We start from the raw sequence: 205,200 nt of genomic DNA on the forward strand, positions 1-205,200 counted from the left end.
AATGACGTAGTTGTTGACTGGCATGTTTCAAGCAAGAAAACAAATAATGGAGCTTTCATCTTCTCTATATGAGCTGGAAACTAATCCCAGGGGACAGCAGAGACCTTGAACTTGTTAAAACTCTTCTGAACACCTGGGCAGTTTGGCTGTTGCCATTCTTTCCACCAATAAGCTTTATGGACTAGTGAGGAGCTGAAGAAAGAGGACCTTTATTTTCCCTGGGTTCCTGGAGGGTGTGTAGTTCATCTCGGAAGTCAGCAGCCCCCAGGCTAGCGATGTTTCCAGCGTGAGCCTAATCCTTCCAGTGGTGAGGAGGTGTTGCCTGGAAGGAGTGGTACTGAACTACAGCTACCTGCGCCCACGTGCAGTTTGGTGTCAGTGATACAACCAAGGCCCTGCGCTTACATCCATCTCCTGCCCAGCAGCTGTTCCCAGCATCCTTGTGGTGCCCTGTTGCCATGTGAGATCACCTCCCTGCACCACACCTGCCTCCTGCCTTTCCTCTCTGATGCTGCAGCGTGGGAGTAACAGTTATTGCCGGGGCATGTGTTGGTTGCCGTGGTGGAAAAGCATTTTTTATGAATGTTTGCGCAGCTCCTGCTGCAGCTACTTATCTAACTCATAGGAGAAACTGGATTTTAATAGCAGTGGGAGTCAGGGCGGGCCCTTTGTACCCCCTCAGGATCCCTTGGGATGCTGCAAAAGCTGCAGCAACAGCTGCCCTCCCTCTTGCCATTTATGTTTTTGGAATGGAATACAAGAGCATCTGTTCTGGCAGGTCTAAGATGGAAGTTTATTTCTTTTTCCAACTTGGCTTATTCCCCTAAGAAAATACCACCATGGAGAGCTGTTGGGGTTCTCAGCTTAAACAGCAAGTGAAAAAAGTGAATTGCTCAAGAATATGAAGTCAGGGGTGTGAAGCCTAAAATATCACCTTAGTTGATGCGAATCAATCCTGATCACCACCTCCTGAGGGTAGAGGAGGTATCTTACTGCGGAGTCCGGGTGCCAGTAGTGGATAATTAATTCGACAGTAAAACTGTGCTTTCAGGGTAAATAACAGATTATTGTTGTTGTGGTCGTGATTCAGTTTATCTTGTGTTTGAATTCATACAGTACCCACCTGTCCTGTTGAAATAGGACAGCAACAACAGGCCGATGTAGGAATATGTGCTGGGTATGATTCCAGGCTACAAAAGAGTCTCGTGGAGAGCAGTGCCATGGAAAAGGGTGTCAGGAACAACTTACAGGTTTCTGGTGTGAAACTGTAGCTAAGAAGCGAAGTAATTAACAGAGGCAGAAGAATATCACATGGTGAGTTACTCCTGTGTAAAGTGTGGATTGCAGTTTGGAACAGAGCCTATGTTTAAGTGGGTCAGCACTCCCAGATGGATATTCACAATTTTGCAAGTGTACAAGGACGGGAAGTGAAGAGCAAAGCTAATGTGAAGGTAGAGCTCAGTTTATTCTGAAAAAAATACATAGGTGACTTGACCACTGTTGCGGGTAGGAGGGAGAAAATGAGATATTACCAGTAAAGACTTTACAATTTGATGGGAAAAAGAAGTAACGATGATGATAATCTAAATTAGTTCAGACTAAACCTTTTTTTTTTTTTAATCGGTGAGGGTTATTAACCTGCAGTTACAAGGCCATACAGTTAGAGTGTTGGAATACAGTCAGTTTAATCTCAGCGTTCTCCATGCTGCATACTAACAGCAGCTATATTTAACTATCATATTTCCTCAGATCATTACTGCGTACCCCTTGTGACTGTAGACGTATTTTCTTTCACTAACAAAAACGTCCCAGGTTTTTGTTGTTCAGACAGATCACAGTTACTGAATTTTGTGCAGTATCTATTTGCTTTTGCCATGTTCCCTTTAAACAAATCACTCAAGTGTGTTTCACAGGTAAAGCTGCATAGCTGCTCTTGTTCTAGTCCAACACACATTTATTTAGCAGCCGGGCTGCAGTGTCCACCCTACCAGTTATGAATTTTCAGCTTCCCATTCCTTAAAAGATCTTGTGGAGGTTCTTAGACTTATTAATAAAGCTGATGTGTGAATTTGGTTCTGTCCCTATCCCAAACCTCATCTTTCTTCTTTTTCTGCTTCTATTAATATACTAGTAAATCTTCTGGGTCCCTTTGCAATATTTCTGAGGAAAATGTAGTGGGCCTCTCACTCCAAAAAGGACATTGAATGACTCGAGCGTGCCCAGAGAAGGGCAACGAAGCTGGTGAAGGGTCTGGAGCACATGTCTGATGGGGAGTGGCTGAGGGAACTTGGGGGGTTTAGTCTGGAGAAGAGGAGGCTGAGGGGAGACCTCATCGCCCTCTACAGCTACCTGAAAGGAGGGTGCAGAGAGGGGGGATGAGTCTCTTGACCCAAGGAACAAGCGACAGGACAAGAGGAAATGGCCTCAAGCTGCACCAGGGAAGGTTTAGGCTGGCTCTTAGGAAGTATTTCTTTCCAGAAGGGGTTGTTGGGTGTTGGAATGGGCTGCCCAGGGCAGGGGTGGAGTCCCCATCCCTGGAGGGGTTGAAGAGTCGGGTTGACCCAGCGCTGAGGGATCTGGTGGAGTTGGGAACGGTCAGTGTGAGGTTCATGGTTGGACTGGAGGATCTTCAAGGTCTTTTCCAACCTAGGCGATTCTGTGATTTCCACTAGTAGAAACTGGGCCCTCTTTGCATTTCCTGCCGCTAGAATGATTTTACCGCGTATCACACTTTTTCCCCAATCACTCCAAGTCTTATTGAACAATCCCTTCCTTGCCTTGCCTCCTAACTTCTGCTATTGCTCTCTGTAGCTGTATTTTCTTTAGATGTGAGGGTTTGTGGAAAATGCTATGTGCTACGTACAGTTGAGCGCAGGGACCAGTAGAGAAGGACGTTGTATCAGCGTTTTCTGTTCCCGTGACAATACTGCCCTCCCTGTGAGGGAGCAGGAGAGTGTTTCTGCTCCTGCCATCTTTCTCATGTTTGTGATAGCTGATGCCAACCTCAGTTTCTCTATGTAACGATGATTCTGGACATCACTGAGTGAGTGCACCTGATCGTCTCCAAAATACCACTGATGGCTCTTAAAGAAAACGCAAGTCACACCATTTCCAGATTGGCAACCTGGCCTCTTTTTTTAACAGAAGTAGTTTTGGTAGTGCTCAGTCATTCCCAGGTGTATGCATTGTTGCATGAATGACATCTGGTAATATTTTTTTCCCTTACACAGCTGCTTGCCATCTGTTGCTAAGTGAAAAGTGAACAAGTTTTAAATGGGAGCTGAAGGCTGGGGCTGCTGAATTCATTTCAGCAGTGCTTCAGACTGAAGCACAGGAATTGTATTTGTGTAATTACAAGTTGTTCTGACAACCTGTCCCTTGCAGCTGCCAGAGTTGAACTGCTCAGGGTTACTTGGAAAATGATGACCTGAAAAATGACTTGAACATGGTCATGTTGTCAGGACGTTCCATTCAGTGCTGATGTCCTCTCAGGCTAAACATCAGATTCAGCATGTGTCCACCGTGTCTCAGAGCATGTTTTAAGGTGAAGTAATTTCTTGATGTAAGAGCTTCCTCCTTGACCTGTAATGCTGAAGTCAGGCTTTCTGCCATTCACGATGGATGAGTACCCCTCTGGGTAGGAAAATGTGACCTTTCCACGCAGCAGCAGAGCAGCCCAAGGTGATGGAGAGCATGTGGTAAGTGAATTCTCAATCCACAGGATCTCCAGGTCAGATTTTTCTGAGCTCCCTCAGAAATAGACAAGTTGTGCCATGCAGTTTGGTTACTTTAATCACCTGCTGGCACCTGTTGGAGGTAAACATAACTTTTATGCCTTGCTGGTTTTGATAGGTAGGTGGAATGCTGCTCTGAACCTGCCTGCATTGCTCTCCAAAAAGCTATTTCAAATCGATCAGATGAATGTTATTATTTTATAGCTGCCCATGAATCCTGCTGGCTGGTAATACTTGTAAACAACTGGGTTGTAACGCCACAGGCTGACTGCTTTTCAGTGGTAGCTCTTGCTGTGAGTCCCAAGCCCATGAAGTCTCTGAAAGCAGTGGAGTCTCAATGATTTATACAAGCCAAGCGTCCCCAAAGAGGAGTCATTTAATGGTTTGGAGAGAAATACATTGCTATGTCCCTTTTGCCTGCCTGATATCTTTTACATGGGAAAGCCCTGCTGTGTTTTGTTGAAGCAGCATCTGTCAGGAATTGCCTGTTTCTTTTTTCAAGTCACCTGCCTTTATGGAGCATGTTCTGTCTTGACTGCAGTATTATTCAGCCTTCAGCCAGATTTCTGAGGCAAATGCAAGTGAGAACAATGTCTCTCTGATCTTGTTTTTCTGTCCTGTTCATAGCTGTGTACTGCCTATAATTGCCTATAATCATTCCTGTTTTCTTAACATCAGGAGCAGAGGCCATCGTTGTTGTTTCATCCCCAAGTCAAAAGGGTATGGATTAAGGATTTTATAAAACAGTTTAAAATTTACGGCTCTTCAAAAGATGTGATGAAAATACTGCCTTGTAGTTGTTCTTGCTCTACCAAAAAAAAAAAGTATTTGAGTAGTTTGGAAAGACTTTTTTTTTTTTTACTGGTAATTCAAAGGAACATGCAGACGTTTAAAATGGTGTTTTAAAAGGTGAGTTATGGAAGTAGACAAATGCAAAAATAACTTTGCTTTTTCTCTAACTTTATTCTTGTAGGAAACAGGCAGTAACTGATGAAATCTGAAAAAGCCTGGTGTAGTCAGAGTATTAGACAGACTGCAACTCTTAAAGAGTTTTCCTGGAGTCTGTGGATATCTAGCAGCTTCAGCCTGGGCAGTGTCTGGCCCGCTGGCATTGAGCAAGGGGGCAGCAGTGATGTCACCCCTCCTGTGAGCAGCCTAAGGGACACCCTACTAAGACAGGTCTGTATCAGCAATGTAGAAGGAGCTGGTGCCAGTCAGCACTTGCTCTCTTTGAGTTAGAGTTCACCGTTAGCCTACATGTTGATGTTAAAAATGTAATTCCATAAGCAGAATAACCCACTGTTTCCCAAAGCTGGGTGAATTTTCTCTGATGTTGCATCTGATCACGCTGCAGCTGGTTTGACAAAGACATACGTTGCAAATATGTACTGTGAAAGCACAAAACCAAAACACACAAAGCTCAGATCATTGCAGAAGTCACACAGCCATTCCTCCTCTCACTTGTAGGTACTACTTTTTGATGCTTTTACTTTAGTCCTTTTTCTGCCGCTGGGAGAACAGATCATGTGGATACTAAAAAGTACGAAGTACATTGAGATGGATGTTGTAGACTGGAAGCAAGCTTGGGGCACTTTAATGAACTACGTAAGGGTGAGTTGGGAGGGCATTAAGGAGAAGTAGGAAAGAGGAGGAGAAGTGAGAGTATCTTGCTGGCAGCTACCTAACTCTTCAATATCTTCTACTGCAGAGAAGCAGAAGAAGGGAGTGAGGCTGAAAATCAAAATGGCAGGTTCCAGAGATGAGAGAGGAGGTGAATGCTGGGGAATTAAAATGGTGTGATGGGAGAGAAAGCAGGAGGAACTACTATGAAGAGAGGCAGTGAGACACGTCTCAAAGGAAACTGGATGCAGGCGTGTTGCAGTTAAGTTCAGTGGTGTGTCTGGCTGGGCTGGAGGGGAGGGAGCAATGCCCTTGGCTGTACGTTCTTACCAGGATGACTGACAGATCGAGCTCACAAGCATGAAAGACGTGCTTTGGCACGTGGGTTTTCTTGACTGAGAGGTAGTGAGGGTGGGAAAGGTGTTTGCACATGCCACCATGGCCTGAAATAATCCCCTCCCAACCTCCTAAAGTAAAATTAACTCTGAGGAAACAAAGCATGTCTCAACGGTGTGAGAAAGCTGCCTTTTTTACTCACTGCTCAGGTGTCATGACTCCAGGTTTTTACCACTGCACAAAAGGTCTTTCACCTACATGGAACCCTAATGGTGGCAGTCAATGATACATTCCAGTTCCCCTGTCAATTATCTGTACTGATGGCTTTGAAACCTTGGCATTTGAACTCTTAAGTAGGCAGGAAGGACTGTCAGCCTGAATCAGCAGCAGATCAAACATCCATCCATCCATCCGTCTCTTTCACTAAGCTTTTCTTGCCCAGACTGTTTCTTTGTCGCTCTCCCTCCAGAGAAGTGATACCACTTCATCAGTACAATGAGACCAGCTCTCCAGGCAAGCCAGGCTTTTGGCACAGGGTAAGAGGCATTGTGCCTCTTGGGATTTTTCTGTTGGAAGTGCAGCCCTTTCCTGCAGCAGTTCCTCTCACCTTTGCATTATCTTGGTGGTTCTAATATGCTTATATGTAAGTTTTGCTCTTCCACTCTCTGCCACCAGATAGCTCTGTTCTCTCTTCCTTGGGACAGAAGTAACACTCACTGGTGGGGAAAATGGTGCCTCTAGAGATAATTTTAGTTGCTCAGATGTCTCGACAAAGAAGGAGCCCACTTAACATTTGCAAAAAAAAAATAGGATGTTTTATATGAAACTGGAAGATTGAATAGGAACGGAAACAGAAGAAGAGAGCATACAGGCAGTGGCTTTTTTTTCTGTTGTTTTTTTTTTCCCAGTGTGTCCAGATCCATATAAATGTGAACACTGAAATGTACCACTGTCCCTTTTTTTTCTGGAAAAATTGTGCGTTTGATATCCATCCAAGATGGATAAATGGAGGAAAATGGGACATAGGTGCCAGGGGTTCACTGTTCTGTTGCTTGCTGGGCAACAGCAGCAGCTGGTCACGGTAAGTTTGATGCTTTGGGCCTAAGAATTTTATTGTACATTTACTGCAAGTCATGGGATCTCAAAGGTGATCCACTGTACATGGAATTGCCTGAGGATGATCCGTTTAGATATGGCTTTGCAGGTCCACGTACCTGAGTGTAAGACTGCCATCAGTGTGGTGCTATCCTCACTGTAACACAGACTTTGCTTTCAGTAACTTTGGAAGCTTTTGTATTGAGCTTTTGTAGTTCTGGCAGAATCGCAGACTTGATGAAGTAATGCCTAAGCCAGCTGAGAAGTTTGCTGCTTAACCCACTCCCAAATCAGCTGGTGAGCAATGGCCTGTTTGGGAGGGAACCAGGGTAATAATCTACCATCGTCTTGCTTTGAAGAACCAGGCTCTCTCTTGAGACCCTCCACGATTTCCTCCAGGTCAAACCAACGGGCTTCCTCTAGTTCCAGGCTGTTCATACTGATCTGGAAAGAATTGAGAGAGTACCAGTTCCTTAAATCAGATTCAAATGTGGGCAGTGGTACCTGGCTTGTTCCTGCACCCACAAAGGTCCTATCCTAGCATGACCAGAGTGCTTTATCCATGCCTGAATTAAGTGCTGATGCCAATACAGGAAAGGACATTACTATCCACCAGTGCTTTGTCATCTTGGTTTCCTGAGGGAAGCCACAAGTCACGCAGCCCTATTCCATCATGGCACTGGTCAGTGGCTGAGCACAGTAATTAACATGGCAGAATCTGCATGTCCTGTGGCAAATATGATATTAATACTAGAGAGGACCTCCCCTGCAAAGTTGAGAGGAAAAAATATAGGGGTGTTGGGCTCTGGGCTTGTATATACAGTGACCTGTGCAAAATTTGGCACGTTGCAACAGATGATATGATTATTTTGAAGTTTGTTCTTCACTGCTAGAGAAAGCTGATGGAAAACTGCATTTAGAGAGGATCCGATGCTCTCCAAGCTAAAGTCTGTGGACTGAAAGAGATTTTGCTATGTAAGGCAGGCAGTGCAATGCCTCAGGGGAACCTGCGTCTGCTCACCTCAGTCTGCTGTTCTCTCACCAAGGCGTGACAAGCTATCATTAAGCAGCTGCTGGGAAAGGGCCAGTGCTGAGAAGCCGAGTACTGGAACGATTCCACCTCCAGACCCACCTCTTCTGCCACCTCTCGCCGGACTGTCTCCTCCACATTTTCACCTAGAAACAAGCAAAGTTAGGTAAGGACAGCCTGGCCTCAGGGCAGCAAACTGTGGCAAACAAAATGTAGGCACGCTGATTTCTGATGTGTTCCAGCCCTGACTGCTCATGCACAAGCAGGAGCTCCGACTGTGCTGACCTGGGAACACTTGGCAGTAGGATGCTCAATTAAATTCATCAACAATGCTTACCTCCCTTAAACAGAGGCATCAGAGACGTTTTTGGCTGTGGCTATAAACAGCTGGTGGAGAGAACAATGCTGCCTCTCTTCATCATTTCCCTTTTTAAGCCATTTTCCCTCAGGTAACAAGAGGTCTGTAGGGTTTTTTTCTGAGACAGACTGCACTAGACACAAAATGGACTAAACAAGTATCTGGGGTTCTGACCTGGGGAGTCTTGTATTTACCATCAGGGACTAGAGCAACTGATATACACCCATAACTCGCATTCTCTTCAGATACATACAGCTATTTAGAATTTAACACTGATCTCTTTAGATCCAGTATGTTTTTCCCTGGTATCACGTATGTTTCCATCCTCCTCTGTGAACAGCTATTTGCAGGATGTCCCATCGTTCTGCCCCCACGCCCTGCCTGCCCGAGGCCCCCACGCTGGATCAGAGACTGCCTTACCCATGTCACAGAAGCCTGACAGAGCACTGTACATCCCCTGGGGAAATGAGGGCTGTCGTGCGAGGAGGCACCGGCTCCCATCAGACACCAGGGTGATAACCACTGGAGACATCTAGCAAACAGATCAAAAAGCGAGTAAGTGCAAATTGTTGCTTTTCCTAGTACCCAGCTACACACAAAGGACTCCTGCTGCCTTTTACAGATTCCCCTCCATGTGACCCAGCAGCACTAGCCTGTCGCTGCAGAGACCCTGCCGTTGCTTACTTTTGCTGCTCAGGTGCTCACCTGTGGGTAGTAAATTATCCCGCTGGCATGGCAGACACGCTTGCTGCCAGCCACGTTTTTCTGAGTGGGCTGGCCAGTTTTGCTACAGTACTGGTGGGAGTCGTGCCACCGAAGAAGGGACTGAGCCTGTGAACACCAAGAGAGAAACACAAATCTTATTTATACCTGGGGCAGAAGATTCGGAGCAGTCTCCCTGAACGATGTTTGGAAGCCTCAGAAAGGTAAATGAAGTACAGGCACTGCTTTGAAAAACAGCAGATTCTGAAATCGATGTTTCATGCTTCTTGCTTTAGCATCCAAATTCGAGCGTGTTTGGGGGAGGTGGGGAAGAGTTGTTCTTTATTGGGATATAATGGGAGTAGTAATGGGCAACAAACTATTCTGTGGAGTCTCCAACCCTGAATACCTTCTTGAAAAATAGCCCAAGCATCACAAACATACAGCAGGAAAAGAAACATGAACTATTTCTACTTATGGGTCAGGACATCTGATTTTCACACACAGGTCTTTGCTTAGGGCTTCCAAACACAGGGTGTCTGCAGAGTAAGAGCTTATAAGTGAGTAGTTTTAAAAGAGCAACTCTGAAAGAAGATCTGTAAGTTTGTTCGTGAAATTCAGTTTGCCTAGATTATGGAAAACTAGTGTCCGATAGTTGTTAAGCTGAGGACAAACTGGGATTGCTGTGACTACCATTAAGACCAGTGTGTTTCACACTGGACATACAGCAGGTTGATGATAAATAGCTAATTACTGCAGTCATTTTTAAGCCACTTGTCTATTTCTGTTGCAGCTTGCTTTTGGGATTGCAAATTTGGGAAAACTGCTGTAATTTTTAGTGTGTTTGTACCTAGGTCACTGAAGGTATACAGCAGGTACTTCCACAATATGTATTAAATCATAAAACAATATGGAAGACAAGAAGGGTTGATGTTAGAAATCACAGCTTCTTAAAGTAAAAAATCCTGTACGATACCGAAGCCAGCAAAGGAGAATCTTTCCCATCCACTACGAAGAGAGCCTTTCGTAAGTCAGTAAACGATCCCTTGAGTTCAGACTCAATGACTGATTTCTCCAAGGCTCCTGTTTTAAAAAAACAACAACAAAAAAAATCTTTGATGTCATAAATTGCAGTTATTATCACAACTTTACGCCCTTCATTGTTCCGGTATACAATTTCTGGAAGTTCCCGTGGAAGTGACATCACTTCGGTGGTAACATTCCCAAATGTTAAGTGACCTGCCAACAGCCCACCTTTACTAACACACACACAGGAACAGCAGTGCCATTCTGTGGCTCCCACCCACCACGCTCACAACAGCTCCCACAGAGACTCCCCCGAGTCCTCTTTGGCAGTAAATGTTCACCCAGCAAGGACTGGGGATGCTGCCTAGGCAGCATCTTCATCTCGGTGCATCAAACGTGATGCTGACACAGATGGAAGAGGAGAATCATCCCAACCTAAATCCAGGGCAAAGTGTGGTACGTGCTCATCTGAACAACCGATCAGCACCGACTTCTCTATCCACTGTTCAGCCTCTTTGAATTTCGCCAGGATCCTTTTCATCTCTAAACAGCAGGGGAAAGGGAAAGAAAAATCTGTGATGAAAGCAAATTCGTACAGCCACGATGCTCTCTCTGGATCTTCAAGGTACACACAATCTCGGCTGAAGGCAGGGTGCTCATGTGCATGGGGACCAGACAAGTGGTCTCACCCGGATGGAGGCTTTCCTCCTAGCTGTTGGAAATTTTGACCATGTCAAGCTAATGGTGCAAATGCTTTCACGCTTGAGGAGCAGCTGTCCATTCTGTTTCTGTCCTGCACCAGCCAATACCTTTCAAAGAAAACTTTTCCTGCGTTACGCCAAATAACCTTTGTCAGTTAGACCTTGCTTGTTTTCCTGACAGCCTTTTCTCTTCAAAAGGCATGGTCCCAAATGTTTAACCATCTCAAAATAGATCAGGTATATGTTGATGCCGTATGCGTGAAGAGCATGAACTTGTGTTGACATGCCAAGGTTTTAACTCTAAATAGTCTTTGGTAGTTAACAAACAGTGTGCTGCATATAGCAGAATGTTCTTGCACAGCTTGATAGATCTTTCAACCCCCACGTAAGGGGTTGCTTCTTGTAAATGACTCTGTATCATTTCAGCTGTGTGATCCAGGAGGTGTTTCTTTCCAGACACCTGCTTACCTGCTGCACTGACCTGTGGTACCAAATATTGCTTCCCGACTTGCTGCAGGAAGGGGGAGAGATTGTGAAAGAGGTAGAATGTTCCTGAGGTCTGGGCTTGTCTACAAAGGCTATCGTCTTCCTTTAGGTCATTTAAGTATCTGCAGTGAGAAAAGAAGATGAATTCAAGATCATGTTGAGATTAAGTGTGTTACGCTTATTTGGACGCATTTATTTTGCACAGAGCAGGGGGGCTGAACAGACAGTACGGGTTTTAAGTATTCCACGTGCTTCTAGAGTTTTTGACAGCTGAGTCTACTCTTTAGTAGGTTGTAGCCTCTAGTGAAGGTGCCGTGTGGCAGAAAACACTGCAATTCTTACTGCCACACAAGCACCCTCAAGTCTTGGACATCCAAGATCAGTAACCCAGCCTCTTAATCCAAGAGGTCTGCTTTATAGACATGGTTATTTGTGTGCAGGAAATCTTGATCTTTCCTTTTATCCCCCCAGTCTGGATGTCTCCAAGTCCTTTTTAGCAAGGCTGCTGAGCACTTCGGATGTTGAATATGCTTCCCATCAGGCTACACTCATTACTGCAGGGTACGTTCTACCTGTCACGCTGACGTGAGGGGTAAAGACCAAGCTGAAGTCTTAGGACCCAGCTAGCCGGGGCCTGAGTTAGGAAAAGCAATCATTGGAAAAAAGGTGACAGGATGTGCTTCTTTCAGACTGTTTGGAGTAGGATTTAAATTGAGGAGAGCAGCACCGCTTCCAGTCTATCGCTTGTATTCTAAGAGATCTTTAGCTGGGACAGTAAGTCTAGACATTCATTAACAGAGCTCCAGCCTGTGAGTACCAGTTCTTATCAGTGGTGAAGGGAGTGGAGAGATTTTGGCTGTTATCATTTACAGAGCTCACATAGCATTACTACATTATTGCTGAACTGTTAAAAGATTGGCTCCTGGGCTAGATTTAGGTAGGGCTGCTTGTGGCAGTCGACACAAGAGTGCCAAGCTCTGGTCTTCCCACTGTACACAAGAATCAGATGAGAACTTACCTCATTTTTCGAACATAGGTAGAGTGGAACCGGCAGATGAGAGAGGAGGCTCTTCTACACACTGCTTGATAAATCGCAGCCATAACCAACACCTACAGGTAGCTGTCTCTGCCTAAAAAGAGAAGCATAGAATATAATGCATTGGCCCTACAAAGTTAAGTTTGATTTAAAAGGTGCAATAACCCAGTGCTACCAGAAATCCCCCTCTTGCAGAGCCTGCAGCATGCTGGCATCTGCTTTCTAAAATTATCACTTTGGTCTTAGTCTCTAGTCACACATCAAACCCAGTTTCAGACAATTTTTAAGACTGTTTAAAGATACCTCAGTTTGTTTCCATCTGTGAGTGTGCACAGGTCTTACAGACACTGCTCTAAGACTAGATTAAATGTTCCTGTCCTAAACTCCTGTATCCCTGGGGAAAAGCACCATGAAGGTGGCTGCTCTCTTGCTTGTTTCCTACACAGTTGTAACGGCCTCGATCCAACTGAACATCCTCTTGCAGCACACAGTAGATCTGTGGGAAAGGCACTGATGCCAGAAGAGAACGAAAGACAAAATATCAGCTGCGGAAGAGAATTCCCGGAGTTCGAGGAGAGACAGCAGTTGCAGCTGAACTGGATCATCTCCAGCTATGAATGGGTTTTGTGCCAAAGGATCCTACCACATTTTCAGCTCAGGCAGTCACAGACTGCAGTTTGAACTCAGTTTCAGGATGTCAGAAAATAGCCAGAAACGCTACCCTCTCTAGCATTCATCTGAAACAAAAATGAGATATGATTCATGATCCTTAATGATTGTTTTGAGTATTTCATTTTTCAACCATAGAACTCGAAGCCTGTTAAAGAGGAAGTTACGTTTGCTTCGATTTAGGAACACATAAGCAGTGCCAAAGAAGAGTCTGAGAGTCCTTCCTTTCGGTAAAGGTCAGTGACGGCTCCCGAGCCGGACTGGTGCCCGAGCAGAGGCTCCAGGCTGTCCCTGGGGGCAGTTTCTGTGGCCAGTGGCGTGGAGGCTTTGCCTTGTGGCTCCTGACACCTCTGCCCCGGGTCCTTCTTTCCCACTGTCTCAGCTGAGGGTGATCTTCACTGGGATGATCCCCAGGGAGTCTGGGGGGAGCATCGGCGTCCCCCCTCGATGCTCCAGCCTCGACGCTCCAGCCACCGCAGCGGGAACTCTCGGCACACTGCCAGCAGCCTCGGGCACAACCACGTGAGGACGGCGACTGTCACCCAGACCGTGTCTGAAACAACTCTGCGGTGCGGATGATTATGGATCCGTCACTTCTCTGCCCCCGCGTCTCGCATCGCCTGGCGCGTGAAAATCTCCAGCGCGGCAGCCAGCACCGAATCGAGGAATTTACAAACAGCTCTGCACTTTGGAACGAGCACGGGGCTGGGGATAAGAGGAATAGCTTGTACCTGGAACGATGAAATGCAGTGTATGCTGGAGTTTAACCCCTTCCTTCCTAGGAACCACAGTGCCAGGTTTTGGTTTGGATCACTGAAAACTCGACGGTAAACGCTCGACCTCGGGAGGCCGGCCCAAACGGCCCTGTCGTGCCTGTAAATCTACGCTCCGCTGTAGAGCTGGCAGGAGGTGGATGTAGGCCTGTCCTCCCCACTTACTGGGCTCTGCTGACGGAGGGCTGTGTCCCGGCAGGGCTCAGCTCCCGGTGTCCCACGCCGCCCCGGTCGGGCGCCCTGTTCCCGCAGCGAACGGCGGGGCCGCGCTCTGCTGGGGCCGAGCGGCTCTTCCCTCCCCGGGAGCGCTGGGAAATGTAGTTCTGCAGGGGCCGCTCGCCAGCCTGAGCCCAGGCTGCATGGCTGACTCTGCGCTCAGGATTTTGCTTAACTGCTGGAGTTAGTGAGGCGCTTTCCCCCCCACCCCCCTGCTTCATTTTATCAGAATTTCCCGTGCTGTATTTTGCCAAACAGAAGTTGTTATGAGAACAATGCTACTGCAGCAATTTGAGCTGTTCTCAGCAGAGGAGTTTGTTCCTGTTAGTTTCTCTCTCCTTTTTGCTTTTTTCCTTCCAAGTGTCTCTGGTTTTTGTATCAGTAACATAAAAGCATTGTTTAAAGTTAAGGACCGTACACCCTTAAACAGGAAAATATGCCAAGAGCTGAACATACCTGAAGGACGGAGCTGTTTAGTGTTCAAGCACCCAAACCCACAGTTGGATTTGAATAGCTCTGATCAGAAAGCACGCTTTGCCAAGACAGATGTCAGAATAATGACAAATTATTTTCATGCCTTTATAACTGAACAAACAGATTCCTCTCGAGTACTGAAAACATTATTCTGGGCTGGAACCTACCCACCTGTATTTAGCACAAGGAGAATGTTATAAACATACGAAAGTAAATGTTTTCAGGGCAGCTTTTTGCTTTTTGGTCATGAATTGAGACATTCTAATCGAGATTTCACATCACATAATTTGAGAGCCTAGCTTGTAAAAATAATAAATAGAATATTCAGGGAAATAGCACTTCTGTTACTAGCGTTACTTACAAATTTAGGTTTAATTGCTTGACTGCTGTTGGTGTGCTTCCTGAAACAGAGCAAGCCCAATCTTATTAATCCATTAGGCTAACTGGATTAATGGATAAAACACATCTTCCCTTAATAAGATAAAGGATGGGAATATAATCTCTAAGGGAAGTACCCACCCTGCTGTTAAAACAAGCTAACAGATTTCTTGACCCTAAGTGCCCCCAGAAATGGATCTTGCAAGAAGAGCTGGCTTTAGAGGGGAAGCAGTTGAGAGTGATACTTTAGACCTCAAACCTTGGAACAGCCTCTCAACCTTCTTCAGCCCAAAGCAATCAGTCATTTGGTAAGTGCACCCCTGTCCACGTGAAGGATTAAAAGCCAGAGCACTATGCTGCAGTGTGAAGACTCCTTTGAGGGCAGTGCAGTGCTGTAGCCTCTCGTTTCTATACGCAGCTAAAAAAAATCATGGATTAGCCCCATAGTGTATACCTGGTTTCTGTGCTGTGTGAAGATATGCAGAGAAAATGCGATTAGAGTCACTTCTGTGACTGATCTGACCGGCGGGAAGCCAGGCAGTCTATGAGAGATTCCTTGTGCCTTCTCCAAGGGCCCATACACCTGCCTGTGCCTGCACATTGCAAATATTTCTGCAGCACATAAGCAGGGAAGATGATTTTGAAAATAACAGAGGTTTTCTCGTCATTTATTCACGCAATTATTTAATTTAATTTTTAAGCACAAATATCAGTTGTCACTTTGGCACCATGTTGCTTCTTTCCAAGTGTTTTTGAGCTGGGCTCTGAGTTGTGTGAATTGCATCTATAAACTGTTATTTGACCCCTGCAGATACCGTACTCCATGCGAGACGCAATCCTGTGAGCGAAGTGAAGGCCTGGCCATACAAATGCATCTCTGACAGCTTCCTGGAGCTTACTAATTTGAGCTTTGGCAGGCCACCAGAGGAAGTGAATCCCTGAGACTCTCCTGATGCAAGAGGAGCAAACAAAAGGAGCAGGCAAGGAGGACACAGGCAGTGAGAACAAATACTTGTGATCTGTAACATCGACAAGATTGAAAAATAGGCAAATCTGTGGTCCTGTGTCACTAAGATTTATTTTTTTTTTAAATCTGGGTTTGTAAAATACTCGTATTGGTATCAGCAGTTGGTAAAAGATTTTTCAAGCCAAAAAAAGTGGCTGGAAAATGTAATTCTAGGCTAATAATGGTTATACTAGTAATCTGGCTTTTTCTTGCTCTTCTGTTTTGTGTCTTTCCAACTGCCCCAATAAGCAGAAACAAGCATTAGAATTGCTAACAGCTGGCCCTTGCAAAACAACTGTTAATTGCTTTAAATACATAAAACCAGCAAACTCACATCGAAAACTTATGGTCAAGCCACAAGAAACCTCTCGGTAAAAAAATATTTCTTTTTTTAGGAAGAGCCCAAGGAAAGACAAACCACTTCTTTAAAGAGAAAGCCAATGAGTAGCTTTCTCTCTATCATTAAATTTGAGATGCAAACTAGCCAAATCTGGCTTTTCTCTAAAGTTAGACTTGTGGTGTATATTATGTATATGATGGACTCCTACAGTTTCTCATGCTCGGGACGGGGACCTTGAAAGAAAGAAACTCTACTTTGATCCTGCTGATTACATTCTGTGCTCCTAACACTTGCACAGGTAGAGAGGAGACACTTTAACATCTGAATGACATTTTAGTAGGATTTGCTCACTTCAGCTTATTGGGGTAGCATGTGTGGGTTTTGTCTCTTCCCTCCCTACTGCTGTTGGTTAGGGAAGATCTTCGAACCGCGGCACCGATTTGCTGCACTGCACAAAATACCTGATGACAGAGGATCCAGCCTCTTGACTGCAGGTAATGACTTCTTTTTGGGAGCAGACTAGCAGCACTGTTTGATGAACGCGTGTGAAACTAGATCAAGCTTCATCTCTTTACAAAGGGTAAACCTAAGTTGCTAATATACTTTAAAAAGCTAAGCTCAGCATGATATAAAGATGGCTCACCTGTCTCTTAAACACTACGTGCAGGTCATGGCCTGTTGCCTCTAAAAGGATACTGAGGAACTGGAAAAGAGGACAATAAGCATGATTAAAGACTTGGAGTCTTCAGTGGGCTCTGACGCTTCAGCCTATCTAAGGGATAGGTCCTAACTGTTTGCTGTCTCATCCTGTGCAGGAACCTGGTTAATCAAATCTAACTAGCTGGAGCCACGTTCCCAGTGAACAAACGGAGGTGGTTTTCCATGCCCTGGCTAAGGGATGGCACCACTGCTAGGTAAAGGATGTTGTGGATGCAAAAGAATTCTAGCTCAAGAGAGGAGAAATACTTACCAGAGAACTCCGTTGAGGGTTAGTAAATATAGAGACCACATCAGGCTGAGAAAATCCCTAAGCTAAAAGTGTTTGGAGGCTGGGACAGTACTCTAGGCAGCATGGGTTAAACAAAGCTTTGGTGTAAGCCACCGCAGTTGTGTTCTTATGAGGCCTCTTGTGCTTCATTCTTGTTTTAGATGGATCTTTCTTTTCGTACCCTTCAGCTTAGGGCCTGTGGAGTGCTTCTACGGGATTGCTCAAAAAAGGCAGCATGTTGTTAGGCTTGTGCTTGCTACAGAGGGGACAGCATTTCTGTAGAAAACACACAGGGCTTTGCAAATCCTAAAGAAAGTCTGAAAGCCACTTGTTCTGCTTCGGCTTTCTCTTAAGAAGCGTTCCTGTGGCACTTCCAGATAGTAAGTGCTTCTTAACAAGGTGCCAACATAACAAATTGCTTTGCTAAGGCCTGCTTGAAGCTGCCCAGCCCCATCAGTATTGGATAGGAGGTGATAACACACAAGTCCAGCACACAGCAATTTACAATCTTGTAATGCAACTGGAAGGTCAGTGACTATGCTGGAGTTGAGGAAGGCACGAGAAAATGAGTAAGTACTCTCTACCTAACTGTCAGAAAGCACTGACAAGGGGGAGAAACAAATTCACGGAGCAAGCTGATGCCCTGACTATTGGAAACGGCTCTTGATTTGACTGCTTGGTAGATGCCAAAATCCTGGGCTCCTTTTAGCAGAAATTTCATTGCCTTCAGCCCCATGCCGACCAATACAATACTAAACACGTTAATAAACTGATTGTTGCTGTTCTCCACTGTCTGCCTTACTTTCTAAAAATATCTGAACAGTGCAAAAGACAATGAGAAAGCGGTGAATCTCACTAGAAAGAATCTGAATGCTTCTACAGTGTGTGAGGTTTTGCCAAATCTCTAGAAGCTGCTCTTAAATCTCTGGCTAGATATTATGGACTCTTTGGATAACAGGGCTTTAACTAGATGCCTCAGCTAGAAGCTTGGATATCGTTCCAGTGTTTCCTGCTAGTTGTAGGAGTTGTATTTCTGTTGGAAGACGACCAAAACGAGAGGAAAGGAAGGCTTATTTTTTTGACGGATAGTTCCACTAAAAACTGGCCTTCGTCCTGCTCTGGCGCAGCAGCGCTTGCAGTATTGGCAATATAGTTGGCTGTGTGGACACATCTGTGTCCACATCTGGACAAGAAATGACTGAATTCAGTTAATGTTGTTGTTTGTTTCTCATATGAGATATGTCATATCTCACAGTCTTCCCCCAAATGGGGCATAACACCCGATGTTGTGATGTTTGCTCCTCAAAAGACATTGCTGAGGGAGTTGAACCTGAGGTAACAGTTTAAGTACGGGGAAGAAATCTTAAGTTACGGATCATGCTGCAACCTCCAGTTACCTCTCATGAATGAGGTGGTTTTAAGCTGAAGAATGCGTGTTAGAGGGGATTTTGACCCCTGCTGGTCTTCACCAGCACTCTGTAATTGTTGTGAAAGCTTTACAGCTAGGGGTGGCCAAAATGTCTGTCTTAAAAGAAGGAAGATCACAGGCTGGCTAGGCTGGCGAGGAGATGATTCTTAATTTGAAGCTCTCATCTAAAAAGAAAGAAAAAATTGCTTATGAAGGTCCCTATTCTAACTTAATTGCTGGAACTACACTATAAAAATGCCTAGTTTATTTAAGAACTCCTAGAAAGCAACAGTCCTCATCGATCTGTCATGGCCGGACACATCCAAGCAGCTTCATGTCTTTCTGCGACAGCCCTGAGCCCTTGCACGCCCAAGCTCCGCCGGGTGATGCGGGAGGCCGCCTCAGCAGCGGCACTTGGGGAAGGTACTGTCAACACTGGCCACCTCCTGAGCTGGGCTTTGCAGGAGGAGACTAGCGGGAGCACGGGTGACCAGCGAGGCCTCGGATGATGGAGCAGGGAGCACCTGTGACACAGAGCGGGTGACACCGGGAGGTGCGAGGTTGGTTTAGAATCATTATTATTGATAGAAATTAAAGCACCAGTCGGAGAAAAGCGTGCTGAGCCTCAGGCGGGTCTTAGCTGTGCCAGCTGAGAGCCGGCGCGCCAGAGCACCGGGGCTGAATGTACCCAATCGCGCAACTCAATCCCCCGCGACGGGCCAAACCCGCCCTTTTTGGCTTAATCCTCCTCACTGTTTTTATTGTCCCGGAGGAGGTTCCCATTTTCATGCATTTTCATCAAATTTCTGCCCCCTCTGCGATTCAGAACGGGGATATCCCTACCCGCGGCGCTCCCCGGAGGGGCACGGTGACCCCCGGGGGTGGACGGTGACCCCCGGGGCCCACGTGGAGCAGCGGCGGCGGCGCATGCGCCGTGGAGCGGCCGCCGCTGTGACCGAGCTCACGTAGCGCGCCGGCCGCCCGCCCCGCCCCCGCCTCGCGCGGGCCGGGGGGGCGTGGCCTGGGCGCCTATAAAGCCCCGCGCGGGGCCGGCCGCGCGCCGTCGGTTACGCCACCGGGCAGCGCGCGGGTGTCCGCCACCGGCGCCGTCTCCCGTCCGTCCGCCGCCGCCGCCCCCTTCGCGCAGGTGAGGCCCCGCTGCCCCGGTGAGGGGAGCGGGGTGGGTCGGGGAAGCGCGGCGTGAGGGGAGCGTCGGGGTCCGGCTGCCGCCGCTGCGGCGGCCGCTGCGTGGGCGGGGGTGGGGGCGATACGTGGCAGCGCTCCGCCGGCGGCCCTCCCGGCGAGGGGCCGGTGCCCCGGCCCTCCCGGCCCTTACGTAACGGGAGCCGGCAGCCTCCGGAGGGGGGCGGGAGGGCGCCGCCGCGCCGGCAGGCAGGGCCGCGGCGGCCCGCCCGGCTTCCCCGCCGCTGGTAGACTAAACAGTGCCGCCTCCTCCTCCTCCTCCTCGTTCTCCTCCTCCCGGGAGCCGCCGCTGCGCGGCCCGTTCCCGGCGCTTTAAACGCGGCTGCCAGCGACTCGGAGCCCCCCCCCGCCCCGCGCCCGTCCCGCCTCCCCTCCGGGGGTGCGCGGCGCAGGTGGGCTCCCGCCCGCCGGTCCCAGCCCGGCTTGTGGCACCTCCCGGGCTGCTGGGCACCGCGTCTCCCCAGCCCGGGGCTGCCTGTAGCTCGGTTCTGCTGCCTGAGGAGCTGAAGAGCGCTCGGGCACTGAAACGGTTTTGGCCTTGGATGGGTGAAAAGTTCCTTGGCATAAGGCACAGAAGGGGCTGCAGCGGTTGTCACACGCTGTGTTTGTAGCCGCGGGCGCTGGGTGTAGTAATTACACCGTGAGGAATACGGCTTATCTTGATTTCCCTCTCTGCTACTTTGGGCTGGATTCAGCCAATTGCGTTATGTGAAATTTTGCGTCTAACTTTGCAGTAAGCTGCAGCCTCGAGTGGGTATCTTGATGGGCTCTAACCTGGCTAGAAGGAGAAACTTCAGCAGGAATTCTTGATCATGCTGTTGAACGAAGGGAAAATAAAAATGTCGTTTGTGCTTAGAGTAAATCTTCCCAGTTTACCTGGAAAGCTGAATGCTCTTAGTGGGTTACAGAGAGAAGGTATCAAAAGGATTGCCCAAGATTCAGTTTCACACGTGTTTTCTTCTGCTGAATGCAGCAAGAGGAGTTGCAGAGGTGCTCGAGTGCTTAAGTGTTCACCTACTTTGGGTACGTAAAGATTCAGTCCTCAAGGTTTTAGTAAACGGAAGCTATCAGTTACAAAAAGTAGATAAATGTTAAACGTAGGTTCTTAGGATGCAAAAGACTATTCAACTAAGCGTGCAGACAGTACTCTGGCAGGGGTGGAAAGCAAAGGCAATGACTTCTTGGTTCGTTTTGGGAAGCGGAGGCCTGCTTTTGGGATAAGAGATGTTCTTTGTCATCCCGTTCTGCACCCGTTGCTACTTGTGGATCATGGTTGGATACATTTGAATTCTTGAACCATACTACAAAGCATTTGATTTGACCTAGAGTACTTTGCACTGCTTCTTAATTAGGTGCTGACAGAACCAGAACTGATTTCCAACACCCCCCCCCCCCCACCTCCTGGGACTCAAAGCAGCAGGAATACGCCTGAATCTTGCTGTGCTAAGAGGTCTTAATTCTGCCATTTAAGCAGTGGTTGTGGCATAGGTAGGCATATCTCTTCCAGCTGTTAATTAATCTAGAAGCTGAAGAAGCAGCACCATTTCACAAACTGCTGTCCAGTGGCAGTGCTGTTCTAAGCAGTTCCTCATTTGTGCCTTTTCACAGTTCCTCATTTGTGCTTTTCACACGGGCTGGTCCAGAAATGAGCGTGTGGGGGGGGTGGTGGAGGAAATCACTACCTCACCTCACAGCTGAAAACAGCTGGTGTGGATTAGTTCTCTTTGCTAATTCACTGCGTAGCTCCACATATGGCAAACAGGGGCTATGCAGGGCACTACACGTCTGCTGGCACAGCTGAGCTGGTGGTGTGGAGATGGGAGCTGCTGCAGAAGCTTTGGTTGAGTAACAGGGTGAATGTATGCTTTAAGAGCTGTGCATCCAGCCAGAAGAGAGAGCAGCTCTCTGACCTGTAGAGATTTAAACATTGTTGCATAATGAATAGTTTTAAAATCCAGCATTTAAAGCTGCGATTTTGAGGCGTGCACATAGATTGGAAAATACTCAGTTGTTGAGGAAAATACTGCGATTTGAAAAACATAACTGATAGATAATGAGTAACACTGTGGAAGGCGTGAGGATAAATAGAGGTTTATGGGAGGAAAGCTCTGCCTCTGTGTTGAGGCTGATACAGAGAAGGACACTTTTATTTTGAAGAAGGTGGTCCAAAAGAATATACTTGGAAAAAAACCCAAACAACCTTATTTGATCAACTGTGTCTGTTTAACCGAGGAAAGACTGAAAATAAAGTCTGTGCTGAAACAGCATCTTTGCTGTCACTTGTGCTGTGTGTTTCTAGGCAGCGTTCTTGCAATAACTTGAGACTGACTTACTGTTCCCCTCGAGAGGAGTAGGCTTTCTGCTACTGCAGAACCACTGCCGGGCTACAGCTTCAGCCTAAAAGAGCTCTTCTCTGGTACTGTTTTTCAGCTGTTGATCACTGGGATTGTCTGGCTTTCTTTATAATCACTCTTAATATCTGAAAACAGTCTGTATATCTCTATAGATATTCCGCTAATCCTTGAGCAGAAGGATAAATAGGATAGCCTCCTGCTTGTTGTGTCTAATAAGATAAGTGCTCCGCTCCATCGCCAGTGTTCTTTGTCTTGGCTTAGAAAGTTAAAACAAATGGGCTCCGAGAGGGCTGTGTCCATTCAGTCTTAGTCTGGAAGAAACCAAGGAAAAACTTGCTTCAGTTCCGTGGGTACAAATCTGTGTATATACACACCTGTTCTGTAGTCAGGCTCACAAATGTTGTCTTCAAGTTGGCAATAAATGATACTTAGAACGTGTCACCTGCTTGACTCTAAAATTCATTCTCATCTATTACTAGATTATTATATATGTAAGATTACTTATATTACAACTTTGTCATTGAAAAGAAACCTAAAACGTGCCATGTTATTTTGTTAGCAGCAATTCTAGAAAATCTTTCTTCTCTCACTGCTTAGATCTTAATTTTAAAACAGCCTTTAAATATGCTGTGCTAGAGAATTTAGGGACTGGATTCTGATGGTTCTTTCCTGTGAGACTGTGAAGCAGTGATGGCAGTTAGATGTTCTTGGGACTTTACACTTTGGGAAAGTTGTTTCCTTTTGAGTAGTGTTTCCAGTCACATCGTGTCATGACACTATAACTGGAGCTATCCTTGAGACACAAGAGGTTTAGTGCAGTGACCAGCTATCGCTTCTGGTATTATCCTCTCCCCCCCAAAGCTAAATTTAGCTCAGTTTAACAGATTTTTTTTTTTTTTCATTACATACAGTGGGATACAGTAAAGATTGTGAGAGTGGACCAGTATTTAAATCAGAAGTTGAGGATCTTGGTGATACAGTTTTGACTCCTGGCGTGGCAGCAGACTTAATCTTGAGTAGGTCACTTATTTAGGTAAGAAATTAAGAAGCCGTTTTGGAATTGAGTTAGAGCTATTCCAGAATAATTCCATGTTGAAGTACGCCCTCAGTTGCCATTTTCTGTCTTGTTTTCTAAGGATCCTGGTAAGCACCTAGGAGCTTGGAATTGGCAGTGAGGAGACTTGTGTAATAAGAATTTTCAGTTAAATGCTTCAGTCTTTGGTTACCATTTGGCGTGACCTTGATTGTTATATCACTCTCTGTAGTTTGTTTTAACTTCACTTTTCCTTCTGCTTGCATGGATCCTACATGCACGTCCACTCTCCTGTGACTTTTGCAGGTTGTTTCTACTTGTAGAGCGGAGCTGAACTCTTTTAAGTCATCAAAAAAACCTGCCTTGAAATGTCATTTGTTGTGTATCTCTACTGATTGGGCAGTCCTGTGCTGTGCTTGGCAGCATCATTTGTCTAGTCACTGCTTTGTTTTACTTGTATCTACATGTTTGTTTGTTCTTTGCTGTCTTTTCCCATTTTTTTTTTTTTCTGCTCTGCCATGTTTTGCTGTTCAAAGCTTAGCAAATGTATTTCTTACGGAACGTTGGGAAGCTCCTATGTTAAAGCTGTCAGCTGGACTCCCACTTCTGTGTGTGGGGGTAGTGGATTCCCTCCTCTCTGAGATGCTCAACTGTCATCTTTGTGTTTGCCTGAGGGACACGGCTGAGGAGGAGAGTCAGACTGACAGGAATAACATAGAGAGGATTTTCATCTTGTTTTACTTCATGTCATTGACAGGAAGAAATTAAGCCTACTTATTTGGCAGCTTGTGCGTCTAAGAGATTTCCAGCATCTATCTTAACTGAGCTTTATTTTCTTTGATTTGGGAACCTGTAGCTGATCCTTCTGCAGTAGTTTTGAAAGCTGTGCTACTTAGCAACTGCTGTTAGGGCAGTGAAAACCTGGCTGGCTGCTGCCTTGGGCTCTGTTTCCAACTCTCTGAATTTTGTTTGGGAGGGAAGTAATCTTGGGTGGCTGAAAGCTATTACAGGAGTCTGTCTGAGTCCTTGCAAATGACCGAAAATCTGGAGACTAAAAGTAAAGAAAAATGAAGTTGGAAGTGACTTCTGGATGTCACCTAGCCTAACCTCCTGTTTGAAGCTGGGTGAGCTTGGAGGTTAGGTTAGGCTGCATGTAGGCTTGTCCCGTTCAGTTTTGAAATTCCTCCAAGAATGGGAAATCCAGTTTCTCTGGGCAACCTCTTCTAGTGCCTAAGTGTAGTCACTGTGAGAAACTTTTTCGTTGTACCTGCTTCGAATTTCCCTTGTTGCAATCTGTGACCATTGCTACTCACTCATTCTGCTGTGTGCCAGTGAAGGTGTGAGGAGGGAGTAGGGTTGCAACTGCATTTGGAGTCAGCCCAGTATTGGAGCAGGCTGTAAAGGTGGGTAGAGACAAGGAGAAACTGTTTCCAAAGGGTGCTACTCAAACAAGCTTTCAGGCATCATTCTATTGTGCAAAGTGGAAGACTGTCACCAAGAGCCATAGGTGGAGAGGAGACCTTGTTTTCATCACCTTTTGAGTGTGTTTTTGTTTTGTTTGTGCTTTAGAAAAGTTTCATATTGATTAATAGTAAAAAGTAAACTTTTTGAAGCTTTCCTTGTGTTTCACTGAGTGCAGTAAACAAATAGCTGAATGAATTCTGAGTACTGATAATGTTGGCAAATATTTATCATGTAGTAGAACTGTTTGTGCTTTGTAATTGATTCACAGATGTATTAGCTTGAGTGCTGAATGAGCAGGAGGCACTTGGCTTTCTGCAGAGCAAAGTATGAATCGAGCAGTGTTTTTAATAAGAGTACAGGTACACATCAGCATCATTGCGCATGGGGATACAGCTTAAGTAAAGAGTGAAAGGAAATTTGCCAGCATGAAAACTTGATTCCAGATGTGACCCGTTAATTTACAGCAATTACTCAATTGGAGCTTGTGTTTAATAAGACTGACATTAGTCACCGAAGAGGTAGGTACAGTTGTATAGCCCTTACCAGGATCCCTGGTTTATGCTGAAAGCTAGGTGTTACAGGCTGGAGGGTGGTATATTTGTTCACTGCATTTAGGCTGGAGTTTCACAAGTGGATTAAACTTGTGCTGCTACCAGAAACAACAATTTTGCCTTCCTTTGCTGTCTTTGCTGCCAGTTCCTGCGTCCAAATTGCCCTCTTGTTCTGGCATGGATGTTACATGGCTATATAGTGAACCATATCAGAATTGAACTTAGGGTAAAATGAGCTTTTGAGGGGAATTTTTTTTGATAGTCTGATTCAGCTTGTTGCCTGGCTGCCTGTGGAGGGGATGGGCAAGTGAGGAGGAGGTGAGGAATGCTGCTGTGGACAGCAGGGCTGGTTTAGAGCATCGGTGAGGCTGAGGTGCCTGACTTGACGGGGGAAGAAGCAGGACTCCAGGCTTCCCTCTCCAAATTTTTACTTTACAGCTTACTTTCTGCTGGTGAATGTGTCAGAATGTTTCAGCCTTTCAATTGTGGTCATGCAAATTTCAGATGATTTACAAGAGTTGGAGGCTGTGCTGATTTTCTAGGCTCGTATGAGTTTCCTGTTGTTCCTATCGGTGCCAGTGAAACTGTGCTTGTCCTGTCCAAGAGTCAGTCAGTCTAAACCTGAGTACTGCTCTCTCTGCTGTGCTAGAGGTGGAAAGAAAAGGAGGGACCCTTCAGGGGCAATGTGAGAAGAAATCCTGCACTCTGGAGTCAGGAGAGTGTTTCCCGTTAATACCTCCTCTTGAGGGTGGGATGGTTTTCCCTTGGGTGTGACTTCTGCACTTACACCTTCTTTGTGTGAATGGCACACCTGGTTTTATGTTTGCTATCAGTACTGTCAAGTCGATCAAAACCATATTGCTTTCCTACTTAAATAGGCCGAACCACTTTATAGCTGGACTTGCTTTGTGATGTTGCTTTTTACTTTTTCTTTTTTTCTTCATTAGCTGTTTTGCCGTTGGAAGAGTTGTAAAACAGTTTCCATCAGTACATGCGGTTGTTTTAATTTTTGTGAGTAGATACAACACATGAGAGTTTAAGCTTTTGTGTTTGGAAAAAAGTAAATCTTGTGAATTCCAAGACAGCATAATTACTTTTAAAGTATGCAGTAGCAAGGAAATCCTAGGCTGTTAAAAGGATTCAGGATCTTGAAAGGCTGAGAGCTTGGCAGCTGTTTGTGGGAGAGAGCACTGCCTGTGAGCCTGCTATGGACTTATCCAGGGACTAACTATGAACCAGCCGACAGAGAAGCCTTTTGTCTCAGGTATGGAGGCTGGCTTCGTGACGGTGGCAGCTGAAGAGCAGGAGCATGCGAGTAATTTACTCTGTGGACTGGTTGTGTAGGGTTTGCCTTTCGACCTGTTCCCCTGCCCTCTTTCTGACTGATCAAAGGATACATTTTTTTCATTTGGTGGAAGAACTTGATAATATGTATGTTAACTTGACATTATGGGGGGTTTTTTCAGTGCTTGATCTTGTGTTTTCTGGTGCTTTTTGTGAAGTCACTCTATCTGCAGTGTCTTAGATATCAAAAAGACGAAGAGTGCCTGTGAAGACTCTGTCTCCAAGCTAATCTTTCTTTTACCACACGAAAGTATAAGAAAGGCTGCAGAAGGGCATCAGTCCCCTGTTATTATCTAATCTGATAAGATTCTGCTACCGCAAGAACTAGTGGCAGCCCCAAGAGAATAAGCTCTTTTGAAGTCAGATTCAAGTCTCTGGTGAATAGGGATTTTTTTTTTTACCTACTTGCTGTTTCTTTCATAGGTACGTGGTGAGGTGACAGCTATTGAACTATGGCATTCAACAAGATATGGTGTACCGTAGCCCTTGGACTTCTGCTGCCTTTTTCTTATGCCCATACGGACTTCTTCACTTCCATTGGTGAGACATGCTTTGGTGTATATGCTGTGTAGCTGAAAGAATTTCTTGATGGCTCTCAAAACTGATTCTGCAACGACGTGTTAATGGCATCCAAGGCTAAATTAGTACAGAACTAAATCCACTTACTAGTTCTTACAACCTGATTGACTCCTTCCTTTTGGAAGAAACGTGCTTTGAGTTAAGTCAGTCCAGTTAGTCTAATGATCCAGGCTTTTTCATTATGTATTCTTACAGGTATTGGATTTTAAACAAAATGTTGGTCTGGACTGTTGCACATACGTAGAAGCAAGCAAAACAGCTGTTGAGGGTACATAATGATACCAGTATATCTGCATACTCTCTCTTGGGTTCTGATGGCCTGTGACACAGCTGAAGACGTGGACTGTATCGCTTCATGATGAACCAGTTCAGCTGCCTGCTTGCAGGAAATTAAGCAATTATTAATTAATAACAAAGTCTGGGGACCCATTGAAGTCATGCAAGTAGTCTTAGAAATAAAACACTGGATTAGTATTGTATATCAAACATGAAGTCTTTGTATGTTTCTGTAGCTTTGTCTTTATTTGCTCTACATTATGTATGCTTGGATGAAAGATTACTCTGTTGCAACCTATTTCCTTTTCCAAATGAATCCTAAATTAGTTCTAATAATAAATATGTGATATTACATTAATTTCCATGGGAACAAGCTTGGTCCAACATGAGATTTTTCTCCTTCAAAAAAAATAAAAGGCAAGAAGCCTTACTCAAATACTCCTTCAGGATTATTTAAGCAAATACAGAAGAACTTCAGGGAAGAAAGAGCTGAAGGAGGGGAAGAAAGAAGAGGGGAAGAATGCCTCTCATTCTCAGGTTTTTTGTTTCTCCTTGTCTAACCAAACTCATTTGTTTTTCTAGGTCATATGACAGACTTAATTAATACAGAAAAAGATCTGGTGGTGTCACTGAAAGATTACATCAAGGCAGAAGAAAGCAAGCTGGAACAGATCAAAAAGTAAGCAGCTTGTTTCATAATGCCAATAGTTAATAATTTGAGTCCACCCTTATGTCAAAAGTGCTTCCCAAGGCTGATTAAATTTGTGGAATTTTTCCTCTGAGGCAGAGCTTAAACTAGCAGTTTTTGCTGGGTTTTTGTCCTAAGTTATTATCTTCAAGCCATTGATTTGTTTTATGCAGCTTTCTAACGATGAAATCTAATCAACGTGCTTTCTGTATGATACCTTTGCTTTAGGATTCCTGCTTGCACACGGTTCCCAAGGGGACGTAGCTCTCTGAATGAGAGTTTGCTTAGTGGAAACTAAAACGCAAGAAGTCTCCATATGAGCGTTACAAGGGCTGTAATAATAACATGAGATGCAGAAGCACTAAAAGGTGTTCATGTGGCCATATCGCTCATGAGTGGCTAAGCAATGAATAGTAATAACCCACTGCAAGAGCAGAGTCTCTTTCTGTGTGCTACATTTAGATTTAAAAGTAAAATAAAGCAAAATAAAACTTCTTTACTGCTTTTAAAAATAACAAGAGACCTGACCATTGCCATTACTGTGTTGCTTGGCTCTACAGGTGTGGGGACCAGAGCCCAATAAGTCAGATTTTATCACAGCTAGAAATAAAAATTTTGTATCACTGAACAGGATGGTTTCCTGGCTTTCAGAAATCTGTATAAACCTGTCATGAGGATGTTTAAACAGTTTTAGATAGATGTATGAATTTTACTTCAGCCTTTGTGTATTACATTCTACCATCCAGGAAGAAAGATACTTTTGTTGGGCTGTATTTATTTTTATTGGTTAAAATATGGAGTTGGAATTGCTGACGGATTTGGAGTGTTATAAATATATTCTTTACAGCTACAAAATAAGATGGGAGCATGCCGATTGGACATCCAAAAGTGTGCAAATACAGCTTATCATATAAGCATTGCAGCTCTGTTTTTATTATATTAGAGGTGCTTGCTGTCAGGTCAGAACTGTCTTGGAGAGATAGAAGAACCTGGAAGAAATTCCAGCATCTTTTGAGTTTGGGCTCTGTACTTTGGCTGAAGGGTACTGGTAGCTTGTGTTGACTTAAGCTCAGTGAAAGTTGGTAATTCACTGAAATGCAGAGGATGGCTTGTGGTGGAGGCTTTTACGAAACAGAAATTACTTGAAAGAAATCCTGGCCTTGTGGTTGTGGCTCACGGTTGCGCTGGCTTTAAGCTGCTGCTGAGGTTTGATAGTCTTGCAGTGGGAAATGTATGATGGATTTCACCATGTGCAATGGGAATGCACAATTTGTCAAAATAGGTTTTTTAGTCTTTGGGTTGCTAGAAGCTGGAGTTGGTCTACAGGAGCACTTCGAGCACTCCATTTTGGAAGGAACCCCTTCTCTCACGTTGCTGCTGGCAAGATCCCAGATCGGCTGTCAGAGCATAGGAAAACAACTAAAGACAGTGTGGGGAGAGTGAACACAAACAGTCGCAAACATCTACCTGTCTTGGGTAAAGCAGGCAAAGTTAATTCAGGCATTCCAAAGTCTGGAAGAAGCTGAATGCTGGCTCAGGTATAGAGTTCCCTCCAGGCTACAGATTTTATATTTGGTTTATATTGGTGTTGATGTTTGGTGTTCTGTGTGGGGTGTGTCTTTTTTAACTCTATCCTGTTTTCAGGGCGTTGTTAGGTGTCTGCATGTTCTAGATCTGCATTGTTTTGAATGGAGAGGGGAAGTTTTGTTGTTTTGCAGACATGTAGTAGCATAGCGCTGGTGCTTCTAGTATGACTGATGGACTTCCTGACTTGGGTCTGGAGCAGGGTCCCTGGATGTTTCCATTGCAATGATAGATGAACAGCAGTAGTTGTCAAAAGGTGCCCTTGTTTCAGGGCGCATTGGAATGGTGAATAGCTTTATGGTACTGACAGTGTTAGAGAGGTTTGTGCAGTCAGAACCTTAGCACCAGAAAGTTGGTCTGGGCTACGTGTTTTTTAATACAAACTTACAGTATGGAAGGCAGTCTTGTGGTGGCAGGCAAGTGGCTTATCGTAGAATTAAGAGTGTGTGTCTAAATGTAAAATAATTTGAGACAAGCATTGAACTACCTTTTTGTAAACTTGAGAAAGAAGAGCATTTAAAAAGATCAAAAATGTGGGTAAAGCTTTGTTTTTGATTAGTCCTGCATGAAAACTTGTAATGGAACTGCTGGCGTACTGGATTTGGTATTTGTAGGAAGGAGTTCGTTCAGCAGTGTTCCAACAAAGACCACAAGAGCAGCACACGATTTAGGCTGCAGCTGAGGAAGAAGATTTTAAAAAGAAAAAAGCAAAAAGCCCTTTTTGTTCCTTCTAGGAGAGTTTTATATATAGATAATGTAAAAGCTTGCAATTTGTGTTTTTATTAGCAAAGACTCTTGAGTAGCTTGAAATTAGTTTTGTAGTGCATTGGCAGACTTTTACAAGAGACTTTAATGAATGTATATTTTCACTGTAGATGGGCAGAGAAGTTAGATCAGCTGACAGATACTGCTACGAAGGACCCAGAGGGGTTTTTGGGCCATCCTGTAAATGCATTCAAGTTGATGAAACGGCTTAACACAGAGTGGGGTGAGCTGGAGAGCCTGGTTCTGAAGGACATGTCAGATGGTAAGTGTGCCTGTGGTAAGAACAAGGATCACATTGTAACTGCATTTACTTGACTATGTCTTTCACATGTCATGGTTTGAATCAGATTTGCAAGTCTGCTTTTGAGGTGCCTTCATAAAAAATAATCCTAGAAGACCTGCCATTTTGCTGTCTGTGTGAAAATTGATGTTTAAACTGAATAATCTCCTTGGATGCTTTAAATTTTATGAGTGATCAGGGCTTCCTTCATGTACTCTTCCACTTCTTGCAAACTAGTATTTTTAGGAAACTTCATCTCTAAGTGTGATGACTCTGTTGAACAGAAAAAAGGGAATGAAGCTCTTTTGAGTGCAAGACATGTAGGGGCTGTCTTTAAGTATGGTCAAGTGCTATGTTGTTGATATGCCTGCAGTTGTTAAGGTGTGCTGGTTTGAAACCTGAATGTTGTCAGAGACTGAGTGTTTGTGGAACTGATCTGCCTTAGTCTAGTAAACACTTTGCTTCCTCTTTTCTTCAGTAAGAGAAGCTTTTCAGTAGGGAATGGGGCATAAAGTAGCTGACTGGAAAACACTTAGCAGCAAGGAAGCTGGGATGATTATATTTGACCTGTGAGAATCTGTCTCAATAACTAACTAATACCAGGTGTATGTGTGTAGTAAGAAATGGTAAAAAAGTGAAGCTTTCAGAAAAGACCCAGGGTTCATCTCTGATAAGGGTTCATCTCTGATAAGGATTCAGCACATTCAGCTTCCCTGTTGCTGCTGTGAGGGACTGACTGTGCCAACTGAAAAGGCTCTGCGCCTGCCAGCCAGAAGTCTGGACAAGTGCAACTTCAGTTCTCCTTCGGAAGGGGGGCAGAAGTGGACTGACTTGTTTTAAGAAAATTGTCCAGAAAAAGGAAAATATTGGGGGAAGCATAGTGTAGTAAAAGAAAGGATGCACAGGAGTGAAAGGATATGGTGTGTTTTTAAAGCAGGAACACCTTTCCATAAACAGTGTTACCAGGTCTGAATAGTTAAAAAGGACTACTAGAGTGTGGGAAAAATCACAAATTTGGCCAGTTCATTACTTTTGGGATGGTTTTGCAGCTGAGTGTTGCATGCTATACTTTGTCTGGTTTTGGTCATGCTGCTTAGTCTTCTGCTGGTGATATTTTCTGATATTAGATGAACTTAACAAAAACATATTGACACTGTCCTTAGTTAACACTGTAAAGCTTGTTGTGCTTCTGGATCTTGGGACAAAAAATTTGGTTGAGTAGAAAAGTTCCTTTTCTGAAAATGCCAGTGGCAGTCAGTTTGTTTAAACGGAGGTCCTCATGGCAGACTTTGCCGTTCCTTTTGGTGGCTGTGTGTACCAGGTTGCTGCTGCTGCCCTCCTGGCTTTCTAGAGTCCTTTTGCCCTCAGCAGCAATAGCCCACCAGCCTCTTGGCTCTGCAGAAGCAGAAAGGGAAGACCAGCATCCGTTCTCCCACTGGGAAGAGAATATTGCACTAGCTCTACAGGAGGGGGCCCTTCAGGTAGCAGCAGTAGTAGTGGTTGTGTGTGTGCTCACCAGAGAGAAGTGGGAACCTTTCATATAGCAGGGGAGATGATAACATGTGACTCTAATAACAGAGGAACAGTTCCTAGAAGGAATATTTTTTGACTTTATAGAGCCTGCTTGTCTTCTGTGAACGTCACCCTGGTGCTTCTTTAAAAATTCCCCAAGCCCCCAGGTTTTTCTTTTTGATTGTTCCTTTGCTTTCTTGTCACACAAAAAAAATCGAAATGCTAAGTCTTCAGCGTGCACCTTGAGTTCAGTTCAGAGTTGTGTGAAGATGGATCTTGAGAAACCTTTTTAACTTTGTGTGTTTCTCAAGTTTCTATGTAACTATGTTAATGTCCACGGAAAGCAGTTAGGTTCACAGTGGCTGCTTAGTTTCCTAATGTCTTGTCAAAAAATGTTTGCCATTAGACATCAGTATTTTTGATTTTCATCTTTTTATTGACCAGCCTTAATCTTTACACTGCTATTTTTAGCACTGTTTGGGTTTTTCCCTCTTCTAAATTATTTGTAAATTCCATGTTAGTAAATGAAAAGCCTTTTGGAAGGCAGATTGAGTGGAACGGTTGCAAAAACTAGCAATATATTAAATATATTATCTGTAATGTTCTCCATGTGGGGGTGGTCTTTGTTGTGTGTAACTTTTTTAACCTGTTAAGACAGAAATAGTTTCTGCGTAAAACTGAAGCGGTACTCCTGTGGTACTCCTGTCCTTTAGAAACAAACTTTCAGTGCTTGTTGGTGCTCTGGAGGGCTAATAGCTCTTCCTGACTTATTAATGGCCTTTCCTGAAATGTTAGCTTTCCCCAGGGTAGGGAGTCATTTCATGCATGGAATTTATTGAATTCCTGGGACAAAGGAAGCCAAATTGTTTCCCTGTCTTTCCCAGGCTTTATCTCCAACATGACTATCCAGCGGCAGTTTTTCCCGAATGATGAAGATCAGACTGGTGCAGCAAAAGCCCTCTTGAGGCTTCAAGACACATATAATTTGGACACAGACACCCTTTCAAGAGGAAATCTCCCAGGTAAGAGCCAGCAATGTTATTTTTCAGAAAACACTGTGAACTTTTACTACGTGTCCTGATTACAACTGTGTAGTGTGACGGTAACAGTAGGAAAGCGTTTGAGCTAGTGAAGAATTTCAGAAGTGGTGTGATGTGGGTTGTTGACCATAGGTTGATGTAGGTGTCAGTTTTAATTCTGCCACATCTCAAGAGAGAGGAACCTGTTGCTTCAGGCTGTGCTGGTGAAGAGGAACCCAGGAAGAGCTCACCCGCTCTGGTATACTGTTGGGTCTGGTGCAGTGCTGGTTCTCTTGGAGGCTACATCCACTTGGCTTCCCTGCCTGGTGGGCTTTCTTCTGCCAGCACACTGCCCAAGGGCATGTGGATAAAATGGACTGCACAGAACGCAGGTTTCTTTCTGAATTGAGACTCTCCTTAGTCCTGTCATTCTCCTCGCTCTACTCGCATGCTCATTTTCTGCTTGTGCTAGAACTTGAAAATTTCTTTTTGGTTGAAGTCTGCATCCTTCTTCTACTTACGGTAAGATAATCTAGTGTTAATAGTTTTTAATAAAAAATCAATAGCAATAAAATCTTGCCCGGGTGAGAATTTTTCTTGTGTTGAAGTAGCTGTGCACTGGCAGATACATATTGCGCAATACAATGCATTTTAACAAAACAATTCTGTCATTTATTACCCTTTTCCCTCTCGTGAATAAGATGGACCTTTCAGATTGGGAGTGACTGAAGTTTCTTTGAGCTTAAACTTCATGGAGAATATAAACTGAAAAACAGAAGACAGAGCACATACACAGACTTGAACTTATGTGGCATTACCTGAGGTGATCTTTAATAGGTTTATATGCAGGAGAAGATACACTTCTTTCTTGTTAGAAGACTCTTTCTCTGCTGAGTTTTCCTTGTTTCCTCTGTTCGAAAATAGTGCTGTGCCAGCTGGCAAAAAATCAACTCTACAATCCATCTGTGTTTTTGCAAGCACTTATTGTGGTCAGATGCCTAATAAAATTAAGGGTAATTGGCTTTATATGTTATGATGTATAACCTTGCTTTTGGGTTTAGTTCAAGCCTGTCTCAAAGACCTACAGATTCATTCTAATACAATAAGCAGTTTGTTACTGTTTTCTTAAAACAGCACAAAAATACAAGATGAAGTGCTTTGGCTGGGCTGTAGTTTATTGCTTCTTTTGAAGCAGTAAGATATCCAAACTGTTTGCAATAAAGTGTAACTGCCAAACCTGAAAGTTCTAGAGTATAGAAGAGAATAGGTTGGTCCCTTCAGAGCTCCAGAGAGGAACATCCATGTGGTCACTTGTTTGTGCTCCTTGTCTTCCTTCCCAGGGAATTTCTGTTTGGCCACGTCGGAAACTTTTGATCAGAATCGTAACTACTGTCATATCACTTAGTAATTCTCTTTGCTGTGTTACAGGCTGTGCTGTTTCTTTATGTTAACTATCAACCCAATTTGATTGCTGTCTTAAGCACCCTTTTAAGAATTGCCTTTTCACGTGTGGATGTTACGGTTGCTTCTAAATGTACGGGGCTATGGCCCTGCAACCTGTTACTCATTCCAGAGGATCTCTCTGTCTGAGAGCACTCCACCACCACCTCACCCCATTTCCTAATCTTTGTGTTATTTTAGAGTTTGCAGTTTCAGGCTCAGAAAACTGAAATCACTGGTCATCACAGGATGGACCACAAGGTGTTTAATTGACGAATAGAAACAAAGTTGTTCCGCAGGATGCTGCAGTTCAGGGACTGTCTCTTCAGCTATGTACTCTCCTAAGGCATGACTTCAACAGAAGAATTCCCCTGTTAGAATGCAGCTGTGGGAGCTGCTGTTAGAAATTCAGGATGTATTAAGATGTAATCAGCAATGTAATTTTAGCTGTAAAACTGGCAGCTATTGTTTCCTTTTTACAAGATTAAATTTGGTTTTTCATTGGGCCTTAATTTACAGGGGCAAAAATAGGAATCTGTAATTTGCTTAGTAGTACTTTAATCTTTCAGAGGTCTCTTCAAATGTTTCTAAAAATGACTGACGTGAAAATCTTGAGCAGCTGGGAATTTACTGACTGATGTTTTCTTTTTCCTTCCCACTAAGTTGTTGCTAACAAGATGTGCTTCAGTAACGTTTTGAAAGCAATAATGCAATGTCTTGGAAAACAGATTTCTGAAACTTCATATTTGGCTTACTGTTGCTCTTACTCGAGGTGTTTGGGGTTTTGAAGAAGGAAGGTTTATTTTATTTTATTTTCCACTAATGGTAAAGACGTTTAGCTAGTCGCTGGTATTCTGGCAATGAAAAACTGCATCTAACCACTTATGTGTTCTGCCAAGGATTTACAGGCTTTAGATACTTAAACTGAGTCTTCAACAAATAGCTACCACAGAAGGGGGAGATGTTGAAGAACAGAAACTGTGCTGTGAAGAATAAAAAATAACTGAATGTTAATCTGAAGACTGGTCTGGAATTCTGTGTAAATTCTGTTTGGTTTGGTTTGTTTTCAATACAGGTGTGAAGCACAAATCCTTTTTAACAGCTGAAGATTGCTTTGAGCTGGGAAAGATTGCCTATACTGAAGCTGACTACTACCACACCGAGCTTTGGATGGAACAAGCTCTGAAACAGTTGGATGAGGGAGAAGTGTCTTCTGCAGATAAAGTCTACATTCTGGACTACCTGAGTTACGCTGTGTATCAGCAGGGGGATCTGGGCAAAGCCATGATGCTCACCAAACGCCTTCTGGAACTGGGTATGTGAAAGAGAGATCTGCAGCTCATCATGACCTAGCTCTGTGTTGGAGCAGGTGCTAGCTACGGATTTGTACTGAGGAGTGGGGATGTCCCGGTTAAGGATTGCTCCTTTCCATCACCTGTCACTGTTGCCTTCTAACCACTTATCCGTCTCAGTCATTACTGCCTGAAATTTGCTTCTTACTATATCTTACTTTCCTCTGTTGAGATTACTTCCCCTTAGGTGCAGGCAAGACCAAAATTAATGAAATCGAAACTAAATTGGTGATACCAAAATCTGCAGATTATTTAAATGCAAATTAAGCATACTTGAGATAAGAGTTGGAAAAATAAGAAATGCGGAATACAATACAGAGAGCTAAGATTCTGTCCGTTTTATGAAATATGAGAAGTATTTATGCTTCTGTAAATATTCCACTGATTGACTATGTAAAGAATTCTGTGGGAAGTTCAGAACTAAACTTGATATAACAAAGGCTAGTGAGAACCATTTATCAATGAACTGAAGCTAATTCTGTCAGTTTAGAGATTAAAAGCTTTGTCACCAGCAATCTTAATTCCCATCAGGGAAGTTTGTAGGTTTTAAAGCCAGTCATGCTGTCCCAGCTCACTCTGTCCTGTTCCCTTGTCTCTCCCTCTCTGCTGAGATTGCATGGAATCGCCAAACCCTTTTTTTCTAGTGCTTGGACCCCTGTGCCTACTGAGGATCCAGGCCTCATAGTAAGCAGTTTCTTAACTGTGACTGAGTTGAGCTTAGCTCTGAAAGCTCATCGTGTGTTTTCCTGCAGATGAGTAAGGATATATGCATGCTGCAGGCTAGCATTGCTTCCAGCTTGGCTTGGAGTTTCAGCTATCCTGTGAATGCTCTCAAACCAGAATAGATGTTTCTGATTTCTATTTGAGAAGCAATAGTGTGTGTCTGTTTTTCTTTTTGTAAATTGCCTCTTCTGGATACTCCTTCCCAAGTTGGAAATTTGCCAGTGATCCTTGTCTGTTTCTTTGTCAATAGATCCTGAACATCAAAGAGCAAATGGGAACATGAAATATTTTGAATATATCATGGCTAAAGAAAAAGAAGCAAATAAGTCCAGTACGGATTCAGAAGACCAGATGGAGAAGGAAACTGAGGTTAAGAAAAAGGATTACCTGCCTGAGAGAAGGAAGTACGAAATGCTGTGCCGTGGGGAGGGTCTCAAAATGGTAAAGTGGAGTAGACTGTTTTCAAATGTGTGAAACCAACCATAACAAAACAATGTCTAGAATTTGTCTGTGGCATGAAAGCAAGGAAGTTGTTACAGCACTTGGCTGAGTGTGTAGAACTGAGGATTAGTGTGTGTTGGATTTCTTCCCTGTTTCATTCTGTCCAGTAGACAAAAAGTAGTGCTACCACAGGCATTGTTGACTAACTTGGATGCACTGCATAATTGCAATTAGTTGAATAAGGATTCTGGAAGTCTGCATTTAAATATGGAGTTGAATGAGGGTGTTTTTTTTAGTGACTGTGTAAAGTACTGCTTGCTGCAGTATTAGAGTAACATTAATGTGCTGAAAGTACTAATTTCTCCAACTTTAAAGCATCTATTTAACTTGTAATGTAGCATTAAGGTAGGGAAAGTGAATTGCTCCTGGCTCTTGTTCTCAGGACATCTTCTGTTTCTTAGAGATATTAATATCATATGGAAGTTCTCTGATTATCTCGTGCTCCACCTTGCTTTCAGACTCCTCGGAGACAAAAACGACTCTTCTGCCGCTACTACGATGGAAACAGGAATCCTAGATACATTCTGGGCCCTGTCAAACAGGAAGATGAGTGGGACAAACCCCGAATTGTTCGCTTCCTTGACATCATCTCCGATGAAGAGATCGAAACTGTGAAAGAACTAGCAAAGCCGAGGGTAAATGCCTTATGCTTCTTTGCCTTTCAGAATCTTAAATTCTGTGTGTAGTTTTCTGTGTGAGTGCGTGTGATTCTGTCTCCTCTTGAATGCAGATGTGTGTGCAGTGTGCTCACACCTTGCTTTTCTCACCTTGTAGCCCTTGGTGACACAATCTTTGAAGGAGGCTGTGGAAGCTGGAAATGCTGTGTAATTAAGAGAGCCAGGTAGCAGCAGTGCAGGATTGTCGGACTTCTGGCAGACACAATTTCAGTGCATGCTGTTTCAGATAAGGAGGAGAATGTTCTACAACAGAAAACAAATGTACTGCAGCTAGGTTGCATTGAAGTATACATGTAATCTGGTTTTTGTTTGGTTTTTTTTGTTTTTTCTTTTAAGTCTATATTTTCCGAAGTTGTTACATGGAGAAGAGTGCCGTCTAGGGAAGGGCAGCCGTTCCTCTGGTCCTGCAATTATTGTGTAGACAAGACTGAATGGTTGTATTCTCCATTCAGTATAAAACTGACTTCTGTCTCCCAGGCTTTGACGTTGCCTGAAAGAGCTTTAAGAGGGCAGTACTTAATCAGTGGTACTCAGCTGCTTATTCACAATCTCAGCTCATCAAATCCTATTTCAGAAACTGGATCCCAAGGTTCTTGTTTCTGCATGCAGAATAATCCAGGGCAACTCAGCTGTCAGATGAAACAGGAGTGTCCAAGGCAAACAGCAAACTGATGGAGTTGCCTTCTGTGTCCCGTTGGTGTGACTCTGCATCTCAAGATGTGTGTTGAAGACTAGTTAGTTAAATTGATTTGTTTTTCCATCAGTTACCATTACTTCTAAAATAAGACTTAAACTTGTAGAAATACAATTTTTCTGCTTTTTTTTTTTTCTTTGTTTTTAGCCTAAATGTTTTTTTGTCCAGAGAGGGCTGAGCAAATGGAGATTAGGGGGATAAGTGCATTAAGTATAGGACAAACTGTTAGCTTGGTCTGCTGCAAAGTAAACCAGCTGTGAGTTATACACAGGCACATCGAGGATGAGACTGTCCTTGGCCACAGCACTGAGTACTAGGTAGTCTGAAGGTGATTTTAAAACTTCCTAAAGGCTGATGCATTATATTTCTGAGGTAACATTCTGAACTCTAAGCAAAAAGTACAAACAATTCTCTTCACTTACCTGTAAAACATCTCTTCCTGCTCTTCTGTCAGCCAGCCTTGCTGCAGGTCTCAAGATCAGAGCCCTAGTTATTTGTCTGTAGATGATTAAGCCCCTTTGCTGCTGCAAAAGCTCTGGCATTTCGTCTGTGAATATGACTGAATTGCTTTATGGCATAGAAATAAATCTCAGCACTGAAAAGAAAAACCTGTGAACATGGTGATTTTAACTTCTGAACTCGCTGAGATAATTGTTTTCCTATCAGATGTTTGGCTCATGGTAAAGACTTGCAGATTCATAGTTCATTAACGTAGAAGCATCTGTGTGTGGTTAGCATTCCACCTATTTCCTACAGCCAAGGCCTTGCAGGGCTCAGTAACAAGGATTGTATTTTTTGAAACGGAAAGGTCATCTCCTCATTCCTGATGCTCGGGATGTTACCTTCGCTGCCTCTCGGGAGGCAGCACTGTCTGATCGGTGCCCAGCCTTCTGCTGTGCTGGCAGCATAAGCTGGCAGGATGAAGCCTTATTATTCAGCTTTGGGAGTCTTGGCTGGAATTATAGTTTGTGCCTTGATTCTTACATGCGTCTGCCTGGGATGAGAGGAGGGGCAGCATATTAAGAGTTCCCAGTACCTTTTCTTGTTAGTAGACATGGAGAGGCTTCAATTTACTTAGTTTATTTTAACAGTAGAAAAATACTACTAATAATTGTTTGGGACTTGGTATGCCATTTTGTGCCTCTTCTAAAATTTGTGCTCTGCAACTCAACCTTTCCAGTTATGAACGATGGAGAGTGTCTGATAGTACTTGAACAAAATTAAAGGGCGCACATAAGCCTCTGAATCAGAGTATTAACATAGATGGGATGGTGTTAAGTAAATGGCAAAGGGAAAGGAAGGCCTTGAATCAAGACTTCTCACTCGGTGTAATTTAGGAATACAACGTAAATGTGTGCATGGACTAAGCAATTGGTTGTGTTAGCAGTCAGTGTTAAAAGTTTGAGTTCAGTGCTGCTCTTGGTATAGAAAGAATCAGAGGTAGGGTTTTACCTCTTCTGCTTATAGAAGATCACAACGTTGCCTGGATTCAATTTAACTGTAAAACTCGTCTGACATGCGCAGGACAGAGTGCTAACAAAGGACCAATTGTACACATGCCATAATACTGCACCACTTCCAGAAGTTGTTGCACTATGAAGGAAATTAAAGCTTCTAGTTTACTTTATTCAGACAACTATTCTTCTTGCTGCAGAAATGGAAACATTGCTTCCTGGAAAACTTGATCTTCTCTAATGCTCTGTTTAAAAAAAAACAAACCAAAAAAAGTGGAAAAAACTATCTTTTTAGTAAAATTGGAGACTCCCCTTCCTTCCCCATCACTGCTTTATGAATTTCCACCCTCTCCATAAAAGAAAAACCACCACGAAAGGTGACTGGGTGGCTTGTGTGGTGGTTGCTTGTGTGACATTTCCCCATAGGCTTCTGAATGGTCGGATTGCTGTGATGCAGTATGTGCTTTGTAATGCAACTATTCTGATGGTTCGCTTCACAGCTGAGGCGAGCCACCATTTCAAACCCCATAACAGGAGCCTTGGAGACGGCACATTACAGAATTAGCAAAAGGTAAGAGAGCTCTATGCCAGATGTTTTGGGCCTGTAATGAGTGTGTAGATTCTGCTCATTATGGGGAAAAAAGAGGTGGTCTAAAAAGACAACTTTGGCTTTGTAGTCCACCGCTTTATTACATGCAGATCTGTAACAGGCTGTTACTGCTGAGTTTCTCAGTCTTTTCCTTCAGCTAGAAGTTCCGGGGGCGTATTTTGATTTCTTGTTTTTCTTTTTTTGGTCACCTTCTCAGCGTGTGTTCTCAAATGATGATCTGTACAAGAAGCAGGTCTCTACAATCAGTGTAAAAAACATGTGAGGCTACAAAACCTTCAGTAGAATCTGGATTTTTTTTTTTTCCTTATTCCTTTCCCCTTGCTCTTCTTTCCAACCAAAAATCATCCTCCCTTGTAAAATCTAGCAGACCACTTGAAGTGCCTTTACATGTGTAAGAGATGCTTCAGGTCCTTAATGTGTGTGACAGCTGGAGTGGTGTGCAAAACACACGTTTGTTAGTCACACAGCATTTCATTGTCTGAGATAATCCTGTACTCCGCTCTGGGCTATTTTACCTCCCACTGACACAAATCTGGCAGAACACAAGCTCATTTTCACTGGGTTCTTGGTTCTTTCCAGCTTGTCTATTAAGTACTACAAGTCTTGAATCTAGCCAATGTTTTCCAAAATTGGCTGGCTCTAAAAGAAACCACCTGCCCCCTGCCTGCCCCCCTGCCCCAGGTTTTAGTAGTGGTGATTAAAGGTTGGCTGTGCATTCCATCAGCGTTAAGCCAAAATTCTGAAAGGAGTTAAACTTCTGGGTGAAGAGGAATGGTCTGTGAAACTCAGCATCATAAATTACTTGCAGAAAGTCTTTAGTTTAAAACAAAAAAAAAAAAAGGAAAAAAGAAGAAAGGAGGAAAAAAGTGAAAGGACAATCTAACCAAATTTTTCCAACCAATTTGTTTTGATTTGGACATGGCAGCTACAGCTTCTGTTGCCCTTCTAATATTGCTAATTTAAGAGCATTGCATACCATCCAGACCAATCGGAACCCTTTCAAACACCTGTGGCTTGGCAAAAAAAGCAGCCTACTAGGTGGGTAAGCCCTTGTCCTTTCTCTTTTTGTAGCTGAGCCGTGCTACTGTTCATGACCCTGAGACTGGGAAACTGACCACAGCACATTACAGAGTCTCTAAGAGGTAAGGGGAACGTCTTCCAGAGGTATACCCAGGCCGAGGAAGTCCGTTCTGGGACTGTACTGCTTCATCTCTAAATGTGGGGCAAATAAGGATTTTGCATAACTTTTCTATTCTTAGTCTCTTTTTAGAAGAAAGAGAATTGCCTAAAGCAAGCTGAGCTGTCATATAACAAAGCAAGCGGGCTGCTGAAATAGAAAATAGTTCTAAATGTTAGTGGTAGCCAAGACGGGAGTGCCCTCTTTTGCTTAGCATGGCTTGTCTACTGCAACTAACGTACTAAAATATTAGCACCGTGCGGAGTTCTGCTGCCACTAACAAGCAGTGGAAAAGGCTGCCTTCTACCACGAAACTTTGGTGTTTGCTGCTTAAAGCTAGGTACAGATGAGCTGCTGTAATTCATGGGAATAGTGCAAATTAAAGCTTGTCGGTAATTTTAAAGAATGTCTTTGTTTACATGATTGAAAGTAGTTGCTTCTTTAATAGAAAACTAGTGTTCTTTCAGCTTCTTTAAACAAAAAAACTGGAAGTAGAATGTCTAGTAGGTTACGGGTTTTTATTCAGCTATGAATGTCTTTAAAAAGGTAAAAGTGCTTCAGAATACTGGATCATAAGTTGATTGAATTCAGGAATGATAACTCTCATGGAACTAGAAAACCATTGTAGCTGAAGTCTGATCCTTAAAGCCACACTTGTTACAAGTAGTGGCAAGTTGAAAACTTATTTTTATACATTGAAAACTGCCTTGCACCTTCAGCAGCATATGCAGGTCTACTTACTCATCAGAGCGCATGCAGGTAGTGGGAGTCCCTTAGAAATTGTCGATTGCTCCTTAAAACTACCTCTACAGGCCCCCTCCAGAATGACTTTAGGAACATAGGTCTCCTTGTTTGACATGTGTTGCATTTAGCTTTCATTTTTTTGTTTTTAATTTTAAAGTCTCTCCATGTCTTACCTATCTTGGTTATCTGTGACTGTGTATTTTAAAGCATTTATTCAGTCTTGGGGTTTGTCCTCTGACACTCTGGGGCATTTACTGAAGTAATCTGTTAATCCATTTGAGCTACCCTCATGGGGGTGAGAGTAGTTCAAGGTGACCAGATCACTAATTGAAATTGAGATTAAGATGCGTAATTGGCCCCTTTTTAAATATATGATCCTCAGCAAAAGAACTTCTTAATCAGAGGTTTGATTTTTCATTAGTGGGAAGTGTTATGCCTTGAGACTACTGCAGATGCCGCAGTCAGAAAAAAATAGTACTAGACAACACCCATCATTAAAAGCTGATGCCCTTGTGAATGTGTGCAGCTGATGGTGCAGCCAGATCCCATTTGCCATCACCTTGTTACTGGCTTTGTGACATGGCAAAATAACTGTTTCTCCTAGGGCTTTAATCTGGAATTAACCCTGTGCTGTACCTTGCCTTGGGACTCTCTGGTAAAGCGTAAGGGCAGCCACTGTCTCTGAAGTGCTGCTGCCTCCTTGGTGTACTGTGCTGCACGCCCAGAATAGAGCCTTGTGCTGAATGAGACCCTTAAATGTTTAAGGTTTGCGGCTCAAAAAGGTGGCACTCTGGAACTGCCTTCCAAAATACCTAAGGAACTCACAGATTGATAGCAGATTTTACTGAGCTAAGATTTTTAATTCCGTATCTCACTGGAAACTGGAATTAGAATTGCAAAGAAACATACAAGTAAATGGGCACAGCACATTGCGAAGTTAGTGAAGACAACTTTTTGAGGGTGGAGGGGGACTTCCCTTCTCATGTTTCCCCTTGCCTTTGCATTCCTCCCTGTGCAGATTGTTTAGGATATATATACACTTTAAAAGAGAACCTGACACCTACATTTATAGTGGGAGGTAAAAGCCCAAACCAAAACCCCCAAGCCAGACTGCTTTGGAAGAATCATGTTGTTAATGCTGGATCACTGAACTTCTCTTGCAGAACCACTGGTAGAAATATCTTTCTGTTAGAGCTGTTTGAGCTGGTTTGGATTCCAGATGAATCATTGCTCCTGAAAACCAAAAAATGCTTGCTTTATTTTTTTAATAGATGATTGCTTTCCCCCTTCAAACATTCTTTCCTAGCAAATGCACTTCTAAATTACAGCATTCCTCTCTTTGAGAGGACTACTGTTCACTGTGCAGTACGTGGCAGGCTGTATAAAAGGGGCGCCTTGCCAGCAGTTCAAGGAGCGCCATCAAGCCATGCTGTGTGCCGTACCAGAATAAACTCAGCCACTCTGACACTGCTTTTAAAGAAGCTGCCTTTTTTTCCCCCCCCTTCTCTCCTCCCAGCAGCCAGTCGGAGCTTGTAGCATATGATGTTAAAGTTTCCACTTCAGAAATATCAGTCTGTGCTTTTATTCACTCCCTGTTGCGTCTCTACTAGTACTATTTACCTACTAAGTATGTTTTATAAAGTTTTTGAACATAAATACCAGTATTTCGTGTGACCAACGACTTAAGCTGTGTTGCAATACTCTGGTGCAGTGCTGGTGTAGCTGAGACTCAGGACGTAGCCCTTGTCATGTCTGGTACTGGACCGACTAGTGCAGTTGGAGGAGATGAGCTTTTGGGCATATAAGCCCATGTCTGTCATGTAGCTCTGGACAGTTGTCTGGGTTTTTTTCCTAATATGCTGCTTAGTCTAAAATTATTTCTGCATATAAGTATTGTGCCATTAAAAATCTCCAATAAGATACCTGATACGGAATTACAGGAGGGAGGAGTAAATGTAGTTACTGCTAGCTATTTATAATTAATATAAAAGTTGTTAAAAGCCAGATCTTGGTGTGAGGAAGAAGAAAAGCAATCCCCCAGCATGAATTCAGCACACTAATGGAATTCTTTCAATTTCTATAACATATTAGCTAGTTCATGGGTGTCTTTTTACAAAACCAAGTGAGACACCAAAAATACTATGTCTTTGTAGTCAGGGAATTTTGTGTTTTGGTGTGGTAGTTAGTACAGAAATATCAAATCCTCCTGTAAGTAAAGTCACCCACATCTTAAAAACTGCCACGCTTACGACTTCCCAGAAATAAGCTTGTCCCTTTTTGTTAGGAAGTCTTCTGCTCGTAGTGGACTCATAGGTGTCAGCTGGTCAAAAATATGACAGAATGCTGTTCATGCAAATTAACTTGTCAGATGAGCAATTAAATGCACACTGAAGAATAGAGTTGTGTGCATTTACTGAATCATTCTGAACCTTGGATTATATGTATGGAAAAAAAAGTTTGAGCACAATTTGAGGCTGTTAATTCTGCAGCACATATACTGCTGGTGAGGGAGGGGTTTTTTTGCTTTTTTTTTTTATAGACAAGAGCAGGGAAAAAGATTCCTTTGTGTGAAGAAACACCTGCTGTCAGTGGTCTTGAACTAAGCGCATACTTACTTTGATGTCAGCAAAGGACCAAGGCTGAGGCTAGCAACAAAAGACGACAGTGCAGGACAGATGGTTATGTTCTGTGAAGGCCACTGGGCAAAGCTTGCAGTAACAGAAGGCCCTTGTGCATCCTAAATGCAGCAGGCACCGAGACCTCCTGGTGCTGGACAATCGGTGCAGGGTTTGACAGGCCCTCCTGAGCGCTCTGCCCTCGTGGAAGCAGATTTTGTGATGCTTACAGGGTTAAACCATGCTGCAAGTCTTCCCCTGAAGCTATTCGGCACTACAGGCTGCCCCCTAAGTTTTGCTCAGCAACCAGCAGACAGGCTGGCACTTGGTGGAATATGGTTTCAGCTGCCGGTTTCCTCCACTTTTCATAGACTTTCTTTGTATCCTCGGGCAATTAATTTTATTTCTAAAATACATATAGCACTTTCCCTTCATGAAAGGATGTAGTATTCCCCAGGTGAAAGCATTAATTGCAAATCTAAATAACCAATATAGTAAGAATGCTTGCTTTTTTCTTTCTTTGGGTTCTTTTTTTTTTTTTTTCTTAAAACCTTTATGCATAGCCTGGGCAGAGATAGCCAGAGCCTACACTATGAAGCTGATGGCTGTGTTGGGGCTTTTCTTGTGTACTAAGCGTGAGGTTAGGATTGCTTGTTCAACACGGCTGTGTAGCATGCAGCTGCAGAGCTGATTTTTTGGGGGGCAATGCTTCATATAAGTAGACTTTGTGTTCTCCTACCACCTTAAATCAAAAAAGGTTGTATTGTAACACTTCCTTATACTAACAGTGTTCAGAAATGGATGAATCTGTGTATGTGTTTGTGCAAGTCTGTCTTGAGAAATCTTACTTTTTATCTATACTTCATTTGTCATTTAAAAAAAAATGCTCGTAGAGATTCTGTAACCTGTGTCAGTGCCTTGTGTCACACGTCATGCTACTGTTCCTCCCATGCAAAGTATTTTGTTTTGTTTTTTTAATACAAATTCTATATTAAACAACCTTAATTTAGTATAGATGTGAAAGTTCATTTGAGTAGAAATGCTATCATGTACTTTCCCGCTAGGCTCTGAGCATAGGTATTTCTGTCCAACAGTCTTGTAAAAGCAGCAGGAGCCACTGATGAGCCCGAAAGGCTGAGTCAGATGCTAGAAAAAAGATAGAACTAGCTGTCTCCATTTTCTTGCAAAAAGGGAGAAAAAATGGGGCCCAAATCATCAATGTGTTCTCATCCATATTAGTGACTAGTAGGGGACTGCCAAGGTAAATAGAGAAGAGGATCAGGGAGGGTAGGGAGCATGCCAGGAGAGGGAAATGAGGAGCAGGTAAAATGAAGGTGCATTGGCTAGAGTAGGATGAGTAAAGCAGCAAGAAAAACAAGGATCCTGCGAGCAGATGAGTGGTTTTTAAAAAAAAAAAAGGAAAGAAAAAAGACAGTGGGTAGATGAAATTGATCCTTTCTCAAAAAGAACAAAATGTTTTTCTTGTAAAGAGATGAAAAATGGCTGTGTGTTTCCATGTAAGCAACTGGCTGTGTTCAGGGCTGGTCAGGGTCCAGCAGGGATGCGCAGAGCTGTGGTTGTACTAAGCTTGTGCCCTTTTCTGCCAAACGCTGCTATTTGGGGTATGTGGCTGCTTCTGGGTGACACAGCTGCTTCCCAGTCATGCAGCTTTCAAGAATGAGCAACCACTTAGAGCAGAAAATGCCACTCTGGGTCTGGATGAAGGCAGCGATTCTCATGTAGAACTGCTGCTCTACCGGTTCAAACCTTTCTCTGCTGACTAGTTTGCCAGTTAGTTTAAATGCAGTATTTCTAGATGAAAAGTTCTAATTTACAGTAAGAGACATTTTGAAGATGCCTTTGGAACTGTGAGGCTGACCTTTCACATTTATATTTTAAAAAAAAAAGTAGGGTTGGTTGGGGTTTTTTTTTCCTTAAAAATCGTGGTGTACCCGAAATATGTGCTAAATACCAGACTTGTAATAGGCTGTTCTGGTAGAAAATGTTGAACAGGGAAAATGGTAAAGAGTTTTATGCATTATATAATTGTTTTTGTAATGATTTTTAGTAGCATTGCACAGGTAAGTAATGTGCAAGGACTTGCCTGTAGGGGCATGACATTAGTGTACGCAGAGTCTACGTGATTGTAACTCAAGTTAACTCACCTATTCCTTTCCCAAATGTTGCTTCAAAGTGCATCAAATGTGGGGTCTAAATTAGCTGTTTGAAAGGGGTAAGAGCAAAAGTGGTTTGTGCCTCTTTTAGAAAACAACTTGAAGCAGATTTCACTGTTTGGAGCGTTTTCTTCAGTCATTTCATAGTCCACCATGGGAATTAAGGCCCTTAGTTGTAGAGGTTCCTTAAACCCGTCCTGTAAGTGTTCTTTCTAGAAAACATGTTTATTAAATGCAGGCCTTCATAATGGCCTGGAAATATTTCTGATCATCCTAGCACTCTCTTGAACAGTACAAACAAATAGCCTCCAATTCGAAGTAATTCCAAATGTTGCATTTGTACTGCTAGCTTACTGCCTTTTGCTACCATATTTTATTAATTTTTCTTTTTTTCCCACCTACTTAGTGCTTGGTTGTCTGGATATGAAAGCCCTGTGGTATCTCGCATTAACACAAGGATACAGGACCTAACAGGACTCGATGTCTCCACAGCAGAAGAACTACAGGTAAACTATTAGGACAAGTAGGGTGGTGACTGTCAGCTGGCATTTCGTTTTGGATACCTTTGCATGCAGCACCGTGCTGGCTCAGGTAGTGCTGGCAAGGTGGCTGCAAAAGCTCATTCAACCTAGGGGCAGCTGATTTGATGGCTGGTTTGATTCCAGGCCATCGGGGGAGCGAGTTGGTTTTTTTTTTTTTTTACAGGGAGGAAGAAGCCAAGTTGTCTTTGCAGACTAGTGCTTACTGTAGTAGGAAATGGCTTTCTGGTGCTGGAGGGAAAGAGTAATAACTGAAACTCCTGATGTTTGTTGAAATGGATGTGAAATTTCTTTTTATTTTTACTAATAAAACTGGATTTCATTGCTGCAGGGTCAAACTTTACTGCTGTGGTGATAGTGAAAAGTGTAGCTTGACTGATACGCACAGAAAGGGAGAGGGAATGGCTGTTTAGATTTGCCATCCCATCCTGGGTCCTGCAAGGCCAATAGTGTCTGGTGTGTCTGTAATGTGGGAGAGATTGACTGTATATGTAACTTCAATAAATTTTATTTTGGAAGTACTCACTTTTATATACTTGAGGCTTTCTAAATAAACAGCTGCTTCACTGATTCTGAGAAAGCATTAATACTTAGAAAGCAGGACACCTAGACAGTGGTTCCCGAAAGCTGTTGTGCCACTCTGCTACTCCATCAAGACTCCTGATGGTAAAATGCCCAAGCATCTGGTTGAAAATTGGGTTATGAATACATAGAAGAGATGAAAAAAAAAAAATCAATCAGCAAAAAGGACAGTGGATTCTCTTTATTGACATAGAGATCAAAAAGTGATTTAAACATGAAGGATGTAAAAGCACCATGACCTGTTTTGAAGAGAATAGAACCTGCAATGTTTCTGTAGAAGAAAAATATTCTTCTACCCTGGGGAAGTACCAGATTCCTTACCCAGAGTACACTGCATCTTGTGACGCCAGTCTTGGATGTGCTGCTGCTCTTGTAGCTGAACATCTTGGGGTTCTTTGGAGCCTGTAGCTGTCCAAGCCTTCAGGAGTTTCAGAAGCTTCAGTTAGGTTCTATCACCTGAGAGTCATTAGATCAGACAGTAGCAGGCACTTGTAAATGGGTGGATGTCTAGGAGCAGACAGAGGAGCTGACCCTGGGGAAGGGAAGTTTCAGCTGTGGCTTTGCTGGGAGCTGGTGTCTGGTGGAGAGCTGCAAAGGCAGACTGAAGGGCTGGGACCCTGAAGCTCAGAGTCAGGATCTGGCTCTACCCTGATGAGGAGTGTGGGTGAAGTTAGAGCTATTTGTGAATAAACCCAGAAGGACTTTGTTGCATACAGTACAGTTTAGCTGATGGAGACTGGTAGTTTCCTATGGCTTGATTGTTAAAGTTCATCTGTCGAAAGGTTGTAGATGATGGTCAAATTCTTGTCTGAATAAAATACTGCTTTACTAGATTTTGTGCTTCTCCTTTCACTGTAGGTAGCCAACTATGGAGTAGGAGGCCAGTATGAGCCTCATTTTGATTTTGGAAGGGTAAGTCCTGTTTCCTGTCTCCACCTCTTTCTGCTTCACAAGCACTGTGTTTTTCTTTTTCAGGTGGCAAATTATGGAGTGGGAGGACAGTATGAGCCCCACTTTGACTTTGCACGGGCAAGTAAAGAGATGGAGGAGAGATAGTCACCTGGTGAAGCCTGGGCCTCTTGGCTGTGGCATAATTTTTATTCTTTAATGCGTATTAAATTTTGTAGCTCTTCAACTTTTCTAATCCATGTTAGTGGAGAAAGCCCTCTAAACCACCAGCTGAACAGACAAGCATTTTAGGCATTACAGAGCAACAAGGTTTTCCTTCAAAAATATAATTTAAAAAATTATTTTAAGGAGATGACCAATAGTTCTTAACAGATCAAAGGGCATTAGCTTTATTCTGAATCTGAGGAAACGTTTAGAAATATTCTAGCTGGCCAAGGTACTGGCCATGTAAAGCCACTTTGTTTAAAATCACTGAAGGCTATACAGGTAAACTGTATAAAAACCTGGTGTGTGACAGATGATGGTGGCATCAGCTAACGTGCATCCAGGCACCGAAGCTCTCCAGCTGTGTCTGCAGCGCAGAGCATTGCTGAGTGAGGCAAAGGGGGCTGCAGGGCTGTGAGGAAGGCCTTGTAGGCAGCATGGGAAATCGTGCGTTGCAGCTTACCCTGGAGAACTGCAATGTGGAGAGAAAAATTCTTTCCCCAGAGCCAAGACGCAGGTGTCTTAAGTGCTGTTGAAGAAATTTTCAAAATAGAAGTGCTCTGTTACTGTAGTTTACATGCTGATTGCTGGCAGACCCCTGAAACTGGAAAAAGCCTGCTGAGGTCTTCTCATCTCCCCATCCTTCTTTTTTTAAAAAAAAAAAAATATATAAATTCCCAACCTATTTTTACGCCAGCTTTAATTGCAGCCTGCTGGAAATAATGCCACTGAATTCAGTTGGTTATTTATTGGGCATACATATGTGTGATTTAACACCTTCAGATTAACCTTACACTGTGAATCCAAGCCACCAACTCTTAATCAGAATCTCTGCTCTGTAAGCACATGCTCAGAAACATTGCAAATGATTAACTGTTTTTGTTTGAAAATGCATGGGTTAATTCTTGGAGTAACGATTGCCCGAATTTTAGCACACACCAGCGGTGGTTACAGGGGGTGGGCTGTGAGGGGTGACAAAAGTTGGTATTGTAAACTGTCAAAGTGGGTTTTTCTTGTAAGTCAAGTGATAAAAACCTCCTAGTTGCACCTGCAGCTCCAGCACGGGGTCAGGAAGGCCAGAGCAGGAGTGGGGCTGAGGGCCCCAAAGCTGAGCCAACCCTGGGGGAGCAGGGCTGGCAGCTGCCCTCGGGGCTGGCCTGGAGCCAGCCCTGCTGCACAGCCCTGCTGTGGCTTGGTTCTCAGTGACCTGGGCCTGGAGAGCTGCCCTCGCTGGTGCTTGCCTTGGCCTGGGACAAGAGGCAATAAGTGAATGTAATTATTTAATTAAGTCTGGCTGTGAAGAGGATTTATATACTCATTTTCAGGCAGTACAGTTGTTCTTACCCATTGCCAATTTGAGCGTATGCCCTCCCTGTCCTACAGAATTTTAAAATGCCTGGTTTATTTAAATTAATAGATACACTCATATTGCATTCTCCCCTCCTCCCAAATAGAGGGATTGAATTAATTTTTCTGCATGAGTTTGCTGCTGGCTCTGCAGCTGTATGTCATTGGCTCCTCTCAATAATCAAAATGAAATGCTTATTAAATCTGCTTTTATTCACAGAAAGATGAGCCAGATGCTTTTAAGGAATTGGGAACAGGCAACAGAATTGCTACTTGGTTGTTTTATGTAAGTGATACATTTCTCCCATGTGCTAGTGCCAAAAATATCTATCACTGCATATTCTATACCGTTGAATGATTTCATTAGGTTTTTTTACTGAAATGACTTGCAAATGAAGGCAGCCACTAACTTAGTGGCAATACATACATTACTCGTAAGTAATGGTTCTTCCGTGTGTTCTTAAGGAGATTTTTTTCCTCAAAGTTGAGCATCAGCTTAAATTATTTGTCTGTCTATTCATTTTTATATCTGCATCAGTATTTATAGCACGCTCATCGCCAAACCATTTGAGCGTGTAACGTTCGGGGACAAGGCTGGCTGTCGCACTTGGAACAAAGTGGGTGGGCTTCAGCCTTTTTTAAGGCTGTTAATCACGCAGCCTTTGCTCACCGATTGGGAGGTCGAAATTAGGTTGTTCAGTAACCTAATTTTGTTTCATTAAAACGTGACACTTGAGAATGTATCAGCCTGCTACTTACCTGGGCCCTTCCCCACCTTTTCAGATGAGCGATGTGTCAGCAGGGGGAGCTACTGTCTTTCCTGAAGTAGGAGCCAGTGTTTGGCCTAAAAAGGTAAGCGGGGCTTTTTATCCAGAGTAACTGCTCCTCTCTCCACCTACTCAAAAATAGAACAGATGTATAAACGCTTAAAAAGAAGCTTTAAAATCACTTTATATAAAGAAGATTAGAGCGCTGTTCATGGGAGCGCCGTGGTACTTACAATTAAGTGAAGGGACTGGAGTAGTACTGGTGATTCCAAGGGCCTCTGATGTTCTGTGGGTTAATGCATAGGTATGTTTGGCCTTAACTGCTTCTAATGCATAGCCTTTGCAAAACATTACAGTGCTGCAGAACGCATTTTGAAAATACTCAGCTCTGTAAGTAGGTTTAGTCTTGAGGTGTCTGTAGGGAATTTTCCATGAAATTGTGTGTTCCTATTATTTTTTCCCTCAGAATGGTCATGAATAAGGTCAGTCTTTGCTGTCCTGCTGCTGACTTTTAGTAAATTACCTTGCTTTCTAAAACTGGTCAGAGTTAAATGAAACTGGCACAGGGTTTAAAACAAAATTAACAGCCAAGTCTATGTAGACACAGAATGTGTCATAGGAGACTCATTCCTTAGGAAAGCCCATGTTAGAATATGGAAAAGAACCTGCAATTTAAAAGGAACATCTGAAATACAAACACACATACCTTTGCCTTAAGTAAGTTGGTGTACAAGCATGTATCACACAAAGCAAAACGCTGAGGGTTTCCACTGCAATTTCCAGGGAACAGCTGTATTCTGGTACAATCTCTTCCCAAGCGGAGAAGGAGATTACAGCACACGGCATGCGGCCTGCCCAGTACTAGTTGGGAACAAATGGGGTAAGTAGCCCTCACGTTCTTGCTGCCTGTGACCTGGAGGGCTGGGCCTTTGCTGGTGGGTTGTCTTGGTTTTCTTTTTCCTCTGGACTTTGTGGTGGAATAGAAAGCAGCCAGAAATTAGGTCCTTTATAGAGAAATTACAGCTTATATCTATGTCATATCTCTCTATATTATGTTATATATATTAGATTGAGTAGCATATTTTATTATGTATGTAAAACACATGTAATACTGTATCTACTTTAATAGTCTTTTGTAGTTTTGCAACTGCTGGAAGGTTTTTCCTTCTTGGATTTATTAGACCAACTTCACATTTGTGTGTGTGTGTATTAAAATACTTTAGAAAATTAAGATAATCCTGCACTTAACTGAAAGCTGGCCAGTAGCATATGTTTAGCTTATATCAAAGCACGACCTAACCAGGTGCAGTGATCAAACACCTTTATGTCTTTGCAGTATCCAATAAATGGCTGCACGAGCGGGGACAGGAATTCCGAAGGCCGTGCACTTTATCAGAGTTGGAATGATGCAGACTCGTCCTCTGTCTCTTCTGTATTCAGTTTGTGTAAAATGCACACATCTCCTACAGTTTACAATTGACTAACACTCCACTACAGGTTCAGTCTTCAACTACACCGGTGTTTCATCTGTGGACAAAACAAACGTGCTTTTAGTTCCCTTAAAATACCCCCTTAAGGTTTTATGAACAGAATATATAAAGGTCAATGAGTGTTACAGAAAAAAAAAAAAGGACAAAATACAGATCAGGGCCACAACTAACAGTGGTGTTGTGTGTGGTGTTCCCTTCACCATCGCCCCTCTGATCAGCATGGAAAGCCAGTGATTGTTCGCTTGGAGTCCTCCTCGCAATGTCAGTCTGCTAAGGGTGGGATGATTTAGGGGAGGGCTCCCTTCTAAGGAGGCTGAATTAAACCAGTTCGTATTCCTCAATTTCCAGATATTTGACTCCTTGCTTTTTTAGAGTGCCTGACCACTACTGTTGAGAACTGTGGGCATGGTTGGTGTTTCTCTGGGGAACAGGTTATCATCATGTTTTAGCCTGTTTTTCTACTTCCACAAAAGCCCCAATTTTTAAACTGTCTTCCTTTGCAGCATTGGTGGGTAATTTGGCTCTTTCTTAACCTTGAAAATGTGAGCCAGCAGTTACGTACGTATAGATGAGATGCTTCAGCAGTGTTGGGTCAAACACATGCCTGCATCAGAGCAGCCTGACAATGACAGCCCATCTTCCCTTCATTTTTTTTTCTTTAATGTTTGTCCACATAAACAAATGCTGCTTTTATTCAGTTGTAGTAGTCAACTCTTACATCTGTTCTTGGGCAGTGGGGATGGGAATGTTACTATCTTCATTAATCAGAATAATTGTGCCTTAGGACACTGGAATTTCAAATTGGTTATGAGACTTCAGGTGATGAAGTAATACATAGACCTCACAGAACGCTCTCCACCCTCATCCCCCCAGTTCTCAAGGTTTTGTGAGAAACAGATGGCCTATTTATAATCCTAAATCTTTTTTAGATGGTTTTTATTTTGCAAATGTGTTTTCTGCTGGGGATGCTGAACGCAGGCCGCAGCAGTGACATGCCTTTAGTCCCAGGGTGACTGTTTACACCGGGTGCTGGAGAAGGTGCCTGCTCTGGCTGGTTTGGTGTTGCTCCCCTGGTGCTGCCTCCCCTCTCCTGAGCACTCGTGAGCGAGGAAGCACAGGGCAGGGGCCTCCTCCAGAGCCTCTGGTGCTCACGTCACTGCTGCTCGTCCCACGAGCCAGGGCCGGAGCCGTTCTGATTCACGCCACCCACACAGAAAAGGTGTCCCAAAGTCAGCGGTGCCCTCACTGCAAGAACTCACTTGCAGTGACTTTGAGGGACCTTAGTTTGTGACGAGTCATCCTTACACTGAGATGAAGTGGAAACCTCTGAGGGAGATGAGACTGTGGCTGCTGTAGCTGTTGAACTTTTGTTCCGCTCGTCAGATTCCTGCGGGTGGAGTAACAGCTGTCCCGCTGCCCCCCAGCACAGGAAGAGCCAAGCAGGGTGGGGAGAGAGCTGGTTCTCTTCAGCAGCAGGATTTCTAGCAAAATGTCTAAATATTCTACTAGCACAAGGACAAGAGTCAAACTGAGCTGCACCAGACTCTAGCTGAACAGTCTGATTTTTCTGGATGATGATGGTTTTACTGATTTAGGGGTCAAGCCTGAAGTCTTTACCAAGGAAAAAATTCCAATTTTAGTTAATTGGACTTTCTGCCTCAAAATCTTGAAAATTGAGCCAAAATGTAGATTAAACCAACTGTTGACATGTTAGAAATACCTCTGGAATACTGAGAATGCAGTTTAAGGTACTATAGTTTGAGAAACTGCGTACTTTCTGAAGACACTTTAAAATCTTTGCTGGAAAATGCATTGTTAAATTTCTACTGAGCCTGTTAGCAACGGGACCTACGTAACTGTTTATCCTTAGCCCTGCACCTTCTTGCATTTTGCCTGTGCTTTTGGCAGATGGGAAACAAAGTCCATCCAGCACTTACTTAAGAAAACAAATAAAAAGAAAAACCAGAAATAGTTCCACCTCACATCTGTACTGCTCATTTGTTCAAACTAGCTGGTATATAAGAGCAGTATCTCATATAAATAGATTCACCAAAGAAATGGGTTATCAGAGCATATTTTTGATCACTAGATTGTAATTAAAAAGAACACCCATAATGTTTCTACTTACCTGAGTTCACATGGTGTCATTCATCTCTATTTCTGTCCATGTTTTTCTCTTCCGCATCTTTTTTTACTTTCTTAAGCTCCAAAAAAAGGTAACCATGGCTGCAGGTAAGTCCTGCCACTTTCCTGCCAGTAAAAGAACACAACAAACGATGTGGTGGTAGAGGCCTTACCCGTGGGGCACAGAGTTTTGCTCAGTAGCTCTGAGGCATCTATAAATGCTGTTAGAAAAGCCAATCCTGCACAGTTAACAAGCACAAAAAGAAATCAGTGTATTGCCCCATGAACACACGTGTAGAAAACAGCATCTGGTTTTGCTATTACAGAAAAGCTGCTTTTTCTAAAGCGACCAGAGGACTGACTTAACACAATAATTAAAAGCTAAAAATTGTAGAATTTATGTAAGGTTAAAGAGAAATACTGAATAAAAAGCTTTGGTGACTGCTTTAGGTACTGCCATAGTGGAAGAAAACACTATGGTCTCTTACAGAAAGGAAGGGTTGAAGCAAGGAGAAATCACAGGTTTGTATATTAAACACAGTGGGGTGGTTTTTTCCCATCTCTGTTGAACCAACACCAAAAGATGAATGACAAGCTTGAGAGAACTGTGGAATGTCTGGGCAAGTTTGCTAAACAGTTACCTCCCTCACCCCAGCTACGGTCAAGTACTTCCAGTGTTAAACAGCATTTTAAGAACAGTCTCTAAGAGGCGTTGCTTGGGAAGTAAAAATGGTCCACGGCATAACTTTTTAAAGGCGTGAACTACTCAATGACTTGCAATTTTTGCGGGAGGAAAAATCGTTTGTCTTTTGACAGTGGAAAATTTCACTTGGTTTAAAAAAAAAAAAAATAATCCCTCAAAACTAAAACTCATTTGCTGAGGCACATCAGACCGAAACGTTCCAGGTTATTAGAAGAGAAAGGGTGAGCTTATTTTCTTAAACTGCAGACAATCCATGTTTCCTCTTTCTCCACTGCAGTAGTGTTCATGCACCTAACACTGAATGTGTAAGGGATTACACAGGTGCTGCTGCTTTCTGCCTTACCCCTTAATTTCTCAAAGGGCTTTTGGATCAAGAGCGTGGCTCCTCTGTGAATCTAGTTTTGTATTAAAGGTGATTGAAAACTGTTTGGCTCACAGTGACTGACAATTGAGAAACTGCCTTACTGTTAAATTTTTTTGTAATAAAATTTTTAATGTACAAAAACCGGGCTTAAAATAAAAGCCACTGCTGTTAGCAGTGAAAAATCCTCCACATCAAACTCTCCTCTTATGTGGCTGTTGTAAATCTGATCACACAGATTTTTATCGCTGTATGTGTTTCCTGGAAATTGAGCTCATTTGTTTCACTTCATAATCTGGGCAGGCAGGTGCAGAAGATGCTTACACCACAAATTAAACATGTTCTCAGACCTGAACTTTGTGTCTTGGTTGGAAAGACACAGCACTAATGGACTGCAAAAGGGGAGGGTAGATAATGGCGGGCTGAAAGTATGTGAGCAAAAATTGAGGAAAAAGAGCTGAAGTGCTCTTGGGAAGGAAGGTGGCTCAGCCCCCTTGTCTCCCTGCTGCGTTGATTTATGGCAGTAGCTGGTGTGGGATTTAATAGCAATGGGGGAACCGCACGAGCTCCTGGCTTGAAACTCAAAACAGACACAGCAAAGGGTCAGCTGCTGAGAGACCCTTTTCCAGGGATGACAAGTACTTCCATTTCCTGAAGCCAAAAGGTCAAACAACCAGTTATTCTGCATAGTTCCAGGGAAGGGAAGAAAGATCAGCCTATCCTGCGACACAGCTGCCAGGGGCAGGAGAGGGGACAGACTGCTGTAGGACAGTCAGGAGAAGTCCTCCATAATTAAAGCTACAGTTTATACACTACAGCTCTTCCTGAGCTTTGCTCTTTCAAAACAGTGGAGCTCCTGCTTAATTTGTGCTCATCAGGAACCTGCAAAAAAACCCAGCAAGGGCTGGTTAGAGGCCTTGATCCTTTTGCCTGTGGAACAGAGCCTTGCACTGCTGAATGATAGAGCCTTGGCTTGCAGGTAGGGAACTGCCTGCCCTTCCCCCTGCAGCCCACAGGCACAGTTTGCAGATTTGGCAGCCACGGAACAGGAAATAAGTCTAAAGTGCACCAGCATTTTTTTTTTTTATTTTGGAAACACGAATTGATTCCATCCCCATCTCCTCCGTGCATGCTGCCAAACTGCTGCCGAGCCCCTCTTGGCAAGGTGGGCCAATGCCAGCAGAACGAGAGTAGCTGGATGGCTCTGTCCTTATACCAACCCTCTGAGTTTTTTGGGGTTTTTGGGGGCTGCCTTGCAGCCACCTGGCCTGGGGGCACCGCTTCCTTGCCCCAGGCTTGGAATGGCCAAAGTGGGGCTGCCCCTTTGTGAGTAGGTGTGAGGCCCGTGCTGGCAGCCGGGCCACCAAGCTGCTATGACCAAGCCAGTGGCACAGAGGCCTCATGGGGTGCGATGCAGCTCCCAGCCTGCCCTTCTGAGATGAGAGGGGGGCTGCCCTGCCTTCTGCTTGTGGCCTAGGGCACCTGCCCAGGATTTGGGGGGGGCCTAGGTGGCCTTTGCCCCCTCCCAGGGAGCAAGGGAAGGATTGTGGTTCAGCCCTGTGCTACCCCTGACCGGTACTCATGCACTGTGGCTCCCCACCATCCCACCTGGGTATCGGGGGCTCTTCCAGCACAGCTGCACCTACAGCACAACCATGACCTTGGGAAGAACTCCACCTGGGTACAAGCTGCAGCAGTTCACAGAATCATCAAGGTTAGAAAAGACCTTGTAGACCCTCCAGTCCAACCATGAACCTCACACTGACAGTTCCCAACTCCACCAGATCCCTCAGTGCTGGGACAACCCGACTCTTAAACCCCTCCAGGGGTGGGGACTCCACCCCTGCCCTGGGCAGCCCATTCCAATGCCCAACAACCCCTTCTGGAAAGAAATACTTCCTAATAGCCTAAACCTTCCCTGGCGAAACTTGAGGCCATTCCTTCAAATGGTTGCAGCTAAACAAGGCAAGGTAGGGTCAGGGATAGGGAAAAAAGCCTGTGAATGGCCACAGGGCAGGACGGGATGAAGAGAAAGGAAAGGGTCTGACAGTATCAGCACCTGTGGAGGGGGGAAGGCAGCACAAGGCTGAAGTGATGTGCCCAGGGCTTCCTGAAGAGACGGGACCAGACCAGAGACTTGAGCACAGCCCCCCTGAGGGAGAGGGTCTCTTAACAACCCACCCATACTCCTCCAGCTGCTGGACTCTGACCTGATGGTGAGGGACTTGGTCATTTCGTCATCGAGCTACATTTCTCATTCCGATAAGCAGTGACTCATCTGGCTCCCAAACCAGGCTTTGAACCAACCACCGATTACTCTAACCTTAACCACAAGCTGCCTATTCCCCCTGCTCAGGCCGTGCTTAAACATCAACCAGCAACTCACCGAGCTGGCCAGAACTGATAGAAAAAGAGCTCAGTCCCTCAACCCTCTGTCCTCCCCCATGTCCCCAGCAGAACACGCAGGGAAGGGTCCTGGCGAAGCACATGACCACGTCTCTGCCTGCGACTGCGCTCTGGAAAAGAAATGCACAAAAGGAGCTGGACCAGCCCCCACGCTTCCCTCCCAGGAGCCGAGCCCAGGATGCAAGGATCAGCATTTGCTTTGGCGTGGCTGGTAACGCGAAGCCAAGAGGGTTTCCAGCTTCATCCAGGACAGGATTCACTCCCGTTAGCGTGGGGGGACACGAGCACACACGTCCAGCCGCACTGCTGCGGGCCCGGTGTCTGCCCGGTGCAGTCAGCTCTACCTCCCGTTTGACAGGAGCACACTGCCAACAGTCTGAGAGTGTCATCAGGAGCCAGTGACTCATCACAGCCCCAGGGCTGCTCTATATTTAAGCATTACAGAGTCAGAAATGAATGCATGGAGTCAGGAACTGCTTATCCTGAGGTCAAGACGAGGTTCAGAAACCAGTTGTCAGAGTTCACCACTGTGGCAAACAACATCTGAATCTCTCAAATCTTTAGAGAGAGAAAAATTGGCACAGGGAGAGGGCATTTGCATCCACAGTCGGTCAGACAACCTGCCAGGTACCTGCTGTCCACATCCATCTCAGGAAGTCCTCAGTTCTGCAGCTGCTGGGCCTGAGCAGCAATTCCTGGAGATGACTGTGTATGTGGGGAGGTGTTGTGTGGCGTTTGTTAGTTTTACTCAATCCTGCATTTTTCCTGCTCTTCAGATCTTGAAGTTTGGGTGCAACCAAGCTATTTGCAGCTGGACTGAAAACATCTTGGGAGACTGATGTGGGGAGGGGTGGAAGGAAGCAGGAGAAAGGAAGGAGAGTGGCTCATCCCCAGGGCAGGGCAAAGGGGCTGCCACGTTTTGGGAAAGCAGTTGGACTGCTTTTTTATTCACAAACTTTTGCTTCGGAACAACAAGTGACAAACTAGCAGGAGTTTCCGACTCCTTTTTTTCCAGGCTCTGCACTTCGCCAGCCGCCCCTCCCTGCCTCGTTCACCTTTCCTAATTCCGACTGATTTTGCAAACAGCCCAAGCTCCACGCTCTGGCCAGAGCCGCCCCCTCCAGTCCACACGTCCTGGCACGGCATGAACAGCTCATGCCACAGGCACTGCGGTTTGCATCCTCCCAGCATTTTCCCCCCTCTCTGTTTGCATTCAGCAGCACATGGATCAGCCACCAGGGACTAAGGGATGACGAAGAAAGCTCTGGAATTGCCTCCAAAGCAACCCTAAAAGGCTCCACATAAAAGCACGGCACCAAGCACAGCCACCCAGGGGCTCTCCACAATGTTTCCAAGCTATTTCTGAATAGCTATTTTGCTCTTTCTTACATTAACTTCTGCCAGGCCGTTTCTAAGGGCGGGGAGCACTAGGACTGCAAACCGGCGTGTCGTGCAGGGCAGTGATTGAGCCAACAGAGACATGAACAGCTCTGCTCGGTGTAAGACACAGCGTGGGACTGTTGATCTGGGTTTTCCCTTCACTGGGGCTCCTTGACAGCAAATTCCAGGGACAGCGGCCTATTTCCACCCAGGACTGACAGAGCAGTCCCCAGCACAGTCTGAACAGCAGGACAGGCCCAAGCTCTCCAGCCCTGCCCTGCGAAGTGCTCCTGCAGAGGAGTCCTCACTTCACGAGTGTCCCCACTGCTTCGTGCCAGTGATGACACCCTGTTCAAGAAAGGCTCGCTAGAGGCAGGGACTTGCTGGTTCCCAGGCTCCAGGGAATGGACCATCTAGTAGCAGCCTGGCACCTCTAGCTCAACCCAAAACGTCACCCTAATTTCTCACCAGGCATTACAGTGCTCCCCCTCCTCATCTGCAGCTTGGCCACTGCCAACCTTCCTTCCCAATGCTCTCTGCCTCTCTCCTTGGGTTCATCCCCCAGAAGACAAAGCTGGTTTGAGGTTCCCTCGGGACCTCCTGCACACTTTATATGTGCTCTCATCCAGTAACTCAGCCAAGCTTCCTCCCATGGGCTAAGGACAGTGGTGCGCAGCTCAGGTGATGGAACAGTGTTCAGGGAGGCACCACGCAGGTATGGGCAGTGGCTGTACAACCGCGTCGCCTCTGGCTGCTGACCTGAGGCACCCTCACACCTCCTTTCTGGGGGGCACTGAGCCTGAACGTGGTCAGCGGCGGGCACCAGAATAGAGACAACAAGAAGGTAGCAGCTGTCTCCAGCTCCGCACCATTTCACAGGAAAGGGACTAACCAGCTTGTTTGGCTTCTCTTTCCCATTTCTCTGACTTACCTGAGAAACCAAGACTTGGCTGTGGTCCCTCCTCCTCATCACACGTCTGAAGCACATAACACACAGCCGTATGCAGAAACACGCAGGCAGGTGCCGCAGGGCTCTGGCACTTCGGAAGTAACAGTGCAGTGGGGTCAAGTCTCCTGAAAAACAGTAAAATGTCACAATTCGCACTTCTGTTTGCCAGACCCACTGCCCGCCTCCTCCTTGCCCTCTGGAGAGTCTCCACTCAGCAGCCTGGCCCCTCAGACAGAAGTGGCTGCTGCAGGTGGGCGCTGGAGTCCACAGAGACCAGCCCATCTGCGGAGCGAGCGGCTGTTTCCGAGAGGCAGCGCTGTGCTGGGACACACCCGAGCAGCTTTCCGAGAGCAGCCGGAGCCTTCCCACACCGTGTCCCTTCCCGAATTTTTATCAGTGGTTTGCACTGTCTTTTGCTGTTGGTGTTCATTTGGTTGTTTTCTTTTAATGAGTAACTTCTCTGAAACCTCCACTGGCTGTGCAGGCCCCTAGGGCCTGGCTGGCCAGTCCCACCCCAGAGCCAGGACCTGCAGCTCCCCCAGAAGCCCTGACCAGGGTTTTGGTGCCAGCCCTGCCTCGCTCTGGGCCACCTATGCTACATGTTTAATTCAGCAACGCTGGCGTTACGCAGAGCTGTAACAACCAGCCATCTAACATCAGCCTCCAGGAGTCCCATATCAAAGGTAAATACATCATTGATCCTGTAACTGGAGGGGACATGCTAAGGGATTGCCCCAGTGCAGCATTTCTAAACCCAAACTACTCCCAGCTGCTGGATCAACCCCTGCAAGGCCCAGCAGCACCCTTTAGCCACAGCAGAGCAGGACACAGCGTGCTCTGGCACCTTTTTCTGCCCTGGGCGTGCTCCCGCAAGGCAGCTTGTTCTGGGCGTGCAGGCATGGAAAGCCCCTCCACACGACAAGCATGTCAGCCCTGCGGTCCCACAGGTTTTGCTAGGTCCACCCCGTTACGTGCCCTAGGAAAAAGGCGAGGGGTGCTCCTCAGTCTGCTGCTGATCTATTACTCCCATTGCCTGAACAGCAGAAATTTTGGACAAAGTGATACTCTTCATCTCCCAGTGCCTCAGTGCAGAGGGTCTCCCGTGTGCCGCAACCCGGGCAGACAGACCCCGCTCAGCACCGCAGGGAGAGGTCCCTTCCAGGGAAGCTGAAGCCCTGGTGCCACAGGGGCTGAGCCTGTTTCAGTGGGATTGTGCAAACTCAAACCCCGGTGTTTCTCTTGCGAGATGAACTTGGTCCAAAACTCCATGGTGCACTTTGCTCTCTGATTGCAGTGACCTCACGCCGGCTTCCTCGGCAGTGTTTAAAGTCCAGGGGAGAGGGGTACTCACCTGCCTGCTACACACAGCAGCTCGCTCCCACTCCTCCCTGCCTGCACATCTGTCTGGACGAGGGCTCCAGGGCCTGGATCTGGACTGCAGCATGCGGCTGCTTTTCGAGGCAGCAGTTCTGTGGCTGACCCTGGGCTTAGGGCAATGCACCGAGGAAACAACCCAGGAGAACACGGTCCACCAAGCTCCCCAAGCAGAGTCTTCCTATTCAGAGTGGGGCATCGGGGCCATCCGAGACAGCTTCGAAACAGTTAACAGTTACTTCGACTCCTTCTTGGAACTGCTTGGGGGAAAAAACGGCGTTTGTCAGTACAGATGTCGATATGGTAAGTGAACCTCAGTCCTGCGGGCTCCTCTCTCTTTGCCCTTTCCCCTCTTCCCCTCTCACACGGAAACTCGCAGCACTCTCCTTCCCCAAGGCCACAACCAGCTCCTACCCCACGACCTGACCCCTGCTATGGCGGCACAGAAAAGTCACCGCAGAGTGTCACAGCTTCTCTGCTAGTGCCAGCACAGGGACACCGAACCCTCAGCTTTTCCTCTCACCAAGAACAGCCACTGTGCTGTGTGCGAGGGGACAAGAGGAGAGGCCACAGGTTTTACAGGAAGGGCATACAGGTAACCAGGCTGCCCGTGGTTACCCAGACCCCTGGAGAGGAGGAGCAGGGCAGGCAGTGAGGCTCCGGAGGGAAGGACGAGCAGCTTGTGCAGACCTGACTCAGACGGGGGTGTTAGTATTGCCAGTGGCCCTAATCTCAGCAACCTTCGGAGTGTCATTATTCAGCAGTTGGCTAATAATGTGGGCTGGAGGAGGGGAGATAACAGGAAGGTAAATGAGACCTGCTGTCACCATGGAGGAACCTTTAGTACTCAAGGCGGAATGAGGCAGCCGCCGCTTGCCTTGGACTTTAGAGTGATTTACCCAAAAAAGGAATAGTTTGGTTTGTCCTGGGGGCAGGACAAAGGGGGTGACATCTCAGGGAGACCAGGGCAGGAGGAATGCAGGCAGGGCAGAGGACTGGGCACGCAGAGGTACCTGCTGAAACAACCTGTTTGGGAACAGCGAGGAGGTTTCCTACAGACTGTGTTCTCTCCCCAGCCTCCTACAACTGTCCTCACAACTGTACTCTGTCACCTCAGCTTGCCCATCCACAACTTCCCGTAAGCCCTCTTCCCCCCTGCTTTATCCCACCTCCCTAGTGACTGCCTGGGCAAGATGCTTGTGTACACAGACGCAATTTCAACCCCTCCCTGAGCACTGGTTTTCACAGACACAGGCCCCACGCTTTGGAGAGATCCCAGTCTCAGTCTGCATGCCCTTTGCCCACCAGGCAGCCTGTCCCCAGGCCCACGGTGCAGCAGCCCCACACCATGTGTGACAACTTCCCTTTAGGGCCACCCTGCGCTCCAAATTCAGAGCAGAAAGGGACTTGCCCTCCTTAATGCAGTGACTGGAAGCCCTGGTAGTGAGCCTAAGGTGGCTGGGACTGCAGCGTACCTGAGGCAAGGTTTGGGAAGGCTGATATTCAGAGCTCGTTTCAGGGAGTCTCAGGACTCACCAAGTCCTGGAGAAGTCGTCGCTCTTGGGCACATCCCGAGGCGAGGGCTCTCCCTGCCCCTGTCCCTGCGCTCTGGGCTGGGAGAAACACATCTCCACAGAGAAGCACAAATGCCTGCCTGCTCCCTCAAAGCATCCTGCATCTTTTTGGAGAAATGTTTTACCTGGAAAGGAAACAAACAAGCACATCATTAGCCCTGTTCTCATCCCCTGCTGAACAACTCATCAATCTCATTGGCTGAGGAGGAAATTACTGAAACGCTGCCCATGTGCCTCCAAGGGTCTTGCTGGACCCTTCCCGGACCATTTGTCTGTGATGGTCTCTAGCACAGACATTGCAAACTGCAAGTGGAGGGGATGCAGGGACAATCCCAAACCAGTGAGACCCAGTCTGTGCCCAGAAGAATGAACACAAACCATTTTGACCATATTCCTGCTGAATCAGGGCCTAATTACTTTTTCCCCAGGCATGAAGCAAAAATTATGCCTTCTACATTCTTTCCTTTCAGCCAAGAGACACCGGTAATAGTCAGGACTCACCTGTGATTGCCACATCCATCTTCAGCTGAGCACATAGCACTTGGCTGTTCTGGCTGTAAGACTCTCCTCTTGATTTTTCAGCAGCTAGCGAGGTCTGAAAACAAACAGCTTGATGGATTACTCCCTTAAATCAGGACATTGGGGTTACACTAGCATTTACTGGCAAATATCTCCTCCTCCTCACAAAATTTCTCTGGGCATCTCAGGGTGGGAAACAACCTGAAGTGGGAGTAAATCCCTCGATAACTTCCTTCAGCTGTCTGGGCAGGCAGGACCTTCAATGTTTAGCCCAGCATTTCGTCCCAAGGGGCTTAAGACGAGGAGGCTGTGGGAAAAGAGCCTTTAAAGTCAGGCTCTCCAACACTGCTCGCCTGGGGCAGAGAAATAACAATAGACCACTCAAAACAACAAGGAGCCCCAAGACCATCTATTCGCTTCTGCCTGCCGGCGTGCCAGTACTGCAGTGTCTGAGACCTCCTGCATCGCCAGCAGCTGCTCCGGCCAGCTGGCTGTTTTCCAGTCTCTTGGCATAGCTACAACAGCCTGGAGATATTAAAAAGCATCAGGGAAACTCGCTTCCCTTTAGAAACTCAACTTCAGTTCTCCTCTGAGGCCATGCCAACATGTGCTTCTACACATCAGCATCGCTCCCCGGCACGGTCCTGCTGTGCTTGCTGTCCTCTGGCATCTCTCCCCAGCAAGAGGCAGCCCACGATGGGCCCCTGGTGAAACACAGCCAGCGACAAAGCTGGTGTGACCCACCAAGTCCCTTCCCCCCTCACAGATGCAGCTATAAGGATGGGCAAGCAATAAATGATAACGAGAGCACTGAGTTGAGTCACTGAGAGCACTCACACAGTCAGGAACGCCTATTATTTCTGTTTTGCTTTTGTTTTCCTGTTAGCTAGAAAACAAGATACAGGAGAGAGGTTAATTGTGACATCTTGGACTTTTATCTCGCTGAGAATAATACGTTCACACAGGAGCACTTCACAAATTATTAAGCTTTGTTTTTCAGAGAGGAGCGGGGCAGGTTTCCTACAAGGGCTCATCTTGAAGGCAGTTCAGTGTTTTGTTGATCACCACAGTTCTCATGTGAGATTTTTTTTTCTCAGGACGACTTTCTAAGACATTATAATAGCTGTAACTTCAGCTTAATGGAAGGTTTTCTCTGGCAACACAGTTATCTCCATATCCCCAGTCTCACTCCCACTCTGACTTGCCACCTTATCCCGTTAATTGACAACGTGCTGCAGGAACATAACTTATCATCAGTATTACAAGCAAGTCATTAAAATTTGACTCTATGCTGAAAAATCCACCTTGGATTCTGAACTTTCCTCTGCCTCCTACCTCAGTTCAGGAACATGTGAATTCTGAGTCCCAATTCTCATTCCCTTCCAAAAGAGCAACCAGGCTGTGAATTGCACTGAGACCCGGGTGCAGCCCTCCTCTCATTATATAGTTTGGGAGCCTTGGGTTATAGATTCAGCCCATATACAGACATTATTCCTTCTCTCTATAACATAACCACCAAAATAGCATAACGTGCAATGTGTTGTGAACTCAGAAGGTACCTCACGTCAGCGTACCTCAGCGGACTTGAATAATGTTTTGGTGCAAAGATAATCCTATAATAATGGTGTGCTGCAACCCACTGATTTGTGCTCTTTGTCTACTGTTAACTCAGCTTTACGTGCTCAAAATAACAACGCTTTCTGCACTAGAAAATTACATCTGGAGCATGAAGCAGATCTGACCCATTCAAAAGGGGCCAAAAAGGTGGAAACACAGTAGTAACTGCTGTACTGAGAAATACCTCCCCCTGCAAATGCCATCACCTGGTGGGAGCTTCAACTACGGAGCTTTGTCTTGGCTTGCAGACAGCTAAATCCTTGGTGCATGATGCATTTCGGTAGGGTTGGACAAAATTGGCTACTGGCGTCTCACAGCTGGACAGGATTTCAGTTTGTTGGTTATTTGTTGCAAATCTGTTGTTCAAACAAAACCGCACTGGCAATTTTTAATTTAGAAGGTGCTGGGAATGTTTCTGTGTAAAACCTTTTGAGGCATTTGGCTGCGAGGTCTTCTCAAGAACACAACAGATTTATGGCTATATTAACCACTGGTATTTTAGGTACCTTGACAGAAAAAAGGGCAAAGCGTCTTAAATAATTATCAGTGCTGACAAGAAAAAAACAGTGAAAATAGAGTTTAAAAGAACCCAACCCTGCTTGAAGGGCTAAATTAGATCTGGTTTATGTCTATATAAATTGTCTAGCAGTGCTCAGGGAAGCAGAAACTTAACCCTAGAGGTGATTGACTTACAGAAGGCTCAGCTCACACATGTTTTCATCGGAGCATGCAAAGTTTTCCCAGAGCAGGGTTCAAATGTCTTGTTTTAACACTTCACTCTGCATTTGAGATCTCCCTTTTATAAACCCAGCTGGGACAGAAACAGAACAGGCACTGAACACACATCAAGGGACAGTACCGAGAAACCTGACTCCAGGAGGGGCGTCTCCACAGCTTCTCCAGGGTGAATCCTCTCCCACCTTTGAACATGCTCCTTGCACGGCGGGGTCGAGGAGATGGGGGCTGAGGTAGGGATGAGAGAAAGAGGATGAGACAGGGCAGGAAACATCTGCTTTCGACACAGACAGTTTCCACCCCAATGCTGGGTGCTCACCCCTCGCACCCACAGCACCCTGTCAGCCATCCGTGAAGCCCCAGGATGGGCTGGCAGGCAGACAGGAGGACTTGTACACCTTCACAGCAAAGTCAGACAGATTCAACTGCTGCTGAATCTTCTGTTAGCTGATTGTCTGCTGGACTCTTTCTACATTGGGTAAATAATTATTCACGGAGGAAATTCTTGCTCCTCTATGCACATTAAGAAGCATACTAAGGGAAGGCAGAGATAAAGGGATAGCAACTATTTGCAAAATGTGACAGTGCCTCACCACATGCAGAAAAGAGACCAAGACAACCTCCTAACTCAGAGCAAGATCAGACACGCAAGGTCTAGCACAATTTTGCAGAGATCTGCATCTCACTGACACTCTGAGAGTGAACTGGGGATGGAAAGAGATCCCCTCGCTAAGCCAGTAGCTGAGCTAGTAGTTTCTTGAAGGAGTTAAAACCACATCTGGGTGATCCCAGCTGTGCAGAGCTCTCAGGGAGCACGTGAAAAACCTCCTATGAGATTTGGGAGGTCTGAGGCACTAGGTCTAGCATGGAGGGTGGCTCAACTGCCAAAACCCCACACTGCAAAGAGGGACTTGCCCATTTGTAGGAGCTGGGGAGAGTCCCAGACCTAGGGACTGGACTCAGACCAGTTTAAACATTTAAGTAGTGCTGAGGACCCAGTTCACACACAACACAGTGCTTCAGTGGCCATGCCAGAGCGGGTATGAGCTAAGTCAGGCTCTGGAGCCTTGACAGAGCTGATCTGAGCACAGGGCCAGCGTCTCAGCCAGCTCTAGCACCCATCCTTCACTCCCTGCATCTCCTGGAGGAGAACGATGTGTTTGGAGATGCAGACTGGAGGGGAGATGCCTGACACTCCTTGCTTTTTGGTGCTACACTTGGGAAGATCAGCTTTCCTAACATTTTTCCTTTCTTTCTCAGGGAAGGCTCCAATGCCACGACCTCACTACAAACCCCAAGAACCCAACGGCTGTAGCTCCTATTTTCTGGGGCTCAAGGTACCCGAAAGTGTATGTACTGCCACACCCACCACTCCCAAATGATGGAATTCTCAAATCACAGTAACCAGCTAATAATATTGGGGAGGGAAAAGGCTTAGCTGTGCTATGCACTGACTGTGTGATGGCTTCTCTTCACAGCTGAAGCCAGAGCTCTGGAAAAGGGAGGAAATATCACTTATGTGGTATGGTTTGAGGGGACAAGCTATCTGCCTGGGACTGCCAAAAGACGTGGCTGCCTGCCGATGGCAAGCAAGGCGAACATGTCAGTCTGAGCACTGCCTAACTTACTGTCAGTCAGGGAGGCATTAAGATCTCAACTGCTGGTGGCAGCAAAAACAGGAATCACGTAGACAGGAGTTACGTTTACGAAGGACTGGCTCGCTGCTCTGTGAGAGAAAGTTTCCTGAGCAGGTTAGTACTAGAAGAAGAAAAGGGGGTACCTGGCCAAGCAGAGCACCAGTGTGGAGAAGTGTATTTTTATCAACGTCCTGAACAATCCCTTGCGACAGGACGGGGAGCATGTTCATTGCTGGGCAGCTCAGAGACAGGATAACGAGCAAACAGCAATACTTGAACGCATCCTCCACACGTGGCCTGTCGTCCCCTCCCATGCTTTTAGCCTCTGCCAAGCACTGAAATAAACCTGCAGGCTTTAATACTGCACCCACTTGTTATCTGAAAGGCAATTAATGAAATCACATTGGAATCACCAGGAAAAGCGCTCCCAGGAGGCTCAAAGAGCAGGAATGACTATTTAGCTCATGCATTACTGCTGCCCACGAGGTCTGCAGCAATTAGGCAGATTCCCGCTCTGAAAAACCCTCTCTTTACAGCCCATTTTTCATGTTAGATTAGTTTCTTAAACTACATTTCATTGCAAGCCTTGTGGGCATTTCTGCGGTACCTCCTCCTATGCAGGCAGTCTTGAGTGCTGAGCGCACTGAAGAAGCAATTCAACTCCTAAATATTATATGAGGAAGGCCAAAAAGAGGAAGAATTTATAACAAACTAATGAGTCCAGTCTCTCCGGGAGACAGGCTTTCTGCCCCATCACCCCCATGGTTATTAGCTAAGCTTGCTGTTTACCTCCAAGCCAGAACTCCCCTGACCAAGCTGTGCTTGTCCTTGGCCTCTCTGAGAAATAAGGCATTAATAACACTTCTAGCAGATTTATTAGGCCAAGAAGTAGGACTTGCCAGGTTGTGCGAAAAGGAGGAAACAAAAAAGGGGCCTTTGCCACTGCTGGCAAGGACAGGAAGCTCTCCAATGAGGTCTGACAAATAAGAACTAGCAAATGGTTGTGGAGGGGCTGGAGGTTAATCTCCCGTGACCGAGAGAAGAGAAGGGAATGTGCTGTATCCTGCATGGGACCTGCACTACTGTCTCCACTCTCTTTAGATGGTGAGGGAGAGGCATGTGTTCCCTCTTGCTGCCTCGGCGATCGGGGGTAGCTTCTGGAAAAGAGCCAGCTGGGCTCTGCAACGCCTCACCCAGTTGCAGCCGTTAGAGCCAGGACACAGCCAAGGGACACTACTTTTCTCTCTTTCCCCAGCTAGATTTGGGCATCCCTGCCATGACCAAGTGCTGTAACCAGTTGGACATCTGTTACGACACCTGCGGAGCCAACAAATACCGCTGTGACGCCAAGTTCCGCTGGTGCCTCCACTCCATCTGCTCCGACCTCAAGCGCAGCCTTGGGTTTGTCTCCAAGGTGGAAGGTAAGCTCCCCTGGCGGGGGGGAACAAGCCACAGCAGGGAGGGGAGGGTGCGGGCAGGGAGCCCTTTCCTTGCCAAAAGAAGCAAAAATCTGCAGTAGGGAGCAGCACGTCTGTCCTGAGCTTGTCACAGATGGGTCAGAGATGAGTGAGAACGCTGAGATCTGTCCCCCTCCACACACACTTCTGTCCCAAGGCTGGAGACCAAAAATTATGTACATTTGGAAAACATTACAAAACACATGCGGAAAGAAAAAAAACCAAACAACAACAAAAAAACCTTAGTAGCAATTCCTTCAACCCTTGGATGCCCTCCTTGAGAGTTCAAACACCTTCACGGGAGACCAAAAAGCCTTCCAGAGCCAGCAGGCCACACGCTGAAAACTGTACGTGGCCAAGGGCCATCAGACTAGGAGAGCCAAGGCCAGGGGCTCTCCAGGATCTGGTTCACAGATAAGAGATGACAATGGCACCAGGGACACACCACAGCGTGGGTGGTGGCTGAGCCATTGCCGGGAGATCTGCCTTGCTCAGAAGCCCCCATGCTAATAAAGTTCTAGTGATGTGTCAGCAGCTCAAGAGCCAGTCTGGTTTTGCCTCATTTTAAAATCCTCAGTCTGCAAGTTTGAGAGGAGTAACCTCTGTGAAGGTTATGCATGTGATAGCCCAAGCCTGCCTCTTGATCCTCTGTGCTGACATCAAGCACCTCTGCACTGTGTGAGGAGGGGGAGACATCTACCCTGCCGCTACCAGCGGTCAGCCACAGCAGGAAATCCTCCCCCTGGCAGCCCTTCCTGAGGCCATTTCAGAGCATCCCCAACCCCTGTGAGGCAGGTATCCATCTCTCACAGAGGGGCTGTGTGGCAGTAATGCAGGATAGGTGGAGAGAAGACTTTCCAACAGTAGGAGTTAAAGATATTTACAAGAGTTTCGGTCTGAAAAACTGGCAGAGCCCTTGAGAACAGCCCATTCCCAAAGCGGAATAAAACTGGTGGTGCTGCTGAGTTTCTCACAGCTAATCGCAGCCAGCCCCTCTGGGCTCATCCCCGCTGCTGATGCCCTGCTGTAAGGAATAGTTAAACATGCATTTGTTTTCCAAAAGTGCAGCCTGATTAGAACACACGGGCAAGCTTGCATGACACCAGTACTAGGGCAGATGGCTTTCTACTTCATCAGAGGTAAATGTTTGGGAAGAGTGTCCAGGCCAGCAAGAGAAAACAAAGATGTGGACTGAGATATAAGTGCTACAGGCCAAGCACAGCCAATCTTTCATGGTCACCCTTATCTACAGGTCCTCGTGCAACCAACCTCTTCCTATCTCCAGGTTTTCCTCTGCCAGTTTTTCAGATCCCTCCTTTTTCCTTTGTGCCTGCAGCAGTGAAGCAAACAGACAGATCCTGGGGAGTTAAGGTGGAGCAGAGCTCACGCTCCTCGGCTGAGCCAAGCCACCTCTGCCTATAGTCAAGTAGGACTGGATTCCTCCAGCATCTCTGTCCTGGTTGCCACAGGAGGCATGGGTAATTGCTAACACAAAAGAACCTCAGAGCCATCCTCTCCTCCCCTTGCTCTGCCTCCTTGTGTTCTATACCTGCGGCTCCCTGTCCTCAGGGCTGCTCTGAGCAGCTCCTGTCACACAGTCCTCCTCCTCCTCCATCCCAGCTCTTATCCGGGATGCTTTCCACTGAGTCACCAGGAGCTCAGAGAGAGCAGGCAGGGGAAGAGCAGCTGCACTCCCTTCACGTGGGCACAAACATCCCAGCTGCAGCCGTGCCAGTTAACCAAAGCCTTGGTTCTCCTGCGACGAGGTGCTCAGAGAGGCTGAGACGGGAGGAGACAGGCCCAAAGGCAGGGCTTTCCCAGATCTACTACACATAGAGCAATCAACATTAGTGACAGCGAGTAAACCCTAAAAGATCTGATGTTAACCTATTAATTTATTGACAAGCAGTTTGGGGCTTGCTTTTTGGGAAAAGGAGGGGCTAGTAGTCAGGCAGGCTGTATCTACAGCTCTGCTGTTGCAACCGCAGTAGGATTTTTCACGCTGGCTGGCAGCTGACATCGTAACTCCCAAAAAGCAGAAAAGGTTGGTTAGTAGAGGCTACAGGCAAAACTGAGGGGATAGCAAGCCAGGAAAGACAGTACTGCGGAGGTCTTCTGGGAAATCTCCTTGGTAAACAGTGCTGTTTGCAGTGCTCCAAACAATCCATCAACCAGAAAAGCCTGAGAGAGGCAAGAAAGGAGGGGGCGTAAGGGGGAGAGAAGTTAGGGCCACATTAGTGCCACCCTATGGAGGAAAGAGCCTGCAGTTCAGCAGAAAGGAACCTCTGGATTTATAAAATGCAATACCTGGAGAGAAGACGACAGCCCACGCTTCCAACTGCAAATACCACACAGCCCAGCGCAGAGCTCCGGCTTAGGGTGCTTCCAGCCAGCCCTCAGACGTCCCGGTGTGCCTGTTACTTACCCGCCCGATCGTTTCCTTCCCCACAGCTTGTGAATCCGTCGCAGACACAGTGTTCAACGCTGTCTGGACCCTGGGCTGCCGGCCCTTCATGAACAGCCAAAGGAGCGCCTGCATTTGCAGCGAGGAAGAGCGAGATGAATTGTGAGGAAGAGCAGACGCCCGGTCTCCGCGAGCCTGCTGCCAAGCATCCCCTCTCTGATGCCGCACTTCAGCACAGCGATTTCTATCAGCCCTCTGGCCTAGCACAGGACGGGGGGACCTGGGCCAAGCAACACACAGCAACCACAGCTTTTGGGCAGAGGGCTGCGAAAGGGGAGACAGCCTGTGAACACAGGGCAGTGGTGCCTGCTGTCCGCCACAGATGCAGTTCAACAGCCCTACCCCTTTCCAAGTCCATCAGCCTGAACGACCCAATGCCAATTTTCTCTACAGACTGATCAGGAGAGGCAAGCAGGATGCAGCACTGGTTATAAACAAGGGGCTTTACTTGTTTGTTTGCCTTAGACACACATGTATTATCTTCCCCTGCCCCTTAACTCTCTGATTTGCAGTGCAAGGCATTAGGTTTCTGCGACCCCTGAAAATCCCAGTCCATGGACACACTATTTACATTTTTCCACCACTGGTGACAGACTGAAGAGGAGGGGTAATTTGCTTTCAGTATGTTGCTCACACCCTTCCCTGACATTTTCCATCCTATCGTTACACACCCTGACAACCCTGCTTATTTAAACACTTAGTGGATCCTAAAACAATTTAAACCACCCGGGGATTTGGTAAGCGTGAGAAGGACTTTTAAATGTTTGCGATACTGGCAGAATTCATATTTGGGCAGAAGGGGAGCAAAGCCCATCAAATCTGACATGTGAAATCACAGCACTCTCCCACAGTCTCAGGAGAGGAAGCTGCTTTTCTTTTGCAGTGTCATCCAGAACTATTTAATTATTTTCTTCCTATATCATTTAACATAGCTTTTCCCTTAGGATCCCTTTTTACACAAAATGGCTGGGTATCCACCTCCATCTTTTGCACAAGGGAAAACAGGAGGCTCACAGTTGCCTTGGATGAGATATTCCAAATTCTGGAGGCTGATCTGTCAGGTGGCAGGGCTTCCGTGCTACCTCTGTAGGGCAGAGACACTGCCAGCCGAGGAGTGATCAGCAGCCCCAGACGGCATTCTTTCTCAAACGTGGCTAATACTTCCATCTGCTAGCAGGAGCTTTTATTGCATGCAAAATTAGAATTTAAAGAGGTATTTGGAATTTCATCTACATATAACATTTGCAGACAGCTTTCATCTGTGTTCCTTGTTGAAAGGAAGTTGCTACTGGGTGCGCGTGCCATGTCACATAAATACTTCAGCGTTTTCTGCAAACATAGTCATGGTTATCTTCTTCCATCTGCCACAGAAAAGTTAAGGCTGCAGAAGGGTGATTTAACAAGAATGGAGTCTGTCTTAGTTACTTTTCTTCTAGTTTGTGTTTAAATGCATGCACGGAGCTATAAATTATTTAAGCCCTGTATTCCTGTTCTTGCCAGTCATCTTTGCTTTACAGTGAACAGCAATGAGACATTCATCTGGCTCCAGACAGACTGAAACAACTAGAGCCCACTGGTATCAAGACCAGGAAAATGGAAGTGACTGCATGAGGTGTACTGGGATGTTTTCCAATAAGGAGGACCTTAATTTACACTGATTAGATGCAATCACATCCTTTCCTAGCTGTGCTAATGCCACTAGAGAGCAAACACCGCATTGCCGAGGTTCATCGCAGAGCGTGTCTATCAGAGCACGAGGCTGGACAGACAATCTGATTATCCATCTAAGAAACATATATTTTTGGCTAGGGATGGGAAGGAAAAGTTCCTCGTTCCAGACACTTCCTGAACTTTGTGTTTTGTTGGTGAAATGGTGCCTGTTGCCAGTTTTAAACATGGCAACTCTTATGATTAAATGACACAATTTAAAAAAAAAAAAATCTATCTTGTCTACGCTCAATAGCTGACTGGCTGGCAAATGTCTTAAAGCATTTTATAGTTCAAGTGATATCAGATTAAAGCCAGGCCAAGTAACTGATGACAGATGATGATATACACTGGAGAAATTGAAGGGTTCTGAACAAAATCTCTCTATCCACACACTGACGCTCTGGAGACAACACTAATATAAATCATAATTTCTTCATGCTTTCAGACCACCATCCATCCCAAAACACTACAGACTGCTGCACGCAGGGCAGCTACTGAGTAAACGCATTTTTCACTAGAAAGTTAAACTGTAGTAATCTGAAAAACCCCATGAGCAGCTCTACAAGGAAACTTTTGAACCTTCAAGTGGTGGCAGTTGACTCAAAGAGAACCGCCAGATAATCCTGCGTAGGAGAAAACCGGTGCATGAACTACAGTAAAACTTCTGCATCCAAGCTAAAAATCACTTCCCCTCCGCCCCGCTCTTGCTACCCAGGGGTGTACAGCCACTGAAGCAGCTGACCACGGGTCTCTCCAGGTTAATGCACAAACCTTGGGTCATCTTCCATTCCACCCTGCTCTGAACAGGAAGATGACACTGCTCGCCAGATGGCTTCCTTTTGACTCTGAGTATTGGCAGGATTATTTCCAACTCTTGCTGATGTTCAACCCATTTGGCCGGCGTGCCCTCTCCTAGTAATGGTTCCCCAAACAGCAATCTCTCTGTTTCCACCGAGGATGTAAAAGCAGGGACTAGGATGGCAGGTAATACGTGCTAACTCCTGGACATCCACGGTTCAAACATTCACTTTACATCCTAAGAGAGAGCAAAGTGGCAGCAGCCAGAACACCAACCGTGCACACTGGGCAGCACCGACGCAGCTCAGACTTTGAACTCCGGTTGGCAGTGCTGGCTGGACCTCCAGGAGCACTGGTCAGGCACGTTGCCTCCTTGCACACGCAGTGCCTGCTTGGGCAGCGTGTCTTGCTTCCACTCCATGGCGTGACGGATTAAATTAAACAGACAAATCCCTTGGCTCTCAGAGGAGTTTGGCCTTTGATTTCACGTCCAGGGTGTAACGCTGACAAAGAAGACAGATGGAAGCAGGAGGTAAACTGGGGAGAGCTAAAAGACTTTGAAAAAATGGTTTTGTTTGTGCCTAGGAGCCATCCCTTCCACGTCAGAGGCAGAATGGCCACAGGGCAGTAGCAGATAGTAGACCTACTATCCTGCTTGTGGGGCAAAATATACACCTTCCCAGACTGCTCCATGCAGACCAGTGTTGCCTCCTCATTACTCTTCCAAATTATTTAACTAAAAAGCTGTGGAGCAGAAAGGTTGCTTCGTATGAATTTGTCAGGAGGAACCAAATAACGTGCACAATAATTGAAATAAGCCAGGAAAAGAACCTCTCCCTCCACCACTCCCCCGTGTCCCTTTCACACAAACAAAAACCACCAGTTGCCTCTCCAGAAGGCACCAGCTAATTAATTTCATTTCCCAGCTCTTGTTTTATCAAAACAAGTATATTTAGCAGGGACTGCCTGAACAAAGAAGTGACAGTGGGAAATTGCCCATGTGGTCCTAATGCAGACAGGAATCAGCAGAATCAGGAGATGCACAGCAATGCAAGAAGGCGACTTTTTCATTTCTTTTCCTTTCACATATGGTTAGATAACACATGAAAAGTGTCTTTCCACTTATACCTACTTATCACAGAAACATTTTCATTTATTCTAACACACGCACACACATGTATTCCCAAATTGGAAAAGCAGCCATGAAGCCATTTAGAAAAATCATGAAACTCCCAGCCTGTCAAGTACCCATTCCTCACTGGAATCTCACTCACCAGAAGAAATAAATCTGTGAAATGGAATACTGCTGAGGTGATTTGTGACTCCCTTCTAAACGGTCCCTTCAAACTGACTCCCCATCCATTTGAGAGCAGCAACAAATTTCAGCCTTGGCAGCAATTTGGCTGCTTCCAACTGAAGTAGAAAATAGGTAATGCAGGCTAGGGGGACTTCCAGCGCACCTCCAAACACACAGGACAGAGCTGCACACTGTGAAGCTTCTTGCAGACAACCTCACGAACACACTGGGGTGCCACAGCCAGCGGTGGAGAGGGATCATCCTCTCGCCCTCCAGCCCTGCCTCTCCTCTTTTGTCCTTCACTGCCTGCTGTGCGTCCTTCCTTTCACCCCACATTTCTAATCCTTCACCACACAGCGCTCCTGCTGCTGAATGAAGCCCAGAGGAGCCTGAGCTGATCATCTGTTATGTTTTCTCTGGAAGGAGCTTGACGGCCCAAAAGGATTCCTGACAACACGATGCCACCGCTGTCACCAGTAATCGTGTCCCCAGCCAGCTCTCGCCCACCACTGCGAACGCACACAGTCCCTCAGCGCTGCCGCATCTCCTGTCACCAGGCTCGCTGGGGACAACCCTGTCCCGAGAACTACCCGCATTGCAAACGATTGCTATAAATACTTGACGTGCGTTTCTCCAATCCTTCTGTCAGAGCCACAGCCTCTCTACACCGGGGTAATGCAGTACAACTTTCAAATAAAGACTTGGTAGCGGCACGCTTCGGATGGGGGGTGTTTATAGACGTTTAATGGTCTTTTTCTTACAGTCGAGGAGCTACAGCACTTATGAAAGGCACCACATTTCTGGTGGGGGGAGAAGAGGGAGAAAAATAATGATACACTAAATACAAGAGGAAACACTATTGAACTGCATGCAATTATCAAAAGACTCTAAAAAAAAAAATCAAGTTTTATTAAATACCTTTTACTATTTAAAAATAACATTTAAATGTGCCTGGGATAGATCTGAGCTTTAGCTGTCTGTGATGATAACTGCTTTATAGCTCCAAGGAACTTACACGTTACGAGGTACAATATACATGTTTTTATTAATGGTCATTCAAAAACCTCATCACATCCAAAAGCTTCAGCATCATTCGCAGAACTGCACAGCAAACACATTCAGCTATGATACTATTTGTATTGTCTGATGAAAGAAGGGCTCGAATAACATTTGTTTAGTCAAGGACGAACAGTCCTGTGGAGCCTGCAGGCAGATGTAGGGAAAGACAAAGCTGGGTAACACTTCAGGCCTGCAAAGCAATAGGGTCAACCGAAGGGTTGTTGGGAAGAAACGTGGCTAAAACCAAACTGTTCTGCAGTCCGGGCTGCACTCAGAGGGCTGCCTTGTATGCCCAACATACTTCACAAATAATCACCATGGGATTTTAGGGAAAAAAGTCCTGAGGTTCGAGTGGGGCTTTACCATATACTTCTTGTTTCTCAACCAACCATGAGATAAGGCACTGATAAGGAAGGACAGTCTCAGGCAGAGATGCTCTTCCAGTGGGTGGGTGTTAGTCTTCAAAGTCGATTCTGATGGGGCCACCTGTCAGGATGTGGTTTGCCACGTGAACAGATTCCTCCTCCTCCTCCTCTTGCTCCGTCTCAGCCAACCTGCGCACCCGCCTCCGGCAGCCCTGGGCACAGCGCGAGCTCTCGTCCAGCGCCCCGCACACGAGGATGCGGCAGTGCAAGAACACCTCCTGGGGGGGGGTGAGACAGCAGCCCCGGTCAACGCACAGCTCTGGCAATCAGACCAGCAGTGCTGCCAGCTCTCGCAGAGCATGAGCAACACCGTTCCAATGGCACAGCGACGTCTGTCCCCGCATCAACAAGGTCCTTATCCACCATCGCCATCCACAGCCAAACTGGCCACTCCATCTGTTTTCTCAGAATGGCTGGCTGAGATGTCAGAGCATGGCACCTGTCTGTTAGCCGAGGGCTAGACAGGGAATATGAAGGCGTGAAATGATCCTCCAGAGGAAGGGATGAAAATGCCAGGAATAAGCTTGGAAGAGCTCGCATGGACTGGTAGGAGCTGCATGGCAGGAAGCAGGCCAAGAACACACAAAGCCGTTCACAAGGAGATGGACTGATAGAAATGGGCAAGAGAATTCGACAGAAGCTGAGAAAACATAAAGCTGGGAGACAGAGGGGCAAAGGAGGAAAACACAGGTTGATGAGGAACTAAGTGGTAGTCGAGGGGAGAAGGAGAACACAAAAGCAGGGACACAGCTGCATTTTCTTTTTGCACAGTAAATGCAGGCAGAGACAGAACTGCTGCTCCCTGCCCTCTAAATGACAAGGAGAGTAAGCAAGATCCCTGCAAACAGCAATTAGGGAAGAAAATATTCGTGAATGTTTGGTCAATGGTCAGGTTTGAATCAAAATCCATTGCAGAGGCTGGGAGGATGCAGATTGGAGGCAGCAGAGGCAATCAGACAGCCAAGCAAAATTTCTGAATTTTGAAAGATCTCATCTGTTTTAAACCTACTGAGGCTCTCCAGGAGCTGGAGCAGCAGCTTTATGCCTTTTGGAGCAAGCAGCATTGGCTGAGCACAACAACAGCGACTGAAAAATCTGATTTCTTCTAGCACAGACAAGGAAAGCTATTTGCATTAAGAAAATAGCATTATCCTTCAACTGTCTTCCCACTACAAAGCTTCTGTGCCCCAGAGTGCCACCAGCCTGGACGGCCTGGTTTCACATTGGTGGCCTTGTATCTGGAAACCTGGCATCTGTACTCACAAGAGCTAGAGAAGATGGAAGGTTGAAAAGATTCAAAACTATAGAGTGTCTTGTTTTAAAGACAGGACATTGCATAATGTGCCTAACTCCCCAGGTTTCTGTTTGGTGACCAGGAACACTTTCCTTGCCCAGCATACAAGGGTCCACTAAGACTACACTGGAAACAACAACGATTTTAGCCTGCTATGGCATTGATATTCCACAACTGTCCTTCATATTTTATTTAATTCTAGTTGTTTTTATCACTCTCCTAAAGTACCTGTGTGTCAGGTTCCTGAAAGAACACAACTGCTGGAAGAGGCACAGCAACATCTGCCTTGGGCCAGCCATTCCTCCCCTTCACACTCTAATGCAGACAGCTCTGTGCTGAGACTCCTCTCAGTCAGATCAGAGCTGATGCAATATCCAAGAGGTGCATTTTGAGCTTACCTTGTTGTCTTTGCCCACAAACTTGAACACGGGAACCTGGAAATGCTTGGCAAGATGGTCCTTTGACGTGTACTGCTTCACTGAATCATCAGAAACACAGCTGAGGAAAGCAGAGGGGTAGGCTTTAATGGGTTTCCCAGAAATGGAAAAAGAAAGAGAAAAAACCACCCCAGCCTTTTTAACCAGAGAAAGGAAAGGAGGGCTTGGCTGTCTCAAGCTAAGCTACCATCCATGTTACTTCCTCTTTGGCCACAGGAGAAAATTCGGGAATGATGGGGAAAAACAACAGCGATGATAATAGCATCTCCAGACAAAGAACAGCTCAGCAGCAGAGAGCTGGCAGGACGTGGCCCAGTCCCCTCGGCAGAGGGACTGCCAGAGAGCTGCAGGCAAGTTTGTCCTCATTTCACCTTCCTGTGCAACAGTCTGCAGTGATCAACAGAACTGTTATACAGTATATAATGTATTATGTACTTTCTGTATACACACACATAAATCATGCTTAAAATGGAGAAGTCTGTACCCACATTACTAAAATATCACAGATGATGTAAACTACAAAAATCCAGATTTACTTTGCTTTACATCATTTACATTCTTACTTCCTGTTGGACTTGGTCAGACAGCTCAGATTCACTACACTGAAATTCATGATTTCAGTTTCTCCATCACTAGCGCTATACGATCATGCGAGAGGTCACAGAACTGCAAGAAAATAAGCTACTTTTTATAAAAAGTTACATTCCGAGTGCAGTCCATTTATAAACTATTACAGCCTATTTAGAGTTTGACAGAGAAACAGCCAGACAAAAAGTTATGGTGACTTGATAATTACTGCTGCCTGTTGCAAAGCCTTAGGCATCTCGAAAGGCTCAGATGCTGCTGTTACATTGCATTACAGTGCAGCTTGTCCTTTCTAGCAAGTTAATTCCAGAAATGTGGACTTTGCAAGATACTAAAAAAAAAAAAATAGTGGTGGTGGAAGAGACAACAGGTAATGGTGTGACAGCTGAAAGGCCTACTCTTGCAGCAACCTTTAGCTTCCACCTTTACAACAGAAATATGTCAGGCATAGTCAGAAATGCTGACATTTGACACATTCAATTATCAAACAGCAGCAAACCCACCATCTATATGTAGCTCTGCTTTCACTAGAACGTTTATTTGGAAATCTCTACGCTGTTTGGCTGACTCTGTGGGCGGCAGGCTACTGCAATCCCTCCCAGAAACACCCTTCTGCTACGTACAGCAGAGCCGTGTATGTTCCTGGGAGCACTGAGCATCGGTCTGATCCTCGCGTTATTTTCTGTATTTTTTTCTCAGTCAGTGGAGGTCACAGTCTGAAGGGATATCCCTGTCTGCAGCACTTGTCTAGTTAACTTGTCTGGGAGGCAAACATAAAAAGCCCTGCAAAGGGAGCTAATAAATTAACATTGTGCATCTAGAAAAACTGACATAAATTCCTCCCCCTTAAGGCCAAACACTAGATGTTACTACGTTGTTTAGGATAAAAGGGCTTTTAAAAGTAGCATTCCTGAAGGCAACTGATTGTAAAGAATGACAGTTAAAGACTTTTCATAAGCGACTGGCCAAGCTTTGGGGCCATAAAGTCAACTCGCAGTCATGTCCTCATTTGTGAGCGTATAAACTGTGATGATGCTTGGACACTGGCTCTGACTGACTCTGAAATCCCAGGTTCTCCAAAGGTTGGCTGCACTGGTGGCAGGAACACTACTGGTTTGGGGCTAGGGAGAGGGAAAATGGAAGAACACAAGGAGGAACCAGGGACACATGGTAAGTACATCTTACGGAGGGTTCTGAAAAATGCACTATAACATGACAACAGGGTCAAGACCTTCTGCACTGTGCGTGGGGCCATACCATGTCCCACCCTCCTAGGAAACTCCCAGACCCTGCTTCCCACCTTGGAGAGGTGAGATGGGGCAGGGAGAACAGGGATGGAAGGAAAATAGGTGACCTTGGTCAGGTTATGGGGAAAATAACCCTTTCCTGTGCATAATGTGCTTAGGTTAGGGGAGCAGAGAATGGCAGTGCCATAGGAGCTCTGATCCTCTTACCGGGGGGCTGCGAGGTAGAAAGGAGGGCTTGGAGAATGAAATAACCACCTCAGCCTATAAACGAGGGGCAGCCCCAGGTGTAACAAGATGAGCCTTGCAATGAAACTACCTTAACCACACCATGCTCAGATAAATCGCAGCTCCTGACCACATCAGGTTACAACGGATTGCCCTCAGTGACATGACCTTGCCCCAGATGCCACAGAGAGCTGCAGTGTTTATCGCCTGTGCAATAGGTCAATGCCTTTTATTTATTTTTGTTTTGAGAAAGAAGAACAACAAGATCAGAAGGGGGAGACCTGCTTTGGTGCTGGCTGGCTGGGCTAGCAGCAGTCCAGGGTATTACAGGGACAGCAGGCAGGGATCGGGGGAAATCCTGATTTCCAGCGTGGTCACAGGGCTGAGGAATCCCACAGAAGGCGGCTCCCACCTCTTGCCAACTGGAGATGGCATGGAATTAACAGGGAAGAAAGCAGGAGAGGGAATTTTCCCCTCCTTCAGTCTAAGGTATATCCCCTCAAATTTAAACAGTGTTTCCCTCTGGAAGCTGCAGTTAACTCCTGCAGGTCAGATCCTACCATAATCAAGCTGATTTAAAAATCCCTTCTTTATTGCCTTAGGCTTTTGGGGCTGGGTTGATGGAAGGAAACTGGGTTATTACAGAATTGTTTGGAGCAGACACAAATCAGCAGCGTAATTCAGCTAATTTTACTTTTTAATTGCTGCGAGCACCCAGAGAGATAAAGAACTCCAGTTAGCTAAACAGCACATCATTAGCCTTTGGTCTAAGTGAGCAGTTCAGTTTAAACCCAGCACAGCGCAGGGGGGCTGGCATGGCTGGGGACACTGGGGCCAGCAGAGCAGGCTGGGTGAGGCTCCAGCCCACTTCTCCCTTCGGTGAAGTTTTAATGCCCTCTGCAGGATAACAGTACCAAAGGGGCTGTTGGTGCCATAAATCCTTCAACTAGTGCTGCGGTGAATTCAAGAGATGACACTTTCTGCCTTCTCCCTCCTTTATTTGGCTCAGGTTTTGGGCACTGTTTTGAATCCCATCATTTTCACTCATGGTGAGAAATGAATGAATGTTTGGAACCTTGACTCTGTGAAGGGTCCATGGGAACAGCCAAGCCAGGGAGTCGATAAATCAATCCTTCCATTACAAAATCGCTCATAAAGCCCAGAAATGTCAGGCACAGAAGGATTGCAGCCAAGGATGGAGGGAGAGCAAGCTAATGCTGAAACCTTTGTCAGAAGGAAATGAAAAAAGTATTTTTGTGTACTGTACTCTGCAGGACCTTTTTGCTACATGACAATCACACAGGCCTTGTCATCACCAGCTGTAACGGTGGATGATTCAGCTGCCAGGCTAAATCCTGAATATTCTTGTCCTCATTAGATGGTTTGGCAAACAGAATACAGGACTCATATGAGCACAGTCCCTTGACTGTCAGGCTATGACACTTGGGTATGTCTTAGATATTACTTTGGCTGGACTTTGCTCCCTAGAGGATAGCAAACTGGTTCCCAACTGTGACATTTCCACAGCCTTGTCTGGTTAAGCTGCCAAGCGCTGCTGGATGCAATACCCCCCGCAGCAACGTTGTACCATGGCATTGTCGTGTTAGCACCCAAACAAATGTCTGAAAGCAGGGGTCGTCTTAGGAGCCACAGCAGAGCCCACAGCAGTGCTCCCCAAAGCTCTAATGCAAAACCTGTTACAGTGAACCCACAGATCCACCTGCGTTTTTCACTAGCATATCCTGGAAAGATCACTAAACACAAACACCTCGGAAAATTACAGCCAAGCAGAGGGACTCTAAGCTTACTGCATTGACAGGCATCAGAGAGAGAGCAAAGCAAGGGCAGCTCCTGGAGCTCCAACCAGGATCAGCCACGGAGTCTTCTGGCTCATGCTGTGGTAAGGCCATTAGGGGAAAATTAAGAACCTTGCTCCAGTTGCTGTGGCGGCTGTGTGGCAGTGGCACACAGCCGTCAGGGGCTTCTGCCAATTGCTTTGGCACTCTGCAGGCTGGCAGAGAGAGGATATCAGGAAGGATATCTTTTCTACGGGAGCCAACTCAATTATCCCCAAGGCCAGTTACAGGGAAATATGTCCTGTAAAGGCTGCACTTGGAGTAACCTCTGTCACTGCCTCCCACTCTTTCTCCCAACCACTTTTGATGGGACAGCTGGTTTCAGCTTGTTGGCCGAAAGGCCTGGCTGCTGCTGATTGCTAGGAACACAGCAGAGGGGCTGATAGTGTTTCCTGCGTGACAGAGGTAATGCAGTTTAGCCCCACCACCAATTCCCATCTAGTAGCCAGCAAGAGAGGGAAGAGGGAACTCACCCATCTTGAATCAGGTAGTACTTCAGGATCTCGTCGATTTTTGAGGTGGGAGTGGCAAAGCAGCTCTCTACCAGTGTCTCTAGTCCATTGACATGTACCAAGGGTTCAATCCCAAAGTACAGAGAGTCCCGAAGCTTGAGGGTGGGAAGCGCACCCCTGTAGGGTTCATCAAAGTCTTTGTCTTTGAAGATCTCAAGAGTGAAGGGGAAGATGCCCTGGTTGCGGCTCATGATTTCCAAGGGAGAGTTTTTGAGGTTGGGCACATAACCTTCAGAGATGGTGTACCGGCGTGGGAACTCACAGGTCACCGGGATCAGCAGCTTGCTGGTGCGGACAATGATGTCCCCATTGCTTCCTGGAGTCTGCTTTGGCAAGCCGGTCACCAGGTTGGTGGCAATGATTTTATCATTTATTACCTGCAGCAAAGAAAGGAGTTGAAGGGAAGGGGGAGATCCCTGAGAAAGACCTCTCCAAGTTCAGACTAGCAGCTGAGTTTACTTTGTTTAGGAAACTCAGACATAAACTAGCCACTGAAAGTACAGCTTGTGAATTGATATGCTGCAGCCAGAATGATGTTCATCCTTACTTAAGAACCAAGAGCCTCCATCAGTTTGCTGTCAGCTTTGGTGCACTGTACTCCAATTTGCTTCCAATTGCTACCCATCTGCTAAGATGAGCTCTCTGGTTCCTGCCAAGCTGCCAGAGTAGCCTTTGAAACATTACTGGGGGACCAGATCCTGTCTCAACAGGAGGGTGGAGAGGGGCACCACTTGCACTTTCTGCACCAGAGTGATGCTGCCTCTGTGAAGCACTAGGTGAGCAGAAAACAGTACCCATGCTGACAGACACACACCACTGGAGAAGAGATGAAACAAGCTCTCCTACTTTGGGATGCCACCTCAGGTCTGGTCTGAGGCCAGTTGCATGGCAACACAGGAAACTGCTCCGGTGGTACAGCTAAATCAACTTTATTCCCCAAGTAAGCCATAGCCAAGTCCCCAAATCCGAGAGATCCCAAAAGACAGCACAGCAACAGGTATACATACATCTACAACAGTGCCGCAGGACTTCAAGGAGAAATGGATGTTGACGTGAGTGCCATTGGATACTCCTTTGCACGATGTGTTGATGAGGGAAAGGTCCAGGCCTCCAACCAGGTCCTTTGGGATGCTCACCTCAATAGAGCTGGACTTGCACAGCACTGGAACTACAAGAAACGTCCCCAGAGTAACAGTCTGCACTGCACATCTAGCTGGGGGAGGGCTATACCAATTATTACTAGGAAAAAAAAAGGGGGATCATATGCTGCATTTATGATTACTATCTTACCATAGTAATCTAACTACCTATCTTATATTCCTACCTACACAACACAAACCTCCTGAGCTACCGCTGCCCCAGATTCTCCTGGCGCAGCGACGCCACAAAAGATGATGAAGATGACCATTACACTTGCAGCAGAGACTTAGCTGTGCAGTATTTCCAGCTATACTTAATACACAGCACAGGTTTGATCGATATCTCTTGCACTGCTACGTCCTGGCAAGAGCCTTTCCCAGATACGGACATCAAATTCACAACACTGCAGGCAAAGCCATTTTTTAAGACCCTTAATCAGATTTTACATCAAACCCAAAACATGTCAAAACAAGGCAGAGTAATTCCATATAGATGCCGAACTAAAATGGAAGCACCTCAAAATGCCATAATAATATTTTTATAAGTGATAAACCCAGCTCTGACAAACTCAATTAAGCTCACTCCTTCCACCTCCTTCCAACCTTTGAATTTTAATACAGAACTTCATGCAAACTTTTTAAAATTAAAATTCCATTGCATAAGAAGTGGGAAAAAGTATAGAGATTGGGCAAAATGAAAAAGGAAACAAGAGGGAATAATCTTCAATAGAAAAGTGATTACTATATATATTCCTTGGGCATACACATATCTATTCAGTCAGATATAGGACAAGTGTACTGGTGCATAAATTCTGGTATCTTCTCAGCCAGAAAAACAAACTCCCTGCAGAATTTCCATTTATCATATTTCAAAATCACATGACAAAATTTTTTGCAAATATACAAGTTGCCCAAGCTTTTTCCTAAAATTTATTACAGTCCCGATCCTCAACATTCATATGATCTGCCTTCCCTTAATTTTGATCATTAATTATGTAATCCAGGATTCTGGATCTTGGATACTAGGCACACTGCTAAAATATGCCTTTGATACCCCTTAAAAAAATTTTCCTGTCCCAGCTAAGGTATTTGTAACAGATATTGTGTACCTGCAGGGAGTATTTTTTATTAAAAGTTGATCTTTTCAAGGTGATATGCTAAAATGTATGCAGCATGCCCAAAGCAATATGCTCTCATAATGACATTGCTGGGTTAGAACAGAAAATTAAATAACTAAGAATTACCTTAACTTTTCCTCCATCTGCAGTAGAAGGCAAGCGGGAATAACCGAGCATGTCAAATGGCAAAGAGACTTTGAGAGCACAGTGCAATGCAGGCAGAGATGAACATTCTCTGGAGAACCGATTGGCTCAATTTGGATTTAAAGCTTCACTTTTCTAGTGACTCCTTGATGAATAAGAAAATGTAATGCTTTTATAAAGGTGTAATTCAGGGCAAGATAGTTTGGATCCCAGCTGCAATTCTCCAAGGGTCAGGAGCAATTTGGTTCAGGCTCTTTTTTCTAAATGTCTTTGATAGGCACAAAGGGCAAGAAAGAGGAGGCACCCATTTAACCTCTGCTCTGGCACTGCAGGAGCTGTCTGTGTGTGCTCCGCCACCTGGGCACGGAAACAAAGGAATGAAACCTGTGAGCAGATCCACTCTGGATTCGAGCCAGCTCATCACAATTTGGGAAAACACTCTGGGAAACTCCTTATACTAACCATCTCAGAGTAACTGGTAATGTAATTTAAACCACTCGAGACATTTGTGCACAGAAGAGTAATCAATACTGGGAACTGTGTTTCAGTTCTGCCAATTTACCAGCGGTGCTGCAAGCAGAGAGACTGCGTGCATCAGCGTGATTCAGCTCTGAGCAGGCCCCATGCCCCCCAGACAGGCTGCCAGCAACTGCCTCGTAGTGGGGGCTGAAAAGGAGCTGGCAAGGTAGCCGTGACTGTATGCAGGCACGTTATTCCAGGGCAAGTGATGAGGTCCCAACGGCCAGGACTGAGATGCCCTGCAGAAATGAGTTATCCTGGGTGCCAAGAAATCCACTTTTATTCACAACTTCTTGCATCTGTTCAGAGCTGCACTTTCCTGACTTGCTGTCAGCATCCATCTCTTGCACCCCTGCCCTGGGCTCACCCCCACCTGCGAGGCTCCTGAGATCCTCACCCAGTCTTTGCCAGTCAAATGTTTCAGTTTTCCACCCTCACACACCACAGAGTGTCTGTAAGTGCTGGGAAAGCCTCCTCAATACTGCTTTGAGCTCTGCAAGTACCCTAACCCTGGTAGGAAGCTTCTGTGGTGAGTCCAACGCTCATTTTGCTGTCTGCTGTTGTTGGCACCATGTTCCTTGTCCAGCCTGTGGCTCCTTCCTTGCCCTTTCAGACTACAGCTGCTTGGAGGAGAGGTTATCTTTTTGCACAGACTGCTCAGCAGGACAGGCTCTCAGGTGCTGGGGAGCCCTGAACCACTGCTACAAACACAAATAAACGATGCTACTGTACCCTGCTCGGGTACACACAGGGCTTGGGCATGGGAGAAGGGAGAAAAGCATTTCACCACCACACTTCAGAAAGAGGTGGGGTACTAGGATGGTCTACAAAATTCCACGTGTTTCATTGGCTGGTATCTTTGTGGGAAAATTGTAGGCAAGACTGTGATTTCTGTGGAAGATTATTAATGTTCGTTCTGAATGTTGAGACAGTGCAGAGGAGGGTTGACAGGCTGCAGATCCAATTGCTTCAGGCAACTGTGCCTGCCCTGCACTGTTAATTGTAGCACTATAGACCTGATTAGATGCCATAAAAAATTGTGTGGTACAGTTCCAGACACATTCTGTCGTATCTGCTCAAAACTGCAGACCACTGCGTGGGGACATAAATTCATTAAATGCAAAAGAACAAGCAATTTTGCTTTATGAGATGCGGTATGCCGAGCCCCAGCTTGGCACCCAGCAGTGCTGCTGCTCTCATTAGGAGCCTCAGGAGAAGGAGAAACACTGGCTGGGAAATGCATGGCCTTCTAATGCTGTTGGGGTTGCCCCAGGGAGCCAGGATTGAAGAACATTGGTCTTTTCTGGCCTATATCCATCAATCAGGTCTTCAATCAGTAAGTATAATCACAGCTCTTGGAAATCCCCATCTTCTTCTCCCCACCTGGCTCTGCTGGAGCAGTAAGCACTACTGAATCCCAGGTGTGCAGTGCTCACCCCTGACAACAGTGCCCTGCATTTCTAAAAAGCTTAAAAAGCAGAAATTTCATCAAGTGGAACCCTTCCAACTTCCTCTCTGGGGCATACCTGCCCCGCTGGCCACCGTGCAGTCTGGATCTGTTCCCCTAACTGATGTCTGGGCACTTTGTAACACATTGGATGACAGGAGATTCTGAGCATACCAGGTAACACCAGCTCATTGGTATTACCTAAAGCCCGAGTGAATTAGCCCATGACAGACTCCCTTTGACTGCATTTAGATCCTGCCCTGGCTACGGCTGGAGTCCAGCCCATGAGCAAATTCCCATGGAAATGTCTGAAAGCACCCACAGTGGTTCTTCATGTGCCCACCAAGGCAGAACACAAGCAGAGAGCTAGAGGTCCGTCTCTACCAGGGCAGTAGTGTACCTTCTCCAGCTTTGGAGACAGGAATGGCTACTGAGATAACTCGGGCAAAGAAAGGCCTCTCTCTTTAACCCCAATTCTTGGAAGGGACTGAACCACTTCAGCTGAAATTTTAAAAGCCCAGTTGGAAGCATGGAAAATTTCAGTTCTAAGAGCAGAAATTTCTCAAAGGCATACACAGTGGAAGAAGAGGAGTATAATGGGAGTTGTTAAGCAATCTTAATTGTAAGTGAACACTGCCAAAACTGCCTGTGATGCAAGATGCACCCAGCTGGGTCCTGTGTCTCTGTTCTCCTGCCTGGTAAAAAGAGCAATATCTCCATGCTCTCAGTTTTGGACAATCTGTCATTAACAACAAAACTCCATTAACCAATCTGAAAAGGACAGACTAAGAGAACATGACAAAAACAAGAAGAAAAGTTCCTTCAGACATACTTTTGGCATCCAGGAGACAAGAGGCTGTCGGGGAGATTTTGTTGACCTACCTTGGCAAGTGTGGTTGTCTTCTGACAGAACAAGTCCCCTCGGACATTCACATTGGTACGTGTCTTCCACTTCAATACAGGTATGGCTGCAGCCCCCATTGTTATTGTGACAGCCTTCGATTTCTGCAAAAGAAAGGAAAATCAGCATACCCTGCTCCTCAGGCAGCTGTGTGGCAGCTACACAGGCCCCAACATACACTCCTGGCTGACTAACAAACAGTATGATCAGCACAGAGCTCAAAGGCAACAGCACAGTGAGAGCTTGCTTCCAAGAAAGTGTGGTGGAAACCTATTTTTAATTGCACAATTTCCTGTGTTTTTCATTTCACCATTAAGTTAACAAGGAATTCTGTGAAAAAGCTTACCAAATCAAATCCCATGCTATAACTGGCATACATAAGAAGGCTGAACAGGCAATCTTCAGCTTGGCCCTTTCTGAGACATCCTCTTAAACTAAATTTTTATGTCATTTCGTACTTCAAAAACGTGGGAGGAAAATCCTATTAAAAACTTCTACCATGTGGAACCATACTCACTCCCTTAGTCATCACCAGAATTAAAGCCCTGAGATTTGTAGGAGAGGTGTCCTGGGGAGCGCAGGCTCACAGATAGCCAGCTTCTATTCCCATCAGGGAACACCAGAGAGAAGATGATGTGCTCTTTGCCTCTGGCTTTCCCAGCTGTGATGGTGGTGGGCATACTGGATTCCTGCATCCCCTTTGTAGGCTGTGGATGAAACTCTGCTTGCAGGAGTTTGTTTAGCAGGAATATTGCTAGTTAGTGAGTTTTAGGCTTAGAGGTTGGCTACGCTGAGACAGAATGACAGAAGTTCACGGTGTAAGGTCAATTCCCTCGTAATTTTCCCCCATTCTAAAGAGCAGAGGAGAGAGGGCAGCACAGCTAATTGGGGCATTTGTCACGTCTCTTCTTACATCTTTTCTGTTCAGATGAGGCAGTTCTCTGAGGATCTGAGTTTTCGTGTAAAACATATTCCTAGCCACTATAGCTGCAGAAAAGAGCCTGAAAGGTCATCCAAATACATTCTGAAGATTTGAAAATCTAAGGCAAGCAAGGCCATTTGCAGTTGTTGCTGGCTTTCTATTATAAAGAAAATAACAGAGCATCATGATTTTTTTAAAAAAATAACTTTCACTGCTTGATTTTTTTTAGCCCTTTGGGACAGATACTGCTAGATGTTCTCAGAAAAACAATAGTACATACAATATAAGCAAATCAAATACAAAATACTTCTCCCTAAGCCTGCCATCAGAAATAACTGCGTGGTTTTCACTGAAATATAAAGAAAAGAATGGAAATCCCATACTCAATCCTACACATTCCATGGAAAATAACGGCCTGAACACTCCACATGAGTCAAAGTAATAGGTAAAGCATTATAATGGAAATTTTGAGGTACTCTTAATGCTCCTTAGCCTCACCAGCTCATGTAATCAAGCTAAATCTCTTGCATTTGTTCTTTTTAGCAACAGCTGTGAGGTGGCTCACAAATAAATCACATACTCTAATGGCTCACAAAGCTGAGGGCACATCTTCAGAAATAAAACTTACTAACAAGATTGTAAAAATCCCCAGCAGCAGTGTTAAACTTGTGAAAAGAACCATCCTTTTTAGAGAAAGGTAAATTAAATGATATATCAAAGGCCCTGCAATCCAACTTTGGGAACAGCAGAAGCAAACGAGTTTCCAAGCAGAGACCCTTCCAGCCCTGTCAGAAGAGAACAGTGCTCAGGAATAAAAATTGCCACATAGCACAGCTGGTTTACGTGACACCCCACCAGCTCAGTGCTGGATGTGGAAGGGACAAAGCCCACAGATCACTTTTGGCCCCACACAACTTAAAAAGTACTTAAGGAGTCCTCTGCACAGCAGCTTTCCCCAAGGAAGTGTCATTGTCTGGGTGGGTGATGTTTTATTAACAGAGCTCAGAGAGGAGATTTTCACAGAAGTGAGATGAAACGTGGTTTGGTATCAAAGAGGGGGAAAATAGGGACAAAAACTGCAGCTTGGAGCCATCTGTCAGTGAACAGAAGGGTAGAGGCCAGCCCAAAAATACCACGGCAATCCCCCTCTCTCCCTGCACCGGGGATGTCTGCCACACAGCAGCTAACGTAAGGCTGCATGCAGGCTGCAGATGTATTCAGTGCTGGCAACCAGGTAGCTCAACGGTGAGGCACATCTGTAGCTATTATTCGTGTCTGAGGCCCCACAGTATCTGCAAACATTCAACACAGAAGCTTTGCCTGCGAGGGGGCACCACGCTGACACAGCTGACCACAGAAAACATCAGGCACAAGCCATTTTTTGCTGGGTTTTCCTACTTCTGCTCAAAGATGTTTGTACGTTGTTAGTGACAACAAATCAAACCTACAATTTGGTCTTTAAGCCCTGCTAAGCTATCAGTCTAAACTCATCAAGGGTTTTCAACCTGGCTGTGCTGTCACTGGGATGTAACTGTAGCAGCTGCACACAGAAGAGCCCACAGCTAACCACTCACAAAAATCAAACAGTCAAAATGCAGCCCGAATCTCAAATCTACCTTCTGTTTTCAGACCGACACCCCCTCTCCTCAATCTCTATCTTGGGAAGCTAAGTGATGCTCGTGCTCTGGTCTAACATTACCCCGTACCTAATACTAGCTGTTAAAACCCAGCAATGCTAAATCTGCCCCCACACAACTATCACACAAATCTCCAGCAATATCTAGTTCTGTCTGGACAACCACTCTTCCAGATGCACTGCTGCCACCCTCCCCATGGAGATAAATACAAGCAAATCTTAACAGACATGAACAAGGCAGGGAGAACAACAAGGAGACTCCTCTCTGCTTCATTAGAAGGATATTTCAGTAACAACCCCCCTGGCAAGCACAGAAGTGATATGAGTGACATTTAATCCCAGCTGCAAGGAGCCAAAACTAGTGCTGCAAGGGAAGGGGAATGATTTATATTGTTTCCAGCAGACTGCGATAGCTGAAACCTCACCTTCACAGGTTTTCCCATCACTTCCCAGCGTGCGCCCGATCCCACACTCACAGCGGTAGGAGTTCTTCAGGTTAACGCAAAATTCGCTGCAGCCTCCGTTGTTCTGCTCACATTCATTTTCATCTGAAAAAAAAAAAAAACCCACTGTCATAACATGCCCCCTGGTAAACACACAGCTGGCAAAAAGGGGCTGCTCCATGGGAGTGCCAGCTAGACCGTGGAGTGGCTTTCCTGGCCTCGTGACCTGGATCAGGGCAACAGAGTAATCCCACTAAATGCTGAAGACCACGGTCGACTGACAGTAGCAGAGTGTTTTGCCATGCTCTGTCTACCTCAGGAACAAAGCAGACCTGGAGGGAAAGACCATGTACACACAGCAGCCATTTCAGAGTGAAGATGGACACAGTCCCATTGGGAAACTTCCAAAGTGGTTCCACACACTGGGGAGTTCGTGGTTTCATTTATCTTCTCATACTATTCTCTGCTCCACTCAAAATGGGGTTAACGTGACTTCACTGCATGGTAAAACTAGGTGAATACTAGAATCGGTCAAAAATAAACCCCATCTATTTTTGTATCACACCTGCTACTGCTACGCGTGGCCAACTATCCTACAGCAATTTTAAATGATTCACCCCTTATTTTAAAATACAGACACAGGAATGAAGAACAGCTGTAAACAGATAGAGCTGAAATCAAACCAAAACATTTTAATGAACCCCATGAAGCTTTCCCAAGAAAAGTCACGTCATGAGAAATTTCATCATTTTGTCTTCTTGCCCCAGCTCTGGGAGCTCCCTGCACCAGGCAGCAGCTCAGGTGTTCTCTGCAGCACAGAAATGTCAACTCACCGTGGTGAGACCTGACCTGGGCGCTGGTGCCACACAGGCCATCACAACTGTTAGCTATCCGGACATTCTGTACTGATGATGAGATGAAGAGCTCAGTTCTGAGCTACTGCCTCTGGGGACTCAGCTCCTCACTGCCCCATGACTGCCCTGCTCCTCCGCAGCCTCCCACAGAGCCGTGGCTCCTACCTTTTTAGCTCAGAAGAAAGAGAAGTGCCTGAGCTGGCATCCCACGCTTTCTGGCGTGGACTCTGTGTAAAGGTTGCAGAATAACCTTGTAATAGGCCTGGACTGAGTTTTTATAACCTAAAGCAATTTACCCATGAATAGTACCTGTGTCACATTTCTGTGCTGGCTGCATTCAGCTCTAGATTAGAGCCCTCCAGGGTGCTGAGTGTATTTATTGAGGAAAAAGCACAGCAGATGCTTTTGAAACTCTTGGTAAAGCTCTGAAAACTCCTCCTAATTTTCTCTTTTAAAGGCTAAAGTTCCTCTATGTCTGTCTGCTCTTTTATTATTTTTTTTTTGAAAGGTACTTTGTTCTCTGAGGTTCTCATTCTTCAACCTGATTTAATCTCTGTGTGCAAAAAGTGAATCAAATAGAGAGGGACAGTCGTTGCTATTGCTGAGCCACAAAACTAACGATTTCTCTTAGGCAGGCCAGAATGCTGAGGTTATCAATCAAGGTTCACATGGGGTCTCACCAAAACAGCTTTGAAGTTACCATTTACTAGATGTCAGAAGCTTAAAACTGAGGAAAAAAAAACCCAAACCATTTCAAGAGACAGGTCAGAGATGAGCTCTCTTAGGTATATATAAGTGGTCCCACACATACACAGTACCTGCAGCCTGCAGCTGGTGGTGTGTCTCCTTCCACAAGCAACATGAATTGAATATTTTTAGCCAAAGAAATGGCCCATACCTTGCTTTGGGAGGCAGGAAGCATGTCCAGGAGACACACACAGACAATCCCCTTTCCACACATGTGACAGGTTCCACACTTTCCCTTCTAACAATAAAACTAAAGCTGCTTAAAAACAGAGGGTGAAGAGGGAAAGGGCTACTGGCAAAGGTATAGAGCTGCTGTTAGTAGGTCCTAGAGCTTGGCTTGGTCAAGGACTGTACCCAGCAATTCACCTTGCCGGTCCTCCAAATTCTACAACACACAGCAGATCTGTCCCTGCTCTTCTGCACCAGTAACAACCAGCACTTCTGGGACACAGGCTGGTTGTCTTGAGACTGGACTGGGAAAGCACTGAACTGATTTTAACCATGGCTTAGCACAACACAGGTCCAGGTGTTCCAGAGGTCAAAGGCAATGCAAAGAGTTGGTGGATCCCTGACAAAAAATCCAAGACCTAATCTAACCCCTAAGAAAGTTTGCAAATGAAAATATAACTTAGGATCAGCAGTTTTACTCTAGGATTCAAAGCATGTAATGTACTGAAGAGAACTCAGCCTAGCACAGGGAGGATTCACAGACAGAGCTGCTTAGCATTACTGCAGCATCTTCAGCCCCCCCTCTTAGGGTGACCTGGGAAAAGAAGAATATTCTCCATAGAGGAAAGGCATAGAAAAGGCTGATACAGATTGGTTTCTTAGGAAGGCCGGCACGGTTGCTCTCAGAGATGTGACTGCGCAATTACTCAGCACAACAGAAAGTCATTAGAAAGATGGGAGAGCCATACAACAAGAGAGGCTGCAGGTAGGTAAACCGGTGTGATTATTACAGCTGAGATGATGTGCCATCTGGTTATCATGAAGAGAAGCAGAAATCCTGCCCGGCCTGGCCATGGGGGGGATGAAGGCAGCTGCAGCACACGCAGACAGGCTCAGGGCTCCTGCGTGCCTCCCTGCTGCAGGAAATCCCTTCTGGTGAGCCTGCCACACGTTTACTGAGTGCTGGTGCTTGTCAAGGGCACGGCTGTGACTGGAAGTCTTGCACAGAAGCAGTGAATAAATGCTTTTAATTAGCTGAGAGAGCTAAGTGAGCCACTTGGCTGTAGTGATGTGGAGCAGTTTAAGCAAAACCCTTCTGTAGAACCAGTGTGAGCAAGTGTAAATCTGCAGCGGGGCCAGGCTGCTCTCTTCACATATTGTAATGACCGTGGCCCCTACCCTGATGCCCACAGAGACATGAGGAGTGTGAAGAAAGAAACCACTTGTGTCTGCCTTGTCAGCTGAAGTCCGTATGGAAGAAACTAATCTGTCACGCAGCCTCCTGCACCAACTCTGCTTTCGACTTCTCCACCAAATCAAGCCACAAAGGTGAGATTCCACTTCCTCTGAACACCAGCACTCCTTCCTCCCTCTACATCACCTCCTCCTATGCATCGGTGTGGCTCTGCAGCTCCCCAACAGCTACCCCTTCCCAGCCCCTTGCACTGCCCCACAGATCACCTTCTTCCCAAGACCTCACAAGCCCATGTGCTCTCCCTTCTCCCAGCACCACCCAGCTCTCCTCACCTCAGAAGTTCATGGGGATTCCCTCACAAATCCCTGAAGCCTACGTTCCACGCTCTGCTCTCACTTACAGCCCTCCACCCCCCTGCTGGTCATGCTAGTCTCCACCAGTACAGCCACCAAGGGCCAGCCCCCTGAACACCACTTTGTCATGCTGCCTAAAACCACTGCAGCTGTGCTGTGATTTACAATCCTTTGGCTCCCCTCAAGCCCCAGGCCTGGACAATGCCCCACAGGGGCAGGAAATATGGTGAAGCTTAGTGCATAGCCCTACGGCAGCCAGCAAAACTTTCCTTGGAAGAAAGAGACATTTAACAGAGCAGCTGAGAGGAAATCTCTAATGACAGACCACACAGCCATTCCTGAATACCAATGAGACTGTGCCGTGATCTTGCAAAGAGACTCTGCTACTGACAGTGAAGCTACTGCCTTCAGCAGCTGGACCATCCAGAAAGCAAACCTAGCCTCTGTCCATGACAGGGGCACCAGAAAGTACTCACTCATGGGATGTTGCATCTCACCCTGTGGGGAGAGATTGGGAACCATTTACAGAATCAAAGGCCTCTTCTAGGCAATGAGAGAGAAAAACTCCTCTCAGAATACTTTTCCTTTTTTTGTACAGCTTTGTAAGACAATGGATTGAGATTTGAGCAAAGGTGAAAGAAAGCATCTGTAACTGACACAAGTTATTTCCACTCTTACCAAGACATGTCTGTCCATCAGGTCCTAGTGTCGTCCCCAGGGAACATGTGCAGTCACTGGTGTCGAGGCAGGAGCCCTGGCAATCCACCACATCACAAATGTCATAAAAATCTAGGGCATGATAAGAATGTTGTCAGCACAAACCACTGAGCATGCAATGAAAATACTGTATTTGTACTGTCAGCTTCACGCCCTGTATCTAGTCCATCAGTTACAGACATTAGGAAAGCTGAACCACTGAAGCTGATGAGAAACAATCTAGTTTAATTACTGTAAGTCAGAGATGCAAATTTTGGTTTTGGTAGCATGTCAAGACAAACCACAGGGCCCACAGAGAGCGTTAAATCATTGCAGCCAGGTCAACTATGGAAGATTTCTGCTAGCCGAACAAAGGCTAGAATTCATGGAGGTGAAACTGTCTAATCGATCTCGTACAGACAGGCCACCATCTGTACCACATCACCTGACACGCTTCTGGGCAAGAAAGAGCAACGAAGCTGGTGCAGGGTCTGGAGCACAGGTCTGATGGGGAGCGGCTGAGGGAACTGGGGGGGTTTAGTCTGGAGAAGAGGAGGATGAGGGGAGACCTCATCGCCCTCTACAACTACCTGAAAGGAGGTTGCAGAGAGGTGGGGATCTGTCTTGAACCAAGTAACAAGTGATAGGACAAGAGGGAATGGCCTCAAGTTGCACCAGGGAAGGTTTAGTCTGGCTCTTAGGAAGTATTTCTTTCCAGAAGGGGTTGTTGGGTGTTGGAATGGGCTGCCCAGGGCAGGGGTGGAGTCCCCATCCCTGGAAGGGTTTAAGAGTCGGGTTGACCCAGTGTTGAGGGACCTGGTGGAGTTGGGAACGGTCAGTGTGAGGTTCATGGTTGGACTGGAGGATCTTCGAGGTCTTTTCCAACCTAGGTGATTCTGTGAAAGGCAAAAACTAGTCACCACCTCTCGTGGGTGTATGGATGCTCACACCTCTCCCACATCATGGGGACAAAGGGGTTTCAGAAAAGTGACCTCGGCAGTTACTTACGCCCACAGTAGGCATGGAAACAAACGCTAGGCTTGGTTAAGTGATACACGTAGTACCCGCCCGGACACGCCTTGACATCAATCGTGGTATTCCAAAGGCAGCAGTTCCCATTGAAGCTGGCACAGGCTTGGCGTGGAACGATGCCGTCCGACTCTCGCGGGTGGCTGCCGTTCAGCCAGATGGGAGCGTGGGTGCCACAGTGGTTCTCCGGGATGCAGAAGGTAGGCATAGCGTCGCCGGCCATGCCAGTGAAGCGATACCACTCCCCGTCGATTTGACTGTCGCATGTCGGCTGGCCGTGGGAACTGTTTATCTGATGGTCTGTGTTCCTCCAGGGCTCGTTCAGGCTGATGTAGGCAGAGCAGGGGTCCAGGGCTGAGACATGCAACAAGAGACAAGAGAGAATGTCTGGTAGATATCAAGTTGTTGACTGCTAATTGCAAGGAATGCAAAACATTTTCTTTTTCTACTCCTGACCTGACAGAATCATTGTGATAGATAAAGATCCCCAGGGAGAAACAGCGATACCAGCTAAATAATTGCCTTGTGGAAAATTCTGACAGCTCAGCTTAAATGTCTTGGAAGAAAAAGGAAATTAACAGAGATCTTACAACATTATGCGAGTCGGACTTGCTGTTTAGCTGCTGTATGACGGGGGGGAGGGGGGGGAAAGGCACATCTAAGGGCCAGGTAGTGATTTTGCCATAGGAAATACATCCTGGGAGCACTGGATCTAGCCTAGGACATCCACCCTTTGTTCAAGTACCAACTGAGCATCTGAAAGCCCCTCCTGTAGTCACTGGTAACTCCCACATCCCTTGGAGAAAAGGACCAGGCTTCAAACTGGTTATGCAGCCTCTCAAAATCCACCCGTAGCTGGTGTCAGCCCTCACAGTTGAGTTGCCATAACCACAAGACAGAGAGACCCACCTTGCAAAGCACCAGTTAAACTGTGAACTGCAAGATATGCAACAGGAATGCTACATTTAAGGTGTACAGAAAGAAAATACTCCATTTCAATTATTACACCCCTATATAATTGTAAGCAACTTCTGACCATAATTTATCAGCTACAATTTTAAACAGCTAAATATAAAAACTGCTCTCCCAGGTCACAATGAAGTTGATCTATAGCCCATCAGGCCGTCTCTGACCAAGATTCTATGCTTAGAGAGGTGAGGCAGGAGAAAGAGACCCTGCTCCATTTGCCTGGGATTTTGTTCTCCACTGTCTCCCCTACAGCTATGTACATTTATGCCAAGGTGAGTTGAAAGAGCTGTAAGTCAAATCTGTGCACTCTAAAATTCTGCAGTGGGGCAAGTGAGATTGGTGGCAGCCGTCTGTATTTAAAGATTTACTTAGATGTGCCCTGGTCTCCTTCAGAGACTCTGTCCCTCACTTCCCTCTCTGCCAGTTGCTAACGACCTCTACGATTCACAGTATCTATCGTGGTTCTGTGTGAGGTTGCTGCCTCCCTGCATCTCAATGAAACAGCTTCCCCATATATTTTCATTTATTATCTTAAAAGCTAGAGAGCATGAAGTCTGAATCAGGGCCTACCGGGGAGCAAAGTGTTCAACTCTACACAGTCAGGTTCCTTGCAAGCCCACAAACCCTCCTGATCTTCACAGGAGATCAGATGTTTGTGAGTGAAGTGACTGTTTGTGAAGGCAAGATATAAACACATGGACCTCCTAGTATATGTGTGGCTTGTTTATACAGTGCTCAAGGAGCATGTCTGTTTTCAGAGGCCTTTCTGAACCTTCTGCAAACAATTAAACTGTAAGAATACCATCGGGAGAAAAAAAATGAAGAATTGAAGTGTTCATTACATATTCAGTCTTCTTCTAATTAACTCTGATCTGGCAGCTTTCTCCCTAAAAGTCCAGAGGTTTCATTTTCACTTACATTTAATACCCGATTAAGCACTACTTACCCATGACTAGCTATTTCCTATTAAGCAAAATGAATGCTAATACTGTCTTGAGTAGGGAAAATTGATTATTATTGCCTAGAATTAGGCTAATAAAACCAATCATTCTGATTAAATGTATCTCAGATTGGAATACCCTCTGCTTTCCACACCACATTTCTTTTTAAGTTCTAAAATCGCACTCTCAGTTTTGCATCTGTTTATACAATAGGGTGATGCAATTTGGGCAGTGGGGAGACATTATACTGTTTCTATTAGAATGCTCAGGACGCAGACAAACCTTCTCAGTTCATTATTTTGATTTGCTTCACTAACTTTAAAGTGGGAACTACAATGCTTCAGAGAATGGGCTTCAAGTCACCCGTATTTAGCCGCAGCCTCTGTAAATACCTGTCCCACCGACATGCTATCTTGTAGCTTCTCACAAACAGAACATCTCTCTTGACAAACATCCTTACACCTTCCTCAGCCATAGACATGTTTTGTCTGGCCTCAAACCCAGCACAAAAGGCAGGAGGAGCTGCCGTAGCCATGAGAGTGCTGCAGAGCCGCAAGCTGGCACAGGGAGCACAGATCTGGGTTACGAAGGGAATCTCTAGTGCTGTAAATCACAAGATAGGCAGAGGAGCAGATTCACTCCCACTACAACCAGTCGAGTTCTCCTGAGCAGCAGAGGTGCCTCCCCTTACCCACAGACAGCAGCAGCACTGTTAAATCCCATCCTCCTAAAGCTCGCTTGACTTCTTGCGACAGAAGAGATGGGTCCTGCCTTTTCTTTGCGCGCAGCTGAACAGCTCTGGGCTTCCCTCAGCGTAACTCACTTGGTTTCCACAAGATGATTCGGTATGGCCTTAGGGTGAGTCACTGACTAAGATTAAAAGGTTTCTGTGTCGTTAAAAGCCAAATGAGGCGAAGCGAGGAATGCCCTGTCAGCCTCCCAGCTGGGCAGCACCAAAAATACACACTCATTAGCTTTTATATAGTATAATTAACTTTATGAAATATCCTTTGCAGACAGACTCTGAAAACACTCATCTAGGGAGATCACATTGTCTCCTAAACATTCAGAAAATAATTTAAAGACAAAATTTACTGAGATGAACATGCAGCAGCTCAGAGGGAGCTGGAAGAAGGCATTTCAGGGGAATGGGGGAGCACACGCTCACATCTCCCATTTCTCTGAGGGCTTCAGGCAGGAATGAAGGGGAAGCAAACAAGCAGAAAAGGCAGACAGTGCTCCTTCGAACACTGCAGACCCTCTGTGGCCACCCTCGGACTGCCAGCACTGCCCCAAACCAACCTTCCTGCAGACACCAAGCAGTCTTTGGCAGCACAGTTTACTGGAAAACTAATTTGAGTTTTTAAGAAAAAACTCCACGATAATATAGAAGCAACCAATCAGCCTCCTATTGCCTCTCCCCAGACAACGAAAGCATGGGGGTTTTGCACAAGACATATAACTGTCTCCAGTTCCCTCTGTTTTTCATTTTTCTTGGCTCAATTTTTTTCCTCCCCAACACTTCTTGCATGGCCTGAGCAATTCAGCCTGACAAGCATTAGCTATGAAGTAAAGCTTTTCAATTTGTAATCTTGATGATATCATTAGTTCTCTAGCTGACATTCTACCATATATACTGGATGACAAATCAGGTTGTAGCAAGCATTCATAAGCCCACCATTCTGCAGGGAGATTAATCCTGTGTCTATTGTGTAACCAGAGGTCTCTGCTCTGGCACGACTAAGCCATGAAATGAGCAGCACTGCATTATGACACTAAATTCAGTTAAAATTTGTCAAAGCAGCAGGTGAAAAAGTATCATAATATCTACTCAGAGTCTCTCTTCTGAAGGGAGAGGAAAATCCCACAGTGCCTTGGCAGTAGAGATTCTCCCAATATGGGAATCTTTACGCTCTGTGACAGAAAGACCTTTCCAATTGGAAAGAACTTCACGCTACCTTCAAAGAAAAAGGATATTTCTCACATCTCCTAGTCTTTCACCTAAGAACACTAAGGCTCGGCACAAACCTTAAAGATGGCAAACAGAAATAAGCTTGAAGGCAATGCCTTTTTACTCACCCATCGAAGACACTGGCTGCAACTGGATAACGAAGCAGATGCAGAAAAACAGGTACTGGAACATCCCACTCAACCAAGGAACAGTTACCACTCAAGTAACAGAGGCTTGAAAGCCCTTACACACGCTATGGCTCTTGCAGCCTTCCTCACAGTGGAGCTTCTGACCCCAAGCTTTCCGAAGAACAAGTTTGATAGCTCTCCTGGAAGTTTATCAGAGGAAGAAGCTGAAGGGATGTGGGGTACAGCTCCAGCCTTGACCTCCACAGAGCAGCTCTGCCCCTTATTGACAACAGAGATGTACTTACTGATCAATCTTGGGTTTTGGACTCAACCCGCTATTGTTTTCTGGCCTGACTGCCCCACAGTGACACCTCCACTATCTTATCTGGAGAAGAATTCTAACCAGGGACACCCGGACATCCCGAAGGGATGGAAAAGAAGAACAGATGGGTGCTTGTTTTTATCTCTGCTCCTTCCACAAGCTCCTTCATGGCTCCCCACAGGCAGAAAACACCAGCTAGAGAGCTTTAACTGCAGGAAATAGTGGCCAAAGGAGGAGAAATGATCCTTCCGAGCAGAGATTGCAGACGAATGCTTGGATCAGAGCTACAATGAGAACATCAGTCAAAGTGAAAGACTGGTGTCCCACAGGGAAATAAGCTGTTCCTATGCTACACAAAGACCCTTTCCACTCCTGGTCACACAAGCTGACCACTGTAGCGAGATTATCAAACAAGGCAAATAAGGACATTTTTCTGCAGTATTCCTGTGACCTCTGGCTTTAAAAAACCAAAACCAAACCAACAAAGAAGAAACCAAACATTACTGAACTAACTTCCATGCAAAACTTGAGTGAGAACCTCTGCCTTACCGGTTTAAACCAAACTAGGTTGAGTTGCAGGTCATCACCATGAGCTCTGGCTATAGATAAGATACAGCACACTGAAATCTGCTCTCTATTAAAGCAAACCAGGCACTGTGACTGACAGTGAGAGATATCAAGGTTACCGAATAAGCTGAAAGGGATCTTCCCTCTCATGCCACTAGCTGTAGCTCTTATTAGAAAGAATAGATTTAATACTCCTGTTTTTAACATATATGTACATACACACATCTACAGGTCCCTCCCTGCTTATGAACAATGGTCGTACAGTTCACCAGGAAATCATCTGCAGGCAGAAAGCTCTCCATCAGCAAAGACTACAGCTAAGCCTACAGTAATTGCACAATCAAGCAAGTGTAGGCATTTACTTCCACATCTCCTTTGCACCCTGCATTTCTGCAGCAGGCTGGCATAAGGAATAATGTCAAGGTTGATGTGGTAGCTTTAAATCCCAGTAGGAAAAAAATGGCTCCGTTATTTTCATATTGAGTTTGCATGAGACAAGGAGTTGGATATTTGCCTGCTTTGCAGAAATTATACGTTATAAAAAGTTCTCAAGGGCCTCTCCCCGTCTGGGTGCTCCCCTGGCAGTGAAGTGCAATATGCTGCTCTGCTCCACCCCAGAAATCTTTTCCAGTGGTGAATAACTCTAGGGGAAAAAAAAAAAAAAAAAACCAAAACCTTTGTGGCTATATTGTGCTGACAGCCACGCAGTACCAGAAAAGTTTTTTTCAACAACAGGAAAGGAGAACAAATTCACTATGCAAAGTTAGCAGGGCAGATAACCCTCAAAAGGTGATTATGTGAATTCCCAGAAGAGAAACTAAAATTGAACGGAGAATAATACAGCAAGCCACAGGAAGTTATATTTTGCCATTTACATTGAAAGGTTGATTCATACTTAAGATCCTGGGTAAATAAAACTGACAAGCTTGAATTGAATTTTCTGTTTGTGTTAGAGATGTGTATATTTATCTGAACCATTTCATTACCAGCTGCTTTTATTTTTGTAGGTGATATATTAGGCCTGACACTAGTAATGTTTTGACAGTTATATGTAAGTGACTGACAATTAACATAGAGAAATGAACAGCATCATAGCAGTTTTGAGCCTCAAAGGTGTCACAAATCAAATTCTCCAAAATGGATTAAATCAGGAGATGCCCCAGCATTCCCAGCAATGACACTATCCCAAATCACCATAACTTCTAGTTCAAGGAAACAGTCTAAAGATGGAGAAGAGTCAGTGTGTCAGCTCTAACATTTTTGGAATCCACAGGAACGACAAAGACCATCTCAGTCTTCTGACGAAAGCACCAGCAGATGCAACTCTTTTATCAGCACTTCCTCTTTGCTTTGCAAGTTATTTTGGGTGACATAAATAGCTCCAGTTCCCCCACAAACAATGGTAGCCTGTATTAGAGTAGGCCACTGCAAATCTATGCCTCGGGGAGCTGGAGCAATTATTACTAAGAAGGGAAGGGGGAAAAAAAACAAACAAAAAACCCTCCTGCAAACAGACCCTCAGGGAGAAAGGATACAGTTCCAATGGAGTACTCCAGATGCTGTAGGGCCTGCACCCTCTAGACAGATCTGGTAAATCTGTTGTTCCTGACCTCCTCTTCCCCACCCCAAAGACAAGTGATCCTGACTTCCCAAGCAGCAAGAAGAATCAGGATCAAGTTAGTATTTCTTAAAAGTAGTCACCAGTATGGGTTAAAAGATATGAAGAGGGAAAGCAATATTAAAATAAAGAACTGGAATTTTATTTTGGCACCCAAGAGACCAGCTGCTGTCTAAGCTTAGGTATGTCTATTTTTAATGCAAGAAAGGATGCTAATTTTGCAGGTGGCAACCACACTTCTTGCTTCTCCCAGACATTTAGAAGGCTTTCCCACCCTTACAGAAGGAACTCAAATCCTTCAAAGCACTGGCTAGGCTAAAAAGCCTCATACTGCTTGTGCTAATGGACTAATGAGTAAAGATGCTTTGGTGTTTTCTGAAGCTGGCCTTGCCTTTGCCAGAACCCCCTCTCAAGACACGCCAACGCTTGAGGAAGGTGAGGTGTGTGAAGAATCCCTCAGCTTGCCTAGAAGGAGCAGGCGGATGAGCTAATCAGTGCTTCCTGCCGCCGGGACAGAGGAGAACCCGACACACACGACAGGATCCCTGGCTGCGATTGATGTGAGGATGTATGTTCACAATTAGCCTTGACAAGCTGCTGAGATGGATTGCACGAATGTCAAGGACTTAGAGATAGGCCTTGTTGCTGTAAACAACTTGTCCCAGGACACGGTGCCAATGGGAAGGGCGGTTGAGATCAGAGAGCGCACAGGAGTTCGGTGAGGTATGAGCCAACTCAACAAGAAAGTAAAACACCAAGACCCCATTAAAATCAGACAAGTACATAACTCCTAGCAAAGAGTAGCAGTTATTTCCTTTGCCTTAGTGAAGCCCTGTGAAGCAGAACTTGGTGTTTTGAGAGCGTTTTTCCACAGTTGCTACAGAACCCAGTGTATTTTCCATGATCCTCAATTCCTAGATGGAGGAACTAGGGCACAGACAGCTTGCCACTATTGCAAAACTAGTCAGGGGCAGAGACAGGAGCAGGACCCACCTTGTACAAGTGCACAGAGCCACAATGACACAACGTAACACCAGCTTCTCCCATACTTCAGGGCTTACATACACTGCAAGTTTAATTTCCACTCCTGTATTTCACTTTTCTCTCCTTTAATGTCCATATAGAAAACATTTTTTTTTTGAAAGGGAATAATCAGAATCTCTTGGCATAGGTAGAAAAAGAATCTCCTTCCTATGTAAAAATAAAGTCATAGAATGTAGCACAGAGGAAAGCAGTTGGCATTGACAACTCCACACAAAAAACACAGAGGAGATGAAAGAAATTGTCCACTGGCTCAGAAAGACAGGGCAACTTGGCCAGCTTCACTTGACAGACATAGTGCCAAGGACTGACAGCCAACAGCAGCTTCAGAGCACCGTGCAGACCCTCTTAGAGCCAACATGGAAGCGCAAGAACATAGAGCAAGGTGATCATCACCACTGTCTGCCAGGTAAGAAGGGCTAGAGGTGAAAAGAAAAAGGGTTTCTTTGCTCTTCAGGAAAAAGGAGCCATGAACACCTCCCCTAGAGAGGTTTGCAAGGTAGAGCCTCGCAGGCGTGGCAAAAAGGAAACCTGATACATTTCTCCAGACAATTTAGAACTTGACATGTATTTATTTGAAAGCTCCCTCAGAAAAAGGGGGAAGAGAGGTTAACCAAATGAATAACAAAGTTGGTAGAAAAAGCAGCATCTGAACGCTGCAACGCACACTGCTGTTTATCCTTCAGAGGGTATTAAGAATGCAGCGTTACATTAGGATTCAGCACGGCCTGCTCTTAGGCTGCTGCAGCAGGTCAGGACCTGGGTCCGAGACACGAGACAGCAAGGTCATTCACCCCCGGCAGAGACCACATGTGCACTGGGGGTGCAGAGCGGAGCGGGACAGCAATCTTCCAGGGGGACTAACAACACCCACCAGACAGCCCCTGCTTCAGGGTACAGTTTCAGAGTCTTATTTAACTCCTTTTCCCACATCATCTCTAGAACAACATTAAAGCACATGCAGGAACAATTTTGTCAGAGTATTTTCTTGTTTTCAAAATAGGGATTGTGGTGCTGGATGTCAAAGTCTGCAGTTCTTCTGGATGCCAAAATGGATAATGAGTTATGCAACCGATCCAAGCAATTTGTCTAGGGAGGGCAGCAGCTCATCTGTACTCAGCAGCAAACTAAGGGCTGCTTGGAGGAAGAGGGTTTGTCAGCATTGGCCGAAATGAATTTCAGCAGTGATTCAAGGTAGGTCACAACAACTAACTGCTTCCAGTCCCTCCCTTGCGCCTTTAAAAAACACAAGAGAGTTAGCCGTTTTAAAAACTGGCCAATCATGGATTTTTTTTTTTTTTTTTGAACAGTCAATGGACATGATAAAAACCTTCTGGCACCAAACATCTCATCTGAACGTCCTATAAAGTTTGGAAAAAGTACAGTCTGCTGATGCCCAAATTTAATGAATGTCACCATGACAAATCAGACCTCAGCCATTCAAGGGCCCAGAAAGAAAGTAACATAAGCTTAAAACTTCAGTTTTCCTCTGAAACAGTACTTGAATGCAATATAGAAATACACTGACACCAGTTGGTACCTTTTAGGTTGCTGGGCATTACACAACCCATATATATTCTTATCCTGCAACCTGCCACATGTCTCCAGATTTTGTCAGCCTCCACATGGAGCTACTACACTGGCCAAAGGCAGATCTTTGTTAGACCAAATACCTCTACCTCACCACCTCAACTGCTCCCAAGATCCCTGTGTTATATAGCTAGGCATGACAGCAAGATCTCCATCCGAGCTTCTTCAGGAAAGCTATTATCTGCATCACCACAGCCTCAGTGATGAAAGGTCAAGAAGAAATAACCTAAACAAAAAGAAATGGAGGAAACTCAGGAGACAGCTACCACATATAGAATATTCTTTTCTCAGATGGGCAAAATAACGTTATTCAAGAGCACTGATTCAAAAATTGAATAGTTATTTATTGTTCCAGAAGTACATTGCTCTTTTATACATATTTGATAAATGATACAGGATTTTACACATGTTCAGTTTTTTGTTTTTTTGTTGTGTTTTTTTTTTTTTTTAAAGAAGGACTTTTCTCCATGCTCCCTCCCTCATCCCAAACACACACCAAGGATTCAGCTACAGGATCGTGTTCAATTTTTTCCCTTTAAAACTCACCACACAAACAGGATAAAACAGATAAAAAATAATCACGCAATGTAATTAAATTGAAAGACAGAGGAAAAAGGGGAAGGGAGAAAAAAACAAAACTAGAAACATGCACCCATTCAGTCCAACATGCCATTGAGTGAGAAGAGGCAGCAATCCCAGCTGTGTTTCCACATCTGCAAGGCACCTGGCATCTAGTTAATACTGATTTGTTTTTTTCTTTCCTATTATTTTTAAAACATGGTTCTCCAAAAAAACCCAGAAGCCTCTTTCCATGACACAGTGAGGAGTAGTAGTGAAACATCAAAAAAGCAGCCAGCCTTTCTGTATATAAAGCTTAATGCCCTTCTCCCACCTTCATCCTGTCTCCACAGTATTTATCAGCAGGATGCTAAAACAGACTGACCTGCTTTGAATGAAGAGATGTTTTATCTGCTTAGAAATCAGCTAGCCTTGGCTAGAAGAGAGGGCAATGGGTTGACTTTCCTTCCTCTATTTCTTTTAGCTAAGAACAAGAGATGTCATTAGCCACTCCTAAGAAATTCTGACCTGTGGATGCAAAGTTCATTTAAAGCTACTTAATTAGGGGGAAGTGCTAGACAACTGAAGTAGTTCTGTGTCTTGCACTGCAAGAGCCCCAGGCTTTCAAAAAGCCTCTGGGCAAGGAAAATGTTTTGACCGTATACGAGACCTTTTATCCTGTTACACAAGCAATCAAATATCAAGTTTAATTATTCCATGTTCCAAAACTGTTCATTTAAAAGCAGGAGTCATGATTCTGTGACAGTTTCATAATCCTTTACACCTTCATAATTTTGTAGTCCAGGTGGCTATCAGATTTGGGGTAGGAAGAGGGGAATCTCCCTCCCTTAAGACTGAATATAAAAAACCTCTCATGCAATGCTGCCATTGATTTCTAGAAGGAGCTCAAGGGACGTAAAGTTTCTATAGTTATTATGGAATAATCCAAAATATCAATTATCAAATGTCCAGAAGAAAACTCATTCCTTCTCTCACTTGGCTACAACCAATCTGTGCTACAAATAAGCAAAGGAGGAAGTCAGTGGAGCACATGGGGTGGGTTGGGAAGTGGAAGCTCATGGTTTTCCAGTAGAAAGCAGTCTTGTAGTAACTTTATAAAAGATACCAGGTCTGATCAGAAGTGTGCGTGTTAATGGTGGTGGAGCGCAAGTTCTGATCACCAGCCACAGCTCCAAGTGGCTTGAATTCTTTGTTGTTTTCTTTTTCTCCTTTTTCTTTTTTTAAGAGGGAAAGAGATCTGAATCAGGTAAAGGAAAATTAAAAAAGCTAAGCAGGCTGCTGGTGTCTTACCAAGAGGCAGACCCTGCAAAGCTGGAAGAAGACACCCCCCTAACACCCCAGCATTACATTCTTTTCATGAACCCCCCCAATCCTGTATTTGTACACAATTGCCATTCAGACAGGTTTTAAATGTGACTATTTGCCAAGCCCTTTTCAGAACTAACATTCCACAATGTCCCATCTTCATATTTAAGAGATTCCCCCCAACAGTCCTTTGTCTTGATTAAAGGTAAAAACCCTCCACCCCCATACCACCTCCCAGCTTCCACCTGCAATGCTTTAATTAAAAAGGCAAGAGCTATGAACAGGTTTTTGCCGGGGTTCAGAGCTTCTTTGCTGATCAGTCCTTTTCATCAATTTGCTGGATGGGCAGGTGAACCTGCAGTGGGTCTCGAAGCCTCTTAAGGTCCAATTCTGCCTAAAAGTAAAAGACACATTATAAAGAACAAGCTCCCAATACACCTTCCCCCAATACCATTCCCCTTTACAGAATGGAAAGTTTTCCCATATTTCCTTGGTTTTCCTGTCCAGAAGGGAAGCATTCAAAAAGTAAAACAAAGCGACAGGTTCATATTTGGGAAAACCATTCTCAGCACTTAAAGACATTTGCTCTGTACCTCTCTAAACTTGGCTACACGCAGCCACTTAAAAGGAATATGGTAGGGACGATTTGATTCCCAGAAACTCACTGGAACATTCTTAAAAAAAACCCCCAAAAACCCCACCAAAAAAAACAACAAACCCAACTAAATTAATGGGAATGGTTGATTCCAGAAGAAAGACTCCATGAAAATACAGCCACCCAAGGCTATCTATATTCAGCACAGCATGAGAAAACTCAGAAGTTTTTCTGGGTTTCTCATGAAACCAAGAGAGCCTAGCCCTGATCTCCCTCTACTCCTTGCAGCACTCCTTCTCCAAGGCAAGAGAAGAACACATCTTGCCCTGCATATCCTACACTGTCATTTTCAGAGCCTGGGAATAAACAGAGAATGATATGGAGCAGTGAAAAAGCATGTGGTAGCTCTGCTTTTCCTGCTTACACCATCCTTCTGCAGAAAGTATCTCAGAAATATGAGGAAAGATCTCTACCCGACTCCTTTGTTGAACAGATCCCACAGTGTGGACAGTCTGCCAAAAGTGTCTGCCTCCAGAATATGAGAAATCTGCCCCCATTGCCACTAACAATACAGCTAAATTTCTTGAACATTATTTTCCAGGACTGCAACCGGTGCACTGAAGTGCTATGTCAAGAAGACATGAACTGAATGGATGCAAGTCTTCATTCCTCACTAAATCCATCTGGTGTGTAGGAGCTGAGAAGAAAGGAAATCTTGAATTAGGCTCCTCTGAGGCATGAAGTGCCTGAAGCAACTCAAGATTTGCCAGCAGTTTCTAAAAGGCCCTTACAGACATAGGCAACTGTTTCATTTTGATTTACACATCCAGCAGTTCTACTCCTGCGCAAATCAAAGCCAATTCACAGTGATTGCACTGGGGCTGTGACAAGAAAATGGGCTGAAAACTTAAGATACATCCATTCTTCTTTGAGGTGCATCTATTAATAGTAACTAAGAACTAGCAAGCAGTAATTTCTTTGTCTTATTTCTGGAAAAACTCTTGTTACCTGAGCAATTGCATCCTTGAGTTGATTGTATTTCTCTAGATCAAATCGTGTCTTTTTGGCTCCTTTATGGAAAAATAATAAGTACTGTCTGTCTCTGGCATCTGGATATACATACTCCTGAAAGGAAAAAAAGGAGACAAGATAGGAATAAAGCCACAACAGGCTGCAACACAGGGTACCATTAGCACAGTATGTATCAGGTGTGTTTTGGGAGGATGACTAGTTTCTGTCAGTGAAGGCACGAGACCAGACAGCATTGTCTATGCTGACCCACTGTGGTGGGGTGACCCCAGCCACCAACTAAGCCCCCACCCAGTCAGTCACTCACTCCTCCACAGTTGGATAGGGGAAGAGAATCAAAAGGGCAAAAACCAAGAAGAACTTAGAGTCAAGATAAAGACAGCTTAACAAATTAAGAAAAAAAGACCCTTAAGGGTGATGCAAAAGCAATCACTCAGCACCTCACACCAGCAGACCAATGCCCAGCCAGTCTCTGAGCAACAGCTGCTTTGGAGAAACTCCCCCCACCACAGTTTATTGCTGAACATGACATTACATGGTATTATTTTGGTCAGTTCAGGTCAGCTGTCCTGGCTGTATCCCCTTCGCAACGTGTCACCACCATCCAGCCTACTCCTGGGGGTGGTGTGTGTGTGGAGGTGGTAGGGGAGGAGTAAGAGAGACGACCTCGATATTCCTGAAGAGTGCTTGCGCAGTAACAAAAACACTGGTGTGTTGTCAAGACTGTTTTGGTCACAAATCCAAAACACAGCACCATACCAGCTGCTGTGAAGAACCTTAGCTCCATCCCAGCCAGACCCAGTACAGGCATTTGCTTCTCTACTAGTATCTTACACTCCAGCAGTGAGTTACCGTCACCTCCCTCCTGTCCCCAATGTGTGAATCCTTCCATGCTGGGAGAAGAAAAACTAACACATTTCAGGGTTCCAATACTGACAAGTTTGTGGGGAGGAAAAAAAAAAAGCTATAAATACCAGAAGAAAGCCTTTGTAAGATGGCCCTTACTCTCTTTTTAAGGTCATAAACATGCAACAGCTAATTAAAGCAACAATAGTTGCTTATGAGTTCATCTCTCAACCAAGCTATACAAGCAAGAACAAGAGCCTAATACCACAGGTTTTGCCAAGGATACTCTACTAGAAAAAAATCACAGCTGCTTAGAGCGTGCAGATAACTCGGAGCAGCAGAGCTGTTCACACCAAATCCCACACAGCCTCCACAAAGTACAGGTCTGCCTGCTGAAATTAACTGTCCCTTGCACTGGAACACCCCACAGCCTCTGTGTCTGGTACGCAATGACCAAGGCTATCAGGTGAAGAAAAGCTGCGTTCAGTGTCACGCCATCCCAGAAACACTGAGATTTTAAGGTCTGGCATAAGAGGTACTAATTGATACAGATGACAATTAAAACATCAAACCTGAGTTCAAACACAGCAGAAGTTCCAACCACACCTGGCAGAAACTATTGCAGCAGCCCTGGCAGGGCTACGCATGTCCTCAGCCCCTGAAATGATGCACCTGACAGACCCCTGGGACACTCTGCTGGAACACCTGCAGCATCTGTTCTGATGGTCTTGTGACTGTAGAGACTCTTCGAGCCATCCCTTGTTACTTAGGTGGGATTATCAAGTTTAGGAGGGAGTGATGAGACAAACCATGTACTAGTAAACCCACACATAGTCTGCCACAACTACAAGGATTGAGAGAAGGATCTGGATGGGAGACCAGATCCATAAAACACCTAAGCAAAAGCATTTCCAACAAGATCCCTGAGCCTTCATCTCACTAAACAGGCCAGCATCTCATGTCAGAGAGGTGGGCTTCCTTGAAACTCAGAAGGTACCTTGTGCACCCATAGTTTATCTAAGCTAATAAGTCACAGCACTTGGAGGCCTCTGGTGCAAGTCAACGTGTGTGAGGCTGTGTGTGGGTGCATGCAAAAACCATTATCTGTCAGTAGATGAACCTGTACAGCTAAAGCAGTCAACCACCAAACATATATAAGCATCATGGTAAGACAACCAGGAAATCAGCAATGACCACCACCAGAAAATCTCACAACCATACACCACCATCCCGGACAGCACAAATAAAATCAAGTGGCATCTAGGTTCCGACAGGATAAAGAAATGACAAAGCTACTTCTAAACAGGCACATTTTCGCTATTTTCCTAGGGAGTAGAGCTTAAAAAGTCTTCTACTGAAGCGTCAACATCAGCACAACAAGTCCTACCTGGCGAGTCATTACGAAATAAGCATACATTGCCATGGCACTACCATAGGTGATGAAATAGGTGACTGGTTCCATAATGTCCCAAGAATATTCCCACCAGGTGAGGCGGGCCAGAATCCCAAACTGAGTGGCCATATAGGCCAGGCCTCCCCACAACACCAAGGTTGTCCTCTTCTCTGCTTTTCTGCTGAGCTCCATCCTTACCTACAGAAGACAGAAGCACACACCTTGTATTCTCAAAAATAATTATGTTAATATCATTTAGAGATAATGTAAAAATAGTACCTTGTATTTATATTCATGTTAAGTGGTTTGAAACATGATTTGAGTCTAGATTATGCAGACAAATCTAGACTACTTTTCCATCAGTCTCTTATCATCCATAGTTTACTCGAAGCATGCTCTGAATGCCTCAGACAGGTGCTTAATTCTCTATGTTCAGAGATGTTCTGTTGCGTTAGCCCCAGTCTTTATTTACTACCAAGTTCATTTCCAATTATATAAAGCAAGGAAACAAAATCCTTCCACACAGAAACCAAAACCAGGCATGGTTTGGTATACACTTAGTGCAACATTTGCTTCAGTTGTCTTAAAACTATTCAAAGCATGCCAGGAACCTAATTAAAACCTTGAAATAAATTAAGGATGATTTTGGAGGGTAAGTAAAATACAATGAGAAACATCTCACTTTTTCTAGCGGTGCTAGTTGCTCCTTCAATTCCTCTAGTCTCCCTATCAGCTCCTTCTCTTTGTTCAGCTGGTGCTCCTCAATGCACAAGGCGGTATACAACTGCTGAACCAACGTCTTGACATCATTCAGCGTCGTTGCATTTTCATGGCTTAAGAGCTCTAGGAAAAAAAAAGAGACTACTTTATATGCATGTATCCACAGAACTTCCCATATGCGCTTCAGAAACTTATTAGTCTGCACAGGAAATGTATGAAACTATCTTTTCAACAAAGAAGCCTTTGGAAGAACTCCAACGCTTTAAGACAACGCAATTTCTTCAAAAGAAAATCAGACTTTATTATTGGATATTCCTAAAATTTGATCAGAATAAGGAAAAGAGACAGTTAATATTAAGCTTGCCAGATATCAACAGCTGCTTCTGATCCATATTTATGTACGAGACTTGATGCAAATGAACAACTAACCTGCTATGATCCATCACACCAGCTGTCAAGAAACAGCCAGAATTCAGACTTACAGAACATCAGCAACCATAGTTATTGATGACGGCAGCCAAACATCTTGGGTTTGTGGCCCCAGGACATGCAGTCTTATGATAATTATTTTGAGTACCAACACCAGGAATTGTTTCCCAACGCTGTGGGCCGCCCCCTGCTGTGCTGCCTACAGGGCAATGAAATTCTCCCATCACAGTATTTAAACAGACACAGTAACAGGGCCACCAACTGAAACCGCCTTTATCCCAGCATTTCAACACAAAAAGGATTCCTAAAGGAAATCAATTTGTAAGACAGTTGTGACTAGTACTATTGTATTACAGGCTCCATACGGAAAAAAAACAGGTTTCAAATTACAGCAAAAGAACTTCACATGAGCCAAATAAAGAAATAGATTTTTAAAAAATTAATTTTTTTTTTAGCATCCTTGGGCTTGTACCTTAGGTTATCTTAAAATATGATTTTACCAATGCGTAAAAAGCTATGGACAACTTAACACTAGCAGCTCAAGGGAAAGAAAGTGACTCAGTTGCCTGTGCCAAGGCACACGAAGCACACCATATCCCCCTCCCAGCTAAAGGGATAAGATGAAGAAAACAAGACATGTTCCTACTGAAGTGACCATCAAAAAGTACTTAGTATTTAAGATTACAGTGTTCTGGCATTTCCATTTCAAAACACACAGGGTGATTTTGTAAAAATGGAAAAGCAAAAGCTGAAAAGTTTAACAGAACTAATCTCAGTGCCTATTTACGGGCACATTCATTTTAATACAAGCTAACTATAGAGATCTCCTTAGCAAATGAATCAGAGGCGGCAATTTCACGTAACCTAGGTGATCCCAGAGCTCACCTACCAGTGCACAATGGGTATATCACACAGGCAAGCTAACCAAAAGCATCGACACAGACTCCGCTCCCTCAAACATTAGGCAAGTGGGACATATGAATTACCTTACCTTGGGACAGCAATTTCTCCAGTGCAGAAACAGACACCATGTTTGCATTCTCATTTAATTGTATTAAAAATTACAGACTAGACCAGCTAGGCTTGATACCATCACCTGCTCTCAGGGGCTAACAGTTAGAAGAGATACCTTGTTAAAATCCTCACTCCACCTCTGTGGCTTACGATGTCTTGTAAGTGTGTGCAAACACCACATTCAGGACACAGAGCAGTAGGGTGACATCACTGAGAGTACATGTGTGAGATATCCAGTGATTTAGATACCCAGTCTTAACGGAAAGTTTTCTGTTAAGGTGCTCTTAAAGAGATTGGAAAAAAACATCTCTAGCAGAGGTCAGTCTAATCCACAGACAGGGGAAAAATGGTATTTCACCCAATGCTGCACTCCTTCTCAATTCCAGAGTCTCCCACATACTAAGGACAAAGTTCCCCGAGTCAAATTTCTTTATTTACGTGGTATTTTTATATTGTGAAAAATAAAATGCTAGGATACGTCTTTACTATTTTCCTTGCAAAAAGGTCCTTGGAAACTAACTACATCTACAAAGAAAGATGGCATAGAGCAGCAGATCTTCCTAGAAGTCAGCCACCCAGGGTAGTCTCAGACTCAAAAGATACGGTCAGTCTCCTGATTTTTGGTAGATCAACTTGCTTTTAACATGTTGCCTTATTCAGGCTGGTCAAGATGGAAAAGGAACATTAACAGTTCCCTCAGAGCTTTTGCCTTATGAATGATTCGTTCATTATCTACTTCTTGAAGAGAGGCATAAGACAGGAAGGCCCAAACACTAGGGAAAACATCCAGATAAATAGGGGAAGGTATTTCCATCATCTAACCTTCACTGGGCATGCAAGACAAGTTATAAATCCTTCCTAATTTGTTTGCCTGTCTACAGGGCTAAAAATTCTTTTCAGAAAAATACCGCTTGCAAAATTCACATTTTTGCCTGCAACAATAACAGAACAATAATGTAGACAAAAATCCCCCGCTATCTGTGAGCCAAGCAACAAGCAGATCAACATTTCCAAAACTGGTCCTTTTGTTTAAGTCCTTGGAGGTAAGTATAGGCATGCAAGAACCTGGTGCTTTAGGAAGCTATAAAGTTGCCTAGAAGAAAGAGTAGATGGTAGATGAAAATACAAAGTTCCTGCCTCCACCAGTTAACTCTGGAGTGTCTCAAAAGCTTCTTGCAAGTTTTCACATCTTGAAAATTACACAAATGTCCAAAGCCCATTATTTAAAAGGATTTTCTTATTGACTCAAAAGAGATTGGTTTCCCTTCCTATTCGATTCTTAGTAACATAAACCTTGTAAGAGCATGGTTTCATTTATTTCACTGTTTATTAGCTCACAAGGTTTACTTGCAACATTCAAAGTACCACACTTAAAAGGAAACAACGTTAACTGTCAGGTGAGGAATTATTTATTCTTTCAAATCAGATAATATAAGCATCAGTCTAACTCCCATTTTGAATTGTACTCCTTCAGAATGAGTTAAATGACATCACTTTCCAGTAATTAGAATGAAATTCAGAAAAATTTACAAAATAAGAAGAATACATGAAGAAATGTAATTTCTTCTAATGGGGGGTAATGTGTTTGAGCAGAACAAATATTTGCTTTTCATCACTGACTACTCCGATTACTTGGATATCACTGAATTAGACCCCAAGGGCACAATTAGAAACTGCAAGGTTTCCTTTAGAAATAACACTTCACGTTCTTGAACAAGTTAATAAAGCATGTTGCAGTTAAAGCGGGAACTGAACACTGAAATTTCTGATGTTTACCAGAACCAGACTGGTTTACCTCTCTTTGGTGGTCTAACATGGTACGTGACATCATTAATGATCAGTTTGAAGTCATCCAGCAGAAGCAAATCTATGCCTGTGGAGGAGGCAACACGTGTGCCATCTGTAAGGCAAACACAGACATTAAACAGTAGAAACAAAGTACCTAAACATGCTGGGGCTAAGTAGAAATGCCATCTCAAATCCAGTTGTTGGATTCCTACAGTTTCCCACAGACGATATATATACACCGGGAGCCAAATATACCAGCAGACCTTACATAGCAAATACTAGCTGAGCTATGTATGCAGCTGCTTTTCTCCATTTGTGATATTTGGGATCATCTTCTAAAAAGCAGTTCCCTTCACTCTGCACTCTTTGAATATTTTACTATGTTTTGCAATACAATTCACTTAAGTGACCTTCATCTCTCCCCAGTGGCATTAGAAATTATTTCCATCTCTGGTACTGGACGCTTTGACATCATTAACTTAGCAAACACACCCGCTCCCTCCCAGGCCAAGACTTCTAAGGAAATACCTGCTTTGATGGCACTTTCATAAGACGTCCTAACAATGTTTCAGGGCTCTGGTGGCTAGCAGACACATAGCAATTGAGCAAAACGGTGAAGTGAGAAACACATGAAGTGAAAACATGACCGAGTTTTCATAGCTAAGCAAGATACTGTTTCCCTTGTACCACCTTTTACACCCAGAGCCTTACAAATCAATTAGAACCTCTACACAGGTTGTACAGCTTGCATCTTTCCTACTAAATAGTACGACTCACCAAAAGCACCTCCATTAGCACTGAGCTGGACTCACCTCCATTTAGTAAGCATTAGTAACATTTTCCTCCTCCTCCACTCTACAGTTAGATTTCTTTGGCAGACCTGACTATACAGGGATAGCTAACAATATTCTTACTCTAGGAACGGCATTTCTACCTTCTACTTATTCAGGAATGTTGAAGATCCTGCACCATAGCAAACTGTTACTTAAAAAGCAAAAGGCTGGATGAAAATAGCTGGCAAGCAAGTAAATCAATTTGTAAATAAGAGTACCTGCTGAGTAGATTGCAACCCGATCAATTCCTTGGTCCTCTGCTTGCAGCTGTTGTAAGAACACACCAACAGAGTCTGAGATAGGTTTAAGTGTGAACTGGCAACGCTCACGCCGGGATGGAAGATTCACAGAAATCACAGGTAACCCGTTTTGGTAAACCACCGTCACTTCTACAGAGAAGAAAAAAATACAAGTTTATCATTAAAAATGAACCGAGTTTGTCGTACTAGTTCTGTACTTGTCCCATGGAGACTGAGACAAACATGGTTATGAGCTGAACATAAAACAGACTAAATTTTTGGTTGTTCTTTTATCAATAGATGTGTCCATCAACGGAAAATGGAGGGATGTCAGAGGCTTTCCCTCCCATTAACTTGGCAGTAGCTGTTAAACTTTCTATGCTTTGTAGAAAAGAGATACTTACTCTAAGCACAATCATGTTTATACTAAAAGGCAACAGGATATCTAAAAGCCACATTGCAGCATAGTACTTTTTGGTTAGTTTTTGAGAATCTAAGTATTTTGGACTATGGAAGACAAAACACTGTGCAATTTATCAGGATTTATAGCTCAAAAGACAAAGGCAGACTGTGTATATTAGGAAACATCAAGCAAGGACCTACTTCAAACCTTTTTATTCTTGTATTAATTCTGGTTTCCTCCTCTTTGTCCTGAGGCAACAAATGTTTAAGAGAACAGTCAGGAGTATGAGACTGTAGGAACAGCACTCTGAGTTTAAGCTTCAAGGTTATTTCATCTAAAATTCATGTGATCAATACACTTTGTACTTCAGAAGACAGACATTACTTCTTAGGTGTAGATAAAACAAAATTTTCCATTTCTTTAGTACTGTCAGGAGCTTTCGAAAGAGCATTCTTAAAGGATTTCTGTGCACCTTCCTAAAATTTATGGTAGCGACCTTCATGAACTGTAAGCTAGTTATTTTACAGTCAGAAAGACAGCCCACTCTTTGGGATATCCATATATAGAAAAGAGAAGTTAAAAGTTCATATTCCTTAAGTCCTCTACTGAGTCACAAACAGTCAAAATTTTTCCCAAGTGCAGTAGTTACTAGGATATAGCAGCACACCTAAAAATGATTCACTTTGGATTGCTATGTGTTTTTCTTATGTAAAAACCTAAGGTCCTTTTTATTGCACGGAGCATTTGCCATGTCTCAAGGATTGTGCAGTCGCACCCACCCACACTGCATCTGGCTTAGAATTCCCACCTCTTGTAGCTTTGGCCAACTACATGAACTACACCATCTACTTAAACTCATCTAACTCATGTATTGACATGCCAAGTCAATTTAAGCAGCTAACATCAAACCTAGTTGGTCAAAGCAGCCAATGCAAGTAAAAATAAAAGCAAATAATGTAATTTTAACTACCAAAGGGAACTATTTCTCAGCATGCCACTGTTCAGAAAGTTTTGCCACCAATGGCCTTCATACCTCCCCTTTCAGTGATTTGCTGCCAGACGATGAACTCGTTTATCACAGGATCGTTTGCACAAGTCTTGGGGTGTCATGCCTTTCCTGAAAAGGGAGGCTCGTGTATGGTGAGAAAGGATGCACCGAGTCCACTTTTACAAAGCCAAAGGAGTTCTCTCAGACTTTTGAGTTGACTGTCACACGCCTCCATGAATTCAATCAAGCATTTTCCCTCTTCCAGGGGATTGCTATCCTATGCTGACAAAAAGGTCCTCATGTCATCTTTAAAGACAAGGTGGAAGTGACCAGGCAGGGACATCTAAAATGACTAAAGCATCCCAAGAGGCCCCAGTATTTGGAAACCTATAAAGGCCTATTCTCAAGGCTTAGACACCGGACAGTATTTTAGTAGCTTTAATGTTTGGAAGCTTAGGACTCAGAGACAACAGTCAGGTATTTATTGAAAAAATAAAGCAAACTGTCAATTTATTTGGACAGTTAGACAGAATTTCAAGCTCCTTATCAGCAGCCATTATGACACCAGCTTTCAGATTTTTGCATTCTTTCATTCAAGTATTTGAGCAAGAGACTGATAAAAAATAGATTAGCATTAGCTACACTTGTGATTGCAAGCTCAGAACAAATGATCAACATGTTCAGAAGCTTAAAATAGCCACTTAAATATTGAATTCATTGGTTCTGTGAGCAGCAGATAGAACATTAACTTACGTAGTGTTTACATAATCACAAGACATGAAAAACATTCTTTAAATGCTACCTTGATCATACAGGCAGTGAGCCAGTTTGTTGTAGAACAGAAGAGATAACAACATGTGCACCAACGCTTTTCTGTGTATCCCCATGGGTACAACACAACCACCGCAGCTCCATCACTGCCAGCTTTGGAGGAAGCGCCTACCAGTGCCAGCCCTGCTGCATTTTAACCCTCCACACACCAGGTGGAGACCACAGCCATAAACACGACAGGTCAGACTGCACCAAGGGTCACCCACATTGGTAGCACACACAAAACCTTTCTCAAGGATTTCCAACTTAGGTGAAGTGTTAAATTCCAAATCATTTCCCTTTGGAAGACAGGCTCAGTAAGTCCGGAGTTACAGCTGGTTCATGTTTTCCTTACAAAAAGCTTGTAGAAGTCATTTTCTAGCCTAATTCACCAGTGAGGAAAGTCCATAATTCCAGTTTGATCCTCTCATCACCTCCCACAGAAGTAAGGTCTGCTCAGATTTTTACTGCATTGGAGGGGGACGAGCTCAGAGACAAATAAAAAAAAAAAGAAAAAATCCAAAGGACAGACATGTCAATAACACAAATCTAACAGACAGCAACAGACAGTTCCAGCAAAAGTTATTAACAAGACACTGCGATACGCCTGTCTGCTTTGCTCTCCTCTGCTCTGACAGCCCTGTGGATTGCCTGCATGAAGACTACAAGTTAAAAAGTGTACAAAGTATTTGTGCATTTCACTAATTATAGAACTAACATTCTGGCTAACCTTTACTGATGAAAATTTAAGCTGGTATTTAAATACATGGGACAAGTAGAAGAAAGTAACTGCATACAAGTGTATTGCACTTACATTTACAGACACCTACAACCTGGCCGGGGATGCTGCTAAGTAAGAGCACAGAGGATTTCAAAAGCTTTACACGCTATATTAAGCTTGAGGTTGCTTTGAGGTATGAATTCCATCCAAGCAGCACGAAGTTTTGACTCAACCATATGTGCACCAGTAACAGGTCATTAGTATTTATTAAAGATTTCTGTTCTTGCGTAAGAACAACCTAAGCAATGCAAGGCCAAAAGAAAAGTACAGTAAAAAAAAAAAAGGGTGTGGACAAAGAAGTCAGTGCTGAATGTTTACTACTGGTAAAGGTGAAGTTATTGGAAGAAATAACAAGAGAAATATTCAAGCCCAGTAAGAGGCAAGGTAAAAATCAAATCAGGCAAGTAGCTTTACACTTACATTATCCTCTCAACCTTACATGTGCCCTCTACACTTCTACCTGTTTAAGCCTTCAGGTTTTTATTTTGAACTCTCCGCAGCAGTCATGTTCTCTTTGTTTTTGCATACACTCATTATCCTGGCAGGGGAAGCAATTGTGCCAGAACCCTTTTCTTCATTAACTTTCAGGCCTTATTAACAAGCCTTAATGGGGAGAGTATCCACTAACCGCTTGTGTCAGTCAGGTTTAAGTGTCTTTACGCACAGCATGCACATGTTAGGTGGGCAATGATCTCAAAGCTGCCTGTTTCCTCTTTGCATTCTAGCACACTGAGATTTTTCAAGTTCCACCAATGCATTCTTTTGTTTCTGTTATGACAACCTATCAAAAAAGCTTAATGTCTGAACTGTCCCAGAATTTAAATCAAGTTGAACAAAGTTGCCTCGGCTTCACAACGTATTCACTGCAGCAAACAGTGCTTCCAACCATTTGAGCAAGTAGCTGGTATGAAGCGCAGTTCTATTACATCCATAAAATTAACAGGGCACATGGTACCCTGAAAGGTTGGCACCACACAGACCTCATGGCTACACCAGGAAAAACTCTGGCAAAAAAATTTGGACAGTTGCATGCAAAGTACATCTGTCTCCATAAAGCCTGTCCAGTTTTGTAAGGCCAGTTATTAGAAAAGGTGACCGTTTCCTTAATTCTTCTAGACTTGGTTGTCAGTCACTCAGTTCAGAACTAGATTACCTCCTAGCCAAAAAAGCCTCAACCGGCAAAGGGGTCAGGGAATACGATTTAAGCGAGCCCAGCGCGTCTGCATGGCGATACTCACCATCGGAGGGCACTACGGTACTGCAATAGACCACTCTCGCACTCTGCCACGGAGAAAGCCTCTGATGCACCTACAAAATACAAGCACAGCAAAAGAGCCAAGCGTTCAGTGCCGCTCGTCTGGCAGAATCACACCCCAGCGGCACCTCCTGCCCCCCTGCCGCCAGCCCCCAGCCCCGTGCCGGCGCTCGGCATCTCCTGCCACCGCCGCGGGGGTGACACCAGCCAGGAGCCCTGTCACGCACAGGCCCTGCTCCCACCATCTGCCACCCAGCAGGGCTTCCCCCTCGGCCAAGTTCACCTCCACACACCTCACTCGCTACTCACGTAGTTTAAAGTGAGAATGTATAACAACAGCTGTGGGGTTTTTTTCTTCTTCCTTAACGTAAAACGGCTTTTTAAAGCCACGTTGAATTAATCAGTTTTAAGAAATCAATTCAGATTACTACCAGACATGGGAAGTAGAAATCACATGAAAGCATCAGTCTTTAAAGGTTAAAAAAAAGTTTTAGCGCAACAGTGAGGTATGGTTACGGAGTTGTGGATCAAGACGTTCATTCTCTTATATTGTTTTCTGTGCTGACATGTATTTTTCTTTCTTACAGAGGGAAGCCAAACTCTAAGATACAAGTAGTAAACATGCCTGTTCGTAGAAGAACAAATTGTTCAAGATGAACAAAATTTGTGATACTGAGCTACTAAAAAAAAAAAAGAAAGCGTAGGGATGGTTTGTATGTTCTGCAACCTTAGCAAGGGACTGATTTGTTGATGAAAATCTACAATCAGACTGATTTGAAGTCTAGGATAAAACACACTAGGTATATACACTAATCCTCCCCCCCAACAGTGAAATTACCATTCTAGCACAAAAGAGCCCAATTTTAAAAAAGAATAAAGCGCAACACTAGCTCTCATCAGTCTATGGTGGTGGACTAGCACTCAGATTCTTCAACAGCTGCAGTCCAATATGGGCATTCCTATAGGCTGGGATATTTTTTGCTGATTTCTAAAATACAGCTGCCAAACCTGCATTACTATAAAGATATCAAGCAGGTAGGGCTTGTTTTTTAAGTAAATTTCTAACAGAAGTTTGCAAACAAACCCCAGGCTGTTGATTATTTCCCTGCCAAGTTGTCCAGACCTCCATATTTTGTGAGGTTGCTTTCAATAATTTACTTAAAATAGCTTTATCTGCTACTTCACTTTTCTTCTGAAGCCCGCTATGCAAACCGAGGATAGTGTCAACTACAGCAGTCTGTCTTGAGAGCAGGACCTATGGCCCAGGCAGTTAGTGCCTTTGACAGCTCTGGAAAGTCACTCATTTATGCTGTATTTACACTCCATTTTTCTCAGTCTTGGCAATGAAAATCAGTCAAGTCATTTTCAAGTTTTCCTCCTTGCAATTGCATTTTCAGCTTCCCACGGTCAAGTCAAACAGGCTGCTAACAGGAAAAGAGAACTGGGCATTAAACAGCTGTAACAAGTGGGAAGTTGCATGTTTTGGCAAAAATAATGTTTAAAAAACCCCTATGTGTTGGGAACCAAAGGGCAAACCTGCCTTTTTATAATTGAAAAAATAGCAGATCTTCTGGATTGATAAAAAGCCATGTGCTACTGCTGAGCAACCAGGACCCCCACCTAAAGAAAAACAGGTTTAAAACTCAAAAATACCCAAGCAAAACAGATATAGCCACACATCCTGGACAAATCAAGCTCCGCTGTCTTGGCATCACTATTCTATTATAAAAAAAAAGGCAGAAGCTCGAATGATCAGAAGCTGCACTACATGTAAGCCGATTTTCAGAACCAAATTTTACCTAAGGAGGGGAAGCCTCTATAGGAAGGTTTTAAAAAAATACCTTTTCCTGTTTGAAAGCAGCAACTTCAGTTTTAATCCTTCTAAAAATAGTATCAGACTAGATACAATATTAAGTGGGCAGAATTTATACAGTGAGACACAAGACTTCCTGTCAGAGAGCACCACCAAAGCACTGTTTATATACTTATCTTACCCGATCCCATTGCAGAGCTGGCCTTTGAGATATGTGCTTTTCACTGCTTTACTGTTTCCTTTTACATGGCGTTAATCATCTGTTTTTGAAATGCTGCACATCAAGAGCCTGCCTTTCTACCAGATTTGCACAGCCACCCAAAAAATTTAGTAGCAGTTTTCAGAAAACCCTAAAACCCACTAAACCCAACGTTACCCCACTGCAAAATGGCTATATAACTGAAAGATACTATCAGCTAGCGTCTGCAAAGATTCTACCTTAAGGCCACGAGTACTTGACAGGTATAAGCTAGCTCCAGAAGTCTCCTGCCCTCATACAACACAGGCAAGAACCGGGGAAAAGGTAGAACGGGTTGAAAACCAGGGCATGTTAGGTGACTCATCGAAAAGCTGAGGTGTCTAACCTCTCTGACAATTCTCTCACCCCATTCAGGTCTGAACCAACTCTGTTTCATTAACCCCACAGCAGCATGCTGCCATTACGTTTTACAGGAAGAGATGCTGGTTAAACTACACATAATCTGTCACTCCTGCAGTTCTGAACTGCGCCTCGAGATACATGCTGCTGTTAGAAATTTCTTATCTAAGAAAACAGTCTCTAATGGTTAGGAAAAAAAAAAAAGGAACAAATGAACTCAAAGCAGAGACCTAAATGCCACCTTCGGCCATCCAAGGTTAGCAAGAGCTTAAGGAATCATCAATCATTTTTATTCTTGAAGGGTGGCTGTTTTTTTAAAATTGAGATGGAGAGAAGCATCTGAATCCTTTATCCAACGTCTGCAGTTCAACAGCCTTATGTAGTAATGTGCCAGAAGGCTGAAGCAGTGTGGGGCAGAGGAGAAGAACTTGTTTCAAGCTTTGCTGGCCAGATCTCACGATCATTTGCCGCAGACAAATGCTCGACAGCTCACCACTTCAGCAATGAAGTGCAGAATCACTACATCCATGTTTCAGTTGAGACAGATTTGTCCACCACTTCCAAAATAAGCAGTATTTGGAGTGTGAAAAGCACCAAAGCCAGATCACTGAAATCAGAAGCTTTAAGCACCAGAACAACTTTCTGGGTGTCAGAAGACCATATGCATTCACTTTTCACATCCATTTGATCCTTTGTCTCTTGTCTTATCTGCAGTAAGATGCATGTTAAGAGGCTTGGGGTTACGCAGCAGCAGCTTTGCTCCCAGAATGATTAAGGGAGCAAGAGGAAATAATCCCAGTTCTTTTTCTAAAACTAACACTTCCTCCAGGCCTTATCAAGGTCTATATTGGACAATCTATAGCTTGTAATGTAGCTATCTCAATTCTCCATCAGTGATAAAGTTAATCAAAGCCCTACTGGAAAAAAACAGCCTTTTAGCTACCAGTGAGTGCTCTCTGATGGGAAAAGAGGGAGCAATCTGGCAGAGCTCATGCTCCTTGTTTTATGTAATTATCAATGATAGAATGGTAACAACTCTGGGGTACTAAGTCTCCAAACCCTACTTAAAATCAGAAAAGAAGTTGTCCAAATTAAAAAAAAAAAAAAAAAAAATCACCCCAAGCGTGGAAAAGGTGAATACCTTGATCTAGAACACAAGTAAAACATGCTGCTAACTCATTACCTGGAGGTACCAGTGCAGCAAAAGCTGCAGAGCTTTTGTGAAAAACAGAGCATTATCTGTGTAAAAATTTCTTACTATAAGCAAAATCTTTAAGAGATACATTTGCAAGGGCCAGCTACGACATTTTACAATTTATGAAGGGCCTCCTTTAAATGAGGATGCCTTAAGTCAGACATGAAGCAGCTCACCTTTTCCAACAAGCAACATTTTCCTCTCTATCCCAACTTTGACCGCATAAAAAACTGAAAGTCTTTCCTGGCTCTAACAGTTGTTATCCTAAAACCTCCTGGACAGCATCTGTGACAAAAATTGCTGCAAGCTTCCCTAAGCAACCACAGTAACCCAAACCACCCACCGCAAAAGTGCTGAAGAGCTCCATTTATTGTTGTTTCCCCTCAGTTCACAGCTCCAACTACTTCTGCTCCTGCACTAAGTTATATTTTGATCTCTCTGAAACAGTACTTTCATCATAAGTTATTGGGTCCCCTTTTATCCTCTCATTTTGCTTCCCCCTCATACCAGCCCTGTTTGCAAAGCGGAGGAGATGCAGAGTGAAACTGTGTTCTGACCAGGAATCTGCTGTCCAAGCTCCATAATGTAATTTATCAAAACAGCTAATATTTTTGCACCAGTATGTAAGCTCCTACTGGATTTAAGTACATATAGCTGTGGTGGATTGACTGTGGCCAGTTGCCCAGCCAGCTGTTCTCTCTCACTCCTCAACAGGACAGGAAGATACAAGATGAAAAAGCTCATGGAATAAAGGCAGGGAGATCACTCACCCATCTGTCACTGGCATAACAGACTCAACTAAGGGAAAGTTGATTTACTGCCAATTAAAGTAGATAATAGTAAGCAACAGACAAATTGCCACACCCCCCTCCCACCCCACCCCTTTTTTCCAGGATCTGACCTCTTCATTGCCAACTCATTCCGCTGCCTTGAGGGGTGCAGGGGAATGGAGGTTCCTTCTGGCAACACCCACACTACAGCCCACCAAGGGCCCCATGCTGGAGCACAGGCAGCAAGGGAGTCTCTGCCTCAGCACCTGGAGCACCTCTCCTCCTCCTCCATGCTTGCAGGGCTACTCCTCACACTTTTGCCCTCCTCTCCGTTTTCCAGCATTTTTCCCCTTTCTTAGCTCATATTCTCCAAGGCACCACCAGTGGGGCTGAGGGGCTGGGCTGTGCCTCACCAGGGGCCTCCGGAACCAGCCTGAGGCAGCCCCAGCCTCTTCTCAGAGACCCCTCAGCCCCTGGGCACCCAGTACAGCAACTATTAAAGCAAGTTTTGCAAATGAAGCCCTTCACTTATGGACCAATTCAGGGCTCTGAGCACGACAGGACCTTTTCAGTCCTCCAACAGGAAGGATGCCCATAGCAGTCCCTCACGTGGGCCTGAAGACAACAAGGGGACAAGGAGGAGGCTTGATGGAGGCCACTATGCTAACAGTACCAGCAAAGAGGAATCCTGTTGCTGCCAGCCCCCAGGCACTGCCCTGCTAGTTTTGGATGCATTCTACAGTATCCTCCCCAGCTTCCTCAGAAGCCTCTTAAGAGATAAAAATGGGCCAGTCTGGCATCCGAGATCTCTGCCTGCATCTCTCACCCCCTTCTTCACCACCTCCCTTCTTTGGAGACATCTGGACACCTTGGCCTGCTTGCAGGATCTCCCTTTCAAAAAAAAATCTGAAATTAAGCCCAGCTTTACCAGGGATTTGTTCAACCCTGCATGGAAACCTTCTCCAAGTTTTTGCTATGGTCTCTAGATATGTTCACATCGTAAATATTACGTGAAGTATCTCCTTCGAAGCACACACCATGTTTCTGTCTGAGCCCGGTACACAACAGAACAGCACTTACTCTCTCAAGGGCATCACTCTCACCATCCCGCTTTGCTGCCCTGCAGCAAGCTGGCATGCAAAAACCCCAAACATTTGGCCAGAGGGAAGTGTGGTGGGAAAAGCCCTTGTACCTGGGAGCTCTGCTCCTGTGACATGCGGGCAGCAAAGGCAGAGGAGCCCCATACCTCAGAGCACAATTTTCTCCCCAGTTTCCAACAAGTCCAAACTGCTGCCTTCCTAAACCATATGGCTTGTCTCCCAGGACCTGAACACTTGCCTGATTAAGTCCCACTGGCTTGAACTAATTTTTTTCTCTCTTTGCCAGTACGCCCTTGTTCACATCCCACTTGAGAGGTCAGATTTTGCCCCGAAAAGAACATTTTGCACCCACTGCCTCCATAAGGCAACATTTCTGAGGATGAAGGTCAAGCAAATGAGAACCTGTCTGAACTGCAGAGCTGTTCCTCTTTGATTTTGTTTTTCTTTTTTGTTTTAAAATCAGGCTGAGGAGATGGACACAAAAAAGGCAATGCCAGTAAAATGTGGGAAGTGTTAATCTTTGCATTTGGAAGCACTCTGTACGACCTACACATTAGCAAATGGTCTTCATTTGCCACACTTCTCATTTGTGCCTAAATTTTTTCTTCTTCCAGCATTAGTACAGAGCTTCATCACATCTGCTAGGAAAGGAACATAAACAGGAGGTGAGCTATAAATACTCCCTTCTCATCCTGCTTCCTTTGCCCATCTGCCTAAAAGAAACAGGTAGTCCACAGTGTCCAGGAAGAGGTGGGGGTAGGAGGAAGGAGATTAATTTTTTGCAGAAAAGGAGAAAAAAAAAAAAGGATGAAGCAACTGCTCCTCATTCTTCATTGCACCTTTCTCCCAGGCGTTACTGCTGCTGTGGAGATGCTGCAACGATGAGTTGCAGGAACATCAGTAACAGGAATATCACTGTTTTCGATGGCTTTCATAATGCCTCTTGGGGGCAAGAGAGGGAAGAGGAAATAATGAATTGGAAACTTTAACAGACACGTTAAGCACGTTGATCAAGCAGTCTCTACTGCTTTTAACATCCACATCACTTTTCCCCCAACAACAACAACCCACCAAAAAAGCCCACAACTAAAACCTCAACCCAAAACCTTTTCTTAGTCTGTATTCTTAATTTTATTGCAAATGTCAACAACTTTCAAAGAATGACACTATTCCTACTTTACTTGAAACAGGCAATAGCCATGGTACACCAGACCACTATACTCTCATCCAAATATTCTATATCCACTATACTTCACATAGTCCTTCCTGCCTCTAAGCAGGCAACCCAAAGCAGGGCTGGAACATCTCCCTTGCGGTTTGTGATGCCAGATCACAGTTTCACTATGAAAATATTTTTGCTATACTGGAGTAGGATAGTTTGAATTCCATTTCTTTAATACAGCCCTCATGGTTACTGGAAAAAAGCTGAGAATTTTAATTCCATTGCATTCTGAAGGCTTGAAAAACAGAAACTAAACAAAATACCATGATACATTTAAGCCCGTGTCAGCTCTGAAACCTGAGTACAAAAGCACAACTAAATTCCTTTCCCTCATTTCTAGATTCATTACTTGAATCCTCCTGTAGTGAAAAGGATGGTACCTCTTCTCAAATTAAAGGGGCCACCAACCCTGGTTTTAAAAAGCAGTTTGAAGCATTTAGTGACTTCTGATCCCACCGATTTCAGGATTCATTATTTCGTTTCCCTCAGCCACTCACAGCTGAAAACGATAACCAGAGTGAAGGAATCCGATGAATTCCCCTCGGTGATTCCCCCAGAGCAGCTTACTGTTGCTTTGTTGTTTGGTTTTGTTGTTTTTCTTCCTCTAGCACTTATCGACCCCAGGAGGCAATTTCTTTGGTCTTTGTAATAGCCGGTTTAAAACAAGAGCTCTTACCCCTCTTCTCCCACCTTGCTGCCATACTGCATAAAGAGCTTTCTGGTGAGGAAACAGCAGCTACGGACACATTGCGGGCACTTACAACATCAAGAATGAAACAATAAGCAGAGTTATAAAGTGAGATTTCCACAAGTGCAAGGCAATTCCTTCTGCCTTGGTGTGTGCTGGGGAGCAGCCAACTCTCACTGGTTTTCCAGGGAAATAAACTCAGGAACGAGGAAACCTTCCTTTCAGCTCTTGAAAAGAAACAGCAGGCTTTTCCAGACATCATTGTCGGCGCCAGCATACGTACAGCTTCGGAGAAGCTGCGTGCTCTGAAATACAGAGATGTACAACATTCTGCAAGCCACAGCAACCCAGTACATCCCAGTACTGGGGCAGTTCTATACCATCAATTCCCTGCTCATTTTCCTGCAGCAAAGAACACCACCAAAAAAAACCCCAACTCATCTCTCTATCTAAGCTTACCTGGGTTTGGTCCAAAAAGAGAACTGGTGGAGCAGAAACATAAGTAGCCTTTGCAGAGGAGTGCCTTGGACAGTAAGAGACAGTCCTTCTGTACCCACAGAGTCACATCAAATCAGCCCAAACACTGAAGACAAAAAGTAGCTCCTTCTCTTACGCCTTACAGGGTAATCTCGGAGACTGAATTAGCTTTAGGATTTATGAAGCACTTAGTTGGGGAGTTTAAGAGTATGGCCCAGAAGTGCCAAATAAGTTTTACAGATACTCTTGCTTTCAGAAGTTCAGGTCCTAAGAAAAACGGCTACAAACATCTGTGGCCAATTTAAGAGGTTTCATCTGTAAAAAATACCAAAGCTTAGGACATTCAACTCCACATGCGTCTTTGCTTTCTACGTTCAGTTTGCATCAGTTCACTACCAGATGTGATTAGTACAGTAAAAATCAATTCTTTTGCTAGTCCCACACATGTCTTATCATGAAGCCCTGGAAAAATATTCTGTTCAATTAAGGGTGGATGCCTGACATTCTTCCCCTAAATATGCTATCTGCCTTAAGGATTGTTACTGTGCAACTCTGACTTCTAAATCACTTATGTTCCCTTGCCAAGTTTTGGTCCTAGAGAGCAACAGAAGAAAACGAAAAAAAAATCCAATATATGAGTATTAAAGAGCATTGTTTCATTGTGCTACCAGATCACGGATCAAGGAAACTTATATGCAAACTTAATAACCCCATATGTTAATGTTTAATATCCTTTAGTTAACGATGTACCTTGTACCTGACCATTTCACAGGACCGCCTCCCACCTCCACCCTGAGAGGGGAAATGGTGCAGTGCTCACCTCCTGCGTGCCATCCCTATGTGCCTAGAAAAGGCAACTCAGCACAAGTTAAACGCAACCAAAAGGCAGCACTCTGCAGAGGCAGATCTTTATTAACATACTCATGAAGTGCAGTAAGAACATAAACATGCTTATTTTGAACCTGATGTTTAAATAGCATGTTAAACTCAGTTTTGAAGGTTTCCCAGTTCAGCTTTCCTCAGCTCATCTCAACTGGTCTCTCTGCCAGAGGAGGAGATAGAAAACTGGGGGTGACCCCTTCTGTACAGCATAAAGAACAGCCATATGGTACCTTGTAGCATTCTGCATATGGTTTCAGAAAGACAAACTTGGCAGTGTTTCCCAGGCCTCTCAGTACTGTTCTGCTACAGCTCTGTGTGCTAGGGAGAGCGCCAGAGAGCCACGTTGGTCCTGCTCCTCCAGACAAAGCATTTATCATCTGTGGGACAGTTCCCCAAAACGCCCTGTTCCCAACCTTGGCAGCAAGTGGGTCTGACTGGAACTCCAGTGCCTGTACTCACCACTTCACCATCAGTCATCTCTGAGAAGGTAAGGAGACAACCCAGAGATGAAAAGGTTTTTATGTAATTGACCATTGATAAAGGGAATGACTGTAACAGCATCTCTTAGTAGCACTCACTCCCTCAAAGCTATTCATTTCAGCATCTCCTGCATGGAATTACTGTGCTACAAAACCAAACAATGTAATTATACTTAAATGCATGAAAGCATGACAGAGGCACTAACAGCTAAACAAAGTTTCAGGAAAGCTCAAGTCCATCATTTCATCTGACAGGCAGTACTGTCCTCAGCGCAGGCTCAGTCATGTCCGTCACTCCTCCAGGCTGAGGAGCCCTGATGAAGGGCTGTTCCCCCCATCAGTGCCACCACAGAGCCCGCAGCCAGGCCCTCGTCAGAGCCAATTAATTCTGTCACTTCCTGAACCTCCCTCCTCTATCTTGGGGAAACTAGTTGAAATTGGGTTTATGGACAAACGCACTATGCACAAACACACCCCTAGTTTTATATAAAGAATAATTAAGTCAGTGCATCCAAGTTAAATCACTGAAGAACCTTAAAGAAAAACAGACCAAAACCTTTCCTATGCATTTTTAATGATTAATGTTATCCACTGCCAGTATATGTGATAAACCAGGATTATAAGGGAGCATTATGAAAAGAGTTCCCAAACATTAGGCTCCGTTTTGGGTTTCAGTTTAAAAATACTGTATTCTACTAATTCTGTATCATTCAGATCACAAGGATTGTTTTAATAGGATTTTAATTGGAATTTTCTGGATTGTTTCAGCTCAAGTGTTTTTCTTTTGTTTTAAAAATCCAGAAGGTAACATTTACTGTGTTTATACCTCTAACCACCTAAAAATTTTTCCCCACAGAATCTGTTGCAGCTTCATCCAAAGAATAAGACAAAGGGAAGATCCAACACAAATCAGTTTTCAATAGCCAGTCCTGAAAAGCCGATTTGAACTACTTGCCCAATTATAATCTGTAAACCACACAGAGATATGCACACTACAAGAGGTTTGAGGTTCGCACTTCTTTCCATTATGAACACTGAGGCTTAATTCATATTAAGAGACTGAGAAGCCTTGGAAACAAACCACTAGTAAAATGACCATTTTTCTGGTCATTAAGACCATTTAAGAATCAACAGTCCTGGGAAAAGAGATCATCCTGGGAGAGGAGAATTTGGAAAGGAAAGTAATGGGAGATCTCTGGCTAGGTCACTTCTTTAAAGCTTTTCCAAATCAATTAAAGTGGGTTTAACATATCGTGATAGGTGCTCAGTGGCCTAGAGGATAAAATTTACAATTTGGCTCCGAATTACACAAGCTGTCAGAGCCATCTTTACAGTTTGTATTTTCATTGACAGTCTCAGCTAGTTAATGAAAATGGAATAATTCTCAGGAAAATTAAACATACACATGAAAGAAAAAAAGCCTCTGTGGAAAAACCACAAAGGGACAGGCATCAAGGTAAGGACTTCAAAACATGCTTTCAATCCAAGCGAGGAGGCTGGCTCAGCTCGTGCAGAATAGGATACTCTCAGTACTTTCTTTCCAAGAACCCTTTTAATGCTTTTTCACTGCAGTAAACAGGCCTGGGAACCAGGGCTTCTCCATTGATCCCATGCTAATTATTACTTAAGGTTCTTTCAAACTTGAATCCCAGGTTTTTTCTCCTCTATGGATAGTCTGAAGAGGCCTGAGAGCCCCCATCTGCCACCACACAACTGTACCACCTCACACACAGGTCCGCAGCCTGTGCTAATGCAAACTGGGTAAAACCCCCCTCAGTTTCCCAGATACATACACCTCCTTCCAACAACTTCACCCCCTGATTGGTGTCTGATGGTGAGCAAAGGCCCGAAAACCCTCCCCCTACAACCACCCGGGCCGTGCAAGCAAGTTGTTAGAGAAGAGCCACAGCACTGGAGACAAGTTAGAGTTTTACTCGGTCATGCTGTCTGCGTTACGCAGACTTCACGTGCGCAAGCGAGAACAGCGTAAATACACCAGAAGGTTTATCAAGACCTTCACCAGGACCAGTTTGGGTCACTCCTTAATGAGAAAAGCTGAAGTCCTATACACTGAGGCCACTGCCCGCTTTAAGATGCCATCATCTTAAAGCAGGTGGGAGTTTCCATCTGAGACTTGCTGTAGTCTTATTTTGGCTGCATTGAGCGTACAAATGATGGAGAGAACAAGTTTCCACAGCTGACAGGACTCTGCCTTGTTTTCAAAGGTTGTGAAATCTCAAGGGTTCACAGTTCTGCAGTCTTGTACTTGCACCGAAGCGCAGCTTGCAATCATCTCCAAAACACATATCAACCAACTAAGAAGATCCATACATAAAGGAAGAGTGATTCAGGGTTAGGACTCCATTAAAATCAGTTTCTTTCATGCCTGCCTGCTTATGCTGCTTCGCTGATGGGTGAACTGGATCAAAATAACTTGCAAGTGAACCACAATTAGCTATCAGAGCTGCTAGTCATGATTATTTCCAACTGTATCTGCTAAAAGCTTGCATATATAGAAATATCCTCATGGGACACTGAAAGCAGATTCCTCTTTTCACAGTATTTTTTTTGGTTTTAGTATAGACAAAGCTTTTTACTAAAACAAGACAGAAATCAGCAAGGCATTACTAGTTAAGAATACAGGTACCAGGCCCAGACACTTCCAACCAAACAGTTAATATTTGCAGAGACCAAGTCCCCTGATAGCACTTGAACTGATTCAGATAGCACGCAAAGTTTCAGCTTTCTCAGCACAGCAGTGAAAACACATCAGCCATTGAGAAAGCATTAAGATAAGTACTAAAATAGTTGGCTGTAAGCCGATAAGTGGCTGCCCACCTGAATACTACACAGTGCCATAGAAGAGCTCTAGATGCAAAGAAATCAGTGGGAGAGCAAACCATTGTTTTAAACACACAAACCAGTAATACTTACATCAAGTCCAGATTAAATATCAAAGATCACTAATTTCTGAGGGAAAACAGTCATGATGGAAAACAAAGCCAGGCACAAAGCATGGCTTGAAAAGCAGTGTCTAGCAAAACAAGGAACCCAGGCCATGGCCTTGCTACAACACTGCACAGCAGAGCAGGACACTGCACCAACTGCAAACCATATTTCAGCAACATTAAAACACAGCAAATCCACACAGCCAGAGTACATCTCTCAGGTATGACAAGAAGAGACCATTTGTCCACAGACAAACATGATTTCTGTGGTGGCATTTGGAACAACCCTGGGCTGTTGTCAATAAGGAGATTGTAGAGCTAACAAAAATCCTTACACCTTGTCCTCTCCCATAGTGGGCATAGTGCATTTCAATTTAAAAAGGCAAAAGAGTCATCTCAACATTGCACTCCTGTAATTCAAGAACATAACTATTATCTTGAAAATAAAAATGCACAGGAAAGAATTAAGACCAAGTTAAAACTGCAAGAGTTTGAATACAGTCTGTGAAAACATGCATGGTTGTGGGTGGTGGGTGACTGGCACACCCTTCCTCTCTTTCGACATATTTATTTTCCGTACTAGAAACCAAGGAAAATTCATTCCAATACATCTACAGACAAAGGCAACAGAATTAATTTAAGTTCACCAGATCTTCTGGTGGCACTGAGAAGTTCTCAGCATGCAACAGCTAAAAAATTATTTATGAAGTTAAGCTGCCTTGGCAAGACCAGGAAAACACTGGCCTGTTCCAGTCTTTCTGAATGAGACTGTGACACGTTGTCACAAGCACCTACTTACACCAGGGGGCTGCTACCATCATGTACTTAAAAAAACCCACAGTATTTCAACATTTTAATTAATAACCCTAACAAAGAGATACAGTAACAGTTTTACAGGCTACAAGGTAGTCTGTTAGTGGTCATGGGTTATGGGTTTGGAAACATTCCTAAGAGAAACCTGTTTATTTCTCATGGTAGGTGCAATTTGTTATTAATGTATAGAGTATATTTAACAATACAGAAGCAAGTTCAACAGACCAACACCACACAGTAACAAGTCTGATCAGTAATAACTTCTGTTCTTGCCTTCTTCCTTGCCTACTGTAAAGAGGGAAGATGGATTTAAATTTAGAACATTAAATTTAATGAGTATGACACCATGACTCTTCAGGTTACCAAAGGCTTGCCAAAACCTCCACCCTCCATGACCACTGAAAATCAGAAAAGCATCGTCTCCAAGACCGCTGAACAACAGGCACCTTTTTGGTTTTGGGGGCTGGTGGGAAAACCTGTTCACAAGTTTGTAGGAAAGCATGTGGCAGACGAGGGGACTTCTTCCAGGAGAGGGAGTTTCCCCACACACATTTATTATTCTTAACTCAAATAATTTGAAACTCCTGTTTTGAAATTCTGCATCTTCCAGACAGAAAGTCTTGCCTAAGGAATAAAGAAAGATTAAATACCTGGTTTCACCAAAGGAGCAAGATCTCTAGGAAAGCATTCTGTTCCAATCACCCCTCTTACCAAAGTATCAGATCTATATGTAATTTCCCTGGACGGATACAGCTTCTATGATGTTTAAATCTCCTGAATCCTCCCAGAAATCACAGCAGGAAGTTAGAACATTCCTCATCTCTGCTGGCTGAAAGCCATGAGCATGCAAAGGCAACTCAACTTCACGCTGTGGTGCTGTTACTTCACGGATCTGCATTACAGATGTCATCGGCATCACAGTCCCTTGCTGCGTACCAGGAAGTTGGTATTAGCTGCAGGAGCTCCTGTGGACATTTCTTTCACAGCCACCTCCACGCTGCCAAGTCACAAACCAGCCCCTGTGACTTTGCAGAGGTCCACCTTGTACCCTTTTGGGTACTGGGAGGTTTACAGCGAGGTGCTGTATGACTGTCCTACTACCCCCCGTTTAAAATAATTGAGCAGGAGAACCAAAGCCTCTGACACATGCTAGTTTAGACACATGCAGCAGCTTATTTCTAGGTAATGAAAAAAAAAGTACTTACGGACTTCATATAAAAGGAAGTTAGAAAGATAAACAGAAAGAAAGCCTGCATAGCCTAAAATACATTTCAATAGAGTTTCCTACACCCTTTTCAGCCCAGCAAGAGGCTAGAGGTAACTCACAGAAGCATCTGGCTCACCTTAACAGGGTGACATGAACTTCCTTTCATGCCCCAAACCTTCCTAGAACTGCATTTAAATGCAATATCTTTCCCTGCTTCCCTCCTCCCCCCACGAGCCAGGATTTCTTTGATTCTCAATGTAATTAGGAGATAATTTTAACTCTGTCACTAGATTGATTGCACTGCTACTTAACTGCGCTATTAAGCAAATCATTATCTTTTCCAACTGACAGAGCAATGCTCAATTTTAGGCAGGGGGGACATGGACGGACAACTCCAGAGAAGCAACCACCACTGATCCTAAGATTGCATAAGCATATGACTACAGCTGTTAAAGCACTGCTTGGGGAACCATATAAACGTTATCATTAACAACAGAGGTAAGACAAGCAGCCATAACTTCAGTCCAACCTGCTTGGCATCCCACATTCAAGGTCACCTGTGAAAGACAACACAACAGCTAGATATTGGAATTACCACTGGATATATGTACAGTAGTACTGCTGAAGTTCAGTTGTAACAGCCAAGTAGAAGAGCATCAGTTTTCTGTACTTGATCACCAACCGTGCAAAGACCCTTTCCTACTGTATTTTTTACAACCCTGAGGTCTGAAACTTCCTGTGACTTGGTCTAGCAAAGGGTATTAGAGCCCATCAGCTCCAACTTTCAAATGCTGCTTTACATGTTTATCACATTAGGAGAAAATATAGCATGTTCGTTCATTCATTGCTACTTGAAAAAGGCTCCTGTGCCTCACACCTATTTGGAAGCAGACTGATTCAAATGAACACAACATTAGACAGTACAGTGTCTGGTGATAAGATTATTTCAAAAACCGCATGACAGCTGGCTAAGTTTTATGAAGGGAGTGTTTTTCCACCTGGTAGTGCCTTCAAGGATCTCAAATTAAGTAATTAACTAAACATTAAGAAATCATTTAACAAGTCACTGTGCCCAAATTGATTGTCTGAGCATCAAGGAGTCATAAACAGGCAAGTTCAAAAAAGCTGTTTTCTCCTTCTAGGAAAACCTTCTGCCCAAAATATAAATTTGCACAGAGGAACCATTTTGCAAGTCTGTGACACCAAGGCCTTCTGCAGCAGCAGCCACAGCTACTGACTTTGGCAACTACCTGCTTAGAAGCTGCTTCGGCAACTCATTCCCTCCAGTCCTTGTCTCTGAACCACCAAGTCTTTCTTTGTTAGTGTAAGAATGAAAAGCAGTTACAAAGTCCAAATTTTGTAGCAGTGGATTTATAGTCCCAACAGCAGGCATTTTGCTGTCTGGCCCATGACTGAAAAGCACCTGAAAATATAGTGTTATTTATATAATTGTTTATATAGTGTTATTTTTATATAACTGTGAGTACCTTCTTTCAATCAGATCCTGTTTGCTCAGCTGAGTTACCTCAAAATTCATGTCTGCTTTGTTCTACATAACATTTCACCTAGTTATTTGGTTTGATTCTTACTAGATATGCTGCAACCTGAGTCTAATGCTATACAGAAAGAGCAGACGTGCAAGCCTCCCTTTCACTGAAAGATGGGCCTGTGAAGTTCTTGGCTGACAGTGGAAACAGAAGCTACCCAAACACATACACCTGAACACGTCCACCTGCACAGCATCCCTACAGCAGCAGGGCTGACCAGCTTTCTGTCTTTACCAAGTGCCAGAACGACACGAAGTTTCTTTTTAACAGTGGACCACGCGAAGAGCAGGAAACATCAGTTCACTCAAGCAGACAAACGTCCCTGATTAGCTGTCTTCTGTGTGGTAGCTGGCTTTGTCTGGTCTTTGGGAACAGTAAGAAAAAGCAAAGAGCTTGCTTGTAGTGAAGGTTGAGATAATAATGGCTTTAAACTAGCATCAGTGTTTGCTCTTCACAGAAGGTACATTCCACAACAGCCATTTGGGTGACTGGCACCTTTTCCTCTCCTACTTGCCACAGCACCTGGGAACAAGAGTCTGATACAGAGACCAAGCAAAGGAATCTCACATGATAGAAATCACTGAAGTATTAATACAGTGAATGCTTCTCATGATATTTTACCACATCACAAGAAAAAAAAGCCTGCAAGGTCTCTTACAAGCCAATCCTGGGAACCCCTTTTTTGCCCTTTTTGTCACAATAGCGGAGTTTACAGTCCCAGGCCACGGAGAAGCAGCTAACCTGGCACAGCTGGGGAACCACATCAAATTCCAGATATGGTTTTAAAAGGTCACCTTTACTGACCTGACCTTAAAAATACAACACAGACCGTCAGTGTTTTGCTGATCATCGCAGCAGCTATTTGCCTTAATGTGTCAGTCAAGTACAGTTACCAGCACTTCACAGGGCAGCGGGTTAGAACGCTTCTGTAGAAGTCACTGTGGCCATCCTAGAAGTGACCACTAGAGCCATGGAACAAACAGCATGAATAGGAGAAAGCACACAAAGTCAACTGGCTTATTTTAAAGCTGTTGCTGACAGCACATATGATTTGTGTAGTTACAACAGCATTTTGCAAGAGAGTGGTAGCGTTTCAAGCTTCTGCCACCGCCGTTTCTCCAGCCATCATCTGGTAGGAACTTTAATGGCTATCAACAAGAACAAGATGAATAGCAAATTCATGAGCTATCAAAGATGGTACTATTCAGGCAGCTCATGGATGTCCGTGCCACTAAAACATGAACAATTTTGTAGAACCCTCCACAAGCTGAAAGAGCAGAAGTTTTTTTTATTTTTTAATTATGAAAGAAAAATTAGGGGCTTTGGGTGACCCCAACACGTTGTAAATATTAATACTCCAAAACAAAAGAAATCCAAAGATGAGCAAGAGCTCATCTATTTTACTACAAGTTTATTTTTCTGGAGCAGTACATTTGTACTCCTGATTTTTTTCCCCCTTACGGAGAACACCATTCAGTTTACCGCATGTAGCAAGCAACTGATACAAGTCATGCACCCCTGCAGGACAAGGAAGATCTTATTCAACCAGTTCACACATATTTCAGATTGTAACTTTGCAGTACTTCTCCTTTTAAACACAGCTTGCAAACAAGCAGCAAGGGCTTCAGTGCAAATTAAACAAATCTTTACAGCCTCTGTGGCATCCACACCTGACACACAAGGAGGTGTCTAAAGCTGTAGTCATACTGCAGTTCTGAATAACAGACACACTACTGACCAATATAAAGTGGGAGGTAACTAGACTTTCAGATCAGTAACACATTTCAGCATGAAATAAATTAGTGACAAGCACCTTCAAAACACCCATAGGTGTCTATCGGGTACAGCCAGCACAGTGGAAGGGGGTCAGTGCCTACAAGCACCAGCTCTATTGTCACCCTGAACATTTCCATGAGCTCTCTGTAGCCAAAAGTAGCTGAAAGCAGAGATCTTGACAGAGCATTTCCATTGCATCACAAAACCCCGAGTCCTTAAATCCAACAACATATCCATCTTTGAAAGGCGGTGAGTGAGCAAGTTTTGAACTTGACTAACAAAGCACCATTATCCAGATTTATTCATAATGTATTTTAGGTTTTCTCTGAAAAGATAAGTGATACATGGTTGGGTTATGCCACATACTAGGCAACCTCATGTGTTACATTTGCAGCTGTTTCACCAGCTGTCACCAGCCATCTAGCACTTCTCACGTACTAGAGAGGCTGCCCTTGCCCTGTTTACCAGCTTCCCCTGCCCACACTTCTGACCTCAGCATCTTCGAAACACACTTCATGACACCATATACTATACATACCCTACTAGCATAAGTACTTCATGCGCTCCTCCCTACAGACAGGGAGAAATAAAAAAGCTAAAGCTTTTTCTTTTTAACTGCATGACTAGTCAAGAGTTACAAGGTTAGTGTCAAAGTGAAAACCCAAGCAGTTTTGTCAAAGATTACCAGTTTTGGCTTAAAATTTGAGTGGAACATGCTAGTCACTGTTTTACAGAATAACACATTTCAGAGCTCAAAGCACACTGCATAGGGAAAACAAACTCTGTGTTCTTGGAAGAGAAAGATGACAGAAGAGGAAGGGGGGTTATTTATATGCAGAAACACTAAGTTGCTTTGAAGCAAAAGGCTCAAGTACTTCATTTCGGGTTTTTTAAAGCTGTTGGGAGAATAACACAGTGGAAAAGAATTTTTCATACTGCTACATCTGAAATGGTGGCTCAGCTGCAGTTCTCCAGGAGCCAATTCATGGTGAAGCGTGCAGAAGGAAGCAGATCCACAACACCAGACTCAGTAGTATGAAGTATGAGAGGGGAGGATCAAAACTGAACTCAAAATGGAATCAGTTACTAAATGTCAGGCATAAACTTGAAACCTGTTTCTATATGGCACTGAAAATACTCATTTGACCCTTAGCATACCTCATTTCAGGTTTGTTTTTTTTTTTTTAACAGGTCACAGAAAGATGTGCCAATGTCACCCCTGTCCTCTTGCACAGAGCACACGGCTTGGATGTTTGAAAGCGTGCAGTAACTGAACCTGGAACCCATGCTTTGGGAGCAGACAACAGATCATGAATAAGCAGCTTCAGCACTTCTTTTTCACTAGCACATTTGCACGTGCTCAGCAAGCGAAAACTTCCCCTTCCAGCAGGCTGTCTTCTGACAGCCTTGCCAGATACTTTATTCATGTTAAGCTTTCCCCCTTCCCATATATCAGCCATACAGAATTTCAATATTTTAGAACCACAAGGCAAATTTACAGGAGGAAGGAAGCCAATACCTACTTCCACTGTCCCAAGTTTCTAGTCACCTGGACTGTACTGTGTTATCAGCCCGGTACATCCCACAGCAAGTCACCAAACCTCAGTACTGCACACAGCTGGGTGCTCTTGACAGGCTTCTGTAATATCCACCCTCTTCAGGTGTCCTTGCCTCCTGTCATTTGACTGCTCATTGCTCTTTATTATAATTCAGGGAAACTTCCACAACTGTTTCCTTACAGCAGCAAGGCCAACAACAATATTTTACTGAACAGTGCAACCTTCATTAGCTTCTTGGCTCAAGGACATCATAAAAGTTATCACTGGCTCATACACAGATATCCAAGGATATTTAATGCAGTTAAATTTTCTGGCATAGAAACAAGAAAAAAAATAATTCGAAGTGTTTCAATGCTTGGCTAAATTTGCTACAGTAGTTGAGGAAGTACTGTCTAAGCAAGTTTATCCATGAGATCACTGCTTTGTGATGTATATCACAGTTCGATTAATCACAAAACTATTTTCAAGGACTTGCCAAAAATGGAGAAATAATAGAACAGACAGTGCAGAACAGTTCCCTAACACACAGACTCACACTCTTTATCCTCCTGCATAAGGAGCCACTCAGGTGTGATCTCTGAATTGAAAACAATTTTTTTCCTATTTAATGTAACTAACAAGTATAAACTGGCTGTGTCATTTCTCAAGTGGTCACTGCTTTACTCTCTACAACCCTCTGCACAGCACTTAAACTACTCATTAAGTTCTTTCAAATGAAAGATTTCATGTAGGAAAGAACCAAAAGAGGCAATTCTGGTGAAAAGCAAGTGATTTATCCATGTACCTGCACACAGAGAGTGTTCTTCCTCCAGTCAATAAACAATCTCCCTCCTTCGGAAGGATTTGACACAAACATCAAGCACAAACACATTGTCCAACTCGAAGTGGGAAGTACACAGGTCAAAATATGCTATGTAGCTCCAAATCACCATTTTTATTTTTGTCTTGCTCCACAAAAAATAAACTTCTATTTTATACTAAGGGTGAATGCTCAGTACAACCAGCTCTTGCTTTATTCCCTAAAACCCCTCATTCACCCTTAGCCATCCTACTATCCATTCTACTCTGCTAGGACACTGCTATTACTTAAGTTAAACGCTCCAATATTTATGTATTCTGTTCTATATGATTTTGGTTTAACCTCTACACGTGGCACTCCTTGGGGGACAGCCCCTCAGGCTGTTGTATAGGGCATATGCCTTGCATAGGAAGCAAGCAATTGCTGTGCTAAGCAGGATAAACCACAGGGACAAACTTCTTATTGCCAAAAAGCATAGTATGTAACTTCTGGTATTAGATAGCCTTATAGTATCAAAGAGTAGATGAGTCATCAGGACAAGATTAAAAGCAACCAGTTTTCTAATATTGCCAGTAAAAAAAAAAAAATTGGTTTGTGGAAGAGACAACTTACAATCCTCAAATATAAGTTCTTCTTGGTCCTCAAATGGATGCTGTCATTTTGATGCATCAGTGGATGCTAGATCAATGCAATCCTACACTTTGTGTCTTCGAGAAGTTATCTTCCAAATCTGTCTGGGAATTGTTTAAATATTACACAGGCTGAAGAAAGAATAAATCAAACCTAACTACTGAAAACAGAGGTCATTTATCTCACAAGATAAGAACAGAGACAATAGGCTATGAATAATGCAAAAGAGGTAAGATAGAAAATACTCAGTTCAGTCTATTACCTGGAGCCTGAAGTGGGTATAAAGTAGTTGATTAAATTGGAGAGCAAAAGCTGTTCAACCCAATTACTGAATAAATATTTTAAAGCAATTTTTCTGTTAAACATTTGGAATTCATCTGCTAGGCTACGTTTCACCCAAGGACACTAGGGGAGAGCAGCAGGCTATAAGCTTGTGCTTGCACTAGAGAAAGGCTAAAGCAAACAGAATGTTTTGAGCAAAGACTTTCCGAAGAACGAGTGCCCTTTCAACGGCCGTAGTCTGAGAGGGTGCACAAAGTGAGGGGTGAGCATTCAGAGGTGACAGGCTGCTGGTCATGCTTCTAACCAGTTGCTGTGAAGCTACAAATTTAAGGAAAAGCAGAAGCACCCAACTCCAAAAGAAAAAGCAAAAAGCTCAGGTTTTTCCGCAGCTATGACTCCAGCAGCTCTGTGCCACCCCTCTGCAGCGTACAGCACAGCCCCTGTGCTTACAGCCCCTCTTCCCATAACCAGGGCTACAGGGGACACATCCTGAGAACTGACAGGAATTTTCTACTCACTTTGCCTGGCAAGTTTGTGCTTTGCTGAGGCCATAACCCTCCCCAGCAGTTACTGCCCTTTCGCCTAGCCTTCAACTGTGGTGTCATTTAAACCTTGCTGTGTTCACCAATACAGGCTTACAAAAGCCTAGTTAAAACTGGTATGCCACTTAGCCAGTTAGTTTCTTACATGTAGCTTCAGACATCTGTTGAGAAGAAAACCTCAGGTTAGTAACTCTGCTTGTGAAGGTATGATGTCAGGTGCTGCTGTGGGAAAGCATCATCCTCCTCCTCCCTGCCCTGTTTTAGCTGTTGAATAAAATTAGAGTCCAGAGAACAGATATCACAGATCATTTAACCTGTGTTTGCCCACCTCATTTAACCTCATCACTGCACTACCCAGCCGTTACAGGGAGCATAACGGGTGGGTACCACAACAGAATTGACACCTGATAATGCCAAGGTAAATCACTTAAACCAGTTATGATCCGTGTTATTTCCATGCAATTTGTTTCAGAGAAGGATTGGGCACACAGCTGAGCAACTTGAAATTCTGGAAAAATATTCTTAATTGCCATTTGAACTATAAGGGAGGTATTTCTCAGCACCCACAGGAGAAAAGCGCAGAACTTGTGCAAAGACAGAACCTAGTCTGGATTGGCAGATGATCCCTGCCACTGCCTCTGTGCACTGCCCAGGATATAATTATGGAACTGTCAAGACTTCACAGTGACTCTCAGTCTGCATTTGGGAAGAGGAGGAAACAAGTATGTTCACAAAAATCTAATCTTTGCTCTAACTAAGAAGTACATTTTCAAGTATGACTTCTTAGCCCCCTTTACCCCAACCCCCAATACTTAGGAACAGCACAGATATATCAGGAAAATGAGAAAGCTTCAATCTATGTGAACCTAGTTAGCCTCAAATGCATGACCACGATAAAAAGAAAAACAAGTTTAAACGTGAAAAGCACAGAAGGGAAAAAGGATAAAGCTTCAGTGTAGGAGTTTGGGAGCAGCAATTTGATGCTTGGGTCAGACTTTTAGCTGGAGTTCTTCAAGATTAAACACTCACCAGCAGAAAGGTTAGTGTATCCACTTTTAAATGAGGAAAAAAATAAATGTTACTAGATTTAATCAAGCCTGGCAAAACACGCTTGCCTATTCTTCACAGTTGGTTTAGCAATACTGCAAACCGAAAAGCAGTCTTGGGATGTATGACTTCAAAACCAAGCAATTTTGAGAACCTCTACCTTCAATAAGTCAAGCTACCAAGCGGGAAAACTCATTTTAAGTAGTCAACCCCAAATACATTCACCATTTCTACTTTATTTTCCTGAAATGCTGCTCATGTCTAGTGACATGAGGTTTACACTCAGGTGCATTGATCAGACAGTGTAATCACTGGTCCCAGCTTAGTACTATGCTTTTTGTCTCAGAAAATACACAGCATGTAAATAGCTATGTAGTTCATATGCTCTTGGATATATTTAAAGTAAAGAGATTTACTAAAGACATTTTTATGACTTACTCAAATTGAAGTTGAAATATAAATATCCAAGTCAAGTGCAGCTACCTTAAAGGTACTTGATAGATTAATACTCTAAACACACGTTATTCATAGCATAACTGTAATAATAGACAAAAAATTAGTGTATGCAGGCTAAAAGCCCCACAACCAGATACTTTTGAAACTTCCAAAAAAAAAAAAAAGGGATGTCTGATATCTGACTTCCATGGAAATTGAAAAGGAACAGAGAAGAACATCAGTAAACCTATTTGCTTTTTAGGTGTCTAAATTTCTAAAAATCTAGTCCAATACACCCCCTGATTTTTACAGGCAGTTTAACCTGCTGCTTCTTAAATTTTATTTTCATACACCAGAAAAAAAAAGAGCTTAAGAATCAGGAAAGCTTTCTTGCACAAAAAGAAATGGAAAGCACATACACCTGGAAAAAAAAACCTGCTTAATATCTGCACTTCCTACTGCAAGTACAGAAAATCTACTTAACACAGCATACACAATTCTGACTTTTAAAGACTGGAAAGTGATCTTAATGATGGGATACAATCCCTTCTCCCAGCCTGTATTATAAAAGCAGCTCCCCTTTAAAAGATTAACATTTCAAGGTTTACGAGAATATAATAATTAAAAGACTTCTGCATACTTAAGACTACCATTATTTTCACCAAGAAATAAGTCTGATAAAGTTAACATGTGCAAAAATAGATCTTTAGGCATCCTTATGACAAAATATTCAAAGCCCAAGACCTGACTTAAGAATTTTGACAGTCATTACCTTGCATGTGGCTTTACCTGCTTTGTGATCTAAAAATAGAACTTAACTGCCCAAGACTCAAGAAAAACAAAGATGCTTCACTCTGGCAGAGGAATTCTCTTGCAAGTGGCAAAAAAAAAAGTCATTGCACATTTAATTCCACAGAAATCAGCTCTATTTGGTACCCTCCTAAATTCAATGAATGAGCTGGTATCTTTCAGTAGACCAATTATCTCATCTATCCCACACTTCAGACAGTGACTTTAAACTTAATCTGTCTGCAAAATCTGTGCAAAATCTGTCAGTGATTATGCTAAAAGAATGGCTTAGAGAGTGTTGTTTTATGCTAACTGCATCAGTATTAAGCACGATCTCAAAGCAAACCACCCCATTCATGCTTTGCTCAGAGCAAGCTGCATGTCACGTCACATGCCCAGTACTTTCTCCTTTTGGTTGCTTTCAGCAGTGCTCAAGACCTATAAATAAATAAAGAGCAGGGAATCCCAGTAACCCTTAGGGCTCTGTGGCTGCCTTTTTCACCAGTGAGGCTGGTAACTGGAACTGATGTTTTCAACTCAAGGCTACCTCCTCCCTGTACCAGCACACAAAGGGATGCAAGCAGGAGAAGCCCACAAGGAAGACACTTCATTTCTGTGTTACGATTTTGAGCAAGGTCTTTCTCAGAGGCATGACTCACCGCTCAGATTTCATTCATACTGAATGCCCGTCGCTGGTTTTATTTGGTCGAGGACAAGCAGTGCACGTACAAAGCACAGGCTTCCCCCACCCAAAGCCGATGTGCCCTGAGAAGATCTTGTCCAAAATGCTTAGGGAGAGCTCCTGCCCGTGCTAGCTGCATTGAGGGAAGCACGAGGAGGCTGCGCTCGTGCGCTGCCAGCCAGCTCCGCAGCCCTGCTCACCCAGGCAACGCTGGCCTGCAGATCAGGCTACTCGAATAACCCGCTCTCCTCCCAACTTGGCACTGAACTGACAAATCCATTAAAATAGTTTTGGATGCTGTCAAGAAGCTTCCCTTCAAAAGCGTTACTGTAGTTACAGTGGGCAATGGGTATAAAGGCCTTGATGAGTGGACTGAGAAACACACGGTTTTGAATGAGCAAAACTTACGGTTTTAGTGGGTTTTTTATTATTAGTTATCTAATAGTGATTCTAGAGACTGAATCTCATCTTTTTTTCATCTTACCATAGAACAGTCTTCGAGAAGTTTGGAAATGGGCTAGCGTCATCAACAGCAGCAGTAGCACCGCTCACAAAAATTCATGACCTGCCCTTACAGTGGAATATCAAGGACCCCAGTAACAAGGACAGGCATGTTCCTGCCCAGTCCAACCAGCATCCCATTTACAGTGCAGAGACTGAATAAACCCTGCAGCAGGATAGTTCAGGCATTCACCTGGACACAGATTTGTTTAAATCCCATTTATGAAGAAGTTGAAATTCCCAAGGGTTTGATTTTATTTTTTAAAATCCACAGGTGTCTTGTATCCTGGAAAATTAATCCAACTGCTACACTACAGAAAAATCAGAAGTACAAGATTGCCTCAGTCTCTCCAAAAGGCTCAAAGCACTCTACAGGAACTGCTGCAGGGAAGCATTTCTTGCAAGTACTTCCCAAAACCAAGCCAACTTTGTCAACAGGTTGGCAACTGTTTCCTTTTAAATGATCACTGTTTGCAAAATAAAGCACAGCCAAGGGGTGCAAGGATCAGAACCAGACTCCCCCCTTCAAGAAGCCTTCTCTATCCCAAGTCCTGCTCTTTGCCCATACTACTCCCAGATTAAGAAATACAGAAACAACTGCTCCACGGTTAGGAGAAATCCCAAAACTTTCCTAATGCTGCTGGTGGGCGGCAGTTACGCCAGCAGCACTGGTCTTATGTGGCAATGTTTTATGCACCTTCCAAATGTTAGAGTCCAAACCTCAGGCTGTGCAACACCACCAAACTCTACCTTTGGGAAATACTCCTCATTTGGTACCTTTACTATTACATTTGATATGTCAGGGTCATTTTGATGTTTACTTGCTTAAATCTCACACAACTCACAGTTCTTTACCCTTCACATCAATTTGCAAGATGCTTATCTTGGTGTCCTGGAAGATAAGCAAGTTTGACCCACAATCATGCCCAACAGTGCAGCCAATAGGAAATCCAGAGAACCAACACTTCAACTCTCTCCTGGGGCTGCGTTTTAAACAAGACTAAGCTTTGGCATTGACGTATCCCCTGCATCCCTCTCCGAGTCTCTGCTGCCTGCTTGCCAGCACATTCCCCACAGGCTGCCAGCATGCACCATCCATCTCGCACCCATCTTAAGTGTCTGCACAGCATTTTACCTTCAAGGAAGCTTTAGGGAGGAAGCTTCCCTGGCCCAATCGATGCTAACAAAAGCAGATTACATGAATCCTGAGTGTCGTTACTACTAACATATACCTTATTTTACTATTGCAATAAAGCCTTGTGACTACTGGAGTGTGAGCTGTTGCATTAATTGAGGAGGCCCCAGACCGTGCTGCCACTGAAAGGGACTGCCTTGCCACCCCTGCCCATGGCAGTGCTCTGATATCCTCCTGTTTACCCACGCTCAACTTTTTTTTTCCTTCAGGGACAGTTACCAGCTGAATAAGACAATCGATAAAACTTGCTGCCTAGGCACGTGACTGCTGTTTTTCCTGTGCTTGTGGCATTTGCAGCTGGAAGATGAGAGATACCTCATCATCCCTCCTCACATACAGGGCTGACATTTTCTTTGGAAATGTAAGTTAAGGTTAGCATGAGTAGAAGCTTAACCTTATTAAGCACTTGCTCGCAGATCTTTGTTTGCATTCAACCTTGTTCCCCAGTGAAAACAACATAAGCATCACCAAAAGAGGTGGCTGAAACTTTGATGGCTTCAACTAAATAAAGCTAAGAAAAATTGAAGCCTCAAATTGTATTAAGAGTTCAGAAGTACTCTGTTCACCACAAAGGAAGGACATGAGTCCCTGAGGTGAATTTTCTAACTTTACTTCCATAAAAGCACAGTAGTAATTTTTAGCCCCCACAAGGATGTTGCCACATGGCTGGGTCAGACTTTTGTTTTCTCATCGCTTAGAGAAGACCATCGTATTAATGACCTATAAGCATTCATTTCAAGCTCCACTATTAATTTGAGAGGGATTAAACTCAATCTGGAGTCCAGACAATACAGCAGCACTCTAAGACACACATGGAAAAGCTTATTTGTTCTCATCAACCACAATGTCACTTCATAATAAACCCAAGTTTGCAGGCAAATTTATCTCTCTTCAGAAACCTACAGACATTTTCTGCCAGTGTCTAACTTAAACTCTCCCTCAGGCAGAAGGCTTGTCAACACTGCAATCATCTAATCAAAATAACATCCATATTAAGCAGCACAGAAGCAACCCTTTCAGCTTGCTCCCCCCTCCCAGTTCAGGCTTACAATTACCCAAAATTAATGCCACCCCCTTCCCCTCTCCCACCAGTCCAGTTTCCCACTGTTCAGTGGGCAGGAAATGCAAAGCACCTGTCCTTACGAGGAACTAAAGTACTGTTATCTGAAATAGCTACTGAAATTCTGCTGAAGAGATTGGTCCTGTCGCATTTCAGCTGTCTCCCAAGGCTCATCTCACCCTCAGCTAACACTGTAGTTATGTGCTTTATGAGAGCTAGAAAAGGCAGAAGGTCTTCATGCCCAGATGCTGGGATTCAGCGCTTCAGGAAAAGAATAAAGTAGGATTTGAAAGACTGCTAAATCTGCTGGCAGCAAAGTAATGTATGCCTACATGTTTCTGTCTGCAGGTGTGCATGAAGATACCAGCTTACCATAAAGCTCCGAGGAAAACGCAGTTAAAAAGATACCCAGCAGCTAAGCACTTGACACACAGAGACTCAAGTAATTTTACTGTGCCTCTGCTTTTCACATTAGCTAGAAGACTGAAGTTTTCCGGTAGGACACACACCTCAAATGATTGTGGACTCGGTGCCTCCTTTGAAAGTCAGTGCAGAGGTCTGCTCCTGAATGAGAACAGGGTTGAAGCCATCTGTACAACCACCCTATATCCACCAAACAAAGTAGCACCCATCTGCACATGTATTACTGTGTCCCAATACAGTCAATCTACATCTATTATTTACAGTTGTATTTCACACAAGATTTACTGAATACAAGTTCTCCTGCTTCGTAGCAAAGGATCACCTCTAAAGCACATGATTTCTTGAAGCCCTCTGGTACAGAGCGAGGAGAGCAAGGACCACAGCACACATTTTTGCACGTCTCCAGCCTTCTCACCTTACAGAGAAGCAATCCACCTGCCCGCCACCCCAGCTTTAAGCTCCAGGCTGCAGTAGCATGCCAGTCCTTCCACAGGAGCAGGGCTGCTCCTGCCAGCACACCCATCGTCTGATGAATCCTTCGTGCCGTTCAAGTTACACAGAGCGTTTTACTTTGGGGCAAAGAGCATGCCAGCCTGACAGGTACCCCCAAGTAACAGCTTGGGCTCGTGCTTCTGGGAAGGCAGATTTCTAGAGGAACGATGATTTAAGGTCTCAAATTCCTGCCGTGCTCAAAATAAATTAAGAACGTTTTCAGTACGCCTCCAAGCGGCTTGCTTGCAGGATGAGCCAAGGGCATGTTTCTTCTGCCTCATTTCCTCTTTCAGGTCACAACCTGAGAAACACCGTTAAAGCCAAACATGTTAAGAAATTCTGATAAACTCCAAATCTGAAACATCAACACAAAAAACCCCCAAGCCTCTGGCTAGCAGCCTTTCCTCCAGTGCAAGACTCACCTAAACTGTTCACAGCTTTTTGTTAAGTAGCCCTCAAGACAACCAAGTCCAGCAATTATTACACTGTGCACCACAGTAAGGCAACAGCCTGGCTTTGGGATCCTCAGGCCAAGAGCAGACCTTCTTTCACTTGCCATTATTTGGTACATATGACAGATTTTGCCCAATAAAATCTGAAGAGTAGGACACCTGACCTCTATTTCCTCCTTGCGAGTGGACCACGTACAACACAACACAAACCTTACTCAGCCATTTAAGTAGGAGAGAAGTAAGGAAAAAGTCTGTTTTTATAAAAATAGAGCATCCATTCCTTTCAAAAGGAACCTGTTGACGTCAAATAATGTTTCTTCTGGAAAGGGAAATTGTAAGCACAGCTTGTATATTGGCCATACAATAAATCATCCACCCCATGTCCCTTCTAGCCATTTACCCAGCTTCCGTACCATACACATTCTTAGTGTCTGCTGGAGGCAGAGTACTGCAGCTTTTTATAAAATCAGGATGGACTAAAGCACAACACCTTTCATATGCAGTGTGGATGAAAGTTAAAATAAAGTTGCAGTCTTTAGGGCAAAAGAGCAGAAAAATCTTTCTCCCTTCCTGCTTGCCTGATCCCATTCCAGCAGCTATAACCACTATAGATTTTTGGAATGAGTTTTTGGCAGCATTTATTTAGATAGTAGTGCCTTGTTTGGAAAACCAGGATCATGGAAGTCCTTAACAGGACCTTTCTTAGATTCCTAGCTGCAGAGAACTGAAGCTCAAACTGGTGATGGGTTTCTCACTACCACCAATAATTAACAGAGAACCACTACCACACCGCCTCAGTCAGCATGCTTGCTGTGCAACCATACCGCTGGTTTACTTTACCACCAAATTTCACAGGCTTTAAAACACACAGATCAATCTTCCCTTCCAGCACCCTCCTATGCTCAATCCACATCCCTCATCACCAATAGCCATTCCTGTGCTCGGCCCAGCAAGCCCACACAGCTGACACATGGAAAGCTCATCTCCAGGATCTCCAGAAGGATTTCATCCGGCCCAGGACTGTCCCTGCACTGCCTGTAGCTTTGGTGACTGCAGCAGTGGGAGTTTCCCCTCTTTCTCTGGAAAGGGAACCAACCCTCCTCCTGTCCCAGAGCATCCTTCCTTGGCAGTTTACACTTCCGGGCTTTGGGAAGGTGCTCAGATGATCCATGTCGCAGTCACCTTCCTTCATATCTCACAGCTCCAACTTTACGTACAGAGCAACCTGCATATTTCCTCATATTTGAGGAAAAATCATGAAGGACTTGGAAAAAGATGCAGGTAGATAGAAATAGTCTCACCAGCAGGGATTTTACCAATTAACCTGCATCTCACATCCAAAATAATTTGGCTGCAGTACGTAGAAACGCACAGCACATTTCAGAGAAGCCAATATCCTCAGGTGTACAGCAGTTAAATTCACATTGCAAATTTTTTTGTTAAAAATCAATCTTCCTAGTTTTACTTACAGGGCTGATAGCATACATAACTTGCAGTGTTCTCATACTGAACTCACTCTTGACTAGATAAAATAGATACTTTTTTCTGGTACACCAATGCCTTCACCAAAGCCAGTGTGAAACCACAGAGGAATTGCTGGTTTACACAGGAACCATCAAGAGCAGAATCTGCATGCAGTAGGTGTTGGCACAGACCTGGGCTGATATTCAAAACACCTGAAAATTCACATGCTGAGAAATTGAACTGAAATCTCAATATATTCTATACAACAAGGTTAGTTTGAAAACAGTCTCACATTAATTCTGACATTTCTAGAGTAATTTTTCAGTGCAAATGCTGTAATTCAGTATCTGCATAAGTGATACTGGTTCATTCCTCCAACCTCTGTTTGACACTCAGATTTGTGCTTCAGGTAGTCTAAAAGCATATACAATCAGACATTCTCTGCAGAGTATAGAACTCAAGTCTAGCTAAGCAAAGGGCTACGCAGAAAGATTATCTAATCTCTACTACACATCATCAGTAATGCACAGGACAATAGCTGACACTGATGTTAATATGCAGATGGACAATAATCTAATTAAGCTTTTTTTCCTCTTGCATCGCCTACAGGTCAAAATATTTGAGTAGCTTTAAAAAGAGATGATCTCAAAAAGGGCTCTTCTGGGAAATCCCTGCATACAGGAATAGCGTTAACCAGCCAAGTCACACAGCAAGGTTCACATCTCAAAATGAAGAATACTTGAATGGTGCAATGAATACAAACAAATGGATTTCAATTTAATGTGCACAGCCCAGGAAGCAAGTCTTCATGATTAAATGCCCCCCTTCTCTCCCCGCTCCACAGACCCCCAGGATAATTAACGGTCTGGGACAAGAACACTCAAATCGCATTGCTTCTAAATTCACTGATCAAACCAAACACACTGAGACCATCTGTCTCAGTCTCCTTATCACATATGTATTCCCCTCTTTTAAGAAAGGAAAGCTACTTGTTAGCAGCAGGCTTCCTAGCATAAATTTTGCTACTCCAGCAGCAATATTTTCAACAGCACGCTCTAAAAGGAAAGCGTAACCCCCTCTATATTATTTAAAAGGGGGCTTCCTTTACAGACAAAGGACACCCCAGAGAACCCGACATGGGAAATTAAGTTGATAGAGCCAACAACCTTGCTGCAGGAGCTTGAAGGTTATTAGTGGAGCGTCAGCAGCAGGGGCTGCCTGTGTCCACTGCTGCTTGCTTTGCTGAGCACGAGACGGAGGTGGGAGACGGGAGATACCCTTGCTGGATGATGCAGCTCTCCCTGCATACTAAGCGGGAAGGTGGGGGACGAGTGATGTGGTACAAGGAATCCCAGCTCCCCTGGCAACAAGATGCCTTTGCTGAACAGATTTCAATAAGGCGTAATAAAAGCAGGCTTTGAAATGAAGTTAAACTCCATCTCTTCTTTTTCCTTCCTCTCAACACTGCTAGCAACCGCTACTTTGGGGAATTACCTTTGCTGCAAGGAACTCCCATATTCAGCATCAGAAGCCCAAGGCAGTTCTGCAGTCTCATTTTTCAACGCGCTGCTCTCTCTGTGCGTGCTGGGGGTTCCCCTGATGCTTTGAAATTGGAGCCTTATCTCTGCAGTGCATTTACAGTCATAAGCAACTGCAGGGAGGTATGGACGTACGAGAACAGATCGGAATATTTTTGTCAATTATCCCAGTTCTTAGCATACTACAGCAGGCAATACCAGCAGATATATAAATATGTTTTGCCCCCCTACCTCATCAATTTTCTGTTTGGAAATTTGCCTCCCAGAAGTAATTACATTGCTCAAAGAGCAAAAGCAAGGAAGCCCACAGAATACCAGAAAATTAGCGTATAGAAGAGATAGTGTTGAAAAAGCAGTCAAGTGATTTGAGACTGCAACAAATTACCTTCCCAAAACGACGCAGAAATTCTTCACACAGAAGTAGTTTGCATATTTATACAGCATAGATGGACTTTGCAAAATTAGCCTACAAATATTAACCCTTCAAGATCCTTTGCATTCACCCATCTTGCTAAACAAATAATAGTTTTTCCTCTGTGAAGGACATGTATTTACTTAAGTGCAAGCATGATCCAGAGTCGCATTAATACTATATTCCTACAGAAATCATTCTGCTCTTCTACTGCAGCCAAACGCTTCTACTGTATCTACTGCTGCAGAATGAAATCTTTTAATATGCTACAGTATTTGCTGAAACAAAGAACTATTTTTTTTTTTATCTGGTGCACCTATCAGTGTAACATCTTCTATCCACATGTAATGCTAAACAGCAGAACTAGTTATGGAGACTACATGAAAGAAACAACACAGGGTGGGTTTTTTTTCCTGTTCCAACAGATGCTTTTTCTTTCAAAAAATTTAAATAATCAAGCTTGAGAAATGAGAGCGGTTTTAACTACATTCAGAAATTGAAATTGGTGGGTAGAGGGCTTTAAATCTGAGACACCAAGAAAGATTTTAACTAAGAAATAAAATTACACACCACAATCTGTACACAAAACAGAAAGTTTCTGGAGATTTTACTTTCTCTTGAACATTCACACTCCCCTTGGAAGCCCCTTTCTCCAACAGGAGAGTTGAACAAGCATTACTTTCCCTACCGTTGCTGTTTCAGCAGCCACAAGAGCGCCCAAGACCTTCACCAGAATCCCCTAGCCAGGGAAGGAGTCTTGCCCCAGACAGTGTGCTCAGCTTCAGGCAGAACATGGCAACACGAGCCCACAGGATTGCATCAATGGCTGGTTTCCTGTGTAGTAACATATTTTACTCTGCAGTTAATTCATTCTGTATTACTACTTTTAATAATATTTATTTGAGCTCGGTATCTGTTTCACCTAAGTGAAAACGCTAAACACACACAACAGATAATGGCTTAAATTGTAAACTATGTTCTGTAAAAACATTAGATTTTCAGCAAATGCTAACTGAGAAGTCAAGATTTCCCACACCTGCACACCACCTGCTTTTATAAATTTTTTAAAGCAGATTAATATTCTTAATATCAGGATTTGGTTCCACTTCTCAAGCTCAGAGGAACTTCAAGTCCTGCCCAAGCTAGCAGCTCCATGACACCCGGTACCTGAACTTGCCCACTGAATTTTGGAGGGCGGAAGCATTTGTTGCAGGCATACGCAGAGTGTTCACACTCAAACCACACAGCTCAGCACCTCTCTCGGTAAGCAGTGTGCAGGAAGGCAGCTGGGATGGGGAACCTGAGTGGTTAAAAGAAACTGAGAACGCAACTTCTCATCCATACTCCAGCTGCAGCAGAGCACTACAGGAAGGGCAGGGGTGAAATCAGATCTTAAATGCAGATGCAACATCAGCCATTTGGAACTGTGTGTTATTTCAATAAACTTCACCGAAAAAATCAGCCTTCAGTCCTTCACATCTACAACAAAGCCAGGAGATATGCATCCTTGCAGCCCCTGCTCCTCACCAGATCAAGCAATGCAGTCAAGAAGGTTCGCTGCATTTCAGAAGAGTGCTTTTCCTCAGCATTTCCGCTCTAGGCTGGAATCCCCGTCTTCAAGGAGGACAAACCTTGCTGCATTTTAGACAGAAAAGGCTCAAGAAAGGACCAACTTGAAGACCTACGCAGAGTCTGTGTGTACAGCAAATACAGTCCATGAGACCATTAACTCCCCCAAGAGCTAAGTACATAAACCTGTAGGAGTCTAGTTCTAGTACTCACTCTCTCCCAAATTCCTCAACTCATTTAACTAAAGTACAAATTCCTGAAGAACAAGCACCGCTGTTAAGAATTAAACAGTTCACCACAGTTAACACCTCTACTTATGCAAAACAGGAATGTAGGCGATAAAACAGTGTGTTATGATGCACAAAGTTTCTACCTGTCAAGCACTAAGCAGCATCTCTCTACAGGGATGCTCAGCACCTCAGAGACAAGGAGAACAGCAGAACACAAAAGGAAAAGCTGCAGACAAAACACAAAACTACATTTTACAACTTAAACTTGGTTGTTTATTAGATACTGGCATATTCTGCTCAGTGCATTTATCCAATATCCTGTTACATAGTTTTATGAACACCTGGGGAGAATGGCAGCAGGATACTGATATATGGGTAAACGTCAGCCACATTTTGGATACCCCACATACAAAAAAATAACTTGAGGGGAGGAAAAAAAATCTAACTCCTAATCATTCTTCACAAGAAATAATGTGTGCCTCTAGTCAGCTGTAGTACCACTATGAAGAGTGGAGAAGTATCAATGAGTAAGAAAAATGCATATGCTCCACGATGAAATAATTTCTGTCTATATTAAGTAATTTTATACATCAGAGGAAAAGTAAACAGACTCTTACCCTCACTCTTTCTCCAAGGCTCTGCTATATGATTTCCCTAAAGACAGCAGCTTGCACGTTTGCAACTGAACAGTTCATTTATGTCAGAGTGATATTAATATCACACAAGCAGAGAGAAAAACGTATTTTAGTCTGATGGTTGCATGACAAGCAGCAAACATCTCTGGGCAACACTCTACATTAAATCTCCCTAGCTCTGTAGCCTTGCTTACAAGCTGTTTTCACCACTCTTACACGTTCATGAAAGCAGCACCACTGAGCTTTAAAGGACATAGAGCACACAGATAGATCTGCTGCTAGCCTTGTGCTCACAATTTCACTCCCATTTTGATATCAGCAAGTTTTTAGTTTATGGAGGTGGCAGGGCTTGTAAGTGCAGACAAAAATAAACTCATATTCACAAGCTCATAGCAACCAGCAATGCAAAAGTTTTATTGAAGCTCCTCTCAAAACATTCAGTCCTACATGGCCTATGACTGAAAACACAGCCCCTCTCTTCCTTGTTAAAGAATGGTATAGCAAGAAATCCAAGACTCCTGAGCCTCAGGACAAGACATTTCAGTCTGCAGATGTGTGAAAATGGGAAACACAAGATACAGCCTCTTGTGAAATCTAATAAAATATTTTCTTCCTCATTTCTTCAAGACCATTTATGAAGCAGAAGTTGATTTAAAGAATCACTTGCCTCTTCAACTACTAGTTTTGATATGTATTTAGAAAAATCTATGCCAGTACTGAACAACCTTAACCACTACCATCCTTCTGCTGCTTAGCATGAACCTGCAGCATGATGCTGTCTATTTAAACTTCCCTGAGCTGACCAAAGGACTTGTCTTCCACCCCCAGATGTGTCTCCACACTCCACCTGGCAGAAAACACTGGATTTTCCATCTAATCCCAGGGAGAGAAAAAACCACATTCATTATGCCAGGTTCACACCACTCTTGCTATAATCGTCTGTGAAGTTGACAATTACATCTGTTTTGAACTTCTTTTTATCGTCAAGTTATAGATTTTCAGGAATGAGGTGCAGAAAGAAGCATAATGGAGAGAAAGACAGAGACCCCATGACACCTACCCTACCTGAGCAGGGACTCGTGCACTAAGTAACATAAGGCTATGCTATTCCTTCTCCCACAGGCAAATTGAGATGAGATCAGTGTACTCCACCAGCATTAGAAGAAAAGCATTTTCTCTTACAGTGTAGAGCTGAACTGATAGTGCCACTGGAGAAAGATTTCAGTCACAACGAAGGGCTAAAAAACCCCAAACAACATATTTATTAGAGAACTTGAAGGTTTTTGTGACATCTTCAGGGTTTTTTTGCTCAACTCCAAACCGATGAGCAGGCAAAAAAGACATCTCCTCTTTGTTCTCATCTCCTATGACTATTTTTACATCACGTGACTTCCTAGCTTTGCTGTACCAGAAACTTGCACTGTTTTATTATCCCATCAGGGCATCTGTATTTCAGACAAGAAGCAGTCGCTGAATTTACCTCACTCCCTGTCGCAAGGCTTAAGTAATCTCAGTTCCTTAATGTCTGGCAGAAGATGAAAGCATCACTTCTAATATTAAAGCTACCTTTTCTATATAATAAAAAGAGGGGATAGACATGTTTTCTACTTAAAGTGATGCCTTCCACAGCAATAGGTACCTACTTTGACAATGAAGGCTGTGAAGAGAAAGTCCTAATGAATTCTCACCATGATGTTTGAGACCCTAGACTTTTTATGTCCCTCCTGCTGAAGAGGGAAAGCCCTACTACCATGAGAGTCAGCCAGGGCTGATCTCCAGTGAAACCAGCTGAGGTTTCAGTTATTAAAGTCATTTCACTAACCCAGGGTTGGTTTATCTTCTCCCGGAAATTATCTAAAACGCAACATGAACACCTTTACGGGAAGGGGCAGAGGGAATGGAGGTATTCCTGTCTCCAAGTCTTCATTTACCTGAGTGAGTATATTTAAATGCCACCTGCTCATCCTGCAGTGTTGACAGACCTCTTCTGCTCTCAAGGAGACTGTGATTTCCAAACAGATACTCCCATTGCAAGCTGGCAGCCTTCTAAGGCAAAACTACAGGGCACAGCAGGAAATGGAGATCCGGACTTCCCCACACCTCCCCCCAGTAGCAGTTTTGTTACCTCCCTGTCCAAGTGCAGCCATCTCAACCACAAATTTTTTTTAGCTCCATACCAATAAAACTGACAAGTCAGTCACAAAGAAACAGTCAAGAACTTTTCTGTCTAAAATAATCCCCAAAGAGCCATTTGGTCAAAGATGGGGTAATCAAGATAATAGGAACAAGATGACTACAGGGTATCTCCGAGGATCATAAACTGCTCGCCTTTTCCTAACTCCTTAGATAATGAGTAACTATGGCCTGGAGCTGCCACTATTCTTTCAATCAAATCCAAGTCAGCTATAGCTCTGATGTGAAATTTTCTTGGGTACAGTTTAGAAAAAACAAGGAACAAGCTGCTTTTTGTTAAGCATTATTTTACTATGGCTTTAAATGGAATATCAAAAAAACCCAAAATATTTCAATGAATAGCTGTGAAAAAGAACATGGCATTCTGCAATACAGCTAAAAGGGAAAGAACAAAAGCATGAATTTCTGTGGAAATATTTACAAGAGAAATCTGTCCAAATAGATCTCCACATGTATAAGTATTCTAAGCAATTAAACCTTCTTGTTAACCAAATCATAAGCTAAATCAACTTGGACCACACTGATATAAAGCTTGATTGAACCAGTTTTTACATCCAACATTAGAGAGAGCCTATCTATAGCTGTCTTTCACAGGAGACTCTTCAATTTGACTTCCCAACATGCACTCAAGTCAAACCAGAGGCATTTCACAGGAATTAATGCCAGCTGCTGTCAGCTGTCTTACACAGACATAAGTGAAACCATTTACAATGCCTCACAAATCTCCTTATAGACATTTCTAGCCCTCCATAGAAAGGGCTAGTTTAATACTAGTGACTTGCATTAAGAAAGTAATGATCCCCATATGGTATTTGGGTTTCACTTAAAGATGGACTAACAGATAGGCAACTAAAAGATGATAATATACTCAAGAAGAGAAGAAAAAAAATAATAAAAAAAGACTGCTTTATAGCTGTAGTCTCTAATCTCAGCCAAATTTGAAGGATCAGCTCTAGGGAAGAAAAAAAATCACGGCGTTCAGCAGCTTTCCTCTTGTGTACATCCACAGCCGTCCGTACCACGCTGCCTTTATCCTTCTAGGAAGAGACACTCCATCCACTTCACGTGCTCTGAATGACTTACCCATGCACCAGAAGTAGTTTCCATTAGATCCGCTCTGAAAGCGCGTTAAGCATCTGCTCTGTGCGAGCTGTGTTAGCGTCACTGCAGACTGTGCCAACACACTTCCCACTGCTCGCTGCCAACCTCTCGGAGCACCCTGGGACCTATTACTCTTCAGATCAACCCCACGTACTTTGAGACAGGCACACACAACACACAGCAGTGTCAAAACAATGGCTTTCAAGATATTTATAAAACAAGCTGCATGGAATGGGAGAACACAAGAACATACCCAGAATTATTTTGGTGGGGGGTTGCAGACAATTTTTAGCAGCATACTTGACTAACCTTGTACTTCCACATTAAAACCGTCTCAACTTAATTCCCCGTCTTGTGACACCTAAGGGATGACTTTCAGAAAATAAAATTCTCTTTTCATGCATTTATGTAGGGCAACTTCACAACATACTATATGATCCCATTATGCTAGCTACAATGTAGTCAACATCTTCAGTTCTTCTACAAAGATCCAGACTAAGGCAATTTTTTCCAGCTCTTACAGGAAATGTCAACTTTCAGGTGAAACAGTAAAGCAACAATTTTCAGTTCTTGTGCTAACACAAAAAAAAAAATATTCAAGCAAGCCAGTGTAAGACTGATTCTTATGTCATCTACTTGTTCCTCATTACCACAACCCCCACAAATTTGGCAGTTATACCCAAGCCATCAGCAGCTCAGTGGAGTCCCAAGCGCCCTGTGGCTACCATTTCTTTCCTCCCTTTAAGAGAAAGCTCTCACTTTTTATGAGGCTGTCGGACCAAGAGAAAAACTGTTCAGTGTCAAGTGACCTCTGGAAAGCTTGAAAAGATGGTCTTGACTTCAGTGGAGATGCACTTCAACCCTGGAAAACACTGAGTCTTTTCAATGCTTATTAAAACGTATGGAAAATAAGAACACCCACACATTGTGTGGCTGTGCCCTAAAGCCAAGAGATTTTAGATTGCTCATCTTACTTGGATATTATTTTTGAGGGGAGGTAGTGGCTAATTCTGCAGTTAAACCTACCATCAAGAACCTATCTGCTATCTTATTTCCACTAGTTATGTGCCAAAAAAAAAAATTCTCTGAAAGGACAGCGGAAATTCATTTATGGCAATAAGTTGTTATCATTAACACTTGGGAAGCAAGTTCTTAGGCCAGGACTGTTTTGTTAAGCAGATAGAGCTGAAGTTACACTCTCCTCCAAAGAATTTATGTTCCCTGGGTGACCAGCCTCATGCTTTCCCATTTCAGGAGCTGAAGGACTGTCTCAATGTTGGAAAAAACACTGTGATGCCAATTTTGGAGTTGATGAATTTGAAGAGTGCTTGACTGTATTTTCAAGAGCTCCAAGCATTTCATGCCTTCAGGTTCAATCTAACATAAGCAGGTTAAAAAATAATCTTCTGTGAACTTGTTTCCCTGTTTTATTAATACCTGTGATATCCAGGAGAGCAGCAGCAGGCTACGTGTACACATCTCATTATGTTTGAGACAGGAAACAACATTGGGCAGAGTAAAGGTTATTCCCTGCTCTTGTACTCTCCCCTTCTTCACACCAGCCATGGAACATGAGGAGCCATACCTTCACACATACAGCAGCATGTGTACACATTACGGACAGTAAACTGCAAAACACATATACTGCAGTTCACTCCTAGGCAAGATCTGTCATTATGTGAGCAAAAGCTCTTTTTCTGGCTTGCTTTCTTATCTCATATTACGGTCTCATATTATGCAGCAGCGTCAGCAAAACTGCAATTTTAGTTTTCTTTTCATTAAAACTTAGAAAGCCATCCAAGTTCTTTCCACGTGATATTCTTCAGCTCCCTGGTGGCTCAGCTGAATACCGAAAGCCAAGCTGAAAACTATCTGGTACCATTTAAAAAGTTCCAATCAGAAGGCATTCCCGACTTCCAGAATGACTCACCCATCACTCCTCAAGCACACTGCAAGCATGGGAAAGCCAGCCACGGTCCAAGACAGACTCTTGTAGGGTCAAAGATAGTAGAAGCTAAATTTCTATGTTGGGCAGCTGCCTGCCCAGTCAAATAATGATTTTCCTTTTAACATAGTTTATTGTATCTCCTGTTACAGTCACCTTCTCCCTCTGCAAGGGTTCATATGAAGCTTTTTGTCTCAGGTAGCCACCTCCTTCTGAGTATGAAGATACTTCTCCAGAGACAGCCTTTTAAAGACATTTTTTTAAAATTCTGTATGATAAGTGCCAATAGCAAATCACACTCCAGAGTAGCAGCATATGGCAAAACAAAGGTGGCAATTAGCCCATCAGCTTTGTCTTTTATCTAAGCAGCTTATAAAGAAGCAAGTCTTTATATCGCCTCTGACAGCAACCAGGACAGGTCATCAGATCCATTGTATTCTGGGCTGTACAGGATAAAAAGCCCTGTCCTGAGGAGCCTACAATTTAAAGCTATAGTCAATTCCAATATAGCTTCCAAAATACGTACCATGGTTATTTATTCTAAATACCCTTAATGGAGCTCACTTCAGGTAAGCTGTTCTGTCAACCCTGTAAATTAAGGAATTTACAAATCAGATGACAAGCAGCATTAATGCCGACCTCACTCGGTATGTCTTTAAGGAAGAGAGTGGTGTTGTACTTTAATCATTTTCACTGCAGCCCCTTAAGTAGGAAACTGATGTTTTAAGAGACAGAAATATTTCCATGTGTGATTTGTGAACCCTGGGGTTTAGAGAAAAACTGCATGTAACAAAACTTAGAATAAACAGATTTGGAAACGGTACTAGTATTTCTTTTTGCATTTGGAGCTCTGAAAGGTTACCTTTGCTGTGGCAGTGTTGTTGCTTTAAGACAGAAATAGAAAAACAGGCCTGATTACGCATTTTCTTCAATAAATAATGCAAAACGCCTACGCAGTTCTGTGAACGGAGATTTGCACCCAGGTCACTTAGGTAAGCATCCCGCCTACTACAGATACACTATAGAAACAGCTCTTGCAACAAATAGCTATACCTGCTTTGCAGAACCAAGTCCCAGCAAATCTTAACCTTACCATCATTACTATCAGCATTTATAATTAATGACACACAGAAAGAATTTACTATGCAAGTCATTATGGAAAAAAAACAATAACGTACATTTTGGAAAGCAGAGCACATCAATCCCACTGTTAGCAGAACTGATTGCATCTTGGTTTTTACTACGCCCACTTTTATGTACCTATGCCTAAAAGAAGTCTTTGCCCACTAATAAAAGTTGCAGAGAATTATAAGTTTTGGATGTAGAAAGAGAAAGCAAAAGATTTTTTTGGAGGAAGGGGGACAACATGCCGCTGAAGAATTCACAAGCCAGTTACACATGAAGTTACAGCTGCTGCTCTTCTATCCTTGCTACTCCACATCCTCAGGGGAGACAGAACTACTGCAGGATGTTCTCATGAGCTAAATATTAGTCAGCATGAGTATTTAACAGCTCTAAGATATGAAATCAATTGCTTGACCTCTGTTCTAAGCCACACTAGTCCTGTATGCCATTAGGTGCGCAAGCTGAAACCCTCGCATTTCCACGGAGCCCCTTACACCAACTGCACAGCATGCGCAAACACAAGAACAGCACCATTTCAATTGCTCCCCTCTTCCCAGCGAGCACCAAAGGTTACATATCCACACTCTTCCCTGCTAAAATGGCTGGAAAGGCAGCTTGCCACTGGTGGGTTGATGGCCGAGACAAGCGAACTGCTAGACCAGTACAGCAAGACATTTTTACTGACAACCTCTTCTTTATTAACTACACATTAAACACAAAGCATTTCCCTACTCTGCCACCTAGGAGGAACGGCCGTAACAGAGTAGGCAAACTTCCAGCAGCACAATTTCAGTGACCAAACACTTCTTGCTAGGTATGCTCAAGCCACACAGAGCTAAGAATATAAAACAAGAAGCCCGTCTTAGCAGCGTTGATGGCACACAGCTAAAACACTCCCTACACAATGCTGCATGCAACACTTTTAGAAGAGGGAAATAAGACTGCAGGGTTTTTGTCAGGTTACTGTCACCATAGGAAGGGCATGGCAAGAAAGCAGTTTTTTCTGTTTGGTTAACCAGCACCTAATACTGTTAAAATTCAAAAACTCAGTGATGCCTTTTCTTCAACAGGACTCAAGCTTTTTTATAAGTACTGCTCAGGTTACTTGTTTCCTCCTAATTTCATGGTAGAGTCCTCAAGTCCTCACTTTTCATTTTAAATGATTCTTTATGGCCTTAGCTGTTCTTGGTAGTAGCACAGAATCCAAAACGTTAAAGAAAAATAACACGACGTCAAAAACCAAATTTGCTAAACCCCACTATTTCTAGGATGACACCACGTAAAACAAGTCACCTCCCTTTTTCCTCTCAGAATCCAGCAGTTTTAGATCTCTGTTTCGGGCAGTCTTGGTACTTCAACTGACCTGCATTTGCAAGTGCAACAAATGTATTCCAAAACAGCTCAGTTATCCAAGATCCCAGCCCTGCACAGGAAAAGGCTTTCTTCTTGTCTCTCAGCAATAACAGATCCCATGTAGATTTGTCCCCAGGAGTACTCTTCCAGTGTATGCTTGTTTCAAAGCAATAGAGATGATGAAATAGCAAGAGGCATTACAGAAAATATAACCAATATCACAACTGGACATTACACCAACTATTAAAACTCCTGTGTTTCTCACATGGCACATCACTTCAGGAGCCAAAGGCAATCAACACTGTAGGTTGGAGGCAATGCAAACAGCTGCTAACTTGGATTTGATGTCTGGGATGGTTTTTATATCCAGTAGCTGAAGCCGGAAGGTTTTTATACCTTTTTCACTGCAGTACACCGACTGGTTTCTTAACAACAAACTCTGAAAGCAGGAGACACAATAACGGATACGCTGAAGGCATTTCTACAGTCTGTCCATTTTCTCATAGTGTACAGAGCCCTGCAAAGGAACTAAATATATTAAGGTCTCAATTTGCTACATAGCTGAAAGTCATAACAGACCTTTGATAGAATATTAACTACCAGTATACTATTATTTTTTCCTCCGCATTCTATATCACAATTCATGGCTTTCAGGGTACAATTTATTATTACAGTTATTCAATGTAATCAAATCCTCATGGTCTGTTACAAATCTGTACCACCATTTTTTATACAAGAAGGGAGTAAGTCTGTAGACAATCTGTTGACCCAAATGAAACATTTTGGTTGGTACAGTATTTTGCCTCTTTAATAGAAATTTGTTTTAAACAGCTGCAGACATTTTTCACAGGATTAGAATGTTACATGCTTTATTTTAGAAAGGATTACACTAAATTAGCCACTGCACGTTCAGCAATGCCACAATATCTTAATTTTTGTTCACATCTGCTGAGGCAGCAACAGGTGGGGGGCACTGCCCAGGCAATTTCATCTACTACTACTTGCACAATCCATGTCACTCCTAAAACCATGATAAGCCCCAAACTCCTGCCAGCACAGTGCATTATTCATCAGAAGACAGATCTTTTTATAGATACATTACCTCAACAACCACATTTTCTTGCTCTTCAACTCTTCCCTCTGGATCTTTTGCTAGACAACTTTAAGCCAAGATTTACAAAATTGTGAAGCTTGACTAAAAATACTTATTATGTAGAGCATTGTGTTAGCAATTAAAAGCCACAAAGAAGTACAGTATTCACAAAAATCAGTAGAGCATCAAGAAAGCAGTTTAGGAGATTAAACAGAAATGCTCCCTAAATGTGCACCAAAGGATGTACAGGTGAAGAAATAGTTCCCCATTGCTATTCTAGTAAGTACTGCACGGTCATTTTTAAAACACATAGAGGCTTACTGATTCAATTCCTCTGCAGAACCTTTGACTTTCCACTGATAACCCAGTAATAAACAAGATCTTGACAATATTGCTTCTCATCCCCACCCTTTCTGGGCAGGCAGAAGATAAGCTTCCAAAGGACAGCAGGTCTCCTGCATCAGCCAGAAGCAAAGTCTAGACACAAGTACGGTTCATCGTAAGTCATCTGAGCAAAAATACTTGCTTGCAGAAGAACCGAGTGAAGCTCAAGGAATGCAAAAAGCCTTTCCCACGCTTTTAATTTGTGCATAGAAGGACAAAATGACTTCAGAATCCTGTTAGATTACAAAACTAAAAAATAAAGACATTTCTCCAAGTATGTATTATATGTTCAACTTAGAAAAACATATGTTATCAGCTGAATAAAATTCCTTAATCTCTTCAGGAGAATAAAGCTACTCATCTCTGCTCGTGAAACAGCAATAAGAATGTTCTCTACTTTTTGGGAAGTCCTGTCCAACCCCTCATCACTTCCCTCAGTGTTCCAAGCTTTGAAATTATTTAAGTCTCAATGGGGAATACTACCATATGGGGGGGAGGAATCAACAACAAAAGCAACGGAGAGCAGCACTTGAAAAAGCTGCCACCTCTCATGAACACAAGACACACCAACAATTACATGGAAAAGAAGGAAATAGAAGTGTTATCTCTCACAAAGATAAACACTTTCCCCCAAAAAAGCAACACATCCTTGCTCTCTAATCAAGAGAGTAATTATACAGGGAAACAGAAGGATAGAAACAGTGGTTACAGTCTGAACAAGAATTTAGTCTAGCACAATAGGTTTACTTAGCCTTTGGATATTTTAAGTATTTCTGGATTAAGACACTTGCCAAGCAGCAACGTAAATACAAATCTTAAGGGACTATAGAGTTACATCTGAGAAAAAGGGTAGGGGGTCAGGGCTACTCCCAATTCACACAGGTTTCTTCAACATTGATGGGCAAAAACCTGCACTCAGGCCATGATGCTGATCCCAAACAATGTTGCTTCAACAAAGCAAGCAGGGAACACCAAAGGCTGCCCTGCAAACCTCCTGGGTAAGAATTCATGTGAGGCTGCCTGCTGCTGCCGACATGCCTCTGATCCCATACACCTTAACATGCCCCTTAAGGTTCAAACCTGCCAAAAAAACCCATGAAGAGATAAAATCAGACAGTTATTTCTACATGTTCCTAGAAATATCCTGATCTAGCATATTACACCGAGGCTTTGAAGGCAGCCAATGGAAGATGCAACTCCAGAGAAGTTCAAAGTCTCAATTCATGAGTCCTCCTTTAAAGATCAGATAGTTACTGTTGATACCAGAGCATCATTAAGGTGCCAACTCTCATCTCAGGCAACACTCAAGGATCCTTCATCACTTCAAATTAGAGTAGTGCTGCATGATTGACTCCAAATTTTAAGATGCTGAAATTCACGATGACTCTTCTAGAGTTCTACTGGAAATAGTGACCTTGTTTATCTCATTACAACATTTCCTCTGCAGAACCATTTATTTAAATTCTGAACTGGCATCAAGCTAGAAACTTCTCCACTCTTCAGTGTTGACAGGAGCTCTGTTTGTCTACACAAGCCTACCATACACCAGGGCTTATTACCTGACTTAACAGCGCAATATCAAATGACCTGCCAGTCATCAGGTTGTATGGAAGTTTCCATCCTGTTTAGAAAGGTGGAAGCACAGCAACATTAAGATTTTTCAGTAAGATTAGACTAGGTTACAGTGTCAACAGAAACTAGAAGGCATCATATCAGAGAAGTAGTGATGACCTGGAAGGAGACAGGGAGAAAGGCATCACTATTATCACATCCACCACAAAGGCCACAGGAACACAGGCCAGGGAAAATGAGTGGGAAAACCATTACTGAGGGACAAGGACATCAATGATTAGGACTGGGAGAAGAGCACCTGTCACCCACAGCAGTCTCTTCCCAAAACTGCAACCATTCTCCAGCAGTCCATCACTTCCTCACAGGAACTCATTCTAGCATCTGGCTAGCAGGTTTATTAACTGCATCCTACTTATTCGCCTGCTGCAAAAAACGTTCCTTGGCAGGTTTTTGCTTATGAAGAGACCACACAAGAGGTAAACAAACCAGACTCAATCCTTGAAGGTGACTAATCGCCGTTTTCAATATAACAAAGACAATTCTTGTTGCAGTAAAGAGACCAAAGTGACCAAGATTTACTTCAATGCAGTAGTTACTATTTGGCACAGCTATAGAGAAACAATAAAGATTGTTATTAAAAGTAAGGCACACTAGTACAGCTCAAACAATTGAGATGTTTCTGTTCCTGCTTTTATGGTGAAGTAAACAGATTAAAAGGGTTGAGAGTTATTGAAACGTGCATATCAAAGATAACTAACTACATTTTGCTGTGTGTAGTTACTAACATGAGTGCTTTCCACTTCCCAAAGTATTCTCATGTAAATAGCACTACAGGATCTTCCAACTAACTATTACTATGAGCTGAAATGGCTTTGGCTCCTATCCTCCTACCCAAGCACATGCATATATCACTAACCTCTAAGTAATTTCCATGGAATAAACCACTTCAAAGAACTTGAACACCAGCCCAGGAGAATTTCCTTGTGAAGAAATTAAGTGGAAGTTGTTAGTAACATATCTTTAACCAAAGAAACATAGAAAGTGAGAACCAAAAGGAAAGAAAGCAGGTAAGTGATATCATGGCTAAATATTATTTGTTTACTGCCCTGTAGGCACCTTGCTCCGGCACGGCGCTTCTCAACAGCCACCCCACTGGTTCCACTGCTCTGCTTGGCCACAGTCACAAGCATCCATCCTAGCCAGGAAGGGACAGGCTCAGCAATAGTTTGCTGCTTCATTAAGAGCCTAAACAACAACAGAAATGACTGGGTCAAGTGAGACTTTTTTCCCCAATAGTCTCTTAAGAGATAGGTAGTGCTGAAAGTCACCGAAGACTAGACATTCAACTTCCCTGACTATAAAACCTCATTAGCTCTCCATCTCCCTCCCTCGCATGCTAACATGCAAAAGGATAAAGGGCTCAAAGACAAGAGGATGTAACTTGCTTAAGAGCCAGAGGGAGGGTAGCTTACTAAGGTGTGGCTTACCACTTAGCAGATCTTCTGGAGTACTACCTAAAGCATTTATGTCATTTCAGGCTATTCATAATATCTGGCAAGAGTCTCCCCACAGCAAGAAAAATATGTGAACATCTTTTTGATTCAAAGCTCAGCCATCAATTAAGCTTCTAATAAGACATTGCTGTGTCTCTATAAAAATCTCAGTATCCAAGATTGCAGGCAGTCAGCATTTAGCTCCACAACCCCATGACAATTAAATTCCAGCTGGTAAAACCCCTGACAGTCAGATTACTATGACCAGGGGGGGGGAAAAAAAAAAAAAAAAAAAAAAAAATCACCAAGGGTTTTCTACATGGGGACACAAGCAAGAAAGCTAAACCAAACTAGTGTCATTGTGGTTTAGAGCACTCTAACTGAAGAATTACATCAGGCTTAGTATCGCTGAAAATTCCAGAGGCTTAAACTCCTGTTCTGACACCACAGTTTAATCCTCACTCCAAATTAATTTGAAGTTACCTTTCACCAAACAGCTCATCAGCGATGAGTACTTAGAAGACCAGCTGCCATAAGACATGAAAAACTCCTTGTTATACACCATCAGAACTAGATGCTATAGAACTGAATTGAATCTCATCTTCGAGAGGTTTTTCCTCCAGGAAACAGAAGCTCAAGTTGCAAGATTAGTCATGCCTACAAAAGCACAGGGACAGTTCACATATACACTACTGAAAAGGAAAGCCCAAGCTACACCAGGACAGTGCTCCAGGCTCTCCTGCACAGGAAAAAGCCTTTTGCTCAGCAAAAAGGAGAAAACAGGATTTTTTAAAAGCCTTTTGATTTATGTGAACCATTAATAATGTTTCCTCTATCAGATACCCTTTAATCAACAGGTTTTTTCTTGCTACCTCTTTTTTTTTTTTTTTTGGTAGACATCCATGTTTTACAAGAAGCGCTCCAGATCCCAGGCAAATTACCATTCAGAATGCCCTCTGTGTGTGTGTGTATATATATATAATCCTGCTATTTCAAAATGAAGGCTGTAAGCTTGAAAGCACCTTTGTCACCATGGTTATCAGCTCAGAAAAAAGAATTCCCTTTACTGGGAGTTTATGTTAGGTAAATTTGTCCCAAGGGAAAGCAAAGAGTGGGATTTGGAGGTCTTCTAACATTTGTTTTCTTAATCATCTCAGTGTTTCTGAGGCTTTATGCATTCATTTCCAAGTGTTACAGCCCTCCGGCTACAATGGGAAGAAAGAGTACACAACAACTTGAAAAAGACTTCAAGCTCAAACGCCTAAAGATAACACTGAATATATCTACACTGCTATTTTATCAAGCCTCAGGTCTCCCACTGCCTCTCTTCTACTTATTCTGTAACCTTAAAGGAAAGGGAAATTAATTACTCCAAAACAAGGAAGATTGGATATGTCAGAGCTTCTAATGATATTCAAATACCTTTCACACTAGCATCCCCACAGACAAGTCATCTCACAGGCAAGGGGGGGGGGCGGGGCAGATTAATATACCCAATTAGGATTAGATGAAGGTATTTGTTTTCTTCTTCAAGTAGGTGTAGTTCACTTCCCAATTAACTAACCCATTACACCTAAAGGTGCCCAAAGCACTAACACATACCATCTCTCTACATCTCTTCTGACAGCGCATTTATTTTTGCAGCTCCATCCATTTACATCAGTGGTCTTATATTTACAGTTTTGGGATGTGCACTGTGTTTTTCTGAGTGTGGGGGATTACAAGAGACTTATCAAAGCCCTCACTGTTTTAAGGCTAATTCTGTTGGAGTGGTGTTAGGGCTTGCGTTTGGCAATGCTGAGAAGATCTTCCACTACAGGTGGCAGAGTTTACACTGGTTTAAAACTAGTGGGTCACTGCAAGCAATAATGGCCTGTAACACCAGCCCCCTTTCAGTAAGGGCTGCCTTAGCCAGGAATACAAACACAGTCTTTAAAAAAGCAAGCACTTAGACCCCCATTTCAGCTACAGCCATCACATGCATGCTGAAGCAGAGGTACCACTAGCAACAACCCCAGTTAGTAACATTTCTATCCTACAGCCCAAGCTGGTGCTTTCCACAAAGTTGAACTTGGAAAAACTTGGCAGTGCAGAGAGAAGAAAGGAAAAAGGGATAACTGTATACACGTATTTGTTACTTTTAAACTTAACTTCCTTGCACGTGGAACACCATTGCGCATGGAGTTTGTCACGTGCGTCGGGAGGGACTGCTGGTCTCGCACCAAAGGATGGGGGTGAGAGCTCAAGGGCCAGCTCAGGTCTGTCAGGGGAAGAGGAGAGGCACAGCAGACATCCAGGGCACAAGAGACCCGCACAAGTCCCTTTTTGCTGAGCCTGGCCTGGTGAGCTCCAGGATTGCAGAGCACCACTGTGGCTCAGCCACAAATTCTCAACTGAAGTTGCTCACAAAACAGGGGAGCTCATCACCGGCTTTGACTTCAACCTTTTGACAGTTCAAAAAACTCCCAAACAGGATATTCAAGTAGGGCTGAGCACACAATCACAGGAAATTAATTTTATATTCTGCTAGAGGGAATGAAGCAGCTTCTTTCCAGCTGAGAGCATATAATTATTTGGCACCAACTGGCTACATCTCAGAAGCTACAACAGCAGCTGAACAGTCCCTTTTAGTAGGGTAAGCTTATTTTTTCCTTTGTCTCAACTCTATTGGTTTTCCAGTCCTACCAACTGCCTGGAAAAATTGAAGCTGCCGGGAAGACTTGGGGCCATGATGAACAACAAGACATTCTCTTCCATACAAACAATCTTGTAATGCACCGAGTACAGCTGGGCCAGGCAGGCCACCCAGGACACAGCAGGGCAACAAGCACAGCACAGCCCCGGCTGAAAGCAACCTCAGAGACCCCTGAAGCTATTGTCCTGTTTTACTCGAGCATTAACGTTGAGCATAATGGCTCAAAATACATTTAGCAGACTAAGAAAGGAAGAATATTTGTCCTTATCTAAGGATATGAAAAGCGGATGGTGACCACAGCTTTTATCTCTCAAAAGCAGTATGACTAAGTTAAAAACCCGAAGCAGCCTGTTCTTAGTGTGGTGAGGCTCAAGTGAATCTACATTTAACTGCTTTTATAAAAATACTGTTGCACTGTAGTAGGAAGGACTTCCACATTTCTTAATAAATGCATCGAGATGTTTAGAAGCGATTTCTTAACATGGATTATCCCAACTACTACAGTTGACTCAACTGCTAGGCCCAACAAGGCCAATGACAGCAATGTCTCATTAGTCCACGTATTGATATTGTTTGAGGCAAATTTCAAGGAAAATTGTGACACTAAACATTTTTCAAGATGAGGACTCAGATAAGGTTTCCTGTCCAATATATTTAGAGGTGTCATTGCTTTTCCAAGCTGTCTCTAATAAGTAGTTTGAGGAGGAGGTTGTTTTTGTTTTGTTTTTAGAATCAGAACTAGTTATGGCCTCTCTATAAAGGGGAAAGAGGAATTCAGAGCAAGTAGCTCTGGTGCCAATATTTCAAAAATAACCAACTTGCATAGTCTCAAAAGCATTCTTATGGAAGCTCTCCTTCAGAGAAAGGCCTTTAATGATTGCTGCGGTTTTGACAGCAAGATCCTTGTATGGATTCAAACCACACAAAGCATTTTATACAGAGTGGTAATTGTAACACTGACCACTAAGAACGTGTTGAATGAATGGAGGACGGAACCAAAAGATTCGGGGAGGCGTTGGGATTGCTAACTTTGAAGCTTCATACCAGAGATACCAGCAGATTTTGGCAGAGCTTTTGTTTTTATTTAGACACACACAGTTTTTGTAAGAACAAGCTCTGTGCCAAATGAGCTCCCAGCCAAGGATACACCCCATGCCCAGGAGATCAGCAAGGTCTGACCAAGATGAGGGGTCTCCACTGTTCTTCAGAAGCAGGACACCGACCTCCAGATACATGGACTGCAGCACACACATTTCTCAAGTATTTATAATAGAAGCAAGATAAAGAAGTGTCATTTCTAAGAAGTGACATTAGCATGAACAGAGGGCTACATCAACAGGGACGCTTATCGCAAAGTTAACCAGGCTGCACGGTTCCTTGACAGTTTGACAGGGAGCTTGAACTCTTCACCTATTAAAACCACTCAGCACATACATCTACACCTAGTCCGTCCTTTCTCCTAAAGTCTCACATCCGTGACAGGCAAGATGGGTCCTCCCCATACCTTTACATGGCTAAGAACCAGCATACAGACCCTACCCAGAGTGTTCAGGGGAACCATGCTGCTGGCAACAAACTCTAGACAGCGTCCCTAATATTTTGATTTCTCTGCAGCTTTATGAAGGAAACACAAACTAAAGACTTGGTATATTAATTGCATACCAGTTCTGTTTCCCAAACCTCCAAGGAGAAAACTGGCTGGAGAACAGAAGAGCATAGGCACTATGAAAACACCCAATGTGCTCGTACAGTTATGTACTGCAGTCGCTTCTGTGCCCCAGACAGTCCTCGTGATGGGAGATAAAACAGTATTCCCCTGGTTCCGAAGGGCTCAGAGCTCCCATGCCAGACATTGTGTAACCCAACTACCCAGCAAAGGGTTGCTGGAAGGAACGCTGAGGAAAAATGAAATCTCAATATATATTTTGAAGGCTCTTAACACAAGCTAGAAGGAATATATTAGAGCAGTGTTACTCATTCTATGGTCAGTGGAGCACTCCTGATCTGGGAGGAAGTGCAAAGCGGTCCACTGCTGTATTTTTAGTGGTTTTACTAGAGTGACATTTTATCAAGCAAAGCAGTTTGCTTGAGCAGTGCAGTCAAGATGGTTTATAAGGTCACCTTTCAGTATTGGTAAGAAACAAGATTAGCCACAGATCTCACCAGCTCCTTTCCTCAAAAAAGTTTACCCAGTCCTTCAGTTTCAAAGGTGGGCTAAGGGAAGACAACATTTAAGCAACAAAGACAAATCAAACCATCATGAAAGAAAGTAGTATCACAAGCAGACACACAGTCACCACAGCTTGCTCACAGAACAAAAACCACTGTGCAAACGTCATAGGTGTCCCCTAAACACAGCGCTAAAAGCAGTGAGGGGGAGTAAAAGCAGCAAGCTAAGTGTTTGGACAGACACGTGAAAAGCCAATGAAGGACCATGAACTGGCTTACAAAAAAGCTGCAGCTTTCATTTTAAACCAAGAATATACTTTCATTATGATTTTAAGTATTTAATGGGAAAAGGACACAACTCATTAAGTGGTCAAAAACTAGATTAAAACAACTGTATTCAGACCAACAATCTTTTGCTGGCGTTCTAGATTTCCATTATGTTTTTGTGCAACACTACATTAAGCTCTACGAAATACCAGAGCTAGGCATGTAATAATTCATTTTACTTGTCGACAGTTACATTTGGACATATCCTATCTTGCTAAAATAAGAAATGTAGTAATTTGCATTTCCTTTGTCACCTGTTATTTCAGAGACTAAGTATTAAACAGGATTAAATTATGTCATTTTTGCCAAAAGTAACATGATGATTATAGCCACAGGGACTCACAGAGGAAATCCATTCTCCACAAGATTTTTCTATAAAAATGATGTTAAGCATTTAAAAATTATCTACAATATGTAGGTGCTTTGCATAAACTTCCACAGCTGGGTTCCAAATTTGAATTGGAGAGCTTCAACGGTACTCAGTAGTAAATCTGAAAAAGCCTCTCTGCTTGTCTTTTAGGAAAAGATTTTTATGTACGGCAACCTAGTGCTGCAAAAGACTTCATTCTGTATCTCAAAAATACGTCTAAGAATAACGCTTGCCCTTTGCTCCCCCCCCAACCTGAAGACCACATCAGCTGAGAGGCTTTTAGGAGCAGTGGAGGAGGAGGGAGAGAGAATAGCTGATCCACAAAGTTAATGTCAACAGGATCCTCAAGGCTGCAAGCATCTGCAATGTTTTTGGATGCGCCAGGCCTTTTATTTACAGCCGCTGCAAGAAGTCTGGAGAGGGACAACGGAAGTACTGAAATTTCTACCTCAGAAGCTCAAATCACAGCTCATCTACAGCAAATGGCAAAAATTTGTCAGGAGCCTGTTCCATCAATAATCAAGGAACAAAATTGAGGGGGTGTAAGCAGCTGTGGTTCAGGTACTACGTAGTACTATCATGTCAGTACAACTTTTCTATCTTTTAGATGACTTCATTACTCAGAAGTCTGGATCCATCTGTTCCCATTAAGAGTGTAAAATGGCTTGGTGTGACCCCCTTATCACAATGCACATCTGTTCTTCCTCTATTCAGCCTTCCCATCACCCCAGCACAGTAACAGCGCTCCCCCCCCGCAGCCTATGCTAGCAATAAAATATATATCTCAAAAGAAGAAAAACACTTTCCAGCTGGCAACTATAGCCTTACCACTTAGTCCACACGAAGTTCTAGGAAAGCACATACAGCACAAGTGTTTGAAATAGCTTTCCTATTTCAAAAGGTGCTGCAGAAAAAAAAACAACCAACCCTCTCCCACGCAACTCTTCCGGCTACTGCAGAATCCTGCTAAACCTGAATTAGACTGCAATTTGTAGACAGCCATAGAGCACTGACAAGCCCTGCACTGCTCCCAAGCTGCTGCATCTGCTCCTAAAGTGCTCTTTGGCAAGCAGGTCTGCCTTTGGTTCTTGAGGACACCTCTGAGAGCATCGAGCAGATGGACAGATTGCCTCTACTCCTTTGCCCAGCAGCTTGGTGACTTCCAGTACTTATCACCCATCACAACATCCTCAGACATAGCACCTTGCCACTAACGACTTCCAAAAAACTGGAGACATCTGAAGAGGAAGAAAAAACAAAGAGATCTTGGAAAGGACATGTCTCATTGGTACAGGGAACAAATAAGCAGGCAAATAACCCACCCAGAAGCATCAGCTTAGCTGGTCAAAATCTGTTAGAGCCAGGGCATCCATAGCAGTACTCACTCTCTGATTCTCAGCGATTTTTTTTAAGCTCTAACTAACACTCAGTCCCTAGAAAAATCATGAAGCTGCAAAATTCATATTCCGTGTACAACCCTGTGGCCAACATCATCTGGCTTCGCATTCATGAGACATACTTGTATGAACAGAGCCAGATTCATACGCTTCACTTGTCACAGTCTGCAAACTAAGCTTTGTACTAAGAGGCCAAGTCATGACCCTCACCTGAGCAGATAATTTCTACAAGTAGAATTTATCAAAAAGTATTATATTAATGTAGGGGAGAAAAATGAATAGTAGCACTGAAAAACAGAAATCTTGGTCGGGTATTACTAAACTTGCACAACACTCTTACCCAGCCCATGAGGCAAGTACATTTTTGATTCTGTCTTGTATTTCAGGAACCCCTCTACTGTAGCTTTTACAGACCTTGCTAGAACCATCAACAAAAGCCAGAGACAAGAGCCTATGGAAAATCTTCTCTCAATTCACCTCATCAATACCTACAATCCCACCATCTGCTTAAAGTACACAAGGGGAAGCACCACAGATAACATCAACCTGGAAAAAACATCCCCAAACCTACACAGATCTAAACAGCCTCAGCTGTTTACATCAGACAAATCTCTACCCATTGATAAAGGTTTCTGCTTGCTTTTGGTAAATTTGCAAAAGAATAGGGCTATAGAGGGGTGAGGCAGGATACATTCTCCCTGCTTACCCTATCCCAGCCAGTAGCCCTAAGGATATGTCTAGGCACACCTGTGATCACTGCTACTATTATATATGTCTAATCTTGATCTTTATTAAAAAACTACTAAGAAATCCATTTCTATAACACTTATTTTCATAGATGCTTTCAGGGGCAGAAAAAAAAAAAAAAGAGACCAGACAATGCCTTCCAGGAACTAACATCCTGACCAAGATGTTAACAAGATGTACAGATACTACCAGTTCTCTCATCCAAAAGAATAATTTACTCTGGTGTAGTCATAACGAGTGCATAACCACAAGTGTTTACCATTGTCTTCCTGCATGTGTTTATCTGAAGACAAGTTTGACATTGAAATCAAGTATGAAGTCAGTGAGGTTAGTTCAATCAGCTATATAACAGGTATTTAGGATCCGTTTTCCAGAGCACAGCTGCCAAGTTCAACATATGCATTTAGCATTAAAACCTCACAACAATGCCAAATTGGTCCTTTGCATATGAAGTTACAGATCAGGTTCTCCCAAGTTTAACCATGAAGGAAATGAACTCGGGGGAGTCTAGAGGAACTAAGTGAACTTATTAAAAAACCACTCCATCTGCTTCCTGTTAAAAATTTCCCGCTCAAGCCATTGGTATGTGAACTATGTTTATCACCTGAAAAATCACAAGTTTTACTTCAGTTTTGAACAGGTCTAGTATAGCAGGGGAAAAAAACCCAACCAACAAAAAACCCTAAAACAAAACACGCAGCACAAACTGTCTGTCAAACTGAGCACAGTGCTCACTGAGCTGAATAGACCAAAACAGTCACAGCCAAAGAAGTCAAAATTTCTTTTCTGCACTTATCCCACTGTCCCCCCCCAACCTTATCAACTATATTGGGGATTCTGGCCTAAAACACCTCAGTAAGGGAAGATAACAGGCAAAAATGAAGAAAGCCTTGTATGATCGTAAACTATGCATTGCCCATTTAAAATACAAATGTTGTGTTACTTGTGCTAAAACCAAACTAAAAAGAAAATCATCATACATCTATAACAAAGCCTGGTCTAACCAGTTTCATATCAAGAGCGTTTATTTTAGATGGAGTTCATGCTTCCATATTCCCTGTCTATTGCCAAAATTTACCACAAAAGCAAGGCAGGAAACAGAGGATTCTCTAAAGCATGTTTATTTTCTTTCTTTTCGAAAAATCATTCAAAACAAGTTCATGGAATAGAAGTTGTCCCAGATACTTGACCTGCTACAGAATATCAGCCAAGTCACATGTTAGTCATGGTAGTCCACTAACCTTCACCAAAAAAAAAAAAACCAAACTACCTTATACCAGACAAAAGCATTAAATCTTGCAAGAAATATTCTCAAATATCTGCTATCTAAGACAGGAGCAGACACAAGCCATAAGAGACAGACCATCACCTGAAAGGCTCGTTCATTAACCAGTTCAAATGATATGATGGAGTTTAAGAGAAAAGATAGGTTACAGGTTCATATTAAAGGCATTGCATGTTTTCACAGACTGAAACGATTCTATGAATGCTTCTGCATATTTCTGCTCAGCCACGTAGCACAGAACATAGCAAGACACTTATGGTTATCCGAAATATACAACTGATATATAAATACAGGCCCAACCTACAACTTCAGGCTATCAACAAAATGTCAGCACACTCCCTGTGCTTTAACTGTTCGTGATAAGCAACTAATGGATGTCACAACAGCAAAGGCTGCTGAAAAGCAGTACTGGAGGATGTATGTAGGACATACTCAGTTAAGTGTCATAGTATTCAAAGGTTCTACAAGCCAGATAAATACACATCAAATAATGCCAAGAATGTAAATTCATCCTCCAGCATCAGTCCTCCCGCTCTTGCTGTTTATAGACTCCAGCAGAAGTGGTGAAGCTATAAAAGAACTCCCTCATTACCACCTGCTCAGCCTTCAGTATACTGCGTATCTTCAAATGAGGGGAAAAAAAAAAAACCACCCCCCCAAGAACGTACATATTTCCAAACTGGCTCTCACTGACATGTGCAACATTATTCTAACAAAACAGTCTTACCAAACAGTATGCAGCTGTGCTCAGACCAAAGCCATAGGAAAACAAGAGTCAGGCGCAGTTACAGCTAAACTAGAAAAGCCGGTTTTATCTGCCATTTCATTATTTTTCACTGAAAATGTGGACATTGAATCTCTTCTAAATCACTCATCAGGTCAAACATTAGGAGGGTGAATAACCTGATTGTCACGACACACCACACTGTAACCCAAGGTGTTTTTCTGTCCAGCAAACACTGCTAGCTCTGATAAACCCCTATGACTTCCTTCCATTTGGTTGGTTGCCTGTATTGGAAAAAATGTGGGGTTAAGAGGAACAGACTACTGCCTCCTTTCAGCATTCAGAAGCTTATCAGCCATCTAAGGCAGCCTGGAGAAAGACAATTCGCCTAAATCTGTTTAAATACCTGCAAAAACACAAGGACAGCTAAGAATGAAGGCTTTAAACAAAAGCTTGCACTTGGTTGAATACCCAGTCAGTTCCCCAGCGAGACAGGAAAGCACACACACAGGATGCAGGAGTACTTTCTAAATGAATGCAGTTATTCAGCTATAAGCTCGTTTCTGCAACGACGGTAAGGCAATACAGTAACCACTAAGGATTACAGCTCTGACCACCGCACCCACCGGTTCCTGAGTCACAAGCATTCACCATCTCATCCGCAGCTTTAAGCTGCCAGGAACTTCTACATATGGCTACATTCATGGGGAAACAGGATTAAAAGATTCAGTCACTGACTTAATAACAGTGTTGACTTAGTAGTTGTATTAATCATCCTGTTGACTTGAGTGGGTCTCAAAATACTGCACCACACTGAATAGGGACTTTCTCATTCTACACCTTTCACCGACTTGACTGCTCAAGAACAGCACGCTCAAAGCTCTAAAACACAATTCAATGATAAACACACTTCATTAGACTTCGATGTTTTCATATACAGTTAAACTCTCATCTGAAAAATCAGAGGCATGTGATGAAACCAACAGACTGGTCTCCATATCAACCTCATTCAGAAATGTAACAGCAATTTCCCTCATGAGCAGATAATGAAAACCTATAAAAATCACATCTTAACCATTATAATTCATATCCCATTCTGTATTACTCCTTAAACATTCATCAGTCATTGCTCACCTTAAACAAATACAGATTAATTTCACTTTTTAAACAAATCCCATCTAGTTCCTCACAAATTATTTTTCTGTCAGTCTTCCTGACAAACAGGAGGATATATATGCAATGTAGTCAAAAGCCCAGTGGACTTCCAAATCCGTGATACAATTTTTCAAGTTATTCTCAAAGCACATTAACAGTTCGCACATTTGATAAAACTTTAAGACTAGCACACAGAGAACAAAGATTTGCTTTTTGCCTTTTACATGTTATATAGAAAGCCTCAGAAGTTCATTGACATTAAGAGACACTGAAACTTGAATCAATGATGATATTCAACACTTCTTAACATACCTCTAAGAACCAAAACCTTTCCCATCCAAGACTTTCAGGTTTTTAACTTTGATGCTGGTAGACAAAAGTATGAAGATCAAAACAGTATAATACTGAAGAGATGAATGAAAAGATACCAGTAGAAAAGAAGTCATGTGGCATGGATGGAAGGAAAGCGGTGAAGATCATCATTAGTTAGGCAAGAGTTTTTAATTCATGTGTGGAAAGAACAGTACTGCCAAATTCCAAAATTAAATTATTTTTGAACTAGAAGTACAGAGCCCCAGAATGCATGCAGTTTAAGACAATTGAAGATTTAATGCAGTGGCATTAAAATAAGAGATGGGAAAGCAAAAGCAGAGCTGTATACCGGGGTTTGTTTTGTTTGCATTTGTAAGTCCATGCGCAGGCCAGATGGTATCGGGGCAACACTAGTACCTTCCTCACCGACTTGGGTGAGGGGAAAGAAATCACTCTCAGCACGTTTTAAGACCACATCAAATAAGAGGAATGGCTGATACACTAAAGAGCAAGGCTATCACCTTCCAGTAGGTCAGACAAACAGGCAAGCAAGCAGCTCAGGAGGTTCAAATTCAAATGTGCTTATAACCACATGTTGTGCTGCGTTAACAAAAGCAAAACTGCTTCGCTCTGCCTGAGGGGTTTTTGCCTCACGAGGCCACACCTGGAATAACACGGTTCAGTTACGCACACCCACAGTACAATGGAGAAGTCAAACCAGAAAGAGCCCAGAAGGTCCACCAGATCAGAGGTCTAGAGCATTAGATATTTAAGAGGCTACAGCAGAGTTACAAACAAAGAGAGGCTAGCGGCTGTTCAGCTTGGACAAGAGACTGCTACATGGTCCAATCCATCTCCTACTATCTAAAGAGAAACCACAGGCAAGATGTAGCCAAACTCTTCTGCAGGTTGCACAGCAAAACCTCAAGACACAAATTGTTTTCACACAATTCTCATTGGCACAAAATAAAGTGGACAAATTACCATGAGAACTGTGTAGCACCAGAAAAAGGAAGCCCAAAGGGGCATTCAAATTTCTATCTTCATAGATTTTTCAGAGTACACCCGGATAAAGACCTAAGTAATCTGATGTAGCATTGAATCTAGCTGTGCTCCAAGCAAGTTGAAGTTGCCAACTCACAGAGGTCCCCTGCAATAAAAACTACCCAGTCTTTTTCAACAACTGTTTTGGTTTACTGCTGATTAACATTCATAGGGAAAACTTGCAAAATTTGACCTTCTTCCTACTTGAACACTGACAAAGCCATGATTAAGTATCATTTAAAATATCTCAACATCCTTCAAGATCATCAAATTCTCCATTCTAAAAGTTCCTAATGTAAATACCCCCAACAAGTTTGTACTCCAACACCTACACATGGCAAGCAACATCACCACCCATCTATGAACACCACTTCTTTCACCTAACAGGTGTGATGAGTTAATAATTTCATTGCCTATCAGAAAATTAGCCCCACCTGAATGTCCTAATTGGATGCAATTTCAGCTAAGTTGTCTATGTAACACTCCACTGATATTTGGATTTATCCCAGTGCTTTTTAAACTTCTAATAATCTGCCTGTACATTTTACTTCAGTTTTCATTCCCTCTAACATTCAAATGGTTACACTGCTATGGATATCTCATAACATCATTCAAATGCTGTGTCCCACACTCCACAGCCACAGCTTCCACACCCTGCCTGGCAGTAAAAGAAGGAAAAGGAAACCCAATTTCATGAGCCCCTTTTGAAGAGGGAATATCTACCTTCCTAAATTCAATCACCTGAGAATAGGATGTACACCTGCCATCAACACTTGCTACTCAATCCCAGTGGGTTACTCATGCAGTTCTTAAACCCTGGACTTTTGTTGGCATTACTCAGTCAGAAACTTCCAAGAAATCCTGCACATGTGTATCTTGTAAAGAACTTAATTTTACCAAGCAGTGCCAAAACAAGCAACATTGCTACTGGTTCTAACAATAGGGAGGACTCCTCATCAGTTGTTAACATGATTAAATCTGCAAGTAAATTCATTTAGTCTTCCTATACAAAATTAACATTCAGTCTAAGGCAAGCTCATGGAGGACCTGGAGTTTTAGAGTTCCACTAATACTTATTCCAACAGAAGCAGCATTCCTTGGCACTCCTTGTTATGCCTGAATGGTATATACTTCCTTAAGGCCTCACACAGACTGGCACAATCTTGTTCCCTTTGGAAAAAACAAGATACATACAACTTCAGGTTATTTAGTTGACTAAAATTCTCTAATGAGAAAAGCAACTTTAAATTTTTAATAATTACTTACCCAAAACATTTGCTACCAACATTTGTTTAGACTTCTGTCTCTAGGAAAATCCAGATAATCACACCTACACAATTTTGCTGAAGAGATGACTGCAGAATTTTTAATACTGACCTATTTGTTAGCTTGAAAACCAAAAATAAGACTGACTTGGTAAACAAGAGGGAGAAATTTCATTTTAGATTAGATACTGAGGGTTTTGAAACAAAAATTACTAAACAACATGTGTTTATCTGTTTATCAATGGAGGACTTCGTACTTCTGGAAGAGCTATAGATGATATTTCCTACTGCACATTCAGAAAACATCGATCAAGTGTGAGGAAGAAAGATGGGAACAAGGCAAAGTTTTTCCTCCCACAACCCTTCCACATGCATAGGCTCACTGGAAAAAAAGATTCTTTAGCCAGAATTCCTAGATGTATGCTAGAAAAAGCCATCGTAGATACACAACAACAGAAGCAGAATATTCACCCAATTGGCAAACAATAATTAAAAGGTGACTATTGCATTAATAAGCCACAGACCAACTGCCTCTGTGGAAACAGAGACACAGCTTCAGCCATAGCAAGCCCCAGTAGAAGAAAGACCAAAACTTTGTTAGCCACATGTATAGTACACATGTTAAACTCCTTGTTCTTTCACTAGGAAGTACAACTTCCAATGTAAGTTACAAGAGAATGCACCAACTTTTACTCAAAACTTCACCCAAAACCAATTCTGCCATGGGCAAAAGCATTAGAAAGCAGCCCTACAGCCTACCCCATACAGAGGGCACAGCTAGGGATTCTACAGCATGTGCTCAGGGACCCATCCATCTACCTTCTCACACTCAGCGTGGTCTGAACAATCAGCTTTCCTTTATTAGAAGTTGGATATAATTCTCTGTTCCACCCTAGCAGATAGGATGCACATCCAGGTTTCAGCAGTTTTTAAATTATTTTTTTTTTACACCATACCCAGCACACTATCACACACAATCCAATTAGCAGATACAAAGTAGCGTGGAACTACCTTTATTTACTTTATCCAGCCATTTGCATGTTTGAAAAAGCTATTCTTTGTCCCCTGCCCTGCCAATATAAAAGGCTTGGTATAACTACCAAGATGTCAAGTATTGGCTGTAAAGCTTCCAAATGTTTTCTCCTAAATTCGGAATTTTTCATGAAGTTACTACTGAAGTATAAACAAAGGTAAGAGGCACTGAAAATATCTATGCCATACTTTTTAAGCTTGTTACCCTCTGAGATCTGGAAAAACGCTAGAAGACAAAACAAGGCTTGCAACACAAAAACATTATTTTGCCCAGGTCCTGGTGGTAAATGGTACATTCTTCCTCTACAAAGAAATTCTAACTTCCCCAGCCGTTGAACATTCATAACACCCCAAGCACTGGCCCAACACTCCCAATACATAAAGATGAGAGAACTTACAATGCTAGATAATTACAACACAACACATGATCTAACTTAGAAAACTAATTCAAGCAGAAGCCCACAACCCTCTAGGCAGAAATAACACATATTACTCACCACACACTCCGTACTGAGAAAAGGGAAAACCAACGCAACACCAAGCGAGGTGGTGGTGTTCTCATAGCCTTTTTGCTCTGCTCAGCCCATGCCCACTACCATCCCCCAGACTAATCAGTGGAGCAGAGCCCCTTCCACAGCTGCTCCTCATCAGGCTGTTGCCCACTCAGCCATTCCCCGTGCACCCAAGAGGCACAGGGAGAGTCGAGAAGCTCTTGGGCCAGGTGGGACTCATCCCTCCAAACCCACCAAGGTCAGTCTGCCATTTTCTACCCAGCTGGTTTTGCTCTGAACACAGCTGGTAGAGGAACAGAGAAATCCCTTTAGGAGAGAAAGAAAGACAAGGCATAACAGAAAGGACTGTTCCCCCCCTTATAATTTGTATTCATTTTTTAAAACCAATTCTCTTGCTATATTAGCAAAATTCTTAGTTGGTTTAATCTCTATCCTAACAGTTTGTGTTTTTTTGCCATAAAACCTTGAAACTTACCGAGTAGAGGTTTACTAGACCTTACATGGAGAAAATACCCAGTTAAATGCTGCAATGGTAGAAGCAGCATACAATTTTGGATGCAATATAAGCTTCCTTCCTTGTAGGTGCTGGAAAAGAGGGATAACTTCCCCAGCTGGTAAGCAGTTCTGCCCTTGAAGCTACCTGCACTTTTCTGAAGCATACACAAGCTGCCTTCTTTCTGGAGCAGCAACCACCCTGGCATAACTATGTAGCATACAAATCAAGCTCTAGCCCTCGTGCTACCACAGCCACAAGTACAGATTTGACACCCAAAGATACTTCCTAAAGCACAATGCTAATAGTATATTTCAAGGGGTGATTATTTTTTATCGGCGTGCTGCAGAAGTAGACATGTCATCAGTTCAAGAAAAATCAACTGCTGACACAACGTCTGGAAAATACAGTTTGGATATTATGTACTATACATCTATATCTAGCAAACTTATTACATTTTTTTCATTTAATACCATTAAATAACTATTCATTTCTGCTTATCCCTGGCAAGCCTATGGAGCTGCATAAAGAAACCCCAAACCAAAGCAGCCCGGTGTCCATCTGTTTGCACACTCCTGTAGTCAGGGATGCTCAGCGACACCAGTCTGATTTATGATGAGCTTCCTTCTTTCCAGCTCACGCTTGCAACACGAACTACTCCACAATCCCAAAGGCACAATTGGAACAAATAGCCAGTTTAACATCATAGGTCAAATATCCTTCAAGAGGTCCAAGAAGCATGACATTTACTTCAGGAATGACTCAAGGTCACCACTCAAAGGGCAGAGATTCTTAGAAACTAAATATTTACTTACAGAAAAATCTGGGAGAATCCCCACAGCCGCCTCAGCCTTCCCTGAAAAGCTCTTTTGCATCCAGACAAGGGAGGATTCATAAAGGTAAATCATCTGCCTGCACAGGAACTGCAGAAATCGCTTCCTTTGAGGCCTCTCTGCCGGCAGCAACTACCAAGCCAGCATGAAATAAGTTACACCAGCCTCTCCGGGCAGGGTCACCCTGCAGCTCCTGCCTCTTAACCCATGCTTACTCACCCTGACAGCCTGGACAACAGCCAGTTGGTCATTCTGCGTGCTTTTACTGACAGAGGAATATGCAAATGCCAGTTTTTGCTAATGCAAAGCAGATAGGAATGCCTTCACACCTCTAACTCAAAAGGGAGATCAGAACTGCCCTCCAACCCAAACATTAACTCTCCCCAAAGTAAACAGATACAAATCAGAGCATACTATAATTGTAACCACAAAATTGGTGAGGTTGTGTACAGTCCAGCATTTCCAGATTCATGAGGGATGCCTTGGAAAACAGTTGTTTGCCAGAAAATGCTTTCAAAGAAACCAAGAGAGGGTAAAAAAATCATGCTGGTCCTAAAACTCGGAAATTACAAGTAATTTTCCACTTGCTTGACTCTGGAAGTAAAAGAAACTTGCACCTAAACTTTCCACTGTACCAGTAGAGTCAAGGCATTTGATCTCATCTCCACTTAAATAACAACAAGAAAGACAGAAATACTTGATGCTGGACCTCTGCTGAGTTCACTGCAAGTGATTTTTAGCAATACTGATGACATATCCATTTAAATCTTTGTCACGGCAGTCTGCCAGGTTACTGTTTTACTGACAGTAATTCTAAAATAATCTTAACACAAGTACAGTAAAACAAGATGTTTGGAAGTACGCATCTTCAACTTTGTATTCCAAAAACCGCTTTCAACAAATTCTGAATGAAAACTGCCCCCAGAAGTTTTAGGCTCCCCAAAAACCTCCCAGTAGCGCTCAAACAATTAGAGTGGAAGTGACAAGTATTGCCTAAAATTATCATCAGTGAAAGGTCTGAACAAGATGAGTCAATCAACAAATGCTCTAACACATAGCTGGTTTGGATTTGGGATTTTTTTTTTTTTTTTGCTATTTCACATGCATTCTTGTACAACTTGTTGATAATTACTAATCAAAGTTAATTTGTAGAAATGTAAAACTGGTAGTAACCAGCACACAAAGACAGATGGTGGCTTGTGCTAGATTAAGTGGACATTCTATACCTCTACGTACTCTTGCTTGGGTTTGAGTTTTAGAAACTGTACTTGGTAGAAGACAGAAGACAAGGGAGAGGACAGGAAGAGGTGCAAGTAAGACATTTATCATTGGAGGCTCTGGAGCATCAAGTCAGCACATTATATAAAATTAATCTTGCCAGCTACTGGTACTTAGCTTTTTCAGCAAAGGCGGTATTAGTCACAGTCAGTAGCTCTACAGAGAGGCACAGCATCTCAGAAACACCAGAACAAGTGCTAGAAAGAAAGAAGGACTGATATACAAGGTGAGATTGTACCTCATTAGATACACACCCGTTTGAAGATACAACAGACGCCACACCAGTAACGGCAGCAGCAAGGGTACCTCCAGTATCACAGGGGCTGGAAGGAGCTCTTAGCAATCAAGAGAAATGGTACTCAGTTGGCTAAATGGGTCACAAGAAGCCTTCAGCGGCCTGTTTCAGAGATCCAAAGGCAATTTTCATTTAAGTAGCATCTTAGGAAGAAAAAAAAAATCCATATGCAATAGTTAGTTTTGTTCCACAGGATCCAGGGAGATTCCTTATCTCATGACAGATGAAGCAAGGACTGCTCCTTCAAAGGGAAGAGGTCCTGTACTCCAAAGAAAGCACTGGACACTAGATTAGGACTACAAAAACTAATGCTAGCATTGATATAGCCCACACTACAATGTAAAGGTGTTTCTGATAAAACCTCTTGCCCTAGCAGCAGTATTTACAGCTCAGGAACTCGGGATGTTTCCTATGCAAGAAAAAAGAAACGAGCAGCTTTAGTAGGAATGGAAAGTGTCACACTGCTTTGTCGCAAGTTTTATTCAACTTTATTATTCTAAATTCTACCTGAATATTACTTAAAAGCTGTTCTATAAAGCAAATACTTTTATGAACAGCAGTTAAACCTGACAAAAAAGCAGATCATTTGCACGGTCACTCCAGTGACAGGAGGGCATCATGAAAGCCCCTTCCCATCTCCTCTCTTCAGGACACAAGGGTTAATATACCGTGTTCAACCTTTGAGCTTTATAGCTCATTCCTAAGTACTGTGGAGAGGGAAAGATAATTAAAGGCTGTTCAGAGCTGTGGGTAGAAAGCAAGCGTCTAGTCACAGACTGGTTACTTTTCTCCTATCAGATTATTTACCTGCAAAAGCTGCATCACAATTAAGCCGGCTCACAGCAATTATAACTGCTAAAAATTAAGACTTTTTGTTGGGTCATGTGTAAGGTTATGCTCTTTCAGACTCTTATTCAAAGTGCAACTAGTAGTCCTACAATAACTTGATAGTCTTATTCTCACAGCAAGGATGAGGAAAAAAACCCCTATTGTTAGTACACTATTAAGCAAGGAGAGGAAAAAGTAGCACTGCAGCAACAGCACTAGAAAGACCAAGTGGTCAGAACAGCATCTTTTCACCAAAGTTACCTGAACATAAATCAGGAATATAAAAGTCAGTGAAGTGCTTTGAAGTGCCATCAAATTCCTGTACTTATAATAACAATGATAGATGGCAAAGTGGAATATGAACAGATGACAATAGTTCAACTGCATCCTATTCTTCATCTACTTTTTTTTCCCCCCATTATTTTTGATTTTCTGCCTGTAACTCTCCTTCCCCTCTAGCTTGAAAACAACTAGCTTTCCAGTGAGTCAATGAGATTTATTTGTATGGATCAGCAAGTTATCAAGCTCAACTTGAACTTCATTAACTGATTTCAAAAAGATTAAGAAGTTAAACTTACAGTGTCCTTTCAGCATGTGTAATATTTTTTCACTTCTGCAATGAATTACATAGATTTTTTTCATGGTGAGGGCTGGAAGGTTTTTATATTCAGGTAATATACAATAAATCAAAATTTCTGTAACAAGAAGTTGCACAGATTTCCAGTGCTTATCTCATGTTTATGTACCAGCTCTTCATGCATTTCAAACAGGCTACAGTACAAGTTGAGAGACTCGGCAAAATACCACTGCAGTAGGAGAGAAGATACAGTAACATCAACATCAACAACTGAAAGATACGTCTTTTCCTCTATTTTCACTTGTATTTCTTCAGACAACAGACAAGCTAGAGGTTAACCTGTTCATTCGTACAAACTTCAGGCTGGAAAGCTTGCAGAGACCGCTAATGAGGATGGGAAAAGCCTCACATAACTCAGTGATTACCATGACTGACAATTAATATTAAGGTGCAAGCTTCACCCCAGCACAGAGATGAAGCCAGAGCTGGAGAGCTGCAGCTATAAACACAAGTCATAAAATGTGAATTCTAATCGCTTTAGATTAAACAAGTTTCATACATATTATGTATATAATTAAGTATAACTTCAAATGAAATATTTCAGAGAATGTTTTTTCCAAGGCAAATCGTGGACAAAATAACTCATTTAGAAGCATTTTAAACTGCTGCATGCTTCCAAATGGAGAAAAAGGGAAATACTTTTGAGAAATAAATCAGCCTAACCTAAAAACAAGATTCATGGGATACTAGTTAGTATTATAAAAATTGAAAGCGCCCTAAACTTGGAAAGTATGACAAGAAAAGGTTGAAAGTTTTGGGGGTTTCTTTTGCTTTTTTTCTCTTTAGAAAAGCTTGAAGGAGGCAGATTAACAGAGCTAGAGAGCATTAAAAAAATTACCAGAAAACCAACAGAGGGTGTTTTTTTTGGGGGGTGGAAAGCGGGTAAGAGCTTACTTTAGTTTTAAGCCAAGGCAATTCAGTAATGATAGACTTGAGTGCTGATAGGCATCCCTAGCAAAACGCAGGTTTCCACAGTCAGCTTACTCAAACACCCATATAGTAGAGTCTCCACATACTCTAGGGCGTCTTGCAGCACTACAATAGCAATTCAGCTTTCTTCATGCGCCTACAAGCCATGTATTTCCACATTCCCGAGACTGTAAGAAAGCTTGTAAGTGTTGATGAGTCAGAATGCTGCTTGGAGCATCATCAGCTCTAACACGTGGCTAGAAAGATCACATCCCGAAGGAGGCAAAGAGAGCTCTGTACTGCCATCAAACTCTCTAGTGTGGATACACAGTGAACATGAAGATAACCTATGGGTTGATTGTCACATGCCAATGTTGATTCCATCTAACATAGAAATCCACACAAATTACGTAAATACTGCCTTGAAGAGTACCACGGTACTTTGACATTCTAATTCCAAGAACAAACAGCCCTCTACAGTGCAGTCTATTATATAAAATATCAGGCTAATCATAGCAATTCAGGTTTATGAGTGTTGCCAACTCTCCTAAATGGAAGTAAAAACGTGGATAAAAGTATTTAGAATCAGTCAATTACACACCTACCTCTCTTCCAAGGACAAACTAAGACATTTATTATGTCTGACTGACCACAAGAACTAACAATTCCTCAGGAGAAAAGAGTGCTTGTTTTAAATCCTAAAAGCAACACCACTCTATGGTTAGGTGTTCTTGTCTATTCCCCTCCTCTCCACTGATACTTGAATAATTCAAGGAACACCCAGTTCCTAACCTTGAGGAGTAAGACTGTATCAAACTGGCGTCTGATTATTTTTCAGCCCAAGCCAAAAAAAGCCCAAATCTCTCATCTGAGCCACCAACAGCACTTTTTACTTCTACGCTTGCCCAAGAAGTAGGTCGTGAAAGCAGCAGCTCCACCAAACTCGCCCTAGATGCAAAGCCCTGGGTACTCCACTCAAACTGGAGCTGTGGGTTAGCGGCGTGCTTGGGACTGGAGAGAGAAGGATGTACTGCAACAGATAACGTGTGTATCATTGACTGCAAAAGGAAAAAAGCACGATGCTGTAATTACAAGCAGACATTCAGCACAAGAAAAGGAGCTGCTAGGTAGAGAAAAACTGAATGGCGCGCAGGAACAGTTGACAAACATCCCACCTTTGGAGAAAGATGAAAAACAACATCTGTTCAAAATGCTATTTACAAAACAATTCATTTCACAAGCGCCTGTGTGGTATTAATGCTTTTCTCAAAATCCTGACTTACAACATCCTTGCCAACTCAAAAGACCGTATCTGCATAGTCTCATATCCTGCCCTACTCAATCTAGCTAAATAATGAAGAGGAGTACTTTGTGCAACTGTTTGTTTAAAATTACTCTCTTGAGCATTAAATGCCAAAGGGAAATATGGAAATGGTCACTCCTACGCACAAGAGTGACTAGCTGATTCAAAATTGTGATTTATTTTTAATGAGTACGTGTGCAAATCTGAGTCATGTTCTTTATGTTTGGACAAAATTATTCTTAAGATAAAATTCATCTTGGACACCATCACTCTATACAACTTTGTATAGAGAAATCGGTGGCTTTTTGGCTTCAAATCAAAGCTCTGCTTTGGACCATCAGCTTCTTGTTATTTATACAAATAAATCGGACTCACATCACCCCCCCAAGCAACTAGGAATGGATGTTTCAACACGTGCAACCGTTTCTCCCTTCAACACCGCTTTTCCAGGTGTCAAAACGCCAACAAATGAAACAAAACCATTAAACAGGTCTGCAGTGAGACTCTTAACTGGAAAGGGTTCAAAAGCTCTCTCCTTTCAGAGCCTCACCTCATCTGTCTGGTCAGTAAATTCTGTGGACGATATAGCATTGTAACCACTTCTGAAGAGCCCAAGAAGTTCTAGCAACAACCCTTTTAAATGATGAAAAAAAGCTCTATTAACGAAAGCTTTTCAGGAAAAAATTGCTGCCTCAAAGCAGCAAAGTTACCTCCAACTAACCAACCTGATATTTTGCAGCGGGCAGGCTGCAAGTAAGCCAGTACGTTCAAGCTCATGTGATGCTGCAGCCAAAATGGAGTCTGGATATTCGTGTAACACTTACTCCTACTGCCTTCACTTGCTGGAAATAGTCTCAAGCAACATGCCCTCTGCTTCCTCAGTCCTTCTGCATGATGCATGGCACTGACCGTAGCCTGAACGAAAGCCAAATAGCACTCTGTCGTAAGTTTTCAGGCAGTTCATAAAGCACAAGTGGCTTATCCGGAACTTGGAACAGGAAGGGAAAAGTCTTAAACATATTCCTTTAACTCAGAGGGGAGCATTTGGAGCTTGTTTCATTACTAGCAATATACTTTGCTTGTAACACAACTCCCTTTCTTAAGATAGAGACTAGATTTGGTTCTCTTGAATCCCTTACAGCCAAGTCCGAGTGAAGAATCCTACTCTCCTCTTAAATTCAACATCCCCAAACTCGGAGGAAACCATGCAGCGCTGTACTAGTCTAATTATCAAATCTACTAAATATTTAGACAATGAAATTCCTGTTATCACTACCTTAGAAACAAGTCCTTTAATAATGGGAATAGCCTTGCAGCAAGCAGCAGGCTCCCTTGGGAGCTCTTTATGCAGCAGATGCTGTTATGCATCACAAACATGCCATGCTCCATCATCCGATGAAACATTCAACTCCTCCTTTCCCCTCTGCAGGAAGCCAAGAGGATTTCCCAAGTCACATGATAAATTAGAGCATTTTCATTCCAAAAAAGGAACCACATTTTTTTCCCCTGAGAAATCTCTACACTTTTTCAGTTCACTGTTATTTCAGGGAGGAATTACTTTCTCTGACAGCCTTCCCTCCCATCTATCCTCCACACAAGAATCTCTGCAATATTTCAGACAGGTTTCCAATTAATTTAAATGACTTTAAAAAGGTTGCTGCTGCATTGCATATTGACTGTGTCTGAGTTTTGTCTAGAACCAGAAGAACATGAATGGGACATGGTCTATCAATGTGTTCTCATCGGTAAGCATTACATACATAATGACAATATAGTAATCATACAGGAAAAGTTCTATACAAAAACCATCATCCAGACCCCAGCTATGGCTTTCTAACATGTAACTTGAAAAATTCCTGCATCACTCTAGTGCTATCTTTGACAGCCCATTTTCTCTTAAAATCTTAATTGGTCACAGTGGTATTTAAAAGTGTCACTTTTGGAGTTACTGCCAGGCAGAAAACCCCCCATCACTTAAGTCTAAACATCTAAGACATATGACATGGGTAAATTATGAGGATGTATTTAAAAAAAAAAAATGGTTTAAGTGGAGAAAATAACTCTTTCTTTTACAATAATCTGCCACAACCAATTTCTTTCATTTCAAGACACACCTTAGAGTCCACTATTCTGATTAAATTCCACAACCTGCATTCTGGCTGATGAACATCCATTTGCTATTCACCCTACAGATTTCAGCTGCAAATCAAAAACGAATGCAGCATCATTAGAAGTCATTTCTGGCAGAAGAAAACGAGGGCTTAAGACCATTATCACCATGCCTTAACAAGGGGGGTCTAGAGTATGTAAGTCAAGGGACAGGTAGGCGCACAGAGGAAGGAAACCACGTAGAGGAGAACAGCAGCTGACAAGGAATACAGAGTCACAGTTCAGCAGATACCGCCATTCACGTTTCAGCTGACAGCGAGCAAGCCCGAATGTCAAGGGAGCACCTCCTGCTCATTGGAAGCTATACCTTGACAAAGCCATGAATTTACAAGGACCATATGTTGGGTTCTAACGGAACCATTCTTAAAGTTGCTCTTCCAGCTATTTCCAAAACAAACAAGTCTCAAACATAGAAACAAGCCACCTCCATTACTACTTTCAGGGAACATGCGTTTCCTTAGCTGCTCCAAAGTACAGTAAGAGAGATGAGCTCATCCCAGTAAACTCACTATGCAGCTTAAGGAAACATGACATTCTTTGTAACAAAACAAAACAAGGAAAGCTTTGCCTAGCTTGGCGCTTTTCAAGGTCATATGGCGATGCAGAACAGGAAAAACATGGAGTAACTTCAGATTCTTTTCCAGCAACTGACCTAGAAAATTGGAGGATGAGCTGGAAACTCCTCTCACAACCTGGAAGGAAAGGATGCTGCTTGCCAGCTGCTGACCCCACGGTCACTTCATTCATGAACCACTCACTGAGCTTCCCCACCTGAAATTGCATGGACACTGATCCAAGAAACCTAGTTATTCTGCATTCCTCCTTCCAACCCATGTATCAACTAAGAGAAATCCAGTAGCAAAGGTGTCCTCACCTAACTCCATACTCAGATTCTCCGCAGTGAGAAGCTCCGAGCAGTCTGACAGAGTGCTCGGGTGTCCCCAGCTCCTGCACACATACGGAGGAATAGGTGCTGCTCCGAGGCGCATCGCAAAGTCAAGGCTTACCACTTTTAACTGGCAGCCATTCACCCTTGCCCCATTTCTACAACCTCGCACCACTTGGAGTCTACGTAAACTTTGAATAACAGAAGGAGCAACAAGCTACGTACACATCTTGGGACCTGCATGACAAAAAGTAACTGAAATGGTTACCACAACATTATTCCAAAACCCTCTCAAAACAGCAATACATTCCACAAAGCTTTTCTTAAACCCTATAAAAGTTCTTAGGCTACGACCTCAGAGTGAATTATTTGTTCCCAGCAGGCTACAGGACAGAATGCAAGATTGATAATCACCCAGAGGGTTTTTTTCATGGCGGTCACCCTCTGGTAGATCCTTCCTAAGTTCTATATCTAAGTGAAATTCGAGTGTTAATTATTGCAGTAAGCAGTTTCAGAGATTTGAGTCTCGTCATTGCACGGCAGTCCTTTCCTCCTGGGGAAGCCAACAAAAGTGAATCGCTGAAACGAGCTTGTTTGCCGTGTTTTTTCCCCTCTCCTGCTTATGCAATTTGTTCTACATTTCCTAATTCCTTAAGAGCTGCCAAGAATGCAGAAAAAGATAGCGGACATGCTTCGTATTTTACATGAGACATAAGCAATACCCCATAGGCTTGCCCGACTGGAAAGTAATTCCACATCACATTCAAGTACTGCATATTTTCATCTTCATTAAAATGACATCTCATTTTGATGACCAATTGAGACCTTAATAACAGGAAGAAAACCCTTTGCCAAAACTTTAATAGAAAAGGGACAAGTCACTTTCTTTTCATCATTAAATACTCAAGGACAAAAACAGTCCTTAAAGCCAGATCGCTCTAGTTCACCCTCAAAAAACAAGTACTGAAATATGATGAAAACCGCATCAGCAATATGACAGGTGGTCTCTCACCCAGAGAGCACTTCAGAGATTAGAAGTATTCCTCCATGGCGAGCAGAGAGCACACAGTTTAATCTAGCAAAATTTGTCAAGGACAGCCCTTCATCCCCCACAGGGCTACCAGAGGCCATGGGAGCAGAAAGCAGCAGTTGGGATCTCAGGAAGAGTGACCACCAGCTGACACTGCAATAAATAAATAAGGAATTAAAAAACCCCAAAACCAACAACAACAAAAACACAACAAAAGTAAACCCACCCAAAATCTAAAACCATTTCTAGATTTCCATGGACCTACAAATAGGAGAATAATTTAAATTACAGATTTGTGTCACCTCAACGCTATTTTATAGAACGGCAAACGAAGGACTCCTAGCACAAATCAGAAATGAAGTCATAAAAGTTACGTTTTACCCTCAAGACTGGGTGGGACCTAATCTCAGAGAAAGTTTAATCTTAAAGATTAGTCTAAAAACAGCTTTAGAAAATGAACACCACCACCAAAAAAAATATTCTTTTTTCTTCTCTTTTTCAGGCTTGACTCTGGTAAGGAGAGCTATACCCATCCTGTCTAAGTACAGCTGAGAAACAGTCCCTGCATGGAAAAAGAGCTGTCCTGAAATTTTTATATTGACTGGATCAACCTTACCATGACTGTAACTTCCTTTCCTATCACAGATCCTACTTACAAAGTCTTGATTATTCTCATAGACTGAGTTATTAAAAAAAAAAAAAAAAAGGTAGCATCCTCAAATAATGGTCAAAAAACCTCAACTTCTACTTCTTTCTGTATAGCACTCCTCTTTCACATAAAGAAGGCCCTAGAACAGTGTTCTCTGGACACAGCCAAGTAAAGCTTTCTTCCTATTCATGGAATGAATGGACACATCAAAAGCTATAAAATGTCTTTTTTTTTTTTTTTTTAATTCAGCCTCCCTTCAATATCTGTTTTGCTCTGTAAGAATGAATACGATCAAGAGAATGTTTGAGCCACTTTCATACACCAAAGAATACTTGGTGGTCGTTCCCCCTCTAAGTTTTTGTTCATGCAAAAAAAATCCCAACACAATCTAACGAAAAAGCTAAAAGGCACAAAATTTTCAACTTAGTACTGGTATTCCATTGCTCTATAATTAGCTAAGGGCAGAGTCCCTCCTCTCATTTCAAGTTAAAACACTGAAAAAGTTCTCTTTCCTCCTGAACCTTTCAAACTAGCGTTGGGCTGTAGCCTCCCTTGTGGCAGGAAATCCAGTGTGAGGCTTTGCCTTGCATTTTAATCAATTTAGTCGGCACTAGAGTGGGCAAGCAGCAATGAGAGCTACAAGAAATCGTTATGTTTTCACCACCCTCTGCCAGGGTGAGGAGAGCGAGGAGTCAGTAGGACAGCAAGCGCACATGTGTGGGAAGGAGATGAAGGAAGAAGCAGGAGAAAAAGGAGGTTTGGTGGAGAGACCCATCTTTACAGTCAAACCATCCCTTCCTAGGGCTCCCTCAACATTATAAATATTCTGCTGAGTTTTTATTTGCTTATATTGCAGTTCAAGCCACATCCCACGTTGACTTCCAAAGCGACACGAGATGCATCTCTTCATCGTATGCAGCACACGCTGCTCCTGTGGATGTCCAGGCATGGGCAACATTGGAAGTCAGGGTAGGCAACAAGTGCAACCAAAGATCCAGCAAGAATAATTGTTTTATGTCCCTTCAAACCACTGGACAGCCACCAGTCGTTCAGCTTTTTAATCATTGATTTGAAAATTACAATCAGCAGTGTGCAAGGTCAGGCAAACAGAAGTTCAGTTAATTAAAGCAGTCCGCCAGTTGCCATCCTCAGCAAAAACACAGACACGACACCAAAATATTCTTCCAGGTCTCACCATCCTTGCAGCCAGTCACTGCTGCTACCTGAGTTTTGTGAGCCCCAGGATTCACCTGTTAAATAAATTTGTTTCAAGGGATGGGCAACAGTAGGGCAATAAACTGTTGCTTGTGACACCAAGGGCTTGAGGTGGTTTCCCACCAGGGAAATCACCACCACACTACTGAGCAACAGCTTCTCTAGAAGTGGATGCTGCAACAGTTTCAGCCACTGAGTGGGAAAAAAAATCAAGAAACACCACTAAATACACATTGTATCTATGCCAAGTAAAGGACAGCTTCAGCAGGGTGTCCATTGTACCTTCCTCCCAAAGCTTCTCACATCCCAGAACACCTTTCCTTGGCACAGAGTCCTCTTGTCTTGGCAGGATACGCTCTCTACTGCATCCTTAATACAGGGCTACCCGCACCAAAATCCTACCCTGCTTAGAGGACTGATTGACACAAGTAATCCTGGTCCTCATCTAGAGCAGAGATAAAAACCTGCAGGTTGCCCAATACCTACTTGAAATTTGGCTGCAGTTCAATTAGGTTGAGTTTTTCCTTTTTAGGCTTAGAAGAAGTTGCCAGGGGTCATTATTCCTGATCTACCCAGAATTGCCAGGATTAACTACCATAGGAACACCACATATAGCCGAGCCCTTGATTTTCAGCAGGTATTTTTTCCAGATCTGAACCAGCTGATTAGTTTCTGATCCAACAGAACTCAACCACTGGCTACATGCGCTAAGAAACACAATAATAAGAGACTCTAATCTTTATAGGAAGTAAGCCACAAAGATTAGACATTCAACATGCAGAAGCGGAGCATTTTATTTAAGTCCTTGGTCTACCACCTCATATTTGAAAAACATTTATAGCTTACTTGTTTGTGAACCGTTTTCACAGAGGATTGCTTCCCAGCCCCACCGCATCTCAGCGGCGCAGAGCACTCGCCTTTGGCAGCTTACCCTCAACACCCACAGCACCTGGAACAAGCAGGAGTGAAAGAAGAGGCTTCCCTTGCTTCATAAGGAAGTTTCCTCGAAGGAACATCCACTTCAATTCTTTCTCCACACTCCTCCGAGGGCATGCTGTCTAACAGGAAAATAGCAGCATTTTTTGTATTAAGCATTAGAAATTACTGCAGGACAAAGGCCTTAATTAATAGGTAGTATTGTGATTTATGGCTGCTATGCTTCCCACCAGTTGATAACCTCACAAACACCGCTAGACTGAGAAGTGCCACCTAATATCCCATGCCAAGGGCTCCATCCCCATCCCGCTCCCGTTGCTTACAACACCAGCACGTGGGGCTGTGCACTCGCACCCCCACAGCACACCTTGCACGGTCCCTGCTGACCACCAGCAGCCCAGCTTCTTCCCACCACTCTTACTGCTTCTCCATCCTTTGCCACTTCTTGCATGTAGCTGGCATACAGAAAAAAACACCCCGCATAACACACTTATTCCACTTCATCTTTCTTGCTGATACCGACTTTTGCCATTTCTGGTCTTCCCACCAGCAGAAGCATCTTGGTCTGATCAGCCAAACTGTGTCTCACCTCCCGTCTTCACACGCAACCTCCCAGCAGCGCATCAGATCCCCGCAGTTCCCTCCCAACGAGGAAGCGCGTACAGCATCCGTTTAAAACAAACACTAATACTATTGATGTTCCGCTCTATGAGCTGTTCAGCTGTACTCGTCTCCAAAGCTGTAACCATCCACTCATTCCCCGACATTACAAACCCCCAGTCTACTTCAGCAGTTTCTCCACCACAAATGTGCTTGCTAACTCTCTCCCCTCTCCTCTACAAAGCTTCTTCCGCTCTCATGTACGTGTAACTGAGACTGGGAGAGTGAAAAGAGATACAACCTCTGATACTTCTGTTCTAAATCCATTTATTCAGCTCTGTCATATTCTTCCAACGCTATGGATGTTCCAGCCCCACTTCCTACATGGTTATGCCAACTGGCTCTCTCCTTACCCTGCACAGTCATCCTGCGAGGCACAACATCATCACTTTCAGAGGGAAAATTCACAAATATCAGTAAACACTTCCTCCTGCCTGCTTCTTCCTATTCCAAGATCAATAAGTGAATTTCCCATTCAAATTTTCTGCACCCTCGTCCCAGGATCTCTCACACCCTGTGATACTGTTCAGGTAGGACAGAACATGAAGGCTCGTTGTCTCATCCAAAACCCCACATCTACATGCTAGAGCCTGCTGACCTTTCCCAACTCTCTCAGGTTTCAAAACTCTCAAGCAAGCTGTGAATGCTTCACTTAAGCCCTGTGTCTCCCAATATTACTGTATTCCCACCTGACCCTTCATAAACCAGGTATTTACTCAAGAGTTCGGACCTCCTTGCCCTCTCTACTGTTTGATGTTATCACAGCCTCATTCTTTACACTTTACCCATCTGGAGGGTTTTTGTTTGTTTGCTTGTTTTAAAGTACTGTCCTCTCACAGCAGTCAGGTCAATTGGTCCAGGGTCTTCCAGCACAACTTATATCCCTTTTGAAAGAACTCATCCATAAGACCATTTAGAATTTCCCCCCTATTTCAAGAAAGCCAATTTAATTTATCACCTCTGCTAGAAATCAGCCAGTCTGAGAAGTAACCAAGTAGAATTTATAGTATTTATTAAACAATACTGCACAGACATACCTAATATAATCATTCTATTAATTACACCTATACTACACAAACTCTTTCTATCTATTTCCTAATATAACCTATAGCATCAAAAAGCTGCAGTTCTATCAAAGAGCAGGATGAATTGTTTATCAGCAATAACCAGTTGATGTGACCCTAACCACCTCCGATAATGAAGATTCAACAGCCTTCCCAGGAAATAATTCAGCATTTCACTCCTCTTACTGTCCGTAAAAAGATTCCCAGCACCTAACCAAATCCCTCTTCTCACTCTGTAAGCCCATTCCTTCTTCTCCTACCCTACACAGATTTTCTGTTTTTCTGATTCCTCTTTGCAGCTATCTTTTTCTGATTTTCTCTTTATTATGAAGAGCTCCAGATCCTGTAATTTCTCCTTGGAGAACATATATTCTAGGATTTGGCAGCTCTCGGGTCTCTACTCTCTCCCAGTGGTCCACATAGTTTCTCAAGTGCAGCACGATGGAAAGGATAGCTCATCTTTTCTGTGAGGAGATCAATAGGCACATTACAGATGCTGTCAAAAGGAACAGTTAGATCCCGGGTCCAAAGCTGCTCACAGCAAGCTTCCACCCCATCACTAGGTTCACAGGGACACTTCACCATTCAACACCTCCTAAACCAACTTGTGTACACACTCCCTATTGAAAAGAAGAAAACCCCCAAAAACTAATCACTGCAACACCACAAATAGCCAACAGTCAAGCTGCCGGAAATCAAACAGCATAACCCAACCAGTACTAAAGCCAGAAGAGCTTTCTAATCATCAGTCCACAGGACACAAGCAAAACCCTTCTCCTTCCCCAAGCACCTGAAGGAGACAGCTTTGACAGTATGATTTTAGCACGTTCCCGAGCGTGCCCCCATGACAGCAGTGTCCACTCAGCTTGGGCCACAGAGACAGCAAAGTATCCCAGACAAACTGAAGAGATTCAGGACATTTTTTTAATGGTTGGTTTTAATCTTCTTGCACGTTTACTGCTACGCTTAGCCCGATTAGTGGAATCAAGCATGAATCTGAGTCTCTGTTCAATTAATCGCAAAGGTCAACTTAAATTTAGATGAGTAATTTACTATTTTCTGGGCCAGACTGCCAAAAGAAACAACTCAAATAATAATTATGAAAACTGAAAAGGCTGTTCCACACCTGGACAGAGTCCAGGGTACCGGCGGCCTCACTTGGCAAGTTGGTATTTACAAAGTCTGAAGTCAATACTGCAGAAGTCACACTTCACACATGTGAACAGTCGCACTGCAAATATGGGACTGATGCAACTGAGACACTCGATACCAACAGAACCTCTGGCATCCCATCGCTATGAAAACATACCGACACCAGCAGAGGAACTACCAGCACCCTGAAAATATAAGGCACAAATTCTTAGCTGCTCATTAAACAGTACCCTGGGGACCCAGCGTTACAGCTGCTTTTCCAGGGGAGCTCAGAGCCCTGCTCCATCACCCGATTAATACACGATTTCAGTGGCTTTAGGTAGTTTCGCGATTAGTTGCTTCAGCAAAACAACAAGTGAGCGACAGGTGCACACCTCCAACGGCAGCTTTTTTTATAGGCACCAATAAAACAGATTGTGGCAAAAGCTAGAAGAATATCCCACGGTTACATACTGTTCCCTTAGTTTAAAAAGAGAAAAACCTCCCGGTATTTTTAGCAAATCTCTCGAGCTTCAAGACGCAACCTGCTGCCTTTACAGTTTTTTTCCACCCTAAGACACATAGTAAGCAACGCATGTGCTGCGAGTCTTCTCTTTTCTGTCAGAGCCATTAAGCACGCTGCTTCTGCAGGGGAAGCAACCAAAAACTGGCATTTTGTTGTCCCCCCCACCCCACCCCAGCCGCACCAACCTGGATGACACCGCCCCGGAGCGGATTCGGGGAGCCCCCCGAGTGCCTCTCCCCTGCCTGACCTTGAGGGGGGGCGGCAAAAAAAAACAACAAAAAAAAAAGGAAAACAAATTAAAAATTAAAAAAGCGAAGTCGAAGATCGGCAGGGCACTGCGAGGGCCGTCTCCCGCCCGTGCCCCGGGCTGATGCTGCTCCCCCCGCCGCCGCCGCCACCACCCCCGGCGGAGCTGCCGCCCCCCGCCCCCCCCGGCTCCCGGCGGCCCCGCGCGCCACCTGGCGGCCGCGACCCGCCGGGACCCGACCCCCGCCCCGGGAGCCCATCCCCGGTAACCGCGGGCTGCGCCGGGCCGCTCCCGCGCCCTCCGGAAAGAGGCGGGGAAAAAGCCGGCACGGCCCGAGGCGGGATCGCTTGTTCCCGGGGCAGAGCGGCGGCAGGAGGAGCGGGGAGCTGCCCGCTGCCGGAGCGCGGCCGGGGGCTCGGCTGCCGCCGCCCGCCGCGCTCAAGTTTCGCCCGGCGACGGCGCTAAGGCGCGGCCGCCCGGCCGGGGGCCGCCACCTCCCGGGGAACGGGGCAAGGAGGGAAGCCGGGCCCCCCCCTCCGCCGCCCGCCGCTTGCCGGCACCGCGCCCGCCTCAGCCGGCCGCCGCCTGAAGGGCACGGCTGCCGCCTCACTCACCGTCCGGTGTCGCTGCTGCTGCTGCTGTTGGCGGCGCCGCCCCAGCGCCGGGAAGCAACCGGCCGCCGTCAGCGCGGCGGGGCGGCGGCAGAGGAGGAGCGGCAGCGATCTGCCCGCCGTGGCCGCCATCGCGCCGCTGGAGCCGCCTCACGCTGCGACGGCGGCGGTTGCTGCTGCCGCCCGGGCGGGAGGGGGGGGGGGGGGGGGAGCGGCGGGGCGGGGCCGGCCTGCGGCGGCGGCCAATCGGAGCGTCCCCTTCGCCGGCCCGGGGCTCGTCAAGCCAGGCCGGGGCCGCCAATCAGCGCCGCGAGCATGCCCGGCCCGGAGAGGCGATTGGTCGCTGCGTTCCCTCCCCGGCGGTGGGCGGGGCCACGCGCGGGCTAGAGGGTAGGGAAACTCCTCAGCAGGGGCGCGCGGGGCGGGGCCGGAGGGGAGGGGCGGGGTCACATCGGGGGCGGGGCCAGTACGGGGCGGGGCCAAGAGAGCGTCCGCTAGGGGAGGGGTGCGGGGAGATGGGGTGTACCGGGGAGGTGGGGTGTACCGGGGCAGAGGGTGTACCGGGGAGATGGGGTGTACCAGGGCAGGGGGTGCACCGGGGAGATGGGGTGTAACGGGGAGATGGGGTGTACCAGGGAGGGGTGCGGGGAGATGGGGTGCACCGGGGAGATGGGGTGCACCGGGGAGATGGGGTGTACAAGGGCACGGGGTGCACCGGGTAGGGGGTGCGGGGAAATGGGGCGCACCGGCCAGATGGGGTGCACCAGGGAGGGGGTGCACCGGGGAGGGGTGCAGGGAGATGAAGTGTACCGGGGAGATGGGGTGCACCAGGGGAGAGGGTGCACCAGGGAGGGGGTGCGGAAAGATGGGGTGCACCAAGGGAGAGTGTGCACCAGGGAGGGGGTGCAGGGTGACAGGGTGCAGCAAGGAAGGCCTCAAAGGCTCCACCCTGGGGATGCACTGTGGGGGAGATGCAGGGATCTGGGGTGCTGGGCCAAGCCAGCATCCCCCCCCATGGTAGTTTCAATGAATGGTATAAAAAGTGGGTGATAAAAAAAAAAAAAGTATATATATATTGCAGAGTGAAAGATGTACCTGCATACGTGGTGGGCTGGGCCACCGGTGTAGACCTTGGAGCATCTGGGCTAAACAAGCAATAGGTGCTCAGTTGTTTCTTGAAAGGTGATTTACTTGGATTATTTTTCTTAGAAAAGACTTTTCCCTTCAGCCTGGGAGTTGTTACAATACTGCCGGCGGCTCCTTTTTAATTCCTGGGAAGGAATAGTCCAGAAGGGAGACAAGCCTATCGTTTTTAATACTGGAAGTGGCCCCAGAATTTCTTGTTAGAAATGGAGCTTTAAAAAATATTAATGCGCAAGCAGTCCCCATGTGCAGCAATACTGTAATGGCTGGGACTGAAACAAACTGCCTTGGCTTAAAAGCAGCTGGGATCCTGTATTATTATTATTTTTTGAAGTCGAGGAGCCTGGGTTCTCACTGCATGGAGCAACCCGGATGCACCTTCTCCTGGGAAGTGAGGAGGGGATGATGCTCAGGAAAAGCGACTCGCTGGAGATTAATGGGGAGAAAACTCTGACAAGGCTGGAGGTTGCCAAAAGCATCAGGAACACGCAGGCTGAGAGACTGAGAGGCTGAGAGAGGCTATTCTTTACCACCCCTGTTTGCCACCAAGACCTTCTAAAAATACAGAGGGGAGCATGACCAGGTGATGGGGTGATACAGATGTGCTTCAGCCATCACCCACACCATCACAACACACCGGTGCCCTCCTCCTTCCAGTACTGCCTTCCCCAAGCCCTGCCTTCGCATCCACTCAGATGCTGAAGGGTTGTTCTCAGCTTTTCCCCAAGCAACGTCATTTTGGAGCCACACAGCTCATCCCTGACCAATCCTCCACCTCAGTCCTCATTTCTGGCTGGGTTTTCCCACAGGGATGGATTTTCCCTTCCTTCTCTGTTGGTTGGGAAAACATGGTTGAAGCTGTCACCTCAACTGTGTCCTTCTGGAAGGATTGACCTACAGTCTTTCCAGTGTAGCGTGTTTAGCACTCCAATAATTATTTGCTTTTTCTTGCAAGATCAAGGAGACCTACTGCAGCAGCTACTCTGAGCTCCACTGCTCAGATTGGATCAAACCTTTGCTCAGCCCCTGCTCATTGTATCTCCCATTGAAGACTGATAGCAGCAGGAAAAAGGCTTTAAAATAAGGATTTTGTGCAGTGCACCCCTCTGCAATGATCCCAGGATCATCCACACTGGAGGATGCTCCTGCACACATCATGGCTGAAGAGCCACCTCGTGGACCACAGCTGGGGTGTTCCTCTCCAGGGACACCAGCCTCTCCCCATTACAGTTTGCAGTGTCCCCACACAATGGGATTAAAAGCCTCAAAAGGGCAAAACTGGGGTTAATGCAGCCCGGAGGAGCTGGAAAACAGAGATTAGAAAGGCAGGAAAGGGGGAGGAAGGAAGTCCCCAGAATGGGGAAGGTCCCAGGGAGGGCAGAGGATGCAGCCCCAGCAGTGCTTTGGGGCAGAGCCACCTCTTCACGCCATAAACTACCCAACCCAATGCTTTTTTTTTGGCTGGGTGAGCAGAGATATGTTTAGGGTGAGCCCATACTGCCCTCCCCCATGGGGCTCCCTACCAGGGCTCAATGTTGGCAGCTCCAGTGGAGGGCAGGGACAGGCACGTCCAGCAGACCCTGGGCCACCAGACCTGCCCCAGCTGCTCTCTCCCATTCCCTACTCCTCCAGCCACTCATATATATTTAGGTATTTGTTTCTATTTAAAGAGGAGCTGGAAGTGTTCACCTGAAGTCATATTTTAGGCAGAGTTTAAGCATTCCCAGGCAGTATTTGACAGAGGTGGGGGAAGGCAGGCTGTGAGCAAAGGCCAAGGGCAGCAGAAAGGCCAATAATTTGTTAGCAAATCTGTGCTGAGCATGTGGGCACCCATTAGAAAGCATAGAAGTGGGAATTAAACGCAAGCCCTGAGATCAATACCCCGTGCAATTATACAAGCCAGCAGGGAACGGCTTCTCAAGAGTGCAGGGGGCGAAAGGGGTGAGGATATTGGCACTAAAATGAAACCCTGTCTTTTTAGGTTGAATAGCTCCCGGAACGCTGCTAGAAGCATCTTCCACTCTTGAAAAACTTAAATAAAATAATATACTTAATAAAGCTTTCTCCTGGTGCTTATAATTACAGCTGGCTGAATATTGGAAAGCTGTTCCTGAGAAAAATTTATGGGGAAAAGCACACCAGCATTTCCAATTAATATTATTGCCGTGGGAAAGACTGAAGTAGAAAGCTAAAGCCTCAAACCCCCATTAACCATCCTGACACTGCCGACAAAGGCATGGACGCCGTCCTCCTGCAAACAAAATACTGATTTAAGAGAAAGCAAGTGTGCGATGAGCCATAGGCAAACCCAACACTTTGGCTCAGACCTGAGCAAGCCCCAGTGTGCTTAGATTAAATAAGCCAGCTAAGAACAGAAAAACCCCAAATGGTCTTGTAGTCTACAGGCTCATCACTTTCTTTGTGTTATTTAAATTTAGGATTTACCCTATTTTATTCCTATAGATGTCCAGGGTTGTGACACGTGCAAAATGTTGCAGGTACATCAGGTGTGGATGGATGAGGAAATTCAGGAGGATACTGGGTTCAAGTGCATCTTACCTCCTTTTATTTAGAGAAAAGGTTGGTGCTTTCAGACTAATGCAGATTGCAGAGCACAGCCCTGAGATAGGGGAGCAGAGTCTACCTGCCGATACAGGAACAGTGCTGCCCATTTTCTGTAAGCTGAGCACCGCAACAGCTGCTCACAGACCAATAAGATATGATGGGGAAATGCCCCTGGGCTGGGCAGGATGATGGTCTTTGTCCCATCACGGCACCTTGTCCGTAAACTCCGAATTACCCAAACACGTTGGCATTAGCTCACTGTGGTGTATTCTCCTCTCATCTCCTTTCAGGGTCCGGCATCCTCACTGGAGATGGCCAGACCGCCGTGTGCCGCTGCAGTGACCCGCAGCACCCGCTGCGTAGCCCCGCAGTCATCCCTCCAAGTCTCTGGCATCACCTTAAGCCTCACCAAAAGGTTCATCCTAGAAATCCCTGTAGTGTTTTCACTGCAGGAGGGCAGCGGCAGGATTCAGCAGCCTCCCGTGTTCATGAAGAGCAATCGCTGTCTATTTATGCCTACAGAAAAAGTATTTTTTAATGGGGGGTTCATTAAAGCCTGAAGAAAGCCAACCTAAGAGGCATCTGGAAGCAACTAAAATTAAAATATCTAAAATTAGCCTTCCCAGCAGTGAATCCTCCCTCTGATCTAGATGCCAAGGCGCACATGACCCAGGCGTGCCTTTCTCATTTTTCCTTCCTGCTGCCATCCCATTCCTGAGCTGCCGGGCACAGCCGCAGCAGCTGATGCACCCACCCACAACCCCAGAGAAAATAGCATCCCTCCACTGGCTTTGATGGGGTCCCTCCTTCGGTTCAAAAATTAGCCTCCAAGTTTACATTTTGGGGCTGTCCCATCTCAGAGATAGCTAAAAAATATGGTGTTCCCCCATTGCCATGGGAACTGTTCGGGATGGGGACTCTATGCTGGGGAAGCAACTCTTACTCCCCCAAATCCTGGCCACCGATGACACCCAGCCACATTTATTTTTGAGGTGTCTCATTTCCATCTTAGCTGTTCAAAAAAACCCCTT

The 205,200-nt window shown here is 44.0% G+C and overlaps 5 protein-coding genes across 18 annotated transcripts; 2 read left to right on the forward strand and 3 right to left on the reverse strand.

Annotated features, from left to right (window-relative positions):
• Positions 1 to 5,445: 5,445 nt before the first annotated feature.
• On the reverse strand, positions 5,446 to 13,834 carry NUDT13 (nudix hydrolase 13). 4 transcript variants are annotated; one of them, XM_074874174.1, is made up of 9 exons: positions 13,732 to 13,834; positions 12,107 to 12,218; positions 11,071 to 11,210; positions 10,337 to 10,444; positions 9,852 to 9,958; positions 8,879 to 9,004; positions 8,594 to 8,705; positions 7,807 to 7,961; positions 5,446 to 7,229 (listed from the first exon to the last, which is right to left on the reverse strand). In XM_074874174.1, exons 2-9 carry the CDS (start codon positions 12,187 to 12,189, stop codon positions 7,035 to 7,037), a joined length of 1,026 nt encoding a protein of 341 aa, XP_074730275.1. In that variant the 5' UTR covers positions 12,190 to 12,218; positions 13,732 to 13,834; the 3' UTR covers positions 5,446 to 7,034. The 4 variants fall into 4 exon arrangements, with proteins under 4 accessions (XP_074730275.1, XP_074730276.1, XP_074730277.1 ...); XM_074874175.1 differs by lacking the exon at positions 13,732 to 13,834 and adding an exon at positions 12,428 to 13,085; XM_074874176.1 differs by lacking the exon at positions 8,879 to 9,004.
• A 5,604-nt stretch (positions 13,835 to 19,438) lies between these two features.
• Positions 19,439 to 53,376, forward strand: P4HA1 (prolyl 4-hydroxylase subunit alpha 1). Of its 4 annotated transcripts, none has more exons than XM_074874181.1 (15): positions 19,439 to 19,523; positions 26,749 to 26,865; positions 27,763 to 27,859; positions 30,328 to 30,479; positions 32,894 to 33,031; positions 35,544 to 35,783; positions 36,794 to 36,984; positions 37,503 to 37,679; positions 40,370 to 40,440; positions 47,596 to 47,695; positions 49,169 to 49,222; positions 50,991 to 51,056; positions 51,554 to 51,622; positions 52,321 to 52,417; positions 52,874 to 53,376. In XM_074874181.1, exons 2-15 carry the CDS (start codon positions 26,778 to 26,780, stop codon positions 52,942 to 52,944), a joined length of 1,611 nt encoding a protein of 536 aa, XP_074730282.1. In that variant the 5' UTR covers positions 19,439 to 19,523; positions 26,749 to 26,777; the 3' UTR covers positions 52,945 to 53,376. The 4 variants fall into 4 exon arrangements, with proteins under 4 accessions (XP_074730282.1, XP_074730283.1, XP_074730280.1 ...); XM_074874182.1 differs by lacking the exon at positions 49,169 to 49,222 and adding an exon at positions 49,286 to 49,343 and having other exon boundaries at positions 50,995 to 51,056; XM_074874179.1 differs by lacking the exon at positions 40,370 to 40,440 and adding an exon at positions 41,551 to 41,621.
• An 8,930-nt stretch (positions 53,377 to 62,306) lies between these two features.
• Positions 62,307 to 76,872, forward strand: PLA2G12B (phospholipase A2 group XIIB). Of its 2 annotated transcripts, none has more exons than XM_074874192.1 (4): positions 62,307 to 62,627; positions 68,030 to 68,118; positions 69,662 to 69,827; positions 72,315 to 76,872. In XM_074874192.1, the coding sequence occupies exons 1-4, from the start codon at positions 62,393 to 62,395 to the stop codon at positions 72,431 to 72,433; spliced, it is 609 nt and encodes a 202-aa protein (XP_074730293.1). In that variant the 5' UTR covers positions 62,307 to 62,392; the 3' UTR covers positions 72,434 to 76,872. The 2 variants fall into 2 exon arrangements, with proteins under 2 accessions (XP_074730293.1, XP_074730294.1); XM_074874193.1 differs by having other exon boundaries at positions 68,030 to 68,106.
• Positions 76,873 to 77,022: 150 nt separating this feature from the next.
• Positions 77,023 to 108,091, reverse strand: OIT3 (oncoprotein induced transcript 3). Of its 4 annotated transcripts, none has more exons than XM_074874186.1 (9): positions 107,895 to 108,091; positions 97,063 to 97,437; positions 96,037 to 96,147; positions 92,024 to 92,146; positions 89,022 to 89,144; positions 84,780 to 84,940; positions 83,734 to 84,149; positions 79,309 to 79,408; positions 77,023 to 77,834 (listed from the first exon to the last, which is right to left on the reverse strand). In XM_074874186.1, the coding sequence occupies exons 2-9, from the start codon at positions 97,304 to 97,306 to the stop codon at positions 77,646 to 77,648; spliced, it is 1,467 nt and encodes a 488-aa protein (XP_074730287.1). In that variant the 5' UTR covers positions 97,307 to 97,437; positions 107,895 to 108,091; the 3' UTR covers positions 77,023 to 77,645. The 4 variants fall into 4 exon arrangements, with proteins under 4 accessions (XP_074730287.1, XP_074730286.1, XP_074730285.1 ...); XM_074874185.1 differs by lacking the exon at positions 107,895 to 108,091 and adding an exon at positions 106,300 to 106,432; XM_074874184.1 differs by lacking the exon at positions 107,895 to 108,091 and adding an exon at positions 106,294 to 106,432.
• On the reverse strand, positions 106,534 to 200,638 carry MCU (mitochondrial calcium uniporter). Of its 4 annotated transcripts, none has more exons than XM_074874188.1 (8): positions 200,465 to 200,638; positions 121,201 to 121,270; positions 116,960 to 117,130; positions 115,916 to 116,020; positions 112,640 to 112,800; positions 111,952 to 112,155; positions 109,698 to 109,814; positions 106,534 to 108,484 (listed from the first exon to the last, which is right to left on the reverse strand). In XM_074874188.1, exons 1-8 carry the CDS (start codon positions 200,591 to 200,593, stop codon positions 108,350 to 108,352), a joined length of 1,092 nt encoding a protein of 363 aa, XP_074730289.1. In that variant the 5' UTR covers positions 200,594 to 200,638; the 3' UTR covers positions 106,534 to 108,349. The 4 variants fall into 4 exon arrangements, with proteins under 4 accessions (XP_074730289.1, XP_074730291.1, XP_074730290.1 ...); XM_074874190.1 differs by having other exon boundaries at positions 106,534 to 108,488; XM_074874189.1 differs by lacking the exon at positions 200,465 to 200,638 and adding an exon at positions 184,070 to 184,144.
• Between the last annotated feature and the right edge of the window lie 4,562 nt (positions 200,639 to 205,200).

This window comes from Strix uralensis, chromosome 7, assembly GCF_047716275.1.
Source record: "Strix uralensis isolate ZFMK-TIS-50842 chromosome 7, bStrUra1, whole genome shotgun sequence".
Taxonomy (NCBI): Eukaryota; Metazoa; Chordata; class Aves; order Strigiformes; family Strigidae; genus Strix; species Strix uralensis.

What these genes read in the sequence shown, in the direction of transcription:
- NUDT13 (XM_074874174.1), bottom strand. Translation starts at nt 12,189, where the DNA reads ATGGCTGCGATTTATCAAGCAGTGTGTAGAAGAGCCTCCTCTCTCATC. An exon ending in ACACTTTGCCCTGGATTTAG is followed by an intron (nt 9,959 to 10,336) that starts GTTGGGATGATT and finishes TTTTTAAAACAG; the next exon opens with GAGCCTTGGAGAAATCAGTC. An exon ending in TGAGAGAACAGCAGACTGAG is followed by an intron (nt 7,230 to 7,806) that starts GTGAGCAGACGC and finishes AATTCTTTCCAG; the next exon opens with ATCAGTATGAACAGCCTGGA.
- P4HA1 (XM_074874181.1), top strand. Translation starts at nt 26,778, where the DNA reads ATGGCATTCAACAAGATATGGTGTACCGTAGCCCTTGGACTTCTGCTG. An exon ending in TCTGAAGGACATGTCAGATG is followed by an intron (nt 30,480 to 32,893) that starts GTAAGTGTGCCT and finishes TGTCTTTCCCAG; the next exon opens with GCTTTATCTCCAACATGACT. An exon ending in CAAACGCCTTCTGGAACTGG is followed by an intron (nt 35,784 to 36,793) that starts GTATGTGAAAGA and finishes CTTTGTCAATAG; the next exon opens with ATCCTGAACATCAAAGAGCA.
- PLA2G12B (XM_074874192.1), top strand. Translation starts at nt 62,393, where the DNA reads ATGCGGCTGCTTTTCGAGGCAGCAGTTCTGTGGCTGACCCTGGGCTTA. An exon ending in TCAGTACAGATGTCGATATG is followed by an intron (nt 62,628 to 68,029) that starts GTAAGTGAACCT and finishes TTTCTTTCTCAG; the next exon opens with GGAAGGCTCCAATGCCACGA. An exon ending in GGCTCAAGGTACCCGAAAGT is followed by an intron (nt 68,119 to 69,661) that starts GTATGTACTGCC and finishes CTCTTTCCCCAG; the next exon opens with CTAGATTTGGGCATCCCTGC.
- OIT3 (XM_074874183.1), bottom strand. Translation starts at nt 101,136, where the DNA reads ATGTTCCAGTACCTGTTTTTCTGCATCTGCTTCGTTATCCAGTTGCAG. An exon ending in TGATGGGAAAACCTGTGAAG is followed by an intron (nt 89,145 to 92,023) that starts GTGAGGTTTCAG and finishes TTTCTTTTGCAG; the next exon opens with AAATCGAAGGCTGTCACAAT. An exon ending in TACTACCTGATTCAAGATGG is followed by an intron (nt 79,409 to 83,733) that starts GTGAGTTCCCTC and finishes TGCTTTCCTCAG; the next exon opens with CTGTGTTTCTGATGATTCAG.
- MCU (XM_074874188.1), bottom strand. Translation starts at nt 200,593, where the DNA reads ATGGCGGCCACGGCGGGCAGATCGCTGCCGCTCCTCCTCTGCCGCCGC. An exon ending in TGTTAGACCACCAAAGAGAG is followed by an intron (nt 112,801 to 115,915) that starts GTAAACCAGTCT and finishes TTTTTTTCCTAG; the next exon opens with AGCTCTTAAGCCATGAAAAT. An exon ending in ATTTCGTAATGACTCGCCAG is followed by an intron (nt 109,815 to 111,951) that starts GTAGGACTTGTT and finishes TTTTCCTTTCAG; the next exon opens with GAGTATGTATATCCAGATGC.